Consider the following 211184-nt stretch of genomic DNA (forward strand, 5'->3'; position numbering starts at 1 on the left):
ATTTGTATCATTTTTTTAGATTCCATATATAAGTGATATCATATGGTATTTGTCTTTCTCCGTCTGACCTACTTCACAGTATGATAATCTCTAGGTCCATCCATGATGCTGCAAATGGCATTATTTCATTCTTTTTTATGGCTGAGTAATATTCCATTGTATAAATATACCACATCTTCTTTATCCATTTATCTGTCGATGGACATTTAGGTTGCTTCCATGTCCTGGCTATTGTAAATAGTGCTGCAGTGAACATTGGGGTGCGTGTATCTTTTTGAATTATGGTTTTCTTCAGATATATGCCCAGGAGTGGGATTGCTGGGTCATATGGTAGTTCTATATGTAGTTTTTTAAGGAACCTTCACACTGTTCTCCATAGTGATTGTACCAATTTACATTCCCACCAACAGTGCAGGAGGGTTCCATTTCCTCCACCATTTATTTGTAGACTTTTTGATGATGACCATTCTGACCGGTGTGAGGTGATACCTTATTGCTGTTTTGCTTTGCATTTCTCTAATAATTAGTGATGTTGAACATCTTTTCATGTGCTTTTGGGCCATCTGTATGTCTTCTTTGGAGAAATGTCTACTTAGATCTTCTGCCCATTTTTTGATTGGGTTGTTTGGTTTTTTTTTGATATTGAGCTGCATGAGCTGTTTGTATATTTTGGAGATTAATCCCTTGTTGGTCGCATAGTTTGCAAATATTTTCTCCCATTCTGTAAGTTGTCTTTTCGTTTTGGTTATGGTTTCCTTTGCTGTGCAAAAGCTTTTAAGTTTAATTTGGTCCCATTTGTTTATTTTTGTTTTTATTTTCATTACTCTAGGAGGTGGGTCAGAAAGGATCTTGCTGCGGTTTATGTCAGAGAGTACTTTGCCCATGTCTTCCTCTAAGAGTTTTACAGTGTCTGGTCTTACATTTAGGTCTTTAATCCATTTTGAGTTTAGTTTTGTGTATGGTGTTAGAGAATGTTCTAATTTCATTCTTTTACATGTAGCTGTCCATATGCCAAGCTCTTTACATAAATAATTCCATGAGACACTTACATTGATGATATGAAGCAGATTTTCTTATTTTTCAAATTAGGTCCAGCCTATGGCAAAATGGTTACATGAATGATTTTTATCTTTGGGGCTCCTTAACCCTTTCCCAAAGGGCACAGAATCCAAGACTTATGATTATTCTTCCCACTGTCCAAACTCTCTTCCAGCCTCCCCAAGCCCGGTGGTGTCAGTACCATTGGAATAAACTGGTCCTACTACTGACCAGCAACTGATGTGCTACCAGGAGAGTCCCAGATGGACCTCTGGGTAACCTGGGCCCATGTGTATGTAAGTACTTACTCAATTTTGATGAGTGAGTCTGGAGGTGACAATCACTGTTATCCTTGGGTTTCTTACCTACAGGGAACCCTCACGTTGTGGTAGAAATTTCAAACTAGAAAAGAAGGAAAGGGTTTCTGCTTCTACCCCTACCCCATGTGGGAAGAGAACTCTGGATCCCTTTTGACAGGACTGCCTCTTTCTGGACATTAGGATGGTGTGCCAGACATAGACATGTATTGCTCAGATTCCCTCTTCACGAAAGGGCCCATTGTGCAGCCTTGAGGAGTGTGATTGGCTCACAGCCACCACTGTTAACTGGTTCAGATCGGCCTCAACTCCTGAGCTGAGGTAGTGGTCTTCTTGGGGTCGCCCCATCCAATGACTGTGCAAGACTGTGGTACAAGGTCCCATCCATTTCTGCCTAACACAGGACTCTTCTCACACGCTCAGAGATCCCTGCTGGGCTGACAGAGACTGTCAGATCTATGTCATGGTCTGGCAACTCCCCTTCCCTAATCCCATTTCCTCCTTTTTCCTTTCACAAGTGTTACTCCCAGTAAGCCTTTTATACTCCTAAATCTGTCTCAGGATCTGTTTTCCGAAGGACCCAGATGACACAGATGGGATGCTGTTAGCTCCAAGCAACCTTTCATCAGTGAAGAGAATTGATATTTTAGAACTGGATTTGAGCCAATACCAGCAGAATATAAGCACCCCGGGTGCCAGGGACCAAGAAGTACTTCCACTGTGGTGCATGAATCAAATAAGCTCTATTTCTTGGTATTCTTCTTGGCACTGACTGTGTCTTGCTATTATATAAGATGGCTTGACTGTTCCTAGTGGCTTTCTCAGTGAGTGATTTGTTCAATTAATTAAGAGTGGGACTAAAGACAAGGTCACTAAGTCCGTTTCCAGTCAGCTGTTAGTTTCAATCAAGTTACCTGTTATAAATGGATTGTTATCTGGTCATATATGGACTCCATAAGCCCTTGACCCATGCTGAGTCATGACTTAGGCCAGTTGTTTCTCAGCCTCCTGGCAGACTGTCACCCTTCCCGTGGGTCACTTATAAAATGCTCTGTGCAGTATTTTGGTTTGGGGCAAGGAAGTCTTAATGTGGTTGGTGACCAGCTACTTAACTTGCGGCCACACATGGGAGGGCATAGTTTTTGCTTTTTTGGTATGGAAGCATCTCCTAATTCCTTATTAGAAAAGCAATACTCCTCAAATTATCCATTCATTCATCAAATATTTTTGGACAAAGAGAGAGTTGCTACTTGCCCTTCCCTTGATCAGACTCACAGCTACATCCCTAGCGTCACATTTTAGGGAAATCTACATGCAGCTTCTTCAGTAATAACTACCAGCCAGACACACCTGAGGGTCTAAAGCAGTACTTACTCCTCTTCCATCTGTCCTTCATGCCAAAGACATCAAGCCTCAACCTGTGTCATGGAGTCAATAATTATAGGGGCTCTGGGATCAGATAGTCTTGGGTTCAGATATGGGTTCTCCCACTTCCTGGAGGAAAGGTGGTGCCTTGTGGGCAAAAAACTGGACCCAGAACAGATATAAAAACAGAGGCCCTGGGGAGAGGAACCGCCGTCAGGGAAAGACTCACTCCCAGTGACTACAGAGAAGACAGAGCTGTCCCCTGCCGAGATGAAGCTGCTGTTGCTGTGTCCGGGGCTGACTGTAGGCTGTGCCCACAAGGAAGGAAACCCTGGTGTTGTGAGAAGCAACTTCGATATTTCAAAGGTAGGGGCAGTGGAGAATAGTGACTTTGGATTTTGGGGGGTGGTTTGGAGGGTTCTGAAACAAGGTGACCCTCCTGGAGGGCAGCAGTTCCTTGACATATTAGGCAAAAGGGGTGATTTCAGACCTTAGACTAAGGGCAGTTGTGCCATGTTAAAAGATGACAGCACTTGGGGACCTCCATTCTCACTGGAGGGACAGTTGAAAGAGTCCTAGGTGTGTGGTGCCAATTGACCTGAGCTCTAATTTCATCTTCACGTCACTGTGATGAGTCCTGGCCCACAGGCCAGAGTTCAAGGAGACAAGTGTTCATGTTGTATCTCTTTCCTCTTTTCTCACCCAATCATTTTATTGATTTATTGCAGATTTCAGGGGAGTGAGATTCCATTCTCTTGGCCTCAGACGCCAAGAAAAGATAGAAGAAAAATAGAAGAAAATGGTAGCATGAGAGTTTTTGTGGAGCACGTCCATGCCTTGGAAAAATTTTCTTTGTTCTTTAAATTTCATACAAAGTAAGTGGGTTTTTTGCTTGGGAAAGAAAAAACAGAAGCCTGAATATGGTCTTGGACCTCTAAACACACACAAACACACACATACACACACACACACACACACACACACACACACACACGTATACATACATTCTGGGCCTGCACCTAAAATCAGGGTCCATCATCCGGCACTGATTTGGGGTTTGGTGAACCTGTGGCTTTTCTAGATTCAGAGATAAGAATTGGTGACAGGCATGAATTTAAACGGGAGTAGAGGAGGTAAGGGGTAGAGGGGTATCAGAATCATAAGTAGTGTGGCATGACAGCATAGGTTAAGAGCACAGGATTCAGAATCAACAGCCTATCTCGTTCTTGAATCTATATGTGTGACCAAGAAAATTCATCTGTTTCTTCCCCAATTTTCCCTAGAGTAAAAGAAGATGATAATAATTGTCTCTCATGGTTTTTTGTGAGGACCAAGTGCGGTTATGTTCGTAAGGCACATATCTAAGAGGCTGGCACATGGTAAGAACCCAGCTAATTCTCTGGACAAGTAGCTATCGTAATAGTAATAGTGGGAAGCAGTGGTAGAGTAATAGTGATAGAAGTAGTTGACTCATTCTCAAAGCAGCAAATAAAGTGAATAATGTAAATAAAAGTTCTTTGGAAACTATACCCAAAAATGTTCAACAGTTAATCAGTGGGATCGTAAACTCAAGTTACAGGTAGAGTGTGAAGGAGCCACTGCCATCAGTATCTCTTGGGCATCGGCTCATTCTGTTTTACAGGGTAAGTGGAGCATGTCCTGAAATGTCTTTGCTTTCTGACAAAGCAGGAGAGGATGGTGTACATAGTGTTACCTGTAAGTATGCAAAAAGAAAGGTCTGTCTAAATTCTACTTCCAACTGCAAGGAATTTGCTAAACCCCAGTATCTTCAGGACCTTGGTCAGTTCCTGATATGCTTGTTTAGGTAATACAGTGGGGCCATCTAATAGCCGATATCCTGAATTTGGGAGAAATGTGTGTGTAAAAGCCAGTGCCTGGCACACAGTACCATCAGGTATAGAAGGCAGTTTGGTCACAGGTACCTCCTGCCACAAAAGAAAATTGGCAGAAAAAAAAAAAAAGTAACTTGGCAGGACAGCTTCTCATTCCTTGCCCACTTTCTGATGATGTCTGAGGGCCGTTGCCACAGCACATTATTCGGGACACAGCCCTGGGTATATAATGCAATGGGGCTTATAGAGAAGACAGAGACACACAGTTGGCAGAGATGGCTGAGGGAGGGTAGGTGAGTTTCAGGGAGCATGATAGAGGGAAAGCTGCTGCTGTGGCTGAATTTTTCTACCCCTAGTGGTCAGTCCACCAGCGTTCCTTAGAAGTTGCCTCATGAATCCCAGAGAGATGCAAATGGAAGGCAGTAGATATCACTCTCTATTTCTTCCAGGATATGCACTTGAATTTGTTTTGTGGGAGAGAATAGGAAGTGAAAGCGTTTCACTTCCTTCCCATGGACCAGAGGAGTTCTGAGCTGTGTTCTGTTTCCTCCACAGATGATGAAGACAATAAATTTCGCATACTTCAAACAAACTATACTGAATATATTATTTTTTATCTCATGAATGTCAACAACAATGAATCATTCCAACTGCTGGAGCTCTACGGTACAGTATTTTCATGCTGACACTCATCGTGGGGTGGGGAGACTGGGGAAGGAAGGAAGCCTGGAGACAGAGTGGTCTTCCCAATCTTATCCTGGGATGACATCTCTCCTCCTCTGAAGATAGATGCTCACCTTTGGTAAAATTTCTCAGGCTCAGTGTTGAGAACATGATGAATCTCTCATCATGCCAGAAAGATATCCTAAAGATGTCAAATTCAAGACAGGTTATGGGAACATATGTATAACTGATTCAGTTTGTTATAAAGCAGAAACTAACACACCATTGTAAAGCAATTATACTCCAATGAAGACGTAAAAAATAAAGAGAGATTACATTTAAAAAAAAAATTCAAGATAGGTTATTTTTTCATCCCCAAGACTTCTGCCTAAGCACCCAGTCAGTACCATTCATTTTCCCGTCTGGCTGGAGCCCCGCCCCTCTGATGAGACTCAGTGACCAATAAACAAGACAAAGCAGTTACTGTCACTCTTCCCACGCCCAAGAACCAGACGGGAGCCCAAAATCATGAAAAAGTTTGTGAAAATTTACCAAAAATATGGGATTGTTAAGGAAAACATATTTCCACATGTTTCCATATTACCAAAGTCGTTAAGTTGAGATCTCTCTGGCTTTCTCTGCCTAAATTCCCATTTTACTGAATGGGAATGTTCCTGAAGGGAAAAATCCAAGAGAAGTTAATACCCCAGTCAGTCCCCTTTGCCCTAACCTGGAGAATCATCTGGTTTCATTCTGGGAAATAAACCAGGGTTGGTATTTGAATGTGCTCTTCTCTGCCTCTGTAGATCACTGTCTCCAGGCCCGAGGGAGTGGAGTGGCCCAGGCCTCCAGGTTGGTGAGCTCTGCTGGAGAGGGGCTGGCTCAGGGATCAGTGCCTCCCCAAAGCATTAGGGTTTTATGTCCAAAGATTACAATAAAAATAATTTGGTAAGGAAGCTTTTTGGGAGAGCTTGAAATTTGGAGTTGGAGGACCTGCATTCAGGATCCACTCCTGCTATGAGCTTTTTGAGCAAATGATGTAGCAGTTAAAAGGGAAACAATGATGTCTACCTTATAGAGTTACTGTGTGGATATAATGCTGGAGAAAAGGGCTCAGTAATTGATAATGTGCTAAAAATCATGACTTAAAGTTTTAAATGGGAAAAGGGTGTGAGTGTGAAACTCAAATACATCTCTGTGTTTGTGGTCCATCTTCCAAGCCCAGAGGACCATCTCACCCTCCAATTTATAGAAAAATTTTCTTCCTTCAATCTCTTCCTTTCTTCCTGCACATCCTTAACTTCTAATCTGGGAATAGAGTTGTCTGACCTTCCAGTTGTCTTCCAACCTGGAAAATGGACTCTTGAGTTTCCTCATCTGTCTCCTGCCTCAGATTTATTGTGGGGCTTCATTAGCAACGATGGCTTCCATGAAGGAAGCACTTAGTGAAAGATTGCTATGGCTTTCGCCATGATTCCTCAATTTGTCAAAAATTCTTTAAAACTTCCAATGCTGAGGATGGCATTGCTAAGATCCTTCATTGCTTCTTTTCTTTTCATAGACTCAAGTGGGGGAAGGTTAAGATGGGATCAGCAATAGAAAAAAAAAAAAGTCAGTTACTTAACACCCTCCCTACCCCTATTCTGGCAAATAACATGGGTTAGAATGCAGGTTGATAACTATTTCTTCAACATTTTTTTTTGTAATAGAAATTCTCTTTGTCCTCAGTTCAATCCAAGAAGCACCTAATGAGTCTCGTTGTTCTTGTTCTCGTCAGCTTACTTAGCACTGGGTGAGTGCCACCTCACTTGGGCTCCAGGATCTTCTCTTCCATGGTCCCCACATCATCTTGCGACAAGTTCTGTGACCCGATTTCCATCACTATCGCACGTGAAGGCATCAGCTCTGCATATTCAGGATCTCCCCTAATTATCTAGGAAGACTCATCAGCTCACCACAAAGCAAAGTTTCCTGCAAATTTCTAACTCTCTTTGCCATATTCAGCACAACAGTACCATGAATAAGACCTTCCTCTACCTGGTCAATAAATGATTCACCTTCCAGTCATGTGATTTGTCTTTGTGTATGTTAAAGAGATGTGGCGTTGACAGGAAGCAAATGAGGGGACTTCCTTGGCCCTGTGTCCATAATCTTCCTCTAGCTTCTCAGAATCTTCCCTGAGTTTCAGGATTCTCCCTTGTCTGCAGTAATTCTCTGTCCCCATGAGTGCTACCTGCCTTTTGATTTGCCCATTTCTTAGTGACCTGGTAAGACAAACTATAAGACTTGTGCTATAAATTGCTCCATCCTAGAATTCTCTTTTTCAGTGGGGGTACTGAGAGATAGATGCTGCTGGGGCTGATACCAGCTCGATATGTTTCAGAATATGCCCTTATACCCCAGCTTCTCTAACCCATCCATCCTATGAGATGGTCAGTGTCCCTTCTTTTCTTTCTTTCTTTTCTTTTCTTTTCTTTTTTTTTGGTACGGCAAATGGTTTTATTTTGTAGAAGCACATCTATGGTATCTAAGTTGAAAATTACCATGATAAGATGCTGTTAGTTTCTGAAAATCTTCATTTTTAAAATTTTATTGAAGTATAGTTGATTTACAGTTTTGATTTCTGCTGTACAGCAAAGTGATTCAGTTTTACATATATACATTCTTTTTCATATTCTTTTCCATTATGGTTTATTACAGGATATAGAATATAGTTCCCCGTGCCATACAGCAGGACCTTGTTGTTTATCCATTCTATATATAACAGCTTACATCTGCTAATCCCAAACTCCCATTCCATCCCTCCCCCAGCCCCCATCCCCCTTGGCAACCACAGGTCTGTTCTCTATGTCTGTGATTCTGTTTCTGTTTCATAGATAGGTTCATTTGTGTCATATTTATTTATTTATTTAATATTTATCTTATCTGCTCCAGGTCTTCATTGAGGCACGCGGGATCTTCGTTGCAGCATGCAGGTCTTTAGTTGTGGCATGTGGACTTATTAGTTGCGGTATGCATGTGGGATCTACTTCCCCGATCAGGGATCGAACCCCGGCCCCCTGCATTGGGAGCGTGGAGTCTTACCCCTGGACCACCAGGGAAGTCCCTGTGTCATATTTTGGATTGCACATATAAGTGATATCATATGGTATTTATCTTTCTCTTGGTCAGTGTTTTTTCATACTCTTGGAAAACTTCCTTCAACCACTGCTTTTATCTACTGTGAACGTGTTAAATGAGATTCCATGAAATGTGAGCGATACTTATCTGCAGCAATCTATATGTGGTACATTCAGGAGGCATCAAGGAGGCTAAGTGTTATTAACTTCTTCTTTGGGGAGCTTACAGGCTTTGGAGAAAGGGAAATTAAAGATCCTCTTCCAGTTATAATCCTTTCCCAACATCAGCTGATAATAAAAACAGTGTAAGAGTTACACATGGTTGTTGGGGCAGAGCAAGATGTGGGTAGGGGTTGTCATGCAGAAAGAATGACTCATTCATTATGGACATAAGGCTTATGTTAACAAGAGAAGGCTTTCTAGGCATCTGACTCTCCCCACATCTTACTCTGCCTACAGGTCAGAAGAGTAAGTTAAGTTCAGACTTATTGCTCCTGACTTAAGTGCTCAGTCTGGTTTGCTGAAATATGACAAAAGGCTATGTAGAAAGTCAACCAGTCATGCTAGGATCACCCATTTTTTAAAAGTTTGCATTTAAGGGACAGAGCAGCTGATACCCAGAAGGGCATGGCCTAGCATATCCTTGAGAATGCTTAGAGCATTAACAACAATAGTAATCAATGCACAAGAGAGCCACGTTGATGATGGGAAATGGCTGGAGAGTGCCACGTGTCAGGAAACTACAGCCAATCGGGAGGCACAAAAATACCCTCAGGGGTTCCCAGATCAAGTTGGCAGATGAGCTCACACTGAAACCTACACCTCAACCCCAAACATTTTAATGCAAATGAGGCATGAAATGTTAAGGACACTCAAAAGCAAGGAGTGAAGATCTCTGTGGATCAGAAAGAGAGCAGTTCTTTTCAGGAGGAACAAAAAGAAAAAAAACAGACAGGAATGATGTGGGTAAACAGGCCAGAGCAGCATCGTCCTCCGGGTTTGGGGTCTGGGGACAGATCTGGATCACCCATGCAGGGTTGGGGCCAATCATGTGGGGCTGCAGACTGAAGATGTGGACCTCTGAGAAGCAGGGGCTGAGCCTGAATGAATTTAGGACGGTTCCTCTCCCTCACCTGGAGTCACAGAGAGAAGCTGACTGCAAAGGAGGCACCATCACCTCTTTCTTTCATTTGAGAAAGAAAAGAGCAGTCCCTGCTCTCCTGGAATCGGCCTGACTCGCATCATGAGGCTTCAAGGTTATCACCAGCTGGCCTGATGCTCACAGCTAGGCCAAGTTATTCTGTTGGACGTAAACAATCTCCTGAAGCATCAACACAGACAAGGTCACTCAGAGATCATTAAACAAAATCATTGTGCAATCCAGAAACACGCCCCCCTCTTGGCTAAAATGAGTCACTACTACTTTTCTACTAATTACAGCTTTATCCTCATGCTGGGCTTCTCTTCCTATAGATAAGATTTACTGAGATATGCATTCATAGACTTGCCCCTGCTTTCTGACAGCACCCAATCTAGAGCTTCCTTAGATCCTCCCCCAAACCCGCAGTAGGTCCTTCCTAACATGCTCCTACTGAGACACCCATGGTTCCCCATGGCGAGCGTTCTTCCTAGCTGCAGTAATAAACCCAATTTTTCAATTACGTGTATGTTCCTGGTGGTCTTTGGCTGAAGAGTATTAACATTTTTAGAACTTGAACCCAGGCCCACTTCATGCATGTGCCGCCCGGAATTCTGGGAAGCACCAAGCTAAATCACAAATGCAAGGCCTGGTTTAATGCTGTGCACTTAAGCAGCACGTAGGATGCCCCCAAGGCTTTTGGCCTGAGCAATTGGAAGGATGGAATTGCCATTTACTCCAGTTACCTAGAGGAGCCAGTTTAGTGGGGAAGGATAAAAAAATCTCTGTTTCAGACATTTAATTTGTTTATCTAGCTAGACTACTATTAAAAGAAAGAGACCCGGGCTTCCCTGGTGGTGCAGTGGTTGAGAGTCCACCTGCCGATGCAGGGGACACGGGTTCGTGCCTCGGTCCGGGAAGATCCCACATGCCGTGGAGCGGCTGGGCCCGTGAGCCATGGCCGCTGAGCCTGCGCGTCCGGAGCCTGTGCTCCGCAACGGGAGAGGCCACAGCAGTGAGAGGCCCGCGTACCGCAAAAAAAAAAAAAAAAAGAGAGAGAGAGAGACCCTACCATAATTTAGTATGGGTTGGTGAAGATAGAATTAATTTCAAAACTTAATAATAGATTTCATTATCAGTAACATAAATGTGAATTTTCTTCAGCAAGTTAAAAGGAAATGTACTAAATCTATATTAACATTGTTAGATCTAAAAAACAAATTGTAAGATGAAAAAAGCCAGTTGTTGAATGATATGTGCAGTATGACACCATTTATATAACTTATTTTAAAAAATTAATTTACTTATTTTATTTTTGGTTGCATTGGCTCTTTGTTGCTGCACGCTGGCTTTCTCTAGTTGCGCAGAGCAGGGGCTACTCTTTGTTGCGGTACGTGGGCTTCTCATTGCGGTGGCTTCTCTTGTTGTGGAGCACGGGATCTAGGCACTCGGGCTTCAGTAGTTGCGGCACGTGGGCTCAGTAGTTGTGGCTCGCGGGCTCTAGAGCGCAGGCTCAGTAGTTGTGCCCCACGGGCTTAGTTGCTCCGCAGCATGTGGGATCTTCCCGGACCAGGGCTCAAACTGGTGTACCCTGCACTGGCAGGCGGATTCTTAACCACTGTGCCACCAGGGAAGTCCCATATATAACTTTAAAATAACACACAGAACAATGCAATACATTCTTTATGGATTTCTATTATATGTAAGATAACACAGCGCTTCCTATAATGTGCATACGAATCACCTGGGGAACTTGTTGAACAACAGGCTCTGATTTAGCTGGTCTGGGGAGGAGCCTGAAATTCCACCTAACAAGCTCCCAGAGATGCCAGTGCTATGCCGCCTTGGGAGAGGGGAGATGCAGGTAAAGTGAAACTGTTCTTACTTTCTTCAATTATTTTGCTCTATCTGGGTGCTAGAACCTCTCTGTTGTACTTCTGGACACTCATAAAGGTATTCATGTCCATGACTGGTTGTTAAAATAGGTGTGTCTGTGGGGTTATGAGGGCTGGCATCTCCTATTCCACCATCTTGCTAATGTCAACCCAAATCAGTTATCATTTTACCCAAAAGACAGAGAGAAAGACATTGAGTTTTCAAAACTTTTTTATTTTTCTAGAATATCTACAGAAATCAGGGATCAAATGAAAATTACGGTGGAATTGTTACTGATTTGGGTCCTCGGACTCTTTAATCAATAGAAATTGGTAAGAAGCCAGGCGAGGAATTCAAGCATGGCTTTACTGGGTCTCGTGCTTGCTGCAGCATGAGGGAGTGAAAACAAGAAACAGGTGGCCCTGTTTTCTCCCGGAGAGGGCACGAGCTTGTTCCTTAAATAGGATAACAACGGGGGCGGGTCTGCAGGTTGAGCAGGAGAGGCGGCTTAGGTGGTCCGCCCATCCCTGTGGTGGTGCTGTGTGCAGGGATCGCGTGCAGTACCCTGCTTTTGCTCTTAGCACCTCAGAAATGGCTTTTTTGTATCTTATTGTTCATAATTACCCTGACTGTGCATGTGTGCAGCTATTTTCAGCCCCTTATCGTTTCCTTGTATTCTGTTGTGGGAGGAGACGTTTGTCCAGGTGCAAGCACTGCAGCAAAGGGTGCCAGGTCCCAGCCCATCTTGGAATCAGCCATCATTGGGAGCTCTACGGCTTCCTGGTCCACTTTGCTCAGGGATAGAGGGCGAAGCTCACAGCCAAGTCCCATAGGGCAGGGGTCCTCAACCCCCTGGCCAGGCCGTAGACCGGTACCAGTCCTCGGCCTGTTAGGAGCCAGGCTGCACAGCAGGAGGTGAGCGGCAGGCGAATGAGCGAAGCTTCATCTGCCGCTCCCCATCGCTCCCATTACCGCCTGAACCATCCCCCCTGCCCTGTCCGTGGAAAAATTGCCTTCCACGAAACCAGTCCCTGTTACCAAAAAGGTGGGGGGCCGCAGCCATAGGGGATTTTTCCATCATGATATTGAAATCCTAAATTGTGTTTTTATTAGTTCCTTATCACCCTACTACCACCTCACTGCCCATGAACACATTCTTAGGGCCTGAAAACAAATGGAGTCGATTAAAGGAAGGGAAATAAGTCTACTTCAAAGAGCACCACAAAATATTATTCCAAATGCAGGCAAGTGTGAGTTAGGATTGCACAGAAGATCATATGTGCTACACTCCCTTCCAAGAGTTAAAAATGTATGTTAGGAAACTGCCGCTGTATCAAAGATACAGTTAGGAAGCTCTATTCTTGGCATCCAGCTGGACAGGAGAAATGGGTCCTATATTAGTTTCTGCTGCAACAAATAACCACAAATTTGATGGCTTCAAACAGCACAAGTATATTGTATTACAGTTTTGGAGGTCAGAAATCTGACACGGGGCTCCCTGGACCAAAACCAAGTGAGCCCAGTGTCTATAAATGTATTCAGATCATCTTCTATGTCTTTTCTTAGAGTTTTAAAGTTCTCTCCTTGGTGATCTTCTGGTGTATTCTCAGTTGTTAATTCCTATATACTTTCATAGGTTTTTTGTTGTTTTTTTTTTGTTGTTGTTTTGTTTTTTGTGGTACGCAGGCCTCTCACTGTTGTGGTCTCTCCCGTTGTGGAGCACAGGCTCCGGATGCGCAGGCTCAGCGGCCATGGCTCACGGGCCCAGCTGCCCCGCGGCATGTGGGATCCTCCCAGACCGGGGCACGAACCCGTATCCCCTGCATCGGCAGGCGGACTCTCAACCACTGCGCCACCAGGGAAGCCCTAATTTTTTGTTTTTTTGTCTATTAGTTATTATCATGAGTTTTTGCTGGTATAGAGAAATGTTATTGAGCTTTGTAAGTTGATCTCTCTAGCAACCTTGATGAAATTTTTCATTAGTTATAATAAAATTAGTCCTAATACTTTATGGATTCTGTTGGCTTTATAGGTACCTATATATGATCATATTATCTGCAAGTAATGTCAGTGTATCTCTTCCAATCCTTACACTTCTCTTTTTTTTCCTCTCTTCTTATAACTTCAGCCAGAACCTCCAGGAATATTTTAACTATTGAAACCATATTTTCTATAACAGGGGTTGCAAACTATGGCCCACAGGCCAAATTCAGCTCCCTGCCTATTTGTGTATAGACCCTGAGGCAAGAACATTTGCAATTGATGTGAGATTAGAAACACTAATTTTTAACCCCAATTAAGCAAAATGTTATTCTAAAACAGAATTGTATTCTTCTCATTAACAGGCCTGTGTTTTTCTTTAATTGTCCTCAATATTATATTTTGAATTTTATCAGAAAATTTGGAAATGTGTTTTCTCTATTACTATATTAGTATCTACATAATATCTTCCATTCTGCCTCTTGGCGTGCAAAGCCTAAAATATTTACTCTCTGGCCTTTAGAGAAAAAGTGTGCTGATTCCCTTTTCTACATCCTGCTCTTTCCCCTGACTGTTATTTATGATAGTTATTTGTACTACATTTTCTCCCAGATAAACAAGTTCATCAAATTGAACCCCTCAGAATGCCTTCAATTAAATGGGCATGAAATTATAGGGTTGTGGATTAAGGAGATATTTTTAAGTTGTTCTGTTACCGTTCCCCTTTAAATATTATGAATAACTTAAACCTGAATGGAGGGAATTTAGTTAAATGTCAAATAAACTTCCAGAGTAAATATCAAACTAGGACACCCTGAGGTTATCTGGGGGTTTCAGAGACAATGATGAAGACTCCAAATCTCTAATCTTGGCTTAGGGGACTTTGGCGCTCGATTCTCGTGTCCCAGGACAGACATTTAGTTGAAATTGTCTGCTCCTGGGGGCAGCCCCATCAGGATGCTAGCTATTGTTCTTGAAATTTGGCATTTCAGAAACATGGTTTTGTTGGTTTCAAATATGTATGATGGATCTATTTTGATAATAGTAGACAATCACTGGCTAACCACTTGGTAAAGAAAGACAGAGAATGGAGTGCCGGGTTGTTCAGGAGAGCCTGGCCCCAGAAACAAGGTCTGGTCAGCAGTGCTGACGCGGATTAACCAGCTGCCAGGGTTCCCACAACCTAACACAACTACCTTCCTTTCCCCGTGTTTCCGTTAAACCCGAATTAGTTCTGCACACAGTTTTCCTCAAACACCCCACAAGGAAACCTATCTCTGGACCCCGGTCCTTCCTGCTTCCTTTGTATGAAATACTCGTCCCCCAGATACCCGAATGACCTGCTGCCTCACGGCCTCCTGGCCCCTCTGTGTCACCTCACACAGAGGACTCCTCCAAACCCCAGTATAAGTAGCACTCTTTCCCCACCTTTCCTGACTGGCCTCTCATATTTCTTTGTTTATTGCCTATACCCACTCCTGTACCCACTCCCTCTAGACTGTAAATGCAGCAAAGTCAAGGAGTTTCTTTTGTTCACTGCAGTATCCAACAGCTGAAACAGCACTTAGCATGACACAGGCACGCCATGTTTGTTGCCTCAGTAAGTGGCCTTCCTGACCTACATGGGAAGGATTAGAGAACCCATCCTCTTTCTCCCTTTTCTTGTCCTAATATTTTCCCAAGTGTGTCTCAGCTCACACCAAAGAATGTGAGGCCTGTAACATTTTTCCCATTGGTGAAATTGGAGACATGGGAACTCTAAGGAGATTGCTTCAGAAAATCTCTTCATAAAACACTGGGCTCTGGGAACGGGGCCTAGTTGTCACACACACACACACACACACACACACACACACACACAAGAAGAGCAGGTTTAGCAGTCAACCTCTGAGAGAAGAGCAGGGAATCCATGACCCTTCTTCCCCGCCTCCTACAACCCAGCCATCGTGCTACTCCCATTCCATTTCTGTCCAGCCTCCTGGGGGTCTTGAAAAAAGCTGAGATTCAAGAAGTTACTGACATGGTAGGTACAAGACTTGTCCAGATGGAGGGAGATGGATGTTTCTGGAATGTGACCCAGTCTTCTGAGTTGAGCCTGGGTGGGCTGAAGGCACTAGAGGTCTCTGTATATACAGATAAAAATGGAAGAGCAGATTTGCAGGGTTCAGAAGAAGAGGAGGCACTGTGTGTGGGAGGCTCAGGAGACAGCCTTTGCCTGTGCTTTACTGTTTTATGTTCCCTCAAATCAGTTTCACTAATTTGACTCAGACTCTGGTAGATAAATGAGTCTCAGCTCAACAAAAACAAAGAAATTACTACATTAGTGATCATCTTGTATTATACATATATTGCTATACCTCTTCCGCAAACTGACAGCTATGTCCACATCTCCACATTCCTTTAAGGCCAGGAAAAAATATGTAGAAAGCTTCTCCCCACCACTGAGCTGCTGCTTGCAATACTCCTTCACTGTATTTTTTCATCTCAGCCCTAAAGCAAGGAATATAATACAAATCCACTTATGTCTTCCCTATCTGTAAAAGGGGAATAATAATCATCATAATATCTAAATAATAGATTATTGTGAAGATTAAATTAGTTAATATTGCAAAGCATTTGGAATAGGGCCGGACACACAGTAAGTACTATCTAATGTGTTGGCTGTTATTATTCTTTTAATACATTTCTTGATTCAGTTTGCTAATAATTGTAATTTTTGTATCTATCTCCATAATTGAGATTCATCCATAGTGTATTTTTATTGAATGATTCTTATCAGATTTCGATTTTACGATAATGCTAACTTCATAAAATATATAAGGGAGTTTTCCACCTGAAAATGATTCAAATAGCTTTGGGAGGATTTGTTCTTTAGAGACTATCATTAAATTACAAAAAATGTATCTGTAAGACCATTGGGCCATCATCTTTGGTAACTGGTTTCTTCTAGTTTTCTATTCCTCTAGGGCTGTGATATTTGTGTTGTCCACCAAAGATTTATGTTTCTTCTAGGCACATGGAAATTAGATCTGGCCTTGTGCCTTGCTTTAATCAGTGAAAGTGAGCGGAAGTTCCATATGTCCCCGGCATCAAGATTTTTTTTAAAGCCCCCCAGGTGATTCAAAGGTGCAGTCAAAGCTGAAAAAGTGCTTCTGTAAGGATGGAATGAGTTGGTTCCACCACGTATCTCTAAACTAGAATTCTAGAACTGGAGCCGCGGAGACCTCAATGCTCTGCAGATGCAGGCCTGCCGGCCAGGAGGTAAACAATAGGAAAGGAAATTGCGGATTGGCCCCTTCGGATTCTCCCGGTGCCCAGAGGAGCCCCAGAGAATGGCTTAGGTCCCCTCACAGGTGGCCTCCCGAAAGCCGATGGTTCAGGCTTGTCTCCATGCAGCTTGGAGAAATGCAGCCAGCGGCGCGGGCCCCTGGGGTGGGCAGAGGCAAGGAGTCTGGCGCGACGCCCAGAGGACATTTGCGGGAGGCCTGGCGCCGCCTGGTGGCCGATTGCACACATCGCAGCCGCCGCCGCCTGCGCGCTGCTCTGAAAGAGCCCGGTGTCCTATGGCCTGGGCAGGGTCCGCAGTGAAGAGGCCACGCGCCACTTTGGGAGGCCTCTTCCGGAAAGCCTGGGGCCAGGGGCTCATGCTGAGGTCCCTCGGACTCTCTGCGAGCCGGAGAAACTAAGTCGATGCGGAGCATGGAGGGGAAGGCCACCCAAGAGGGCTGTGGGTTGATGGGGAGGTATGAGGCTGGTACAGAATCTTTTTAGAACCTGGGTGTCTAGAATCCCCTAGACCTCTCAACGCAGGAGTTGCAGAACTTAGAATTAGGGCCTGCAGGGGCCCTCTGTTGGCAGAACCTACAGTGGGTGGGTGTTTGGTTGTTCTCTGCTGCCTGCGGGTTAGAGGTAACCCCCAGAAGTGTTTGGGAACCAGAAGTTTTGCCTATCGAGCCCAGGGCCTCCCTAGGTATGTTCTGAGGCCCCCCCTCAGAACCAGGGCCTGGTGGGGAACTAGCATCGCACTGGAAGCGAGTGAATTTGGAGTCTTCATTTACCCAGCGATCCCAATGCCTTTAGGAACTAAGGAAGCACCCACCCACAATAGCCTTCCAGCCTCCTCTCTGAGGCCTGCGAGTCAGGACAGTGTGGGGAAGTCATCAGTTTTGTCCTCCAAATATAGGCATTTCCCACTTAACCTCAGAAATGAAAATCAGTTTCATGAAATCAGAGGTTCTGTGTGAAATGCTAACTGGAAAGTTATTTCCTATTTTTAATAATAGCTTTCTTGAGGTATAGTTGACAGCCTATATATGACAACTGCACATATTTAAAGTACAAAATTTGATGTTTTTACACCGATGTTCCCATGAAACCATCACCACAGTCAGGATAGTGAATATCTCCATCGTCCTCAAAAGTTTTCTCTGTCCCGTTGTAATCCTTTCCTCCCACGGTGCCACCCAAGCCCCCCAGCAACCACCGGTCCACTTTCTGTCTCTAGAGTTTGTGTCTTCTAGAGAGTTATATAAATGCAGTCATCAGTATGTACTTTTTTGTTGTTCTACTTTCACTTGGCATAATTATTTTGAGATTCATTTACATTGTGTTTATTAATAGTCTGTTCTTTTTTATTGCTGAATAACGCTCTGTTGGATGGATGTACCACAATTTGTTTACCCATTCATCAGCTGATGGACATTTGGGTTGTTTCCTAGTTCTTGGCTATTACAAGTAACTACTATGAACATTCATTTACAAATCCCTTTATGGACATATGTTTACATTTCTCTTGGGTTATACCTAGGAGTGGAACGGTTGGGTCATAGGGTAGGTGTATGTTTACGTTTTGTAAGAAGCTGACATATTTTTCTAGAGTGGTCATACCATTTTACATTTTCATCAGCAGTATATGAGAGTTCCGGTTCCTCCATATCCTAACCAACACTTGGAATTTTAAGTAGAAAAAATTGTAGTGTGTTACACAGAACCCAGAACTTCCCAACAGTTACCTAAAATCCAGGTAAGACACATTAAGTGCTTATATGAAATAAACAGTAAACTGTAATGTTGGGAATTAAAAAGCTTAAAACGTTGCTATTTCATCCCCAAAAACTAACAGGGTTGCCTTGTGTTCACCTAAGCCTGTGATGCTTTTCTTAGAATATGAGATGCATATCACTTTTGTTGATGATCCTGAAGTTCTACCAGTTGTATGTGGAATACAATTCAAGCTCTTTCCGGATTGTTAAAAATGTTGCACTATATTTTTTTAATGTAAACATAAGTTTTCCCCCAAAGAACTGCCAAAAAACCCCATTATATTGAGAGAGACAAATATTCCATAAGGATTTGGGTATTAAAAACCAGAAGACTTGGAGAACATTCTGTAGCATATGGCTTTATTTCTGCTTTTCCCCTGGGGCACACGGTAGGTTTGCTCTCTCCACCCACACCCCGCCCTGGGAGTTGAGTGTGAACATGTGACTTGTTTGGCCAGTAACATGTTAGTAGAAGTGATGTGTGTCATTCCTTGGCAGGAGTTTTGAGAGCCAGTGTGCAATTTATCCATCTCTCCCTTTGTCACATTGCCAGCACCCCATGGCTACTCCATCTACCTGGTCCCAGAGAATGATGGTCCAAAGTCTGGAGTCCTCAGCCATCTTGTGATGGGTGGTTTGGTTTGAGAGAGAAACATTTATGGTGGTAAGCCACTGAAATTTGAAGGTTGTTACCACAATATAACATGACTGTCCTGCCGAATACATGGAGTCAATTTTGGACACTAAGCAAAATTCCTCTAGGCTTTCAAGTTTATTGCCACAGAGTTATACCTAATATTCTCATGTATACATCTCATCTCTTCTAATTATGTTGTGAGGTATGTTGCCTTTCTCATTCTCAATCATATTTTTACTGAATATCTGAATCAATCTTGCCAGGGAGTTTTATACTTTACTGCTCTTTTCAAAGAGCCAGTTTTGGGTTTTATTTGTTCAACTTTGTTTTTTCTAATCCATCAGTTTCAACTTTTATATGAAGGGAAGAGTCTCTCATGGTAGTTAATATCATGAACTCAAATCCTGACTCTCCAGGACTGAATCACAGCTTTGTCAGAGTCTAGATATGTGATCTTGAGCAAGCTTCCTATTCCCTGTGCTTGTTTTCTCATCTGTAAAATAGGATTATGAAAGTACTTACCTCATTTGGTTTTTGTAAGGATTAACACATGTAAAACAGTGCCTAGCAATTGTATATGTTCAATGGTATTACTGTTTCTCTTTGTTTTGTTCTCTGTTCATCTTGGAAGATGGATCAGAGATGCCCTTTGGCACCACTTCTGCCGACAGCCATCCAGACTGGTACCAGGGTAGGGGTAGGGGAGGCAGTGAGAAGTGGCAAGTGTCTGGATGTCCGTTCACAGTTTCAGAGGGCCAACTGTGCTATGTCATTTTATATAAGGGACTTGAGCAAATGCGGGGAATCCTGGAACGGAACCAATTCCCCCTGCAGATACTGAGGGATAACTATTTTTGTTTTTTGTTTTTTTAAATTTATTTTATTGAAGTATAGTTGATTTACAATGTTGTGTTAATTTCTACTGTATAGCAAAGTGATTCAGTTATATATATACATTCTTTTTCATATTCTTTTCCATTATGGTTTATTATAGGATATAGAATATAGTTCCCTGTGCTATACAGTAGGATCTTGTTGTTTATCCATTCTATGTATGATAGTTTGCATTTGATAATCCCAAACTTTCACTCCAGCCCTCCTCCACCCCCCTCCCCCTTGGTGACCACAAGTCTCTTCTCTATGTATGTGAGTTTGTTTCTGTTTTGTAGATAAGTTCATTTGTGTCATATTTTAGGGTCCGCATATAAGTGATATCATATGGTATTTGTCTTTCTCTGTCTGACTTACTTCACTTTGTATGATAATCTCTAGGTCCATCCATATTGCTACAAATGACATTATTTCATTCTTTTCTATGGCTGAGTAATATTCCATTGTATTGATATATATGTACTACATCTTCTTTATCCATTCATCTGTTGATGGACATTTAGGTTGCTTCCATGTCTTGGCTATTGTAAATAGTGCTGCTATGAACGTTGGAGTGTGTGTATCTTTTCAAATTATAGTTTTCTCTGGATATATGCCCAAGAGTGGGATTGCAAGATCATATTGCAACTCTATTTTTAGTTTTAGGGGGAACCTCAATACTGTTTTCCATAGTGGCTGCACCAATTTACATTCCCACCAACAGTGTAGGAGTGTACCCTTTTCTCCATACCCTCTTCAGCGTTTGTTATTTGTGGACTTTTTAATGATGGCCATTCTGACCAGTGTGAAGTGGTACCTCATTGTAGTTTTGATTTGCATTTCTCTAATTAGTGATGTTGAGCATCTTTTCATGTGCCTGTTGGCCATCTGTATGTCTTCTTTGGAGAAATTTAGGTCCCCTGCACAGTTTTCGATTGGGTTGTTTGTTTGTTATTGAGTTGTATGAGCTGTTTGTATATTTTGGAAATTAAGCTCTTGTCAATCGCATCATTTGCAAATATTTTCTAGCCATTCATAAGTTTTTTGTTTTGTTTGTTGTTTTCTTTCCTGCACAAAAGCTTATAAGACTGATTAGGTCCCATTTGTTTATTATTTGCTTTTATTTCTACTGCCTTGGGAGACTGACCTAAGAAAACATTGGTACAATTTAGGTCAGAGAACGTTTTGCCTATGTTCTAAAAGTTTTATGGTGTTGTGACTTACAGTTAAGTCTTTAAGCCATCTTGAGTTTATTTTTGTGTATGGTGTGAGGGAGTGTTCTAACTTCATTGATTTACATGCAGCTGTCCAGCTTTCCCAACACCACTTGCTGAGGAGACTCTCTTTTCTCCATTGTATACTCTTGCCTCCTTTGTTGAAGTTTAATTGACCATAGGTGTGTGGCTTTATTTCTGGGCTCCCTATTCTGTTCCATCGTTCCATATGTCTGTTTTTGTGCCAGTATCATGCTGTTTTGATTACTGTAGCTTTGTAGTATTGTCTGAAGTCTGGGAGGGCTCTGCCTCCAGCTTTGTTCTTTTTCCAAATTGCTTGGCAATTTTTGGTCTTTTAGGGTTCCATACAAATTTTAGGATTCTTTATTCTAGTTCTGTGAAAAATGAGTGACAATTATTTTGAAAGAGAGCCAACAGGATTTCATGATGGATGGGACACATAGTGTGAGGGAAAGAGGAGGAAGAATGACATTCTAATAAGAATGTTAGATTTTTCAACCCAAGTGACAGGAAAAGTTGAGATGACACTAGTTGAAAACCACAGGAGTTACAGGCTTAGGAGAGAAGATCAGTTCAGATTTAGATAAGTTTGAGATGCCTATTGGACATCCAAGTGCCAATGGTGATCCACTATCTTTGCAATGCTGGTCAAGAAACAGACATGTCCTCTACCCTAGAGAGGGACATTATCTGTCTTCCCAGGCTGTTTGCCACACAAACGTCACAAGATATATAGAAATGCTATTGAGGATTACCTTCCCAATGATATCCACCCGTGGTTTCTATATTGTCTGGCTTCTGGCAAGTTTTCCTATGAATATACCATTGAGTCAGCCATTATGATTAGTTAAGCCAACAGGAGCTTACACCAGATCCATTTAATTTGTATTCTATCCAGAATTAGACCTGCTGGTCATCCTGAAATATTGACCTCAACTATGTCCCCCAAGGTTCCAGCTGAACAAAGTTCAACTATCATTGTCTACCTTAGAAAGCCAAGTGGCTTTCTCCTTAATGTTCTGTATTACCCAAAACATTAATCCAAGTGGGGCAGGATGTATTAGCAATTGCACAGACAGTGTCCTTGGAAAGTTTACAGTTTGGGTAGAGGGGAGGGCCTCTGAAGTAGGATCTATCAATACATCAGTCGGAAAGCACAGGTTGACGGTAGTTACCAGTCAACTGGTAAGCTTTCAAGTTCCCAGTTATGTCCATTCAGAGGGTCTGCCTAAGGACAGTCAGTCTAGTTTGTTCCCCGACACCAGCTGGCTTGTATCTATCCACCTCAGAGTGGTCAGAACCATCTGGCTGAGGATAGCAGAGTCAGCCCGTTGAATTTCTTGCAACAGTTTGGGAGAGATATATCATGGGTTTTCCTCCTGTAGGAAGGCTTTGGGCAGGTTCACCTCCCAGGTGCTGCTTTTGTTACTGAATAAATCAGGTGGATTGGGTCCCACTGATCACCACTTACAAAATCAATTACATACTTACAAATGGTAGAAGAAAAAGGTGACTTTAATCAGAATGCCAGCAATCTGGGGAGATGGTGGGCTCAGCGTCCCCCCAAAACCACCTCTGAAGATTCTGCTCAGCCATGAAACTTTTTTTTAACATCTTTATTGGAGTATAATTGCTTTACAATGGTGTGTTAGTTTCTTCTGTATAACAAAGTGAATCAGCTATATGTGTACATATATCCCCATATCTCCTCCTTCTTCCGTCTCCCTCCCACCCTCCCTATCCCACCCCTCTAGGTGGTCACAAAGCACCAAGCTGATCTCCCTGTGCTATGCGGCTGCTTCCAGCTAGCTATTTTACATTTTGTAGTGTATATATGTATGTCACTCTCTCACTTCGTCCCAGCTTACCCTTCCCCTCCCCGTGTCCTCAAGTCCATTCTCTATGTCTGCATCTTTATTCCTGTCCTGCCCCTAGGTGCTTCAGAACCTTTTTTTTTTTAAGATTCCATATATATGTGTTAGCATACAGTATTTGTTTTTCTCTTTCTGACTTACTTCACTCTGTATGACAGACTCTATATCCATCCACTTCACTACAAATAACTCAATTTCATTTCTTTTTATGGCTGAGTAATATTCCATTGTATATATGTGCCACATCTTCTTTATCCATTCATCTGTTGACGGACACTTAGGTTGCTTCCATGTCCTGGCTATTATAAATACAGCTGCAATGAACACTGTGGTACATGACTCTTTTTGAATTATGGTTTTCTCAGGGTATATGCCCAGTAGTGGGATTGCTGGGTCGTATGGTAGTTCTATTTTTAGTTTTTTAAGGAACTTCCATACTGTTCTCCATAGTGGCTGTATCAATTTACATTCCCACCAACAGTGCAAGAGGGTTCTTTCTTCTCCACACCCTCTCCAGCATTTATTGTTTGTAGATTTTTTGATAATGAGAAATATCCTAAATCTGTTATTTTTATTTATTTATTTTACTTTTGGCTGCGTTGGGTCCGGGTCTTCGTTGCTGCCTGTGGGCTTTCTTTAGTTGCAGTGTGTGGGCTTCTCATTGCGGTGGCTTCTCTTCTTGCAGAGCACGGGCTCTAGGTGCACAGGCTTCAGTAGTTGTGGCCCGCGGGCTCTAAAGTGCAGGCTCAGTAGTTGTGGCGCACGGACTTAGTTGCTCCGTGGCATGTGGGATCTTTCCGGACCAGGGCTTGAACCCATGTCCCCTGCATTGGCAGGCAGATTCTTAACCACTGCACCACCAAGGAAGCCCTGGGAAATGAAACTGTTTAAAGAGAAACAGAGAAGTAATCTCAGTGAATCTTTGAGATGGGGGTCAGCGTCATCGCCATTCCCCCACGGTGTGCAGGCTTGTCAATTCCTTGTGCTCTTTCTCTAGATGCTACCTTGTTCACATAGTCTGATCACACAGTTTATTCAGGAGATTACTGAAGGGGAAGTTAGGGAGAAATCTGGTCATCTATTAATTACTTATTCTTCATTTCTACTTCTTTGATCTATGGGAGGAACCAATAAATTAGGCAAGGTATTGTGTGATTAAAAGATTTGAAAGGTGTGCTTGGGTCAGATATGAGTAGATCATGGGGGTGTCGGGTTTAAAAGTTAGTTACAGTATAGCTTTGCTAAAGAGACAAGAAAGGGGCTTCCTAGTGAGGGCGGTTTCCTGAAAGGAGCTGCTTACAAATCCCCACTTGTCAGAACATGATTCCATTTCTATGGGATTAGGGGCGAGGGTCTATCTTCTGTAACTTCTTCATGCTGATATAGAGTACCGTATTTTCAGAGTGGAAGATGTCAACATGGACCTGTAGCATCTCTTTGCTGACAATTTTTGTTGCCCATTTACATATACAGGCAGAACAAGCTACAAATATTTTGATGCCAACAAAGATATATGGTATTATGAGCAATAATGTTAGTCTCATTCTCTTGAGGCCAGTTCCATAATTCTGGTTGACCTGGTTTGCTGGGAAACTTACAAGAGAAAGGCTAGTGTGATGACCTACAGACCCCACTGCCACAGCTAAACTGAGGCCGTGAACGATACTCCCTCCTCCACCTCCCATTGTATATTTCCCTCATCCCCCTGCTGGTCTAAGTGGCTGGTGAAGTGACCCAGATCACTGTCCCTAAGGTGTCTGTGCCTAAATCTACTATGTCCTCCTCAGGCTGTGGCCACTGCCCTTGTCCATTGACTACCATTAAAACTGGGCATGCAAAGACCAAGAGACACTCCATGGATCCCCCGAGCACCAGACATACTCTTTCCTGCCCTGCTGAGGAGCAGCAGCCCTGTTCACCCCTACATTTCCTTTTGCTCTTGGCACATGGGCCTGAGCAACACCATAGCTTAAAGTTTGATGGGATTCTGACTGTGTCCCCTGATGGCAGTGGCCCCTTCTCGACATGCAAAGCTAAAGTTACAGGGTTGGGAAGCACATACGTGTGTGAATTTGGTGGGGCACAAACCTTCAGATTTCAGGGCTTTGCCCCTCCCAGAGGCAAAGCCTAATCATGGCAGCCACCCCCGAAGACCCGGCCCAGCCAGGGGAGTGGCCCTTCTGCCCTCCTGGCTTGCTCCGCTTCCTGGCTTTATCTTCCTCCATGGCATCCTGTATGTTGTGCTTATTCACCTCAAATGCTAGAGTGTTGATGGCTGACGGCTCTCAGCTGAGTCCCCTCTGGGAGCTGGCTTCAGCTGAAGAGCTGCCTAGCCCAGAGTCACGCCCCCTCCTCCAGGGCAGCCTGAATCGAATGGCTGTGGTCAATCTTGTGGGGAGGGGAGCATAAAGGCTTGGTCCCCTGCCTCAAGGTGGGACAGCCCTGAAGGATCATCCGAGCTGCCTATAAAATCAGCTGAGCCTTCATTGCAACCACATGGCAATTCAACTCCGCCCTCTGAGCCCCTTCTCTTATTCCCCAAAGGGCGTTCATCCCCACATCACCCCACAGTAAACCTTCTGCACACAATCCCTGTCTCAGAATCTGCTTCTTAGGGAACGCAACCTAGGCTATTTTCATTTTTTTTTAATTTTTTAAATAAATAAATAAATTATTTATTTATTTTTGGCTGCGTTGGTTCTTCATTGTTGCCCATGGGCTTTCTCTACTTGCAGCGAGTAGGGGCTACTCTTTGTTGCAGTGTGCCGGCTTCTCATTGCGGTAGCTTCTCTTGTTGCAGAGCATGGGCTCTAGGCGCACAGGCTTCAGTAGTTGTGGTGCACGGGCTCAGAAGTTGTGGCTCATGAGCTCTAGGCGTGGGCTTCAGGAGTTGTGGCGCACGGGTTTAGTTGCTCCACCGCATGTGGGATCTTCCCACACCAGGGCTTCAACCCGCATCCCCTGCATTGGCAGGCGTACTCAAAACTGTTGCGCCACCAGGGAAGTCCCTGGAATATTTTTAGAAATTGAGAATGTTTGTCTTATTTTTAATGATTAAAAAAATACTTAAAAACTTTATTAGCCCTAAATGTTATATAGGTTAAATTATTTCTCAGTTCATTCTTATCTTTTGCAAAACAAGGTAAGGAAAGCTCTGTTGATACCTAAGTGAGATAGAAGAACAAGGAAGATACACCGCTGCGAGGTCAGAAGGGCTGAGGGGGTAGGAGCAGCCAGTGCACATACATTGGCTTAGGGGGACTTGCTAATCTTGGTCTAGCTATCAGCTTTGCTGCTGTGAGATTTATGTAAAAGACCTTGTAAATGTAGTCAGTTCCAACCAGATGATTTGAGACCACTGAACTCTGGGTGAATGGCCTATAGAGAAGGTGCCAATGGGAAAGCCCCAGCACGCACGTGCAACAAACACTGCGAGAAGCGAATGAAAAAGTTAGACTCAGTTCACACGGCGTGTGCTTTCTCTGAACTTTAGATGTATCTCATTCTGGGCAACTCCATTTTACCCTCATCACTTAATCTCCTTTCTTCTTGTTTAAAAAGCACGATTCTTTTAACAGATCCTCAAATGACCTGAATATGAATTCCCTTTGCCATCCTCACCGCCCCTCCCAGAACAGTCTCAGTTGGTCAATAAAGACTAAATCCCTCAATGAGCCAAAGCTTCTGGAGATTAAGATGAACACAAAAGATAGGAATGAGATGTTAAACGCTGATTACAGCATGAAAATAAAGAAGGAAGACTTAAACCTACAACTGTCAGCTAGAAAAATCATAGACTAACTTCTGACTTCTCCAACAGGCTGTTGATAATAGAAATCAACATCTATTGAGACTTTAAAAAACATATTACGTGCATCAACTCATTTAGTCCTCACAACAACCCTTGAGGTAGGTCCTGAGATTATTCCCATTTTACAGATGAGAAAACTAAGGTATGAGGGGCTAAGGTTATACAATCAGTAAGCATCAGAGCCTGGACTCAAGCCCTAATCTGACTTCAGGGACTGTGCTCTTAGCCACGACACAAGACTGCCTTCCAGGGCAAGGAAAACTCTCTTGAACTTTTAGAAGGGAAAAATAAACATGATGAAAAGGAATTAAAGCCCAAAGTTAGAGAAGAAGATAGACCAAGAGTTTCTAATTATTTGATTTACTCCTAATCTAAAGCCCAGATGAATAATATTTTAAAACACTGAAAGAATAGTCAGATCTAAAGCCAGAATAATAACTGGTCATCTTTAAGAAATATGGAAGATGATTAGAGGTGCCCAGTATGTGGTCAGGCCACTCAAGATGGCTGTTCTACACTTTGTACATCCCCTGCTCCACCAGTCCCTGCTTTCCAGATCCCTACTCACAGAAGGTGCTTCGCCCTCTGCTCCAGCTAGTGATTGTTCAAATCCTTAGGCCAGAGCGGCTCCACCTGCTAGCTTATTGAAGGGCAATATCTGCCCATGTGGTGGTTGTTAATCTGAGGGGCTTCGAGGGACATGCCCCTGCTGCTGGTTTCCTTGGTAACTAATGAGCTACTCTGACGTCAATTCCCCCTATAAATGGTAGCCTCTCCCCTAAGTAGCAAAGGTTGCTGCCATTGCCCGCCTGCCCGCCTGCCCGCCTGCCCGCCCGCCCGCCCGCCCTCCCGCCTGCCTGCCTGCCTGCCTGCCTGCCTGCCTGCCTGCCTGCCTGCCTGCCTGCCTGCCTGCCAGCCCGCCTGCCTGCCTGCCTGCCTGCCTGCCTGCCTCCCAGCCTCCCAGCCTCCCACAGTGGGGTGTTGCTCCGGGACCTTTCGCTTCAGACGTGTAAGCTTCCCCCTGTCCACCAAACTATTGATGTCTCTGTCGCTGTCTCCAGGTTCTTTCTTTGGTCTCAAGGCTGGGCAGCTACAAGGCGTGCTGGCCTGCGCAGTGCAGCCTAACAACTGGCATACCAGCCAGGAGGCCGAGGAAACTCCTGTGAGCGCTGAGATGTTGGGGAATAAGGATGGGAAATGGAAAGAGGCGGGGTGACCCGAGGTGGCCGACTGCTAGCAAGTGGGGCTCTGTGGCAGCTGACCACCACAGGAGCTGTCTTCCTCTTCCATTACACTGATGATATCCTGTTGACCTCAGAGTCCCTTTCACATTTAAAGGTAGCAGCCCTGTGCTCATGCCTCATGTGACTGCACGGGGATGGCTGGTGAGCACAGACAAAGCGTAAGGACCTGGGTTATCTATAAAATACAAGCATACCCCTGACCAACCACCCATAAACAATTAGAGACATAGGCGTTAGGGGTATTAACTCAGGGACAGGCTTGTGAATGGGACATGGCCAGTCGCCCAGAAGGGTTTGCATGAGGTCTGTGGAAACAGCAAAATAATAAAACTACCCTTGGGCTTCTGGTCTCAGCTATGGGAGGGGCCGAGCAATGATATATGTGATGGAAAACAGCTATATGCCGCCTACAATGTGTTACAGCAGGTGGAAGACGTACAAAAGGCCTACCCGAGTTGTCGAGCAATGCGAAAAACCATTATTTGGGGTCTAGAAGAGCTGTGTAACAATACTGGACCCCCATGAACATTGACAGCAACCCACTTTACTGGCCAACTGTCAGGACCATAACTTCCTTTTGCCTTTGCCAGGGGATCTAGCCCCAGGGGAACACGTTATAAAATGGCCCTGGGACTAGCAGATAAGTTCCAGGTGGTCTGGGCTTGCCGCCCCGTGGGGAATAGGACTGGAAAGGGACTTACAGATCTCACCTGTGTGCTACCTGGCCCCGCCTGAGATTACTAAGGTAATTTACACGGGACCCCTCCTGGAGAAAGCCACCATCATGTTAACCCTGTGGTCTGTTGTTACACGGCCTCTCCAGTATTCGGCTCCAGCTGTGGGGACTGAGGGTGGACAGGCGGTGTGGTCCTGCAGGCCAGGACAAAAGCCACAGGCAGGGGTGGCGGTATCTCAGAATGCTGTTGCTGTGGTATTTGGCTAACTGGTCCTGATCTTCCCTGTATTATGCTTGTTAAACGTCTGACCTCTCCTCCCTAGTCTGAGCGGAGGGAATCTGTTTGTGGACTGGGGGACAATGGTGGCCTCACTGTGAAATGAGTCTGATTGCTGGGTCTACGCGAGATGCCGTTGTCCTCCTCTGGACAAGAAAAATTGACCCGATAAGCTCCTGGCTTACTCGTTAGCGGCTGTTAATCTGTATCACATTTGCCGTATTTGGTTGCATGCGTCTCTACATTCCAACCCCAAGGATTTAGCGGAAGAGGGTGGACCAAGATGGTAAGGGTCGTGCAGAGTATGCAGGGGTGGAGTGTGTTGTCAGGCCACTCAAGACGGCTGTTCTCTCGCTCTTTGTACATCCCCTGCTCCACCAGTCCCTGCTTTCCTGCTCCCTACTCACAGAAGGTGCTTCGACCCCTGCCCCAGCTACTGATTGTTCAAATCCTTAGGCCAGACCGGCTCCACCTGCTAGCTTATTGAAGGGCAATATCTGCCCATGTGGTGGTTGTTAATCTGAGGGGCTTCGAGGGACATGCCCCTGCTGCTGGTTTCCTTGGTAACTAATGAGCTAATCTGACGTCAATTCCCCCTATAAATGGTAGCCTCTCCCGTAAGTAGCAAAGGTTGCTGCCATTGCCTGCCTGCCTGCCTGCCTGCCTGCCTGCCTGCCTGCCTGCCAGCCAGCCTCCCACAGTGGGGTGTTGCTCCGGGACCTTTCGCTTCAGACGTGTAAGCTTCCCCCTGTCCACCAAACTATTGATGTCTCTGTCGCTGTCTCCAGGTTCTTTCTTTGGTCTCAAGGCTGGGCAGCTACAAGGCGTGCTGGCCTGCGCAGTGCAGCCTAACAACTGGCATACCAGCCAGGAGGCCGAGGAAACTCCTGTGAGCGCTGAGATGTTGGGGAATAAGGATGGGAAATGGAAAGAGGCGGGGTGACCCGAGGTGGCCGACTGCTAGCAAGTGGGGCTCTGTGGCAGCTGACCACCACAAGAGTTGTCTTCCTCTTCCATTACATTGATGATATCCTGTTGACCTCAGAGTCCCTTTCACATTTAAAAGTAGCAGCCCTGTGCTCATGCCTCATGTGACTGCACGGGGATGGCTGGTGAGCACAGACAAAGTGTAAGGACCTGGGTTATCTATAAAATACAAGCATACCCCTGACCAACCACCCATAAACAATTAGAGACATAGGCGTTAGGGGTATTAACTCAGGGACAGGCTTGTGAATGGGACATGGCCAGTCGCCCAGAAGGGTTTGCATGAGGTCTGTGGAAACAGCAAAATAATAAAACTACCCTTGGGCTTCTGGTCTCAGCTATGGGAGGGGCCGAGCAATGATATATGTGATGGAAAACAGCTATAGGCCGCCTACAATGTGTTACAGCAGGTGGAAGACGTTACAAAGGCCTACCCGAGTTGTGGAGCAATGCGAAAAACCATTATTTGGGGTCTAGAAGAGCTGTGTAACAATACGGGACCCCCATGAACATTGACAGCAACTCACTTTACCGGCCAACTCTCAGGACCATAACTTCCTTTTGCCTTTGCCAGGGGATCTAGCCCCAGGGGAACACGTTATAAAATGGCCCTGGGACTAGCAGATAAGTTCCAGGTGGTCTGGGTTTGCCGCCCCGTGGGGAATAGGACTGGAAAGGGACTTACAGATCTCACCTGTGTTCTACCTGGCCCCGCCTGAGATTACTAAGGTAATTTACACGGGACCCCTCCTGGAGAAAGCCACCATCATGTTAACCCTGTGGTCTGTTGTTACACGGCCTCTCCAGTATTCGGCTCCAGCTGTGGGGACTGAGGGTGGACAGGCGGTGTGGTCCTGCAGGCCAGGACAAAAGCCACAGGCAGGGGTGGCGGTATCTCAGAATGCTGTTGCTGTGGTATTTGGCTAACTGGTCCTGATCTTCCCTGTATTATGCTTGTTAAACGTCTGACCTCTCCTCCCTAGTCTGAGCGGAGGGAATCTGTTTGTGGACTGGGGGACAATGGTGGCCTCACTGTGAAATGAGTCTGATTGCTGGGTCTATGCGAGATGCCGTTGTCCTCCTCTGGACAAGAAAAATTGACCCGATAAGCGCCTGGCTTACTCGTTAGTGGCTGTTAATCTGTATCACATTTGCCGTATTTGGTTGCATGCGTCTCTACATTCCAACCCCAAGGATATAGAGGAAGAGGGGTGGACCAAGATGGTAAGGGTCGTGCAGAGTATGCAGGGGTGGAGTGTGTTGTCAGGCCACTCAAGAGGGCTGTTCTCTCGCTCTTTGTACATCCCCTGCTCCACCAGTCCCTGCTTTCCTGCTCCCTACTCACAGAAGGTGCTTCGACCCCTGCCCCAGCTACTGATTGTTCAAATCCTTAGGCCAGACCGGCTCCACCTGCTAGCTTATTGAAGGGAAACATCTGCCCTTGTGATGGTTGTTAACCTGAGGGGCTGTGAGGGATGTGCCCCAGTTGCTGGTTTCCCTGGTAACTGATAAGCTAATCTGACGTCAGTTCCCCCTGTAAATGGTAGCCTCTTTCACCCCGAGTAGTGCTGCCATGCCCTGTCTGCCATAGACAGTGGGGTGTTGCTCCAGGACCTTTTGCTTCAGATGTGTAAGATCCCCTATTTAATAAACGGTTGATGTCTCTGTCGCTGTCTGTGGGCTCTTTCTCTGGTCTCGAGGCGGGGCAACTACAAGGCTTGCAGGCTGCAGGGTGCAGACCAACACCCAACAACTTAAAAAGAGCACCTTTTCAAAACAAAGAATCAGTTTGAGAAAACCGACTTTATCTTCAGGTTTCATCTTTCCTCCCGTCTGTATTAGTATCTTTTATTATTGACCAGGAAGTGCTAAACAGCTTTAGAAAAGACTTTGAAATTCTAGGTCTTAACTAATCATCCACTGATTTATTCACAAATACTTATTGAATATCTGCTGAATATCAGATTGCTAGGTGCTGGAGAGTCAAAACAGACAGGGTTCTATCCTCATGGAAATTTGTAGTGAGGAATATTACTGATAATACAATGACACGAACGTGGGCATAGTTACAAACTAAATCATGTGCTACAATTAAAAAAAAACTGCTTCCAGAGCAATTTCTAATTTTAAGTGATGAGCAAGAATGTAATACATATTTTTAATGAAATTTATACAGTGGAAAAAGATTTAAAATCTTTCAGTGATTTAAAAGCTTGGTCATACTCAGAGTAAGAGTATCTCTAAAATTAGAATAAATTATAAAATTACATAAGGCATTGAAACACCATTAAAACATTGATTTTAAAAAACAGTCTGCTTTGAGTCCATTTTAGGAATTTGAGATATAATTTATATACCATAAAATTCATCCTTAATGTATCCAATGCAGGTGTGGTATATTTATACAATGGAATCTTACACAGCCATAAAAATATGAAATAATGCCATCTGCAGGAGCATGGATGGACCTAGAGATTCATACTAAGTGAAGTAAGCCAGATGGAGACAAATGTCATATCACACGTGGAATCTAAAAAAGATACAAATGAACTTATATACAAAAGAGAAATAGGCCTACAGACAGAAAGCAAACCTATGGTTACCAAATGGGAAAGGGGAGGGCAGATAAATTAGGCGTTTGGTATTAACAAATACACACCACTGTATGTAAAATACATAACCAACAAGGACATACTGTATAGCACAGGAAACTATACTCAATATTTTGTAATAACCTATAAGGGAAAAGAAGAAAAAAAATAGATATGTATAGCTGAATCACTTTGCCATACACCTGAAACTAACACAACACTATAAATAACAATACTTCAATAAACGTATACAATGCAGTGGATCTTATATATTAACAAGGTTGTACAACCGTCACCATTGTATAATTCCGGAACACTTATCACCCCCAAAAGAAACCCCTTACCATTAGCAGGCTTCCCATTTTCCCCCTCTCTGCAGTCCCTGGCAGACAGTCTATTTTCTGTGTCTATGGATTTGCCTAATCTGCATATAAGTTGAATAATAGAAAAGGGGGCTTTTTGTGTCTGACTTTCACTTAATGGTTTCAGGATTTATCCGTGTTGTAGTGTGTATCAGCACTTCATTCCTTTTTATGGTGGAAGAATATTCCATTGTATGGGTATAGCATGTTTTGCGTTATCTGTTCATTAGTTGCGGACATTTGGGTTTCCACTTTTTGGCTCTTATGAATGACACTGCTTTGAACATTTATGTTCAAGTTTTTGTAAGGACATATGTTTTTTTTTTTAACATCTTCATTGAAGTATAATTGCTTTCCAATGTTGTGTTAGTTTCTGCTGTATAACAAAGTGAATCAGCTATATGCATACGTATATCCCCATATCCCCTCCCTCTTGCTCCTCCCACCCACCCTCCCTATCCCACCCCTCTAGGCGGTCACAAAGCACCGAGCTGACCTCCCTGTGCTATACAGCTGCTTCCCAATAGCTATCTATTTTATATTTGGTAGTGTATATAAGGACATATGTTAATTTTCTTCAGTAAACATCTAGGAGTAGAATTGCTAGATCATATAGTAACTCTGTTTAACCTTGTGAGGAATTGCCAGAATGTTTTCCAAAGGGGCTGTAGCACTTTCCATTCCACCAGTAATGTAGATGGCAATATTTGTCATTGTCCTTTTGATTAAAGCCATCCTAATGGGTGTGAGGTAGTATCTCATTGTGGTTTTGACTTACAGTTCCCTGATGGCTAGTGATGTTGAGTTTCTTTTCATGTGCTCATCGGCCATTTGCGTATGTTCTCTGGAGAAATGTCTGTTCATATCCTTTGCCCTTTTTGAAGCTGGGTCAGCTATTCTTTTATTATTGAGGTGTAAGGGCTCTTTATATATTCTAGATACAAATCTCTTATTAAACATGATTTGCAAATATTTTCTCTCATTCTGTGGGTTGTCTTTTCACTTTCCTGATGATGTCGTTAAAAGCACAAACATTTCTAATTTGGATGAAGTCTATTGGCCAGTGAGTTTTGAGCAGAAGTGGTGGATGTCGTTTCCTAGGCCAAGTATTTAATTGCCAGTGTGAGAATCTCTAGAGCTCTCTACAAATGGTGACCAGCAATGTTTGAGTTGGTGGTGGTTCTATCAGCTTGGGTCCCTGGATGACTGCAGTGAGCAGAGCTCCCCTGACAACCCATGACAGAAATGTAGCCTGAAACAAATCTTGGTCGATTTCAGCCACTGAGATTTGGGAATTGTTATTACAGCATAACCAAGCCTATCATGACTAATGCACATGTCTTCTGTAACTTCATTAGTTATCAGAATATTTTCAAGTAAGAACTAAAACACTTTTAAAAAGTGAAATGAGTTTAAAATCTTAGCTTTATGAACTATCAAGCACTTTATATTGCTTCTCCTGTTCAGTCAAGAATTTCAAATATTCAATTCATGATGTGGGAAAACGTCCTTGAGCTATTAAGTGAGGAAAAATAAGTTTTAAAGACAAAGTGCTACAATTTTAGCAGTGGTTATGTCTCCCTGTTGGGTTGGATTTTTATTTTTTCTTCAGAGCTTGTCTGTATCTTTACATTTATTTTTATAATTTTATACTCAGAAAAAATACTAGTCTATTTAAAACATATTTCCACCTTAGAAATGGCATTTACATATATTTATTAGAAAAATCTAGCATGAAAGATGTCTGCCATTCTATACAGTCTTTTCATTTATTGGAGTACAATTGATGTACAGTATTACATAAGTCACAGGTGTACAACATACACATTCAGACTGTTTAAGGTTATATTCCATTTATAGTTACTACAAAATACTGACTATATTCCCTGTGTTGTATAATACATCCTTGTAGCTTATTGTATACATAATAATATGTACTTCTTAATCTCCTACCCCTGTCGTGCCCTTCCCCACTTCCCTCTCCCCACTTGTAACCACTAGTTCTCTATATTAGTGAATCTGTTTTTTGTTATATTCACTAGTTTGTTTTATTTGTTAGATTCCACATATAAGTGGTAGCATACAGTACTTGTGCTTCTCTGACTTATTTCACTTAGCATAATACCCTCCAAGTCCATCCATGTTGCTGCAGATGGCAAAATTTCATTCTTTTTTTATGGCTGAGTAGCATTCTTTTGTGTATATATAAATTGCATCTTCTTTATCCATTCCTCTATTCATGGAGACTTAGGTTGCTTCCAAATCCTGGCAGTTGTAAATAATGGTGCTGTGAACTTTAGGGTGCATGTATCTTTTCAAATTAGTGTTTTGGGTTTTTTTTTTTTTCCGTATATTCCCAGGAGTGGAATTACTGGGTCATATGGTAGTTCTATGTTTAGTTTTTTGGAGGAAACCTCCATACTGTTTTCCACAGTGGGTGCACCAATTGACATTCCCACCAACAGTGTACAACTGTTCCCTTGTCTCTACATCCTTGCCAACGTCTGTTACTCTGTTTGACAGCCATTCTGACAGGTGTGAGGTGATACCTCATTTTGGGTTTTGTTTGTTTCTTTCAGGCTGATTAATTACAGTTTTTATGTTTCTTCACTTAGAATAACATTACAGAAGTAAAAAAAATACCAGGTCAAGGAGGGAGGGAGGTGTGGAGAGAGAGAGAAGGGAGGGGAAGGGAGGGAGAGAAGCTAAGACTAGAGTTAAAAATTAAAAGCTTTTTCTCATAGCTTTTGTGTGTGTCTTTGGGCTTCTCTGTATAGAATATCATTTCACTGCCCATGGGGACCGTTTGACCTCTTCCTTTCCAATTTGGATATCTTTTACTTCTTTCTCTTGTCTGATTGCTGTGACTAGGACTTCCAATACTATGTTGAATAGAAGTGGTGAGAGTGGGAATCCTTGTCTTGTTCCTGAATTTAGTGGGTAAGCTTTCAGCTTTTCATCATTGAGTATTATGTTGGCTGTGGGTTTGTTGTAAATGACTTTTATTACGTGGAGATATGCTCCCTCTATACCCACGTTGGTGAAGGTTTTTTATCATGAATCGCTATTGAATTTCATCAAATGCTTTTTCTGCATCTATTGAGATGATCATGTGATTGTTGTCTTCTGTTGACGTGGTGTATCACATTGATTTGTGCATACTGAACCACGTTTGCCACCCTGGAATGAATCCAACTTGATCATGGTGTATGATCCCTTTTATGTATTGTTGAATTTGGTTTCCTAAAAATTTGTTGAGGATTTTTGCATCTTTATTCATCAAAGATATTGGCCTGTAATTTTCTTTCTTTCTTTTTCTTTTTTTTTGGTAGTGCCTTTGTCTGGTGTTGGTATCGGGGTGATGGTGGCTTCATAGAATGAACATTGGAGTGTTTCCTCCTTTTCAGTCTTTTGGAATAGTTTGAGAAGGATAGGTATAAGTTCTTCTTTGTATGTTTTTACTTTTTTTTTTTTTTTTTTGCGGAACGCAGACCACTCACTGTTGTGGCCTCTCCCGTTGCGGAGCACAGGCTCCGGACGTGCAGGCTCAGCGGCCATGGCTCACGGGCCCAGCTGCTCCGCAGCATGTGGGATCCTCCTGGACTGGGGCATGAACCCGAGTCCCCTGCATTGGCAGGCGGACCCTCACCCACTGCGCCACCAGGGAATCCCCTGTATGTTTTGTAGAATTCCTCAGTGAAGTCATCTGGTCCTGAACTTTAGTTTGTAAGGAGTTTTTTTCTTTAATTAGAGGTTCTATTTCACTTCTGGTAATTGGTCTGTTCAAATTATCCGTCTCTTCCTGACTCAGTTTTGGCAGGCTGTGTTTCTCTTAAACTTAGACATTTCTTCCAGTTTGTCCAATTTGTTGGCATATAACTGCTCACAGTATTCTCTTAGAAATTTTTGTATTTCTGCTGTTGTTATTTCTCCTCTTTCATTTGTTATTTTGTTTATTTTGATTCTCTTCTTTCCTTCTTGGTGAGCCTGGCTAGAGGTTTGTCAATTTTGTATATCTTTTTTTAAAAAACAGCTCTTGGTTTTATCGATCTTTTCCATTTTTTAAATTTCTGCTTTGTTTTTCCTTTCTGATCTTTATTATTTCCTTCCTTCTGCTGAGTTTGGGTTTTGTTTGTTCTTTTTCTAATTCTTTTAGGTGGTAGGTTAGGTGGTTTATTTGAGGTATTTCTTGTTTCTTGAGAAGGGCCTGTATTGCTATGAAATTCCCTCTTAGAACAGTTTTGCAGCATTTATCCCATAGATTTTGTAAGGTTGTGTTTTCATTGTCATTAGTCTTTGAGGTATTTTCTGATTTCCTCTTTGATTTGATCATTGACCCATTGGTTTTTTAGTAGCATGTTGTTTAGTCTCCATGTGCTTATTTTTTCCCCATTTTTTCTGTCTCTGGTTGATTTCTAGTTTCATACCATTGTGGAAAGAAAAGATGTTTGAAGTTATTTCTGTACTCTTAAATTGTTGTGGCTTGTTCTGTGACCTAGTATGTGGTCTATTCTAGAGAATGTTCCTTACATGCTTGAGAAGGATCTGTAGGAATGGGACAATCACCATAGAAAAGGCAAATATATAAAAGAATTGAAGATTACTTAAATAAGCCAGTACGTATTTTAAAAAAAATCAAAAAATTTTGTAAAAGTGATTATAACTACAATTAACAGCAAAAGGATAAACATGAAGATGTAACATAGGACATCAAAATCATAAAATGTTGGGGAGGGGAGTAAAGAAATGTAGATCTTTTGGAATGTGTTTGAAATTATATGACTATCACTCTAAAGCTGGTAGATATAGTTATGGATTAGCATGCTTGAAAACCAGGGTAGCCACAAATCAAAAGCATACAATAGATTCAAAAACCAAAGAGAAAGGAACTCAAGCATAATACAAAAGAAAACCATCAAATCACAAAAGGAAAAACCAAAAGAAGAAATGAACAAATAAGAACTACAGCATCAACCCTCAAAATCTTCTGGTGACCAGTGAGGGGCTTCCTGTAGCACCACCTATTGCAAAACATCAATAAACAAGAGGATGTTCTTTATCTTTAAAGGTGAAATGCGTTACAAGGCTCTGAGAACTGGTGGAAAGGATTTGAGAACTTTCTCATCTCCTTTAAATCACTGGAGATAACAGGTCTTTAGGCCTCTTCAATTGTTTTTCCTGAATTTTAATTTTCTAAAATTTCCATTACGTTCCTCTAACTAAAACAATTGCCTAATGTCTGATATTTTCCATTGTGATATACCTGATTCTGTTAAGAAAATCACATGCACACATACTACCAGCTTTTATTTATAATAACAAAGCTCCAACGATCTTTTTTTTTTAAAGTTGCAGAGGAGCACCAAAAGGAAGGATGACTATGATGGATTGAACATATAAACATGAAATCCACAAGTAAGGTGTCTAACATAATGCTGTACCTTTTGATGTCTACATGTTTCTGCCACTTAAAGATGACTTATAGGGCCCTGAGTCAAGATGACAAAGTTATCCCCAAATCCATTAAAGTATGGGGGGGCTGCTTTCAAACCCTAAATAAGAATATTTGTCAATGAGAATATCTTTCAAGCAACTCCACTTTATAACTGCAGAACAAAAACCTTACTTTACAATGGTGACACCTAGCGGTCACCATCTTAACCAAATGACTAAAGCATCACCAGTAATGGGACAACATGAGATTATATGGCTCTTTGTGAGTTGCAACATGAAGTACACTGCATCACCTATGACCAATTCTTGCCAAAAATGTTTAACTTGAAGTTAATGAAGCCTTTAGCTCCACTTTACAGGAAATTCAAGGGATACAGGAACAGATTAAGTAGCATTATGAAAAAGCAGACAAATCCGGAAGGTGGGGCATTTAAAAAAAAAAAAAAACTGGTCTGTTTTTTTCAAAGAGTCCATACAATTGCAGAGGTGGGGGTGAAGCAGTGATGGAGAAAAAAGTGGGAGAATTATTCCCAGGGGACTATTGATGATTGATCTGTTACTTGAAGTTTCTAATAAAGGTTTACTATGGCCAATAGGGTTTTGATAGATGAGGTAAAGAACTACATCTTGCCTTTCCTTTCATTGCTTCCCCTGGTAACATCAGCTAGAAAGAAGGCTCTCCAAGGTTTAAAAAGTCAGCTTCTATTTGACTTAGTATCTTCATCAACAAGGTAACTACATTAGTCCCACGATTTGGAAAAGAGTGCAAAGGGTCAAGTGTAACAGTAGCATAGGGCTCGCAGTATATAGCACTGAATGGTCACTTTCCCCTCCCCTCACCCCAGCCGACCTCCAAGACCCCAGTGAGCCCCAGAAGCATGGAATCAGATCTGGTTCCAGTGCTCTTCACCTCACAAACTCAAAACAAATTTCTCCCCTCCCTCTCTGAGACCCACTCCACTTTTACTTTTAAGCCCTCAAAACACAGAATCGGACTGTTTTCCCTTTTTCAGACAATGAGGCTACTCACCTGCCTCCCCCAAAGGGAGGCTACACTTAGGGATTCCAGGGGAGCCCCTCTCTAACCTAAGGAATTCTTCTAAGGAACCTGCTTCTAAGTTCTGGAGGAGTTACCTTTAATAAATCCAAGGAATGGAATTGTTAGTCCCTTTTTATAACCAAAGATTGGTTGGGAAGGAGAACCCACAGATTTAATCTCTGGCAACACATCACCTCTGGCAGGATACACCACTACATCATATTTTGAAACATGGTTTTTTTTTAACCTAAAAAATAATATGGACATCACACCTACTAGGATGGCTATAATAATAATTTTTAAAAAAATAAAATACATGTGTTGAAGACATGGAGACAGCCTCAGAAATTTCAGGGATTCAATTGACCTAAATCCAATGTAACTGGGTGTTTTTTTTGATAAATTTATTTATTTTATTTACTTGTTTTTGGCTGCATTGGGTTTTCATTGCTGCGCGCGGCCTTCCTCTAGTTGTGGTGAGCGAGGGCTACTCTTCGTTGCAGTGCGTGGCCTTCTCATTGCGGTGGCTTCTCTTGTTGCGGAGCACGGGCTCTAGGCACGTGGGCTTCAATAGTTGCAACAAAAGGGCTCAGTAGTTGTGGCTCACAGACTCTAGAGCGCAGGCGTAGTAGACGTGGCACACGAGCTTAGTTGCTCTGCGGCGTGTGGGATCTTCCGGGACCAGGGCTCAAACCCATGTCCCCTGCATTGGCAGGCGGATTCTTAACCACTGCGCCAGCAGGGAAGCCCAATGGAACTGGTTTTAAGTATGCTTATCTGGTTATGTTTCAGTAGCTCCTTTGAGTTAAGTTTTCAGAGATTAGGTTTCAGTTTGTCTTTTATATCTCCAAATAATAAGTCAACAATTGATGGGTAGATACTTCCAACTGTTACTGGAATAAGGAAGGAAGATCTGAAAATTGTTTTATTGAGGTATAGTTGATTTACAATGTTGTGTTAATTTATGCTGTACAGCAAAGTGATTCAGTTACATATATATACATTCTTCTTTTTTATATATATATTCTTTTCCATTATGGTTTATCTTAGGATATTGACTATAGTTCTCTGTGCTATACAGTAGGACCTTGTTGTTTATCCACTTTATATATAAAAGCTTACATCTGCTAACCCAAGCCTCCCACTCCATCCCTCCCCCAGCCCAATCCCCTTTGACAACCACCAGTCTGTTCTCTGTGTCTGTAAGTCTGTTTCTGTTTCATAGATAGGTTCATTTGTGTCCTATTTTAGATTCCACATATAAGTGATATCATATGGTATTTGTCTTTCTCTTTCTGACTCACTTCACTTAGTATGATAATCTCTACTTGCATCCATGTTGCTGTGAATGGCATTATTTTCTTCTTTTTTATAGCTGACTAGTATTCCATTGTATATATATGTACCACATCTTCTATATCCATTCATGTGTCAATGGACGTTTAAGTTGTTTTCATGCATTGGCTATTGTAAATAGTGCTGCTGCTGTGAACATAGGGATGCATGTATCTTTTTGGATTATAGTTTTGTCTGGATATATGCCCAGGACTGGAATTGCTTGAGCAGATCTGAAAATTTAAGAACCCATGCCAGACATCTATTATCCAGAGAGAAGTATAAACACACACACACACCAAGATAACAATAACTCCTTGGTTCAATACAGTCTTCCTTTGAAACGTACACAGTAGATATATATGAAAAGTCCCTTTATATCAGGTTAGGGTATAAGAAGCGACTTCCCACAAAGGTGATTCAGGGCCCAACGTTCAAACCTTCTACCTGCAGATTATCGAGGATTATGGTCTTTCCTTCCCTCGGTCCCTCTTCTCTGCAATGTTCAAGAACCCATCACTAGGGTAGCTCCTTAGTCACAGAGTCCACAGACTTGGACTGCCAAGTGAGTTTTACTTTTCAAAAAATGCTGATACACCTACTCAGTTCTCCTAAGGCCCTGCGTCCCCCAGTTTCTTGCTGTTGTAGGTAAATGGAGTAACCCATCTGAATCGGGCTTCTAGGCCTCTTCTTCCCTAGGAATCACTGTGGATAGAGGTTGAGTGGTTTGATGGCAAAATTGGAAGCAAAAGATTCAGTTCTCAATAACACCTATCAAAAGAGAAAATCTATTGATAATGCAGACCAAACAATTTTAAATGTACCATGAATAGGTTATTATATTACTTAATAAACCAATTAATAAGAGTGAATTATAGGAACATATAGAAAAAACAGGTTTTAATATATTGATGATTTGACATGAAATAGTGACATCAACAAAGAAAATATAAAACAGTTAATATAACACGAAAAGAACATCATCCACAAACAGGTTCATGTGTCACTAATTCAAAGATTATGTAACATTAGTCACTGCCCAAGAAAAAATGAATTGCCCGGAAATCTTACAGCTCATATTTGAAAGACCTTGTTAAAGTCTCCATATGTGACAAAATCCCAGAAAGTCACAAGACATTACCAATGAGGTGTGAACTTGAGAGAAACTTTTCTAAACTATCGATTGAAAGTTATTGTCGGGCTTCCCTGGTGGCGCAGTGGTTGAGGGTCCGCCTGCCGATGCAGGGGACACGGGTTCGTGCCCCGGTCCCGGAAGATCCCACTTGCCGCGAAGTGGCTGGGCCCGTGAGCCATGGCCGCTGAGCCTGCGCGTCCCGAGCCTGTGCTCCACAACGGGAGAGGCCACAACAGTAAGAGGCCCACGTACCGCAAAAAAAAAAAAAAAAAGTATTGTCATGTCAAAAGGTGATTAAAGAGTATGAAACAAATCTGAGGGGGGAAAAGTATTACAGAGATGTGTCAGGCAGTTAATTAATAAAACTATTAGGTAGGGTCTTCCCTGGTGGCGCAGTGGTTGAGAGTCCGCCTGCCGATGCAGGAGACACGGGTTTGTGCCCTAGTCCAGGAAGATCCCACGTGCCGTGGAGCGGCTGGGCCCGTGAACCATGTCCGCTGAGCCTGTGCGTCCGGAGCCTGTTGCTCCGCAACGGGAGAGGCCACAACAGTGAGAGGCCTGCGTACCGCAAAAAAAAAAAAAAAAAAAAAAAAAAAAAAAAATTAAGTAAAATTCAGAAAAATAATTCTGAACTTTTTGATGTTTAAGGAATATTTTTTTCACTTGCAAGAGGATTTATTTATTTATTTTAACATCTTTATTGGAGTATAATTGCTTTACGTTGTTGTGTTAGCTGCTGCTGTATAACAAAGTGAATGAGCTATATGTATACATATATCCCCATATCCCCTCCCTCTTGCGTCTCTCTGCCCCCCTCGCTATCTCACCCCTCTAAGCGGTCACAAGACACCAAGCTGATTTCCCTGTGCATTGCGGCTGCTTCCCACTAGCTATCTATTTTACATTTGGAGTGAATATATGTCAATGCCACTCTCTCACTTCGTCTCAGCTTACCCTTCCCCCTCCCTGTGTCTTCAAGTCCATTCTCTACATCTCCATCTTTATTCCTGTCCTGCCCCAGGTGCTTCAGAACCTTTTTATTTTTTATTTTTTGGATTTCATATATATGTGTTAGCATACAGTATTTGTTTTTCTCTTTCTGACTTACTTCACTCTGTATGACAGACTCTAGGTCCATCGCACCTCACTACCAATAACCCAATTTCAATTTCATTTCTTTTTTATGGCTAATATTCCATTGAGTATGTGTGCCACATCTTCTTTATCCATTCATCTGTCGATGGACACTTAGGTTGCTTCCATGTCCTGGCTACTGTAAATAGAGCTGCAATGAACATTGTGGTACATGACTTTTTTTTTTTTTTTTTTTTTTTTTTTTTTTTTACGGTACGCGACTCTCACTGTTGTGGCCTCTCCCGTTGCGGAGCACAGGCTCTGGATGAGCAGGCTCAGCGGCCATGACTCACGGGCCCAGCCCCTCCGCGGCATGTGGGATGTTCCCGGACCGCGGCACGAACCCGTGTCCCCTGCATCGGCAGGCGGAGTCTCAACCACTGCGCCACCAGGGAAGCCCAATGACACTCTTTGAATTATGGTTTTCTCAGGGTATATGCCCAGTAGTGGGATTGCTGGGTCGTCTGGTAGTTCTATTTTTAGTTTTTAAGGAACATCCATACTGTTCTCCATAGTGGCTATATCAATTTACATTCCCACCAACAGTGCAAGAGGGTTCCCTTTTCTCCACACCCTCTCCAGCATTTTCTTTGTTCCAGCATTTATTGTTTCTAGATTTTTTGATGATGGCCATCCTGACCAGTGAGAGGTTATATTGAGGTGTATTTTATCAATGCTTTGTGGAATTTGTACTTTGCTATGATTTATTTTCTCATTCTTAATAAGTACTTCTTGTTACTTTTATTTGGATAATCTGGAATTTCGTTAAGAAGGTCCCCAAATTACATGCATTTCGGGCCCCACAACACTTTGATCTCAGGGAATTCCCTGGCGGCCCACGGGTTAGGACTCTGGCACTTCCACTGCCAGGGCCTGGGTTTGATCCCTGATCAGGAAACTAAGATCCCACAAGCCAGGTAGTGCAGCCAAAAAAACCTGGTTTCACTGTGATGTCTAATAAGATGCTTTCTCTCTGAGCCGAGAAATGAAAGAGGGTCTGTGGGGAGGAGGCAACGATGACCTTGGAAAAGGGAATAGAGGCTGAACCACAAAGGATCTTGAGGCTAAGGGAGTTGAGGGCTTCTCTTCTGCAGAAAGCAGGAGCTGAGGGAGAGTTTTAGGCAAGGGATTACTGTGATCAGAACCTCTGTGAATGCTGTGGGAGAGGCTCTGGAGTCGGGGAGACCCTCAGCAACCCAGTGCCGGAGTCTAGGTGAGAAAGCATAAGGATCAGCTTCTGCCTTTCAGCAGCTGAGGATCCAGCCATGAACTTAGCCCAACTTCAGGAGGGACTGTGGCGAGAAGGGTTGCTTCAGGTTATTCCCTTTAAAATGTTTGTTTAAGTATCTACTTGCATTTTCTGCCCCCTTTAGATATCTCTGTAGAAATAATTTATTACATGATTCCACAGCTGAATCAGATTGCCAACATAGTTTTTCAGTCAAGTGTAAACACATGGGAGTTTACTTCATTTCACTTTTAAGCAATATTACAAAGGTGCTGTAGCTCAAGCATCAGACCACCCTTCAGCCTAACACATAGCATAAAACTGAAAAAAAAAAAGAAAATTCACAGTATCACTTGTGTAAATCGAATTAGATCCCAATATGCAAATGTGTTTCACACAATGGACAGTTGCTACTACCACAGTCACCCTGGGACAAATTTCTGTTTTATAAAACAAACAATTATCTAGCAGTGTTGATTTGGAATGGCTCTGTGTTTGGAGACTTCCCCAAATGGCCACCATTTGCGAGAGAAACATAAGTCATTTAGCGTTTTTCTCAAAGAGAAACTGATACCTTCAGTAGCCATCTTTCCAAATACCAAATAGATTTGCACTGGCAGAAACAGTCTAGGGTAACGCAGATTATAAAATAATGGCCTTAAGAGGATTATTCATTCCACAGAAGTGGTATACATTAATTTGATTCAACAGCTAAACTAACATGTCTCTGGCCTTGATTTGCCAAGAGCCAGAATCCTTTAAGATTTTGATTAAGCGTGAGCAAATGAGAAAGATAAACTCATGCGTAGAAATGCTGAACTTGAGCAACTTTCTCTTGAGTCTCAGATCATGTTTTTAAACAAAAAATCTTTTATACTAATTAAACTGTCGAAGTATGAACAGAGAAATTGTTCTTTTCAAATATTTGAAGGTTAAATGGTAACCTATATTTAACAGAATTTGTGATGGATAGTAATACATCGTGAGACACTAAATTATATGCTATTTTAAGTATGTAGACAGCATTGAGACTCATCAAAATGCTGAGAAATCTTTCTATGGCCTTGTACTGGGGGAGCTTGAATGTTAATAAACACATATTTTCTACTTTAAGTACATATTTCCCCAAATAAAGCAGATTCTCGGGGGACATTGTCCAAGCTGAAAACAGGCAAAGTTTGTGGGTACCCATGGCTTATCAGGATGAGATCTGATCTAAGATCTCAGAAACATGTGAGGGGCACGGGTGGCTGCAGGCCAAATGAGGATTTGATCAAACCATTTACACAAGGAGGAGGAGGAACGTGAGAACAACATCTCTCTCCCTCTTCTGTCTGTGCAGAGTGTCCTCATCAATAGAGGATTGTTTAATCAAACGCACCTTTATATGCCAGGAGTTACTGTAAGTCACATAGTCTTAATTCTGCAATTAGAATGGCCACTTCAATCTATTCAGCATTTCCATGTTTAGTTCAGAGATAGGTCTTCTTCCTTCTCCCAGGGCCAAGGCCACTGGAGGCTTCAAGGGAGAGTTTTTTCTTTTCCCCACTTCTCCTCTCTCAGAATCCTCAGGGCAGTTTCTGGCCTCTCTGAGATGGGAGCACAGGAAGGGGGAAAGAATAGGCAGGAGTGAAAAGTTCACACTTGGCTGATACTATCCTAAGGTGACTTTGTGCTCTCTGGACTTGACGGCTGTTTAAAGCTGATCCTTTCTCATGGTGGTTCCCCTGAGAGGGTCCCCTGACTAGCACCCCATGCTGGAGGCAGTGCTCCTTTGACTGGCTTCTTCCTATCGGTACCACACCTGCACTTAGCATCTTCCTGTGGTGCATCTCAGCATCTCCCTTGCAAGGCCATCCTCTTGGGCAGGATTCTTGTTAATCATGGCCAACATTTTCTGCAACCCTTTCTGAGAATGCGTCGGCTTTGCCCTGCCTTTTGGAGGGAATGCAGTTCTCTTCCCAATGCAGACTCAACTCTATTCCATGGCGACTTTGGCTTTCTTAGCCCAAACTGGCATCTGGATCCCTCTGGGTCCCCAACAGCAGAGAATAGGTGTTCAGACCCATCAGATAGGCTGGATCTCTGAAGGAGGCCAACCTGGGATGACAGAGCAACCACAGACAAAACAGCTGGCAGAACAGACCAGGTGAAATCCCCAAGCCTAGAGTTTGGAATGAGCAGTCATTGTAAGCACAGGGTATGATTTACAGGATTGGATCATGAAAAGGAGAGAGCTCGAGTACAGAACAAAGAATTCTGTCACTAGAGACCCAACTGACAGGTGTTCTGTTCTGTAAGAAAAACGTCTCTCCTCTACTTCTTTTATCCCAGGATTCCAAGAGGATCAGTGATCCTAATATAAGTAACACTTGGGTTCTGTTTGCAAGGATCCCTGGAAATGGCTAGGATTCTTTGGGGAGCTGTTCCTAGGAAAATAATGTGCTTCAGGCTAATAAACCAGCAGGGGCTTAGGGCATGCAACCTTGGAGCAATATTCTATATGTGAGAGTGGACTCCAGGAGGGTAGAGATTTTTATCTGTTTTAATTGCTGCTGTATCCCCAGAGCCTAGAATATTTTTGTGTGGTAAAGAATTAACCTTGCCCAAAGAGAATTCTGGCCTTTGCCCTCCGTTCCTAGGAGGTGATCTCTAGGCTTTTAGAATATCCTACCGGAGAAGAGTGTCTTTGTTTACCTAGGAGCCTTGGGCCACACAAGATAGTCCAGCAGTGTGATGTGGGATGGGGGTTTGGGGCCATGCAGTATTACCTTGGCCTTCAGAGGGGCTAGAAAGTACAGGTCAGCCACATGTGCTGTCAGCCATGTCTGCGTAATGGAGCTGCAATAAAAAGTCTGGACACCAAGTCCCAGAAGAGCCTCTCTGGTTGGCCATACTCCATGCATATTGTCATTCATTTTAGCCAGGAGAGTAGTGCTCTCCATGACTCCCCTGGGAGAGGACTACTGCAGGCTCTGCTCTTGGAAGCTCCCTGGACTCTGCCCTATGCATCTCTTCTTTTGGCTCATTTTAATCTATGTACTTTTTCTGTAATAAAGCATAATTGTGAGTATTCCAGCTTTCAGTGAATTCTGCAAGTCTTTTGAGTGAATTAGCAAACCCGAGGGTGGACTTGGGAACCCCCCGAACTTTCCATTGCTGTCAGACTGAGGGTGATCTTGCAGGCAGTCTCTCTAACATTGCAAGTGCCTTGCACAAGCAGATGTTCAAACAGTGTTCACTGAATGAAGGAGAGGATGAAGGCATTTCTACATACCAACTAGGAAGCCATGCCAGTTACCTAAAGATAGTGTCTTCTCAAATACAGCATAATAAACTTTTGTGTTTACATGATTTGCACAACAAAATTAGACTTTAGAATCCTGTGGGTGTTCTTCCCAAGTATACTTGGACTTTGCTGGCCACATCTTAAACATATTTCAATTACCACATGACTTCAAAAAACCAAACACCAAGCAGATTTCTGCCTGAAGAGTGGGAATAACAGCAATGTTATAAACCTCTTGACAGAGCGTTGGCAGAGTTGAGGCTGGCCCAGAAGGAAGGTGCCACTCTACGTCTTCCTCTGGAGCTGCTCCAGTGTGGACACCTAGAGAGCAGCTGGCCACAGGAGCGGCACCCTCTATGCATGGTTGGCAAGAGCCCCTCAGGGGCATAGCGCACTCTCTAAACTGCTGCCCATGGACAAGATGAGGTCTCGCCTCGTATGAGATCATGTTATTTATGACCCCAGAAAAGGATAAAGGCTAAAGATGTAACTTTGAGGGCTTCTCCCTACTCTCCCTTCTTTGGAGACCCAGAGAAGGTCTTCTTTGTCTCCTTTGGCAGCTTTGAGTTCAGGGACAGATACACCACCATTAACAGGCCACTCTCCATAGGCATTTCAGGGCTGCAGCTTCTTCTCACAAGGTTTTCCACACTGAATAGCTGTGAGGCAGCTGCTCTCAAATCATTAGCAGAGAACAGAGTGTTAGTATGATAATGAGGCACAGCAATGGGAGAAAAGAACTTCATATTCCTGATTCCTATCAGCTTTTTGATGGTGTGTTATCTGAGTTTTCTCCCAGAATGCAATTCTGGCCTCAGAAATCATTGAAGAAGGGGGAAAGCGGGGTGGGGGGTGGTGGTTGGTGGTGGGATGAATTGGGAGATTGGGATTGACATATATACACTGATATGTATAAAATAGATAATTAATTTAAAAAAAAGAGAAAACACTGAAGAAGTATTGGCTCCCTTATGCAGACCTGGAATCACTGGCCTTTCATCCTTTAGATCCCCAGTTTTGATCAGATACCCTGAGGTGATGCAGAATTTGCCACATATACCCATAGTCTCTATCCAAGAGGCTGTGTAAGCTTGGGTTCAGGGAAAAGAGGGACGGTGAGCTAAGAGGGGATTGGAGAGAATTGCCATAGTGAGGGAAGTGAACCAGTAGAAAGGAACTTCTCCCACATGGGGAGAGAATGAGTAATTGTTTGTCCTCTGGACCCAACCCCATAAAATTCTAGACTTGGGCTTGCTGGTCTCCCACATGACAGAGGGACAAGAGTCAAGAATCTCTGATTTCAGAAAACAATTAGAGTGGGTGTCATTTTCTTGGTGAAAAGTGGTAAGTTTGGGAAAACTTACATAATGTTTTCCCAAGACATGTGCAGTGGAAAAGTATTTATCTTTGAGTAGTTTAAAAGCTCAAAAATGTCCAGAGAACAAGATATTCTCCCGTATGGTGCCTTCTTCCCACATAATATCTCATCTACATCTGGCCCATCCTACTTTCTTCCCTGACCTTCTCTAGTTCAGAGGGAGGCCAGCCCCTCTATCCCTTCCTTTTTACTATAAGATCTTGATCCATTACTTGTTCCCTCTCCATGATAATTCTTCCAAGAGTTCTTTCCCACTGGCTCTTTCCCGTTAGCCCAAAATCTTACCCAATAACCACACTTGAAGGCCAGGAATGCCATGTTGCACAACTCTACAAGGCACCATTGACATCATCGTCTATGTAAATGGCCCCACCCCTCCCTGCTGGAGTTGAGCTGAGCACATAATATCAATAAAATGAACAATGATGAATGGGAAAAGGGGCATTTCCTCTGCTCACTAGGCAGCGCTCTAGCAATTTTCAACTACCTGCTCTGGCAGTGGTTCAGAGATTCCATTCAGTGAGCTCACTGCCATTTTCTTAGCAAGGTAAACCTTTTCATGACAAGCGTCTGGGATTACAGAGTCAGATTCTCAAAGAAATTTTGAGTTTGCATAGCCTCCCCTTAAAAAATCTTCCAGTGGAAGGAGTATAATTCCCACTTAAAACAACTCAGTCAGCCTTTCATTTGTTTCTTTGAACAGTCAATCAAGAAGCACTGATTGAGCACCTCCTACGTATAAGGCACTGTGCTCCATGCTGAAGATTCAGGTGCGGATAAAAGGAAAAAAGCATGGAACTTACAGGCATTAATCAAAAATCCACACAAACACCATTAAATTATAACAGTGGAAAGAAGTACCGATTAGAAGTGCATAGTGTTATGAGAACGTCTAATAGACCTAAACAAGAAGTTCAAGGAAGACTTCCTTGAGAACAGGATGGTTGAGTTAATACTTGAAGGGAGAGTAGGCGTTGATTAGACAAAATGCAAGTGAAATGTCCTAAGCAGAGAAAAAACCTGTTCTAGGGGCCCTGTGGGGAGTTCAAGGAAGTGAATGATGAAAACCAATGTGGCTGGACCACTGTGAGCAAGGAGGAGGGTCGGGTGAGATGAGACTGGAGGGGTCGTGAGGGCCAGACCTGGTAAGCCTTCAGGCCATCATATGGATTTTGGTCTTTATTCTAAGAATAGCTGGAAGTCATTGAAGGGTTGTAAGCAGGCAAATGACAGGATGGTATCTGTGCTTTAAAGGACTCACTTTGGCTGTAATGTGGCTCATGTGTTGGAGGGGCCTTTGGGATGTGGGAAACAAGTTGGGAGGTTACTGAAATAGATCAGGGGAGAGAAGCCGGTGGCTTGTACAGAGGTGGGTTTAAAAAGCTTTATTAGAAATTCCTTCCTTATATCAAAGTCAGACATGTCCAGTGGCCCCAGCTCTTTCTCTGGGACCACAAAGAACAAGTCAACTCCACATCAACAAGGTAAACCTTTAAGGAGATGAAGGAATGCATTGTGCCACCACCTCTTTTACTCTGCCCCATTTTACCCTCATCACTTAATCTCCTTTCTTCTTGGTTAAAAAGCACGATTCTTTTAACAGATCCTCAAATGACCTGAATATGAATTCCCTTTGCCATCCTCACTGCCCCTCCCAGAACAGTCTCAGTTGGTCAATAAAGACTAGATCCCTCAATGAGTCAAAGTTTCTGGAGGTTACGATGAACACAAAAGATAGGAATGAGATGTTAAATGCTGATTACAGCATGAAAATAAACAAGGAAGAGTTAAACCTACAACTGTCAGCTAGAAAAATCATAGATTAACTTCTGACTTCTCCAACAGGCTGTTGATAATAGAAATCAACATCTATTGAGACTTTAAAAAACATATTACGTGCATTAACTCATTTAGTCCTCACAACAGCCCTTGAGGTAGGTCTTAAGATTATTCCCATTTTACAGATGAGAAAACTAAGGTATGAGAGCCTAAGGTTATACAATCAGTAAGCATCAGAGCCTGGACTCGAGCACTAATCTGATTTCAGGGACTGTGCTCTTAGCCAGGACACTACACTGCCTTCCAGGGCAAGGTAAACTATCTTCGAAATTTTAGAAGGAAAAAATAAACATGATGAAAAGGAATTAAAGCCCAAAGTTAGAGAAGAAGAAAGCCCAAGAGTTTATAATTACCTGATTTAATCCTAATCTAAAGCCCAGATGGAAAATATTTTAAGACACTGAAAGAACAGTCAGATCTAAACCCAGAATAATAATTGGTCATCTTTAAGAAATATGGAAGATGATTAGAGATGCCCAGTATATGGTCCGGCCACTCAAGATGGCTGTTCTACTCTTTGTACATGCCCTGCTCCACCAGTCCCTGCTTTCCTGCTCCCTACTCACATAAGGTGCTTCCACCCCTGCCCCAGCTCGTGATTGTTCAAATCCTTAGGCCAGAGCGGCTCCACCTGCTAGCTTATTTAAGGGAAACATCTGCCCATGTGGTGGTTGTTAATCTGAGGGGCTGCAAGGGACATGCCCCTGCTGCTGGTTTCCTTGGTAACTAATGAGCTAATCTGACGTCAATTCCCCCTATCAATGGTAGCCTCTCCCCTAAGTAGCAAAGGTTGCTGCCATTCCCCGACTGCCTGCATGCCTGCCCACCCCAGTGGGGTGTTGTTCCAGGACCTTTCGCTTCAGACGTGTGAGATCCCCTTGCCAAACAAACGATTGATGTCTCTGACGCTGTCTCCAGGTTCTTTCTTTGGTCTCGAGGCTGGGCAGCTACAAGGCTTGCTGGCCTGCGTGGTGCAGCCTAATAACTGGCATACCAGCCGGGAGGCCGAGGAAACTCCTGTGAGCGCCGAGATGTTGAGAAATAAGGATGGGAAATGGAAAGAGGCGGGGTGACCCGAGGTGGCCGACTGCTAGCAAGTGGGGCTCTGTGGCAGCTGACCACCGTAAGAGGTGTCTTACTCTTGCATTACATTCATGATATCCTGTTGACCTCAGAGTCCCGTTCAAGTTTAAAACTAGCAGCCCTGGGCTTCCCTGCTGGGGCAGTGGTTGAGAGTCCACCTGCCGATGTAGGGGACACGGGTTTGTGCCCTGATCCAGGAAGATCCCACATGCCGCGGAGCGGCTGAGCCCGTGAGTCATGGCCGCTGAGCCTGCGCGTCCGGAGCCTGTGCTCCGCAACGGGAGAGGCCACAACAGTGAGAGGTCCACGTACCGCAAAAAAAAAAAAAAAAAGTAGCAGCCCTGTGCTCCTGGCTCATCTGACTGCACGGGGTTGGCTGGTGAGTACAGACAAAACGTAAGGACCTGGGTTGTCTATAAACTACAAGCATACCCCTGACCAACCACCCATAAACAATTACAGACTTAGGCGTTAGGAGTATTAACTCAGGGACAGGCTTGTGAATGGGACATGGCCAGTCGCCCAGAAGGGTTTGCATGAGGTCTGTAGCAACAGCAAAATAATAAAAGGACCCTTGGGCTTCTGGTCTCAGCTATGGGAGGGGCCGAGCAATGATGTATGTGATCGAAAACAGCTATAGGCCGCCTGCAATGTGTTACAGCTGGTACAAAAGGCCTACCCGAGTTGTGGAGCAATGCGAAAAACCATTATGTGGGGTCTAGAACAACTGTGTAACAATACGGGACCCCCATGAACATTGACAGCAACCCACTTTACCGGCCAACTCTCAGGACCATAACTTCCTTTTGCCTTTGCCACGGGATCTAGCCCCAGGGGAACATGTTATAAAACGGCCCTGGAACTGGCACGTAGGTTCCAGGTGGTCTGGGCTTGCCGCCCCGTGGGGAATAGGACTGGAAAGGGACTTACAGATCTCACCTGTGTTCTACCTGGCCCCGCCTGAGATTACTAAGGTAATTTATACGGGACCCCTCCTGGAGAAAGCCACCATCATGTTAACCCTGTGGTCTGTTGTTACACGGCCTCTCCAGTATTCGGCTCCAGCTGTGGGGACTGAGGGTGGACAGGCGGTGTGGTCCTGCAGGCCAGGACAAAAGCCACAGGCAGGGGTGGCGATATCTCAGAATGCTGTTACTGTGGTATTTGGCTTACTGGTCCTGATCTTCCCTGTATTATGCTTGTTAAACGTCTGACATCCCCTCCCTAGTCTGAGCGGAGGGAGTCTGTTTGTGCACTGGGGGACAATGGTGGCCTCACTGTGAAATGAGTCTGATTGCTGGGTCTACGCGAGATGCCGTTGTCCTCCTCTGGACAATAAGCGCCTGGATTACTCGTTAGTGGCTGTTAATCTGTATCGCATTTGCGTTATTTGGTTGCAGTGCGTCTCTACATTCCAACCCCAAGGATTTAGCGGAAGAGGGTGGACCAAGATGGTAAGGGTCGTGCAGAGTATGCAGGGGTGGAGTGTGTTGTCAGGCCACTCCAGAGGGCTGTTCTCTCGCTCTTTGTACATCCCCTGCTCCACCAGTCCCTGCTTTCCTGCTCCCTACTCACGGGAAGGTGCTTCGCCCCCTGCCCCAGCTAGTGATTGTTCTAATCCTTAGGCCAGAACGGCTTCACCTGCTAGTTTATTGAAGGGAAACATCTGACCTTGTGATGGTTGTTAATCTGAGGGGCTGTGAGGGATGTGCCCCAGTTGCTGGTTTCCCTGGTAATTGATAAGCTAATCTGACGTCAGTTCCCCCTGTAAATGGTAGCCTCTTTCACCCCCGAGTAGTGCTGCCATGCCCTGTCTGCCATAGACAGTGCGGTGTTGCTCCCGGACCTTTTGCTTCAGACGTGTAAGATCCCCTATTTAATAAACGGTTGATGTCTCTGTCGCTGTCTGTGGGCTCTTTCTCTGGTCTCAAGGCGGGGCAACTACAAGGCTTGCAGGCTTCAGGGTGCAGAACAACACCCAACAAATTAAAAAGAGCACCTTTTCAAAACAAAGAATCAATTTGAGAAAACTGACTTTATCTTCAGGTTTCATCTTTCCTCCCGTCTGTATTAGTATCTTTTGTTATTGACCAGGAAGTGCTAAACGGCTTTAGAAAAGACTTTGAAATTCTAGGTCTTAACTAATCATCCACTGATATATTCACAAATACTTATTGAATATCTGCTGAATATCAGATTGCTAGGTGTTGGAGAGTCATAACAGACAGGGTTCTATCCTCATGGAAATTTCTAGTGAGGAATATTACTGATAAAACAATGACACGAACGTGGGCATAATTACAAACTAAATCATGTGCTACAATTTAAAAGAAACTGCTCCCAGAGCAATTTCTAATTTTAAGTGACAAGCAAGAATGTAATACATATTTTTAATGAAATTTATACAGTGGAATAAGATTTAAAATCTTTCAGTGATTTAAAAGCTTGGTCATACTCAGAGTAAGATTATCTCTAAAATTAGAATAAATTATAAAATAAACACTTGAAACACCATTAAAAACACTGATTTTAAAAAACAACAATCTGGGCTTCCCTGGTGGCGCAGTGGTTGAGAATCTGCCTGCTAATGCAGGGGTCACGGGTTCGAGCCCTGGTCTGGGAGGATCCCACATGCCGCGGAGCAACTAGGCCCGTGAGCCACAACTACTGAGCCTGCGCGTCTGGAGCCTGTGCTCCGCAACAGGAGAGGCCACAACAGTGAGAGTCCCACGCACCGCGATGAAGAGTGGCCCCCACTTGCCACAACTAGAGAAAGCCCTTGCACAGAAACGAAGACCCAACACAGCAAAAATAAATAAAAAAACTCCTACTCCCAATATCTTCTTTAAAAAAAAAAAAACAACAATCTGCTTTGAGTCCATTTTTAGAATTTGAGATATAATTTATATACCATAAAATTCATCCTTAATGTATCCAATGCAGATGTGGTATATTTATACAATGGAATCTTACACAGCCATAAAAAAATGAAATAATGCCATCTGCAGGAGCATGGATGGACCTGGAGATTCAAACTAAGTGAAATAAAGCAGATGGAGACAAATGTTATATCACACGTGGAATCTAAAAAAGATACAAATGAACTTATATACAAAAGAGAAATAGGCCCACAGACATAGAAAACAAACCTATGGTTACCAAATGGGAAAGGGGAGGGCAGATAAATTAGGCGTTTGGGATTAACAAATACAAACCACTGTATATAAAATACATAACCAACAAGGGCCTACTGTGTAGCACAGGGAACTATACTCAATATTTTGTAATAACCTATAAGGGAAAAGAAAAAAATAGATATGTATAACTGAATCACTTTGCCGTACACCTGAAACTAACACAACGTTGTAAATCAACAATACTTCAGTAAACGTATACAATGCAGTGGATCTTATATATTAACAAGGTTGTACAACCGTCACCATTGTATAATTCCGGAACACTTATCACCCCCAAAAGAAACCCCTTACCTTTAGCAGGCTTCCCATTTTCCCCCTCCCTGCAGTCCTTGGCAGACACAAGTCTATTTTCTGTCTCTATGGATTTGCCTAATCTGCATATAAATTGAATAATAGATTACGGGGCCTTTTGTGTCTGACTTTCACTTAATGGTTTCAAGGTTTATCCATGTTGTAGTGTGTATCAGCACTTCATTCCTTTTTATGTTGGAAGAATATTCCATTGTATGGATATACCATGTTTTGCGTTATCTGTTCATTAGTTGAGGGACATTTGTGTTGTTTCCACTTTTTATCTCTTATGAATGACACTGCTATGAACATTTATGTTCAAGTTTTTGTAAGAACATATATTTTTCTTCACTGGATTATAATTGCTTTCCAATGTTGTGTTAGTTTCTGCTGTATAACAAAGTAAATCAGCTATATGCATACGTATATCCCCATATCCCCTCCCTCTTGCGGCTCCCTCCCACCTTCCTTATCCCACCCCTCTAGGTGGTCGCAAAGCACCAAGCTGATCTCCCTGTGCTATGCAGCTGCTTCCCAATAGCTATCTATTTTACATTTGGTAGTGTATATAAGGACATATGTTAATTTTCTTCAGTAAACATCTAGGAGTAGAATTGCTAGATCATATAGTAACTCTGTTTAACCTTTTGAGGAATTGCCAGAATGTTTTCCAAAGTGGCTGTAGCACTTTCCATTCCACCAGTAATGTAGATGGCAATATTTGTCGTTGTCCTTTTGATTAAAGCCATCCTGATGGGTGTGAGGTAGTATCTCATTGTGGTTTTGACTTGCATTTCCCTGATGGCTAGTGATGTTGAGTTTCTTTTCATGTGCTCATCGGTTTTTGTGTATGTTCTCGGGAGAAATGTCTGTTCATATCCTTTGCCCTTTTAAAAGCTGGGTCATCTATTCTTTTATTATTGAGGTGTAAGGGCTCTTTATATATTCTAGATACAAATCTCTTATTAAACATGATTTGCAAATATTTTCTCTCATTCTGTGGGTTGTCTTTTCACTTTCTTGATGATGTCATTAAAAGCACAAACATTTCTAATTTGGATGAAGTCTATTGGCCAGTGAGTTTTGAGCAGAAGTGGTGGATGTCGTTTCCTAGGCCAAGTATTTAATTGCCAGTGTGAGAATCTCTAGAGCTCTCTTTAAATGGTGACCAGCAATGTTTGAGTTGGTGGTGGTTCTATCAGCTTGGGTCCCTGGATGACTGCAGTGAGCAGAACTCCCCTGACAACCCATGACAGAAATGTAGCCTGAAACAAATCTTGGTCGATTTCAGCCACTGAGATTTGGGAATTGTTATTACAGAATAACCAAGCCTATCATGACTAATGCACATGTCTTCTGTAACTTCATTACTTACCAGAATATTTTCAAGTAAGAACTAAAACACTTTTAAAAAGTGAAATGAGTTTAAAATCTTCGCTCTATGAACTATCAAGCACTTTATATTGCTTCTCCTATTCAGTCAAGAATTTCAAATATTCAATTCATGATGTGGGAAAACGTCCTTGAGCTATTAAGTGAGGAAAAATAAGATTTAAAGACAAAGTGCTACAATTTTAGCAGTAGTTATGTCTCCCTGTTGGGTTGGATTTTTATTTTTTCTTCAGAGCTTGTCTGTATCTTTACATTTATTTTTATAATTTTATACTCAGAAAAAAATACTAGTCTATTTAAAACATATTTCCACCTTAGAAATGGCATGTACATATATTAGAAAAATCTAGCATGAAAGATGTCTGCCATTCTATACAGTCTTTTCCTTTATTGGAGTACAGTTGATGTACAGTATTACTTAAGTCACAGGTGTACAACATACGCATTCAGACTTTTTAAGGTTATATTACATTTATAGTTACTACAAAATACTGACTATATTCCCTGTGTTGTATAATACATCCTTGTAGCTTATTGTATACATAATTGTTTGTACTTCTTAATCTCCTACCCCTGTCATGCCCTTCCCCCCCTTCCCTCTCCCCACTTGTAACCACTAGTTCTCTATATTAGTGAATCTGTTTTTTGTTATATTCACTAGTTTGTTTTATTTGTTAGATTCCACATATAAGTGGTAGCATACAGTACTTGTGTTTCTCTGACTTATTTCACTTAGCATAATACCCTCCAAGTCCATCCATGTTGCTGCAGATGGCAAAATTTCATTCTTTTTTTATGGCTGAGTAGCATTCTTTTGTGTATATATAAATTGCATCTTCTTTATCCATTCCTCTATTCATGGAGACTTAGGTTGCTTCCAAATCCTGGCAGTTGTAAATAATGGTGCTGTGAACTTTAGGGTGCATGTATCTTTTCAAATTAGTGTTTTGGGTTTTTTTTTTTTTCGTATATTCCCAGGAGTGGAATTACTGGGTCATATGGTAGTTCTATGTTTAGTTTTTTGGAGGAAACCTCCATACTGTTTTCCACAGTGGGTGCACCAATTGACATTCCCACCAACAGTGTACAACTGTTCCCTTGTCTCTACATCCTTGCCAACGTCTGTTACTCTGTTTGACAGCCATTCTGACAGGTGTGAGGTGATACCTCATTGTAGTTTTAATTTGCATTTCTGATTAATGATGTTAAGCATCTTTTCATGTGTCTGTTTGCCATCTGCATATCCTCTTTGAAAAAAAATGCATATTGAGGTCTTCTGCTCATTTTTTAATCCAGCTGTTTGATGTTGTATGAGCTGTTGATATATTCTGGATATTAACCCCTATTGGTCATATCATTTGCAAATATACTCTCCTATTCAGCAGGTTGTCTTTTCATTTTGTCAGTGGTTTCCTTTGATGTGCAAAAGCTTTTAAGTTAGGTCCCATTTGTTTTTTCGTTTTATTTCCTTTGCTTTAGGAGACAGATCTAAAAAAAATACGGCTGCAATTTATGTCAGAGTGTTCTGCATATGCTTTCTTCTTGGAGTTTTATGGTTTCCAGTCTTACATTTAGGTCTTTAATCCATTTTGAGTTTATTTTTGTATATGGTGTTAGAGAATGTTCTTATTTTATTCTTTTACATGTAGCTGTCCAGTTTTCCAGCACCCCTTATTGAAGAGACTGTCTTTTCTCCTTTGCATATTCCTGTCTCCTATGTCATAGGCTAATTGACTCTAGGTGTGTGGGTTTATTTCTGGGCTCTCTATTCTGTTCCATTGGTCTCTGTTTTTGTGCCAGTACCATACTGATTTGATTACTGTACCTTTGTAGTATAGTCTGAAGTCAGGGAGCAGAATTCCTCCAGCTCTGTTCTTTCTCAAGATTGTTTTGGGTATTTGGGGACTTTTGTGTTTCTATACAAATTTTAAAATTATTATAGTTCTGTGAAAAAATGCCCTTGGTATTTTGATAGGGATTGCATTGAATCTATAGATTGCCTTGAATCTATAGATTGCCTTGGGTAGTATGGTCTTAACAATATTCTACCAATGCATGAACATGGTTTATCTTTCTGTTTTTCTTGTCTTCTGTCTCTTTCATCAGTGTCATAGTTTTCTGAGTACAGACCTTTTACCTCCTTAGGTAGGTTTATTTCTAGGCACTTTGTTCTTTATGATGTGTTGGTAAATGAGACTGTTTTCTTAATTTCTTTCTCATAGTTAATTGTTAGTGTAAACAGATGCAATAGATTTCTGTATATTAACATTGTATTCTGCAACTTTACTGAATTCATTGAGCTGTAGTAGTTTTTAGTGGTGTCTTCAGGATTTTCTGTGTATGGTATCATGTCATCTACAAACAGTGACAGTTTTACTTCCTTTCCAATTTTTATTTCTTATATCTCTTCTATGATTACTAGGACTTCCAAAACTATGTTGAATAAAAGTGATGAGAATGGGTATTTTTCCTTGTTCCTGATATTACAGGAAATGCTTTCAGCTTTTCACCTTGAGTATGACATTAGCTGTGGGTTTGTCATATATGTTGAGATATATTCCCTCTATGCCCACTTTCTGGAGAGATTTTATCATAAGTGGATGTTGAATTTGGTCAGAAGCTCTTCCTGCGTCTATTGGGGGATGATCATACGGTTTTTATTCAATTTTTTAAATGTGGTGTATCACGTTGATTTTTGTGCATATTGAAAAATCCCTGCATCCCTGGGATAAATAACTCTTGATTGTGGTGTATGATCCTTTTAAGGTACTGTTGGAATCAGTCTCCTAATATTTTGAGGCTTTTTGCATCTGTTAATCAGTGATATTGGCCTGAATTCTTCTGTAACATTTTGTTTTGGTTTGGGTATCTGGGTGGTGCTCGCCCTGTAGAATGACTCTGGAACTGTTCCTTCCTCTGCAATTTTTAGAATAGTTTGAGAAGGATAGGTGTTAACTCTTCTCTAAACGTTTGGTAGAATTCACCTGTGAAGCCATCTGGTCCTGGACTTCTGTTTGTTGGGAGGTTTAATTACTGATTCAATTTCATTACTGGTAATTGGTCTGTTCATATTTTCTACTTCTTCCTGGTTCAGTCTTGGGAGATTGTACATTTTAAAGAACGTGTCCATATCTTCTAGGCTGTGCATTTTATCAGTGTATAGCTGCTCATAGTAGTCTTTTCTGATCTTTTGTGTTTCTGTGGTGTCAGTTGTAACTTTTTCATTTCTTTTTAAAAATTTTTATTGGAGTATAGTTGATTTACAATGTTATTAGTTTCAGGTGTACAGCTGAGTGAATCATATGTATATAATCTCCATTCTTTTTCAGATTCTTTTCCCATTTAGATTATTTCAGAATATTGAGTAGAGTACTCTGTGATATACAGTAGGTCCTTATTAGTATCTATTTTATATATAGTAGTGTGTATATGTCAATCCCAATCTCCTAATTTATCACTTCCCCCACATTTTCCCTTTGGTAACCATAAGCTTGATTTCAAGATCTGTGAGTCTGTTTTGTCATTAAGTTAATTTGTACCATTTTTATTAGATTCCACATATAAGTCATATCATATGATATTTGTCTACATCTGACTTACTTCACTTAGTATGATAATCTCTAGTTCCATCCATGTTGATGCAAATGGCATTATTTCATTCCTTTTTATGGCTGAGTAATGTTACCTTTTATATGTGTACCACATCTTCTTTATCCATTCCTCTGTTGATAGACATTTAGGTTGCTTCCATGTCTTGGCTATTCTAAATAGTGCTGCAGTGAACATTGGGGTGCATGTATCTTTTTGAATTATGGTTTTCTCCAGATATATGCCCAAGAGTGGTATTGCTGCAACATATGGTAGTTCTATATGTAGTTTTTTAAAGAACCTCCATACTGTTCTCCACCATGATTGTACCAATTTACATTCCAACAAGCAGTGCAGGAGGGTTCACTTTTGTTCACACCATCTCCAGCATTTACTGTTTGTAGATTTTTTGATGATGGCCATTCTGACTGGTGTGAGGTGATACCTCATTGTAGTTTTGATTTGCATTTCTCTAATAATTAGTGATGTTGAGCATCTTTCCATGTGATTTTTGGCCATCGGTATATCTTCTTTGGAGAAAAGTCTGCTTAAATATTCTGCTATTTTTTGATTGGGTTGTTTGTTTTTTTGATATTGACCTGCATGTGATGTTTGTGTATTTTGGAGATTAATCCCTTGTCGGTTGCTTCATTTGCAAATATTTTCTCCCATTCTGAGTGTTGTCATTTCATTTCATTTATGGTTTCCTTTGCTATGCAACAGTTTTTAAGTTTAATTAGGTCCCATTTATTGTTTATTTTCATTACTCTAGGAGGTAGATCAAAAAAGACATTGCTGCGATTAATGTCAGAGAGTGTTCTGCCTATGTTTTCCTCTAGGAGTTTTATAGTATCCAGCCTTACATTAGGTCTTCAATCCGTTTTGAGTTGATTTTTGTGTATGGTGTTAGGGAGTGTTCTAATTTCATTCTTTTACATATAGCTGTCCAGTTTTTGCAGCACCACTGATTTAAGAGGCTGTCTTTTCTCCAGTGTATATTCTTGCCTCTTTTGTCATAGATTAGGTGACCATAGGTGCATGGGTTTGTCTCTGGACATTCTATCCTGTTCCAGTGATCTACATTTCTGTTTTTGTGCCAGTACCATACTGTTTTGATTACTATAGCTTTGTAGTATAGTCTGAAGTTAGAGAGCCTGATTCCTCCAGCTCCATTTTTCTTTCTCAAGATTGATTTGGGGCTTCTCTGGTGGCACAGTGGTTGACAGTCCGCCTGCCGATGCAGGGGACACGGGTTCGTGCCCCAGTTCAGGAAGATCCCACATGCCACAGAGCGGCTGGACCTGTGAGCCATGGCCGCTGAGCTTGCGCGTTCGGAGCCTATGCTCTGCAATGGGAGAGGCCACAACAGTGAGAGGCCCATGTACTGCAAAAAAAAAAAAAAGATTGCTTTGGCTATTCAGGGTCTTTGTGTTTCCATACAAATTGTAAAATATTTTGTTCTAGTTCTGTGAAAAATGCCATTGGTAATTTGATAGTGATTGCATTGAATCTGTAGATTCCTTTGGGTAGTATGGTCATTTTGACGGTATTGATTCTTCCAATCCAAGAACATGGTATCTCTCTCTGTTTGTGTCATCTTTGATTTCTTTCATCAGCATCTTACAGTTTTCTGAGTACAGGTCTTTTGCCTCCTTAGGTAGGTTTATTCCAGGTACTTTATTCTTTTTGATGTGATGGTAAATGTGATTGTTTCTTTAATTTCTCTTTTTGATCTTTTGTTATTACTGTATAGGAATGCAAGAGATTTCTGTGTATTAATTTTGTATCCTGCAACTTTACCAAATTCATTGAGCTCTAGTAGTTTTCTGGTAGCACCTTTAGGATTCTTTATGTATAGTATCATGTCATCTGCAAACAGTGACAGTTTTACTTCTTTTTTTCCAATATGGATTCCTTTTATTTCTTTTTCTTCTCTGATTGCCATGGCTAAGACTTCCATAACTACGTTGAATAAAAGTGGAGAGGGTGGATTCATTGTCTTGTTCTTGATCTTAGAGGCAATGCTTTCAGTTTTCACCACTGAGAATGATGTTAGCTGTGAGTTTATCATATATGGCCTTTATTATGTTGAGGTAGTTTCCCTCTATGCCCAGTTTCTGGAGAGTTTTTATCATAAATGGGTGTTGAATTTTGTCAAAAGCTTTTCCTGCATCTATTGAGATGATCATATGGTTTTTATTCTTCAGTTTGTTAATGTGGCATATCACATTGATTTTCCATATATTGAAGAATCCTTGCATCCCTGGGATAAATCCCATATGATCATGGTGTATGATCTTTTTAATTTATTGGTGGATTTTGTTTGCTAGTATTTTGGTGAGGATTTTTGCCTCTATGTTCATCAGTGATATTGGCCTGTAATTTTTGTTGTTGTTGTACCTTTGTCTGGTTTTGGTATCAGGGTGATGGTGGCCTCATAGAATGAGCTTGGGAGTATTCCTTCCTCTGCAATTTTTGGGAAGAGTTTCAGAAGGATAGGTGTTAACTCTCCTCTACATGTTTGATAGTATTCACCTGTGAAGCCATCTGGTCCTGAGCTTCTGTTTGTTGGAAGTTTTTAAATCACAGTTTGAATTTCAGTACTTGTGATTGGTTTGTTCATATTTTCTATTTCTTCCTAGTTCAGTCTTGGAAGGTTGTACCTTTCTAAGAATTTGTCCATTACTTCTAGGTTGTCCATTTTATTGGCATATAGTTGCTTGCAGTAGTCTCTTATGATCCTTAGTATTTCTGTGGTGTCCCTCATAACTTCTCCTTTCTCATGTCTAATTTTATTGATTTGAGTCCTCTCCCTTTTTTTCTTGATAAGTCTGGCTAAAGGTTTATCAGTTTTGTTTATCTTTTCAAAGAACCAGCTTTTACTTGCATTGATCTTTTCTATTGTTTTCTTCATCTCTATTTCATTTATTTCTGCTCTGATTTTTATGATTTCTTCTACTACCTTTGGATTTTATTTGTTCTTCTTCCTCTAGTTGCTTTACATGTAAGGTTAAGTTGTTTATTTGAGGTTTTTCTTGTTTCCTGAGGTAAGATTGTATTGCTCTTAGAACTGCTTTTGCTGTGTCCCATAGGTTTTGGATCATTGTGTTTTCATTGTCATTTGTCTGTAGGTATTTTTTTCCCCTCTTTGATTTCTTCAGTGATCCATTAGTTGTTTAGTAACATATTGTTTAGTCTGCACATGTTTGTGGTTTTCTTACAGGCTTTTTTCCCCTGTGATTGATTCCTAATCTCATAGCATTGTGGTCAGAAAAGATGCTTGACATGATTTTTTTTTTTCTTAAATTTATTGAGACTTCATTTGTGGCCCAAGATGTGATCTATCCTGGAAAATGTTCCATTTGAGAGGACAGTGTATTCTGCTTTTGGATGGAATGTTCTATAAATATCAGTTAAGTCCATTGGTCTAATGTGTAATTTAAGGCCCATTTTCTTTATGATTTTCTGTCTGGGTGATCTGTCCATTGGTGTGAGTGGGGTGTTAAAGTCCCCCACTATTATTGTTTTACTATTGATTTCCCCTTTTACAGCTGTTAGCATTTGCCTTATGTATTGAGGTGCCCCTATGTTGGGTGCATATATATTTACAATTGTTATATTTTCTTCTTGGCTTGATCCCTTGATCATTATGTAGTGTCCTTCCTTGTCTCTTGTAACAGCCTTTATTTTAAAGTCTATTTTGTCTGAGTTTTGCTACTCCAGCTTTCTTTTGCTTTCCATTTGCATGGAATAACTTTTTCCATCCCCTCACTTTCAGTCTGTATGTGTCCCTAGATCTGAAGTGGGTCTCTTGTAGACAGCATATATAGGGTCTTGTTTTTGTATCCATTCAGCCAGTCTATGTCTTTTGGTTGGAACATTTTATACATTTACATTTAAGGTAATTATCAATATGTATGTTCCTATTACCATTTTCTTAATTGTTTTGGATTTGTTTTTGTAGGTCTTTTTTCTTCCCTTCCCCTTTTCTTCTCCTCTCTTGTGATTTGATGACTGTTTTCAGTGTTGCGTTTGGGTTGCTTTTTCTTTTGTGTGTGTGTATATCTATTGTAGTTTTTTGGTTTGCAGTTCCTGTGAGGTTTTGATATAGCATTCTATATATATGTATCGACATAGGTATAGTTTTTTCTTGTTTCCTGAGGTAAGCTTGTATTTCTATAAATTTTCCTCTAGAACTCCTTTTTGCTGTGTTCCATAAATTGTTGAATCTTTTTCATTTTTATTTGTCTTCCGGTATTTTTTAAACTTCTTTGATTTCTTCAGTGACCCTTTGGTCGTTTAGTAGCATATTTTAGCCTCCTTTGTGTTTTTTGTTTGTTTGTTTTCTGTTTTTTCTGTGTGTGTGTGTGGTTTTTTTTTGTTGTTGTTTTGTTTTTTCAGTTTTGTAGTTGATTTCTAGTCTTAGAGCATTGTGGTTAGAAAAGATGCTTGATTTCAATTTTACTGAGGCTTGTTTTGTGGCCTAGATGTAGATCTATCCTGGAGAATCTTCCATGTGCACTTAAAGAATGTATATTCTATTGTTTTCAGATGGAATGTTCTATATATATTCAGGTCCATCTGTTCAGATGTGTCATTTAAGGCCAATGTTTCCTTATTGATTTTCTGCCTGGATGATCTGTACATTGATGTAACTGGGGTGTTAAAGTCTCCTACTATAATTGTGTTACTGTTGATTTCTCCCTTTAAGTCCATTAATGTTTGCTTTATGTATTTAGGTGCTCCTACATTTGGTTCATATATTTACAATTATTATGTCTTCTCAGATTAATCCCTTGATCATTATGTAGTATCCCTCTTTGTTGCTTTTAACAGTCTTCATTTTAGTCTATTTTGTGTGATATAAGTATTGCTACCCCAGCTTTCTTTTTCTATTTGCATGGAACCTTTTTCCATCCCTTCACTTTCAGTCTGTGTGTATCTTTAAATTTGAATTGAGTAATGTTGGCAGCATATATGTTTTTGTATACATTCAGCCACTCTCTGGAGTCCTCCCTCTAGCTTGTTAGTCCCTGGACCCATCCCTGTTCTGGCCCAATAGCCTGTAGGCACCAGTGCTGGGATGCCTCAGGCCAAGCAACTAACTAGGCGTGGACACAGTCCCACCTGTCAACAGACAGGCTGTCTTAAGACCCCCTGTGCCCACAGCAGCCTCTGGACAAGGCCCTGCCCACTAGAGAGCCCAGGACTCAGTTCCACCCACCAGTGGGCAGGCACCAGCCCCAGAATCCCCTGAACCCCAGCCTTGTCCTCCAGGAAGCCTTCTCTAGCCTCTGGACCAGTTCACCCACAAGGGGAAAGACACCAGATGCAAGAAAACCACAACCTCATAGCCTGCAGACCCAGCCTGACCATCAGCATGCCATCCCCTGTCCTGAGAACAGCTGGCCCCAGCCCTGCCCACTAGTAGGACAACATAAGCTTCAGGACACCACAGACCCTGTATCCAGCTGTGTCAGAAACCAGTGTCCCTCCCCCACCAGTAATCTGACACCAGCTCTGAGACCCCTGGACCCTACAACCAGACTCCAGGGTATGGCTCTGCCCACCAGTAGGCTGGTGCTAACCTCAAGACCTGGTTTCACCTACCAGTGGGCAGGCAACAGCTCTGGAGTCTTCTGGACCCTGGCTCTGCCCTCCAGTAAGCCAGCACTAGCCCTGGGGCCCCCTGGGATTCCATAGTCAGCCACCTTGTGACCTGGTCCTGCCAACCAGTGGCCAGCAGCCTCTGTGCAAGGCAGGGCCTGGCAACCGATCAGACTGGGGGCCAACCAGGAATGCCCATATAGCCCACCACAACAGGAGGATCCACACAGCCCTCATAGGGGGAACTCCTAATGCATATAGCTTGGATGATGAGAGGTGAGTGCACTGCTGGGACGCATGGGACGTTTCCTACAAAAGGCCACTTCTCCAAGGTTGGGAAACATAACCAACCTACCAGATACATAAAAATACAAACAGCAACTTAGACAAAGTGAGGCAACAGAGGAACATAGTATAGACAAAGGAGCCAGATAAAACCCCAGAAGAACAGCTAAGTGGAGATAGGCAACCCACCTGAGAAAGAGTTCAGGGTGGTGATTGTAAAGATGATCAAAGTATTCAGAAAAATGGATACACGAGAGAGACGTTAGTTTTTAACAAAGAGTTAGAAAATATAAAGAACAACCAAACATATGAAGAATACAATAACTGAAGTAAAAAATACATTAGAAGGCATCAACAGTAGACTAAATGATAGAGGAATGGAACAGCAAGCTGGAAGACAGAGTAGTGGAAATCATTGCTGCTGAATAGAAAAAAATAAAAAGAAATGAAGACAGTTTGAGAGAACTCTGGGACAACATCAAGTGCAGTAATACTCGCATTATAGGGGTTCCAAGGAGGACAAGAGACAGAAAGGAGGCGAGAACATATTTGAAGACATAGTAGCTGAAAACTTCCCTAACCTGGAAAAGGAGACAGACATCCAAGTCCAGGAAGTGCAGAGTCCCATACAGGATTAACTCCAAGAGGAACACACCAAGACACGTTGCAACTAAAATTGCAGAAAATTAAAGAGAATATTAAAAGCAGCAGGGAAAACCAACAAATAACATACAAGGGAACTCCCATAAGGCTATCAGCTGACTTTCCAGCAGAAACTCTGCAGGCCAGAGGGGAGTGGCCTGATATATTCAAAGTGATGAAAGGAAAAAACCTACAACCAAGAATACTCTACGAAGTAAGGCTCTCATTCAGATTTGATGGAGAGATCAAAAGCTTTACAGACAAGCAAAAGCTAAAAGAGTTTGGCACCACCAAACCAGCTTTACAACAACGTTAAAGGAACTTCTCTAAGCAAAAAAGAAAAGGCCACAACTAGAAACGAGAAAATTATGAAATAGCTTACCAGTAAAGGCAAACATACAGTAAAGGGAGAAAATCATCCACACACAAAGCTAGCAGGGGGGTTAAAAGATGAAAGTACTAAGATCGTCTATATCCACGATAAGCAGTTAAGGGATACACAAAACAATTAGATGTACAACGATATCAGAAATAGTAATCATAAGGGGAGGAGAGTAAAAATGCAGGGTTTTAAAAATGTATTTAAAATTAAGAGATGAGCAACTACCCACCTCCTAGAGAAATGGAAATAAAAACAAAAGTAAACAAATGGGATCTAAGGAAACTGAAAAGCTTCTGCACAGCAAAGGAAACCATAAACAAGACAGAAATTTCTCCAGAGAAGATATACAGATTGCCAACAAATACATGAAAGCATGTTCAACATCACTAATCATTAGAGAAATGCAAATCAAAACTACAATGAGATATCATCTCACACCGGTCAGAATGGCCATCATCCAAAAATCTACAAACAATAAATGTTGGAGAGGTTGTGGAGAAAAGGGAATCCTCTTGCACTGCTGGTGGGAATGTAAATTGATACAGCCACTATGGAGAACAGTATGGAGGTTCCTTAAAAAACTAAAAACAGAACTACCATACGACCCAGCAATCCCACTACTGGGCATATACCCTGAGAAAACCATAATTCAAAAAGAGTCATGGGGCTTCCCTGGTGGCGCAGTGGTTGGGGGTCCGCCTGCCGATGTGGGGGACACAGGTTTGTGCCCCGGTCTGGGAGGATCCCACATGCCGCGGAGCGGCTGGGCCCGTGGGCCATGGCCGCTGAGCCTGCGTGTCCGGAGCCTGTGCTCCACAGCGGGAGAGGCCACGGCAGTGAGAGGCCTGTGTAGCGCAAAAAAAAAAAAAAAAAAAAAACTTATGTACCACAATGTTCATTGCAGCTCTACTTACAATAGCCAGGTCATGGAAGCAACCTACATGTCCATCAACAGATGAATGGATAAAGAAGATGTGGCATATATATTTAATGGAATATTACTCAGCCATAAAAAGAAACAAAATTGAGTTATTTGTAGTGAGGTGGATGGACCTAGAGTCTGTCATACAGAGTGAAGTAAGTCAGAAAGAGAAAAACAAATACCGTATGCTAACACATATATATGGAATCAAAAAAAAAAGGTTCTGAACTTAGGAGCAGGACAGGAATAAAGATGCAGACATAGAGAATGGACTTGAGGACACGGAGTGGGGGAAGGGAAAGCTGGGATGAAGTGAGAGAGTGGCATGGACTTATATACACTACCAAGTATAAAATAGATAGCTAGTGGGAAGCAGCTGCATCACACAGGGAGATTAGCTCAGTGCTTTGTGACCACCTAGAGGGGTGGGATAGGGAGGGTGGGAGAGAGACACAAGAGGGAGGGGATATGGGGATATATGTATACATATAGCTGATTCACTTTGTTATATAGCAGAAACTAACACACCATTGTCAAGCAATTATACTCCAATAAAGATGTTAAAAAAATAAAAGGAAGTAATCAGGCAAAAAATAAAGAGATCAGCAACTTAAAACAATCATATATAATAATATAGAGTGCTATATTAAAAGCTCATGGTAACCTCAAACCAAAAATCTATAGTAGATACACACAAAAAAGAGAAAGGAATCCAAATATAGCACTAAAGATAATCATCAGGGGGCTTCCCTGGTGGTGCAGTGGTTAAGAATCCACCTGCCAATGCAGGGGACGCTGGTTCAATCCCTGGTCCAGGAACATCCCACATGCCACGGAGCAACTAAGCCTGTGAGCCGTAACTACTGAGCCTGTACACTACAACTACCGAAGCCTGTGTGCCCTAGAGCCTGTGTGCTGCAACTACTGAGCCCACGAGCTGCAACTACTGAAGCCTATGCACCTGGAGCCCGTGTTCCACAACGAAAGAAGCTACTGCAATGAGAAGCCTGCACACCTCAACGAAGAGTGGCCCCTGCTCGCCGCAACTAAAGAAAGTCTGCATGCAGCAGCAAAGACCCAACACAGCCTAAAAATAAAAATAAAAAATTAAAAGATAATCTCAAATCACAGGAGAAAAGAAAGGAACAAAAAAACCTGCAAAAACAAACCCCAAACAATTAACAAAATGGCAATAAGAACATACATATCAATAATTATTCTAAATGTAAATGAACTAAATGCTTCAATCAAAACACATTTTTTATACTTTTATCTCACCATCTAACAAATTTTATAAAAAATCATGACAAGAATTTTTACCATAATCAACACAATATATTTTGTATAATATTTTAAGTGACTAGCCAAAAGGACACAATTTTACATGCACTAAGTATCACTGCAATAGATCTCACTAATCCTATATTCATTTAATTTCTGGATTCAGGAGTTAGGTCTTATAATCACAAATATGAGTTTATATCAAAGAAGCCACAAGCTATCTCTTATACAAGAGCCTTGACACTTGAAGATAGTCTATGGCTTTTATCTCAAGATGGGGGGTGGATATATGCATTACCTCTCCTTCCTCTCAGAATATTATTGAATGCAGAGGGAATATAAGTGTAACTCCACTGAGTCAAAGGCAATCAGAGTAGGTGCCATGAGTGAACCAGAATCATCAAGGAACTTTTGGAAAATGTTGAGCAGGTATTCAGATTGAAGGTGAAATCCATGAACAGAGAAGTCCCAAAACATAAGCTGGTCGAAAAAGGAGATGGCACTGTTATTAAAGGGTAGTGATGTGGAATAAACTCTAACCCAGATCTATGATGACACAACCTAAATCTTCAAAACGTTAACTCGATTTTTTTTTTTTATAAAGAGAAAGGTGAATATATGATCCAATTTTTAAAAAAATATTTATTTATTTATTTATGGCTGTGTAGGGTCTTTGTTTCTGTGCATGGGCTTTCTCTAGTTGCGACGAGTGGGGGCCACTCTTCATCGCGGTGTGTGGGCCTCTCACTGTCGCGGCCTCTCGTTGCGGAGCACAAGCTCCAGACGCACAGGCTCAGTAGTTGTGGCTCATGGGCCTAGTTGCTCCGCGGCATATGGGATCTTCCCAGACCAGGGTTGGAACCTGTGTCCCCTGCATTGGCAGGCGGATTCTTAACCACTGAGCCACCAGGGAAGCCCTAACTTGATTTCTGAAAGGGGATGCAGATGGGTTTTATTTTCTCCTCAGCCCTACTGTGATTCTAAAAGTTTGGCAATATCTACATGTGGGAAATGCCCTTGATTGTTTCTTTTCTTCCTCTGGACTAGTTTCAGCCTTTTTCATAGCGTTTGTGTTTCTCTGACACTTTCACTCTCTGAAATCAGAAAGTGATCATGTCCTAACTTGATTTAACTCATTACAGAGGTGTTTCCAGGCCTGTGCCAACCATGTCTCTCCAAGATCTGCTTTTTCTGGTTCACAAAGAAAAATCTGACTCCTAAAAATGATAGTGCAGACAAGAAAATAGTGAGTCAGGGTGACTCATTATATTTCAGTTTTAAAACAGGAAAACTGCCTCCTTTTTTCCCCCCTTGTCTCCTCTCCTTCCTGAATTATGCAGGATGGTATTTTGAGACAAAGCTTCTTTAATCAGGAATAGGAACTTTATTTTAATTTCTTAATTTTTTTGGTAACATTGTGGAGATTTTTCACTTTGAGGTGGTTGAGCATGTGTTGGGTAAGGACTGTAGCTTAGAACTCCACTCCCTAAATTAGGGAACTTCAAGTCTCTGTCAGCTCCTGAAAGATAGGGATCTTTCCCCCTAGAGAATCCCTATGGTGAAGCACCTGAGTGGAGGGAATGGTGACATTAACTTTTGACTGAGACAGAGAAGCACAGGTGTGTGTGTGTGTGTGTGTTTCAAGGGTTGCTATATCCTGACCAAGGAGAACCAACAAGGTTCTTAGCTGAGATTAATATGATCCCAAAGGTCCTTTTGCCAAAAAAGTTTCTTGGTATGTTAGGGGCTGCCAGAAGGTGATGAGACTGGAAATATGGGCTGTAGCTTCTGCCTCTACATCCAGCTCCACTGACTGCAAACTTTAAGTAAAGCAGGGCTTGCAGGAATAGCAGGATTCTGAGTTCACCTTTGTCACCACTAAATAAAATCTACAGCCTGTCCAAAGTATAGTGCTGATGAGGCTAAGAGTCTCATCCCAAAGGTACCAGTGACTCAAACTTAGCCTCGTGGCCACATGCTACTCTGCTACAAATACATGCTAAGATGTCAGAGGGTTTGGTTTAGTGTAACCCATCACTACTGCTGGATGGGAGGGAGAGTGACACAATGGAAGGTGTGAGTCACAGAATTAGAAGACTAGGACTTACTAACTGTGGGTTTGGGGCCTCAAGTTCTTTATAAGACTGGTTTAAACAGTGACTAATATTTAAATTCTCTGTATCTCAAATCTAAACCCATGGGTTTCCCAAACAGTGGGAATGTAATATCTTTATTCACTTACTTAACAAATACCGATTGCACGCCTGCTAGGTGCCAGACAATGTAGCAGGCTCTGGGGCTTTGGCAATGAAAATATGGTCTCGGCCCTCATTGATTTTTACAGTCCCATGGCACCAAGAGACATGAAACAAATTTATCACCAAAACAAATGTGAAAATTGCAACTGTGACAAGAAGAGGAGTTACATGGTGCTGAGGGACCCTTTAATGGGGGTGGGGTGGAATGACAGCCAGGAAAGTCAGGGAATACTTTCCTGAGGAAATGGCACTTGAGCTGAGACCCAAAGAATAATTCAATGTTAACTGGGCAAAAATAGGATTTTAACAGGTTCTAGAGAGAAGGAATAGTATGTGCAAAGGCCTGTTGTAGGAAGAGCGCAAAGAACATTTGAGAAATAGAAAGCCACTATGGCTGGAGTAGAGACAACGAGGAGCATGGTACGAGATGAAGGTGTAAAGGAAGGTACTCACCAGACTATGCAAGGCTGGCGGACCATGGTAAGAGGATTTGGCTTTAGAATAGAATGTGTATCTTGAAGAGAGAAATCTGATTTCATTCCTGGAGAAGAATGAAAATAGATAAAGATGAACCAATCAGTAGCTGATGGTGTAGGTCAAGCAAGAGATAATGATACTTTGAACTAGGGTGCTAAGATGAAAATGGAAAAAACTAGATGGATTCCAGAGATATTTAAGAGGTTAAGTAAAGATGATTTGGTAAAGAATTGTATAAATAAGGCAAGAGAGAAAGATATCAAGGATACCTTTCTAGTTTATACATCTGGATGGATGGGTGGTAGGGAACACTATAATGGGGGTGGGGAAAGGAGACTATGAGTATGGACTTGCACACATTGGAAAGATATCAAGTAGGTAGTTGATATGTGGGTCTGGAGCTCAAAAGGGTCTGGATTGGAGACATAACAATGAGTCATCTATACATACATGGTACTTAAAGCTATATGTGTAGGTGAGATTGTTTAGAGAAGAGACTGAGAAGAAAGCCTATGACTGAGCCAACAAGGAATTTTAATGTTACGTTCTTACATTCTTTTCCATTATGGTTTATCATAGGATATTGAATATAGTTCTCTGTGCTACACAGTAGGATCTTGTTGTTTATCCATTCTATATGTAATAGTTTACATTTGCTAATCCCAAACTCCCAGTTCTTCCCTCTCCCACCTCCCTCCCCCTTGGCAACCACCAGTCTGTTCTCTATGCCTGTGATTCTGTTTCTGTTTCATAGATAGGTTCATTTGTGTTATATTTTAGATTCCACATATAAGTGATATCATATGGTATTTTTCTTTCTCTTTCTGACTTACTTCACTTAGTATGATAATCTCTAGGTGCATCCATGTTGCTGCAAATGGCATTATTTCATTCTTTTTTATGGCTGGGTAGTACTCCATTGTATATATGTCTTCTTTATCCATTCATCTGTCGATGGACATTTAGGTTGTTTTCGTGTCTTGGGTATTGTGAATAGTGCTGCTATGAACATAGGGGTGCATGTATCTTTTTGAATTATAGTTTTGCCTGGATATATGCCCAGGAGTGGGATTGCTGGGTCATATGGTAATTCTATTTTTGGCTTTCTGAGGAACCTCCATACTGTTTTCCACACTGGCTGCACCAATTTACAAGGAATTTTAACTTTAAAGACTGGTTAGGGCTTCCCTGGTGGTGCAGTGGTTAAGAATCCACCTGCCAATGCAGGGGACACGGGTTTGAGCCCTGGTCTTGGAAGATCCCACATGCTGTGGAGCAACTAAGCCTGTGTGCCACAACTACTGAGCCCGCATGCCACAACTACTGAAGCCTGTGCACCTAGAGCCCATGCTCTGTAACAAGTCACTGAAGTGAGAGGCCCATGCACTGCAATGAGAGGCCCATGCACTGCAACGAACAGTAGTCCCTGCTCGCCGCAACTAGAGAAAGCCCGTGTGCAGCAACAAAGACCCAACACAGCCAAAAATAAATAAATTTATTAAAAAAAAAAAAAAGACTGGTTAGAGTTTGAGTCTCCAAAGGTGAAAGGGAAGAGTGGTCAAAGAGAAAGGAGATACACCAGGAAGGTGTGGTATTACTGAAGCAAGAGAATAAACTCTCAAATATTTAAGAAAGAGGCTAAAACTCTCAAAGGTTGCTCAGAGTCAAGTAGGATAAGGACTGAAAATGTCCATTAGATTTAATGACATGGAATCACTGACCTCAGAAAATCCATTTTAGTGACACGATAGAGCTGAAAATAAAATAGAAAATAGTAGAGTTTGAAGGGACTGGCTGGAAGTAAAATAGAAAATAGTAGAGGAGTCTGAAAGGTTGAAAGGAATGCAAAGTTCTGAACTTGTAATTTTGGAGCATGAAAGAGTGAGACTTGACTGGAGAAACAGCATAGGACTGCTGGGTAGTTTAGAGGTCTCATTGGAGATTGGAGTCTGTAAATTTATAGTTAAAATCTGACTGTGAGACTTCCCCCCAACTAGTCCTCAGCTACTTGAATGCCAGCAGATAACTGGGTTTATCCAAGGTTGGCATGCAAAGATAAAAGAACCAGAGAGTTTGATCTATTGAAAAGGGTGCTACCAAAATGATGTACCTCTGCTACCTAAGTTAGATAGATAGAGGTAGATAGCAGAGGAAGAGAAGAAAGGAAAAATCATACATCGATTTGGAATGATTTGGAAAAATCATACATTAGTGTAGGGGTGTGTGCATCCTGATAAGATCAAAGAAATGTTGAAGTAGAAGTAGCTGAACAAGCAACACAGGAGACGAGGCTGTAGTCAGAGTGGGGTATTTGAATTAGTGATTCTGGAGGTGGCACAGCTACGGTTGATGATCAGATCCAGGATCCAAGGGAGTTTGTGGCTGAAGAAGGGTGGAGGTCACTAGAGATTAGAGGCCTTGGGTTTGACTCCATCAAATCTCTTTCACTTGCAATTGATGGAAAACCTAAATCAAACTGGGATTGGGAAAGGGGAATACAGAAGTTTTTGTTAAGAAGCAACATTGTAAAAATGACTATACTACCCAAAGAAATCTACAGATTCAATGCAATCCCTATCAAACTACCAATGGCATTTTTGGTAGTTTGAACTACTACAGAACTAGAACAAAAATTTCACAATTTGTATGGAAACACAAAAGACCCCGAATAGCAAAGCAATCTTGAGAAGGAAAAACGGAGCAGAGGAATCAGGCTCCCTGACTTCAGACTATACTACAGAGCTACAGTAATCAAGACAGTATGGTACTGACACAAAAACAGAAATATAGATCAATGGAACAGAATAGAAAGCCCAGAGATAAACCCACACACATATGGTCACCTTATTTTTGATAAAGGAGGCAAGAATATACAATGGAGAAAAGACTGCCTCTTCAGTAAGTGGTGCTGGGAAAACTGGACAGCTACAAGTAAAAGAATGAAATTAGAACACTTCCTAACACTGTACACAAAAATAGACTCAAAACGGATTAAAGACCTAAATGTAAGGCCAGACACTATAAAACTCTTAGAGGAAAACATAGGCAGAACACTCTATGACATAAATCACAGCAAGATCCTTTTTGACCCACCTCCTAGAGAAATGGAAATAAAAACAAAAATAAACAAATGGAACCTAATGAAACTTAGAAGCTTTTGCACAGCAAAGGAAACCATAAATAAGACAAAAAGCCCTCAGAATGGGAGAAAATATTTGCAAATGAAGCAACTGACAAAGGATTAATCTCCAACATACACAAGCAGCTCATGCAGCTCAATATGAAAAAGACAAACAACCCAATCCAAAAATGGGCAGAAGACCTAAATAGACATTTCTCCAAAGAAGATATACAGATTGCCAACAAACACATGAAAGGATGCTCAACATCACTAATCATTAGAGAAATGCAAATCAAAACTACAGTGAGGTATCGCCTCACACTAGTCAGAATGGCCATCATCAAAAATCTACAAACAATAAATGCTGGAGAGGGTGTGGAGAAAAGGGAGCCCTCTTGCACTGTTGGTGGGAATGTAAATTGATACAGCCACTATGGAGAACAGTATGGAAGTTCCTTAAAAAACTAAACACAGGGCTTCCCTGGTGGCGCAGTGGTTGAGAGTCCACCTGCCGGTGCAGGGGACACGGGTTCGTGCCCCGGTCTGGGAGGATCCCACGTGCCACGGAGCGGCTGGGCCCGTGGGCCATGGCCGCTGAGCCTGCGCGTCCCGAGCCTGTGCTCCACAATAGGAGAGGCCACAACAGTGAGAGGCCTGCGTATCGCAAAAAAAATAAAAAAACTAAAAACAGAACTGCCATACGACCCAGCAATCCCACTACTGGGCATATACCCTGAGAAAACCATAATTCAAAAAGAGTCATGTACCACAATATTTGCAGCACTGTCTACAATAGCCAGGACATGGAAGCAACCTAAGTGTCCATCGACAGATGAATGGATAAAGAAGATGTGACACATACATTAATGGAATATTACTCAGCCATAAAAAGGAAACGAAATTGAGTTATTTGTAGTGAGGTGGATGGACCTAGAGTCTGTCGTACAGAGTGAAGTAAGTCAGAAAGAAAAAAACTAATACCGTATGCTAACACATATATATGGAATCCAAAAAAAAAAAAGGTTCTGAAGAACCTAGGGGCAGGACAGGAATAAAGATGCAGACGTAGAGAATGAACTTGAGGACACGGGGAGGGAAAGGGTAAGCTGGGACGAAGTGAGAGAATAGCATTGATCTATATACACTACCAAATGTAAACTAGATAGCTAGTGGGAAGCAGCTGCATCTCACAGGGAGATCAGCTTGGTGCTTTGTGACCACCTAGAGGGGTGGGATAGGGAGGGTGGGAAGGAGACGCAAGAGGGAGGGGATATGGGGATATATGTATATGTATAGCTGACTCACTTTGTTATACAGCTGAAACTAAGACACCATTGTAAAGCAATTATACTCCAATAAGGATGTTAAAAAAGAAGAAAAAAAAGGTGAAGAGGTAGTTTAGCTTCAGGCAGAGCTCGTAGGATGTGATCAGGATCTGACTCTCCATCTTTCAGCTCTGCTGTCCTCTATAGGGAGATCTCAGGCAAGCTCTGCTCTAGGGGGAGCAAAACGGCTGCCAGTAACTCCAGGCTTTCATCCTCAGCAGTCTAAGGTGAGCAGAGAAGAATAAGTGTCTCCTCCCTAACTATTTAAGTCAGAGTCCTGGGCCTCATTCTTACTGGTTCAAATTTGGGTCACATTTCCATCTCCAAACCAAACACTGTCATCACAGGCACTCCGTGCTGTGATTGGCCAAACCTGAGTCTCATTTCCACTTGGAAGATGGTTCATCAGAGGAAAAATGGGGTGTTCTTACCAGAAGAAGAATCAATGTATCCTGGCCAGTAAAAACAGATGTCTTACTTCTTCTACAGTGTTGAGCAGGTTGTTCATGAGGTCATTCATGTTGGGAGCAGAGCTTGGGGTAGACGGGAATCCCATTAAGCCAGAATCTTTGAAAGAGGAGGCATGGCCTGGCGTCAGTGACTACAGGTGTAAAACAGAACTCGGAGTGTTTGTACAGTGCCTCTTGAGAACTCTTCAGACTTGAAAGATCCTTGAGGGCAAAGGATTTTGTATCCCTGGTACCAAGTAGTGAGCCTGATACTCAAAAAATGCTTGTAAATGATGGCTGGATGGTAGATGAATGGATGATGAATGAACAAATGAATCACTGAGTTTGAAAATACCTTAGGAATAGGCTTACAGTATTCGACAAAGTTTTGAACACAAAAATGCATTTTGAAAATGTCTCTCTTCAATTATGTCAGAAACGGAGCATTGTGAAAATAGCATGGACTCTCAAGTCACACAAACCAAGATTTGAATTCTGGCTCTGGGTGACCTCGTGCAAATGATTTAGCCACCCTAAGTCTGTTTCCTCATCTATAAAATTGGGCAATGTTAGGGTGCCACCCTGAGGGGGAGTAGCCAATGAAACAATTTCCCAAGAAGATCCGTGGGTGGCATTCATTATTTTGAGAGCTTATTATAAATGAGGCATAGCTCTCAGCCTGACAGAATAAAAAACGTCAGCAGCACTCGGAGAGGGAAGTCATTTCCCAGACAGAGGCCTACGTTAACCAAATTAGAAAGGCAGAGAAATCAGAATGCCAATGTATTAACTTACCATGAGAAATTATTTGGAGCATTCGCGTAACTAGCACATTTTCTTCCTGCGCTCAGCTCTATTGGGAGGTGAAATCACAACTAGAAGATTGCCTGCGCTCAGGCAAGGGAACTTGGGGTGGCCCCTGCATGTAGCGATGGGCCAGCCATTGGGAAACCCTAGAAAGAAAGTTCTTGGATGGTCACTGACAAGGTTTATCTCTGTCTCCTAGGATGAGTTTGTATATCTTTGCTTTGTTCATTATATATTTATGTCCTGGAGGGCATCTTCTTTCCTTCACTTGTAATGTCTTGGGAAAAGGCTAACCTCAGCCCCTAAAATACCAACAATAGAGAAGAACACTTTTCCCAGCAGTGCAGCCTGCGTCAGCAGCGAGGGTCTCCCTGGCCCTCAGGATCTGGGTCAGATGGCTTAACCACCCAAGTCCACAGCCTGGGACATTCCCAAGCCCGTCCCAGATTTCAGCAAGTCCCTGGGAGACTGGTGTTCTTGTGGTCTCCTCTCCTTCTGCTTGCTCACGATCTCTGCCCAGAGTTACGTTAATCCAGACATGAATCACAGATTATTCACCAGCTTCCACCAAATTAAAAAAATAAAAAATCCTACTTACACAAAACATTCATGAGTAGACTTTTCTAAAGAACCAAGGACGTAGGGTGAGGTCTCAGGAAGGATTCATATACACACATGAGACAGCAAGCTGTTTAGAGCCCTATTGGACCTTCCTATTCTTCTAAAGTTCCTCTGACCACACTGACACGGGGGTTCCTGTTCTCTCCAGCAGACCCGAGTCTCACTTCCCCATGCCTCTTTTCTGCCTCCCTCGCTCCCCACCCCAATGGAAAGTCAAAACAAACGCTCCACCTCTCTCCCTGTCTGCTCGACTCCGACACAGGCACAGCAGCCCTGGCGAGCAGGAACCTAAAGTCATACAAGGGAGACTCAAGTCAGAAGGTCCTCTCTGCAGGAGTGTGTACTTAGAGGAAGCAAGCCAGCCAGGGAAACCGGTCTCCACCTAGTCCAAGGCAGTGAGCCCGTGAGACAGAAGAAGAACAACTGCAGAGAAATAGAAAGGGTCCTGGGGACTTCATTCAGCAGCAAATGATCCTGGCTGTTCTTGGGGGATCTACCCCCTGCAAGAGTCCAATTTTAGCATCTGCAGGGACACACAGGGCTGGCAGGACCTCCCCCTCTCTCCCTTGGCGCTGGGGTTTAAGGACAAAGCCTCCAGGCTGGGACCCACGCTGGCTTGGGTCCTGTGCTGGCTCCTGGCCCTTTAATTCAGGTGCTCAAAGAAGGACTCTTCTCCAAGAGGCCTTTGTCTTGCAGGAAGGGCTTAGCCTAGCTGCTCCTGAGGGTCTCGTTTGGGGTTTTTGTTTGTTTTTTTGTTGCTGTTGTTGTTTAATTGTGGTAAGAACACTTAACATGAGAGCTTCCCTCTTAACAAATTTTTAAGTGTATATAGTGTTACTGACTGTAAATACAGTGTTGTACGGCAGATCTCTGGAGCTTCTTCATTTAGCTTGGCTGAAACTTTATGCTACTTGACTAGTAATTCCCCATTTCTCCCTCCCTCCGCCCCCAATCCCTGGCAACCACCGTTCCACTCTATGAATCTGACAATTTTAGATACCTCATATGGGAAATCATGTAGCATTTGTCTTTCTACAACAGGTTTATTTCACTTAGCATAGTGTCCTCAAGGTTGATCCATGCTGACACGAATCTCAGGATTTCCTTCTCTTTAAAGGCTGAATAACATTCATTTGTATTTATATACCACATGTTTTTTTCCGTTCATCCATCAGTGGACATTTAGGTTGCTTCCACATCTTGGCTACTGTGAATAGTGCTGCAACGAACACAGGAGTACTAATCTCTCTTCAAGAACCTAAAAATAGGACTTCCCTGGTGGTGCAGTGGTTAAGAATCCACCTGCCAATGCAGGGGACATGGGTTCGAGCCCTGGTCCGGGAAGATCCCACATGCCGTGGAGCAACTAAGCCCGTGCACCACAACTACTGAGCCTGCGCTCTAGAGCCCGTGAGCCACAACTACTGAGCCCACAAGCCACAACTACTGAGCCTGCGTGCCACAACTACTGAAGCCTACGCACCTAGAGCCCATGCTCTGCAACAAGGGAAGCCACCTCAATGACAAGCCCGTGCAACGCAACGAAGAGTAGCCCCCACTCGCCACAACTAGAGAAAGCCCGTGCGCAGCAACAAAGACCCAATGCAGCCAAAAATTTATATATTTTAAGAAAAAACCTAAAAATAAACAAGTGGGACTACATCAAACTAAAAAGCTTCTGCACTGCAAAATAAAAAAAATCAACAGAGTGAAAAGGCAACCTACAGAATGGGAGAAAATATGACACATCATATCTCTGAAAGGGAGTTAATCTCCAACATATATAAGAATTCCTACAATTCAGTTGTAAAACAAACATGGGCTAAGGACTTGGATAGACATTTCTCCAAAGAAGATATACAAATGGCCAAGAAGCGTATGAAAAGATAAGCTAATCATCAGGGAAATGCAAATCAAAACCACACTGAGGTATCACCCCACACCTGTCAAGATGGCTATTTATCAGAATAGGTAAGTGTTGGTGAGGATGTGAGACATTGGAACCCTTGTGCACTGGTGCTGTGAAAGGAAAATGGGCAGCTTCTATGGAAAACAACGAAGTTTCCTCAAAAAAATAAAAGCAGCACTATGATCTAGCAATCCCACTGCGGGGTCTGTATCCAAAAGAATTGAAATCAGCACCTCAAAGAGATACTAGGACTCCTGAGTTTTTCAAATTTCTCTCAAAGTCTCTGCTACCCAGCTCCCCACAGCACATAGGTCCCTGTCACTTTTAAACCCCAAAATAAAACCTCATCGCCGCCCCCCCCCCACCGCCGCCAACACGCTGATCCCAGGCACCTCACGGCTTGCCCCAAACTGCCTTCCAGGTACAGAATTTTGCCCCTTGCCTTGAGGGGGCCAAGTCCCAGGGGAAGGTGCCCAGCGACCTGCGGGAGGTCCAGGCACGCCCGGCCGTGCGGAAATCGGCCCTTCAAGCGGCCGCGCTGCCCGGAGCAGCGTGACGCGGGGGCACAGCCGGACTCCAGACTCACCACGCGCTCCCCCGCGCCTCGCTTCCCTGGGCCGCCTCCAGTCCGGCTCCGCCGCCGGGGGCGGAGCATGGCCCTTTTTGGTCCGGGTAGGCGTGGCCGTGGTCCCAGAGGCCCTGGGCCGCCCCGCTGGCTGCTGTCACTTGCGCCCTGCGCCTGGCTCAGCTCGGCTCGCAGGTTTCCCCGCGTGCACCCTGGCTGCGCGCCCGCCCTCCCTCCCGGGAGCAGCTGCGGCAGCAGCAGCGGGCAAGCCCCTCCCTCCATCCCCCATCGGAGAGACGACATGGGCCCGGGGACCACCTGCCCGTGCAGGGGCCCCCTGTCTCGCCCCCAGGTGTCGACCTGGATCGAGCCCGTGGTGGCCTCCACCCAGATGGCCGCCTCCCTCTACGACGCGGGGCTGCTCCTCGTGGTGAAGGCGTCCTTCGGAGTCGAGGCCTTGTCCAACCACAGCGCTAGCCCGGCGCCCCCGGGGGCTCTAGAGAACCAACAGCAGAGAGCCATCTCCAACTTCTACATCATCTACAACCTTGTGATAGGCCTGACACCCCTGCTGTCGGCCTATGGGCTGGGCTGGCTCAGCGACCGCTACCACCCCAAGATCTCCATCTGCATGTCTCTGCTGGGCTTCATGCTCGCCCGCCTCGCGCTGCTGCTCAAGGTGCTGCTGGACTGGCCCGTGGAGATGCTCTACGGGGCGGCAGCGCTGAACGGGCTGTGCGGTGGCTTCTCGGCGTTCTGGTCGGGCGTCATGGCCCTGGGATCCCTCGGCTCCTCGGAGGGCCGCCGCTCCCTGCGCCTCATCGTGATCGACTTGATCCTGGGCTTGGCGGGATTCTGCGGGAGCATGATCTCTGGGCACCTCTTCAAGCAGATAGTCGGGCACTCCAGCCAGGGCCTGGTGCTGACCGCCTTCAGCGTGAGCTGTGCCACCTGTGCCCTTTTCTACAGCCTCTTGGTGCTGAAGGTCCCTGAGTCCACGGCCAAGCCCAGCAAGGCTGTGGATACGGTGTCTGGCACAGTCTGCACGGATAACACCCTGGATCCTGATCCGACAGACAAGCAGTGTGTGATAAGGCACCCTTCGTCTCCTGCAAAAGCGAAGCCCAAGAAAACCATTATTGCTCTGCTCTTTGTGGGTGCTATCACATATGACCTGGCAGTGGTGGGCACAGTGGACATGATGCCCCTTTTTCTGCTGCGGGAGCCTCTGAGTTGGAACCAAGTGCAGCTGGGCTATGGTATGGCTTCAGGGTACACCATCTTCATCACCAGCTTCCTGGGCGTCCTGGTCTTCTCCCGCTACTTCCAGGACACCACCATGATCATGATTGGAATGGTCTCCTTTGCGTCTGGAGCCCTCCTCTTGGCTTTTGTGAAAGAGACATACATGTTCTACATTGGTGAGTCTGGCATTCTTGGGGAGGCAGGACAAGGACACTGCGCATCCCCCGAGTCACGGGGCTGACCCCAGGGATGCTGTGGTCTAGGTGTCCCAGCTCAGCACCGGAGATTATACCTGCTGTCTGGGAGACACAAGGGAGACAGGATTATGTGCACTTGAGCTTGTCGGTATTGTTACCGACAATGTGTGGCCCCTGAAATGTTACCAGAGTGGTGCCCAAAGCTCTAGGAAGTCAAGGGAGGGCTGGTCAGTGGTGCCTGGAGTCAGCAGAGAGCCTTCAGGATGCCCTCGAGTGGAGGAGATGGGGTTGAGTTTCTTCTCCCCAGTTTAAAAGGGATAAAACATTACGTAATCCAGCTGAAAAAGTCCTTTAATTAAAATCATTTCAATCCTTTTGGGTCAAGCACAAGCTTTTTAAGAAGAGAGAAAAATTCTCCATAAATGCCTTCCACAACCAATGTAATACATTCATTCCCTCAAGGAAGCAGAATGAAGTTCCTATCTGAGGACGAAGACAGCCCACAAGCAGAGAGCTCTGGCCCGTGCTCCAACAGACCTTTCTACAGTGATAGAAATGTTCTGTATCTTTCTGCCTAATACACTAGCTATTAGCCACGTATGGCTAGGAAGCCCTTGAAATGTGGCCAGTGCAACTTAACAGAATTTTTCGTACTATTTCATTTAAATTAATAGTCACGTGGCTGGCTAGTGGCTAACATATTCGAACAACTCAAGATGGTTCCCAGAGACCGTCCTTTGGCAGAGGTCACACAACTCAGAAAAACCCCTCACAACATGGCAAGATTACCTTTCGCCAGCTCCCAGTTCAACAGGCCGTGGGCAAGAGCCAGAGTCCCCCCTCCCCTTCCTTCCCTACCCGCCCCCACACACACCCGCCAAGGGATAATGAACAGGGCTTGAGGGAAGGAGGGGTGTGTGGCAGGTGAGTTAGTGGCACACATTTCTAGATGCAGTCTGCCAAAGCTCCTGGGACCATCTCCCAGAGGTGACGATGAACGGCAAGCGCAGACACCTCTCTCCCAGGAGGCAAGGAGTTCTGAGTGACATCAGCTCCACTTCCCTAGAAACAACTCTACCAATAAAGACACCCTTCACCCTCTGTCACCACTGTGCTTGGCACCTTGCAGACGGGTCTGCAGCAATGTGCTGGGAGAATCAGCCTGCCCGGGGCAGGGGGAGGAGGTGGGGGGGGGTCCTAGTCTGCCAGGAGAGAGACCATTTCTTCAAGGCCACATAGGATTGTGGGAGAGGGGGTAGGGGAGGCCTTTGCTCTATTCTAATTTACTCTTTGGCCAAGGCTGGGCTACAGTGAGGAGTGTTCTCCCGTGATTCCTTTCCAGCTCGGGCCGTCATGCTGTTCGCTCTCATCCCCATCACAACCATCCGATCGGCAATGTCCAAGCTCATCAAGGGCTCCTCTTATGGTGAGTGAAAGGAATTTCTCGGAGGTTCTCTCTGTGTAGACGGTTTCAGAGCCAGTTGGCTTGAGGCACAGGGTTTGGACTGGCAGAAGGCACAGGAGAGAGTTCCAGAAGCAGCCTTGAAGACACTAGAAACACACTGGTGTCCAACCAGAGTGGAGCGAGTGAGAGCAGGAGGGTGGGAAAGACTCGGAAAGTCAGCCGCTGAAAAGCCACGGTCAAAGGGAGATACTACCGTCCAGGGGCCACGGGAAGAGTCAGCTGGGTGGAGGCAAGGATCCTGCAAAATGAGCCAGGAAGACAGAGGGAGTCTGGGGAGGGGGAGGGGTCTCCTGAGAACCCCCCGGAGACTCAGCTCTCAGGGAACATGGAGGGACAGCTTAGTAACCTTGGTAACCTCGGTCCCTTCCACAGGAAAGGTGTTTGTCATCCTGCAGCTGTCCCTGGCTCTGACCGGGGTGGTGACATCCACCATGTACAACAAGATCTACCAGCTCACCATGGAGAAGTTCGCGGGCACCTGCTTTGCCCTCTCCTCCTTTCTCTCCTTCCTGGCCATCATCCCGATTGGGTAAGACAGAACCAGCGTCTGCTCTTTGGGCTGGGGCCTGGGGCTTAGGTCAAGGACTGCTGGAGCATTTCCAGCCCATTATAAAGTATTGTTTATTTTCGACAATTACACAATGGGTTCTGAGTAGGCTCTCTCACAGAGAAAAAGTTCTCCTGTTTCCCCAAACTAATAATTGGAGATTTGGAAATTCCCTCAAGTTATAAGTAGTAAACAGAGGGCCCTAACAAGCTAGCTCACTTCCTGGTGGTTTTGTAATACAACTTATTTATAGGCAACTCATATACTTCCTTGTAATCAGGGGCTGGGATTAGAAACCTTCTTGTACCACTCAGACCTCTTTTGTTTAGTCTCCTTTAGGTGAGAGTCAGCCGGCCTCACTTCCAGGTACTCTTTCTTGTCTGTACCTTCCAAGGGCTTGGCAACTTCTGTGCTCAGTGCCCTTTAAATCTCATGGCCACTGGACTGTGTGAGCTTCCCTGTAGGACGTGGGCGATTCCTTTGATCTCTCTGGGGGAATTTTCTTGTTTGCAAAACAAGAGCGCTGAAGTCTGGAAGATAACAGGCAGGAGGAAGGATAGAGAAGCAAAGGAGGGGTACTCCAGGCCCATGGGGAGAGTGCCAGCCTAGATCGTCACCAAAATGGACCACATCGAACAGTCTAGTCTTCGACCAGCCCCATCCAAGGGAAATACGGTACGAGCCACAAGTACAAGCCATATTATGTGATTTAAAATTTTCTAGTAGCCACGTTTAAAAACAATAAAATAACAGGTGAAATGATTTTAATAACATTTGATTTGGCCCAATAGATCCAAAATATCTTTGTAATCAATTTATGAAATCAATGAGTCTTTTAAAGTAAATCTTCAAAATCTGGTATTTTATACTGACAGCACACCTCAATTTGGACTCCATTTGAACACCTTTCAAGTGTTCAGTAGCCGATGTTAACTAGTGGCTACATATTAGCTCAGTTTCGGTCTGTTTAGGCCCCCTAAGGTGTGGTTATCTCACACTTGTATCAGTCCCACCAGAGCATTATTGATATCCGCAGTAAGATACAAGGGACTTGACATAGATTTGCATTTTAAAGGGACCAGTAGTAGCACACCAGAGCCCTACATATCAGTAACGGTGGTGTTATAGGCAGCAGAGTAGACCAGAATTGAAGGCAGGTTGGAAGTGGGAAGTGGATGGTGGAATTCTCACCATCGTCTTTGAATTCTCACATTGCATTGCATAGGTCCCTGCCTGCACAGAAGGCTGAGCCTCCTGAGACAGGAGCCATCAATCATGAAGGCTCTTTGCTTTATTTCATAGTTGAGAAAATAATAAGATGAGGATCAAACAGCTGAGAGAATTTGTACAAAACAGCAGACTTGATTACTAGTGCCTTCTTGGGCCAGTTCTCATTTTCTCAAGGTGTGGGACTGAGCCAGACCTGTCCTCAAGCTGCCCAGCCCTTAGGCCTTTTCATGTGCCACTGTTTTCATTAGAGTCTCAGCTGAATAGGTTGGGTTTAGCTAGAGCTGACCCACAATGCAAACTTCTCAGGAGTCCCAGCTCTCTGTCCATGTGAGTAATGGGTTAGTAGCCGTGCCGCTTGGAAGTTATCCAGTCCTGTTTGATTGGCAGTTGGTTGAAATATAGTCTCTTTGACCTAAACAAATCAACAAAAAACAACAAAAGAAAACAAGTCTGACTAGTTAATGTGTGTCATAGCTAGAGATATAAACAAATGAAAGCATTGAGAATATGCAATAATTGGTTCTTTTCTGCAGTTTCATTGCTTCATATGTGTGCTAAGGAGATGCTTTCCCTTTTTTAAGAGACTTTGGGGTGCATGAAACAGGTGTGCTGCCCTTGACACCTACCCCCCAATGTACTATGTAACATGCACCTGGACCCAGCCCTACACTGTGTGCATGGAATCTTGATTAAGATATGCACGATCTTCATGATCTTATATCACAGAAGCAGGGACAGGATCTTGAACCAGTCTTAAGTAACTGAATGCTTATGTGAATTGAGGCACTTAAGTAGTTGCTAATTGTTTCCCTCTGCTGTAGACATTTAGCTGTAGCGGGACCCATGTGCAACCGAAGCCTCCTTTGCTTGCTGTACATTGGCATCACCTGGAGAGATTTAAAAACTACTGATGTCTGGCTCCTACCCGCAGAGATTTTGACTCAGTTGATCTGGGATGCAGCCTGGGCATGGGAATGTTTTAAAGCTCTCCAGTTTATTCGGATATACAGCCAAGGTTGAGAACCTCTGGTATAAAGGGAGTTTTTCTATTACCTTTCCCTTCCACGAAGTGGCAAGTAAATAAGATCCTGAAAAATTATTACAAGAGGCCAAGGCTGCACCATCAATCATTAAGCGCTATTAGCAGGAAAGACCAGAACTCTCTAACCACAGAAAGAAAAGCTACATTCCAATGACATAAAAGCCCAGGAAGACGTGTCACAGCAGGGAGTGGAGGAGGCCATGGAGGGCAGAAGGCTGGGAGGAGAGGTTCCTGGGCTGAGCTGCCAACAGCCCATCTGCAGGAAGGGTGTGCGGCCCCAGCCCTTCCTGGTACCAAAGTGAGTCAATTTCATGTCACCGTGAGAACCTGGCCTCTCCTGCTTGTTGTTCTTTACATGCGACAGGGAGATGCTGAGGGAATAACTGTCTGGCTCTGCCCATCCGCAACCCACTGGCCACCCAAACCTCGTGCTTCATAGAGAAAACAGATGCCATCAGAGGAGAGTAGGCTCATTTTCTCCAAAGTAGATCTACAAGCCTACGTTCTTTTGCATCCATCCTGTTCTTCTCCTCCCCACAACCTCTCTGAAAGATAATAATAGCAAGCAAACACTTAAACAGCCCTTATTATGTGTGGGGCACTACTTTAAATATTTCATATATTTTAACCTTCTCAAACAATCCTCTGAGACAATTACTATTTTATCCCCATTTTGCAGATGAAGAAACAGACTCTAAGATGTCATGTAACTTGCCTAAGATTACAGAGCTAATAAGTGGCAGAGACAGGATTTGAACCCAGGCAGTTGGTTCTCAGCCACTCCTTGACTTGCTTCTTAGAAGAGTCCCTGGGTACCTGGGTGCCACCTCTCCCCTTCTCCTTAGAGAGCTTACTTGCACTACTTAGCTGCTCCCTCTCCTGAATTCTTCCTATCAGAAGTGACACGTGATCTACCACCCTCTCTCCTCCTTTGCTACAGCCATGTTCTCCAGTTCTGGTCTACACCTGGTCTACATTGATTCTACCTCCAACACATGCCTCCAATTCACCCTTTTCTCTTTATGCCTACTGCTGCCACCCAAGCACTTGGGGGACCAAATTCGCCTCTGAGCCGTTCTCCCCACATCCACACGTGTTCCCCTCTCATCCTCTCTCCACCAGGTGGCCAGAGCAATTTCCTTCGAGTGTACATCAGTTCACATCATCTCCTGCCCAAAGCTCTGCGCTCGGCTTTCACTGCTCTTAAGACCCCAATTTCTTACCGTGGACAACAGGTCCTTCATGATGCAGCCTCCCACTCCTGCCACTAACCACCCTCCCCATTCTATGCTTCAGCCCCAGGAGCCTACCCTCGTGCTCTTTCCCCTTCCTTACCCACACATCCTTCTTAACACAACTTAGCTGTGGTCTTAAGTTGAACACCATTTTCTCAAAGAGCATTTGAGAAAAATCCCCTTCTCAATCTAACTTCGATCCTTCTAGTATATGCTCCCCAAGCTTCCTATACTCTTCCTTCATAGCGTGATAGTTGATGATTATTTAGTGATTATCATGTTTTACAACCTTGCTCACTAACTAGACCGTAGGCTCCCTGAGGGCAGGAACCACACCTGTTTGGCTCACCTCATAGCCTGTGTCCAGCAGAGAGCTTAGTGTGTACTCAAAGTATTTAATGAATGAAAAATCTGTCAGAAGGGTGTGACACCTACTAGCCAGCACTGCCGACCGTCCATATCCCAGAGCTGCCTGTTGACTGGCCATGAAGTCAGGGGTTGGCCATCACCGTATCAACGAAAATTGATCAACAGTCAATCTAAGAAAGAAATAGAAAATTTTAGTCATGCTATCCCAAGGATTATAACCCGGGAGACAGTATTTCAGAAAACTCTGAGGACTGTTCCACCTGTTAGAGGTCAAGGCACAGTTACATAAGCTGTTTTCTGAGTTTTTTAAAAATTAATTTATTTTTGGCTGCGCTGGGTCTTCGTTGCTGCGCGTGGGCTTTCTCTAATTGTGGCGAGTGGAGACTACACGGGCTTGCGGTGCACAGGCTTCTCATTGCAGTGGCTTTTGTTGGGGTGCACGGGCTTCAGTAGTTGTGGCACACAGTCTCAGCAGTTGTGGCTCACGGCCTTAGTTGCTCCGCGGCTTGTGGGATCTTCCCGGACCAGGGCTTGAACCCGTGTCCCCTGCATTGGCAGGTGGATTCTTAACCACTGCGCCACCAGGGAAGCCCTACATAAGTTTTTCAGACAATGGGTTATACATCAAAGTAACATTGCCGGGCGGGGTGGGGGGGCGAGGGATAAATTAAGAGTTTGGGATTAACATGTACACACTACCATATATAAAGTAAGTAAACAAGGACGTACTTTATAGCACAGGGAACTATACTGAGTATCTTGTAATAAACTATAATGGAAAAGAATATATACATGAATCACTCTGCTGTGATCACACTCGAAACTAACAGGACATTGTAAATTAACTATACTCCAATTTTAAAAAATTTCCCAATATGGACCAGAAAACAAAACCAAAGTAACATATTGACAGTTTACATAGTCCAACAAGGTGAGCAGTGGGTTATTGTGAGCCCTTACAGGATTGAGACAGGAATGTGAACTCCTAGGGCGTCACCTTGCTGGCATCAGGAGGAAATCGCTTCTTTTTTTTTGGTGAGTAGGAATTCCTGTGTCTTCTAAGGGGATCTAGTTAGCGTATAATGCAGGCACACAGTGCACACTAAAGGGGAGGACGTAGTTGCTCAAATGGGCAGAGAATCTTAGGTTTACAAGTTTTCTTGTCCCGCCTTTTTAATTTATCAACCACGTGGCTGTGCTGTCATGGTCCACAGTAGGGAGGGGTGAGCTGTGGAGTCAGACCTACAACCGGAGTTCATGTGGTCCTGGGCTAGCAGCCTCTAAGTCTTGGCTTCCCTCTTACCAGCTCTGTCATACCATGAGCTCTAAGTACAGTAAGTGCTCCCCCCGTGGAGAGCCCTGGGGCTCATGGAAGGTGGGGAATCAGTGTTTGGAAGTTTCCACAAAGCTTTTCCTTAGAAGGGTTTGGATTTATGTTCACACCCCATCCAGCAGCTCCAGATGTGGTCCATCCATCAGGAGGAACTGTGTGCCAGCTTAGAACCTGAGGTTCCTAGAGCTCAAAACAGTTGAGAAAACAGAGGACACCAGAGGTCGAAGGACATGCCAAAGGTCACAAAGACTTCTAAGATTTCAACTAGAGCTCCTCATTCCTATGCATTCACTTATCTCCAAATATTTCTAAACAAACAATGTAATGATTTATGGAAGAGAGAAAAGGGCTATGGAAAGGCAAAAGAGGATGCAGCTAATTCTGCTTGGGATGAGCAAAACTTGATCTTGAGGTCCACGTGGGAGTTCATCATCGGGCAGAAGTGAGATGGAAAGAGACTCCAAGAAAAGGAAAATGTAGATGCAAAGGGCTCTTGATGTTATGGGACAGGAAGGAGGCTGGAGTGAGAGAAGTTCCCTCGGGCCCTCTCCCTTCATGCAGTACAGCATTCTGCTGCCATAACCGATAGAACCCCCTAGTCTACCAGTGATAAAGAGGTGGCCAGAGACCTCCCCGCCCCGTTCCAGCTGTTCTCTCATAATTCTCTATTGTAAATTCTTACAGCATCGTGGCCTATATGCAAGCCTCGTGGTTGCAGCATGGAGACATCACAGAGAAAGGAAGGTGCTGAACTGCGGGAGCCGGAAACACCAGCAATGGCCGGGGCCCCCAAAGTCTACCCATTGCTCAAGAAACCCGAGTTCCAGCCAGAGTCAGCTTCAGAGCGACTTGCTCTGGCTCAAGGGTCCTAGTGGGTAGGGAAAAGCATTTTCCTGGTGATGGAGAAAGTTTCTCAGCTTTCAGATATCACTATCAGTCAGAGGTTAGGTTCTGCAGACAGAGTGTGAACTTTCATATGAAGGCCGCACACACAGCCATACCAGACACTGAAGCCCCTTTTCTTCCAGGAATGGAAGGGGCTTCTGTCTGGTATGAGGGCTCCAACATAGGGTAACTAGTCACACCCAGGAGTCCTGTGTGAGAACTCAAAGGCACACATTTTCAAGAGCCCGAGGGGGACAGGGAAGGGATGTTTTGTAAGAACTGCCAACAGTGAACGTCAGTCAATATTTTTTAAATTAAAATAGAAACTTGAAAAAAAGGTAGCTTTCTTCCCGGAAGGCCTTGTTATCTGTGAACAACTAACTCCAGAGAAATCTGGAGCTCAGGCATTTGACTTCAGGGTAGTTTTGCTGTTACTGTTGTTTTTAAGAAGCAAATATCAAAAGGCTTTCTTCAAAGGAATATAATTGGATACTTTCAGTCAACTGATCCCGAAAGTCACCATATTTCCCAAAGTGGGAGGTGTAAACGGAGAGGGGTGATTGATATACTAAGAGCCATTTTATTTTGAGGTACTTATTTTTACAGCCTATTTTAATTATGTGTATAAAAGACTCACCTCCTAATAAAATCAACATTCACAGCATGCGTGTGTGAATCATTCTTTCTTTGGTCAGGTTCCCACCAGAACTCAGACACAGCATTCTCAGACTAGGGTTAAACTTAAAGCTTGCAAATGCTTAAAAGCTAGCATTTAAATCTCAGAGCATTTGGGCTCAGAGTTGTATCGCTGATCCCTTCTTTATGCCACATCTACTAAGGTCCCGGCACCGCGCTAGGTGCTGAGATGCAGCAAGAGCACGACAGCTCCTGCCCTCCCAGTGTGCTATCGAATGGGTGGAGCAGGCAGAACAGGAGGCAACAACGATGTATCCTATAGTAAACGCTAACATAAGGGAGCATATAATGCAGATACAAGAGCGCAGGGAGGGCTTCTCAGAAGAAGTGGCGTAAGACTGGAAAGATAAGGAGTTATCAAGGTGGGACGCTGAGGGACGTTCCAGGCAGAAAGAACACGCTGGAAGGCCTGAAGGTGAAAATATCCCCAAATATACGAAAGCAACGTGAGGGGAGAAAAGAGGGACGGAGGGAGAGGTATCCAGGGCAATGGAATCAAGAGGTGAGATTGGAACAGTGAGGAGGAACAACATCAAGACAGAGCCTTTAAAAAGTCTCTTTATACCTAGAATAGTCAAATTCATAGAGTCAGAAAGTACAGTGGTATGCCAGCAGGTGGTGGGGTGGGGAGGCGGAATGGGGAGTCAGTGTTTAAAGGGGACAGAATTTCAGTTTAGGAAGGTGAAAAATTTGGGAGATGATGATGGTGAGAGCTGCACGACAATGTGAATGTACTTAGTGCTACTGAATGGTACAGTTAAATATGGGTAAAATAGTATGTTTTATATTATGTGACTTTTACCACAATAAAAAAATTTTTTTTTAAGTTTCTCTTTAGAAGTGCACATCAAAACTACAATGAGGTACCACCTCATGCCAGTCAGAATGGCCATTTAAAAGTCTACAAATAACACATGCTGGAGAGGGTGGGGAAACCCTCTTACACTGTTGGTGGGAATGTAAATTGGTGCAGCCATGGAAAACAGTACGGAGGTTCCTCAAAAACTAAAAATAGAGTCACCATATGATCCTGCCATCCCACTCCTGGGCATGTATCTGGAGAAAACCGTAATTCGAAAAGATATATGCACCCTAATGTTCACTGCAGCACCACATACAATAGCCATACATGGAAACAACCTAAATGTCCATTGACAGATGAATGGATAAAGAAGATGTGATACATATATACAATGGACTACGACTCAGCCATTGAAAAGCATGAAATAATGCCATTTGCAGCAACATGGATGGCCCTAGACATTATCATACTAAGCGAAGTAAGTCAGACAGAGAAAGACAAATACCACATGATATCACTTATATGTGGAATCTAAAATGCAATACAAATCAACATCTCTATGAAACAAAAACAGGCTCACGGATATAGAGAACAGACTTGAGGTTGCCAAGGGAAAGGCGGGGGAGGGAAGGAATGGTAGTTTGGGATTAGCAGAGGCAAACTATTATATAGGATGGATAAACAACAAGGTCCTACGGCACAGTACAGCGAACTATATTCAACAGCCTGTGACAAACCATAATGGAAAAGAATATGAAAAAGAATATATATAACAAGAAATTAACAACACGGTAAATCAACTCCACTTCAATAAAAAGTTTTTTTAAAAGGAAAAAATAGTTTCTCTTTAGAGTAATGGCATAGGTGTTGAAAGGTTTTAAGCAGGAACATGGAATGCTTACCTCTATCTTAGAAAGAGGACTCCCGCAGCACTGAGAATGAATTGGCAGAGGAAGGAGTGGGCAAGACTTGCAGAAGGAAGACGAGCAGAGAGACCTCTGCATGAATCCAGGTGAAGGATGGTGGTGGACCGACACTGGGTAAGAAGCTATGAGGATGGAGAAAGGTTAGATGGACTTGGAGAAATATTTGCAAGCTAGAGGTCAACAGAAGTTGGTGTGGATAAACTGCAAAGGGTGAGGTAGAGGGAGGCAAGAATGACTCAGATCTGGGGTTCAGGCAACCCCAAATCTCCTTCCTAAGGAGGCAGAGATCCTCGCTGAGACAGGCAACATCGGCAGAGAAGGTGGGACGGGGAAGATGAGTTCAAGGCCATGCTCTACCTCGCTAAACAAACTCTCACCAATATGCTCATTCCTCTGGACCACCTAGCCTCCCCAACCCTAGCCCCTGAACCGGTCCCCCAACCTAAATGAATCTGATCATTGGCTTCTCCATTCCTATCCTAAAAAAACTTGCTCTTAACATCTAGAATAATTTCCTTGTTTGTCCACATTGACCCTGCCATAAACGTGTGGGTTTTCACCTAAGCTGGGCTCTCAACACCCTAGTATTGACTCTTTTTCAACCCCACCTGTCACCAGGGCAGTAGTGTCACACCTTTTCCGCTTTCTCCAGGTCTTCTAGCAGACGTGCTAACCCATTGGTTCTCAAAGTGTGGTTCCTGGGTCAGCATCATCAGCATCCCATGGGAACCTATTAGAAATGCAAATTCTCAGGCCCTACCCAAATCAAACTCTGGGGGTGGGGCCCCAAAACTGGTGTTTTCACAAGCTCTCAGGCTTAGGAACCACTGTTCTAAGCTATGGGCCTTTTTCTCCTTACGAACTTTTGCTGAGTCCCCCTCCTCCTCTCCCTGCATCCTTAATTCTTGAGGCCCCCAAAGCCCTGCCCTTGGTTCCCTTCCCAGGTAATCTAGTCTACCAGAACTCTCTTTCCAACAATCTAGTCAACACCTCCCCCTGGGTTTCCTCAAACGTAAGTCCAAACCAAATTCTTCTCCTACCCCACCATCTAAGCCTATCCTTCACCTTCTGTTTTCCTCTTGATTGATTTCATATTTCAGTAAATGGCATCACCTCCCAGCTCCCAGGCTGGAAATCTCCAAGTAATCTCTGACCCCCTCCCCTCACCACAGAAATCCATCCCCCTTTCTATCACTTCTTTTTTATGATCTAGTCCCATCTATTCCCCAGACCTTCAGTCTGACTACAGTCCTCCAGCATACTATTTTCATAATCTTCTTTAAAGGAAAACAGTTTAAAAAATGATATATCTCCCGTTTAAATTTTCAACTGGCAAAGCACACAGGAAGGACTGTTATGGGAACATCCTTGATGTTTAAGTTGGCCATATTTGAACAATAGGACAAGTCTTTCCATAAGTGTTATCACATAATGTGGGCCCAGCAGACCCTTAGGTGCAGACCATTATTGCTAGTCCTATCGGCAACCTTCCAGGAAAGGCATGTCTTCATTTCAAAGATCATAATACTGAATTTCAGAGAGATGTGACTTGCCCAAAGCCACATACCTAGAAAGTAGAAAAGCTGACATTTGATCCCAAATCTCTTATCCCACACCTTGCTGCCTCATTCTGTATAACTGAAGCCTTATATTAATGGTGTCTACTATCCGTAAGCCAAGTTTAGCACCAGTTTAAGTCCATTTCCAGTGCATTGCCATCATTAGGTAAGCCTAACTGAGCATTCTGGTCTGTAATTTACAACACACTTGCACGCTCAAGTGAGCTACAGACATTTCTTCTTTCTTTACAGATTTTTTTAAAACGTAGGAATCAAAAAAAAAAAAATCAGGAAATGACTGGCTCTCAGAATATGACATTGTGCTTTGCTACGGGATAGAATAGGAAGAAATCCTTTATGTAATTACCTGCGCTGGCTGCCAGCCTTCCTGCCAGTCACGGTTACAGATGGACATTGGGTGGTTTCTTCATGTCCTCAGATTGGTGTCACCTTGTAAGATGTAGGAGAGGGCAAACTGAGGACAAGTCCAAAAAGAAATGAAGAATAAAAACAGTTAAATTATAGGTTTTTTTCCTGTCGCTATGCATATCCTGATTCTTGCAGGCAAATGGATACCTCTTCAGAGAAAATAACAAAAGGCACGCATGTTTCCCTATCCTATAAAGCCGTACAAACGGAACGTGACTCAAGGTAAAGAAAGCGTCTTTTATAGGTTTATTGGTCCATTACTTTAAGTTAATTGAGGTAAAGAAACCTGTTTTAAATTTACAAGCTAACAGTTTATCAAGCAATACAAATTCTTTTGTTTACCTTGAAATGTAATACTAATCCCATAGTACACAATGGACAGAATTTTTTATACGCAGATATATGAAAAAAACGTGGACAAAAACCTCATGCCAGCATCAAAAATGCAACAAGAACTTTTTTCTCTTTATAATCTCTGGGTTCCATAACAAAAGAAAAAAAAAGGTGACATTCTTTTTAAAGTTTGGTAGCTTCATGAAACAAAGACTTTGATCTGGAAATAAGTTGCCTTCTCATCTAGGACACACATTCTCAAGCACATTTATTTATTTTTTTTCCCACAGCTTTTGATGTGGCTGAACAGCAGCATGGAGAGAAGAGCACACATTTACACGGAGGACTTGATCAATACCTCAGGGTTTTTCTTGTAAAATTTTAAATGTAAAGAATGATTTCTAAAATAATAAACAGTCCATAATTTGGACATGACCTAAGCAAAACGTTTTTTTTTTGCTTGTTTGTTTGTTTTTCCAACAGTTAAAATACAAGTTAGAAAGTTTGCTGGCAGCTTATTTCACGGGAATATATCAGATGTACATCATGTCTGAACGCATTCCCGACACACAGACATCAAGGGAACAGGTACAAGAGTACAACGGACCAAAACCTCAGGGGTGCCCAGGAGAACGGTGCTGACTGCTAAGAACTGCTGGTTTGTTATTCGACGGGGGCCCAGATGACACGGGCCTTGTTTTATCTCACTGAGTCACATTTTTGTTTGCAATGTACTTTCCCCTCCCCACTTCCCCACTGGGGAAAAAGCAATCCCCCTTCCCTCCTTCCAGTATCATTTGTGACTGGAGGGATGGTCTGAGACTGTGAGCCAGCCTGTCACACAGGGGAGCTGGCAGGTGTCACCTGCTCACACCTGGCCTACCGGCCACCCAGAATCACCCGGTGAGAGGGCAGCGCCGCCCAGAGAGGCGCACGTGCTGTCCCCAATCACTGGTTTTAATAGTAAAAGCTCTCTGACAAAGGACTAAATTACGCGTGTCAACAGCACGTTTCGCGTTTTTGGCATTTCAACCTGCGGAGAATTTCTATGTAAAATATGCTGCTCTGAGGCCCCCACGGTATCTTTTAAGAAGCTGTTCTACAGAATCAGGGTAAACATTTAATATTGTCATAATCTATAGAGTTCTCTGTATCTAAGTGATTTGTCGGTGCTGATACCGTAATATCAAAAATGTGCCAAAAGGCACTAAATTAATCTTTCACACTTTAAAACAACAACGACAACAACAACAAAAAGGTTTTGTGGTCCCTGTGTTTCCTTACATTATCAAAAATATCATTTGGCAATAGCAGTACTTAGCTTTCTCCTCCCAAAAGGCAGCCCTAATTATGAACCTCACTTTCTTGCTTGTTTCTTTAAGAGGAACAAAGACTGGCTATGTTAGGCCTCAAGTATTTAAACTGAACAACTGATTACATCTCTAAAAACTCTTTCTATCCAGAATCTAAAAAACAGTAGTTGAAGAATAAGGCATATTAGCAGGTGTTGACAACTTCTCAAAAAGTAGAGTTAGGCTTTTAACAGTCTGTGGCATTTCTAAAAGTCTGGATTTGTTGACTTTCAAGTGCTAAATACACAAAATGTTTATGAATCAGACAAATATCTTACTGGTTTGTTAACGTTATTTTTTCAAAGCACTTATTTACAGACTATCTACAGTAGTAAAAACTACCTCGATAACATATTTCTTCTGCCACACGGAAGGGGTCAGACAGTCACACCCGGAGAGCATTTCAAAGACATCTGGTTAAGAAAAAACAGTCACACTCCCTGTAACTGCCCCCCACCCCAAACCTTTTCTAACGTAGACAGCCCTGCGCATGCTCTGATCTGTGCAACTATGGAGAGACCAGACATCCTTAATACAGAAAGCAAAACCACCTATTGGGTGGGTTGATGAAAAATCAGGTTCCTGGTTTATTCACTGAATTAACAAACCGCAAAGAGGCGAACAACTCCCAACACACCCAGCTCAATCTGTAGGTCTGGCCCGGGGGATGGCAGGTAAATTTGAGGGAAATGTCATCTGAATAGAGAAAACACAGTAAGTGAGAGGGCGTGTTCAATCTGGTGGCACATGGAGGATTTTTGAAAGGGAGAAGGTACACCCAAATTCCCAAAACAATTTTGCAGACAGGGATGGCCAAAGCAGTGTTACCCCAGCCTCAGGATGAGATGACCCAGTTTCCACAGACCTTGAAAGTAGGTGTCTGGGAAGGTGGGGGCCAGGACTGGTGTGCCGTACCCTGACAACAGGCAGACCTGTGTTGGGTCTTGGGATGGGTTAAAACTGGGCTCTACTCTGGCTGCTCTAAAGGGCCGTTTCTGCTCAGAAGACAGGCTGCTCTGGCCCTGGCTCTCCCACCACTCTCACCAGCTCAGGACACAGGGCAGAGGATGACTCTTGTGTGGCCCAACGAATGGCATCAAAACAGAGCCAGGTGCCCGTGATTTCAATGCTATCAACAGCAGGGCCAAGTCACACAACCTCTGGGTGCCTCTTGGGCTGATACCGTCCCAAGGGAAAGTCCATGTGCACACTGCCACACGGCATCGTGCCCTTCTCTAAACAGAACAGCCCATCGTCCCAACACAAATGGCAGCCTCACAGGAAACGAGCAGCAGGTGTGCATTTAATTCCCTTGTGTGGACAGCCACTGAGAAAACACATTCAAGTCAGTAACATGAAGGACACACTCTGGGTGTGGCTGAAATTTGGCATGAAGACAAACTTAGGTTACATCCACCACCATCCCGAGTCGTGCTGGTATTTGTTATTTCAGCTATAGAAAGGTGTGTGGTGGGTTCAATGAGCAGCACGGTGAAATAAGAGCCCGTCACGTCCATAATCACACTTTTCTGAGGTCACCCAGGAATCATCGTTAAGTCTTAAAAAATGATAAAATCGAACCCCAAACCTGGCTCGAGCAGGGGCAGTGGTTCCTTGCTTTGAGCAGAGCAGCCTAGAGTCTTCTTGGAGATCCAGCATGTGGTAAGGACGAGCAGTGTCCATATCGGCTGCAAATCGCAACTGCTCTCTTCAACCTCACCTGCATCTTTAAGATCTGCTCAGTTTCTAGGAATTCTCTCTTCTGCCCTAGCCTGGATCTCTCACCCAGGTGAACTGAACCTTTCACTTCCCCGGCCCGGGGACAGCTGACAGGGATGACTTTCCACTCCACTGCCACGTGCTCAAGTCTCAACCTGTCCACGTGTGTCTGCCTGAGGTAAGACACATCCTCAAGCAAAAACCTCTTGGAAAATAAATACAAGAGAGGAGTCAGTGATCTCAGCACCCCGACTTTTGTGGAGCCAAGAAGGATGGGGTGATGAAGCCTCTACGGGGCAGTCTTTGGCACATAAGTCTCTGGGTTACACTTCTCACGGGGAATCACCTTCATGCTGATGGAGGTGGAGAGGTGAAGGCTTGGGGCTGCTGACCCTCGGGGGCCCGAGGGAGCCGCGGGGGTGGGAAGGGCTGGAGGGCCTCCTCCGCTGCCTACTGTCCCTGGCATTCTGCGCCAGCCTCCTCACCTCATCAGATGCCAGCCAGAAGTAAGGGACAAAGGTCCCTTTTCTGGAAAGACCATTTCTCCAAGGAAGGCTGCAAGATACCCTGGTCCTCCAAGCTCTGCTATCAATGGCACGCTGGAGGTCGGTTTGCCTTTTCCAGCTCTCTCTGGAGCCTTAAAGCACAGGCACATCACAGGGAGACCAAACAAACAGAGAAAGATAAAAGCCCAAGATGCCTGCATCCCTTCAGAACCAGTCTTCTGCCTCCAATAATGTAAGGGGATGACTGTGTACCCCAACCCCTTCCCCTTCCCCATATATCCTAGCAAGGAACCTGATGGTTTTTTCTTTTTTCTTTTTTTTGGTAGGGCTGCCTTCTTGCCCATCTAACCCTTCCACAGGAATGTGCCTGGGCTTCGGCAACTAGCAGCAGACTAGAGTCTAGTCTTCCTGGAACTCCTTCCACAGTTCTTTCCAAGCTTGCATCACACTGGACAACATTTTTAAAGCATACGTTCCACCAGGCAAGACTTCACATGTTCCCAAAGATAAGCATTCGCCTCTGGGTCAGTCTAGAGTTTTCTGCCAAATAGCCATAGGAGGCCATCAACCCACTATCACATGCATGCCCCGATTCCACCAGCAAGCTTTCAGGCTGGACCTGGACGTCGACACCCACACCAACAGGATGGTTTAGAGGTAGAAGGAAACACTGACTCACCACTCGGGGTCTATGGACTGTTCTCACCCTTCTGCTTCAATGAATCATCTCTAATTGTACCAAACAGAAAATTCACATCAAAGGATTTCAGAATGGCACAAATGGGGTCTAACAGCGTGCACAAGTACCAACTGATATACAAATTATCACTTAAACCGCCACTTTTTCAAACACGGTGAAGCAGAACCAAACTGTCCTGGGCTGTCCAACGGCTGCCCCACCAGCATCACAGCCGTGGCTGCCCCAAGATCTGCAGCTAGAAGCGGAATGCAGTGACCTCAGCAGTCTGCACGTTGACCAGTATTTGCAGGTTCACTTGCAAACGCAGCAGTGTCTCAGCACAGCTGTTTTATTAAAAAAAAATAATCCTACCGCTTATTTGAGGCTCAGATTTGTAATTTTATAGAGATGAGCCACAGACGAGAGAACACAAACATGACACAGGTAGTTTTAACTTCATGAGGGGAAAAAAACAAGCTGGAAGAGAGATCCTCTTTGTCTGTCTGTTTTGTGTTGACACACTTGAAAAGGAAACCTGCTAATAGTTTGAAATGAAGACTTTAGATGCAGCCGTCCCCAGGAACGTGGCTGCAAACTGAGGAGGTTTCCGCTTAACCAGTAGCGAAGAGTTCGCTGTCACACTTGGCATCTTCGAGGCCCGCCTGGATACAGACTCTTCTTCCTGACTAGGAAAGAGTAAGGTTAAAGCACTTCACGTAGAGCATTCAGACTGAGTTTACACATCTTGACTGTATCATAAGAATATGCCAGCCTCTCCCAAAAAGGATGCCCAAACATTCAGCCGACACAGCAGGAGACATTAAACTAGGAGTTTTTGGTGAGGTAAAGGCAAATTGCACAAAGCAGACATGGGAGGTGGCGCTTGGTATATGCCCGCTGACCTCAACACCTCGGAGCTACTCTGACTTCAAGACAACAGATGACCCCTAACAGGCCTAACTCTCTACCCTGATGACATTTAACAAGCAGAAGAACATCGAAGAACGTCACAGAGAAAAATGCACCTTTTTTTCATTTTACACAAAACAGTTTCCAATCTACTACATTTTAGTGTCAGAAACAAGTTCGGGGTGCACTGCCCCCTCAGCTTCCCAAGGCATCGCATAAAGGACAAGGATGCTAGCTTGCTTGCTCTAGCATGGACGCACCTAGACACTGATTAAACGGTCCTATGCGAACCGGAAACCATAACACAGGTGTCACTCATGACAGGCAGGCAGCAGGCCACACTCAGAGCTACACTGTACATTAAGGGCTTTCCACAGAGGCGCCGACACCTCCTTCTAGGCCAAGGCGAGTCGAGGCCCGGAGGTCGATTCCAGAGCCACTGTGCATCCACGGAAGGCAGGAGCTGCCTTCTGTCCATGCCTTCCTCACGGCCTTGCAAGGCAGGACCCGGGTTCTCTTCCACGGCAGGCAACTCTGCCGTCCCCAAAGAGGGGACTGTAACGAGATGTCAGAATGTCAGCTGAGGGCTGTCTTGTCCCTCAGTTTCAAATCCTCGAAGTGTCCCACCGAACAGGTTCCTTCACACCACGGAGGTATGCTTCTTCTGCTGAGAGATGATGACAGCCTTACAGACGCCACCAAGGAATAAATACTCACTGAAAACAACTGTCGGACAAAGGTGCGGGGGAAGGGAAAGAAATACACAAACGAGAGATGTCTCTGTGTTGTTTTCTTGGTGCTACCTCTCTAGCACTGCAGGGACATTCCGGTGTGGGCGCCATGCCCGGCATAGGTAGGAGAGCCTCTGTCCCAAGAAGGAGCTTACTTGGCCTCTTGCTTCTCCTGCAGTAGTGGGATAATCGACTCCCAAGCCATGAGGCACTGGAACGACAACACACACACACACAGAGCATCAGCGTGGAGTTTCAGATTTCAGGGTCAGCGTCTTCATTCTGCTTTGATCTATACCCTCACACTGTCAATCCTGCTGGGTCACCTTGGTCTAACGACACCTACATGTATGACGCAGAGCTAGCAGCAAGAAGGGAGGCCGTAGGTATTTGACTGCATCTCCCCCTGCCCCCAGCTCTAAGAAAGACTGCAGCGTCTCTGTGAGGCCCAAATGCACTGTCCGTAAAGTTCCTATCAGTGAGTGGAAATGTATTCACTGAAAGAAATTCCTTCCATTCCAAAAGCAGGAGAGAGGGCAGGCTGCAAACCCTAGGCCCTAGGTTCTCAGCCAGGATGAAGACACTGCTCCAGGTGTGGGTGGCGCCTGCAGGAGTATGTAAATTGTCTTGGAACGGGCCAGCCACCTGACCCAGAGGGGGCGGAAAACCCGCTCTTCTTCAGCCACCTCAGATCTCCTTGTATGGGCCACTCCCGGATCTCCCATAAAGGAAAATGGGGAGAGGGAACTCTACTTGTTGAGTTTTATCATGTCCAGACACTGTTATGTATTTTACATTCATTGTCACTAGTCCTCGGAACAACTCTAGCAAGTAGAATTATTATTTATTACACAAACACACATTTCACAGGTGGGGAAAATGAGACCCAGAGAGGTTAAAAAAAAACTTTCCCAAGACACACAGCTCATGAGCGGCAGAGCTCGTGATTCCAAAGTGGACGTTCTTTCCACTACACACGTGCCTTTCATTCCAGACCCTTCAGAAGAGCCAAGAACCTGGAAGATGCTGGCCCTCTCCTCTGAGAGCACGCTGCTCGGCAGAAATGACCTGCCCTTCGAGCAGTCTCTTGCATAAAGAGGAGAGAAGAACCACATAAGGCCTTTCTTAGGAGCAGCCCAAGGGTGAAGCAAGGCTTTGTGTTAAGTCATCTGGGGAGGAGACCTGAGGATGGGGGAGGAGAGACGCATCCCTAGATCAAGCCGGATGAAGGGAGTGGTGCAATAGCTCCTTGCTTCCTTCCTTGGTGACTCTGAGGTTGGAGAAGCAGCTGGACTCAGACCCTGCCCTACAGAAGGCAGCCCAGGAAAAAAAAAAAAAAAAAAAAAAGAAGGAAGCCCAGGGAGCCTCAAGGAGCTTGCTGTCAGCAAGAGACCCAGTGTGGGGTCCGTGGCATCCTGGGTCCTGTTCTCTCCCTCGGCCATCATCTCTGATCTGGAAGGTTCTTCTATGTCAATGATGGGAACCAAGGCCACACCAGCTTGCTTTTTCTTTCTTTTCTTTTTAGCATTTTTAAAACGTCTTTTATTATACAACTATTACATGGAAACATTTTCATTGTAAAAAACTTCAAAAACTACAAAGGAAGCAAAAGGTCCCCTTGACCAGAGACCCAACTAAATACCAGCTTTCTTCACAAAGTTAACCACTGGACAAACACTCAAGCTTTTTCCCACCCCAGGACCCTTAAATATGTTGCTCCCTTTGCCTGGAATACTTGTTGTCTCCGAGACTCAGGTTAAATGTTACTTCCTCAGATTGGCCTTTCCTGCCCACTCTACCTGCCCCCTTCCATCCTGATCTGAATGATGCCCCCTAGTCTTTCCTCCCAGTTTCCTGTTCTTTTCTTGTAGGGCACGTATTTCTCTGAAAAGGTGGGATTCTTGGATTAACATCTATCCTCCACTAGACAGACGGCTCCTTAATGGCAGGAGTCCTGCCGCTTTGTTTACCGATGTGTACCTGGTCCCTTGTACACAGACAGTACACAAAAAGCATCTGTGAAATATAAGTAGGAGCCAAGACGAGGCCCCAAGACAGTGGCCCTGTTTGCAGTATAGCGGCAAGATGTGGATAAAGGCCCTGGGTTTGAGTCCTGGGACGCGGGCCTTGGGAACACTGGAATTAATCACCAAGAGGAGGAATGAACATCCAACTGAGTCAGCACTGGTGCAGTGGGAAGCGGGGCTAGAGTGAGCGCACGAGGGAAGGAAGCACCATTCACTGAGTATCCACCATCTGCCAGGCACATTAGAGGTTCTCGGGTATCATTTCATTATTTCTTCACCATCATTCAATGGATAAGGATCACTCCCATCTTGCAGATGAAGAAACAAAGGCGCAGAGAGGCACCCTGTCTAAGAGCACAGTCAATAGAGGAATGAGGCCTTGGCTGCACACGGAATGATGTTTCCACCTTTGGGCAGTCAGGACTGTCCCCAAAGATCCGTGGTCTCTGTCCCCCTCACTGACCGTGTGTGGTTGATTCTCAGACCTGTGGACCCGGAGAGCCAAGTCCGATCCTAGTTCAGTCATTCACAAGGTGAGTGACCTTGGGCAGAGTTTTAAAACCTTGCTGAGCTTCCATTTCTTCAGCTTTCAATTGAAAGCCCCTAAAACTCACTTCACAGTGTCATGATGGGGGTTAAATTTAAATTTAATGAGATCACATATGCAAAGCATTCGGCCCAGTGCCAATGCAGACACACGGTGGGGGTCCCATGAGAAAGGTACTGAGGAGAGGCGTACGCCACCTTCCCCCTTCCCTGTGAAACAGCCCTTACTAAGACCTGGCAAGTAAGGGCCATTCCATGACTTTCTTCCTTAACCCTCCTCCCGATCAAGATGCAGACACACTGCCTCTGCACAGCAGCCAGAACCAGCAAAGCTTTTGAAAAAGACGGATTCTTCCAGCTTGAGATGACGACGTGTTTCTAGAATTGTGATGGGAGTAGCTGAGTTAATGCTTGTTCAGCTTGATTTTAAGTCTACAGGTTACTCGTTGAATTACCACTGGGCCATTCTTCGTTGATAACTTTAAGCTTTAAGGAATATGGGAATTCGTCAGCAGCAATGACCTAGGGTTGGACACGCTAGGAGCAAACGTTGAGGATACTCCGCTGCAGCCTGATGACAGCTGCGTGTGTGTGAGGGTGGCGGGCAGGACGCCTACCTTGAAGTCCACAGCTTAAGGGGACTCAGCAAAAAAACTGTTTTTAAAAGTTTTCTTTTGTAATCCTACATCCCTTTGTTTTAGGTACTTAAAAACAGTACTTCAAAGTCTATTTTTAAAAAACAAACAGTATTTTGATAAGGGGTCTCTAGGCTTCACCAGATGACCAAAGGGACCCACAGCACAATGAAGGGAAGAACCCCTGTGTGAAGAACCACAGAACAGCTTAAAGGAACCCCGAAGCCTCTATCAACTGGGGACATCCCTGTGCTGTAGGCCTGACTGACTGGGAAGCAGCCGCTGGAAGGGCTAAAGGGCTTGGAGGATAAAACTGCTGGTTCCATCAGCAGGGTGTGCAAGTAAAACTCCTGTGGGCACCCAGGCCCCCCCCCGCCCCCCCCCCCACCGGCTTCCAAACCCAGCACCACATCTAGCACAGCAGGGTGAGGACACACAGGGGTTGCTAAGACTAAACACATAAATTAAGGGAAGGAGATGGGCCCGGCAGGACCCTTCTGGACTTCTGGCAGGCCCCGACCAGAGGCTCTGGCCATTAGAAACGCTTCCTCAAGGAGAAGACTGTCATCCTGTCAGCCTGCTCATTACCTTCTCATAATACTGGATGTTCTTGTCGGCCATTCCCATGAGCAGCTGCCGGAAGTCCTGCCTCTTGCTGTTCTGCCACCTCTCCATATCGGCTTTCAGATCAGCATTGAAACACTCCATCCGATCCTGACATTTCTCCACATTTGCTGGTACCTGGAAGGGGGATGCATACACAGGAGCTCTGTATGTGTAACGGGTACCTCATGCCGCTATGCTCACACATTTGTGAGAGGCCAGATTACTGCCTTAAAATGCCACGGCTCTTTCTCGACTCCATCTTCGCGGTAGCGGCAGCGGTATCTGCGGTTCAGTCGCCAACATGCAGCTCTTTGTCCGTGCCCAGGAGCTACACACTCTCGAGGTGACCGGCCAGGAGACGGTCGCCCAGATCAAGGCTCATGTAGCCTCATTGGAGGGCATCGCTCCAGAAGATCAAGTGCTGCTCGTGGCAGGCACGCCCCTAGAGGATGAGGCTACCCTGGGCCAGTGTGCGGTGGAGGCTCTGAGCACTCCGGAAGTAGCCGGCCGCGTGCTTGGAGGTAAAGTCCATGGTTCCCTGGCCCGAGCTGGGAAAGTAAGAGGTCAGGCACCAAAGGTGGGCAAACAAGAGAAAAGAAGACGAAGACGGACCGGGCCAAGAGGCGTATGCAGTACAACCGGCGCTTTGTCAATGTTGTGCCTACCTCTGGCAAGAAGAAGGGCCCCAATGCCAACTCTTAAGTCCGTTGTCATCTTGGCTTTCTCTAATAAAGTCACTTAGCCCGATAAAAAAAAAAAAAAAAAGAAAGAAAATGCCATGAACACACTCCCTCCTCTGGAGGCATTTATTTGTAGGCACAGCCTTGGGTTTCCAGATGTTAGAAAGAATTCTGAAAAGTGCTATCCTGACCCAAATTTTTAAACCCATCCAAGCCAAACAGTGACTTGTGGGGGAAACACCTGCCTGTTTACAAACAGGAAGAAGAAACGCTGTGATTCAGAGTCATATGTCTTTGGCCCCTTTTAGGACTCACCCGTCCAAAAATGAAAATGTGTGCAGATTTTGCAAGTGTACAGCAGTAGCTGGTATTGCGCTGCTATTCTCCTAGGCCCCATATTGAAACTAGAAAAGAGGGTTTTCCATATAACATGAACTGTTCCATTAACCGTGACGTTTTGGTGATGCCTCTCTCCATTAACCAGAGAATGCACTGCAATAAGACTACTGGCCCACTTTATAAATCAACTGGAGACTTGTCCACGCAATCCCCAGACAGCAGATAACCAAAAATAAAGAACTAAAATTGGGTAAGTCTGGGGAAATGGAAAGAAAGGTGTTTATGCATGTCAAAACCCGTGATATACAAAGAAGAAATATACAGCAGGCTATTCCTAGTATTTCTTAAGGAAGTTTAGAAGGCTTTCTCAAAATGGAACTAAGTCCCCTGAATTTCACAACTTTCACTTTGCTTTGGTGAGTTTCATCCATCCTACACAGCTAGAAAGAAAATACCCAATATTATAAGAAGGTAATGGGAAATGATCACCCTGGTACCCAAAGCACAAAGCTGGCTTCTCTCCTAACACAGGAGCTCCACTGGACTTTGATGGTGCGTGGGAGGAGGGGGGCGGCCAACATGCCCAAAGCTGGGTCACACACCCACCTGCCAAATGCTTTCCCAAAACAAGTGAGGCCTTGTACATTTTGTGTGCTGGGGCCTCTGATCCCAAATGTAACCATCAAGGTCAATCTCTACCAACCAGGGAAGTTTTATACCCAGACCTTATGGGCAGGAGCTGACCCAGAAACACCTCAGGCAAGGCCAAGCCTGAGGGAGCCAACGCCTTCAGGGCTTCCAAAGTGCTGAGGGCACTTAGCCGTCTGCCACCTAGACCATTTGGCCATGGCTGCAGTACACAGGAGCAGGGAAAGTGGAGCCGCCTAGGTGAGGGGATTCAAATGTGCCTGGCACAGGCACTAAACTTGGGAGAGACAAGGATGAGTCAGAGAGGAAGGTATACAGTCAGGCATCCTGAGAGACTTAAAAGCAAGGAACTTTGGGGAATTCCCTGGCGTCCAGTGGTTAGGACTCGGTGCTTTCACTGCCATGGGCCCAGATTCTATCCCTGGTTGGGGAACTAAGATCCCACAAGCCGCTCAGCATGGCCGGAAAAAAACCCCACAAAAACCAATAACAAGGAACCTGTTTTTTGGGGGTGGGGGTAGGGGAGCGTTCTCCAAAGCACTTAAACTTCCGGAAGAAAGTTTTAAAAGGACTCGATTTTCCCTCCTGATCTAGGACTGAAGTCACTTTGCCTTTCCCTGCTGATTGACCTGTTACTGTTGGCCACCTTGAGGGAAACCAAAGTGTAAACAAGAGTGCCCTGGCTTTGCCTCTCCAGAGCCATTCCCTGACAAACATCCCAGGAACCAGCCTCAACAGGCACCCAGCGAACCAGTCTCTGGGCTGACCTCCCTTCCCTCCCCGCAGGCACAGGCCAGTTCCCTTATTCCTCTCCTGGCCACTGCTCATTTTAGCATCTGGGGAAAAGTGCCCACGATCAACTTCCTGTTTAGTTAACTACTGCAGCAAGGAGGAAAGCAAAGCTCTGAGAGGAAAACCTCCTGGGACACGGTGAGAAGAGAGGAGCTAGGCTCTCTGATTCCAAGGAGTGCTCACCTAGCAAAGATTCCTGGGTCTGGTCTGGGCATGGAAACTCCGGACTGCATGACTGCCTGAGCCTCGATGTGGGAAGTATTTTTTAGCTTATCATTTTCCCTACACACTCCACGCTGGGTACAGAGGGCAAGTGCTCAGGTCTCAGCAGGCGAATCTTATCTCAAGTCACCCAGTCTAGTTGGGAAGAAAATGAACATGGCTGGACACTGTGGGGAGATGTTTCGATCGCTTTCACTTCACTCGGAGCCTGTGATACGCACACTGTGAGGAGCAGCTGGAGGCTGAGGACAGCCTGGATGGGGGAGCCGGCTTCCCTGAAGAGGCGACTCTTCAAAGATGATGGAAGTGGGGCCTGTGACTCCAGAGGGATGGTACATGCAGTGACAGAGATGAGACAACACCTGGACCCACCTCAGGAACAGCCAGCTCACAGGCCACAGAGCCCTCAAAGGCAGAGAGACAGAGAGAGCCCCAGCTGGCGGGGAGCAGATGAGAAACCTGGGGCTCTTCCTGAAGGCCAGGGGTTCTGAGGCGTCCTTTTTGGAAAATAGAAACGCCTTGTGCTTCCTCTTACTATAGAGACAGTTCTAGAGCCAGACTTCCAGGCTGTGAATACTGCATCTACCACTTCCTAGATGGGTGACGTTGGGCCTCTCCACGCCTCAGTTTCTTTTTCTGGGTGATACCCTCCACCTTATAAGGTTGGAATGAGGTTAGATGAGGCAGTACATGCATAAAACTCCTGGTACCTGGCATGTGTTAAGCGCCGAACCAATTATTTGTTAGTTCTGATCAGTATCAATACTGTAAAGCGCTGTTCACAAAAGATAATCTATCATTTGCATAACCCCTCAAGTCAAGAATATTTTACTGAACTTTATTCCATGTCACATCAAAAGGTTTCTTTTTTATTTTCCAAATATAAAATATTATAATACGACTAAACATGTTCTTTCAAACTTCATGCCACCCTTCACCCATGCTACCTCACCCCAAGATTTCACCAGAGATGAGAGATGAGTCAACACCAAACTATACTGGCCTGTGATGACCCTCAGTACCCTGGAGCCAGGGTGATGGCTGAAATACCAGAAGGGACAGATCAGACCAACCTGGTGGAGACAGAACTGACAGATTTGGCAACCAACAGCACACAAGAAATAAAACATAGGAAGTCAGAGAGGAGACTAAAGTTTGGGTGGCAGTAGTCCACCATATGGCTCACGGTAAAGGACAGGTCCACAGACCAGATAAAGGAGGTAGCTGCAGCCATGGGAAGGGTGAGACCTCCCTCCACAAGAGGGGGCTGAGACAACTCAATAACAAAAACAAAGAACCCATTTTAAGATGAGTAAAGGTCTCCAACAGACATTTCTCCCAAGAAGTTATATAAATCGCCAACAAGCACATGAAAAGATGCTCCCATCACAAATCCTTAGGGGAATGCAAATCAAAACCACCTCACGTCCATTAGGACGGCTACTGTTAACAAACCAACCAACCAGAAAATACAAGGAATGGCAAGGATGGAGAAAATTGGAACCTTTGCACATGTGGAAGAGAGTATGGCAGTTCAACAAAAAATTAAAAGTAGAATTACCGTATGATCCAGCAATTCCACTTCTAGGTATATACCCAAAAGACTGAAAGCAGGGCCTCAAAGAGATATCTGTACACCCACGTTCCCTGCAGCATTATTCGCAAAAGACATAAGATGGAAGCTACTAAAGTGTTCGTCCACAGATGAATGGATAAATAAAATGCGATATACACCTACAATGTAATATCATTCAGCCTTAAAGAGGAAGAAAATTCTGACACCTGCTACGACATGGATGAACCTTGAGGGCATTGTGCTAAGTGAAACAATCCAGTCACAAAAAAACAAATACTACTTCATTATAACTGCCTATAAGCGACACCCAGAGTAGTCAAATTCATAGAAACAGAAAGTAGGAGAATGGTGGTTGCCAGGGACCAGAGGGAGGGGAAACAGGGCTTTGTTGTTCAATGAATATGGAGTTTCAGTTCCATAAGATGAAAGGAATTCTAGAGACTGGTTGCAACAATAATGTGAATTTACTATAACACTACTGAACTGCACAGTTAATAATGGTTAGGATGGTAAATTTTACGTTTTGTGTATTCTGCCATGATTAAAAATTTTTTTTAATATATGGGGGAATAAAAGAGGGGGCTAAGGAGGGGAGAGCCAAAGGGTAGAAAAACTCATGGAAAAGCCTACATGTGTAGGCTTAATAAAGGAGTCAGCAAAAGTTACTAAGAAATATGGGCACAGAAGCAGGAAGTGAGTCAGAGACAGCAGAGCCATAGAAGCACAAGGGTGGAGGAGGTTAGAAGAGGGAGGAGATGGGAGGGCTTAAAAAGAAGAGAATAAGAGAGATTGCGTGAGCTGCCTGAAGTGACCAGCTGCTGAAGTTGCCCAACTCTGCGGAGAGGAGGGCTGCTGGCAGCAGGTGCTTGGGCTTGCATTCCTCTCACTTTTGTTTCTTTCTGGATGGTGTCTTTGTGACAATCGATTCACTGACTAGTAACACCCTGCATTCCTTCCTAACTCAATGTTCTGATTTTTTGACTGAGGTACTGTTATCGAGTTATGCTACCTTGTACCTGGAGCAGGTAGAGATGGGAATAGCCGATGCTAACGGTCAGGTGTTGCTGATCACAAGATACCAAGAAGGGAAAAGAATCTCCAGACAAGACCTCAAAACACAATAATTTCTAAACAGAGGACAAGACTGCATTCTTCACATTGGTTCCCCTACCTCTCGTGAGAAGTTCCATTACAGAATATTGGTTGTGGAGCAATGGGAGAAGGGTAACACGGGATGAGATTCAGCACGTGTGTGCCGGAGAGCAGGGTGGTAATGTGAATTCACTCAACATTCACTGAAAAATGTATTAATGAACTCTTTCCACGTGCCAGGCATCTCTCAGCCCTACGATATGAATCTCTACCTAAGTATCCTTCTTGGAGCTAGGCTGGAGGCATCACATTATCTGCTCCCATGAGGGCAGTAGGTTAATAAAGTCCCCAAAGATTATATAAGGCAGACATGATCCCAGTATTGGGGGAGAGGTGCCAGGACCAATGACAGAACCAATTCAAGACGGTTGTCTTCTCGGCTATATGCCACTAAGTGAAAAGCAGGGCACAGCTTCCTAACTGGTGCTGTGTGAACGACAGCAATATTATCCCCCCAGCCCTCTGCGAAGCCAGAGTTCCAGGCTGGTCACCTCCAGTTTCAAGCAACCTGGTCTTTGATCTCAGTGCGCCATACAAATATTTTCATTTTCTATGGGAGCTGTGAGATGAAGAGAAGTTGAGGAAGCACTGAGGCAGGGTAAAGATTGAGAAGAGGCTACTGAATTTGGCACATAGGAAGTCATTGGTGCCCTGAAAGAATGCTTTGAAAAAAAAAATACATAAAAAGAAACAAGCTTCAGAGAATGGCAGCTGAGGAGGGAAAAGTGAGCGCCCAAGTGGAGAGCAGGTGCAATGAGAACAGGAGCCACGAGCTCCCCAACACCCGCTGAATGGACTAGCAGACACGGACAGAAGAGCCAGCGGCAGGTCCAGGTTCTCTGCCCAGTCCCTCTAGCATCAGCCGTGCATCTTACAAAAGCCGGAAGCCTCACCCCTCAGTGAAGCAAAGATTGCTGGGAGCCCTTGTGGTGGGGATAAAGGGCTCCCACTTTGGAACCAGACACATCCGTGGCCCAATTCCAGCTCCACCGTGTGTGAGCATTGGCGTGTAAGTCATATAACTCCCCTGAGCGCTGGTTCCTCATCTTACAGATGAGGAACCGCATTGACAGAGGCTGTTATAGGAATCCAGTAAGGGAGGTGACAGAGTCCTGCCCTTCTGTGGCCGATGAGTCTGCTTTCCTAAGCTAGGCTGAGATCACAGCCGCCGTGGACAGGACTGGGAATTATCAGGTGTGTGTCTCCTCACTTGTCGAAAGTATCTGGAAACAACAGATACCCCTGCAAAACTCTCAGGTCTGCCGAAGCTCCGTATTAACGAGTCTCCGTGTTCCTATCTGCTACTTCACAGCTGGAGTTCTTGCTCTCTGCCACATCCTCCGCATTCCAGAATGTGCACCATTCTGGTGATTCTAAGAGACTCTGAAGGTCCACAGCCTTCAGGAGGCCTGTCCCACTGACCGCAGGTGCTCCTTCCTCTCCTCACCTGCTCTCACCCCGAGGAGCGGCACTTCAGCCCCTCTCGCGGTCCGCTCCGCCCGGCCCCGCACCACACCACCTCAGCTCCACGATGACGCTGCCCACTCCCAGCAGCCTCTTCACCTGGCCCGTAGCCAGTACAAGCTACCAGTGGGTCAGGGCCTGAAATACTCCCTCTCTTTCTTTCTTTTTTAACCTTGTATGAAGCATTCTCTCCTAGCATCCCTTCTTTTATTTTTTGAACCAGCAACCTGTGAATATATTAGCATTTGAAAAGAGTCAAATGCAGAATAAAATGTGCAGGTTCCCCATGGTTTACCCTCATATGAGTCCACAACAGACTGTGCATGCTTCCCGTCCAGTTTTAAATGCCATCCCTCAGCCCTCCTGTGTTTCTAGTAATAGCTTTGTCTCAAGCTTCTAAGGAGGGGCAAATTCTCAGATTTCCCCCAGTCTGTGGTCCTGACAGATGCAGCAGAAGGCAGCCAGCCGCCCCCCCACCCCCAGCTGAGTGCCTGTGATTTCTCCAACCTCAAAATTAAAGTGAGGAAGGCCAAGCCTGCAAAAGCAAAGCTCCATCTTCCTGAGAATAAGCCACCTCGGGGTCTGCTGAGTTTCGTCAGCCTAAAAACAAAGCAAAACTTCAAATTCTGCGACACAAACGTTTCCCCTCAGCTCTAGCGGCCTCACCGCTGCCTGCCCTCAGCACACGCCGAGAAGCTGCAGCCACGGGGCCCTCCGTCCGGCAGCTGGAGCCACGGGGCTCAGTCCTCTGTCCTCAGATGTCCACTCCAGTGTGAAATCCCGGTGAGGGACACGGAGACCCAAGAGGCCATTTCCTTCTTCTGGGTTACAGAGAAGTGACCTCTCCATGGCTTCACAGAAAATCAACTTTCCCTCACTCCTCAGAGCAACGTTTCAAGATTTCACCTCAAAACAGAATCAGCCCCAAGATTCCCTCAGATCTTCTGTTAACATGCCCAGACCCGGCGCCTCCCTGTGAAAACTCTCCATCTTTCAGTGGGAATCTGGAAAGTGAAGCTCAAAACATAAAACGATAAACAAAGCACAGAAAAATCTTAAGCTACTCATTTCCTACAACACGTCTCTCCCTGCTGATGGGTGGTCAGGGAGGAAAGACGCTCAGGAGGCGTGGAGAAGCAGGGGACACTTTGGGACACAAGGAAACGATGCCCCCAACAGTGCAGTGAGAAAAAACATTTTTAATAATTAAGAAAAAAAAAAGTGGCAACAAACCCAGAAAATGAAGCTCTCATTCAGCAGTCCTACTAGAGGCAACAGGAGCTAGTTTGGAAAACAGAGGATCTACCAATGAAGCACCTGTTACTACATCAGACACTGGGCTGATTTTTCCACCTTCACAGCAATCACATGTACGCATCCCACAAAGGCTAATGAGCAAACCAGTCCAAGCTGGGGGACAGAGCTGGGATTCAAACCCAGGGCCATGTGATTCTAAGTCCTGTGCTCTGTCTACCAAACCATGGTTGACTTGGACAGGCTGCCAACTGAGCCCTCCTTTGCCCAGCAAAGTAGTGGCTGCCCCAGACCCTAAACTGGAGACACAATTTCTGCTGCCCCCACCATTGGATCCCACTCACGGGTACATGGTCGGGACAGCCCCTGTTTTGTTCAGTATCACCACTGCTAAATCAGTAGCCAAGTTCACTCTGGTGTGGCTCCCACGAGAGAGAAGGAAGACAAACTCCGCCTCCCCACGGTGTGCTGAGAGGGTATAGGTGTGTTTGGGACCTACTGGTTGGTCTCCTTGGCTAGAAAGAAACCCTTCCCCATCTCGTAAGGACTCCTGTGGCCACGAGGATGAGTCGTATGGATAAGTGATGCTCCAGGGAGGTGAGAACAGCAGCAGCAGGAAGATTTCAACACTCCCTGGGAGGAGAAGGGAAGTCACCCAGGCCAGCAAGAAGGGTAGAGCACGAGGTGGGAGCTCTCCCAGGTGGAACACGTGAGCCAGAAACAGCTGTTTCCTCTGCTCTGTCTGCTCCAGAGTGGGTGTGACCTGCAGGCAGCCAGCAATCCAGGGCACAGTCAACATTTAATTCGGCCTATTACTCATAACCTTTAGCTCCTGTCTTTGGAAAGGAACTGTCCCCAGTAGGGCTGAACATTACTAAATGCCAAAACCAGCCTCTGACAAAGCTTGCATTCGGTGCTGAGCAGGTACGAATGCTGACAGAACTATTTAAGTGACATCATTTAAATACAGGACCTTCAGCTTCCAAACTAGGCTAGTGGCAGAACTTGCTGTCTTTCCTTCCCTCCCTAGCCAGGAAGAGTGACTTCTATACTTATATTTAGAAGCTAAATTGTTAAGAGTGAACTTTTTAAATACAGCATTCCACGTCATCCCTTTAAGTGACACTGAGACGTGGGCTCAGCAGGCCGTGTTCCACAATATCAGAGGGACAGCTAGGAATTAGTCGGCGGGACGGGCTGCTGAAGACAGAGGGCAGCTGTGCACACAGTGCTGTAAAAGTGCTCACTCTCAGCTTCTGTGCTTTTCTCCTCCTGGGTTGGTTACAGTTTGTGGACCAGTCCACAAATCACACTTCTGAGAACACTGATCTAGACTGTTCTTCCCCAGTCTCCTCAGCCCCATTTCATAGACAGGAACTGCCTATAAATGGCAGAGCTGGAAACCTTAAATAAAAAAAAAAAACAAAAAAAAAAACAGGAAACAGCAGGAGAGTCAACCGCCAACGTACATTAGACATAAAAGGGAGCAAAAAGAGGAAAAGAACAGCATCAACCCCGCCCAGCTAGCACTGACCATCTTGGTCATATGGATCTAGGGACACGAATTCGCTCGTCATCCGGGGGGCATCACTGCTGGAAGCCCGGAGCAGCCCGCCCGCCCACCCCGGGCGGTTCCCCTGACCTTGGGCCGCTCTTCCTTCCTCAGAGCCACAGCTTCCAGTTTGGCTTCGTACTCGGCTTGCACTTGGTCCCTTTTCTTCAGCACGCTCTGTGGGAGGGAGAAAGGGCAGCGTGAACACAGCTGTTGCTTCTGTACCCCGTTCCTCCTTGAATCATGGCCCCAGCCAGCCAAGTGCTCCTAGGACGGTCTGGCTGCAGCATGACACAGGCTCTGGAGGCAGCAGGGGTGGAGGAGGGAGAGAGGGAGAACCGTGCTCAGAGACGGAGCTTTCTAGCACGGTAACTCAGCCTGACGCTGAAAGCGACAGAGGCCTGGGAAAGGGCGAGGTAGGGGGAGCGGTGCCCACCAGCAGGCATGCGCACAGGGAGAACTCAGCTGTGCCAAGACGTGGAGCCTGGCAGGTGACAAGGCGGGACGTTCTCTGAACCGTTAATGAGAAAGTCTAAGTCACGAGAGTTCTTGTCTCTTTAATTCACTGAGTTGACCCCTGGTGGACTGATTTGCTCATTGATCATTATTAGCCACTTATCTGTCCTCCACTCTGGGCCAGTTATGCAAAGAGCAAAGAGATACAGCTCGTATTTGAGGGGTTCCAGCTAAGGGAGAGGTTCAGACACGGCAGGAGGCTGCTTGTGCTCGAAGAGCCACGGACGAGGCCAGAAGCCCTGCAACCATGCGGCGAGCCCGCCAGAGTGAGCGGTGATGGGAGCCAGGCTGGGTGGAACAAGGCGGAGGCAAGCCAGGCACCCAGAATGCAAAATTTAAGGAGACCCTCAGTCTTGGGCCCTGTGCAAGTTCAAGGTTGGCACCTGAGCGTGTTTCCCTAAATCTGTGCCCTGGGCACCTCCCTCGCCTCATCTGCTCCTGGCTCTGCCGCTAAGACCTCACCAGATACAACAGAAAAGGATCGGTTTCATCCCAGGGTTTCTTTTTTCTTCTTTTAGTAGAACCACAAATGACAAATGAAGAGTAATAAGAACTTTCTTTGCCACTAACTCAGAAGACACAAACTGCTGTGAGAGCTTCGAATCTCACGCTCTCTGGCAGAGCATGGAGTCCGGGCAGGAAGGAGCCATTCCTTGGCTAAAGAAGTAGACACCCTGTGTCCCTAGCACGTGCTAAAAGGTGATGAGTGACTGAATCACTGACAACGCTCTGATGCTTCTAATGGAAGGCGTCAGCATGGGGAACCTCAAGTCTCCCCTAAGTAAGTATTTACTTGGAAAAGTGTTTCACCACTAGAAGAACGTGAAGTAAAACTTGCAATAGCTTCCCTTTTCATTGCTTGTCACTCAGCATTCTCTTCGGCGCTCTGAAGTTACCTCCCCACACTCATCAGCCTCTGAGCAGGAACACTGATGGTGCTGTTCATAGAACCTTGTGTTGTGATGGAAACGTTCCATGATCTGCACTATCCAGTACAGCGGCTGCTCGTCCCACGTGCTGACTGAGCTCTTGAAATGTGGCTGGTGTGACTGAGGAACTGGATTTAAATTTTTATTAATTTTACCTGATGTGATTAAACTGAAATAACAGGACTTCCCTGGTGGTCCAGTGGTTAAGAATCTGCCTTCCAATGCAGCAGATGTGGGTTCGATCCCCGGTCGGGGAACTAAGATCCCACAGGCCGCGGGGCAACTAAGCCCACACGCCACAACTCCTGAGCCCGTGAGCCACAATGAGTGAGGCTGCATGCTGCAACTACCGAGCCCGTGTGCTCTGGAACCTGTGCGCCACAACTACAGAGCCCGCACGCTCTGGAGCCTGCATGCCACAACTAGAGAGAAGCCCGCACACCACAACTAAGACCCGACACAGCCAAAAATAAAATTAAATAAATAAATAAATATTTAACTGAAATAGCCACCCATGGCAAGGGGCTGCCATACTGAACAGAACAAATCAATAAAGTAAAAAAACAGAACAAAAAAACAGGGGTCCTTTCTGGATTTCACAGAGCCGAAAGCATTCTAAATCTACTGGTCTGGTATCAGCACTAGCTGCTCTCCATGGAGACACAAATATGGTTCCCTCGGGGCCAGGGGCAGGGGCACCTAGAACCCATGCCAGGGACTCCCTTCACAGGACGCCTCACATCTTACTGGGAAAAGCGCACATCCAGGCTAGGAACAGGGTTCCAGGAACTAGGGTGAGTTGTTCCAGTGACACACCCCTGTCAGTGTGGCAAGAACCTCACAACCAAAGCTAGAAATGCTCTTAAAACAATACCTTGGGACACAGCACAGCTGTGTGTGTTGTGCTCTCTGCTGTATCCCCAGCACTTGGGTAAGTGAACGAAGGAATGTTAAGGCAGGGCAGAAACAGGGTGAGGACGGCTGTGGAGGGCGGGGCAGGGGCACGCAGAGGGGAACGCAAGTATCTCCGCGCCCCTCCCCTTGTTGATTTCTGGTATCCACTAGAATCAGAGACCCCTACAGATCTCTGTGAGAAGCTCAGATGGTAAATGTCTGCAGGGACTAGCCTCCCACCCAAAACAGCAGATTCTGCCGATAAACCTGGCCACACTAGCCTGTGGTTGAGGGGGCCTGAGCCTACGATGGAGTGAAAGGGCCAAGATACTTGTCAGCATCTGCAGAGAAGTTCCTGGGGCCTCCTGTCCCCAGTTCTGCTCCAAGTCTCTCTGCAGAGGTTGCCCAGGCCCCCAGGCAGGGAGGGATGGTGAGAGGAGCCCTGTCAGCTCCACTCAGCTAAATGCATCTCCTCTCCCTACCCCCAAAGCAGGCAAGGGGGCCCCAAGATTCAGCCACACACGCCCCCTCCCACTACTGGGACCGTGCCTTCCTTGGCCCAGAGGAGAGGTAAGGGCTCTGTCTCCTCAGCCACTGCAATCCCAGCCTCGCCTGGAGCAACCAGACACTGCCTTCTCATGAAGCCTGACTGGAGGATTTGGGCTAACATCCCTGCCTCAGTGGACAGCGGAAATAACTCCCAACAACAAAAGCTCACAACGACCCTGCGGCAGTGAAAGGATGCCACCGCCATTCTACAGGCAAGAACACTACGGCACCGTGGAGGGACCTGGTTGAGGCCACACTGCTGGCTAAGAGCACGGTGGTGACTCACCCGGGCTTCTCCTGCTGCGTTCCAGGGCAGAGCGCGGTTTCTCAGCCTGCCTGCAATCCAACCAGGCTAAAGGCTAAAGGCTGGGAAACCTGTTCTGAACCAAGATAAACTGTGGAAGACTACCATCCTCGCTGGGAGCACCTTTGAACACCACGGCCGATGGTCTGTAGGGACTGGCCTCGCAGCCGAAACAGCACAGATTCTGCAGATTAACCTGGCCACACTAGCCTCTGGTTGAGGGGGCCTGAGCCTACGATGGAGTGAAAGGGCCTAGATACTGTGTCAGCATCTGCAGAGAGGCTCTTCTATCACTGAGTGACAAGCAAAAGGCATTTGTCATCTGAGCTTCTCACAGAGATCTATAGGGGTCTCTGATTCCAGTGGACACCAGAAATCAACAAGGGGAGGGGCGCGGAGATACTTGCGTTCCCCTCTGCGTGCCCCTGCCCCGCCCTCCACAGCCATCCTCACCCTGTTTCTGCCCTGCCTTAACATTCCTTCATTCACTTACCCAAGTGCTGGGGATACAGCAGAGAGCACAACACACAAAACCCCTGCCCACCTGGAGCTTACATTCTAGAGGGGAGGCAGATAACACACAAGTAAAATGTAACAATATAGCGCGTATAAGGCAGTGCTAGGTGTCCAGGAAGAAAGATAAAATAGGAAAGGAGGATGTAAAGCACTGAGGGTTTGGGAGATGACGAATTGTACACTGGGTGGCCAGGGAGGACCTCAATGAGAAGTGACTTTTTTTTTTTAAATAAATTTATTTTCTTTTATTTATTTTTGGCTGAGTTGGGTCTTCGTTACTGCACGCGGGCTTTCCCCAGCTGCAGGGAGCAGGGGCTACTCCTCGTTGTGGTGCGCCGGCTTCTCATTGAGGTGGCCTCTCCCGCTGCGGAGCACGGGCTCTATGCCCGAGGGCTTCATTAGTTGTGGCAGACGGGCTCTAGAGCACAGGCTCAGCAGTTGTGGCGCACGGGCCCAGCCGCTCCGCGGCACGTGGGATCTTCCCGGACCAGGGCTCGAACCCGTGTCCCCTGCATTGGCAGGTGGATGCTCAACCACTGCGCCACCAGGGAAGCCCGAGAGGTGACTTTTAATTAGAGACACGGAATACATTTCTCTCAAACGCTATATATATTTTTTAATGTAGAGCATTTCATCACAATTTCAAAATGATCCTAGTAATCTGCAACTTCACTACCCTTCTTTTCAAATGCAGAGGGAAAAAATGACTTGTTTCTTTAATAAATAAATTGCAAGGAAAAACAGAGGGGGAGGGATTTCTAAAATATTAAAAAAATATATCAAGCAATGTATGGATTTTATTTATATCCCAATTTGGGAAAAAACTATAAAAACAGTGTCTGAGACAACTGGGGAAATTGAACACTAACTGGATATTTGAGGAAATATTAAGGGGAAAAAAATCTGTTTAGGTGTGATAATAATGTGGTCCTTTTTCTTTTTTAAAAGAATGCTTGCATTTCAGAGATATGTATTTTTGTATGAAGTGATGTGATGCCTGGGATTTGCTTTAAAATAACCCAGGGGGCGGGGGCTGGGAGCAGGGGGAGGAGAGCTAGAACAAGATGGACCGTGAGTGGGCGACTGTTGCAGCTGGCTGATGGGTACGTGGGGGACGGTTATACTTCCACCCTACTTTTGGATATGTTTGAATTTTTCCATGATAAAAAAGTTAAGCAATGGAAACATAACACCTGTCATCCAAAATGTTTACTTTACAAACTAACAACAGCCATTAAACAAAAGTGTTTGGAAGTTCAATCACAGATACATTCTGTGTTTTGGCTCTCAACATCTGCACTGGATTTTCTCCAAGAACGTGCCACAATGGTCAGTATCAATAGGAAAGTCCAACATCCAGGAAACAGGAAAGTCTCCACCCCCAGAGCTCATGCTCATGTCTCCCCCTGAGAAGGCTGTCGGCTCACAAATGTGGAGGAGGAGGAGAGAGCAGCCAAAAACAGCCCCAATGCAAATGGTCCACAGGTCCGGAAGGTTTTTAAGCTTTAAGTCTTTCTGTAAGAGGGACATTAGGATGCAGGGTTGACAGTACAGAATGGCTTGTATTCTGGTGCGCCAAGGGCTGACAGCCCAAAAGACCCAGGAGGAATTTGTGTAGAATAATGAGGGTTCCGTAATAAAGAAGCTCAAATGAGAATAAAAATCAAACACCCAAAACCAAACAAAACCCAGACTCACACATACAGAGAAAAGATCGGTGGTTGCCAGAGGGAAGAAGGGTTAGGAGGGTTACAAAATGGGTGAAGGGTATCAAGAGGTACAAACTTCCAGGTATAAAATAAGTAAGCGGACTTCCCTGGTGGCACAGCGGTTAAGAATCCGCCTGCCAATGCAGGTGACACGGGTTCAATACCTACCTGGTCGGGGAAAATCCCACATGCTGCGGAGCCACTAAGCCCGTGCGCCACAACTACTGAGCCTGTGCTCTAGAGACCGCAAGCCACAACTACTGAAGCCTGCGTGCTCTAAGGCCTGTGTGCCACAACTACTGAGCCCGCATGCTGCAACTACTGAAGCCCGCACAACTAGAGCCCATGCTCCGCAACAAGAGAAGCCACCGCAATGAGAAGCCCGCGCACCGCAAGGAAGAGTAGCCCCCGCTCGCCACAACTAGAGAAAGTCCATGCGCAGCAACAAAGACCCAATGCAGCCAAAAATAAATAAAATTTAAAAAATAAAAATAAATAAAGTAAGTCATGGGGATGTACTGTATAGCATGGAGAAGAGTCAATAACACTGTACTAACTCTGTAAGGTCACAGGGTAAATAAAGTTATTTTGGTGATTGTTTTGCAATGTATACAAACGTGGAATCATTATGTTGTACACATGAAACTAATATCATATGTCAAATATACTTCAATTTTTTAAATTTATAATAATTTAAAAAGAAATCTGACACCCGACATAGCCTTATGGCCTGTCTTTGGGTGCCCCTCTAGGAGAGCATTTTCCTATGGGGAGGAAAATTAGTCTGAACTTGGTCCTGATGACATAATTTCTGATTAAATGACTGAACTTAGGTTGCCCCATTCAACATGCTCTTTTTACATATTCATTCTTTGATGACAGACAACCTGTGAGTTAAATTTTCTAGGGCAATGTTGGTAATACTAAAACCACACATTTTGCCTTAGTTTTAAAAAATACTTGTTACAGAAAATTTGGAAAATAAAGAAAAAGGTAGAGGAGGGGGGGGAAAGCACCCACAATCTCATCTTTCAGGCACAACCAGTAACACGTTTTGTCTTTACTTCTAGTCTTTTCTCTTGAATGACTCCTTTGATGCTCCCCACTTCTCTGTGTCTCTTCCTGGCACGTCTGTTTTTCAGATGTTGGATACCTGAAATATTTTGGTCTGGCCTTCTCACTTTTATATTCTTTTTCTCTCCAATCCTCCATCTGTCTTTCTGTTTCACTTTAAAGTGATTTCCTTAACTTTTTCTGCTAACTCTTCTCTATTGATTTTGTTTTTTCATTTCTATCATGATCTTCATTTCCATGAGCTCTTTGTTTATTCTCTGGATTTTAAAAAATGCTTGTTTTATGGCTGTGACATCTCTTCTCTTTCTGAAGATACTGATTTTTTTTTTTCCTGGAAGTTTTCTTCTCCCTCAATGATGCTTTATGTTTTTCCTTCTCTGTATTTACTTGATACTCATATTAGAACCTTCCCTAATATCTGGCGACCCTTATCTGCACACTCACCTAAGAGGGAAACACTAAAAAACTGGTTGAAAGCTCTGTGACTTCGAGGTCTTGCTGACAGTTCTCTACAGGGACTCTGCTGGGTCATTTCATTGAAGATTCCCCCATCCCTCTCAATATCAGTATATTCTAGTCTCTTCTCCCAAAACCTGTTTAGATTTTTCCAAAAGGCTCTTTTAATGCTTGCAGGGAAGGTATAAGGCTGAGAGCCAAGCAGAGGAAGACGACTAAGAATCTCAAATCTCAGTAACCTTTTGCTTTAGATTTTAGGATCTTAGCCGCCACCTTTAACTTTGCCTGGCGGCTCTCGGTCCAGAGACCCTCTATTTTTTTTTTTTTTTATCACCCTCCAGCTCTGCCCGAGTGGCAAAGCAATAGTGGCCCCTGTGTGAGGAGGGAGGACAGAATCGGAAGCTCTAACTGCTTCTGAAACAGACCCCTGACTAATCCTTCTCTTTCGCTCCATCTTTCCCTCAGTCCCGAGGTACTTGGTGCTGCCAATTCTTGACCATTTTGAAGGAGTCCCCGGTGTAAACCAGGTGGCTTCTTAGTCTTTCCCCACCATCAGCTTGGGCGGCTTTGAGTCACCTGAGTCCCTGTCACCTCTCAATTTGCTTTTAGTTCCTCACTGTACTGCAATTGTTTCCCTTCCTGCTGCTCTTTGTCTTTGCAGAAGCATACCTTTAAAAAACAATCATTCTAGTGTCATTTTGGTTTCATGAAAAAGAGGAAGTTTCAATATGTATACAGTCTGCCCTAACTCAGAATCTCAGAGTTTTAATTTTTATACTTTTCTAATTTTTAAAAACATTTGAGATCATCATGTACATTTCTACATCCTGATTCTTCACATTTTCAAGAAATCAGGCCCTCAGTCCATAATCACTTTTGTTTAGGAAGGAGGACTTTTCTCCCCGAAATCAATCTTCCAGAAAATCTTTTTGGTTTTTGAAAGGCACCAGAAGTGGGCAACCTAAAGCACTGACTAGTCACTTGACTCCTTAGCTCCGCCTTGTGGCCTCTGAGGAGAAAAGGTGGGCAGGCTGAAGAAACCATCCGGCAATTAAATAACCAGCATCTGAAAGCAGCAATCCTGGAACATTGCTCAAAGTATTTATCTCCAACTCAAACTGTCCTCAAACCCAAACTTCTGCATCCACATCTTACACCTCTAATCACGATCAGCAATGACTTCCATATTATTAAATCCGATGGCCACCATTTATCATGCTCTTTCTAAAAACACTTCTCTTGGTTTCCCTAAGGTCATCCTCTACTCTTTTTCTCCTACCACACTGACCATTCCTTCTCAGGCTACTTTCCTACTTGTTCCACCCCCTAATTAGGTGCTACACCACTAAATATTGCCAATATACACCACTAAATATTGCCACTAAATATTGCCAATATTGCCTAATTAGGTGCTACACCACTAACTATTGCCAATGCCTCAGGAAGCAGGCCTGGACTATTTACCTCGATCTCATCTCACCAGATAATCTTCCGACTCTCGTAGATTTAAACGCCATCTATACAGAAATGACTCCCAAATTTCTATTCCCACTCTAAACTCATAACCAGCTGCCATGACATCACTACTTTAATGACTAACAGGCATTTTCTTAACTGAATATGGACAAAACAACCTGATTCCCAACTGCTCAATCTGTTCCACCCCAAACTTCCTCATCTCACTAAACAGGACCACTATCAACACAGCTGCTGAAACCAAAAACCCAGGAGTCATCCTCAATTCCTCCATTTCTCACTTCACATTAATACAGCAGCAAGTCTAGTTGGCCCTTCATACAAAATATACCCCAAATCCACCCACTTCTCCAAGCTCCACCACCTCAGTTATCTGCCACCTGGCTCCCTGCAACAGTCTCCTACTGGTCTCCGGACCTCCTCTCCCCGTCCCCCACGCAACAACCCATTCTCCATACTGCAGCACTAGCTGTCTTCTTAAAGTAAAAACCGTATCCTGTCATTTCCCTGCAGGAAACTAACTGGCTTCTCTTTTATTCCTAAGTACAAAATCCAGACTCTTACCAACCATGGCCTTTAAGATATTACCGTATGTCCTGGCCTTTACTTATCTCTTTGACCTCCCCACCTGCCACCTGCTCCCTTGCTCAACTGGCCCCACTCACACTGGCCTTTACCTTATCACCCACTCTTCTGACTCTCACCTCACTAGTCATCACCAAGACCTCTGAGATAAGCATGCTCTTTGACTTGCAGATAAAACTCTCTTAAAAATAACAAGGTACATAACAATGAGCAGAGTTCCCTATGCTTTGAAAAAGAATAGATACAGGTATATGTATGACTGAATCACTTTGCTGTACACCTGAAACTATCACAACACTGTTAATCAACTATACTCCAATATAAAATAAAAAGTTAAAAAAAAAGATACATGACATACAATAGTTATATATCTGTAAATGTTCCAATTGCACCACACTGCCAACTTCAATATCTGCCAACTACCTGCTATGAATGAGGCAGTGTGGGATATGAAGTATAGGGCTCTGCCCTAATCTTCTTAAATAAAAATTCTCCAACTCTTGGCCTGGTCATAGTGATGCCAGTACTCAAAAGGCACTGCCAGAACTTTGCTAAAGACTCTAACGTGTTCTCTTTCAGCCCGTTACTATCATAATTACATTTTACACACACATTGTGTATAGGATGTGAGCCCACGGAAGGGCTCACCTGCAGATGTCTACAGTGTGCTTAACTTGAGTCTTGAGCCTGAGGGTAACTTTGGTACCCCTCTCTCTCAAGCACTGTTCACTCCGTAGCAACTTTGGAACACACATCTTCAACCATCTTTCCAGTACAAGCTGTCCTCATTGTTCCCTGAACATTATTCATCTGTTCCACATGGCCTGATAACGACCCTCCTTTTTCGGTGCTTTCTCTCTGCCTCCAAAGGGAACAGAATGTACCCAGCCACAATTATACTTAGAGAGAGATAATTTGAGCCTCAGCTTTGAAAAGCAGGAACTGATCCAGTTTCTCTCGCCAACAGTAAAGACACAAATATAAGGTGGCTGCTCATTAGAATTGGGGCCATGGAACAGAGGAAAGATCTACCCATGGGGCTCTGCTTCTTTATCTATAAAATGAGCAAGTTAGACAAGATGAACCTTGTCTACAATCGTAGTAGTCCCCAGAAGCTATGCTCTCCAACCAGTCTAAGTGCAGACTGGGGCAGTTTCTAATGTGGACATTAAAGCATTTGATCCTTACCACTTTTGTTCTAAAATTTTACAATGATATGCTTTGCGTTGGTTCTCTGTTCATTCCTTTTGCTGGGTAGTTAACCTGTCACGGCCTTCAGCTTAGGGAGATTTTCTTGTATTATTTCTTTCATAATTTCCTTCCCTCAGTTTTCTCTGTTCTCTCAATCAGGAACTCCTATCAGTTGGATGCTGAACTTCTGAGATTAACCCTCCAGGTCTCTTATCATTCTTCCACATTTTCAGTATTTTTGCATTTTTGTTCTACTTTCCAACTACTTTTATTTTTTATACAGTAGGTTCTTATTAGTAATCTATTTTACACATAGTAGTGTATATATGTCAATCCCGATCTCCCAGTTCATCACACCACCACCACCACCCACCCCTGCTTTCCCCCCATGGTGTCCATACAACTTTTTAAAATATAAATTTATTTAATTTTTTTATTTTTGGCTGCTTTGGGTCTTCATTGCTACACATGTGCTTTCTCTAGTTGCAGCAAGCAGGGGCTAATCTTCATTGCAGTGCGTGGGCTTCTCATTGCGGTGGCTTCTCTTGTTGTGGAGCACAGGCTCTAGGCACGTGGGCTTCAGTAGTTGTGGCACACGGGCTCAGTAGTTGTGGCTCACGGGCTCTAGAGCACAGGTTCAGTAGTTGTGGTGCACGGACTTAGCTGCTCCACAGCATGTGGAATCTTCCCAGACCAGGGCTCGAACCCATGTTCCCTGCATTGGCAGGCGGATTCTTAACCAGTGCACCACCAGGGAAGCCTGGTTGTCCATATGTTTGTTCTCTACATCTGTGTCTCTACCTCTGCCTTGCAAACCAGTTCATCTGTACTATTTTTCTAGATTCCACATATATGCATTAATATACAGTATTTGTTTTTCTCTTTCTGACTTGCTTCACTCTGTATGACAGTCTCTAGGTCCATCCACATCTCTACAAATGACCCAATGGCTGAGTAATATTCCATTGTATATATGTACCACATCTTCTTTATCCATTCGTCTGTCAATGGGCATTAAGGGTGCTTCCATGACCTAGCTATTGTAAATAGTGCTGCAGTTAACACTGGGATGCATGTGTCTTTTTGAATTATGGTTTTTCTCTGTGTGTATGCCCAGTAGTGGGATTGCTGGGTCATATGGTAATTCTATTTTTAGTTTTTTAAGGAAGCTCCATACTGTTCTCCATAGTGGCTGTATCAATTTACATTCCCACCAACAGTGCAAGAGGGTTCCCTTTTCTCCACACCCTCTCCAGCATTCACTGTTTGTATGTTTTCTGATGATGCCCATTCTAACCAGTGTGAGGTGACACCTCACTGTGGTTTTGATTTGCATTTCTCTAATAATTAGTGGTGTTGAGCAGCTTTTCACATGCCTCTTGGCCATCTGTATGTCTTCTTTGGAGAAATGTCTATTTAGGTCTTCTCTCCATTTTTGAACTGCATTGTTTTTTTGATACTGAGCAGCATGAGCTGTTTACATATTTTGGAGATTAATCCTTTGTCCATTGATTCATTTGCAAATATTTTCTCCCACTCTGAGGGTTGTCTTTTCATCTTGCTTATAGTTTCCTTTGCTGTGCAAAACCTTTTAAGCTTCATTAGGTCCCATTTGTTTATTTTTGTTTTTATTTCCATTACTCTAGGAGGTGGGTCAAAAAAGACCTTGCTGTGATTTATGTCAAAGAGTGTTCTTCCTATGTTTTCCTCTAAGAGTTTTATAATGTCCAGTCTTACATTTAGGTAAGACTTTAATCCATTTTGAGTTTACTTTTGTGTATGGTATTAGGGAGAGTTCTAATTTCATTCTTTTACATATAGCTGACCAGTTTTCCCAGCACCGCTTATTGAAGAGGCTATCTTTTCTCTATTTTATATCCTTGCCTCCTTTGCCATAGATTAGGTGACCACAGCTGCGTGGGTTTATCTCTGGGCTTTCTATCCTGTTCCATTGATCTATATTTCTGTTTTTGTGCTAGTACCATACTGTCTTGATTACTATAGCTTTGTAGTATAGTCTGAAGTCAGGGAGTCTGATTCCTCCAGCTCCATTTTTTTCCCTCAGGATTGGCTAATTGGGGTCTTTTGTGTCTCCATACAAATTTTAAGATTTTTTGTTCTAGTTCTGTAAAAAATGCCATTGGTAATTTGATTGGGATGGCACTGAATCTGTAGATTGCTTTGGATAGTATAGTCATTTTCACGATATTGATTCTTCCAAGAACATGGTGTATCTCTCCATCTATTTGTGTCATCTTTGATTTCTTTCATCAGTGTCTTACAGTTTTCTGAGTACAGGTCTTTTACCTCCTTAGGTAGGTTTATTCCTAGGTATTTTATTCTTTTTGGTACAATGGTGAATGGGATTATTTCCTTAATTTCTCTTTCTGATCTTCTGTTGTTAGTGTATAGGAATGCAAGAGATTTCTGTGCATTAATTTTGTGTCCTGCAACTTTACCAAATTCATTGATTAGCTCTAGTAGTTTTCTGGTGGCATCTTTAGGATTATCTATGTATAAAACCATGTCATCTGCAAACAGTGACAACTTTACTTCTTCTTTTCTAATTTGGATTCCTTTTATTTCTTTTCCTTCTCTGATTGCTGTGGCTAGGACTTCCAAACCTATGTTGAATAAAAGTGGAGAGGGTGGACATCCTTGTCTTGTTCCTGATCTTAGAGGAAACGCTTTCAGTTTTCACCCTTGAGAATGATGTTTACTGTGAGTTTGTCACATATGGCCTTTATTATGTTGAGGTAGGTTCCCTCTATGCCCAGCCTCTGGATAGGTTTTGTCATAAATGGGTATTGAATTTTGTCAAAAGCTTTTTCTGCATCTATTGAGATGATCATATGGTTTTTATTCTTCAATTTGTTAATATGGTGTATCACATTGATTGACTTGCGTATATTGAAGAATCCTTGCATCCCTGGGATAAATCCCACTTGATCATGGTGTACGATCCTTTTAATGTGTTGTTGGATTCTGTTTGCTAGTATTTTGTCGAGGATTTTTGCATCTATATTCATCAGTGATATTAGTCTGTAATTTTCTTTTTTTGCAGTATCTTTGTCTGGTTTTGGTATCAGGGTGATGGTGGCCTCATAGAATGACTTTGGGAGTGTTCCTTCCTCTGCAATTTTTTGGAAGAGTTTGAGAAGGACGGGTGTTAGCTCTCTCTAAATGTTTGATAGAATTCACTTGTGAAGCCATCTGGTCCTGGACTTTTGTTTGCTGGAAGATTTTTAATCACAGTTTCAACTTCATTGCTTGTGATTGGTCTGTTCATATTTTCTATTTCTTCCTGGTTTAGTCTTGGAAGGTTATACTTTTCTAAGAATGTATCCATTTCTTCCAGGCTGTCCATTTTATTGGCATAGAGTTGTCTGTAGTAGTCTCTTATGATGCTTTGTATTTCTGCAGTGTTTGTTGTAATTTCTCCTTTTTCATTTCTAATTTTATTGATCTGAGTCCTCTCCCTCCTTTTCTTGAAGAGTCTGGCTAAAAGGTTTATCAATTTTGTTTATCTTCTCAAAGAACCAGCTCTTAATTTTATTGATCTTTGGTATTGTTTTCTGTTTCTATTTCATTTATTTCTGCTCTGATCTTTATGATTTCTTTCCTTCTACTAACTTTGGGTTTTGTTTGTTCTTCTTCCTCTAGTTTCTTTAGGTGTAAGGTTAGATTGTTTGAGATTTTTCTTGCTTTTTGAGGTACGACTGTATTGCTATAAACGTCCCTCTTAGAACTGCTTTTGCTGCATCCCATAGGTTTTGGATCATTGTGTTTTCATTGTCATTTGTCTCTAGGTATTTTTTGATTTCCTCTTTGATTTCTTCAGTGATCTCTTGGTTATTTAGTCACGTATTGTTTATCCTCCATGTGTTTGTGTTTTTTACATTTTTCTCCCTGTAATTTATTTCTGATTTCACGGCGCTGTGGTCAGAAAAGATGCTTGATATGATTTCAGTTTTCTTAAATTTACTGAGTTTTGATTTGTGACCCAAGATGTGATCTATCCTGCTGAATGTTCTGTGTGCACTTGAGAAGTGTAATCTGCTGTTTTCGGATGGAATGTCCTATAAATATCAATTAAATCTATCTGGTCTGTTGTGTCATTTAAAGCTTGTGTTTCCTTATTAATTTCCTGTCTGGATGATCTGTACACTGGTTTAAGTGAGGTGTTAAAATCCCCCACTATTATTATTATTATTATTATTTTTTGCAGTACGCAGGCCTCTCACTGTTGTGGCCTCTCCCGTTGCAGAGCACAGGCTCCGGATGCGCAGGCTCAGTGGCCATGGCTCACGGGCCCAGCCGCTCCGCGGCATGTGGGATCTTCCTGGACTGGGGCACGAACCCGTGTCCCCTGCATCGGCAGGCGGACTCTCAACTGCTGCACCACCAGGGACGCCCCCCCCCCCACTATTATTGTGTTACTGTCAATTTCCTCTTTTAGAGCTGTTAGCAGTTGCTTTATGTATTGAGGTGCTCCCATGTTGGGTGTATATATATTTATAATTGTTATATCTTCTTCTTGGATTGATCCCTTGATCATTATGTAGTGTCCTTCCTTGTCTCTTGTAACATTATTTTAAAGACTATTTTATCTGATATGAGTACTGCTACTTCAGCTTTCTTTTGACTTCCATTTGCATGGAATATCTTTTTCCATCCCCTCACTTTCAGTCTGCATGTGTCCCTAGGTCTGAAGTGGGCCTCTTGTAGACAGCATATATGTGGGTCTTGTTTTTGTATCCATTCAGCAAGCCTGTGTCTTTTGGTTGGAGCATTTAATCCATCCACGTTTAAGGTAATTATCGACATGTATGTTCCTATTACAATTTTCTAAATTGTTTTGGGTTTGTTTTTGTAGGTCCTTTTCTTCTCTTGTGTTTCCCACTTAGAGAAGTTCCTTTAACATCTGTTGTAGAGACGGTTTGGTGGTGCTGAATTCTCTTAGCTTTTACTTGCCTATAAAGCCTTTGATTTCTCTGTCAAATCTGAATGAGATCCTTGCCAGGTAGAGTATTCTTGGTTGTAGGTTCTTCCCTTTCATCAGTCTAAATATATTGTGCCACTCCCTTCTGGCTTGTAGAGTTTCTGCTGAGAAATCAGCTTTTAACGTTATGGGAGTTCCCTTGTATGATATTTGTTGTTTTTCCCTAGTTGCTTTTAATAATTTTTCTTTGTCTTTAATTTTTGTCCATTTGATTACTATGTGCCTTGGCATGTTTCCCTCTGGGTTTACCCTGCCAGGGACTCTCTGCGTTTCTGGACTTGGGTGGCTATTTTCTTTCCCTTGTTAGGGAAGTTTTCGACTATAATCTCTTCAAATATTTTCTCGGGTCCTTTCTCTCTCTCTTCTTCTGGGAGCCCTATAATGCGAATGTGGTGCATTTAATGTCGTCCCAGAGGTCTCTTAGGCTGTCTTCGTTTCTTTTCATTCTTTTTCCTTTATTCTGTTCCATGGCAGTGAACTCCACCATTCTGTCTTCCAGGTCACTTATCTGTTCTTCTGCCTCAGTTACTCTGCTATTGATCCCTTCTAGTGTCTTTTTCATTTCCGTTATTCTATTGTTCATATCTGTTTGTTCTTTAATTCTTCTAGGTCTTTGTTAAACATTTCTTGCATCTTCTCCATCTTTGCCTCCATTCTGTTTCTGAGGTCCTGGATCATCTTCACTCTTGTTATTCTAAATTCTTTTTCTGGAAGGTTGCCTATCTCCACTTCATTTGTTGTTTTGGGGTTTTATCTTGTTCCTTCATCTGGTACATAGTCCTCTGCCTTTTCATTTTATCTATCTTTCTGTGAATGTGGTTTTCATTCCACAGGCTACAGGACTGTAGTTCTTCTTCTTGCTTCTGCTGTCTGCCCTCTCTCCAACTACTTTTTTTTTTTTTTTTTGCAGTACGCAGGCCTCTCACTGTTGTGGCCTCTCCCACCGCGGAGCACAGGCTCCAGACGTGCAGGCCCAGCAGCCATGGCTCACGGGCCCAGCCGCCCTGCGGCATGAGGAATCCTCCAAGACCGGGGCATGAACCCGCATCCCCCGCATCGGCAGGTGGACTCCCAACCACTGCGCCACCAGGGAAGCCCTCCAACTACTGTTAAAATTTGTTTTACTTTCCCAGATTTCCTCAGCCTCATCTTCCAACTTTACTTTTCAATTTTATTTCAGCAATCGTATTTTAACCTCCAAGAGCTCTAATTATCCAATTGCTCTTTTTCCACAACATACTGTTCTTAATCAGCAGATGCTATTCTCAGACTCTCAGAGAACACTAAAAAGAATCTCTTCCAAACTTTTTTTCTTTCATTTAATTCACACACTTGGTTCACCATGTGTTCTTTTTACATGTCCATGAGGTCAGTCCACGTCTGATCCTACCCACCCAGGAAGAAGGAAATCTGTACCACATGCAAATAGGCAATAATCAATTACTTTTTTTTTAAATTTTATTTTTATTTATTTATGGCTGTGTTGGGTCCTCATCTCTGTGCATGGGCTTTCTCCAGCTGTGGCGAGTGGGGGCCACTCTTCATCACGGATTCAATTACTTTTTGATTAACGACTACAACAAAGAAAGTACCTAAGTGCAGAAGAAGTGAGTCAGCTTACCTTCATGCAGTCAGAGTATAAAATATATTCCCTGAGCACAGGTAGAAAGTCTTCTGTCATGTCCTCTGTCAGCTCTTCCAAGGCTGTAGAGCAGTTGCCGATGCAGGCTGACACACCCTCCAGGGGCTCAGCCAGCTCCCCCTCTAACGCACTCCATGTGGAGTACACAGGCCCATATTCTCTCAGCTCTACAAGGTACTCTAAAGGGGGAAGAGAAACCAATTAAGATCGGCTGGGTAGCAATCACTGGTATTACTGACTCAATAACCAATGCAGCCAAGAGCTCTCTGAGTATGCTTTCCTTTAAACACAACACTGTTTATAACCAATTTTTTTAATCTCCAAAAGCTGATGTTACAGCTAACACTATAACATCAATCAACTCTACTCCATAATAGGAATGTCATGCCTCTGGATAATGGGGACCACAATGCCTTTGGGGGAAAGTGGTGGGAGCTACATCCACCAAATATCTTCCTAGAAACCTACTCACCTACCCCTACAGTGAAGCCATATTTTAACAGGCAATGGAGGTAGGATTTCATATAGGTTTAGGGGGGTGTTTTTAAAAATTTTAAAAAAATCAGTCACAATGGAAAAATAATGGAATTTTAGGAAACAGTTGATACAAGAAATGTGGTCTTACCTAAGCAGACTCAACTCTCTCATTCAGGGGTCACCCCAACACCTTGGTCCCATCAGAATTTACCCCACATGATCTTTAGGTGTAGATGGTACCTAAAGCCATTTCCAAAACCTGCAGGCCCTACAGGATACCAGCAGCAGGTAAAGGAGAATCAAAGCACAGGGAACAAGGAAAAAAGTTGTTTGATTTCCCCCACAAAAAAACCTGGCCTATCATTTGTCACCAGGATTCTTGCCATTACAACAAAATGTTGTTGCCATTTTTTAGTAACCAATGGATGGCAACTACTGGAGAATCCTCCTCTATGTGTTTCACATCACATGCCAGCATGATCATTAACACTGTTCAGGTCTATTTGGCCTACATACGTGTAAGAAAACAAAGGGCCCCAACATTCTGGGACACAAAAAAGCAAGTGGCCATGAGAAGGGTGGGGAGGAAGTGGTGGCAAGAGCAAAGGCCTCATAACTCCCTGGGTCAGGAAGAGTGGGTTTGAAATGAAGCAAGGGTAGGCAGGTGAGTCAATTTCAAGCCTGAAGGCTCATTAGGATAGTAACTTTGGCAAACACTGCTCTCATTTTGAATCATCTTTCTGCCAGAAAAGATACTTAAGTTTATTTTTTAAATGATCATTGCTATGGATGAAGGGAAGTTGAGCGAGAGAAAAGTGGAAAAGCCTAGAGGCTCAGAGTGGTTGTTTGCTATGGGGAAAGCAAACACAAGGATGAAATGCAGGGCAAGGGACGGGGTGCAAAATTATACTCTGGTCACAACTACCTCCCCCGCTTCTTGTATTTATTTATTACTTTTATAAGCAAAATGTGGCCTGGTTCTGCTGCTCCGGCATTTCTGCATTTTGATTCTGCTTGGCGCAATGAATGCCATTTCTGCAAACGTGGCCCCTGGGCCTGATCAAGAACTCAACAGAGAGCTCACCTATTTCCTCCTTGATGATCCGCTGGGCTATTCGATCAATGGTTCCCAGCTTGAGCGCAAATGTATCTAAGTACTCGCCTATGGCTGCAAACTCGAGAGGCCGACTCCTCAGCTTGTAGCCGCCAGTGACATGCTTGACCGACTCACCCACTCGAGTCAGCAACGCCATCCCTTGCTTCTTATGGGCATTCAGGTCCTAAGGATGACATATGAACAAACAAACTCAAAGGGCTCGACTGCTCACATGGCAGGACTCAGTAAGCCAACTTCCTTTTGGAAATGGAAGACTCAGAAAATAAGGAAGTGAGTTAGGTTAAGGCGCTCACCACACACACACACACACACACACACACACACACACACACACACACACACACACACACACGTCTCCTCTCCTGCCATCACAGCCATCACAGCCACCACGCTCATACTCCTGCACCTTTACGCCCAGGTCTCTTTATACAGAGCTGGACTCCTACCTTTCCAGTCAGGTTCACTCACTCCGCACACCTTCCTTTCAACACAACTGTTTAAATACAAGTTTTTAAAAAAGTGTCCCTTTGTCCTATACAAAAGATCCTAAATTGTCTTTAGGAGCAAAATTCAAGAGCTGAGATTCATTCCCTTCATTTATTTATATCCTAACCAAAGCCATAGAAGGGAAGTGGAGGGTGGGAAGCAGGAGACAGTGACAGGAAAGGTGGTGCTACAAAACCCAGGCCAAGGAGAGATGCTGCAAATGACAAAACATTTTACCCTGGATTTCTTGGTTGAGACATTAATGGGAAATACGTTCAGCTGCATAATCCACTGAACTGAAACCTAAAAAGCATATTAGTCTGCCAGGTAAAATAAATTTCTTCCTATCATTAATCGCTAAGGGGAATCTTCAGTATCTTCCCGTTGTTCTATGTCACTTACTTTAATGGTGCCTTCAAAAGTGGTTTTACAGAAGATGCAGGTGTCTGTTCCTTATGTCTACCCTCGATACTAACAGAATGATAATTCCCAGTCCTAGAGGGACAGGTCTACAGGGAGAGAAGGGAACACGGCACAAGGCCACTGCTTTCTGGTGACCTCGCCTCATGTAGGGATAGAGCAGAGGTTAACACAGCTGTCTGACAGCCCCTTCCCACGTGACACACCATCCCAGGCTCAGGTCTCCAAAAGTGCCTGAAATGTAGATCCCTCCTGATTTCACGTCCTCCTCCTCCATGCAGCCAAAGCCTTCACTTCTGCTCTTGATTCTGCCCTCTCCTGTCCACACTCCCCCCACCAGCCAAGGCCCTTGCCCTCTCAACCATCCCTTCTCTCCTGTCTATAATTCCAACTTCTAATCCGTCAGCATGTGAAATATATGCGAAGCTCACTGATCTTAAAAACGGCAGCAACCTCCTCTAAGCTCCCTCCTCCATCTCTGTCCTTCCTTTCTATGCCACCTGCCTGAGACAATGTTCTAAGGATCCCATCTCGGGGAATTCCCCAGCGGTCCAGTGGTTAGGACGCTGCAATTCCACTGCAGGGGGCGAGGGTTCGATCCCTGGTTGGGGAGCTAAGATCCTGCATGCCACAGCCAAAGAAAAACATTTTTAATAAAATAATGATCTTATCTCCCCTTCTAACCTCATACACTCTAGATAAAAGCATCCCTGTAGGCACCAGGCTTTCACAAGACCGTAACTGAAGCCCTGGAGTTCTAGGAATTGCTCCACAATGTTTTTCTGGATCAGGGTTCGATCCAAATGGACTCACTGGACTGCATAAACTCTACTTCAAGTAGCACTTTACAAAGAATCCCCAGTTAACCAAGTTCATTAACGTGTTGAGTACAGTTATTTAGTCGTACCTATCTGACTGCTGCACCCATTCTGCCAACAATGAAAACACTGATTTGAACACAGCTGATACTAAGCATCCTCCACCTCCCCCAGCATCAGTGGTTTCTTCTTAAGGACGCTTCTAATTTGTGGTAAGATCATGTCATCACAAGGAAGAGGAGAGCTTCTGCGTTCACTACGGCAGAGCATGTCAGTGGCCTATCTAAGGACAGGACCAAGTTATTCAAAGCGTTTTAAAAGATGGGGGTACGGGGTGGGTGAGATGGGGAGTTATTGTTTAGTGGGTACAAAGTTTCAGTTTCGCAGGATAAAAAGTTCTGGAGAGTAGATGTACGACAGGGTGAATATACTTAACATTTCCCAACTGTACACTGTAAAATGGTTAAGATGGTAAATTTTATGTCATGTGTATTTTCCCACAATTAAAAAGAAATAAAAGAAAAGATGAGGTTATTTAGTGCATTTGCTTCAGCAAATAAAACTGAACTAAGGCAGGAGGCTGTTGTTTTTAAACAAGCCAACTCCCCCGTACTCACTCACGTCAAGTTAGATTTTGATTAAGACTTTGAAGGGCTTAAAAAAAAAAATCAGTTATCTCTGATGATAGAAATCAGGATACTGTTTACCCTGGGGAGGAGCGGGGTGGTAGTGATTGGGAGCAGAGATGAGAGAGGCTTCCAGTGTGCTGGGGATTTTCTGTCTTGATTGGGTAGTGATTATAAAGGTATGTTCATTTTGTGATCATTTACTGAGCTGTGATTTGTATATTTTTCTCTATGTATGTTATACTTCAGTGACAAAATTGAGCAAATTAAAAATAAAATCAGTTCATATTGCTTGGTCCACAGATGAACACCACATATACCCCCCCAAAAAAAAAGAAAAAGAAAAAACCACCTTTCCTACTTATTCTTTACAAAAATTCCTAATGACCGGGGGTCCAAGCTTTCTCCTCCTTTGTCTCTTTATTCAATAAAAATGACGAAACTTGAGGGCCTGCCTGGACAACGAACCACTAATCTGGGTGAAACAGTGAGCTGCACTTTTGGGGAAGAGAGTGGATTTTACTTTGTGTAGTCACTGGAAGAACTACGTCCGAGAAGCAGTTCACCAGGAAATACTTATTTTTAAAAAGAACACAAGTTTGACCTGTGCGGGAAAGGTTTCCAGGAAAAAAAGAAGAGGAACAGGAATGTCATCAAGGAGGCTAAGTGCCAACTGAGGTCCAGGAAAAAGTAAAAAAGAAAACCCACAACCCTGGAGGACTTTGCCAGGTGGCTCGTACGTCCGGAGAATGGCATCCCCTCCAACGTCTTTACGGCAACTGATGCTGTCTGTAAATATTTCTCCATTTTGCCATTTTGAAAAAGAAAACGGAAAAGTACCTGGGCCTTAATACCCTTGCCAACATGGAATGAATTACCTATGGCCTGAATGTGAGAATAGGATACATGAAAATAAACAGATGGGGCTGGAGGGAAGCTGGCACAGGAGTCTGAACACGAGCTCCCATATCTGCAGACAATCAGAGTCAAGCACCTCAGGCTGCCGGTCAGTTCTGCCAACAGGGAAGTTCAGAGAAAAGTCGGGGGCGCCAGCTTGAGTTTGAATACATAGAATCTGGCCGCTGTGTAGGCCCCAACTATTTCCCTGGCAAGTGCCTGGGAAGTGCCCACTGGCTAGGAACTTGGCCGTGGGCAAGTAATGCTCAACTACTCCTGGTCGGGCAGTCTGTGCAAACTGTGGCCTCAGGAGCCACAATGACCCTATTTCACATCCTAGTGATGCCAGCTGAACTAGCACACACGCCCTGAACTTTAGTTTCCTTGCCTGTGAAATGAGGCTATAAGCAAATACTCACAGGGTTCCTGTGAAATATGTCCTTACCAAACACTCAATAAACATTCTTTCCCTTTCGTGCCCACCGTTGGTCAGAACGGCCTCACCCAGTAATATCGCCGGTTAAGTGTGTAGGGAAACACTTATCCCTGCTTTTGGTAAGTGAAACTATTCTAACTTCCTTGACTGCTGCAGGGGGATATTTCTCCTAAATTCTAACATGGAAACCGTGCCAGGGCCGATGAGCACCAGAAACAAAACCAAAAAAAAACAAACCCAGAGCAATTCTATGACACCCACTACGGGGGTGGCTTGTGAGAGATCAAAACAGCTTTTAAGAAAGAGCCCAAAGAATGCTAACCTGGGAGAGGAACATGAAAAATTCTGCTTACCTTAGCAGTAAGGAAAACATTAAAGTGTTCATTGAAAGAAAGCACAGGATGATCCGTAATTCTTTTCAGGAATTTATCCAAAGCTTTTCTTCTGGTCTCCACAAACTCTTCTGAAAAACGATCCACAACACCTTTTACCACAAACTTCTCAGGAAGTGGCTACAATGACATGAACAAAAATATTCAGAGTAACTGATAAGGAAGTGCAGAGAAAAACCAGGCTAGCAAATAAGTCCTAGGACCATCTGTCAAGAACAGTCTTTCTTCATCGGTCAGATCTTTATGTAGTCATCAGTATAAATATTTCTGAAAAAAAAATACCCATGGAGTAAATCACAACTACCCAGTCAATTTTATAATACAAGAAATGAAACAGTAGAGCATGGTCCCTGGAACACAGAAAACAGTCAGTTAACGTCTACCGGTAAATCGGACGGTATAGTTATCTTTACGTTGCTTGATGCACAGGTGATATAATGGGAAAGTTAAGGCAAGATAAGAAAGAAAGGAAAGGAGTCAGACAACATCAGCCACACAAAAATTTATTTAAATATCTTAACATCCTACTCCCAGTTCAAGGGGTAAAAGAATTTGGTGAATGAAAAAATAAGTACATTAGGGAAACCCGTGTATCTAAAAAAATACCTTTTCTAAGGCAATTTTTTTGTTTAGGTTTATGCTTAAAGGTTCTTAATAATATAACTTCCTTTACTCCTCACTCAAATAAATCTCTCCATTGCATTTACTCTGAGCCAATATTGTCGGCAATTTAAAACTACCTGGCTTCCAAGGGATCCTTGAGCTTTAACCTATTTCCACAACAGCTTGATTAAAAGGCCTTCCTCATTACTGCCACCACAGGGAAAGAGAGTATCTGCTAATGCACAATTAGAAAATGTTTTGGTTATGAAATATGAAGTAAGTCAGAAAGAGAAAAACAAATACTGTATGCTAACACATATATATGGAATCCAAAAAAAAAGGGTTCTGAAGAACCTAGGAGCAGGACAGGAATAAAGACGCAGATGTAGAGAATGGACTTGAGGACATGGGCGGAGAAGTGTAAGCTGGGACGAAGTGATAGAGTGGCATGTACATATATACACTACCAAATGTAAAACAGATAGCTAGCTGGAAGCAGCCACATAGCACAGGGAGATCAGCTCGGTGCTTTGTGACCACCTAGAGGGGTGGGATAGGAATGGTGGGAGGGAGACGCAAGAGGGAGGAGATATGGGGATATACGTATATGTATAACTGATTTACTTTGTTATAAAGCAGAAACTAACACACCACTGTAAAGCAATTATACTCCAATAAAGATGTTAAAAAAAAAAAAAAACACAGTGAGATACCACTTCACACCCACTAGGATGACCATAATAGAGACAGAGAAAGACAGGAAAGGAAAGAACAAGTGTTGACGAGGAGACTGAAAAACTGGAACAAGCATTTAAGTCTGCAACCTCCTTAAACTCTGTAATGTGTGAAAATAGAGATTTTTTTTTTCTTTTAAGTTATAGACCCCCAAGCACATACACACACACACACACACACACACACACACACACACACACACACACACACAAATGCTGAAATAAATAAGATACAGGAACACAGACTTAGGCAATGTGGAGACCTAAGCACTTAGAGTGAGAAAGCCAAGAAGCAACCCAATTTATAACACGAAAGCTTTCAAATATTTAGGAATTGGCAACACCAGCACTGCTGGAAAGGAAGCACTTGGGTATGAGAGAATTCAACAGCCTCGACTTGAAGAGCTTTGGAAAGCCCGTATGTTTTAGATCTCAAGAGTTAAGACTCTACTGGGTGCCACCTTTGCCTCCGTGCCTCAAGTGGCTGTAGAGAACAGCCCCCTCCCCAAAGCTAACTACTCCATCTGTGTCCTTGACCCATTAGTTTACTATCATGCACCTTGTCACCATCAATTAATTATACCTTCTCTACTGTTTATCTTCAACATCCCCTCATCCAGCTCTATTCTGAGTCTACAAAAACATGGTTGGTTCTCTTTCTACCTGAAGAAAAAAATATCTATCTCTTGACCTTACATCGTCTCCACTCTCCTTCCTGTCTCATTCAACCTTTTTGAAAAGAATCATTTACCTTTACTTCCACTCTTCCCCTTGATTTCTCAACCCCCAACCTTTCTTCACCCCAAAACGAAGCCATCGTTGGTACTGCCTTCAATGCTGCGTTTCTCTGCCCTACCCCTGCTTCATGTAGAAACCACTCTTTTAAAGATGATCAGTGACTTTGTAATTACCAAACCCAGTGGATATTTTTATCTCAGGAGTCCTGTTGGGCATACTCTCATTTGCCTATGCTGAAGAGGACTCAGGGAAAAGGCCTAATGAGCAAATAAGTAGTTAGGTATGCCTCATTTCACGTAACAGATAACCTTCTGAAAAGAGTTATCCATTCTTCAGATTTAGTACATTGAACTTTGTTTAATGAATCAGGGGAGCTTGCTAGTTAAAGGAACCCTAGGGTGAACCCTTCTGCGAACAGAATTTCCTTCTGTAATAAGCATCATTATTGCCAAATGTACATGGCTTTATAAATTTGTTTCTTCCTATTTCAAGCTTCCTTAAAGCGATATACCTACTCTCTGCCTCACCCTTATAATTACCTTCTGGGTTGTCTATGCATAGGAATCTGGATTGCTGGTAAAATCAAGGGCATCTACACTCTGTAAATGAAATAATACAAGTGAAGAAAGAGTTCAACACAGCTCCCAGCACATGGTAGATATCGAATGAATGCCAACTATTTGTATTAATTGGTAAATACTGAGAACAGAAAGCAAAAAAGGGAAGTGGACTAAACATAAAACTTCCACATGTTTTAAGCCAAAAAAAATTTTTTTTAAATCACCTGGGATACCATTCTGAACCCACTAGGATGCTATAAAAGAAAAAAAAAAAAAGGAAAATCACAAGTGTTGGCAAGTATATAGAGAGGTCGGAACCCTCATACCTTGCTGGCGGGGATGTAAAATGGCACAGTCACTGCGGAAAACGGTTTGGCAGTTCCTCGAAAACGTAAACATAGAGTTACCATGTGATCCAGCGATTAATTCCATCCCCTGGTATACAGCCAAGATAATTGAAAGCAAGTTTTCACACAAAAACTTGTACAACAAATGTTCAAACATTATTCATGATATTTGGGCTGGGGAAAAGAGGAGATGGGAAGTGATTACTTAATGGGTATGGGGTTTCTTTTTGGGGTGATGAAAATGTCCTGAAATTAGATGGTGGTGACTGCAAAACATTGTGAATATAATAAAAGCCACTGACTTATACACTTCGGTGAACTTTATGTGAATTTTATCTCAATTAAAAAAAAAATGCAAGGATGGAAGCGGATGTCAGAGAGGAGAGGAGATGCAATGCTGCTGGCTTTGAAGAAAGAGGAAGAGGCCTGAGCCAAGGAATGCAGGCGGCCTCTAGAGACTGGAAAGGGAAGGAACAAATTCTCCCCTAGAGCCTTCAGAAGGGACACAGCCCTGCCTACCGCCGCCCCCCTTTTTTCTTTAACATCTTTATTGGAGTATAATTGCTTTACAATGGTGTGTTAGTTTCTGCTTTATAACAAAGTGAATCAGCCATACATATACATATATCCCCATATCTCCTCCCTCTTGCATCTCCCTCCCTCCCACCCTCCCTATCCCACCCCTCTAGGTGGACACAAAGCACCGAGCTGATCTCCCTGTGCTATGAGGCTGCTTCCCACTAGCTATCTATTTTACGTTTGGTAGTGTATATATGTCCATGCCACTCTCTCGCTTTGTCACAGCTTACCCTTCCCCCTCCCCATATCCTCAAGTCCATTCTCTAGTAGGTCTGCATCGTTATCCCCGTCTTGCCCCTAGGTTCTTCATGACCATTTTTTTGTTTGTTTTTTAGATTCCATATATACATGTTAGCATACGATATTTGTTTTTCTCTTTCTGACTTACTTCACTCTATATGACAGACTCTAGGTCCATCCACCTCACTACAGATAACTCAATTTCGTTTCTTATATGGCTGAGTGATATTCCATTGTATATATGCGCCACATCTTCTTTATCCATTCATCTGATGATGGACACTTACCTCACTACAGCTCATATTAAGCCGCATGAGCTGCTTGCACATTTTGGAGATTAATCCTTTATCAGTTGCTTCGTTTGCAAATATTTTCTCCCGTTCTGAGGGTTGTCTTTTCGTCTCGTATACGGTTTCCTTTGCTGTGCAAAAGCTTTTAAGTTTCATTAGGTCCCATTTGTTTATTTTTGTTTTTATTTCCACTCCTCTAGGAGGTGGGTCAAAAAGGATCTTGCTGTGATTTATGTCCTAGAGTGTTCTGCCTATGTTTTCCTCTAAGAGTTTGATAGTGTCTGGCCTTACATTTAGGTCTTTAATCCATTTTGAGTTTATTTTTGTGTATGGTGTTAGGGAGTGTTCTCATTTCATACTTTCACATGTAGCTGCCCAGTTTTCCCAGCACCACTTATTGAAGAGGCTGTCTTTTCTCCATTGTATATTCTTGCCTCCTTTATCAAAGATAAGGTGACCATATGTGCGTGGGTTTATCTCTGGGCTTTCTATCCTGCTCCACTGACACCTTGATATTAATCCAATGAGACTGATTTTGGACTTCTAACTTCCAGAACTACAAGATAAAAAATTTTTGTTGTTTATGTCACTTAAAAAAAAAAATCACCTGGTGTGAGGATGAGGGAGTGGGTAAGGACAGAGATGAAACAAGATTGGTCATGAGTTAATAAGTGCTGAAACTAAGTGATGACAACATGAGGGTTCATTGCGCTGAATCTCTCTGCTTTGGTATGCTTGATATTTTCCATAATGAAAAAGTTTTTTTTAAAACTATATATGCATATATATGTTGGAACCTTCAAAAAATCCTATCTGCAAAGCATTACAATAACCCATTAAATATTTCAAGGTTTAATCTTAAAATATTTACATTTTATAGCACTTGATACTTTGGTAAAGCACTTTCACATATATCGTATTTTATATTAGTTTGTAAGAAAGTATTTTATAATCTATGAAACAAAAGTATAGTAGATTGTCCCAGAAAAGCTACTATTTCTGGGTGGGAAATCTGGACAAAGATTTCATTTGCTCAGTCTTGATATGTCCCGTTTCCTCTTGTCAGCTTTTAAATTGCTTCTTCTATGCAATTCAACAAATATTTACTGCATACCCACTACTTGACAGAAAACTATTTTTCCTATTTATATCAAACTAACAGAAAATATTGCTCCTAACCAAAAATAAGTAACAAATAAATTAAAGAGCATCAAGGTTAAAAGGAAATCTTGCCATCTGCAACGACATGGTGGACTTGGAGGGTATTATGCTAAGCTAAATAAGTCATACAGAGAAAAGACAAATACTATTATGATATCACTTATATGTGGAATCTAAAAAATACAACAAACTAGTGACTGTAACAAAAAAAGAAACAGACTCATAGATATAGAGAACAAACTAGCAGTTACCGGGGGGGGGGGGGGAGAGGAAAGAGGTGAGAGGCAATGTAGGGGTAGGGGATTAAGAGGTACAAGCTATTATGTATAAAATAAGCTACAGGGATATATTATACAATACAGAGAACATAGCCAATATTCTATAATAACTATAAGTGGAGTGTAACCTTTAAAAATTGTGATCACTACATTGTACACCTGTAATTTACATAATATTGTACATTAAATATACTTCAATAAAATTATAGGAACAAAGTTTTTTTTTTAAAGAACAGTCACAAAGCCTGATTTAATTCAGGTACTGGAAAGTTCAACTAATGATTCACTATTTATTAACTTATCTACTTGGTAAGCTAAAAGCATATATATTTAACAGTACGAGAAAAAGGAGCCAACTAGAAAGTGAAGTTAGACTTCTTACTGATTATTTCATATTAAGAAAAACAAATGCTGCATTACAAATTTCTTCCTATTAATTCCCATGAGTTTACCACTACCCAAAACAAAACTGGGTCCACAATAAATACAAATGCATCCTTCCAGCAAAGCTCCCTTCATAAAAACTGAAGCAAACATTAAATTTCTAAGTGAAATCAAAAACTAAAGACTTTAATAAATGTATTTGCTTCATCTTCAAAATGTGCACCCATCGAGTCATGAAATCTCTCTGCTGTGTAATTATTTGTGCCCCAGTAAATGAAGCAGTGTTAAAACCAACTTCTGAGACAAAAAATAAATTAAAAAGCAAAAACCATGTCACAATGAAGACTCTCTGGTGGCTCCAACTATTAGATTACAAAGAAAAACAAAGTGAATTGCCATTATGAGATGACAAACATAACACATCCAGCACAGTTCTAGTTTTAGGTTGGCATTTGAAGAACATATGATTATTTCTTTCTGCTTTTAAAATTCCAGAAAAACAAAGCCATATAAAAATAGAAAAATCTGTTGCAGCACCAGAAAATATAAAGGTACTGTTAACAGAACAGAATTTGTTAAAGACACAAAGCAGAAAAGATTGGATTGAGAGAAAAATCCATCAGTATCAACCATCTTGTGACACTACTCAGGCAAGGGAACAGTCGGCTAAGGAAGTAAGGGGCTGGATTTCCCCAGCAGAGCCCCAGAAGCTGCCAAGTTCAGAGCCATAGGGGCTGGAAACAGGGCAGGTCTCAGGACAGCCAATGCAGAGAGGCAGATGAAAGAACTTGGGGCCTCCCCAGAACCACAGTCTGGCTGGCTGTTCACCTACAATTTCACATGGCTCCAGTGAAGCTCAAAAAAAGTGGGAACTTTATCTCCATGCTCATAACGTAAGCAATAGACTCTGAAAGCTTCAGAATTCTCACATATTTTTAACCACAGCTGTAACTAAAATTGGCAAAAAGAAAAACCCACAAAAAACCCCAAGAACCCACCACCACCCGCCATTCTCCAACTGATCCAAAAGATTCTAAAATTCACCGGAAAAACAAAACGTGCAAATAGGCAGAACGTCTCGGAAAACAAAGACTACTGTGGGCATAGATGGGGGCCTATCCAACCAGATGATGAAACGTTCCGTAAACTTGTAATGATTCAGTAGTGTAGCAGGGACACCACACGAAACAGAAAAGAGATCGATGAACCAAAGTGTTCAGAAATAGCCCCAAAATGTACAAATCTAATGCATGACATAGTCTAACACACAAACGATTACACCGGCGACTGATTACTCCTAAATGGTTCTGGAACAACCCACCATCTGAAAAAAATAAGATCCTCCCATCTCGCATCAGAAAAAATTCTAGATTTAAATATAAAACATGAGGACATAAAAGTAATAGAAGAAAATACAGAACATTTTTTTTTTTAACATCCTAGGTTAGAAACAAGCTTCAAAGCCAGAAACTGTAAGGGAAAAATTAACTTGGCTGGGAGGGAAGAGATGTTATCTTTTATGGAGTCAAGCTGAAGACAAAAGACAACTAGAGAAAAAAATAGATATTCTCAACTGGGTTAATTTCCTTCGCAGATATGGAGTGTTTACAAACCACTAAGAAAAAAAATAGAAAAATAAAGAGGCAATTCATTAAAGAAATGCCGACATTCGATAAAGTCATAAGAAGATATGTAGCTTCACTGGTTAAAGAAATGAAAACTAACTGTATAAAAACAAACTCAAAACGGATTAAAGATCTACATTTTCTAAAAGCTAAAATCATAAAAATTTTAGAAGGGACTTCCCTGGTGGCGCAGTGGTTAAGAATCTGCCTGCCAATGCAGGGGACACGGGTTCGAGCCCTGGTCCAGGAAGATCCCACATGCCGCAGAGCAACTAAGCCTGTGTGCCACAACTACTGAGCCCTTGAGCCACAACTACTGAGCCCTTGAGCCACAACTACTGGACCCGCGTGCTTAGGGCCCATGCTCCGCAACAAAGAGAAGTCACCACAATGAGAAGTCCACGCACCACAACGAAGAGTAGCCCCCGCTCGCCGCAACTAGAGAAAAACCCGTGCGCAGCAACGAAGACCCAATGCAGACAAAAATAAATAAATAATTTTAAAAAAGATTTTTAGAAGACAACATAGGTGTAAAACTTTATGACCTAGGAATGAGCAATGGTTTCTTAGCTAAAACACCAAAAGCACAGGCAAACAAAGAAAACATAGGTAAAGTGGACTTCATCAAGATTTTAAAACTTGGTACTCCACAGGGCACCATCAAGAAAATAAAGAGACAACCCATTAAATGGGAGAAAATTTTTGCAAATCATATATCTGAGAAGAGATAAGTATCTAGATTATATAAAGAACCATTTTAACTCAACAATAAAAAGACACAACCCAATTTTAAAATGGGCAAAGGATCTGAACAGATATTTCTCCAAGGAAGATAATAAAGGTACATTTAAAAAAAAATTCAACATCATTAGCTGTCAGGGAAATGCAAATCAAAACCACAAAGAGATACCATTTCATACCCACTAGGGTGGCTATTATCAAAAAGAAAGATAATAACGGGTGTTGATGCAGACGTGGAGAAAATGGAACCCTCATACACAGCTGGTGCGTACGTAAAATGATGCAGCCACTTTGGAAAACAGTCCGGCAGTTCCTCAAAAGGTTAAATATAGAGTTATACATGATTCAGCAATTATATTCCTAGGTATAGACCCAAGAAAAGTGAAAACATATGTGCACACAAAAACTTGCACATGGATGTTCATAGCAGCATTACTCGTAACAGCCCAAAAGTGGAAACAACCCAAATGTCCATCAAAGGTGAATGGACAGACAAAATATGATATATCCATAGAATGGAATGTTACTTGACAATAAAAACAAAGCACTGACACGTGCTACGACATGAATGAACCCTGAAAACATTATGCTACGAAAAAAAACCCAGTCACAAAAGGCCATTGTGTATGATTCTACTTACATGAAATGTCCAGAACAGGCACATCTATAGAGACAGGTAGAGTAGTGGTTGCCAGGCAATGGGGAATATAGAGGATTTGGAAGCAACAGGCAAGAAGTAAGAGGTTTCTTTTGGGGGTGATGAAAAGGTTCTAAAACTGATTGTGCTGATGGTTACACAGCTCTATGAATATACCAAAAGCCCCTGACTTGTACATTTCACATGGGTGACTTGTATGGTATACTGAATTATACCTCAATAAAGCTTTAAAAAAAAAAAGAAATGAGAATTTAAACAATAATTCTGTTACATGTTTACTGGGTCTCCATCTGGTAGTTAACTCCCCTGGGCAGGAGTCCCTTGTCTATCTTATTACCCTTCACCTTCCCAAGGGCAGCAAAAAGGCCTAGTAAAAGGACCAAAGTCGATTATTAATAACAGATACCTCCCAGCAAAGCTGCTGTAAGACGAATTTCTCTGGCGGGGGGGGGGGGGGGGAAGAGTTTGTTTGCAGTCTGACTTTCACGTTTACGTCAGAGATGTTCTCCTACATTAAATCTCTCTCCACCGCAGATATGCACTAAAAAGTTATCAAGAATTTAATTCTCTAGATGTTTCTACTCACTGCTTTTACCCAGACCATAGGAAACCAGACTTAAAGATACTCTGGATCCACCATGGGCATCCTGGAGACTTCCATTCTCTCAGTTCTGGCTTCAGTGTCTATGCGTGAGTCTACTATGTTTCACCAGCAGGTGTCGCTGTCTAACCTTTGGTCTTTAAGTACCGAACTTCATATACTCCTAGTTGCCAGGAAGTGCTGCATAATTCCCCTCATGCATAGTGTGGGCTACACATAAAAAGCAACTTCCTTCCAGTACAGTACGGAGAGGGAGAGAAAAAAGAGTAACTGTACAGTGGAAAAACCTGATGAGCACCATCTCAAGTCAGGTGATCAAGGTTAACATCAACAGTGATAAAATACTGTCAATGATAGTATATACCCCTCATATGATGTAATGAGAATGGTACCTCACCCCTGTGCTTTTCCTCCTCAAAACACATCACCCCAGGCTAACTATGAGAAAAACATCAGACAAATCTCAACGAAGGGACATTCTACAAAATGCCTGCCTGGTACTCCTCAAAACTGTCAAGGTCATCGAAAACAAAGAGAGCCTGAGAAACTGTCACAATCAAGAGGAGCCTGGGGCCAAGGAGACATGACAACTAAATGTAATGTGTTACCCTAGATAGGATCCTGGAACAGGAAAAGGGCAGCAGGCAAAAAACGAGGAAATCTGAATAAAGGACTTTTAGTCAATAATAATGTTTCATTACTGGTTCATTATTTGTGACAAATGCGCCATACTAATAAGCAAAACTGGATGTAGGGTCTATGGGAATTTGCTGTACTATCTTTGCAGTAACTCTGTAAATCTAATACTGTTCTAAAATAAAAGTCTGTTTTTAAAAACTTCACTAGCTGCCAATTTTGCCACATTAAGATTTTGAGGAATAGTTCCAACTGTTTAAAACTATAGTTTCTTTTTTGGCATGTTTTTAAGTGATTAGAAGACAGAAAAGCAAAACCTCAGGCCTGGAGAGCAGAGGGAATAGGTGGGGTGGGGTGGGGGGGCAGTGGTTTCCCTGAGAAAGAATGGAGCCCCAAGCAAAACCCATCATCCCCATCACAGCACTAGCAACGTGGCCACTTCTGCCTTGAAAACTAAGAAAACTGCTAGTGCGTTCACAGCATAGTCAGCCTTTTCCAACCATGAAGGGAAGACTGGAAGATGCAGTGGTAGCAGGAAAACTGGCAGTGGCTAAGAAGTTATCCAGCCAAGGTTTTTACTGAAAGATAAAGCCCTGCTGAAGAGTTTTATGATCCAAATTGCCCCAAAGCCCAAGAAACATCTGAGGTCTAAACAGTTATTTACACTAAAATAAAAAAGTAGAGAAGTACTCAATACATATGTTGATTTTAAGTAGTCTTTTAAATTTTATTTGCTCTAGTTTTGTTTTTTAAAATGTGCAGCTAAAATAACAAATAAATAGTATGCTTCTTCAATAAATAGTTAACTGGCTTTTGGTTTGTTTTCTTAAAGGAAAAACTGTGGTTGAGTGGATCGTGTGCTAGATTCCTGCTCTCAGAATTACCCACGTCTAAAGAAAGCCCAGCCAGCTGTAATCTGAGACATCTTTCTCCACCTGGGGGCAGCTATCCAAACCGCAAGAATGGAGTCTAGGAAGGGTGAAACAGTCTTTAAGGAGGCAGCAAATGAGAATTAGGATTCTCCATACCTCAAAAAATTGTTATAATAAAAGGGAAAATCTAACCCAACCCACCCAAGAAACCAGCATACTGTACAGCGAATCAGAAATCAAAACCCTGAAGGTGAACTGTATTATACAGCATCCATAAAATGTACATTTGATGGGTGAATCTGGTATGAAATGTAAGGTAGAGTTCATCCATAGTTTAAAGGGTGAGAGCTGAGTGAACACCGTCAGAAAAGAGAAGGCAGGAAAAGTGAGTAACAAGCTGTACTGACTTAGTACCTACGGGAATGAGATGAGTGGGCTGGGATTCTTCCAGTTTGTTCCTCAACCAGTCAAAATCCTGGTATCTTCGACGAACAGAATATTCTGGCAGGTCAAACTCCACCCGAGTACTCTGCAAATGAGGACAGTGGAACAAAATCAGGGTAAGGGAAGAGTAGCGTACCTTGGCAGAATGGAAGGAAAAAAGCTCTCTTTGAATAACCTGGGCAAGAACACACTTTTCTTCCACCAAACGCACCAGCCAAGTGGTAGGGCTTACCAACACGGAATGACAAGTCCGGGCCACGGGGTCCAGTTAAAAATTTCAAGGATCTAGAATGAAAATGTCGAGGTTTCATTTCCCCCTATCTCAGGAAATGGAACTATCCCTCAGAATTGTGCTTGGAAACATTTAATTCATTTCCTCCAAGTTTAACTCTGAGAATTTCTTTTAGCAGACTAATTCCACTGAGGATATTGCTACTGAATCCAAATCTGTGAATCTGTTTTAAAAAAAAAAAAAGTCTCCACCGTCTGCTAAATATGCTGACAAGTTTTGCCAAAGGCAGAGGGGAAACAAGCAAAAAGTAGAGATAACAGATCACCTGCTCATTTAGGAACCAGACTAGGTGAAAACAGAAAAGGTTTTGCCCACTCTTCCATATTCTGCCAGGACCATAAGCTTGAAACTACATTGTATTTTAGATGATTTTTTAAATCTAGAAGGAAATAATTGTAAAATATCATTGCAAAAAAAAAAAATTCCCTGAAGTTTTCTGAAATGTGATTGCAACACTTTGATAACAAAAACCAATATTAAATAAAATTAATTTATACCAAAGCAGGATTTTTATACATTAATTTGCCCAAACCAAAATTATGTCTCAGATAAGCCATTTTTCCTTGTGAGGGTACCGACTATATGACGGTCACAGTTCTCAGAGGTTAAAGCACAAGATAAAAATGGTTCAAACTACATTTTATAAATTTATTGAAATCTTTCAAGCCAAAAGTCTGTTTAAATCCATGGAACCAAGAAAATCTTAAAAACACATGAACAAGGGACTTCCCTGGTGGTGCAGTGGTTAAGAATCTGCCTGCCAATGCAGGGGACACGAGTTCAATCCCTAGTCCAGGAAGATCCCACATGCCGCGGAGCAACTAAGCCCGTGAGCCACAACTGCTGAGCCTGCACTTTAGAGCCCACGTGACACAACTACTGAAGCCCACGTGCCACAACTACTGAAGCCTGCGTGCCTAGAGCCTGTGCTCTGCAATAAAAGAAGCCACAGCAACGAGAAGCCCGCGCACCACATGAAGAGTGGCCCCCGCTCGCCACAACTACAGAAAGCCCGGGCACAGCAACGAAGACCCAACGTAGACAAAAAATTAATTTTTTAAAAGGACAGTAACTTAAAAAACACATGAACAAGAGTCATCCATCAAAGCAGCAGCCAGTGAACAGCTTTGGCATCAAAAATTATGATTTCATCCTTCCCAGAAGCCAGGATCACAGTCTGAGCAAAACTGTGAAGTTAAAGGACTCAGTCTTGGACTAAACCCCAACTAACAATCTTTCTGCCTCTTCTCCCCTTTGCAAAGTTTCACACGCCCATGAAACACAACCTTCCCGTATGATGCAGGGGTAGGGGTAGGAAGACATGGGGAAATTTGTTTAATTTAGGCATTTGTGATTTATTAGAAGACTCCCCAAAAGAATTAGCATTTCCGAACTAGAGAGACAGATGAGAGAGACAGATGAGAGAGAGAGAGAGACAGATGAGAGACAGAGACACACACACAGAGAGAGAGAGAGAGAGAGAGAGAGAGAGAGAGAAATAAATAGAATAGTTAAATCCAAATCACTACTGATGAATCTTTAGGTATAAGGGTGACAGAAATATTGGCAGCAGTAGCCTGGCACTCCTCCTGACGCAGGGGCGTGAGCAGTCCTAGCATCCCTGAGATGCCACCAAGCCTCCCGGAGCCTCGGTTTCCTCAACAGTAAGGAGGCAGTTTGGAAGGGGCATTCTTCAAGACCGCACGGAGTCCCCCAGCAGATTCTGTCTGGGGACTTGTCGATGATTATGGGCTCAGGAAAGGTCGATTTTGAAGGGTGACAAATGAATGCAACTCATTTTCATTGTAAACAGAACTAATAGAGGGCTCTACTTTCTGTCCTCTTCTGTCACATGATATCCACTGGTTGTTCCTCTTTATTATGGCTTGCAAAACCACTTCATTAAATTATAGTCTATGTAACATTTCTACTCTAACTTTGAAATCAATCTTTGGTAACTACAAAAAGCAGTATGTATGATAAAACACAAGTTTTGTCTGCCGTAACCAATTTCACTTTCAAGCAACTGCTTTTTTTTTTCCTTCTATTTATTTAGGTTCACACTTATTTTAAAACTTCAGGAAAATTAAAGAAATAAAAAATAAAAGATCAGCCATAATCCCTCTAAATGGAGATAAATGCAATTAATATTATGGTTCATATCTTTCCATGTTTTTTTCTATGCACAGGCACTCATATTTTCCTATGTCTCTTTAATATATCTTGGACATCTTTCTGTGTCAGTAAGTTCAGATCTACATAATCATCTTTAACACACATGGAGATACCATAATTAAACCAAATCCCCACTTAGGTTGTTACCAATTTTTCAATCAATAAGCCATACTACGGTAAACATCACTGATAATTCTCTTGAAATTACGAAAGAATATACATGAAAGAGTATACGTATCTTTAATGGACAAATTGTTTCCAGTTACAGACTGATTTATATTCTTAGCATATAGTCTCAATACTGAGACTATTTATTTATCTTTGATGGAAGTATAACTGAAAAATAACATGTCATCTTTGTTTTACTTTTGTTTCTTTAATGACTGTCGTGGTTGAACATCCTTTCAAGTGTCTGTTGGCTGTATATTTTTCTTCTTTTGTGAGAAGTCTTTTTATATATTTGTGAGTCTAGTCTTTTCCATTTGTGAAAGCTCTTTATAGTGATCTACCTATCATAACTGCCAAATGGCTTTTATTATACAGAATTTTAAAATTGTTAGTCAAATTCATCCATTTTTTCCCTTTATGGTTGCTACTTTTAGTGTCATTGATAAGAAGTCTGTCTTCATTGCAAGCTTTTGAAAATATTCACCTGAATTATCTCCTTTATTTATGGCATACATGTATACATATATATAAAATTGCTGCTATGCTACTTCTAGGAATCTATCATTAGAAAATAATTTTTAAACTGTGGCAAAGATACCTGTTATAATGATGTTCACTGCAATATTATTTAAAATAACAAATTCAAAGCAACCTAAATGTCCAACAATTAAAAAACAGTCAGGGAAATTATGGTATATTTATTCTATGGTTATCAGTAATCATGTCTGTAAAACATTTTTAATGACAAAAATGCTTCAGTAATAGTTTTAAGAAAAAACAGCAGGATATAAAATTAATTATACACATTTTATGATTTCATTGGTGTTGAAATTTTCGACATAAAAAGTTAGAAGAAAAATCTAGGACTTATGATGACAACTTTACATTCAACTCTATTTCCAAACTTTCTAACATTCTTATACAATACTTATAGTTACACACACAAAAAACTCATTTTTTAAAACAGCTCCTTTAAGGACAGGGGATTTAATAAATCAGTAAAATTTGTTTGATGCTTTGGAAAGCAATAACATAAAAAAAACCCATCATGAAAGAGAAGGATGCTCACACTCTCTGACCTGATAATTATTTTACTTATTTTTACCACCACTTGTTCTAGAAAAGATAGAGCGATATGTGGAATATGATCAAATGACATAAATTAGAAGTAGGTGAGCAAGATAAAGAAAAACAAGGACAGAGAGAAAAAGTAGAGCTGGGAACGAGGCTAGCAAAACACGCTCACCTTGGAATTCTGCACACTTGTTAAAATTGGGCCACAGACATTACTGTGAATTTCTGGAAAGAAATCTAGTCCGTTATAGGACATACAGCGCTCATAAAATATGCAGGCCAATAAAACCCCAACTATGAGTCTGTAGTAAGGTTTTCCTCTGTGAAATTCAGGGTCTGACTTAGAAAGAAAAATAAAGTACTAATAAGCGTTTATCTCTATTTTCTAGTATCTGTGGTAAACAAAACAATAAAAAAGGAAGTGCGCACCCACAATTCCATAACCAGAGGCGACCACTTTACAGTTTTGTTCTGTGTCCTTCCTTACTGTGTTCCAACTCTAGAATGCCCCACCAAGATCATAAGGTCATTCGTACACACCTAAAGTCAGGTCTACAAACAGGTAACCGAGCACAAGAGTTGTAATGAAGAATATTCATTCTCACCACTGCACCCTGTGAACATCTCCTTGGTCATCTCTAGGCATCACTGCCAAATTTTGTTAAGTTTAATACGTTGGAAGACCCAGCACGGAGCCACAGTAAAATCAGTCCCCCAGGAGCACATCCAGTCCCCTGGGCCTCACCGTCCCACAAAAGAACTCCTCTTTATTCCCTAGGAGCTGATGGGTCCAGTGACTCTGGCCTGGAGCCTTCCCCAAGCAGTTTCAGTCAACTGAAAAGTTGATTTTACAGTCAACTCACTCTAGAGAGGCTTTGTCTCTATCAGAAATGCCATCCGTCCAGGCCACAGCTGGATCCTAACAAGTCTGAGTAACCCCCTCCCCCCAAAAGAGAACCTCTTCCCTTATCAAATATCAGCCAGCCAGCCCCATTCTGTTTCAAAGCCCTGTAGCTCTCAGAGCACCTGCGAGTGATGCTGAAGAGTCTTCCGGCCTCCTTCTTCCGAAACGAGCTTCCATTTATTTCCTCCTCCTCAGATCTTCCCACCCAGCTCTCTGGAACACCCGTCCCGTAAGTAATAATGTCCTGTGGTTTCTCAACCTGCTCAAATTCTGAAAGCTGGCTCTCCCGAGAATACAGCCCCCTTGCCGTCCCATCAAGTGGAAAGCTGCTGGTGTTCTTACATTTCACAAACCTCTAAGACCAAGACCAAGAGTTGCTGTTGAGGGCTTCCCTGGTGGTGCAGTGGTTGAGAGTCCGCCTGCCGATGCAGGGGACACGGGTTCGTGCCCCGGTCCAGGAAGATCCCACATGCTGCGGAGCGGCTGGGCCCGTGAGCCATGGCCACTGAGCCTGCGCGTCCGTAACCTGTGCTCCGCAACGGGAGAGGCCACAACGGTGAGAGGCCCGCGTACCGCAAAAAAAAAAAAAAAAAAAAGTTGCTGTTGACATCCTGCTCCCTCCACCACTCCTCCCACCCCGGAAAATCCTTTCGCGGCTCATGCCATCAGGTTATAGACATCTCTACCTCTCCTCACACCTGTCATCTGCTGACACCTCTGGCCTTCCTCCTGATTCCCCTGAGAGCACCTCGTTCTCGGGCTTCATAATCTGGGTGCCCTCAAGACGCAGGCGGTTCCCACACACAACACTCACCGCTAAGCCAACTACACCTCACTCCACTGCCACGGCCTCTCCACAGACTCTGTCATCACACAGAAGTTCACACATCTCCCTCTCTAACTGGCACCTCCTATATTTCGGACTCTTCCATCTCCCAGTACCCCTGGTTTTTCAGCCTCGGGACCTACAGTTCTTGACAATCCATCCACTCCTGTCTTTACTTTCTTCCTTACTCAGCATCAGTTCCACCAACCATCACTTCAGCATCTTACCTGCCCACATCCTAAACGCCCCTTCCACGCCGTCATTCATACAACTCTGGCAAAAGTGCAACCACCTACTGCCTGCTTTTCTAGACCTAGGCACAGTCTGGAAGAAAAACAAAATCAGGGAAACACACTGACTGGAGCAATAAATTCTACAGCTGGACGCTCAACACTGTCAAACAATCTCTTGATACTTCCCTAGTCAACTCTCTTCCCCATTGTCCCCATACTTCCTTAGTCGGCTCTCCGTGAGTTAACGCGAAGCCTGTATAAGTTTTGAAAGCTTCTAAGCCCCACTTCAAAACCTCCCCCTTCACTCTTCACAAAGACCTCATCATCTATTCATAGAGAAAACTGCAGATATAAGCAAAGAACCCCTCAACATCCTGCCACAAAACAAAAACAAACCACTTCCCTTCTTCCAGAAACAATGGGAAAAGTATGCTTCCCCCATGAGAGGCCACTCCCTCCCCTCCACTTCTGCCGGGGACACTCTCCGCCCACCTCCTCAGAGGCTTCCATCCTACTCTCCAACCTTCAACCCACAGTCTCCTCCACCAACAATGGCCACGTGGCACTTAAACAAGTCTCTTTCACCCTTAAAAAGCAAACAAAATGCCTCTCCCCCTCAAAGCCACATCCCCTCCTCCAGCTACTGTTCTCTCACTCACTTTCACTGCCAAACTACCAACACTCACCACGTCTTTTCCTTACTTCCCACTCATCCTAACCCACTGCGCACTGCTGTACCACCACCCCAATGAAGCTGCTCTCACCATAGTCATCAATAACCTTCTCATCATTAAATCTAACATTCACTTTGTAATTCTTACATATAACTTGACCTCAGCAGCATTTAGCCTGCGTTGACCACTGAGACACCTGAAAAGAGGAATTAATTGGGGCATAAGCCTAGGAGATGACTATCTGGCGATGGGATAAAAGACAAGAGGAGGACGGCTTCCAAAGGGAGCTGAGGGCTGCTCTCTGTTTCCCCAACCTCCAGTCTATCTGCACATCATCATCAATTTTAACAGTCAGGCCATGGTAGTAGATGACCGTGCTGGTGGGGGGGGGGGTGGGAGGGGCGGTGCGGGTTACTTTCTGGAAAACCATGTCTTCTGAAAGCAGAGCACAAGACAGATCTGGGTTCAAGACAGATCTGGGTTCAAGTTTTAACACGTATTAGTTGCATGTCTTTGAGCAATTTTCTTAATATCGCTGTGTCTTAGTTTCCTCATTTGCAAAAGTTAAGAATACTACCAGTACCTACTTCACGGAGTGTGAGGATTAACTGAGGATATATTTAAAGCACATTTATTTTAGCACAAAATAAATGACAGCTCATCCACATGGCGGAGCACTACTGCAGTCTTAGAAACAATGGCATAAGTGTGCTCACTGGCATTTACTAGCAGAGGAAGACATTTGCATTGTATTAAGTGAATTGGCCGCAAGTAAAATACTCATTTTTGTGAATGGATAGAGACAAATAGTTCAGAGAATTATAAATGATTATTTCTGGCTGGTGAGCTTGTAAGTGTTCTTTTATTTTATTGTTTTAGCTTACTTGAGTTTTCCAATTTCTCTATAATGAGCACATATTACTTACATAAAATAAAATTTAAAGGGTTTCTACTGCAAAAAAAAAAAAAAAAGTACAGCATATGGTAAATGCTCAATAATTAGCTATTATTAAGATGTTACTTTCTAGACGCCTACAGAGAAAACTGCCAGGATCTGCCAGCCCTGAGAAAGCCTCTCTCCACCACTGGAGAGAGAAGACAGCCACGCCTTAGACCTCGGTGGGGAACACTTTCCCCGCGTTGGCTCTCAGCCCTAGGCTCATTTTACCTCAGGCAAAAGCAGCTCTGTACTTTGTCCAGCTTTTGTCATCAGGAATCTGAATCAGGCCTGGGAGTCAAAGCTCAAAGTCATAAAGTAAGTATTTGTACAACCTCGTCCTCTGACCATTAACTTTGCTTGAGAAGCTCAGCAGGAGTGGGGTGCTGGGACAAGATCAGGAGTTTGGGACCCTGTGTTCCCGTCTGTCCTCTCTCTCATCCCCACGCATCCCTACACGTCCTTTAATACAACACTCAGAAAAAAGGTTCCAGATGCATCACCAACGTACTAAACCTGGTGTCACTATTTGAAACAGGAAAAGAAAAGGACTCTGGTTTGAGATCAGAAGTGGAATTCACGGTAAGAAGTAAAATTTAATCCTGCAACAAGTTCACCCTTAAGGTGCTGTCCTCGAAGCCAAGTGAAAATGTGGGACTGGAACTTGGAAAGGTTATCCTAAGACATTATCTGACTCAGAGGAAAAGAGACAGAAATAAGAGCACAATGGAGAAAGGGGAAGGAAGGACAGAGAGACAGCAGAGGAGAGAGTGGTGAGCTGCAGCACGGGCATCAGCCTGAGAATCCGCTGACAGGGAGAGAAACTGCAGGGTGGAGGACAAGCAGGGCTGGGGAAGCATCAAGACAGGTGAGCACGGCTGTGCCAGGCGATCACCTTGACATTCAGCTGTTTAGAGCACAAATTCAAGAAAAGTGTGTTTTGCATTTCACTGACTACAGGGCACAAGTTGACACTAGGGAGAAAAAAATAAGTAACTGGAAATGATTCATGGGGGGTATGTATATCATCCTAAGACCTCTGAGGATATAATACACATCTAAGCACCTAGCAATGTTGAGAAATACTACCCAGTGCCAAAAGAGACAGGGGCAGACTGTGTGAGCGCATATGCCTCTGCACACATACAAATTTTCAAATGTGAACCAGGTGTGGAAAAGACAAGGCAGTAATATAGTGGTACAAGGCAGAAAGTTAATAAATATTAGTTCCCACTCTTTTACTCCTCCTCTCCCTGACATTAAGACTAACTACCTGTATGCAGAAAACTATAAGACACTGATGCAAGAAATTAAAGATGATACAAACAGATGGAGAGAGATACCATGTTCTTAGATTGGAAGAAACAACACTGTGAAAATGACTATACGACCCAAAGCAATCTACAGATTCAATGCAATCCCTATCAAACTACCAATGGCATTTTTCACAGAACTAGAGCAAAAAATTTCACAATTTGTATGGAAACACAAAAGATCCTGAATAGCCAAAGTAATCTTGAGTAAGAAAAACGGAGCTGGAGGAATCAGGCTCCCAGACTTCAGACCATACTACAAAACTACAGTAATCAGGACACTATGGTACTGGCACAAAAACAGAAATATAGATCAATTGAACAGGACAGAAAGCCCAGAGATAAACCCAAACACATATGGTCACCTTATTTCTGATAAAGGAGGCAAGAATATACAATGGAGAAAAGACAGCCTCTTCAGTAAGTGGTGCTGGGAAAACTGGACAGCTACATGTAAAAGAATGAAATTAGAACACTCCCTAACACCATACACAAAAATAAACTCAAAATGGATTAAAGACCTAAATGTAAGGCCAGACACTATCAAACTCTTAGAAGAAAACATAGGCAGAACACTCTATGAAAAATCACAGCAAGATCTTTTTTGACCCACCTCCCAGAGAAATGGAAATAAAAACAAAAATAAAGAAATGGGAGCTAATGAAACTGCAAAGCTTTTGCACAGCAAAGGAAACGATAAACAAGACCAAAAGACAACCCTCAGAATGGGAGAAAATATTTGCAGATGAAGCAACTGACAAAGGATTAATCTCCAAAATTTACAAGCAACTCATGCAGCTCAATAACAAAAAAACAAACAACCCAATCCAAAAATGGGCAGAAGACCTAAATAGACATTTCTCCAAAGAAGATATACAGATTGCCAACAAACAAAGAATGCTCAACATCATTAATCATTAGAGAAATGCAAATCAAAACTACAATGAGGTATCACCTCACACCAGTCAGAATGGCCATTCATCCACAAATCTACAAACAATAAATGGTGGAGAGGGTGTGGAGAAAAGGGAACCCTCTTGCACTGTTGGTGGGAATGTAAATTGATACAGCCACTATGGAGAACAGCACGGAGGTTCCTTAAACTAAAAATAAAACTACCATACAACCCAGCAATCCCACTACTGGGCATATACCCTGAGAAAACCATAATTCAAAAAGAGTCATGTACCACAATGTTCACCGCAGCTCTACTTACAATAGTCAGGACATGGAAGCAACCTAAGTGTCCATGGCCAGATGAATGGATAAAGAAGATGTGGCACATATATACAATGGAATATTACTCGGCCATAAAAAGAAAGGAAATTGTGTTATCTGTAGTGAGGTGGATGGACCTAGAGTCTATGATACAGAGTGAAGTTAAGTCAGAAAGAAAAAAATACTGTATGCTAATACATATATATGGAATCTAAAAAAAAAAAAAAAAGGTTCTGAAGAACCTAGGGGCAGGACAGGAATAAAGACGCAGATGTAGAGAATGGACTTGAGGACACGGGGAGGGGGATGGGTAAGCTGGAACAAAGTGAGAGAGTGGCATGGACATATATACACTACCAAATGTAAAATAGATAGTTGGAAGCAGCCACATAGCACAGGGAGATCAGCTCGGTGCTTTGGGGCAACCTAGATAAGTGGGATGGGAGGGTGGGAGGGAGATGCAAGAGGGAGGAGATATGGAGATATACGTATATGTATAGCTGATTCACTTTGTTATAAAAAACTAACACACCATTGTAAAGCAATTATACTCCAATAAAGATGTTAAAAAAATTGTAAAAAGACTAATTACACCAGATTATAATCATGTTCTCATCACAGAGCTTCAGGTTGATACAATGGTTGATACAATGATTAATAAATTTCAAGAGTAATGAGATATTAACATCTTAAACAATATCATGATAGAAAATAAGTGAAAGTACGGGGTTTAAAAGTTTCATTTGAGGGCTTCCCTGGTGGCGCAGTGGTTGAGAGTCCGCCTGCCGGTGCAGGGGACACGGGTTCATGCCCCGCTCCGGGAGGATCCCACATGCCGCGGAGCGGCTGGGCCCGTGAGCCATGGCTGCTGAGTCCAGAGCCTGTGCTCCGCAACGGGAGAGGCCACAACAGTGAGAGGCCCGCGTACCGCAAAAAAAAAAAAAAAAAAGTTTCATTTGAAAGACTGTAGTACAATTTCTCCTTCATTTTAAGGTTAAAAGAAAAAAAACTTATGCATAATCCTTTTAAATCTGAATATATCCACTCTCCCAAAAAGCTACACTCACAATTGTCATAAAGGTGAACAGAGTTGTACAAAGGAAGGGAAAAAGGAAAGGCAGGAATCATGGCGGTAGGACTTCAATTCTCCAAGACACTCTAGACAGGTGGAAGATAATAAAAAGACCTACTTTGGTGGTGATCCTGTAAGTGATGTAGGTCTCCATCGTACAGACATGCTTCTTGGGATCATCAACCGTGACAAAGAGGTCTCTGGTCTCACCATCGATGTCATCATCAAGCTGTAGTCTGTTGAGAAGGGAAGATGAAGAAGCCGGACTTGCAGGGCCTGCTGGAGTACCGCCGTTGGGCAAAATGAGATCCTGAAAGCAGAAAAGAATCATCTTACAAAGTAGCTAAAAACACACACCTGGAGAACACCAGCAACAGAGGCTGGTTTAGCCCAACCAAGAAACACCTCTAACTACAAAAATAACTTTCAAAGAATCTGATCCTGTCCTTACCATTTCTTAAGTGAACGAGTCTTTTACAACCAAGAGAAACACGACGGGCAATGCTCTACACCAAATCCCGTCGATTCACGTGTCAGCAAGCGCTGCAGGAACCAACAGTTCAAGGACAGAGAACATGACAGCCACCACCGGCGTCAGACTTCGACAGAGAAAGAACTCCTGAGCACACCACATTGTCTCTTTGTCCCACTTTCTCAAGACCGCCACTTGGGCCCAGGTAAACATTGAGGGGCCAGAACCCTCTTAGATATCCAACACATTTAACAACCTAATCAACCATCACAAAGAGACAGCTAAACGTTACGTGCCTCCTGGAATAAGTTCACACCACCACCTACGAAGCATGCTTGCCAAATATGCTGGCTATGAGTCCTGAACAAATCTCTAGACACAACACCAATTTACAGGCAATACAGCAAGAGTGAGGAACGTGTAGAACAAGTACTGCGAGGACGCAGTCAGCGGCATCTACACAATGTGAAGCTAAAGAGAACCGAAGACCCAGTTTCTTCAATAAATAAATAAATTGTAAGGAAAAAAGAAATACAGAGTTGGAAAGAGCACCTATAGATGTAATGAAACTTAAGAGACCTATCAACAACTGCAGTGGGTCATGATTAAAACACAGGGTTAAAAGACTTTGAGACATTCGGGAAATTTTGAATATTGATCAATTATTTGATGACATGAAGGAATTATTAGGTGTGATAATGGAAGTATTATGATTTTACAAAGTCTTCATCTTTTAGTAACACATAACTAAAGTATTCACAGATGAAATGATAGGATGTGTGGTATCTGCTTCAAAATAATTAAGGTCAGGTACCTGGGATATAGATGATACAAGATGGCCCAAAGCTGATCATTGTTGAAGCTGGTACTTGCAGGTTCACTATAAATTCTCACCTCTTCTGTATGTGTTTCAAATTTTCCGCAATAAAAAAGTTTAAAAGGGGTGGGGGGGGGGGGAGCAAGTACCAGAAAAGAAAGGGAAGGAAAGATTAAAAACTTATGGACTTCTTTCTTCTTAGGCCTCAGTAGGAAGCCACTTGAATCAATTATGTCCCTATACTATTCAAAAAAGATGCAGTCTGCCAGTCACCTTTTCTGGCTTTAAGATTTGATAAGAGAACAAAGCCCTATCTAGCAGTAGATGTGAAAGCCTCTGAATGTCACCTTGGAATCATTAGAAGGCAAAGACTAAGGAATATGGCAAGAAAGTGACATGATACTAAGCAAAGAGCCTTGGTCAGGAATGTTTTTTTGCATTCCTGACCTGTGGGTAATCAGATCACAGGCTGGGCGTGGGTCTTTCCCCAGAAGGATCTCTTCTTCTGTGCAGGCTGGATATGACTTAGCCCCCAGAGAAGAGAACATACAGGAAATGAGAAGTCAATCTAGCAGTCATGTCCATAAGCTCCAGATGAAGACGGCACATCTGGAAAGAGAGTATGGAACAAGGCAGAGGGAAGCATGGTCTGGGGTCAAGGGCAATGTCACCCAACTCAGTGGGTGATGGAAACTAAACAAAAAAGGTACCCTCCTTTGTCTCCCTGACCACAGATAATTTAATCACATCCTTACTTATGCAATGTCAAAAATACTTTTGTAATTACTGAAAGGGTACCATTTCACAGAAGGTACTCATGGGAATGGACCCCACCCCTCCACTTCTCAGCCCAGGGTCTTGTCAGCTGGGAAGGCAAGCCCCTCAGCAGCTGCTCTCCGTATGGACCACAGAACCTAGCTACAGCAGCATCCCACGACCTGCTTCCTCAGCACACTGATGTCACTGAGGGCATGCAGTGTCCAAATCCCAGGGTCTAAGGATCAGTGGGGGGACATCTTCTCTGGAGCTCTGAGACAACCATCACGTCTTCATCATTTCAGTAAATATTTAAACACTGACCTCAGGCAAGGCACCATGCTAGGCACTGAGGGGCCCACCCTTATATTTTAACAACACTAGCTCACTGGGCCTCAGAAAGGCTCCATCACCTATGGCTAAACATGGCACAAAAGAAAGAATGAATTCAAAACCTTTAGTCAGATAAGCCAACATCAGCTCAGACAGCAATTTTCCACAATCTGGCCTGAACTGATCCTGGAACCCACTATGCTGTTTCATATTTTCTCATCGTTGCTTACATAGCGCGCACGCACGCACGCGCGCGCACACGCACACACACACACACACACACCCCTCTTTTTTATGTAGAGGGCTCCCAGGATCTCACAGAAATCTTCTCAAATGCCCCCTCCTCCTAGAATCCTTCCTGGATCCAGCCCCTGACAAAATTAGTCACTCTCTTCTCAATACCTTGAAGATACTTCCACTGAAGCAATTTTCACAGTTTTAATCATTTATTTACATATATAACTTATCCATAAGCACTGTGCATCCAACAACTGTAACTGTGCCTTGTTCACCTTTGTGTGTGTGTCTGTGATTATCCATCCATCTGTCTGCCCGTCTCCCAGTGACTCCAGGACAACTCCCCTAACCTTAACTCCCCTAACCTTTGCTCTGGGGACCTCAGCCAATAACCCTCCAGGAACGGCCCACATAAAGGTCTAAAAGATCTTGGCCAGACAGTGGGAACTGAACTATTTCTCAAATCAGTTAGCGGGGGTTGGGGAGGAGAAAGTCACCCAGACCTTGTCACACAGCAGATTCTTTCCTTTAGGACTACACAACCAGGGAAGATACCCACACCCTTACTACAGGGTGCTTCCCGTAGTATTATTTGAGTATATATGAATAGCAAATGAGCTACGGATGCCTGGACTTTCCTATAAAGGGCTGCTACCGTCTCCGCCTTCCATGGCACGTCTGTGCGCAGGGCTTCCACATTCTTATTTCGCTGCCCTCTACGTCAACCTCAACGTGGTGAGGTTAGCAGACAGATACTATCCCTACTGATGAGGAAGCCGACTCAAAAAGGTGAAGGACTTCTGTATCCAAATGTATGGAAGCCAGTTATCACTCTACTGAGTTGAGCTAAGGTATCTGGTTCCTAGTTCAAGGGTGTTATCAAGCTGGATGGCTTTCCCCAACCCAACACTGTCCCTCATCTCCATTCTCTGGCCATAAATCCTTCTGCGTAAACATGAAGCTTCTGTTTTTAAAGCCAGTTGAGGAATGCTTACATTTTCCCTTAGGGTCTTAATACAAGTTATCCCCCAGATAACTCCCCTCAAGATATGGTCCCCATGAGAAACAAACGTGGAGGGAAAAGACAAAAATCTCAGGAGGAAAGGGCAGGGGCTTAGGTGGACTCAGTGACCCAGGCTCCTCTACCCTCAGAGTCCTCCGGTAGCGGGTTTGCTTCACTGAGACCTGAGTTCTAGAGCACGTATTGTGGGAGGGCAGCGCCTTTACAACTAACACGAATTACAAGAAGTGAGAGAATCCCTTGGCTCAACACAAAAGCCTCCTGTTTCATTGTTGCTGCCCTACCGTCAGTCCTCCTTACTGCAGCCAGAATGCTCCCTGGAAAAGGTCAATCAAAACCTGTTACCCCCCTGCTCAGAACTCTGAAAGACATCCATCCAAACACATTCAAAATAAAATCCAGACTCCCTCCCATAACCCACAAGGGCCAACATGATCTTACCACAGTCTCTGACCTCATCCCAGACATTCTCCCCACTGCCCTCCAGCTCATCCTGCTCTACACACCTGGCCTTGGCTCGTCTGGACCTCAGGGCCTTCATACTTGCTGCTCACTCTGCCTGGAACACTGCTCTCCCCTCCGATTGCCACTGGCCTGGCTCTTCTCCTCAAACAGGTTTCTGCTCAAATGACACCTACTCAGAGAGGCGTTCTCAGCCCACAAAAATCTAAAAACATTCCTGCACCCTCCATCATTTTCCAGTCCCTTCCCTGGCTTTATTGTCATCATAGGACTTACCACTGTCTAAAAATATATTATATATTAATTGATTATCTGTCTGTCTGACTTCCCACCAGTCTGTAAATTCAACAGGAGCAGAGACTGTGTCTTCTGGAACACAGTAGGTACTCAGTAAGTATTTGATGAATGAATGAGTTTTAGAAGTGACCCAACTCAATCTCTTGCCAATATAAGGTACTCAATAAACGTCTGTTGAATGACAACCAAACTGAGGCTAACCTGGACGGACTGCCGAGTTTTGAATCCCGGTTCTACTCTTTACTAGCAGCATGACTTAAGTAAATTCCTTAATCTCTCTATTGCCCCAGCTTCGTCATTTATAAAATGGGTATAATGGGATTGAGTTAGTTAGCATATGGAGCAATTGGAACAGTGCCTGGAACATGGTAGGCGTTATATCACTATCAAAATACTCAAACAAACAAACAAAAAAGTCAACGTGTCTGCAAGTATTCCGGCATCCCCTTTAGACTATGGGGCTGGGTTCACAGTAGACCATAAGTGCTGCTGAAAATTGAAATCGCACCTAGAGTCACAGTTGGGGCCTTAACCACATCTTCCTTATTGACTTCCCTGTGGCAATAGATATATCTACGGTAGCCTTTGTGAGAGTTACAGCTACACAGCTGATAAATACATGAAAACTCCTCAATGCTCCAAAATATCAATTCTTGCTATGTAGTTTCAGTTATAAGAGAATTTCTTCTCCCCATCACCCCTTTTTACTTAGGAAGAGGAATACATAACCGGGACACTTTGGAAACTGCCCTCGCTCAAAGAATTTCAGTTACAAGATCCACCATTGTGGTCAGCCAGCCGCAAGAGAGATTATTAAAATAACGTTAGTCACCAGCAAAATTCTATATTACATTAAACATAGGGTTTATGAAAGAAAGTGGTATACCTTAAGGGCCAATATAGACTTAATAAAAACAAGTCATGCGAAAACACTCTAATTTCTCTTTCTGATACTATTAGAGGAGTGCGGGCAACGTGATGATCTCGTTTCAGAAGAACTTGCCGAAGCCTCTCGAGGCATCCCGACGGCTACGGGAGAACGAGAGCTCTCTGAATGCACACTGTACCTGACTTGTCTTAGCGGCCCTCTCTCCCGCCAGGCACACGGGAGACGCCTGAAGAATGAATGTGCCCTGCACACACTGAACGGGACACTCCTGACTGCTGACTTTGCTGTCAAGTTAAATTTAGGCCAACTACGGGCAGTAACTTCAAAGGGAAAACCTCAAAATTGTTCTGTTCACAGATGTTCATAACAGATCAAAGAACACAGAGTGAACCCTGGAAAAGCTCCAAAGGCTCGCTAACCAGGAAATGATCGTGTTTACGTTAATAACAATGTTACACACTCACTGAAAAATTATAAATCTAGACTTCTAGATAAATGCGGCGAATTAATAAGCTCAGGTCTTTGCTTTCTCCCTCTTTCCCCGTTCCAGACAACAACCACCTGAAGAACGGGAGAGAAAGAGCAGTGGGGGTGCGGCGGGGGGGGGGGGCGGGCGCATAGTGACTGGAATGAGTACCAGATTAGAAACTAGGAAAGGGCATCACCCAAATGCCAAAAGTTTTGAAGATTTCCTACAGGAGACAATTGGGACTCAACTGAGAAAAGAACTAAGAGGTATCTTTAACCCACGTCACTGAGGTTACCTAGGGTTCTCAAGGTTACCTAAGAAGTAGAAAGTGTCCCGAACCCTCACAGACACTCTAGTTTGAATTTGCAATTGTCTGGAGGGATGAGGGTATGGAAGGGCCCACAGTGGGGCAAAGGAGGACCCCCAGAGTGTCTGGCTGCTGTGAGCAAGGGGATGCCAGCACAGGCAGATACACCATGTGAGGCCCACCAGCAGACGGTGCCTTGCCCCCAGGGCTTCATCTAGCCAGGAGGGGTAGAGATGCAAGAGAAAGGTCAGGGGAACAGAAGGCGCCTGCTTGCACCTTCATGAAGTCAGCTGCCCTGGGTAGGTCCACCAAGCACAAAGGAGGCAAGACTGCAAATTCTGAAAAGGCTGGACTCTACTGAGATGGGGAGAGCACCTAAAACAAGATGGAAGCCAGGCTATACTGGATCCAGACACAGAGAGGAACTAGGCCAAGTCTTCCTGACCGACTGTCCCTGACCCTGGTTTTCTTTCTTCTGATTCCTTTTGCCAAGGGGAGACCACTCAACTGATTTGTCAACTATTATTCCACTCAACCTAAGATCCAAGAAGACAATTCTAACATCAAGTAGAAACAGGGAGATCCAGGGAATTCCCTGGCAGTACAGTGGTTAGAACTAGGTGCTCTCACTGCCGGGGAACTAAGATCACGCAAGCCGTGCAGTGAGGCAAAAAAAAAAAGAAAGAGAGAAAAAGAAAAAAAGAAACAGGGGATCCAATAATTCACTTCTTCTGGTGAGAGGCAAATAGCAGGCCTGTATTACCTCATCAGACACAAAAAAACCGAAAAATATACCAGCCTATATCAACTCATCATTCAGACCCAAGAAAACCAATACATGAGGAAAAGCAGCACAGTCCTTAAGAGCAGATAAATATATACATTTGAAAAGATTTATCCCATAAAACACTACACTTTAGTCCACATCTACCTTGTGCTCCCATTTAAAAAAAAAAAGTCAAAGTGGAAGAGAACTGTACTTTACTTCACTGTGTAGTAGAAACTAACACAACATTGTAAAACAACTATACCCCAATTAAAAAAGAAAGAAAGTGGAAGAAGGAGAATTCCCTGGTGGCGCAGTGGTTAAGACTCCGCACTCCCAATGCAGGGGGCCAGGGTTCGATCCCTGGTCAAGGAACTAGATCCCATGTGCATGCCTCAACTAAGAGTTCACATGCCACTGCTAAGGAGCACTCGATTGGAAACTAAAGGAGCCCAGCTGCCGCAACTAAGACTCAGTGTAGCCAAATAAATAAATAAATATCTAAAAAAAAAGGAACGTGGAAGAGGGAATAAAAAAATTAAAGCAGGGCCTCCCTGGTGGCACAGTGGTTGAGAGTCCGCCTGCCGATGCAGGGGACACGGGTTCGTGCCCTGGTCCGGGAAGACCCCACATGCCACGGAGCGGCTGGGCCCGTGAGTCATGGCCCCTGAGCCTGCACGTCCGGAGCCTGTGCTCCGCAACGGGAGAGGCCACAACAGTGAGAGGCCCGCGTACTGCAAAAAAAAAAAAAAATTAAAGCATAAATTGAAAACAGAAAAGAAAGAGTAAAAGTTATAAATAAAACCAAAATTTAAGTCTTCTAAAAGAATTAAATATAGAATTGTATTAATATAGAATAAATATAGAATTAAATATAGAAAGAAGGAGGGGAAAAATGAGCAGGCAATAGTGATTTAAATCTTACCTCTGTGTATGATTATAAATTACAAGGATGTGCTATGAATAGCTATGCTAATAAACCTGGAAGCCTCTTTGGCCATACATTGCAGGAAAATGTACGGCCAAAGAGAAATTAAATTGATGTAGAAAACCTAAACAACTAAATAACCTCAGAACTGCTGTCAGAGAACTTTCACTGAAAGGTGAGCTAAGCCCCAATGGTTTTACAACTGAGCTCTAATGAACCTCAAGGAGCAAGTCCTGTTTTATTTGAACACTCTGAAACACATTTAAAAATGAAAAAACTTTCAAATCAGTTTATAAGGGTTACCTATATCTGATATCAAAATAGTATGACAAAAAAGGAAATCAGATGTAAGTGTAGACTTCGTCAGTAAAGTAACAGCAAATGGTACATTAGAAGAATTTTTTTAAAAAGAAAGAAAAATAATATACCAGGATTGAGTCAAACATAAACCAAGAAATCAAAAGTGATTTAACATTAAGAAATTTATTAATGTTATTTATTACATTAACTGATAATAGGATCACTGTCCAACATAATCATGCCCACAACTACCAAAATGCTTACTGGTATCACACACTGGTAAATATCAGCCATTCTATTAAAATCTCTAAGTAAAATTAAGAAATAAAAGGAAGGTTCCTAAACCTGTTAAAGGGTATAAATCAGAAAACATCAGCAATGAACCTTGAAAACACTGCTCTAAGTGAAAGAAGCCAGACATGAAAGGCCACATATATAATTCCATTTATATGAAGAATCCAGACAGGCAAATCCACAAAGATAGAAAGAAGACTTCTGGTTGCCAGGGGCTGAAGGGAAGGGGAAAACAGGAGTGAACACTCAATAAATATGAGGTTTCTTTTTTGGGTAACAAAATATTCTGGAATTAGATAGTAATGATGTTTGCACAATGCTGTGAGTATACTAAAATCCACTCAACTGTAATATAGTTTGAAATGGTGACTGTTACGGTATGTGAATTAGATCTCAATAATCTATTTCTTAAGCAGGAAACAATATAAAACACTGGAGGCATGTCTACAAAATTCAGAAACAAGACTGATACAGAATCACCCCATTATTCAAATTGTTCTTGAGCTAGCTCAACGGTGTACAACAGAGCTCCACGCACTGCAATCGTTCAAGAAGAAACACGCAGCGATCTACCACATCGCTTCCTTTCAAAAGGTTCATTTCTTCGAAAATTAATCTAAAACTATAATACACATAATAGGGTGAAAATGTATTTAAAACTTTTAAAAATGATAAATCTAAACTGATGTCAGGTATTTACTAAATAACATTCAGTGACAAAAGGAGAAGACACAAACTACATGGTAGACTGTAGTATCGTTTGCAATTATTAACTCTGTACCTTTAAGTGGATTATACACACTCACTATTGCCAAGTGACTGCCGACCGGAGGGCATATCTCCACTCGAGTCCAGTGACTGTTGGCTTGGCTACGTAACAGGCTCTGGCCAATGGCACATGAGCAAATGTGACGTACACCAGATGGGAGCAGACACTTTAAGAGCCACTGCATGTTTCCATCAGCTCTCATGTGCTCTCTCCTCCTCATGTGCTCTCTCCTGCCTTCAGAAGGGAAGACTTGTGGAAAAGAGCCATAGCAATGGACTCCCAGCCACTGACACATAACTCGATCTAGAAATTAATGTTTGCTGCAAACCTCTGTATTTTTGGAATTTGTGGTTTATTAACCACAGCAAGACTAATACATATAATTATTAAAATGTCTATGTAATTTAAAAAATCTAGGTAAGAGATAGTGTGTAAACAATATGGAATTTTAAGATGTAGGGATTTATCTTTTTTTTTTTTTTTTTTTTGGTAACTGTAGAATTATTCAAAATGCATCTTAACCATATGACTTAAGTCCTAGGACCCTATTTGATTATCAGTAGAAGTTCAGTCTTCCTTCTTTCCCACCCCTGCCCCAGAATCCCATCTCCAATATTCTCCATAACCTCCAAGGTTGCTTCCACAAGTTTCTCCCAAGTTCCCAAGGCCCAGCAGTCTGTGGTTTCTAGGTTAGCATCTTCTCTGAACAGTCTTACATTTTCCCACTTTGGATTCTGGATCATCACATATGAGGGAAAGACTCTTCTTCTTTACACATAGGTTAAGAGATCACCTTTAATTATTTGTAGGTTAATAAAGTCGTTTCAAAACTGAAAATGTGGGCTTCCCTGGTGGCGCAGTGGTTGAGAGTCTGCCTGCTGATGCAGGGGACGCGGGTTCGTGCCCCGGTCCGGGAAGATCCCACATGCCGCGGAGCGGCTGGGCCCGTGAGCCATGGCTGCTGAGCCTGCGCGTCCGGAGCCTGTGCTCCGCAACGGGAGAGGCCACAGCAGTGAGAGGCCCGCATACCGCAAAAAAAAAACCAAAAACAACCCTGAAAATGTTTCCCCAGCTTTTCTATTAGAAACTCTCCCTTCAAGTAAAATCCACCCATTGGCCTGATGCAAAAGACGACCTCCAACAAGATCACAAACGAAGTCAAAATGTAAGAGCCCAAGTCCACATTCCTTGGCTCAGTTTCCAATGTCTATTACTAGCTTTTTCTAAGGATCTCCAGACTAGCAATCAGCTCTCCAGACATTCTTGTGATTGTCGGGAGCAAAGATTTTTCTCCCGCTCTCAGATGAATTTAAACATGATCTCTTTTCATTCCTTCTAAAGAGGATACACTGTTTCAACCACAGAGTGAAACACCTAACACACATTGGACAAAGTGCTGACACAGAGCTACCAGGATGTGTTCAAATGACTCAGTCTGGCTGGGCAAGTGTACACAAAAACCTCTACCTATGATGCAACGCAATATGGGGTATAACGAAGGTCCATGCAAAATGAAGGAGGGGCACAAAGGATGCTGGGGCAACTGGAGAAGAACAAGAAAATTTGCCAAATGGAAAAACAAGATGGTGGGAGAGCTTGGCATGGACATTCCATGCTGAGAAATCATGACCTCTGAAGAAGGAGAGGTATTTCCAAAAGCTTGTCCCTAACTGAATGATAACTAGGACCCACCACACAAAGGTTCTGCCTCTGCTGCTGGTCAAGTACGTGCACGATCTGGAGGACTCAAATGCCCAAGCAGACAGCTTTTTAAAGACACGAATTGAACCTCCCCCAAAAGTACACAACAAAGAGAACGTGACTCTAACTAAACACCTGCTCTCTTTCCGTCCCACCTGGATGCATTCTGCCAACTGAAAGCTAAGTAATAAAGGCACTCCCCTCTGACATTTCTGCACCAAAATCACGCGAGGGCCTGGGGCGGAGAATCCCTCAGATCACCCAAGTTGTTTGTGTCACTTACAAGAAAAGACTCGGAAGTAGCATGCATGAGGCCACTCGGGTGGTAACGTGACCACCAGGTCTTTGGTCACTCTCTCAATACTGTGGTACCACACAAGCTGGATGCTCCACAAAAGGGGAGTGATGCACACAGCAGATAAACAGCTCTAAAGACCAACTGAGAAACAGTTACATGATGGGTGGTAATTAACAGAGGAGAAATAATGTTTCATAAAGGTCATGAAGTTAACCTACTGGGGATACTCAGTCTAAGGGTCTCATTTCTACACTCTCCCAACACTAACCCACTCCATCCACCTCTGGTCTTTAACAGAAGAGGCATGGGAGGGAGGGAGGGAGGGAGGGAGGGAGGGAGGGAGGGAGGGAGGGAGGGAAGGAGGGAAGGAGGGAAGGAGGGAGGGAGGGAGGGAAGAAGAAAGATAGATAGATAGTCTGGGCTTAGAGTCCACATGGCTGGGCTTGAATTCTGGCTTTGCTCCTCAGAGGTCTGGAGGAAGGTACTCAATCTCTCTGAGACTCAGTTTCTCCATCTATGACATGGAGGGTGTAAGGATTAAAGAAAACACAAATAATGTGCTACTTAATCCCTTAATATACGTTAGTTCTTTCCCACCCTTCATACAACACTCCTTAACTGTGCCATTTGTTCCCCTTTCAAAGCTGGTCCTAATTGACATGTTTTTGTGCTGCCACCTGACACAGCACTGCATATGTGGAATGCCCTCAGTGTCTGATGAAACAAGTCAGATGCCTATGGGAAGTTAAAGGAAAGCGCATTTTCACAACAGGGACCTAGATGAAACGATATACTATACAGAGCTGAATATCTACTAGGTGATCAAATACTTGTTGATTAATCATCACCTCAGACCAAACCTTTTCAAGGGCAAAAAGCATTCAAGTGAGCAACAGACCGGGGCAGGACTCTACTACCAATTCATGTGAAGTGGTTACTGTTAAGTCCACGCTTACAGCCACACCACTCAGCTGTGCTTTAAAAAGCCATGAGCACTGAGCAAGACTGAAAGTGTCCTTGCCTCAAAAACTACCTGAAGCTCACCATTCCTCTATAATAGGGACGCTTTCTCTAGAATCCAAAGACACCTCATGCCAAAAATTATGAGCAAGGTTCTGCACGTGCACTCGTGAATTTGAATTTTCCTTTGGAGAGAACCTATCATTTTTAGAGTCCCAAAAATACCTATGGGGGAAAAAAGTTAAGCACTCCTGATTCTAAACTGTCTCTCTCAAAAAAGGAAGCAGAAGTATATTTGAACTTCCACGAGCTCTCCAAGTTCAAATTGCCCCTCAGCAGAGTACTCTCACGATCAATGATTTGTGACGTTCAATGATTTGTGACGCTCAGACCCTACCATTAGGGGTAGGGAAGTCCTTAAACCCTCAACCCAAACCTGAAACTAACCTGAGATGAGAATTTGTTAGGAATATGTGACCATGCTCAAATAGGTCACACTAGCTTGAAACAAGTGTTCACCTAAAAGGATTCTCTCAATACTGGTCTTGTGGTATTAAACACTGTTGTGTTGATTCAGCAGCTGAAAGAGCTAGGAGCTAAAAGAGATGTTTTTCTGTGAAACTCTTCGAAGCCTGAGGATCCCCCCATGGCATCCTTTTTAGAAGCCTGAAGCATGCCCGCCTCCCCCCAAAAGTGCAGATGGATTTCCAGGCTTGAGATTCACCTGGCTACCTGGCTGCTCCAGCTCTAATTCCCACATTCCTACTGACATGACTCAGACCGGACATAGGGGATTTCTTTTTTATTTCCACGGTGAATAGATTTATTGGGAAAGAAGAAGGAACTCAACAACCAAGAGTCTGATCATAGTCTAAACAATAAGGAGTGAAAGAAAAAGCGGGAATAGGACATTCTAAACCAAAACAGCTTAAAGGAGTTTCACAACTAAGTAACCAGACAAGAAAAGTGGGAAAAAGGCAGGAAGGAAGGACATGCAAGAAAAGGGCCCTACACTTCATACTGGTCGGTGTGGCCCCCTCATGTGGGCATTCTGAGCTCAGAGGCAGAAACAAGCCCTGTGCATAAGGGTCAGTGGAAGGAGGGTACAAATGTCAAGGGGGCAGAAACACATAAAGGAAGTCAAGGAATGAATGAGGGAAAAAACTGCAACCTTATTTTCCTATAAACCATGAGGATAAAACAAAGTCAGAAAGGAGGCAGCTCCCACATGGTGGTGCTGGTATCCATCCCCATGGGGAGGCGGGGAGGCTTGTCTTGAAGCCAATACACAAGAGATCAATAAACAGCAAGGATTTCTCAAGATGCTTTCATTTACATTTTACGTATGACAGAGAGAAACGTCAACTGTCCAAAGCGAAGACGACTAGTATTTTTCAGTTCAGGTTGTGGTCGTGGGGTGGGTGGAGGCTGATAGGTTAAAGGAGGGTCAGCTTTCCTCAAAGCCACTCCTAGGTCTAGCTTGTTTGACAAAATTTCGCTAAAAGATTACATTCCTACAATATATATAATTAAATATGTTTTCAGCATCTTTCTCCAAGGAATCTCTGTGAGATGGCAGAGGGAATGGGACAAAATAATTATCACTTTCTATTTCTTCTATAGACCAAAAGAGAGATGTTTTCCAACACACGGGAGTTTTAAGTAGCCTAATTACCAGGGTACTATCCTCCCTCACACCACAAATTAGAGGATATGGAAAGAAAAAGCTACTCATCCATGCATTCATCCAAACAAACATTTATCGGGTTCCCGCTGAGTACCAGGTACTATTCCAGATGCACGGGAAAGCAAGCTGATAAGGGATTTGTTTGAGGAAACAAGTTTTGGGGTGGAGTACGGGGGTGTGGCCCAGACCCAGGACAACCAGCAACGTGATGTAATGAGATAAATACGTGAATAAGGAAAAACTGCTGTGCTGGAGTCAGAGCAGCCACGAGTAACTCTGCCCTCCGAGGGCGGCTCCGGAGAGGCAGCCTGACCGCACAAGGCCTGGCCTCACATTCCAGCTCTCCCACCAGCTATGCGGCAGTAAGAAAACCACTTAAGTTCACCAACGCTCGCTGGAAAATGGCAAGGTCACCCGATCCAGGTGGCCGGGCTACACGGAGAGTATGGAGAATGTCTGTGAAAGCCCCTGTACACAGCGACTAGCCACTCGGCAGGGAAAAGGTGCTCCTGGCGTGGAGCGCGGCCTCAGCAGAACTGCCACAGGGTGAGGCGCGGAGGGCACAGCTGGGGACCATCACTGTGGACAGAACATGAACCGCCCAGGGGCGGTGGCTGGAAGCAAGGCCTGGAGGTCCAATGAGCTCCAGACTCTGAGGGATCTTAAATAACAGGCTTAAGAATTTGAGGCGCACCCCACAGGCCGTGGCTAAGCTTTTAAGCAGAAAAGTGGCACTCGCACGTAACTTTTTCAAAAAGACTTCAGAAAAAACACACAGATCAGAGAGAAAGGGGAGGAAATGGGAGAAAAGAGAGGGCTCATTTAGGGAGCTCTTGTAATTGTCCAGGCACACCTCCCCCCGCCCCCGAATGGTACCTGAGCCAGGTGGTAGATGCCACGGAGAGGAAAGGACAGTTGAGAAGTGTCGTCAACAATAAGGTCGGGTGCCCTGGGAGACTCTGATGAATGTCTCCTCAGCAGAAAAAAAGAGTCTGGCCACACCAGGGGGATCATGTTTCAAACACAGGTAAATTACAGAGGATTAGAAATTCCCGCAGTTCTAGCAAAATCGAGTAAACACAAGTTCAACTGCCGTTTGTGCTGTGGTTAAATCCACAAAGCCCATCCTTAGGACAAGAGGGCGAGTCCTGCCAAAATGACCGTGCTCAGCAAAGGCTTACACCAAGGTCCACCAAGGTCACCAGGCACTTGACATTCTTACCCAGGTGGGAGTTGCCGCCCAGAGGAGACTCCTCCCACTCACCTTCCATCACCTGCTTCAGGGATACCTGACTCAAGTCACTTTTCCACTGTCACAGCCAGCACGCTCACGGCAGGAACTCACGTGGGGAATCTCGCACCACCATCCACTTAAAGCCAGATGAACAAACAGCTCACAGGCTGTTAGCGCCGCCTGGCTCCAACACCTGGCCAGCAGGATCTGTCACCTGAACCCACCTTTGGCAGAGAGCAGAAGGTGGCCAGCTGAGCGCTCTGGGAGCCTGGGCTCTGAAGTGACTCACGACACAACAAAATTCCAAAACAGAAAGCAAACTCTTGGGGCTAAGAAAGATGACAGGACTTGGAGACAAAAATCCATACTTTTTCACAGCGATCTACACACCACACCTCTAAGTCAAGGGAGAATAAAGAAATTAAATATTGTACATTCATACTATCTTCTGAGCACTGTGCAAGCTTTACACAGTATTCTCAACCCTTCAAATAACACAAGGGTGGGGATGGGGGTGGGCTTTATTATCCGTGTTCCTACTAGGAGAGCAGGTCCAGGGAGGTTACAGGACGGGCCCAAGGTCACTCAGCCAGTAACAAGCAGAGGCACAACCGGAGCCCAGACCCAAGAGGCCAGAGCAGAGGCTGGTGGCTGGCCACCGCCTGCCCCCTGGTCCCAAGAGACTTCGTGGAACAAGCACCTACCCGACAAGAGACCCCGTACCCACTGCCACCACATTCACCTTTGCATCGGCGGTAGGGCCTGGTGGTGAGCAATCCTTCACATGTATCCCTTCAAACAATTAAATTCCTGATCCACCAGTGCCAGAGAAATAAACCAAGTCACCTTGCCTCTCAAAGGATTTTTAAGAGCCAGCCAGCTCCAGAGAGGATCCAACATAAAGGACCAGAAACCATTAACAAACAGCTCCATTTGGCCATCAGCAATCCCCCATGGACTTCAGAAAAATAAAGCCTAGACCCCACCACAGTGTCTGCACATGGAAATAAACCTGAGTGGTTAGACACCATGGTGCATGGGCACATCTGGCTTGAACACTCAGTGTTAATGCAGGGGGTGAGGGCTTCTCATCCCCAGAGAACTCTTGGGTAATATATATCCTGCCCACATAGCTCGATGATTCACCCTGTCATTCCCTAAACTGATGGGACAGATTTAGTATATGATAACTATGGAACTTCAAATAGTGAGGAGGGAAGAGATTAGTCAATAAATGCTGATGGAGAATTCGGTTAACCAGTTAGGGAACAATTAAGTTATATCCTTTTCTAACGCCAAATGCAAAAATAAATATCAGGTCATGTAAAGAAACAAATGCACTACATCAACTATACCTCGATTTAAAAAAAAAGAATGAAATGCAAGATTAAAAAAGAAAACTAGATGATGATTTATATCAGGGGTTGGCAAGCTTTTTTGGTAAAGGACCAGAGAGTAAATATTTCTTTCTGGCTTTTCAGGTCACAGTCTCTGTTGCAACAACTCCTGTCTGCTGTTGTGGTGCAGAAGCAGCCTCATACAGTAGGTGGACAAATGGGCGTGGCTACATTCCAATAACATTATGGAATGGACACAGTTATGCCTTAATTATGGACATAACTGTTATGGACACAGAAGTCTGAATTTCACTAATTTTCACATGGCATGAAATAAACATCTTTCTTTTTTCCAGTCATTTAAAAATGCCATTAAAAAACTCTTAGGGGCTTCCCTGGTGGCACAGTGGTTGAGAGTCCGCCTGCCGATGCAGGGGACACGGGTTCATGCCCCGGTGCGGGAAGATCCCACATGCCGCGGAGCGGCTAGGCCCGTGAGCCATGGCCGCTGAGCCTGCAGGTCCGGAGCCTGTGCTCCGCAATGGGAGAGGTCACAACAGTGAGAGGCCCGCGTACTGCCAAAAAAAAAAAAAACAAACAAACTCTTAGGACTGAAGGTGTCATGGGTTGGGGATGGAGGATGGGGTGGGCGTGGCTATAAAAGGGCAGCAGGAAGGAGCCTTGCTGTGGTGGAACTGTCTGTATGTTGACTGTGGTGGTGCTGGTTACAGAAATCTACACACCTGACAGAACTGCACAGAATAAACTACACACATGCACGCACTCACAAATGCGTGCTTGTAAAATGGGTGAAATCGGCATGAGTTCTGTCGACTGTACCAATGTCAATTTGCTGGTATTGTTATGCAAGATGTTATCATTGGAGGAAACTGGATAAAGAGCACCTGGGACCTTCCTATACACATCTTTGGTAACTCCCTGTGAATCTATAATTATTTCAAAATAAAAAGTTAATAATGGGGGCTTCCCTGGTGGTGCAGTGGTTAAGAATCTACCTGCCAATTCAGGGGACAAGGGTTCGAGCCCTGGTCTGGGAAGATCCCACATGCCACGGAGCCACTAAGCCTGCGCGCCACAACTACTCAGCCTGAGCTCTGCAGCCTGCAAGCCACAACTACTGAGCCTGCGTGCCACAACTACTGAGCCCACGTGCCACAACTACTGAAGCCCGCGCGCCTAGTGCCCATGCTCAGCAACAAGAGAAGCCACCGCAATGAGAAGCCCCCGCTCGCTGCAGCTAGAGAGAGCCGCACACAACAACGAAGATCCAACGCAGCCAAAAGTAAAATAAATAAAATAAATTTTAAAAACCAAAAGCAGAATCCATAAAGGAAGAGTAACTTCTTTAACAAATTTTTCTCTATGTCAATAAACAATAAATGTGAAAAGATAAACAGCAAACTGGGAAAAGGATTTGAACATCTATGACCATAGGTTGTTTGCTTCAGCGTATGAAGGATTTTGAAAATAAGCATTAAAGACATACTATGGAAAAAAGAGACAACTGATGGGAACATATTGTATAGCACAGGGAACTCTACCTTATGCACTGTGGTAACCTAAATGGGAGGGAAGTCCAAAAGGGAGGGGAGGGACTTCCCTGGTGGCACAATGGTTAAGAATCCACCTGCCAATGCAGGTGACACGGGTTCGAGCCCTGGTCCAGGAAGATCCCATATTCTGCAGAGCAACTAAGCCTGCCACCATAACGACTGAGCTCAAGTGCCACAACTACTGAAGTCCACGCACCTAGAGCCTGTGCTCAGCAACAAAAGAAGACACTGCAATGAGAAGCCCACGCACCACAACAAAGAGTAGCCTCTGCTCGCTGCAACTAGAGAAAGCCCACGCTCAGCAGTGAAGACCCAACACAGCCATAAATAAATAAATAAATAAATAAATAAATAAATAAAAAATATATACACACTACTTTAGCTAAAATAGATAACAGGGGAATTCCCTGGAGATCCAGTGGTTAGGATTCGGCACTTTCACTGCTGTGGGCCCAGGTTCGATCCCTGGTTGGGGAACTAGGATACCACAAGCCACATGGCACAGCAAAAAAAATAAAATAAATTAAAAAAAATAGATAACAAAGACCTATTGCATAGCACACGGAACTATACTCAATATTTCGTAATAACCTATAAGGGAAAAGAATCTGAAAAAGGATATATATATTATATATATAATATATATATATACATTTATGACTGAATCACTTTGCTGTAAACCTGAAACTAAGACAACACTGTAAATCAATTATACTTCAATAAAAATAATAACAATTGTTCAACTTCAATAGCAAACAACAAAATGAAAATGAAAACAAGATATCATTTCTCCTATCAAACTGGTAAAGATTAAAAAGATTACCTCTGGTTCTAAAGCCACACAGTTTCTACTACATCACACTAAAAAAATTTTAGGACAACAACAAAATAAAATGGCTTTGTCAAAGCTCTGTTCAGAGCCAGAACAGCAAGGAAGGACTCTGTAAACAAGAAGAGAGACTGTGGGACGACACTATGGTTCAGGGACTCTGTGACTGGCTGAACTACCTTTATCAGCTTCGAGAAAATGTTGGTGATAGAGCTGGTGTCCCCTCCTCCACCTTCAGCCACGCCTAGGCGCCATCAATGCCTCTGCCAAGAACAAAGATGCAGGAGACGTGACCCACAAGTATTTGTCTTCAATGACCAAGTCCTTGTCCTCTGTCAGTTGGGACTAATGGCAGATGGTAATATTTATACCCAGTGCATTGCATCTTCCTATGAAATTCAAGCCCCAAGAAAACGAACAGTCCTCAAAATCACCCAAAGAAGCAAAGGACACAGACAGCAGCCAGCCAAACGCTGTGCTCAAACTCAGTGTAAGGAACGTGTTTGATTCTATGCGACAGTGTTACTCACCAAGGGAGGAGTCCACGTAAAGAAGGCAGGAAACCCATTCTTCTTGGGTTCTGGTGCAAAGACAAGTTTCCAAAAGTACACGTGAAAGGCTTAGAGATCTCACCTCCTTCCAGCTGCCATCAGCAAGCCCACACGTCAAGTGTTTTCAGGACTCTAGAATGATTTCCTTAGGCTGTGCCAAACGGGTATTACCACATTTGCTCTCTCTTTTTTTCTTTTTTTTTTTTTGACTGTGGTAAAATACACATAAAACTTACTGTCTTAGTCATCTTTAAGTGTACAATTCAAATAAGTCCATGCATACGGCTGTCCAATTGCTCTCCAGAACTCTTTTCAGAACCTTCTCTTTCTAACCAAAGGAGTTTGGGGTTATGATTGGGCTTGCCCCCTCACCCAAGTCTGCCTGCCTGTGCACACGTGCACATGTTTATACATACACACACACACACACACACACACACCCCAGGTGGCACAAGTACAAGTCTCACTGCCTGGGGACGACAGCATGTGCCTCCCCAAGAAGGGAGGAGCAGCAGCCCCCAGGTGCAGACCAGGGCAGTGCACTCCCGTCTAAAGGTGGCCAGCTCCTGCCCTAAGCCAGGATCAGCATCTTGGACACACAGGCTGGAGATAAGCGTGTCTGAAGGCACTGGGGGTACAGTGACAAGTAACCCTGTCCCATGTCCACTCCTAACAAGCTGAGAGAGTCCAGCCTTAAAACAGAGATAATATTTTTATTATTCGCCTGTCTCGGAGAGCATCAAATGAGAGAGAATCTAAAAGGCTCAGCCAGGGGACTTCCCCGGCAGTCCACTTACTGGAAGCATAAGACTCTGTGCTTCCAGTGCAGGGGGTGTGGGTTCAATCCCTGGTCGGGGAACTAAGATCTCCCACATGCCTCACGGCCAATAAAATAAAATAAAATGCTCAGCCAAGCACCTAGGTGCTCCAGCTCCCATCCTCCTCGTCCCACGTCTGCCCTTATCCTTCAACCGCAAACAGAATCCTTATCTACATGCGCACTTAAGCTACAGACTGAGAAGGGAAGCACAGTGTAAGGAACAAGGGGAACTGAAGGATGAAGAATGGAGAGGATCCAAGGGAGGATCCCCAAAGTGGAGCTGCTGAGGCTTGCTCTTCCACCATCCTCCTCAGCAGCCCAGCCATCACCCCTAATATACTTTGGATACAGAACCAACTGAGGGCTCATAGGCCAGGCCAAGGATGCACAGAATCTGAAGGTAGAACATACCTACTTTTGCTACAGTTTCAGCTCCCATCACATGTGCCAGCAGCACCCAATTACTTGCCAATCCTCAGTCCGCCAGCAATTCCCCCAGAGTGCCATGAGCTCTCACACACCCTACCACATCTCAGAGAGGGATGCTTCCTCTCCCTGGGATGCCTCCTCCCTCCTTGTTCACCTAGCTAATGTTCCCTTGTGCTCCAAGACTCAGCTCCAAAGATATCCCGCTGAGATGCCTTCTTTCTCCACTGACCTCCCATCCATGCCAGCACTTGCCCAGTCTGGGTTAGATATCCCCCACCCTGCTCTCTTCATGCCCCCGTGCCTGGTCCTCTCAAAGCACTCATCATCTGCGCTGTTACTGCCTGTTTATGTACCTGCCTCTGCCCCGTAAGGTCTGAGGATCTGTGGTCCTGGGATCGGTTACCGTTGTATCTGCAGCATGGCATCTGTGTCAGTTCATATATTTTAAAGGATGGCCATTACGGTATCTCCCGACCCACATGTTTATCTGCAATGTGCCCTGGCCACTTCTGCCATCAGGAGATGGAGTCTATCAGTCTCCCCTTTTGAATCCGGGCAGGCCCTATGAATGCTTTGAACAAAAGAATATGGCAGGGCTTCCCTGGTGGCGTGGTGGTTGAGAGTCTGCCTGCCGATGCAGGGGACGCGCGTTCGTGCCCCGGTCTGGGAAGATCCCACATACCACAGAGCGGCTGGGCCTGTGAGCCTTGGCCGCTGAGCCTGCACGTCCGGAGCCTGTGCTCCGCAACAGGAGAGGCCACAACAGCGAGAGGCCCATGTACCGCAAAAAAAAAAAAAGAATACGGCAGAACTGATGTCGTGCCTTTTCTGGGCTCAGCCCTCACCTGGCCCAGTAGCTTCCACTTCCTGTCTCTTGGGATGCGCATTCTTGGGATGCATCCTCCAGGAGCCCATCCAGCCTGTCTTGAGCAGCCCAAGCCACCTGGAGATGTCACTCGAGTCAACTGCCAGCCACAAGTCACCTTAGGCCCCCAGCGCAGTTGAGCCTTCAGATGACATGAGAGACTCCAAGCAAGAACCATACAGCTGAGGCCAGGCAACTCATACAGCCACAAGCGACAAGAATAAATGTGTATTCTAACCTACTTCATTTTGGGGTGGTTTGTTAAGCAGCAGTGCACAACCAAAACAATGTCCACCTGGTACCCAGCGGGCACAAAGCGAAAGAACAATTAAATCAGCTCTGACATGAGATACGGCACATAGCACTCAATTTAATAGCTGCTGCTCTTATTGAAATTATGTGGAAGGGGAACAAAGAAACTGGTGGGAGAGGCCGTTACATCCCTGCCAGTGAAAAATAATGAAATCCACTACGTCCACGGTGGGGATGGGCTGAGCCCTGGGCTTGACTCTCATGTTCCTCCAAATTCAATGACAAAGGAAACATAAAATTAAGAATAAATCTATTTTTAGGGACTTCCCTGGTGGTCCAGTGGCTAAGACTCTGTGTTCCCAATGCAGGGGGCCCGGGTTCGATCCCTGGTCAGGAAACTAGATTCTACATGCCACATTAAAGATCCCGCGTGTCGCCACTAAAGATCCCGCATGTGACAATGAAGATCCTGAGTGCCACAACTAAGACCCGGCGCAGCCAAATAAATAAGTGTGTGTGTGTGTGTATATATATATATATAAAAATGATAATCTATTTTTAAAATCCGGAAAATGGGGATGGATGTCATCAGTCAAAAAAAAATTTTTTTTTGCATAATTTCTGGAAGAGATGTGACAGGATCAAATTTACAGAAAAATCAAATTTAGCCAGAGTTGAGAAACCAAAACCTAATTGGGCCACAGTGGGAAATGGTGGACACGGGAAGGGTCTGACAAAAAACCCCCAATTCAGAAGTGAGTGACTGAGAACAGAGGCAGGCACTCACTGAGCTGGCGGGTCGGGTGAGGAAAGGGTTGTGGAATGCTGAGTTTCTAGCGCAGCTTGAAGAAAGAAAAGAGGAAGGGTATTTTGGGATCAGCTGTGAAGTTCTCCAACTGCAGGGCAACTCTTTCCCCACTTCCTCAATTAAGAAGGGTCCACCCAGCCTATTGTCCTGTTATCAGCCAAGCACACACACAGGAAGCCTGCCCAAGAGCAATTCCGAGGATCTACTCTCCATCCTCTTCTTACCGCATCCCATTCCAACCCTAACCACTGCAGCCAGGCAAAGGCTGACTGCAGAGTCTGTGCGCTGCTTACGCGCACATATGTACATGTTTATACGCAAACACAGGTACGCATGGCCACGCAAATACATGCCCCACAGGAGGCCCAAGAGCAAGTCTCATTACTTGGGGGTGGGCAACAGCATGTGTCTCCCCAAGAGGGCAGAAGCAGCAGCCCACTTGTGCAGCCCAGAAGGTCAGTGCACTCCCGTCTGAAGGGGGTCAGCTCCTGCCCTAAGCCAGGATCACCATCTTGGACATCACAATCTGAAAGCAGGTCCAAAAACATGATTGCTAAAACAAACATAAGTGAGATTAAATTTAAATTAAATAGAAAAGTAGAAATAGTGGAATGGAATGAAATTAAAAATAAATCCATCATTCAGAAGATCAAATCAAGGAATTCCCTCAACATAAAGAATGAAAATATAACCTGATAAAATGAGCCCAGAAAAAGTGAAGACCCAAAAAGGAGAGATTAAAATCCAAATATCCACAAGTCCTTTCTCCTAAAAAAGAGAATAAAGAATAAAAAAGCGGGCTTCCCTGGTGGCGCGGTGGTTGAGAGTCCGCCTGCCGATGCAGGGGACACGGGTTCGTGCCCCGGTCCGGGAGGATCCCATGTGCCGCGGAGCGGCTGGGCCCGTGAGCCATGGCCGCTGAGCCTGCGCGTCCGGAGCCTGTGCTCCGCGGCGGGGGAGGCCACGACAGTGAGCGGCCCACGTACCAAAAAAAAAAAAAAAAAGAATAAAAAAGGATGTAGACAAAGTGGTAAAATTGAAAGGGTTTAAAGCAGAAATACCTAAGAAAAATATATACCTAAATACAAGCAGGCTGGTAAATTTCTCAATTTAAGAAGAAAACTCTAGGGATAGGTGGAAGATTGGGTACAGAAGAAAAAGAATCACTGGCACAGGCTTCTCATCTGGGACTGTAGGCACTGAACTAACAGAAACAAAGGAATACTAGAGGGTCATTAAAAAAAAAGGAAGGGAGTGGAGGGAAAGGGAGGGGAGAGGGAGGAAGAGCTTTATGTACCATATGGAATGATCTCCAAGATCTATGACTGTGTACAGCAAGGTACAAGACTCTGTGTACGGTATGCTGACATCTGACTTTTAAAAGAATTACATGTATGCACTTTCATATTTACGCATAACATCTACCTCTAGAAAGTTTCTCCAGAAACTGGTAACACTGGTTGCTTCTGGGGAGGGAAACCTGCTGCCAGAGGAAGGGAAATGATGGGGCCTGGGCAAATGGGAGACTTTTCACCAGATAAAATTTTGTATCTTCTGAATTTTGTGCCATGTGAATGCACTGGCCACACCAAACACCAAAAAATTTTCAATCTCTCTCTCTCTCATACACGCGCGCACACACACACTCAAAAATTTAAGTAAAAAAGACAAGCCACAGAATGGGAGAAAATACAATATACATATCTGATGAGCACTTGTATCCAGAATATATCAAAAACTCTTAATAAGGATATATGTGGTATATACATACAGTGGAATGTTATTCGGCCTTAAAATAGAAAATTCTGCCGTTTGCAACAACATGGATGAACGTGGAGGACATTATGCGAAGTGAAATAAGCCAGTCACAAAAGGACAAATACTGCATGATTCCACTTATCTGAAGAATCTAAAATAGTCCATGTCATAGAAGCAAAGCGTACAAAGGTGATTGCCAGGGGATGGGGAAGGGGAAGATGGTTTGGGGGCGGGGGTATTAGTCAAAGGGTACAAAGTTTCAACTATGCAAAATGAGTAAGTCCTAGAGATCTAATGTATATAGCACAGGGTCCATAGTTAACAATACTGTATCGTATACAGTACTTTAAGTTTTGCTAAGAGGGTACATCTTATCACAAACCGTAACGATATTAGTAATAATAATATAAAGAAGGTAGGAGGAAACTTTTGGACGTGAGGGATATGTTTATGGCACAGACTGTGGTGATGGTTTCAACAGATGTATACTTATCTCCAAACTCATCAAGTTGTATACATTAAACATATACAGCTTTTTGTATGTCAATCATACCTAAAGTGATTTTTTCACCTTACTGAAGAATATTTAAGTAATTCAGTATAGATATTACATTCAATATATAGATAGATACGTATATATCTCAGTGAGAAAAACAACCCAATAAAAATAGGCAAAAGGGGCTTCCCTGGTGGCGCAGTGGTTGAGAGTCCGCCTGCCAATGCAGGGGACACGGGTTCGTGCCCCGGTGCGGGAGGATCCCACATGTCGCGGAGCGGCTGGGCCCGTGAGCCATGGCTGCTGAGCCTGCGCATCCGGAGTCTGTGCTCCGCAACGGGAGAGGCCACAACAGTGAGAGGCCCACGTACCGCAAAAAAAAAAAAAAAGAAAAAAAAATAGGCAAAAGATTTGAAGATACTTCACAAAAGATATACAAATGGACAATTAGCATGCGAATATAGGTTCAACATCATTAGTAACCATGTAAAAGAAAATTAAAACCACAATGAGATACTACTACACATCCACTAGAACTGATCAAACAATACCAAGTCTTGGCAAAGATATGGAAAAAAAACTCTCGTATACTGCAACTCCACTATTAGGTATTTACCCAAGAGAAATGAAAACATGTCAACTAAAGACATGTACATGAACGTTCACAGCAGCTTTATTTGTGTCTAAGAATTTGTCCATTCCATCTAAGTCATACAATTTACTGACAGAATTGTTTGCAGTACTCCTTTATAACCCTTCATTATTTCTGTAAGGTCAGTAATGTCTACCCTTTCACTTCTCATTTTAGTAATTCGAATCTTCTCTTTTCTTGGTCGATTCAGCTAAAGGTCTGTCAATTTTGATTTTTTCAATGAATGAAATTTTGGTCCTATTAATTTTCTCTACTGTTTTTCTATCCTCTATTTCATTAATTTCCACTCTAATCTTTAGTTCCTTCCTTCTGCTTGCTTTAAGTTTAGTTTACTCTCCTTTGTTCAGTGTAGTAGCTTAATTTGTAATAGCCCAAAGCTGGGAACAACCTACATGTTCATTAATGAGTGAACAAACAAATATTGATATATTCATTCAATTAATGAATGAATATACTCAATATTTTTTCAAAAAAGAACAAACTATGGATATAGCAACAATAAAAATGTTGAGTGAAAGAAACTAGACACAAAGAATATAGATTTTATGATTCCAATTATACAAAATTCTAGAAAATGCAAACTAACATAGTGACAGAAAGTAGATTAGTGATTGCCTAGGCCAACGGTGGAGCAAAGTATGGACTACAAAAGTGCATGAAAACTTTTGTAGGTGATGTTCTGTATCTGGATTGTGAGAGTGGTTTCAAATCAGGAACTCAAAACTCAGTAATTTCACTAAAACCTAGAAGGGGAAGTAAAAGCAAGCCCAAGGTCTCTCCTGGTTCTGGAGAAAGTTACAGATACTAATTAAATCTCGACTATGGTAGAAAAATATAATTATAAACATTAGTCAAATAGAAACAGGACATAGAAATTGGAAGAAAATAAAATTGAACAAAGCACACCCAGATCAACATAACCAGAGTCAGGAAATGGAGAAAATGAGAAAAAAAAAAAAGCATAATAGACAGAAAATAAAGACTAAAACTAAAATTCCACATAAAACATTAGCAAACTGAACCCAAGACTAAGTAGGACTTATCCTAAGTATAAATGTAAGTAATTTCAGTATTAAGAAATTAATTTAATTAAATGATAATTTCCATAGATGCTGAGAAGGCATTTTATTAAACCTGAATTCCATTCCTAAATTTTTTTAAATTAGTAAGCTATGAATAAAAAAAAAAACTTTCTTGACAAGAAAACAACAGCAAACATATCTAATAAGAAAATACTCAAATACCCTTCAACAAGGAACAAGAATGCTCTCAATATTTTAAGAATTTCCATAGGTCTTGGCCAATGTAATAAAATGAAAAAAAACATACATTTTTGAAAAGAAGCAGTGAGTTGCAAAATATTTGATTCTCTGGATTTCTAAGTAGAAAATAACTGAAAAATTATTCAAAATGTGTTAGGAATTCAGTAAGGTGGCTAATGCATGATAACATTACAAAAATAAATAGCTTCCCTATATACTGGCAGTAAGAAACTGCAAACAAGAGTAACTTTTATTTTAGAACTTTATCTTTTAATCTTGGGGCAGAGGAAGAGAAACTGGAACCTGAAAAGTCCCGAAATGCAATGGTCTGTCCAAAGGGGATTTAGCTAGAAGCACCTAGAACAGTGCCAGGCACTTGATAAATATTTGACGAATAAATGAATGGAATATGAGCTTCCTGATTAGGTCTGGTTCCTCTTATCTACTTCCTTTGGGAGGGAATTCTGTTTTCTTGCCAGTTGAAACAGACCTTTCTTTTCAAGGTATATAGCTCACATATCAGAAAGATTCCTCTTTTCCTTTTTTAGCATCATGTTGAATGAGCCAAGAGTAATTTACTTACTCAAATAAAATGAAAATCCAATAAAGGAGAGGAAGTGAAAATATCTACCATAATCAAATCACAGTAATAATCAGATCAACGGTAATGTAAACATAACATGATTGTAAATGTTTATTGTGGCCTGTTTATTTTTGTTAAAGCTATCCATAATCTGGCCTTGAACTGCAGAAAATAAGCCTAGAGCTGACTCAAGATTTTCTTTCCCACAATTTATGGATTCTTTCTGCAGAACTGGGTCTGTTTCTTCTTCCTTTTTCTGTTCAGTCTTATAAAAATCCTTAACTATACAACCTTGCTATATTCTAGGAAGCATTTTTCCTTTCTTTCATCTACTATGTTCTGAATGTTAACACACCACATGATGCACCTATGCTTACCATCGGTACCTATCAAAAACAGGCAAGGAATCTTCGTAGTCATCTAAAATATGGTGTTCAGATCAGTTATGAGAATCAGTTATGAGAATCAGTTACGAGAAGAGCTTTGGGGGCCTACTATGCATAATCTCATTATGTTATCAGAACAACCTTATTAGGTAGGTACTACTAGAATTCCCATTTTATTGACAGGATAACAGAGGTTCAGGGCAGGTAAATGACTGCCCAGCCAGTAAGTGACTGTATTAGGACTCCCTTGGTTGAGTCTGAAAGCTCCACTTTTTCCTACTCAGCTGTGTCTGCTTCAAACCTACAACATTAACCTCTCTAAGGTAGCAGTTCTAAATTACTTTACATAGCGTACCTCCTTGATTTGGAACCAGAGGGAGCAAATAAACTTTATTCCTTCTGCTGCTGGCAACATTGTTTCTCATGATGGACAGATCCTCTACCCATTTCCTGCAATATCATAAACCTATATAATACATGAAGTTTCCTTGATTCATGAAGAAGTCAACAGCAAGACTTATTCTATCAGTTTCATCATAACTTAAACACAAAGAAAGTTTAAAATGGACAGTGTCGTAATCTTGTTGGCTTTAAATAAGTAGCCAACCTGCCGAGGTCAACACCTGAAAACATACTCACCTGTGTGATACCAAAACTGGTTTATGCAAAATGCAACCGCTGCTTCTACAACTTATAATCTTGGAACACTGCGATGTGTCTTTAATAAATGTTACCCTTTTGCACTCACATGTCCAAGAGAAGAATGCTTTGAGGAAAAACAAAAAACAGGGGCTACCTTCTCCTTCAGAGTCAAGTTGAAAGTGGAGAGGTGACCGTTTTGCTCAAACCTCGGCACTTGAGATTTGCTTAGAAATCTGTAGATGCACGTTAGCCCCAAATCTGGATCTCATTCAATCTAAAAGTCTGAACAGTCCAGTCTAAACTACTATATAAAAGACTACCTAGGTTACTCAAAAAGCTCCACAGGTACCTACAATAATGTGCCGAGCCTCCCAGTAGACCAGGGGAGGAGAATTTGGTTACATCGAAAGACTCAAGTCAACTGCACCGTCTTAGAAAGAGCTGTCAGTCTATCCCTAACATAACCACCTCCTAACACCACGTCTTCCACGTCCACGTGTTTGAAAGTTGGCCGCCCCTCTCTCTAAGAAGCTGCAATGAAGCCCAGAACCCCTCACCAGGATAAGGATTGCCATGAAGAAAACTGGGAGGAAGAAGAACTGACGTCACTGGGCTGAAAACACCTCATTCTCTTTCATGGAGACAGGCAAGGTCCACGGCAGTCCTTTGGTCAGGGAGGGCAGAGGCAAGAGCATGAAATGAGGGTTGGACGAAGTCTGGCCAACTGGTGAAACAAGGGAAGGTCTTGCCCCTCCTCAGTGACTTGAACCAGGAAAGAAAAGAATTCCTTAATTCTTAACTCAGGGGAAAAACAGATAGTTCAAAATATTGACTGACCATCAGGAGAGAAGGGAAAAAGCTCACTCTGAGCCAGTATTCACCTGTATTTGATCAGAACAGATTAAAGACTACAGAAGAGCATTCTCTCTTCTAGCCCCTCAGTAACAGTTTAGCTCTGTCCTCTTTAGGTTTTGAGTGGTTATGACTCAGTTTCCAGGCAGGGACAACATACACATCCTATCCCACAGGACTACAAGTGACAGCCCCATTTTTCTTGTTTGCCTATTTGAAATTTAATTGGAGTTAGGGGTTAGTCAACTTTTTCCTTTTTAATCAATATCAACTATTACTAACCAAATTAGGGAGCGAGGAGGAGGGCTCTTTCTCTCTAATTTGGTCAGAGTCTCCAAGGAAGGAAGGCTACATTCTCAAAGGGTCAGAAAATTACCCTTTTCAGAGGCAATGGTGCATCCTTCCAAGGCTAGTGTACACATTCACACCTGCACTCTTACACACACACACACACTTACAAATGATAGCAAACTACACATGGCTTGTACTTTTTCTTTTATTTACTTACTATATCTTGCCATTATTTCATATCAATATATACAGGGGCTGCCATATATATATATTTTTTTTTGCGGTACGTGGGCCTCTCACTGTTGTGGCCTCTCCCGTTGCAGAGCACAGGCTCCGGACGCGCAGGCTCAGCGGCCATGGCTCACGGGCCCAGCCGCTCCGCGGCATGTGGGATCTTCCCAGACCGGGGCATGAACCCGTGTCCCCTGCATCGGCAGGCGGACTCTCAAGCACTGCGCCACCAGGGAAGCCCTGCCATATTCTTTTTAATACTACATTTTTTAAATGACCCTAGTTATAAAACTAGCTCCCCACTGATAGATATTTAGGCTCCTTCTTACCTTTTGCCATTAAAACTAATATTGCAACAAATACTCTTGTACATGTCATTTAGCTCATGTCCATTTACTGACTCAGCAAATATTTGGGTACCCACCCCATCCTAGGCTTTGTTCGTACACTGACATTACAGCAATAAGCAATCAGATAGAGCCCCTGCCCTCAAGGAGTTTATAGCACAGTGTAGGAGATATACATGTCTGATGGCGCATTCCCCCTGAGTGAATCAGAAAATTCTTCTAAGGCAACTGATCTCAACCTTGGCTGCATGTTAGAATCACCTGGAAAAGCCTTTTTACAAAATACTGCTCCCTGGGCCATCCTAGCTTCATTATATCCAAATTTCTTGAGGTGGGCCCTAGGCATCAGCATCCTCTAACAGGTCCTCAGATGATGTGAGTACTTAGCTAAACTCAGTAACCTTGTTCTAAAACAGTGCTTCTCTATTTTTAATGCGCATACAATGACTTAGGGATCACGTCAAAATGCATATTCTGATTCAGTAGGTCTAGAATTAGGCCTGAGATTCTGTATTTCCAACAAGCTCCCAGGTGATGCTAATGCCACTGGTCCATGGACCACACCTTGAATAGCAAAGGTCTATGGCAATAGCAGGGGGCAGCTGGAAAGGCACACAGAGGACAAAAGCTCAGCAAAGGTGGGCAAGCAAGAATTCACATGACATGCCAGGCAGCTCATGAGTAAAATCCTTTGGCAGGGACATAACTTCCTAGGAGAGGATCATAGAGGTAAATAGGTACCTGATCACAGAAGGCCAGACTAAGGACTCAGACCATTACTGTGTAAGCAATGGAAAGGTCTCCAAAGGGAAGGTCTTGCCGCAGGTCTCCAAAGAGGGGAATGACACATACAATATTTTAGGAAGGTGAATTCTGGCTACAGTGTTCAGAATAAAATAGATTGGGGAGGAGGGACCTGACTGACTCAAAGCAGGAAAGCCAGTTAGATAATCATACATCTTGATTAGGATATTCACAACGACAATGGAAATGAAGACAGACATTAAAGGACAGTGATGTTTATATACAAAAGTGGGATATTTAAAAGGGGAGGTGAAGAAAGCCATGGTTTTTAAATACTCTCACCATGGAGTGATTATAAGGTGCTAAAAACAAGAATCACAGAAATACTTGGAAAGATGGGTTTAAAGCTAGAAATCCTAAGCCCTGCTGCAGTAGTAAAGTCCATCCAGAGATGGTACATAAGGAACTAGCAAAGGCCAGGAACCATGGCTGGGTGGGCTCACAGTTAGAGCTCAGGAAAAAAAAGAGGAGGGTCCAGAGAAGCAGGGGCAGACCAGAGGAGAGTCAAGAGAGGAGAGAACCAATTCATTCAGTGAATGAAGCATCTGCTATGTGCCAGGCACTGGGCTGGGGAATATAGCAGTGAACAGAGTAAGACCCTGAGAAAAAAGACAGGGAAAAAAGCATTGAGGGGAAGTTGGTTAATGATGTCAGTCAAGGAAAATGAGCACTGAACCAAAGGTCTGGAAACCTGGGTCCTAACCTCAGCTCTAGCTGGGTTACCCTGATCTGATAAATCACTTCTCTCCCTGGGCCACAGTTTCCTCCATTGTAAAAAGAGGGTCTTGGAGGGAGTGACCACCAAGCCCCCTGCAGCTCTAAAGGCCTGGGATGCTACAGCAGAAGAACAGCCGCTGCAGTTCTCCGTGAGCCGTGAGTGGTAGAGGCAGGACCTGGCCCATGGGGCTCGATGCTGAGGCAAGAGGAGGCAGATGGCAAGGCAGATGGAAGCGGTGCACAAAGACCGCTCATCCAAGGAGCCTGGCAGTGACGGGAGAGTGAGCAGGCAGAAGGCAGCAAGCCTTGGGAAACTTCTCTCACAAGGGAGACTGGTTACAGTGAGGAGTAAGAGGCTGAAAAAAACAAACTGAGATGAGGGAAGAAACACAGCCTAAGATACAGAAGGGGCTGGTTTCATTTCCCTTGGCCTGAAACTGTGCTTTGCATAAGAAATGCAACCTACAGTGTCTAATGCATGTAAGCACTGGAAAGAGTGGGAAGCAGGTTTGGAAAAGGATGCCAATTTGTAGCAGTGGTGGTGGTGAAGAGAGTGGGCTCTAAAGTTGAACAAACCCAAGTTCAAATCCCAGCCCCACTCTCATCTAGCTCTGTGACCTTGAACAAGTTACTTCACCTTTCAAAGCCTACATTTCCCCAGCTGTCAAAGGGGAAGGAGACAGTAACTTGGGGAGTGCTTCAAGATGATGCAGTACAGCTCCCAACCAAAGGAAGTGCTCCCCAAAGGTTCACAAGGATCTTGTGAACACACGTTACTATTATCTCTGGGTAAAGGTGAGGATAACTGAGGGGACATATGCTGGACACCCTCGATGGGGAAGAAATCAGAACAAAAGGAAAAGAGAAGAGAAGCAACAGTTAGGGAAATGACAACAGTCCCAAGCGCATGTTAAACATGAAAGGCTGGGCATACAGGAGACCGTGTTAAGATGCTAGAATGTTGACAGGGGATGGAGTGTTCCAGGCAAGCCCCACAGTCAACCCAGACTGGAGAATCAAGCCTTGGGGACCCCAACTCACTACAACACACCCTCAGGATGGTAGCAGTCCTGACCCAGAACACCAAGATGGGTAAGAGGTGATTTTAACAGGACCTGGAAACCAGTACCTCCGAAGGATATACTCAGGGCCAGCTTCACGAGGATCCTATACTCAGAAGGGTTCCATACTGGGTTTACTGCTCTGCTGTCACTATCATGAAATTCTTAATAATTTTTTTAACAGGGGGATAAGAATTTTAATTTTGCACTGGGTCCCACAAATTACATGGCCAATCTTGGATTCAAATTCAAATTCTCACTCATATCCCAACACTGACCCTTGTTGGGTCAAGACCTCCTTCCAACGTGCTTCACTCAAAAATGTCTTTAATGCTAATAAATCACTCTGATTACCCCCATGGCATTCTGCACATACCCCTGTCATCATGTTAAACAGCAATGACTCACTTGTATTTCTTTGTCTCCCTTCCTTGGGTAGCTAAAAGGTAAGGCCATCTGTTCATCTGTGTATCTCCTGAGCATGGCACAGAGAGGCTCCTATAAATGTTTGAGAAATGAAAAAAAAAAGTCCAAGTGTCCTTCACAATTGCTGATGCAAGTCATGAAATAAACAAGATGTACTGGACCGGACAGTGCAGAAAATGCCTGCTATATCACATTTTTGCAGCACAGATGCTGACGCAGCAACATGATAATAAGCCCAGTTCCTGAGAACATACCTCTGCTCGAATTAAATAGCCCAAAAGAAGGTCTAGGTTTCCATTTTTGCAATAAAACAACTACTCCACAACCATTTTTATTCTAATTACAGTAAGACATCTTTCGCCTGGAATGTCTGAGACCTGACCTGTCCCAGGCTAATGTTATTTCCAAAATGTAGATATCTTAACTCCCAAGGAACAAAATGCCTCACACAGCACATAGTACAGAGAAGTCACTCAAGCACATGTACAAAATTCACGTTAGCACTTCAAGTATTAACACGGTTTATCGATTCTAGTTAGAAATTAGATTTAAAAGTATATACACCCTCAAAGGGTAAAGAACAGTCTTTTCAGCAAGTAATACTGGGAAAATTGGATATCCACACACAAAAGAATGAAATTGGACCCTCATCTTACACCATATACAAAAATTAACTCAAAATGGATTAAAGACCTAAACCTAAGACCCAAAACTATAAAACTTCTAGAAGAAAGCATAGGGCGAAAAGCTTCATGACACTGGACTTGGCAGTGATTTCTTGGATATGACACTAAAAACACAGGCAACGAAAGCAAAAACAGACAAATGGGACTATATCACACTTAAAAACTTCTGTGCAAAGGACACAATCAAGAGAGTTAAAAGGTAAACTACGGAATGGGACAAAACATTTGCAAATCATATATCTGATAAGCGGTTAATATCCAGAATATAAAAAGAACTCCTACAACTCAACAATAAAAAAAAAATCAAATAATCTGATTTTAAAATGAGCAAAGGACTTGAATAGACATTTCTCCAAAGACGGTACACAAATAGCCAACAAGCATATGAAAAGATGCTCAGCATCCCTAATCTTCAGAGAAACACAAATCAAAACCACAGTGAGATACAACCTCATACCCATTAGGATGGCCGCTATCAAAAGAATAGAAAATAGCAAGCGTTGGTGAGGAGGCAGAGGAATCGGAATCCTCGTGCGCTGTTGATGTGACTGTAAAATGGTGCAGTCACTATAGAAAACAGTATGGAAGTTCCTCAAAAATTTAAAAACAGAATTACCATATGGTCCAGTTTTTATATATAAACATTTGGGTTTATATGTCCAAAAAAATTGAAAACAGGATCTCAGAGAGATATTTGCACATCCATGTCCACTGCAGCATTAGTTACAATAGCCAAGAGGTAGAAGCAACCTAAATGTCCATCAATAGATAACTGATTTAAAAAAAAATGGTATATACATACAACGGAATATTTTTCAGTTTTAAAAGAGGATATCCTGGGGGGCTTCCCTGGTGGCACAGTAGTTGAGAATCTGTCTGCCAATGCAGGGGAGATGGGTTCAGTCCCAGGTCCAGGAAGATCCCACGTGCTGCAGAGCAACAAAGCCCACGCGCCACAACTACTGAGCCTGCACTTGAGAGCCCATGAGCCACAACTATTGAAGCCTGTGCGTCTGGAGCCTGTGCTCTGCAACAAGAGAGGCCGCGACAGTGAGAGGCCCGCACACCGCGATGAAGAGTGGTCCCCGCTCGCCACAACTAGAGAAAGCCCACGCGCAGCAACGAAAACCCAACACAGCCAAAAATAAATTAATTAATTAAAAAAAATTAGGCTAAGTGCAAGGAGCCAGACACAAAAGGCCACATATTCTATGATCCCATTTTTATGAAATACCCAGAATAGGCAAATTCATAGAGAGCAAAAGCAGATTAGTGACCGCCAGGGGCTGAGAGCGGGGAAAATGGAGCGTCTGCTACTGAGTATCAAGTGTCTTTTGGGGCTGACAAAAGCCCTCTGGAATTACATAATGGCGGCAGTCCTACAATCTTGTGAATATACTAAAAATCACTACATTGTATGTTTTTAAAAGGTGGATTTTATGGTATGTGCGTATGGTATTGCTTAAAGTAGTGTAAGATTCCTACTGTTTGCAAACAAGACTCCTGACCAGTACACCCCTGAATCCAGGAGGTCAAAGCCCCTGTGAAACTGCCTCCCCTCACCCTCCACACCTGCAAACTGACACTGCCAAGCTTTGGCACAGGCTGGGTCTTCTGCTCTAGTTACTCCTCCTGCCTTGTCCATTTGGTAAATATCTACTTTTTCACTCTCCGGCTCAAATATCATCTCCTTTGGAAAAGCCACCACCCGCCTGAGCACAGTCACTCCTTGCCCCACTCCCTACATGTTGTTTCCATAATAACCATGCAGATGTCATGGGTGTCCACCTATCCCCTCTCACTGGCCAGTTCAGTGCCCACTGGCCTGACTTCCACGCCAGCACCCGCACTTCTTGGCCCAACTGCTCCCCCGGCTGCTCAAGCACTTTCCACCCATGGGGCAGGCTGGAAAGTGCTTGGGAATTAATGCCCAAACACCCCATCCATGGGGCGCTCAACCAATGACTGACAAGGGCTGCTGTTTGAAGACCCCAGGTCGCTCACTGGGGTGGGGATGACCGAGGTACGTGTTCTGTACAGGCTCCCAGAGGTCCCAGTTATTGCTTCTAAGGCAATAACAACACCTAGCATTTTCATAGTACTTACTGTGTGCCAGACACTATTCTAAACACTCATTTAAGGGACTTCCCTGGTGGTCCAGGGGCTAAGACTCCGTGCTCCCAACGCAGGGGGCCCAGGTTCAATCCCTGGTCAAGGAACTAGATCCCGCATGCCACAACTGAAAGATCCCACATGTGGCAATGAAGATCCCATGTGCCACAACTAAGACCCGGCACAGCCAAATCAATAAATAAACATTAAAAAAACAAAACAACAAAAAAACCCACTCATTTAATCTTCAGAACACCACTGCGAAATAATCCAAAATTTAACTAGGGAGACACTGAGGCATTACCAGGTTAAGAAACTTGCCCAAGGCCTCAGAACTAGTAAATATATCTAACATTTTTCAGATTCTATTGCAACCATCTGGATATACGTCTCTCTTCTGCACCGGACAATGACCCTCTCAAGAGAGTACTTTTTTTTATCTTTCTCAACTTCCCCAGCATCCAGCACAGAGCCAGGCATGCAGCAGACATTCAAGAGATTCAAGTTTTGGAAAGTGCCTGCACTCTGCCGCCCAAACATGCCGTGTGCTTTTCCCGCCTCTGTGCCTTTTCTCAAACAGGACCCCTGAAACACCTTTTCTGCATGTACCTCTTGCCCTTGTCTCCTCCTACCCCCAACACACACACACACACACACACACACACACACACACACACACACACGACAATAATTCCTGATCCCTGCTCTGTGGCAGCCAAAATGAGGAATTCTGCTGGGCAAGGCAAACAGGAGAGAGCATATGACCCCCTCTAGAATCTAGTAAACAAACCCAATTGCTCATACATGAACTACTGCACCTTTGCCAAGCTGTTATTTATGTACTTATTTTGAGAGACTCTCATCTGCCTTCTTCCCGGTAACCTCCACTAACCCCCAGCTCTTCCCTGTCCTAAAGACCTTCCCTCAACCCTGCTTTTTCCCCAAGCTACCACCCTTCTCACTACAAACTGCTACGACCTCTCGCCTTACATCTGATTGCTAATATTCACTTTGTTTAAATTCTGACCTCAACCTCTACATCTTCCACTCCCATCTCTCTTTGGATCTGCTGGGGTCACACGTTTATATAATACAGAAGAGCTCCCAGGAGGCAGCATGTGTGCTAAGCCTTGAAGTCTGAGTGGGCTTTCAACGGCAGTGTCCAGACGAACTCTGACCCAGCTCCTGACTTTACGCTGCATTCTAGTCATCTTTACACTTGCTCACACTTGCTTCCCAATCTGTGTTCCCCCTCTCAGTGAGGGCACCAGTCGGCACCAGTCTCCTAGACTAGAAAACTAGTCATCCCCACTGTACCAAAACTAGTCACCTTTACATTTTCTGTTCTTTGTTCTTCCAGGCGACAACTTCAACCTAAACCAAACCGACACATTTCTAACTTACCTCTTTCACTGCCAGTCTCTTCCCGTCCCAAGCACTGATCACACATTCCCCTGCTCAAAAACCCTCTACGGCTGGCTCCTGCCTAAAGAATAAAAGCTAACCTCCACATCAGAGCATTCGGAGCAGTCACAGCCTCCTCCTGCTGTGTCCTCCCACCTCCTCTCTCACTAATCCCCACCTCTGGACTCTCCAAACCCACTCCCAACACATGACCCGACCCAGGGCAACCCCAGCAGGCACAAGTCTTTTCCATCTCAGGAGCTTTGCTCAAGCTGCTCCCCTGGCCCATGACGCCTTCCCCACCCGGCACCTGAAAGCCTCCTCAAACTTCAAGGACCTGGTGAAAACACACCTCTGCCACCAAAGCTGATCTGCAGATAATACACTCTGAGAGTGGGGCTGACCAATAGGAACTAAGCACCCTCCTCTTAACCATCCCAAAGTAAAACTTGATTTTCACTTAACATTTTAAGGTCGATGTATTGGTCTTTTTTTTTTTTTTAAGTTTCAAGTGACAAATCAAATCAAATTGGATAGTATAAACAAAAGGGCATTCATGACCTCCTGTAACCAGGATGCCCGCTGAGCAGCAGTGCCAGCTTCAGGCGCAGCTGGCACAGGTGGATCCGGGATTCAAGGGATCTTCAGGGCCTGTCGCCCTCTTTTTCTCCAGCTCCACATTCCTCTCTGGCTTCATTCTTAAGCAGGCACTCTCCACATCACAAGAAACAAAGGCTCACAATCTAACAAAAAGAGAGATTCTTTCCCCCAGCAGCCATCTGAGCAAATCTCTTTTTGGCTATTTGACTCTGCTAGGGCCACATGTCCACCAAGGAAGCTATCTGGGCCAACGGATGATACAGGTGAAAGACCAAAAGCAGGAGGAGGAGAGAAGCCAGGGTGCTTCTCCCCTACCCCAACCCCTCCTCTCTGGTTCAGATAGCATCCCTGGCCTTAGCTGCTTCCTCTCCAGGGCTCCCTCCGCCTGAGGTCCCTGCTCTTGTTGAGCAGCCCTGCCATGGTCTAGTTCCCACAGAAGCTCCTGGATTCTTCTAATCTCACCTCCTCCCATTGACCCCCCCCAGCCCTGAGGGTGACTGCAGTTTCCTGCTATCGCTACTCTCTGGGTTACCTCCCTGTCCTCTGCTTGACTTCACATGTTTCCCAGCACCTATGTAGCTAATTCCCTGTATTAAGTCTCTCAGTTTGAAAAACCTACAGTGGTTTTTATCTCCTGACCAGACCACAGATGATACTGAAATTGACAAAGAATAGGCAACAATGTACAAAGAAAATGTGGAGAGGTCAGTATCAGGGAATAACCACCACCTTCTCACAGTTATTAAAGGCTCACTATGCATCAGGCACTACTCTAAGTATGAACGCAATGGATCTTCAATATCAACCCTGTGATGTAGGTACTTCTGTTATCCCCTTTTCACAGAGGAGGAAACTGAGGCTCAGAGAAGTTAAATAATTTACTGTCACAAAGACTGTAAGTAGTGGAGCTGGGATTAAAATCCAGACGACCTGGCTCCAGAGTGCACGCGCTAAAACACAAATCCCAGCGAGGAGAGTTTCAAGCAGTGGGTTACTCAACAGGATCAAGTGCTACCTACCGAGAGGTCAGGGAAGACAAGGATGTGAAGCGTCTACTGGATTTAGCAATAAGGAAGTCACGAGGGACCTTGAGTAGTAAAGCCAGAAACCAGACAGCAGTAGGCTGAGAAGTAAGCCAGAGGTTAGGAAGTAGAGACAAGAAGCGCAAACCTTTCTTTCAAAAGGTGAAGAAGAGTCAGAAAATAGGGCATGAGATGGAGGAGAAGGAAGCATCACAACAGTTTTCTTTACTTGGTTTGTTTTAGAAATGAGAGCACCTTGCGCATGTTGAAACATTAATGGGAATGCAGAAACAGACCCACAGACACAGAAAACAAACTTATGGTCAGCAAAGGGGAAAGGGGCAGGGGGAGGGATAAGTTAGGTTGGGATCGAAATACACACTAGTATATATATAAAGGAGATAACCAACAAGGACCTACTGTATAGCACAGGTGACTATACTCAGTATTTTGTAATAACTTACAAGGGAAAAGAATCTGAAATATTTATATATATCGTATATATACATCAGGTGTACAGCAAAGTGATTCAGTTTTATACTGATATATATATAACTGAATCACTTTGCTGTACACCTGAAACTAATACATTGTTAATCAACTATACTTCAATTTAAAAATTTAAAAAAAAAATTGATGGGAATGAGCCAGTTAATAGTCTGAAGACACAGGAGTGACAGCAGGGTCTCTAGAGGCCAGAGGGGGCAGGCCACATACTCCAGGATCAGCCTTAGCAAACGGGGGCAAAGAACGGGCGGCCACAGATTCTGATCATTTTGAGTTTGGTGAAAGTTCTTTTACGGTGGCTTCTATCTTCTCTAAGGTAGAAAGTGAGGCCATCAGCAGAACGGGGTGGGGGGTAGGGGCGTGGAAGGTGTGAGGAGCAGAGCAAAGCTTCAGATCAGCCACGGTACAGAGTGGGAGCCTCTGTGGAAAGGAAGGATGGCCCATGGGACCTCCCTAGCAGTCCAGTGGTTAAGACTCTGCACTTCCAACGCAGGGGGCGCGGGCAACTGGTCGGGGAACTAGGATCCCACATTAAAAAAAAAAAAAGAAAGAAAGGATGGCTCAGCACCACCGAGGCCCCAACTGTGCTTGGAAGCTGTGAGGTTACACTGGCAGCAACTCTCAAGGCACCTCCACACCTGAAGTGCAGGCAAAAGACAGGAACAAATGGAATGACCCAAGCTGGATGTAAAAGGAGCGCAAGGGAACTGCGTAAAGGACAGTGGCAGGAGCAACTGACAAGTTAAGCCGTGGAATCTAAAGGAGGCAGGTGAAAACAAGGGGTCAGGGAACAGGTGTAGGCAGTTCTCACTGACTGGGAGGAGGGCACTGCAAGATGAGAGCTTTGTAATGGCATTATTTCAGGGCAGGAACAGTTGTAGGTATTATAATGCAGGGATGTGGCCGGGGGAGAGGGCAAATGAACTGGAAAAAAGGGAAAGGTGACTAGATAAAAGGTCAAGAAACTGATAGTTTTAGAGAGCTGGACAGAGTCCCCTGAAGTAAAGGCATGATTTGAGAAGACAGTTAGTTGGGGGGTTTCAAGATTTTAATGAACAAGAGAAACAGGGAAGTTACAAAGTGACAGCAAAGAAGGCAGTGGAAGGTCTGTAATGGACATCTGTGAAACAATAGATGCTGGTCCAACATTCATTCGTTCCTCCTCCTTCTAGGAGGAGCATCCTGACTTTGCTTTGGAAACCACCTCCTTCCTCCCCAGGCACAGAGAGGGCTTCCAAAATACTGGTAAGGGTCTATGCCTTAACTTTATGTGTGTTCATTTTATTATTCTTTAAACTGTACAGATACATTTTATTAATACAGATGCATTTCTATACTTCACATATTTATATTTCACAGTTAAAACATACACACAAAAACTTCCCTTCTCCACCCTCCAAAGATAAGGACCTGGTCCAGGCCTTGGGCAGTCAGAGTTACAAAGACTGGCTTCAGCACCTGACCCAATTTAGGCCCAGGAGACACTAGCCCAGAGCTTTTGCTGGAATTATCAAGAAAGAGGTGCTCTCTTTCTGCTGGAGTTGCAAAGTTATATCCCTTCACCGGCTTGAGAACAGAGCTAACACAGAGAGGAGAAAGCAGAGTCAAGAGATGAAAAGTGACAGACTCCCAGCATCATTTGAATACCTAGTTCCAGCCACTCCAGAAGCCAAAATACCTGGGGCTTTTCAACATGAGCCAATAGATTTTTTTCTTTTCTTCAGCCAGGTTGCATTTGATTTATGTGTTTTTGACAGAAAAGAAACCTAATTCAGTGGAATAGTCAAATAAAGGATTCTCAATTCAACAGCCTGTGTGATCCTTTCAACACATAAATCACACCCTCCTTCTGCTCAAGTCCCTGCAATGGCGCTCAAAGTAAAGGCGAAAGTTCCCAGAGTGGCCCCAGAGTATGTGGCCCCCTTCCTCCCAGCCCTTGGCCAAGGACTCCCCATTGCTCACTCTGCCCCAACCACACTGGCTTCTAGGGTAGTCCCCGTCACCACGGGCAGGAGCTGCCAGGCCTCTGCTTTGGCCACTTCTTCCACCAGGACACTCCTCCAGACATCCACTCGCCAACTGCCTCACCTCCTTCAAGTCTTTGCTCAAATCTCAAGTTCTCAGTAGCGTCTAACTGAAGCTGCCTCCCTTCAGCCAGTGATCCTGAACACTCCCTTCCCCCCAACTTTTTCTTCCTTTCACAGCATTTATTACATAAAATAGTATGTACTCACTAAAATATACCCAATGAGGGCAGGGGTTTTCAACTGGTGCATTTGAGTTCCTAAAACAGTGCCTGGCTCGTAGGAGGCCCTCAAATATTTGCTGAGTGAGTAAATACAATGACATGAGCCTCAGAGGGGCAGCACTTGATCGTTAAAAGGCAGTGGAGAGGACTTCCCTGGTGGTGCAGTGGTTCAGAATCCACCTGCCAATGCAGGGGACACGGGTTCGAGCCCTGGTCCAGGAAGATCCCACATGCCGCAGAGCAACGAAGCCCATGCGCCGCAACTACTGAGCCTGCGCTCTAGAGCCCGTGAGCCACAACTACTGAGCCCACGTGCCACAACTACTGAAGACTAGAGCCCGTGCTCTGCAACAAGAGAAGCCACCGCAATGAGAAGCATGCGCACCGCAACGAAGAGTAGCCCCCGCTCGCCGCAAATGCAAATAGAGAAAGCCCGCGAACAGCAACAAAGACCCAACACGGCCAAAAAAAAAAAAAAAAAGGCAGTGGAGAGAAAGGACACTACTGACCCGCATCTCCTGAACCTGAAATAAGTGGAGTGTAGGAGGAAAAGACACCTCCATTTTGAAGACTTCAGGGGAAGCAGTGACTTAAGGGGGCAGGAGGTAGGTGGAAGAGTTCAGTGAAGAGACTGAGGATGTGGGTAGAGGTGTTAACCACAGGTGGGGCTTGAGAGGGCTTGGTGTCAGGCTTTGGGAGGTACACAGGAGTTAGAGGCTGAGTCAGGGGAGAAGCAAGCCCCCAGTGGTTTGCAGATGAAAGCAAAAAAAGACAGAAAGGGCCAAGTGGTGTATTTACATTTCAGGTGGAGATGAAAGATACAGGGCTAGAAGGCCTGGGGAGTTCAGCCAGCGTCAAAAGAATTCCTAGCAACCCTTGGTAGATAGAAAAGATTCTTCCCTTCACACCATGGTTTGAATGGTTTTCAATTTTGTGGATGAAGAGGCCATGACATTTGGTCTTCTCCTCCTTCCCAGAACCCCAGAGGCCACTGAGAAGTGTCCGCTGGACCGAGACGAAAGGCTTTCCTGTTCGTGGCACCTCAGCAATTCCCCTCTGCATAATACAATAACCCTGCACTATGAGCAGCCTGTCAAACCCTCAGAACTGACTCTGAATCAGGCATCCAGGATCACAACCCCAAGGTCCATTGTAAAAGGCAAGAAGACACAGGCTTCTTTTCAAAGACAGACCATAGCACTCAATGCTCCTACCTCCCCTCCGGTGAACCCCACACTTCCTGGGCAAGAGAAAGAGCAAAGGGAAGGCTTCCTTCCACTGGTCCTGACTCACCTCTGTTGCTTGGTAGCTTCTCTCTGCAGAAATTTCTCCAGAGTTACGAGAACATATGTGTATGCCAAGATTCAAGGAAAATGTTACTCCCAGTCAGAGGAAGAAATTATACTGCCCTCTAAGGAAAAGTGGCTAACTATAAATCAGGCCTTTGGGAGTCATGTCATTTTGATGCTCCTCGCAGCTCTAAGGAGACTTATTAAATATTCAATAATTAATAATAATGCCTTCAAGACCATCTCTCTCATGGAACTGTCCCTGTGAAGGAAGCCAGAAGTAATTAGACTTAGGCTCGACTTCCTGTCCACCAACTAGATCTCAGGGATACGGGGCATCTGTCCTCCCAGGACTTAGTAGCAAAATGCCCACACTTCTGCATCAGGTGTCCTCCAAGAATGGATCATTAAGCAGATATTTAAAAGAGCCTTCTGTAGCAGGCAGCTTCCAAGATACCTCGATGATTCCCGCTTCCTGGTATTATTCATACCTTCTTCCCAGGTTGTACCAGTGATGGCCAGTGTGACCAACAGAATACGGCAGAGATATGTCGCTTCCGAGACTAGATTACACAGGACTGTGGTTTGAGTCTTGGGATCTCTCCATCTCTTGGATCACTTGCTCTGGGGGAAAGCAGTTGCCACCTCAAGAAGCCCTATGGAGAGGAACTAAGGTCTGCCAACAGCCGAGAGAGTGAGCTTGGAAGAGGACGTACCCCCAACCCAGTCTTCAGTGACTGCAGCCCTAGTCAAAGTTTGAATGCAAGCTCATGAAAGACCTGAGTCAGAACCACCCAGATTTAAGCTGCTTGCAGATTTCTGGCCCACAGACACTATTTTCGGATGCTAAATGTTGCAGTAATTGGTTACACAGCGATATATAATTAATTCACTATCCTACACAGACCTGAGAAAAAAATTATAAGTTTAACCTCAATTCCTATCCTACATGCACATAGGACCAAGTTCTCTGTACATAAGAAAGCAAATTGGGCTTCCCTGGTGGCGCAGTGGTTGAGAGTCCGCCTGCCGATGCAGGGGACACGGGTTCGTGCCCCGGTCCGGGAAGATCCCACATGCCACGGAGCAGCTGGGCCCGTGAGCCATGGCCGCTGAGCCTGCGCGTCCGGAGCCTGTGCTCCGCAACGGGAGAGGCCACAACAGTGAGAGGCCCACGTACCGCAAAACAAAAACAAAAACAAAGAAAGCAAATTATTCATTCAACAATTACTTATTGAGTGTCAAATATGGGCAAGGTATTTCCAAGCGACTCAAGCCTTCATATAGTCTATAATCTTCTATAAAATAAAGAGAAATACTTACAAAGACACACACACACACACACACCCCCAGCTGCTCAATCCATTGGTTTTATTAGCTTTTTAAAGTTTACTTGCTACTAATGCTTTGCCTCTCCCCCCCCCCCCCCCCGCAACTTGCCCCACTCTTTGCTTTCACGAACCCTCTTGGGAAGGTACATCAATTCCCACTTCCTGGCTAATTTGACTGCTTAGTGCACTCACACTCATTTTTACTGTACCACATGCCCTCCCATCTAAGGGGGAAGAAATTTGGGTCTCCTGATTCCATTCGGTATTGGGACAAGGAGCCCTTCACTTAGTATTTTACTAAGAGGCATTCACTTAGTATTTACACCTGATCACAGGTGTGGAGAACAATTCTAATTTCTGCAATTATTGACTAAGTGGCAACAGCAGCGCTGATACAATCAGCTCAAGTCCTGATCACAGCTGAAGTGGCAACGGGGGGGAGGGGGGGAAGGGAGATGCCGCCCCTAACCCCTCACTGTCTCTCAAAGCAGCAGGAGGGTCATATGCTGCTCTAAGAAAATCAGGAGCCCCCCCTCTACGCAAAAAAGGTCAAAGGGCGACCTTTCTTCCCTTCAGCCACAAAACCAGCCTCTGCCAAACCTAAACAGCGTGGGAGACAGTGAGAGGTAAATGGAGCCCCAGACAGAAAACCCCAGGGCCACTCTACTCCCGCTGCCGGCTGGGGTCGGAGTCAGGTGACTCCTCAGGGCACAAAGCAAACCTAAACAAAGATCACTGCCCCCATGACAGACAGGGGTAAGAAGCCTCTGGCAGTAAGACCACGGAAAACCATTAACTCTTGCTTCTTTGCAGTCGCAGCAAACTGGAGGAGCTACAAGTGACTCGGCAGCTCAGTCTTCAGAGATGCACCTGGAGGAACCGGGACCCCATCCCAGGACACAGGCTCTGAGCACTGCACGCACGCCTCCAGCCACAGCGGGCAGGCGGGACCCCTCCCCACCAGCTGTCACTGGCCTCGCGACCAGCCGGGCAAGCCCGTCCCCTCTGGCCGCTCCGCCAGAGGCTGCGACCCTGAGGGGGCGATAGGGAGGAGACGCTTTTTCCCCAAGGCTCTGGGGCGAGGGCAAGCCTGTCCCCCGGAAAGGGGCGCCAGAGTGGGCGCGGCCCGGTGCCCAGCGGGGACCAGATCCAGATCCCTCATCCCGCTCGGGAGCGAAACGAACCTCCCAGTCCCCAGCCCCGCGCGCCCCACCTTGTCGCCGAAGCTGCGGGCCGTCAGCAGGTCTGGGCTGGGCGTGCTGTCGCCGCCCACGGCCTCCTCGCTGCTAGAGCCGGCCAGCGGGTGCGGCATGTCGCGCAGGGACTGGGGCCCAGTGGACGGCAGGGCCTTGGGGGGCCCGCCCGACATGGCGCGCACGGCTCGGGACGCGCCGCCGCCGCTTCCTCCTGCAGCCCGCCGCGGCGGGCTTCCCCAGAGCGCGGGCCAAGGCCCCGCTCCGCCGCAGCTCGGTCGGAGGCCCAGCACCAGCCGGGCTGGGAGCCACCGCCACCCGCCGGCTCGCGTATGCCCGCGCCGGGCTGCGCTGGGCTGGGCCGGACTGCTCCGCTCCGCTCCACTCCGCTCCGCGCCGGAGCCCGCAGCGGACCCGCTCGCACCTTAGCCAGGGCGCCGAGCCCGCCCCGCCACGCCGCCCAGCCCGCTCGCCGCCCCGCCCCCGCGGCCCCCGGCAGCCCACGGAGGGGGAGGGGGCGGGGAGAGCGGGGGAGGGGAGGGGGGAGGCGGGCAGCTCCGCCCTCTCCCGCCGTCCCGCAGGAAGTGCGCCCTCGGCCCTCCGCCGCTGTCCACCGAGAGTCCAAGCTCGCCTCCTGGCCCGTTGGGGGCTGCGTGCAGACCCCGGAGCTAATGTTTAACGGAAATCAGAGGTGGAAAAAGACGTTGGAGGATCCTGTTCCATTCCACCCGCGTTTACTGCTGCGCCCAGGGGCAGCCACGCTTGGGGCTGGGGGCTTTAGGACACGCACGTGCGTCGGGATCTTCTGGCCTCTGAAATAACCCAGGATAAGAGGAATTATGACACATTTTATAAGAGTGGCGTAAAAAGGTTATGAGGCTCCCAGGAGATCGAGACATCAGGCGGGGAACCTAGAAGGAAATTCAAAGACGCAGTGTGGAGTTTCTTCAAATGCACGCTGAGATCCCATGCCATCTTGCTTCTGCAGTTCACCGGGTTTATGTAAGGTTAAACCTCAGAAGAGTGAGCATCAGTAAATAAAGAGGGAGTGCTACACATGATCTATGACTCTTTAACTCACACCTTGACCAAACTGCCGTTTGAAAGAATCGTGAGGTTCCCGTTTTTATTTTTCATGCTTCTGTGCTTCCTTTCCAAGCCTCTGGCTGGGCTGGATTCTGAGCTTTATTTGCTAGCAGAATGGAGATAGTCAAGGCGTTACTTGGCTATTTGAGGGTGGAAGTTCACCTCTTTTTTCCACCTTACCTGGCTTCACAGCTTCTGTGCTCAGGGCCAAGTCAGTAGAGGCCATCAGCCCATGTAAGAACAAGTTGATACTAGAAGAGTAATGGGGAGGAGGCCCGCTGTAAGGGAGCACATTTTTCCGATCTATTCCCAAACTCTTTAGGTTCGTCCAATTTTACCTGACTAATCTTGAAGTCGGGACTCACTGTGGTCTCCACCACCCTTTTCTTCTAAAGAAACAAGTGATACTTCAGCAGGAGGAGAATGCCAAGAGTTGAAGCTGACCCAAAATATCATCCAGGGATTCACTGAGCTTCAGAGACCTTCCCTTATTTCCCCTGGTCTAAGTCATCCGGCCTCAGTCCTCAAGTTATCTTTTCTCTCCCCCACGTGGGTCTGCCCTGGTTGGGGAAAACAGAACTCAGAGGACACTGGGAACAGTTTTTTAAATGCTGCATCTACCTCACAGGAATGCCGGTGTCCGGTCCTCTTGGAGTTGAGTAAAATTAATACTTTTATATTCAAGGGCTGCTTACAACTACAACAGACCCTATTATTTGTTCTTCTGATTAAAACAAATAGCATGAATATAACTAGAAATGAGTGTTCTATAGATGTATAACATAGGTTTTTTTAATTGAATGATGTTGTTTATTTTAATAGCCAGGCCACCTTCCCACAACTGAGATCTCATTTTATTAAGACTCCACACAGCGTTCTCCTCAAGATGCCAGGGAAGAGTGAAAAGAGAGCCACATCTGAATTCCTGATTGCTAAATATAAGTGGGTGATTAGCAAGTTACCTAAACGAACCTGCTTCCTGACCCAAAAAGAAGGACAGAGAGCAGGTAATAATATTTACCTTACTTGGTGGTTGTGAGAATGAAAGAGCCTTCGGTATGTAATATTCCCAGCCAAATGCTGCCATGGAATAGATGCTCCCTGAATGTTAATTCCCTTCCTTTCCCTCTCTCTCATGCTTTCTCTACTATTCTTATGAAATGATAATCATAAAGTTTTCATAAATAAACATGCTCTCTCCAAACTCCTCTATTTGCTCATTTTGGGTCAGAGTATCATTTTTCTATGCTCCCACCGTTTAAAAAACAAAAACAAAACAGAGTTCCTGAAAGGCCATATGAAAGTTTATTTTCCAGTTTCCTCGTTGGTCAATGGCATGTGGCCACAATGATCCAGTGGGTAGTCATCAAAACTAAAGAAAGTGAATTTCTATGGAAAACATTTTAGGATAAAGTTTCCACCAGTCAAATTTAGCCCAGGACTGCCTATTCATATTCACTATTTCCTGTTGTATTTCAGTGTTCCTTGTGGGGGGAAATTGTCACTGAAACAGAGCAAGTGTCCCAGACTATGTGACTGTGCTTTTACTAAAAGTTTTCAAAGCAACACGGTGGTGAGGAGGAAACGTGAAGTTTCTGTATCAGAGCAAAATGTTGTAGGGTTTATTGGAATGTATGGAGGGAAGCTTCGGTTTCTAGGGCTCATCTCTGAGGAAAATGCACCGGATGTGTGTGCGTGGGGTACGGGGAGATGCCACCAGAACCCAGGAACACAGCATGGGCCCTTCCCCCACCTCCCAACCCCCGATTCCTGTCCACAAGGAACCTTAGGCACTTAGGCTGGAACCTTTCAGAAGACAGGGCCTTGGGCCCCAGAATTCAGTAAGTATGCCAAGCCAGAATCCCAAAACCTCATAGCGAGTCTATCAGGGCTTTGCATGAGACCCAGACCTTAAAAACAAAGCAGAGTCACAACGAAGCATTCTTTCTTTCTCTCTCCTGGTACAGCATGTGTCTAGGCCTTATTCATGTTTGTGTTAGCTGCTTATCCTCTTCTGGTTTTTAATACAATCATAGCTTTATTTTATGTGGCATCCCAAACCCTGCCTCAAAATAACACCACCACTTCTGAAGTGGATGGCTGATGAGGACAAAGGAGGTTTTCAAAGAGCATTCAGAGTGACATGTAGAAGGCCACAGAGGGCTGCCTCAAACAAGAGGGGCAACTGAGACGGCACTATCGCCAACAGAGGCAAAATTGTGTGCACAGTTTAATTCAGCCAGTGATGTTCCGGGAAAAAGCAAAAGCCAGCAGTTCCACTTGAGGCCAGGATCTGAGGAGTTTTGCAAACAAGAAATTAGAATTTGCCCCAGAACCGGCAGAGAGGCTTGTGGGTAAGTGATAGGATCGTTTTACCTTTCCATGTAGAAGCTCCTCCCCTGAAAGCATAGAGACCCTGTAAGGTGGGGAATGCAATACAGATCATGGAGTTGGTGCCGAAGAACCACCTGTGTGCTTGTTAAAATGCAAATTTCTAGGCCCACCTAAGAGGTTCTGATTCAGGGATGGGAATCTGGAATCTGCCTTTTCTTAAACAACGTCCTAGCTGATGCTCATGATGATTCTGTCTACAGACTATAAGAAATACTGTTCTCCACTCTACGACATAAATCACAGCAAGATCCTTTTTGACCCAGCTCCTAGAGAAATGGAAATAAAAACAAAAATAAACAAATGGGACCTAATGAAACTTAAAAGCTTTTGCACAGCAAAGGAGACCATAAACAAGACAAAAAGACAACCCTCAGCATGGGAGAAAATATTTGCAAATGAAGCAACTGACAAAGGATTAATCTCCAAAATTTACAAGCAGCTCATGCAGCTCAATATCAAAAAAACAACCCAATCCAAAAATGGGAAGAAGACCTAAATAGACATTTCTCCAAAGAAGATATACAGATTGCCAACAAACACATGAAAGAATGCTCAACATCACTAATCATTAGAGAAATGCAAATCAAAACTACAATGAGATCTCATCTCACACCAGTCAGAATGGCCATCATCAAAAAATCTACAAACAATAAATGGTGGAGAGGGTGGGGAGAAGAGGGAACCCTCTTGCACTGTTGGTGGGAATGTAAGTTGATACAGCCACCATGGAGAACAGTATGGAGGTTCCTTAAAAAACTAAAATCAGAACTACCATACAACCCAGCAATCCCACTACTGGGCATATACCTTGAGAAAACCATAATTCAAAAAGAGTCATGCACCACAATGTTCATTGCAGCTCTATTTACAATAGCCAGGACATGGAAGCAACCTAAGTGTCCATCAACAGATGAATGGATAAAGAAGATGTGGCACATATATACAATGGAATATTACTCAGCCATAAAAAGAAACGAAATTGAGTTATTTGTAGTGAGGTGGATGGACCTAGAGTCTGTCATACAAAATTAAGTAAGTCAAAAAGAGAAAAACAAATACCATATGCTAACACGTATATATGGAATCTAAAAAAAAAAAAAAAAAGAAGAACCTAGGGGCAAGACAGGAATAAAGATGCAAATCTACTAGAGAATGGACTTGAGGACACGGGGAGGGGGAAGGGTAAGCTGGGACAAAGTGAGAGAGTGGTAGTGTATATATGAACATATATACACTACCAAATGTAAAATAGATAGCTAGTGGGAAGCAGTCGTATAGCACAGGGAGGTCAGCTCGGTGCTTTGTGCCCAGCTAGAAGGGTGGGATAGGGAGGGTGGGAGGGAGACGAAAGGGGGAGGAGATATGGGGATATATGTATATGTATAACCGATGCACTTTGTTATAAAGCAGAAACTAACACACCATTGTAAAGCAATTATACTGCAATAAAAACGTTAAAAAAAAAGGACTAAACAAACCTTAAAAAACAAAATACTGTACTCATAGCTCCACCCATTTCTCTAAATTGTAAATTGACATGCCCCTTATTGTCAATAGCACTTTTAAGTTCTTACTTTGGAAAATTTTCCTGTTTGCTGAAAAGTTGCTTAGATAGGCAGATTTCTCTTACAAAATTCTATTACTGGGTCCTTTTGCCCTAAACTTTTAGTGTTATTTTTATTGAGCAGTTACCAGGTGCTTACAGTTTGGGAGAAGATCTCAGATGAACTAAACTATCTTTTGACAGATTCACGTCATAGGTCTGGCTGTAAAGAGCCTCACAGTGGAGTAGATATTTTCCCAAGCCCCCAAACTTCTTTGGCTGGCCCTGCAGGCTCCTAGGAGCTGGGCCTCACCTGGCCACAGAAATATAATTTGCTGCCAGCACCGAGGGCTACTTGTTAACCTGGCTTTCTTCACAAGCCATCTCTGGAGCGTGTGGCTGTGTGTATACGGCTTTGTGGTCACTATCCATTACAGAGGTTGGGCTGGAGAAGGTACTCCGCTGACAAGTACTGGAAGCCTTGGCACTGAGTCTAATTAGTGAATCTTTGGATAGGATGGAAAGCCTGTTTATTGGCTGTGTGCCCCATGAGCGTGTTTGGTTCCATCACTTAGGAATGATCTTTAAAGGCATCTAGAAGATGAACATTCAGACATCATATGACCCAACAGTTCCCACTCCCAGAACACAACAGAAATGCATATGTATATTCATCAAAAGGTGGATTCAAGAATCTCCGCAGCGGGCTTCCCTGGTGGCACAGGGGTTAAGGATCTGCCTGCCCACGCAGGGGACACCGGGTTGGAGCCCTGGTCCAGGAAGATCCCATATGCCACAGAGCAACTAAGCCCGGGAGCCACAACTATTGAGCCTGTGCTCTAGAGCCCACGAGCCACAACTACTGGGCCCAAGTGCTACAACTACTGAAGCCCGTGTGCCTAGAGCCCATGTTCTGCAACAAGAGAAGCCACCATGATGAGAAGCCCATGCACCGCAACAAGAGTAGCCCCTGCTCGCCATGGCTAGAGAAAGCCTGCGTGCAGCAACGAAGACCCAACACAGCCAAAAATAAATGAAATAAATTTTTAAAAAAATCTCCACAGCAGCAGAGATTTATAGTAACCAAAACTAGAAAAAAAACTCACATGACTGTCAACAGTGGTGTGGTCACACAGTAGAACATTATACTGCAAGACGAATGAAGAAACAACGTGCTGGGGAGTTCCCTGGTGGTCCAGTGGTTAGCATTCCGGGTTTTCACGGCCGTGGCCCAGGTTCAT

At 43.9% G+C, this 211184-nt stretch overlaps 3 protein-coding genes and 1 pseudogene across 14 annotated transcripts; 3 read left to right on the forward strand and 1 right to left on the reverse strand.

The window, feature by feature from the left end:
• The first annotated feature begins 1212 nt into the window (after positions 1 to 1212).
• On the forward strand, positions 1213 to 7303 carry LOC137227553 (allergen Fel d 4-like). The gene is made up of 6 exons (XM_067743638.1): positions 1213 to 1334; positions 3449 to 3595; positions 4363 to 4436; positions 5129 to 5239; positions 6043 to 6088; positions 6965 to 7303. Exons 1-6 carry the CDS (start codon positions 1327 to 1329, stop codon positions 7020 to 7022), a joined length of 444 nt encoding a protein of 147 aa, XP_067599739.1. The 5' UTR covers positions 1213 to 1326; the 3' UTR covers positions 7023 to 7303.
• A 73757-nt stretch (positions 7304 to 81060) lies between these two features.
• On the forward strand, positions 81061 to 91199 carry SLC46A2 (solute carrier family 46 member 2). The gene is made up of 4 exons (XM_067743639.1): positions 81061 to 82408; positions 83772 to 83855; positions 84267 to 84423; positions 90335 to 91199. The coding sequence occupies exons 1-4, from the start codon at positions 81076 to 81078 to the stop codon at positions 90399 to 90401; spliced, it is 1641 nt and encodes a 546-aa protein (XP_067599740.1). The 5' UTR covers positions 81061 to 81075; the 3' UTR covers positions 90402 to 91199.
• SNX30 (sorting nexin family member 30) lies at positions 84501 to 205357 on the reverse strand. Of its 12 annotated transcripts, none has more exons than XR_010944900.1 (14): positions 204941 to 205353; positions 159677 to 159868; positions 148647 to 148757; positions 137143 to 137301; positions 133074 to 133269; positions 131492 to 131691; positions 114760 to 114846; positions 104973 to 105125; positions 101249 to 101387; positions 94886 to 94993; positions 93594 to 93689; positions 92936 to 93081; positions 88384 to 88487; positions 84501 to 86083 (listed from the first exon to the last, which is right to left on the reverse strand). XR_010944900.1 is itself a non-coding variant. In XM_067743640.1 (9 exons), exons 1-9 carry the CDS (start codon positions 205094 to 205096, stop codon positions 101328 to 101330), a joined length of 1314 nt encoding a protein of 437 aa, XP_067599741.1. In that variant the 5' UTR covers positions 205097 to 205353; the 3' UTR covers positions 95171 to 101327. The 12 variants fall into 12 exon arrangements, 2 of the variants coding, with proteins under 2 accessions (XP_067599741.1, XP_067599743.1); XR_010944902.1 differs by having other exon boundaries at positions 88298 to 88487; XR_010944899.1 differs by lacking the exon at positions 92936 to 93081.
• Positions 105238 to 105764, forward strand: LOC137227556 (ubiquitin-like protein FUBI pseudogene; annotated as a pseudogene).
• Positions 205358 to 211184: the final 5827 nt, after the last annotated feature.

Source organism: Pseudorca crassidens, chromosome 7 (genome assembly GCF_039906515.1).
Source record: "Pseudorca crassidens isolate mPseCra1 chromosome 7, mPseCra1.hap1, whole genome shotgun sequence".
In the NCBI taxonomy this organism is placed as follows: domain Eukaryota; kingdom Metazoa; phylum Chordata; class Mammalia; order Artiodactyla; family Delphinidae; genus Pseudorca; species Pseudorca crassidens.

Excerpts from the sequence above, each read along its gene's own strand:
- LOC137227553 (XM_067743638.1), top strand. Across the intron at positions 3,596-4,362 it reads TTCTTTAAATTTCATACAAA|GGTAAGTGGAGCATGTCCTG; the intron begins GTAAGTGGGTTT and ends TCTGTTTTACAG. Across the intron at positions 4,437-5,128 it reads TGGTGTACATAGTGTTACCT|ATGATGAAGACAATAAATTT; the intron begins GTAAGTATGCAA and ends TTTCCTCCACAG.
- SNX30 (XM_067743640.1), bottom strand. The coding sequence starts at position 205,096 with ATGTCGGGCGGGCCCCCCAAGGCCCTGCCGTCCACTGGGCCCCAGTCC. Across the intron at positions 159,869-204,940 it reads CCCGCAGCTTCGGCGACAAG|GATCTCATTTTGCCCAACGG; the intron begins GTGGGGCGCGCG and ends TTCTGCTTTCAG. Across the intron at positions 131,692-133,073 it reads GATCATCAAGGAGGAAATAG|AGTACCTTGTAGAGCTGAGA; the intron begins GTGAGCTCTCTG and ends TTCCCCCTTTAG.
- SLC46A2 (XM_067743639.1), top strand. The coding sequence starts at position 81,076 with ATGGCCCTTTTTGGTCCGGGTAGGCGTGGCCGTGGTCCCAGAGGCCCT. Across the intron at positions 82,409-83,771 it reads GACATACATGTTCTACATTG|CTCGGGCCGTCATGCTGTTC; the intron begins GTGAGTCTGGCA and ends ATTCCTTTCCAG. Across the intron at positions 84,424-90,334 it reads CTGGCCATCATCCCGATTGG|CATCGTGGCCTATATGCAAG; the intron begins GTAAGACAGAAC and ends AAATTCTTACAG.